General features: G+C 38.5%; 4 protein-coding genes across 11 annotated transcripts; 3 read left to right on the top strand and 1 right to left on the bottom strand.

The window, feature by feature from the left end:
* Positions 1 to 7,700: 7,700 nt before the first annotated feature.
* On the top strand, positions 7,701 to 28,816 carry LOC131507446 (uncharacterized). Its single transcript, XM_058722264.1, has 4 exons — positions 7,701 to 7,876; positions 14,376 to 14,441; positions 26,060 to 26,140; positions 28,019 to 28,816. Exons 1-4 carry the CDS (start codon positions 7,730 to 7,732, stop codon positions 28,448 to 28,450), a joined length of 726 nt encoding a protein of 241 aa, XP_058578247.1. The 5' UTR covers positions 7,701 to 7,729; the 3' UTR covers positions 28,451 to 28,816.
* Positions 28,817 to 45,183: 16,367 nt separating this feature from the next.
* On the bottom strand, positions 45,184 to 139,456 carry USO1 (USO1 vesicle transport factor). 3 transcript variants are annotated; one of them, XM_058722257.1, is made up of 26 exons: positions 139,208 to 139,455; positions 123,829 to 123,863; positions 114,000 to 114,086; positions 113,858 to 113,922; positions 104,307 to 104,383; positions 91,313 to 91,413; positions 90,802 to 90,904; positions 90,590 to 90,645; positions 87,558 to 87,678; positions 74,438 to 74,616; positions 70,676 to 70,816; positions 68,696 to 68,784; positions 68,145 to 68,299; positions 67,530 to 67,741; positions 65,970 to 65,990; positions 59,879 to 59,989; positions 59,428 to 59,546; positions 58,892 to 59,073; positions 58,491 to 58,612; positions 55,495 to 55,633; positions 54,379 to 54,542; positions 53,618 to 53,707; positions 50,277 to 50,375; positions 48,181 to 48,288; positions 46,983 to 47,198; positions 45,184 to 46,245 (listed from the first exon to the last, which is right to left on the bottom strand). In XM_058722257.1, exons 4-26 carry the CDS (start codon positions 113,890 to 113,892, stop codon positions 46,156 to 46,158), a joined length of 2,730 nt encoding a protein of 909 aa, XP_058578240.1. In that variant the 5' UTR covers positions 113,893 to 113,922; positions 114,000 to 114,086; positions 123,829 to 123,863; positions 139,208 to 139,455; the 3' UTR covers positions 45,184 to 46,155. The 3 variants fall into 3 exon arrangements, with proteins under 3 accessions (XP_058578240.1, XP_058578238.1, XP_058578239.1); XM_058722255.1 differs by lacking the exon at positions 123,829 to 123,863 and having other exon boundaries at positions 139,208 to 139,456; XM_058722256.1 differs by lacking the exons at positions 65,970 to 65,990; positions 123,829 to 123,863.
* A 189-nt stretch (positions 139,457 to 139,645) lies between these two features.
* G3BP2 (G3BP stress granule assembly factor 2) lies at positions 139,646 to 218,730 on the top strand. Of its 5 annotated transcripts, none has more exons than XM_058722260.1 (12): positions 139,646 to 139,816; positions 201,123 to 201,241; positions 203,664 to 203,745; positions 204,574 to 204,747; positions 205,868 to 205,958; positions 206,879 to 206,981; positions 207,533 to 207,713; positions 208,690 to 208,788; positions 213,150 to 213,252; positions 214,459 to 214,587; positions 215,141 to 215,259; positions 215,744 to 218,730. In XM_058722260.1, exons 2-12 carry the CDS (start codon positions 201,147 to 201,149, stop codon positions 216,014 to 216,016), a joined length of 1,449 nt encoding a protein of 482 aa, XP_058578243.1. In that variant the 5' UTR covers positions 139,646 to 139,816; positions 201,123 to 201,146; the 3' UTR covers positions 216,017 to 218,730. The 5 variants fall into 5 exon arrangements, with proteins under 5 accessions (XP_058578243.1, XP_058578245.1, XP_058578242.1 ...); XM_058722262.1 differs by lacking the exon at positions 139,646 to 139,816 and adding an exon at positions 184,557 to 184,656; XM_058722259.1 differs by lacking the exon at positions 139,646 to 139,816 and adding an exon at positions 184,769 to 184,902.
* Positions 218,731 to 231,045: 12,315 nt separating this feature from the next.
* CDKL2 (cyclin dependent kinase like 2) lies at positions 231,046 to 283,756 on the top strand. Of its 2 annotated transcripts, XM_058722266.1 has the most exons (15): positions 231,046 to 231,534; positions 231,896 to 231,968; positions 233,890 to 234,089; positions 250,933 to 251,127; positions 253,069 to 253,247; positions 255,173 to 255,285; positions 256,541 to 256,680; positions 266,040 to 266,128; positions 268,618 to 268,753; positions 269,628 to 269,926; positions 270,554 to 270,647; positions 273,065 to 273,188; positions 273,563 to 273,669; positions 279,356 to 279,444; positions 281,606 to 283,756. In XM_058722266.1, exons 3-14 carry the CDS (start codon positions 233,922 to 233,924, stop codon positions 279,419 to 279,421), a joined length of 1,710 nt encoding a protein of 569 aa, XP_058578249.1. In that variant the 5' UTR covers positions 231,046 to 231,534; positions 231,896 to 231,968; positions 233,890 to 233,921; the 3' UTR covers positions 279,422 to 279,444; positions 281,606 to 283,756. The 2 variants fall into 2 exon arrangements, with proteins under 2 accessions (XP_058578249.1, XP_058578248.1); XM_058722265.1 differs by lacking the exon at positions 231,896 to 231,968.
* The last annotated feature ends 4,602 nt before the right edge of the window (positions 283,757 to 288,358 follow it).

A 288,358-nucleotide genomic window follows, 5' to 3' on the forward strand; every position in this document is an offset into this window, starting at 1 on the left:
GGCCCCTCCTGAAGTGGATCACCTAAGGAGAAGCGAGCTAAGCCTACCCCTCCTGCCCCCGTGCACCTTGCCTACCCACCGCAGCTAATACGCCAGATCCCCAGCACCACAAGCCTGGCAGTGTGCAAGTAGCCCAGATGGGCCACGCCACCGCACAGTGAATCCCGCCCCTAGGAGAGGGGAAGAGAAGGCACACACCAGTCTGACTGTGGCCCCAGCTGTGGGCTGGAGGCAGACATCAGGTCTGACTGCGGCCCCGCCCACCAACTCCAGTTATACACCACAGCACAGGGGAAGTGCCCTGAGGTCAGCATGACTCCAGGGACTATCCAAAATGACCAAAGGGAAGAATTCCCCTCAGAAGAATCTCCAGGAAATAACAACAGCCAATGAGCTGATCAAAAAGGATTTAAATAATATAACAGAAAATGAATTTAGAATAATAGTCATAAAATTAATCGCTGGGCTTGAAAACAGTATAGAGGACGGCAGAGAATCTCTTGCTACAGAGATCAAGGGACTAAGGAACAGTCACGAGGAGCTGAAAAGCGCTTTAAACGAAATGCAAAACAAAATGGAAACGACGACAGCTCGGATTGAAGAGGCAGAGGAGAGAATAGGTGAACTAGAAGATAAAGTTATGGAAAAAGAGGAAGCTGAGAGAAAGAGAGATTAAAAAATCCAGGAGTATGAGGGGAAAATTAGAGAACTAAGTGATACACTAAAAAGAAATAATATACGCATAATTGGTATCCCAGAGGAGGAAGAGAGAGGGAAAGGTGCTGAAGGGGTACTTGAAGAAATTATAGCTGAGAACTTCCCTGAACTGGGGAAGGAAAAAGGCATTGAAATCCAAGAGGCACAGAGAACTCCCTTCAGACGTAACTTGAATCGATCTTCTGCACGACATATCATAGTGAAACTGGCAAAATACAAGGATAAAGAGAAAATTCTGAAAGCGGCAAGGGATAAACGTGCCCTCACATGTAAAGGGAGACCTATAAGACTCGTGACTGATCTCTCTTTTGAAACTTGGCAGGCCAGAAAGGCTTGGCACGGTATCTTCAGTGTGCTAAACAGAAAAAATATGCAGCCAAGAATCCTTTATCCAGCAAGTCTGTCATTTAGAATAGAAGGAGAGATAAAGGTCTTCTCAAACAAACAAAAACTGAAGGAATTTGTCACCACTAAACCAGCCCTACAAGAGATCCTAAGGGGGAATCCTGTGAGACAAACTACCAGAGACATCACTACAAGCATAAATCATACAGACATCACAATGACTCTAAACCCGTATCTTTCTATAATAACACTGAATGTAAATGGATTAAATGCACCAACCAAAAGACACAGAGTATCAGAATGGATAAAAAAAACAAGACCCATCTATTTGCTGTCTACAAGAGACTCATTTTAGATCTGAGGACACCTTTAGATTGAGAGTGAGGGGATGGAGAACTATTTATCATGCTACTGGAAGCCAAAAGAAAGCTGGAGTAGCCATACTTATATCAGACAAACTAGACTTTAAATTAAAGGCTGTAACAAGAGATGAAGAAGGGCATTATATAATAATTACAGGGTCTATCCATCAGGAAGAGCTAACAATTATAAATGTCTATGCGCCGAATACCAGAGCCCCCAGATATATAAAACAATTACTCATAAACATAAGCAACCTTATTGATAAGAATGTGGTCATTGCAGGGGACTTTAACACCCCACTTACAGAAATGGATAGATCATCTAGACACATAGTCAATAAAGAAACAAGGGCCCTGAATGATACATTGGATCAGATGGACTTGATAGATATATTTAGAACTCTACATCCCAAAGCAACAGAATATACTTTCTTCTCAAGTGCACATGGAACATTCTCCAAGATAGATCATATACTGGGTCACAAATCAGCCCTTCATAAGTTTACAAGAATTGAAATTATACCATGCATACTTTCAGACCACAATGCTATGAAGCTTGAAATCAACCACAGGAAAAAGTCTGGAAAACCTCCAAAAGCATGGAGATTAAAGAACACCCTACTAACGAATGAGTGGGTCAACCAGGCAATTAGAGAAGAAATTAAAAAATATATGGAAACAAACGAAAATGAAAATACAACAATCCAAACGCTTTGGGACGCAGTGAAGGCAGTCCTGAGAGGAAAATATATTGCAATCCAGGCCTATCTCAAGAAACAACAAAAATCCCAAATACAAAATCTAACAGCACACCTAAAGGAAATAGAAGCAGAACAGCAAAGCAGCCTAAACCCAGCAGAAGAAGAGAAATAATAAAGATCAGAGCAGAAATAAACAATATAGAATCTAAAAAAACGGTAGAGCAGATCAATGAAACCAAGAGTTGGTTTTTTGAAAAAATAAACAAAATTGACAAACCTCTAGCCAGGCTTCTCAAAAAGAAAAGGGAGATGACCCAAATAGATAAAATCATGAATGAAAATGGAATGATTACAACCAATCCCTCAGAGATACAAACAATTATCAGGGAATACTATGAAAAATTATATGCCAACAAATTGGACAACCTGGAAGAAATGGACAAATTCCTAAACACCCACACTCTTCCAAAACTCAATCAGGAGGAAATAGAAAGCTTGAACAGACCCATAACCAGCGAAGAAATTGAATCGGTTATCAAAAATCTCCCAACAAATAAGAGTCCAGGACCAGATGGTTTCCCAGGGGAGTTCTACCAGACATTTAAAGCAGAGATAATACCTATCCTTCTCAAGCTATTCCAAGAAATAGAAAGGGAAGGAAAACTTCCAGACTCATTCTATGAAGCCAGTATTACTTTGATTCCTAAACCAGACAGAGACCCAGTAAAAAAAGAGAACTACAGGCCAATATCCCTGATGAATATGGATGCAAAAATTCTCAATAAGATACTAGCAAATCGAATTCAACGGCATATAAAAAGAATTATTCACCATGATCAAGTGGGATTCATTCCTGGGATGCAGGGCTGGTTCAACATTCGCAAATCGATCAACGTGATACATCACATTAACAAAAAAAAAGAGAAGAACCATATGATCCTGTCAATCGATGCAGAAAAGGCCTTTGACAAAATCCAGCACCCTTTCTTAATAAAAACCCTGGAGAAAGTCGGGATAGAAGGAACATACTTAAAGATCATAAAAGCCATTTATGAAAAGCCCACAGCTAACATCATCCTCAATGGGGAAAAACTGAGAGCTTTTTCCCTGAGATCAGGAACACGACAGGGATGCCCACTCTCACCGCTGTTGTTTAACATAGTGCTGGAAGTTCTAGCATCAGCAATCAGACAACAAAAGGAAATCAAAGGCATCAAAATTGGCAAAGATGAAGTCAAGCTTTCGCTTTTTGCAGATGACATGATATTACACATGGAAAATCCGACAGACTCCACCAAAAGTCTGCTAGAACTGATACGTGAATTCAGCAAAGTTGCAGGATACAAAATCAATGTACAGAAATCAGTTGCATTCTTATACACTAACAATGAAGCAACAGAAAGACAAATAAAGAAACTGATCCCATTCACAACTGCACCAAGAAGCATAAAATACCTAGGAATAAATCTAACCAAAGATGTACAAGATCTGTATGGTGAAAACTATAGAAAGCTTTGAAGGAAATTGAAGAAGATATAAAGAAATGGAAAAGCATTCTGTGCTCATGGATTGGAAGAATAAATATTGTCAAAATGTCAATACTACCCAAAGCTATCTACACATTCAATGCAATCCCAATCAAAATTGCACCAGCATTCTTCTCGAAACTAGAACAAGCAATCCTAAAATTCATATGGAACCACAAAAGGCCCCGAATAGCCAAAGTAATTTTGAAGAAGAAGACCAAAGCAGGAGGCATCACAATCCCAGACTTTAGCCTCTACTACAAAGCTGTCATCATCAAGACAGCATGGTATTGGCATAAAAACAGACACATAGACCAATGGAATCGAATAGAAACCCCAGAACTAGACCCACAAACGTATGGCCAACTCATCTTTGACAAAGCAGGAAAGAACGTCCAATGGAAAAAAGACAGTCTCTTTAACAAATGGTCCTGGGAGAACTGGACAGCAACATGCAGAAGGTTGAAACTAGACCGCTTTCTCACACCATTCACAAAAGTAAACTCAAAATGGATAAAGGACCTGAATGTGAGACAGGAAACCATCAAAACCTTAGAGGAGAAAGCAGGAAAAGACCTCTCTGACCTCAGCCGTAGCAATCTCTTACTCGGCACATCCCCAAAGGCAAGGGAATTGAAAGCAAAAGTGAATTACTGGGACCTTATGAAGATAAAAAGCTTCTGCACAGCAAAGGAAACAACCAACAAAACTAAAAGGCAACCAACGGCATGGGAAAAGATATTTGCAAATGACATATCGGACAAAGGGCGAGTATCCAAAATCTATAAAGAGCTCACCAAACTCCACACCTGAAAAACAAATAACCCAGTGAAGAAATGGGCAGAAAACATGAATAGACACTTCTCTAAAGAAGACATCCGGATGGCCAATAGGCACATGTAAAGATGTTCAACGTCGCTCCTTATCAGGGAAATACAAATCAAAACCACACTCAGATATCACCTCACGCCAGTCAGAGTCGCCAAAATGAACAAATCAGGAGACTATAGATGCTGGAGAGGATGTGGAGAAACGGGAACCCTCTTGCACTGTTGGTGGGAATGCAAATTGGTGCAGCCGCTCTGGAAAGCAGTGTGGAGGTTCCTCAGAAAATTAAAAATAGACCTACCCTATGACCCAGCAATAGCACTGCTAGGAATTTATCCAAGGGATACAGGAGTACTGATGCATAGGGGCACTTGTACCCCAATGTTTATAGCAGCACTCTCAACAATCGCCAAATTATGGAAAGAGCCTAAATGTCCATCAACTGATGAATGGATAAAGAAATTGTGGTTTATATACACAATGGAATACTACGTGGCAATGAGAAAGAATGAAATATGGCCTTTTGTAGCAACGTGGATGGAACTGGAGAGTGTGATGCTAAGTGAAATAAGCCATACAGAGAAAGACAGATACCATATGGTTTCACTCTTATGTGGATCCTGAGAAACGTAACAGAAACCCATGGGGGAGGGGAAGGGAAAAAAAAAAAAAAAAAGAGGTTAGAGTGGGAGAGAGCCAAAGCATAAGAGACTGTTAAAAACTGAGAACAAACTGAGGGTTGATGGGGGGTGGGAGGGAGGGCAGGGTGGGTGATGGGTATTGAGGAGGGCACCTTTTGGGATGAGCACTGGGTGTTGTATGGAAACCAATTTGACAGTAAATTTCATATATTAAAAAATAAAAAAAAAAAAAAAAAAAGAAAATTAAAAATAGACCTACCCTATGACCCAGCAATAGCACTGCTAGGAATTTATCCAAGGGATACAGGAGTACTGATGCATAGGGGCACTTGTACCCCAATGTTTATAGCAGCACTCTCAACAATAGCCAAATTATGGAAAGAGCCTAAATGTCCTTCAACTGATGAATGGATAAAGAAATTGTGGTTTATATACACAATGGAATACTACGTGGCAATGAGAAAAAATGAAATATGGCCCTTTGTAGCAACGTGGATGGAACTGGAGAGTGTGATGCTAAGTGAAATAAGCCATACAGAGAAAGACAGATACCATATGGTTTCACTCATATGTGGATCCTGAGAAACTTAACAGAAACCCATGGGGGAGGGGAAGGAAAAAAAAAAAGAAAAGAGGTTAGAGTGGGAGAGAGCCAAAGCACAAGAGACTGTTAAAAACTGAGAACAAACTGAGGGTTGATGGGGGGTGGGAGGGAGGGGAGGGTGGGTGATGGGTATTGAGGAGGGCACCTTTTGGGATGAGCACTGGGTGTTGTATGGAAACCAATTTGACAATAAATTTCATGAAAAAAAATATATACAATGGACTATTACTCAGCAATCAAAAAGAATGAAATCTTGTCGTATGCAACGACATGGATGGAGCTAGAGTGTATTATGCTAAGCGAGATAAGTCACTCAGAGAAAGACAAATATCATATGATTTCACTCATATGTGGAATTTACGATACAAAACAGATTAACATAGGGGAAGGGAAGCAAAAACGACATAAAAACAGAGAGGAAGATAAACCATAAGAGGCTCTTAAATACAGAGAACAAACTGAGGGATGCTGGAGGGGTTTGGGGTGGGGGGATGGGCTAAATGGACAAGGGGCATTAAGGAGGACACTTGTTGGGATGAGCACTGGGTGTTATATGTAGGGGATGAGTCACTAAATTCTATTCCTGAAATCATTACACTGTATGTTAACTAACTTGGATTTAAATTAAAAAAAAAAAGAAACTACTAGACTCGTATACTGACTTATAATGAAGCAACACGGATTAAAGGAATTGAAAATATTCCTCATGTGAAGTATAGAAAAATAGAAGGGCAAAGTAATAGTATATGCTGGAATAAAAAGTGCTCTGATAAGAAAAAAAAAAAAAAAAAGGATACAGTTACATTTATCTCGACAGCTGGTTCCTGGAGGGAAATGTCTACCCAGAACTTTCCAGCCCCACCTCCACCTTAGAATTATCGGGGGACCTTTAAAAAAATACACGAAATTATCTGAGGACCTTTAGAAACATATATGAAAATCTTGTCCTAGACCAACTGAGTTGGACATTTTGGTTGTGGGAGGAACCATGATATCAGTATTTTTAAAATGCCTGGGATGGCTCTAACGTGCAGCAAGGTTTGAGAACCACTGCTCTCTGTGGGTTCTCAGGAGCATAGCTGTGTGCCTCTTCTCACTGCTCCTGCAGAGGCTGGCTTAGCCGGGAGACCCGGCAGAGCACAGCTGGGTGGAGGGGGTCTCCCACTGGGTGGAGGGGGTCTCCCACTGGGTGGAGGGGGTCTCCAGCTGTGAGAGGGGGAGGTGGGGACAGTGACTGCAGGACCCCCTGACTGGCACAGTCTGTTGTGGCTTGACGGTGTGTGAGAGTGTGCTGGAAAATCTGCTAAAGCAAGACTGGCTAGAAGTTTCCCCAGCTTCCTCTGCTAGCAATCAGAGTACTTCTGCATAGTCGTGCAGGATCCAAATTTGCTCTCTAGAAAGCTCTAGCCTCTGGCATATGAGCTTCCTTTGCAGGAGGGATATGTGTACACTTTCTGGTGCATTTCTGGGTGCCCACCAAGCATAACATTTTGTGTTTTCTGGCATTTGTTGGCAGCAACATAGGAAGTGAGGAGCAAGTGTTGTTTACTTCCTGAAATGGGAGAATTGTTACAATTAACACCATCCAGATTTTAAATCTCGGAATAACAAAATAATGCCTGAGACAAAGGCCAGCACAGAAGATGTGGTATCACTTAGGTTCTTAATTAGAACTAGACATCTGCCTTATATTTTTCTGTGACAACAATCACAAGTTTTCGATCAGTCGACTGAAAAAACTAAAACCGACACACACAGCGTTTCAAATGTTGTCTCGTCTACAGGATTGGTTCTGGTTGTTTCAGGGGTTCTCTGGTAGTCAGGAATTTGCCCCCCGATATGTATGCCACAGGCCCTGGCCCCGCCCGGCTCCAGAAGTACACACTGCCCTCCAGCCTCTGTGTAATTATGTGCCACGAAGGGCAATGCGGTTGGCTGCAAAGCCAGGGGTAAGCAATTCTTTCACAAACACATCCTGAAAACAGACTGTTGCGCCCTCTCTGACATGTTTTATAAGGCCTCCTGCACAGAAAGCACACATAACCACAGAATTCCTTACCAGGAGCATTCCGTGGGGTTAAGGGCATTCCTCGTTAGGTATCGCCTCCTGATCGAATCTTCTGCTTGTCTTAGAACACTCCGGTGGCAGCAGGTAAGCGCTGAAGGGTCTGCAGGGAAGCGTCCACCCTCTGATTTATTGATTCGTTCTGGGTATCGTGAACCCTCAGGCATTAGATGCAGCTGAAGCTATTGCTGGTGGGTGTGGCATGAAATGGTCACTAGGGTAAAGTGGTGTTAGCATCCTGGGAGTGGACAACAAGCCCGTTAGAACAGAACAAGATTTCAGGAGTTTTACATTTTAAATCCCATACTTTAAAACTTGTTTTTAGTGAGTCCTAGAATGTCCATAGTGTAATGCAGCAGAGCATGCTTACAAATGATAAATAATTAAATGATAAATAAATGTTATTTATATATGCATCTATGGGACATGCTAAAAACTTTTTTAAAATTTTTTTACACTTATTTATTTTTTGAGGGACAAAGAGAGACAGAGCACAAGTTGGGGAAGGGCAGAGAGAGAAGGAGACACCGAATCCGAAGCAGGCTCCAGGCTCCTAGCTGTCAGCACAGAGCCGGACGCGGGGGTTGAACTCACAAACCGCGAGATCATGACCTGAGCCAAAGTCGGACGCTTAACCGACTGAGCCACCCAGGTGCTCCAAAACTTTTTTTTATACATTATGAGTATGGGAAAACAAACAAACAATCACCAGAGACCTGAGGTAAACAACTCTGTTAATGAATTCCTGCTAGGCTTCTAGTGCTTTCTCCCTAATGGTCTACCCCTAAGCAGTTTTGCTGAAGGGGAAAAGCAGAGACAGAATCAGCAATGTTTATAGCTAGGAAAGATTTTTCCTTAGGTTTCTTTGTTGTCTGAAACTTGAAATGATAAGACTGCAGTCATAATGTATCTTTTTCCCTTTGTTGGACTCGAGAAGAACGTGTAGTTTAATGGGAGAGTTGAAGAAAACAAAAACAGTCATACACCTGTAAGATCTGTTTTAAAAATTAAGATCTATTGGATGGAAAGGAGATCTTAGATTGTTTACTGTAGCGTTGCTAAAGTCATCCCAGCCAAGCTTTTTTAAAAAAATTAAGACAGGTAATTTAAACATTTACCAGTTACTTATTTAAACATTTACTGGCTTTTAAAACCTATTTTGTAGCACTGTTGCACGGATCAAATGAGACAGTGCACTGCTTCGTCTGTAATGAGTTTAGTAAGGATTTGTTTCATTGTTATTATTTTATTATTTTTTAAAAATTGTATTATCATGACATACCTCCTCACTTAGCCTAACTAGGTGGTTCTCTAGATTTCTGGGGGAAATCTCTAGAATTCTGGTAGTTCTCTAGATTTGGGGACCCAGGGAATATATTCTCTCTGTTGTCTCTCCAAGCAGACCTAGTTTCACTTCCTGTTGTCCCTGACCAAACATGAGTGCTTAATTCTCCCCTGATACAGAGCATTCTGAGCTGGTCCCTTATAATGTGGCCATACCAGCCAGGCTGCTTTTTCTTCAGAGGGACCAGTATAATCGGCAGGCCTGATAAGCGTTCACTATAAAAGATAATATTTTTCATCTGTTTGTCCTGGCCATCTTGCACAGTGCTCAATGAATGGTTATTGAATTGAATTGATTAGGAGAGGCAGTAATTTAAGCCAAAGGAATGACTCTGAAAAGGTGGAATATCAGACACTATATAATAGGGAGAGATGGAGAGGTAATCTTTGGAGGTTAATATTTCTGAGACAGTACTACAGAGTAGTAGTTTAATCTGTTTATAAAGAGTCAGTCCAGCTATCCCTCCTCAATACAGGTGACTGAATGGTGGGTGGGGAATGGCCCAATATGGGGAGTGCTGGTCAGGAGTGTGCAAGAGGAAGAACCTTGACCTCATAGGAAAGTGAAAGTAGTCAGTGTCATTGTCCATGACAGAACACTGGCTCCCAAGTGTGGAGGTGTCCCAACACCTGGAACTGTGTGTCACACACAGAACCAAGGGGCCTTCAGGGAGCCTTGGGAGCAGTATGGAGGTCCTGTGTCTTAGCATGGGCTCCTATAGCACAATACCATTGGCTGGGTGGATTAAACAACAGCCATTTAGGGGCGCCTGGGTGGTTCAGTCCGTTAAGCGCCTGACTGCGGCTCAGGACATCATCTCTCCATTTGTGAGTTCAAGCCCCGCATCCGGCTCTGTGCTGACAGCTCGGAGCCCTGAGCCTGCTTCAGATTCTGTGTCTCCCTCTCTCTCTCTCTCAGCCGCTCCCCCCGCCCTCTCTCAAAAAAATAAAATAAAATAAACAATAAAGAAAAGTAAACAGCAGCCCTTTATCTCACGGGTCTGGAGGCTGGGAAATTTGAGACCAGGGTGCCTCCTCCTTGTATCTTCACATGGCAGAGAGAAAGCAAGAGCAAGCAAGCTCTCCAGTCTCTTCTTATAAGGCATTAATCTTATCATGAGGACCCCACCCTTAAGACCTCATCAAAATCAAATGATCTCCCAAAGACCCACCTGTAAATATTATCACATGGAGGGGTAAGGCTTCAACATATGAATGTTGGGGGAGCACAACATAGTCCATAGAAGCCTAAGAACTTGGGTGGGAATCCTGATCTTCATTTCGTAGCTAGGACTTTGGCCAAATTATTTAACTTCGCTGTGCCTCAGTTTCCTCATCTGTAAAATAGAAATGGAAATAGTTCCTACCTCCGGGCGCCGCTGTGAAGAGGGAACAAATACAGTTAAAGAACTTGGAATAGTGTCTGCAGCATGGCAAGTGTGAGATACAGTGTACGTTATTTTTAGTATTAGCTACTTCTATTATTTTTCTCAAGTTTATTTATTTTGAGAGACAGAATAAGAGCGGACAGGGGAGGGGCAGAGAGAGGGAGAAAGAGAATCCCAAGCAGGCTCTGCACTGTCAGGACAGAACCTGATGTGGGGCTCAGACTCACAACTGTGAGATCATGACCTGAACTGAAACCAAGTCTGACGCTCAACTGACTAAGCCACCCAGGTGCCCCTTATTAGCTATTATTACCAGGGAGGTGGGAGCAAACAGATACTTTATTTCGTGGAAGCCAAGCTCTGCACTTGGATCCACACTGACCTTAACCAGGACAACATTCACCAGTCGCCTCAGACTTGGCAGCAAATGACCTGGAAACAGCCTAGGTGCCTATGTGTGTTTCTGCCCCCATTATATCCAGTCCCCTGTACAGAGCATTAGGCTTCCTCTGCCCCCCTGGGCCTACCAGGTATTTCCTGCCTCTCTCAACTGCTGCCTTTTCTCAGCACGTCTCTTTGCTCCTCATTTTCTCCCTTCTCGTTCTTTGGTGGCCAAAGAGCCATATTCCCTCCTCAGGACACTTGCCCAGGACTAGCTGCTGTCACGGGGCTAATACCCATCCTGGTTCTTCCTCTGCTTCGGTCTCTATAAAGTGGGAATCAGCAGAGATGCCCCTGGAGGAGGAGATGCTTAGGAGAAAGATCCACCTCCAGAGCAGAAAGTCCAGACAGCACTGCAGTCTTTTTAGCATCCAGATTCTCTTTAGCTTGGTTTCCCTTTTCCTTCCAGGCTTATCAAATCCTATGCTCCTTTTAAGCACAAATATTTTATAATGCTCAGGTGAGTCTCCAGTAATGAAATGCATAAATAAAAACCATCTGTCCATATGCTTACCTTCAAAAAACTAATTTAATGCTCTGACTATACTATAAAGCAGAACAAAAGAGAGGGTGAGGTATTATGAAATAATAGACATCTCAATATGTAGACGCTCAGGCATGACTCTGTTAGAAGACACAGTATTTGTTAGCTCCTTGTGCTTCCATGCAGATCACCATGAATACAACAGGCACAAATGCAAGTGATGGGAAGTACGGCCATTGGTGATATGATGGTCCAAAATGGTGGGCAACTCCCGGGAAAGTTCCAAATAAATCAAAGTCGAATTTGGCCTGGCTGTACCTGAGAACCACTGCTCAGGCTATTTCAAGAAAGCACCATGTAAATGGTAAATTATTTACACATACCCATTACCTTTTCTGACTCCAAAGAACTGAGTTAGAAACAGATGCTGGGAGACCTGTGTCACTCAGAAAGAATCAAGTGGATGGGGTGCCTGGGTGGCTTAGCTGGTTAAGTGTCTGACTCTTGATTTCAGCTCAGGTCATGATCTCAGGGTTGAAGATCGAGCCCTGCGTCAAGCTCTGCCCTGGGTGCGGAGACTCCTTAAGATTCTCTCACTTTCCTTCTCCCTCCCCCGCTTCCCACTCATGTGCTCGCTCGCTTTCTCTAAAAGAAAAATAAATAAGCAAAATAAAATTATAGTTATATCTGTAAAAGAATCAAATGGAGTCAGACATCCAAACCCTGGCTCTACCACCTACCTTGGTATGACCCTGAGGAAACGATTAACCTTTCTAACCCTCGATTTCCTCATCTATAAAATAGGCATGAAATACCCACCAGATACAGTAACCGTGAGGATCAAATGGAATGATGTGTAGAGAGCACTCTACACAGGGCCTGGAGTATAGAGACCTCTCAATAAAGGATTTGGAGAGATGGGTAGGCAAGAAATAGTGCAGGGGTGAGGTCCTATAAATTAGACTGGCAAAGAGAGATTAGCGAGAGAAGAACAAACACAAGTTTATTAACGTGCATTGTGCGTGCACACAGGGGAGTCCCCGGCAATGAGTCAAACTAAGAGGTGGTTAGAATTTGGGCTCATATAGTATCTCAGGCTAAAACAAAAGAAAAGGGTTTTGAGGCTTCGCCAGGGGAGGCAAATTATGGGAAGGTGACCAGGGAAAGTATGGTAATAAGCGTTGTTTAGTAAGATTTATTATGCAGATTCAAGTCAGTGCCTTCTAGTCAGTAAAAGTTGTTAAGAATTCTCCTTTTCCTGGAGAGGGAGACCTCTTTCACCAATGGAAATTTCCTTTACGGAAGGAAAACTTACGCCCTGTTTTAGAATTTTTCTTGCATCTGCTCGTTCTCAATGAATGGCCTTAGCTCAAAATAATTCAGATGCCATAGAAGCATATTTTGGGGCGGCATATTTTGGTACCCTTCAATAGTCAGCGAATATGCACATGAAAGCTCTTCAGATGGTTCTCGCTTCCGAAGGAGCAGGAGCGATGCGCAGTGTCTTCCCCACACCAGGAAATAAGCCCAGGAAAAGGACAAATCCAGCTGGGGAGCTGTCCTCCCTTTTCTTCCCCTTCTGGGAACCAGGCTCGCTGACTCACAGGGCTCAGTGGGTCTCCAGCGGTTCCTGTGGGAGGCTGTAAAGTCACCTACCATCCCGCTGAATCAGGATCCCTGGGAAATACCTGAAGGGCCTCTGTGGGTGGCAAATGAAATGTGCTTCCTGCCTGTGGTGGGGCTGGGGTGGTGCGGGTTAAGAAGGAGGCAGGATCTTGGTGGTGTCAAGTTAACCAGCACCTGATTTTCTAGGACCCACACAAACATTAGGTATTTCTGCTTTAGGTATATTTTTGCTTTTGAAAGTTCCATCTTCTGACCTAGACAATTGTGCAAGGCACTGTTCGAATCAAGTTCATTCTGAGTTGTATCCAGTTTATGGATTCTCTCAGCATATATATATATATATATATATATATATATATAATTTTTAAGGGATTTATTTTTGAAAAAGAGTGTGCACACATGGGCGGGGCCAGGGGATGGGCAGAGAGAGAGGGGGACAGAATATCTGAAGCAGGCTCTGTGCTCACAGCAGAGACCTTGATGCGGGGCTCAAACTCATGAACCCTGAGATCATGACCTGAGCTAAAGATGGACACTTAATCACTCAGGCACCCCTCTCTCAGCAAATATTTAATGAGTAACCACTGAGTAAGGAATAAGGCAGTAAGCAGTGGAAGCAGAAATCTATTCTTTTTATTTAATCTCTTTAATAGACTATGAATTCCTTGACAACCAGGCCTTCATTTTACCTATCTCTGTATCTATTTGGTGCCCAGCTCATAGTGTGGTGGTAACAGTAAAAGCTAAAAACATAGAGGGCCACCAGTATTCCATGAACTATTTTAAGTGCTTCGTATACACTCATTCACCTTTCATAACCACTCTTTTTTTAAAATTTTTTAAATGCTTATTTATTTTTGACAGAGAGACAGACAGAGCATGAGTGGGGGAGGGGCAGAGAGAGAGAGGGAGACACAGAATCTGAAGCAGGCTCCAGGCTCTGAGCTGTCAGCACAGAGCCCGACGCGGGGCTTGAACGCACGGACAGCGAGATCATGACCTGAGCGGAAGTCGGACACTCAACTGACTGAGCCACCCAGGTGTCCCTCATAACCAGTCTTGAAATAGCTTTTAACGTTACCCCCATTTTCTGGGAAATGTACCAAGAGGTCAAATAATTTGCCTACGTCACACAGCTAGCAAGTGTCAAAGTCGGATTTGAAACTCAGCCTGCTCTGTGACCTGTTTGGTTTACTGCTTCCATGGTACACAGCTGATGTTCAATAAAGACTGGTGAGACATCATCGATGTAGGCACATACCCGTGTTTATCTGTATGAGTAAAAGTTCCTCTTGCATTTCAGCGCCTCACCATGGCCCAGTGTGTGAATCTTCTGGTCTTTCTCCATGGAGTGCTTGCATTTCAGACAGTGAGTAGCCACTGCGGTTTTCCCATTTCTTCCCTTTCCAGGGCTTCTAAATTTACCAACAGGAATCCAAAGTCACGCATGGCTAGGTCTACATGGCATCCAGATGCTGATACTCTGGACATAAAATTAACCTTGGCAATGGTTTTCCCCATTCTTATGCCTTTTTATATTGATGAGAGAAAAACTCTCTAAAGATCTGATATACAAGGAAGCCATTTTAGATTTCTTTCTAAGTCAACATGACTGTATATCAAGTTGTTCAAACAAAAGCCTGACTGATGGCCCACCACACATGCATTATACATCTGCTTTGTGAATGAGTAGCCTAAAGGAAACCATTTCGTCCTTGAGATATTGATCAGTGCTCCTATCTCTGCATTCCTTTATGATAAAATTTGTGATTCCTGCCTACATGCTAATCTATAATCTTTTGAGCTTCGACAAGATGTAAAAAAGTTACCTCTGTAAAAAACGTTCATTCTCTGGAACACTTCCTTGTGAAGGGGGTGTTCCCCACACTCGAAAAAAAGTCTCTTTCTTAACTTTTAGAGATTCTAAAAGGGTTTGTTCATTTTGCATTGACAACATCCATTCCCTCTTTCAAGAAAGGATCTACATTTGTTTTTGGTAAAGTGAGGGTGACTAAATATAACTTAGGAATCAGTATATTTTCAGAAATGATGTTGAAGTTACTAACTTCCTCTTAAGGTGGGGAGAGAGGGAGTCTAAATTGGATGAGGGAAAAAAGCCCTTCTGTTCAAGAATGTCTCCACGGTACATTCTACCTAGGAAGATATTTAAGTTTAAATTTTTGTGTTAAGATGCAGAGGAGAAAGACCATAGATACAGAGGGAGACTCCGATTTAGAGTCTTCAACATGCTGTTCCCTCTGCCTGAAATATTTTTTTCCTCTCTGCCATAGAGGACCGCCCCCCTTAATTGCTAGTCATTCCTGACATCAGAATTTAAATAATCCTTCCCTACCCCTCCTTCCCCAAGCTCACCTAAAGTCACAGCATCCGGATATGCCCAGGCCACTTCCTGCAGGTCTTTGTGGAAGCCCTGACTGAATAATTCATAGTGCATTTGGCTGTTTGATGTTTGTCTTCCCTACTAGAGCTTAATTCCCCAAGCACAGGGACTCTATTTGGCTTGTTCAGTGCTATGACCCCAGTGCCTGACACAAGGTAGGTGCTCAGCAAATATGGGAGGCATGAATGCTGACTGAACTTTCCATTTTCAATGGTTGTGTCCAAGGACTTTGTGAGCAAGTATGAATCCTCTTCCAATGCCTCTGTCTGCCCTCAGTAGATCCACTCCCAGAAGCACTGGCCATTTAAGGCCCATTATCACAGCAGGATTGGACATTTTCTGAAACCAGAAGAACTGAGTGCAAGTCCCCAAGTGTCACTCATCACGCACTAGGTCTATGTCACCTTGAATAAGCCTCCAAGTCTCATCACTTATAAAATGGTTGTTATGAGAGTCAAACATGTTAAGACCCATGAAAGTGCTCTAATGCATTTCCAGGGCCCCTGATAAATATTGCTCTCTGTGGGGATTCTGAGTAGCATAAATCAAGGCCCATTCAAAGACCAAAGCTCCCAGGGTAGAATTTCAGGTACCTTGCATGCAGGTAGGCTAGGAATTGGGTGATTAAAAAGGGTCTTCTCAGTGCCCCCAAATCACACTGAATTGGTAGCCATTAGCACATAAAGCTCGTCTCAAAGAAAACACACTAAGAACAAAGCCACCATAAAGAAAAATTGTGAAAGACTTTGCAGTCTGGGAGTTCTCTGGGTACTTAGTGCATTGACGTGGTTGTCTCTACCTTTGTCTTTGACTATTTGAGCACGCTGGAGAAACAGAAGCTAACTTGTACAAAACTGATAGTAATGTAATTAAGTCCCATGTATAGAAATGCAGGAATGCCTGGGTGGCTCAGTCGGTTGAGTGTCTGACTCTTGGTTTCAGCTCAGGTCATGATCTCGCGGTTCGTGGGTTTGAGCTCCACATTGGGCTCCACACTATCAGAGCTTGGGATTTCTCTAACTCTCTCTCTCTGCCTCCCCCTGCTTGCCCTCTAACTCTCTCACAAAATACATAAATAAACATAAAAAAAACTTTTTTGAGTGCTACTTGTCTGGTGAGCTGCAACTGGTTATCACCTGGTGGAAATTGACCAGTTTTGCCAGTTTTGCACTATTCGTAAATTCATTTCCACATTCCATTTCTGAGTATAGATGTTGGGTCCTTTCTGTTGACTTCTTTTTTTTTTTTTTAACGTTTATTTATTTTTGGGACAGAGAGAGACAAAGCATGAACGGGGGAGGGGCAGAGAGAGAGGGAGACACAGAATCGGAAACAGGCTCCAGGCTCTGAGCCGTCAGCCCAGAGCCCGACACGGGGCTCGAACTCACGGACCTTGAGATGGTGACCTGAGCTGAAGTCGGACGCTTAACCGACTGAGCCACCCAGGCGCCCCTGTGTTGACTTCTTAAACTGTTGTAATATCTTTCCAGTTCCCATATTAATTAATGAGTTAAATATAATTCTTTACACTTGTTCTTTCCATGTTTGTACAAAAAAAAAAACATGATTATATTCTCTTTTTTAGAAATATGACAGGGGTGCCTGAGTGGCTCAGTCATGGAAAAATCTGACTCTTGATTTCAGCTCAGGTCATGATTTCCGGTTCATGGGATTGAGTCCCGGAGTCAGGCTTTGCACAGAGAGCATGGGGTCTGCTTGGGATTCTCTCTCTCCCTCTCTCTCTGCCCTTCCCCCACTCGCTCGTATGGATTCTCTCTCTTTCAAAATAAATAAATAAACTTTTAAAAAATATATATGGTACATAGTATAATAAACACAGATCCCTCTCCTGTTTCTGATACATGAAGATACAAGAGTTAAATAGTGGGAAAGTTGGAACGGATAGCTCAGTATTTCCTGTTTCATGGATTCACTCACTAAACCCTTATTATTGTCAAGGCTGAACCTGGCACTTCATTCTAGTCATACCAGAAGAGTCAACAGGAAGTGCTCTGGGGACACCACACAGGGTCTAAGGATGCGGTGAAGCACCAGGGCTATCTGACACACTCCATGCCACAGTCTTTACCTCTTTTGGTCATTGTACCCCTTTGGGAATCTGTAAAACCCCCCACATGTACATTTTGCATAAAACCTCAAGCAGACCCCCTAGAAATCCACGGACCTCTGGGATTCAGGACTGCTGCCCTATGCAAAGCCAGCTGCTGTCCACTTCCCTACATGTGAAACATACAGAAATGTTCATCTCAATACCCCTCTCACTGTCTCAGCTGACAGATCAAGTGCTGGTTTCCTGGCCTCCAGCTAACATTCTGGGTAGCATCACAAAGCATCACAAAATTGGCTTCCTCACTCTCTTTAAATGTCAAAAGTGGAGTATCTTAGAGCAGCCTGGCAGATGGAGTTTCTGCATGAGATTTCTCTCATTCTGACTTGTGAGGAAGAGGAAGGAGAAAGGAAGCAAGGGAGAAAGAAAGGAATTGAGGGAGAGAGAAACAAGCAGCAGTGGGGGGGGGGGGTGAATGGAGCCTCCACTGCTGATGGCTTTCCTGGGACGCTAGACATCAGGGTAATGACAATATATTAAACATTGTGGCCTTCGCCCTCCTAGAACGTCAGTGAACTCAGAAAAGAGCAGATTTCAATGATGTCGTTCTCCGTTGAAATGTCTTCCCACTTTCTTGTTCTTCACACAAACTGCCTGCAATATCTATATTCTTTTGCCATTTATATCTAATGGGCCTTTTATATTTATGAAGTAAAAGATAAATTATTGGTATGTACTGTATATGTCCTTGTACTGTTTCCTTTCCTTTTTAAAACTCGTAACTATTTGGAATGGCATCCTATTCTGCTTTAATCTGTGGCACCGAATATGAAGCATTTGTAGTATCGAGTTGCATGATTTCCTCTGAGAAAAAGAGCTATTGTAATTACGTGCTTTCTCCTGGTTTGTACTTTTGCTTCATTTTCTTCTCCCCTCAATACACAGGCACCTTCTTTGCTGCTTTTAAATTGCTTCTAGCCACCACTACGTTCCTAGAAAAAACAGCTTTGGGGTCTTGATTGCCTGTGCTCACAACTGGGACCCCTCAGTGAAAATGCAATCATAGCCTCATAGAATATTAGAGTTCAAAAGGAGCTTGGAAATTATATTTCCCATCTTTCTGCTACCAGCAACTGCTTTTTTGGCCTTTTAGCTATAACCAACTGTCTCCCAGAGCTTTGATGTTTTAAGAATCCTGTCTGCCAACAGCCTGTCAAATCCAATATTCATTTTCTTCACTCTTCTTAAGTAACCCCTTCGTGGACGTGTTCCGTTTGGACACTGGGACTTGCCTTAGGGGGTTCATCAATTATGTCCCATAAATTTCTGGGTCAATCATTCACCAGAGCTGCTGACTCACAGGAGACCAAAGAAATGCAAAACACAGAATGTGATGCACAGTGACAACCCCTCTCCCCACCTTCCTCTACTATCACAAACCAACACGGTGTTTGACTTTGAACTTCATCTTTACGTCACTGAGGGCAGGGGAACATGGACCCAACCCTGAACCCCCTCGTGGGGCCATCACAGGATTGCAGTATATGGATGGTATTTACAGAGGCCCTAAGTTATCAATAAAATGCGAATTGTGCTTAATATGCTCTAGTTAAGATAGCCTGGAAGTGTGCCTCCCTTACAGACAATTCCAAACACATTAAAAAATCTAAATATTGGTGCTTATAAGAGCCTATAAAGTGGGGGCACTCAGCTGGCTCAGTCAGGAGAGCCTGTGACTCTTGATCTCGTGGTTGTGAGTTTGAGCCCCACACTGGGTGTAGAGATTACCTAAATAAATAAATTTTTAGAAAAAGAATCTGTAATCTAGATAAGTCATTTATGATTGCTTCATTTCCTAAGTGCAGAGATAGGTGCTTTTTTAAAAAAATGTTTATTTTTGAGAGAGAGAGTGTGAGCAGGGGTAGGGCAGAAAGGAGGGGGACAGCAAGCAGCAAGCCCAATGTGGGGCTGGAACTCGTGAACCGTGGGGTCATGAGCTGAGCCGAAATCAGATGCTCAACTGACTGAGCCACCCAGGCGACCCCAAACATCTTATGTTTATTTTTCTATTTTTAAAATAATGGTTATGATATTCACTAGAGAATTACTTATTATGGCAAAAAAACAGTCTAAATATCCACCAACAGGGAAATCTCAATACATTTTGATTCAAGCATACAGTGGAATGTCACACAGTAGATACCGCCAGGGAAAACTGTCTGTGATACATCGCCAAACGAGAAAAGGTAAGTGGCAGAACAATATCTACAGTATAACCTCATTTGTGTTAAAAAAAAAAAAAACCAAAAACGCTATGATCTATAGTATGGATACAGAAACAGATTGAAATGATATGTAGCAAAATGTTAATAAAGATTATATCTTAGACTGTAGGAGTAAGGACAAAGAATGGTTTGAAATTTATATAAATATATGTACATATGTACGTATACATATATACTACATATATATTATGTACATATATATTATGTATATATGTACATGTACATATGTATACATATATATGTATATAAACCAGAAATAAAAACAGATTTGCTGGAAAACTAGAGTTCTGGGGGAAGGTGTGAGAAGGAGACTTACTTTCTCTATAAATCCTTCCCCTTCCCCACCTATCATTAAATTCATTTTTTTCCTTAAAATTGGCTTATAGAGGGACTAATTATTAACTTTCTTCCACACTGTAGTGATGCTTTACTAAACAATTTAATTATATGTATAAATATGTATATATACATATCCATGATATATATCTGTGCATGTGACCTGTTCCCTGACCTATTGAATGAGAGGAAGAAGGAAAGTGTTTAAAGTTAAAATCTTTTAAGAAGTAATTTTTTCTAAAAATAATAAAATAAAATAAAAAATAACTTTTCCTGATTATAAACGTTCTACATACTTACGGCAGAAAAATCAGAAATAGGGATGCCTGGGTGGCTCAATCGGTTAAGCATCCAACTTCAACTCAGGTCATGATCTCACGGTTCAGTTTGTGAGTTCGAGCCCAGATCCTCTGCTCCCTCTTCAGATCCTCTGTCTCCCTCTCTCTCTGCCCCTCCCCCCTCACACTGTCTTTCTCTCTCATTCTCTCTCTCAAAAATAAACATTAAAGAAAAGAAAAATCAGAAATAAAAAAGTCTAAAGAAGATAAAAACTATCCATATCACCATACGTTGGGACACTTCCATCCAGACCTTTATGCATTTTTGTTACCTCCTAGTGGTGTGTTTCTTCAGAAAACAAAAAATAATATTGTGATTTAAATTAAATTCTGACATGTATCCTTAAAATCTCTCTCTCAGAGATCCTTCCACAGTATCCTATGTCTGCAAGCATGCCAGAAGAGTAGTTGGGTGATTTTACTTCATAACTTTTTAATAGTTTAATTATTAACAATTAACTTATTTTTTAATTTTTTTATACATTTTTATTTATTTTTTGAGAGACAGAAAGAGACAGAGTGTGAGCAGGGGAGGGGGAGAGAGAGAGGAAGACACAGAATCCAAAGCAGGCTCCAGGCTCCGAGCTCTCAGCACAGAGCCCTACTTGGGGCTCAAACTCATGAACTATGAGATCATGGCCTGAGCCAAAGACGGACGCTTAACCAACTGAGCCACCCAGGTGCCCCTAAATAACCTATTTTTTAACCCTGAGGTAGTCTCCCCCCATCTTGTCTGTGGGGTGTTCTTTCCAAGACCCCCCCAATGGATGCCTGAAACTGTGAACGGTACTGAATCCTATATATAGGGTCCTAATAAAAGAGGACAATTATAACAATATATGTAATAAAAGTTATGTGAATGTGGCCTCCTCTGTCTCTCAAAATATCTTACTGTACATCACTCACCTTTCTTCTTGTGATGACACGTCTACGTGATGAGATGATAAAATGTCTACGTGATGAGACGAAGTGAGGTGAGTCATGTAGGGTTGGGCTGTTGACCCCTGACCGTTCCTCAGAAGGATCATCTGCTTCCTGACCACGGCTGACCGCAGGTAATGAAAACTGTGGCAGGCAAAGCTGTGGATACGGGGGACTACTGTAATTGTATTTAATGATTAGAGGCCAAAATCACCACTAAAGTTATTTTAGTAGACGCTTGTCACTCAAGAACAGCCTGGTGAAAACAAAGGGGGTGATGGCATCAACTTTCCTAATGAATGTCTTCTGCAGTGAAGAACACATTCTTAGCTGCTTCTAGCTTTATCATTAAATAAACTGAATCTGCCCCCTGCTCTGCAAGTCTTGTAGCGGTGCCCGGCTGTAGCAATATAATTTTATTTATTTATTTATTTATTTTTAAATTTTTTTTCAACGTTTTTTATTTATTTTTGGGACAGAGAGAGACAGAGCATGAACGGGGAAGGGGCAGAGAGAGAGGGAGACACACAGAATTGGAAACAGGCTCCAGGCTCCGAGCCATCAGCCCAGAGCCTGACGCGGGGCTCGAACTCACAGACCGCGAGATCGTGACCTGGCTGAAGTCAGGCGCTTAACCGACTGCGCCACCCAGGCGCCCCGCGTAGCAATATAATTTTAATCTGAAACAATTGCCACCGAGCGCTGCTCTGAGGGCTAGCACTTTAGGAAGTTGCGTGGGATATCACAAGAACAAATCACTTCAATTCTATTTTATTCACTCAGTACATTTAAATCATCGGGCTAATGAAATGATTCAAGGGCTGTCGCCACCAATTCACAGTTTTTGCTTGAAGAACAGTGTAGCAAGAGTGCAGAAATAACCAGAGTGAAAGTTCTTCCCCACTTTGAAATAATATTCTGAAGTAGGAGACACATTGTGATTTGAGAAGTGCCAGCTTGGTGGAGCCACTTTTAATTCTCATTCCTTCTACTTAGCACCTTTACAGGAACTATAGCAGAGGATACCTGAAAGACAGTGAAGTTAAAAAAAAAAAAAAAAGGATTTAATTGGGGCAGTTTTAGAAAGAGGGATAGTTTCAGGCACATGGCATTCTTCTCCCATTCAAAGGAAGATTTACTTACTCTCACACACACACACTGTTTGACCAAACTTGAAAGATTACCTAACTGAAATTCACTAGGAAACTGGCCTCTGAATCCATTCCGTGACATTGTCATTATGTTTTCTTTCTTTTTTGAAGTTTATTTATTTATTTTGGGCGGCGGGGGGGGGGGGGGGCGCGGGAGAGACAGAGAGGGAGAGAGAGAGAGAATCCCAGGCAGGCTCCACAACAGAACCCAATGCAGGGCTTGATTTCATGAACCATGAAATCATGACCTGAGTCAAAATCAAGAGTTAGGTGCTTAAGTGACTGAGCCACCCAGGCACCCAACATTATGTTTTCAATGTTCATAAAGTCAGAACGGTAATATCACCTTCAGCATCGTAAACTCTTGCTTATTTTGGTTTTGTTTTCCAATCAGGTCTCTCTCACCAGCCGTATATAAAATGTTCTTTCCTTTTCTAGCGTTTTGTGGAACACTTTTCAAAGTTTTTAACATATACTGCTAGCAAATGTCCCATTTTCCTGCTTTTCTAATTACACATATGGATGTGACCTAATTGTCTACTAGTATGGTCTAAAAATATGCTGAACTGATTTTCCAAGTCACATTTGCCAATACCAGATGAGTTATGCCTTTAAGTTATTTTAAACTACTTTAAAATATATGAAAATACATCATTTGGCAATCTCCATGACTGTTAAAACAAACTACTAGATGCTTTTACAAAGTGGCAATAGACAGTAGGTGAGCATCAAGGCTGAATATTCAGCTGAGGCCAGTTATGAAATCACACCCAAGTACTCTGAAGCACAAATTATCCAATTTTTATAGGCAAGAATATTTTTCTTGGTATCCATTCAAATTTGTACACTCTTGTATGGCCTGCCTGTGGTCAAAAACATCTCTGATGTTCTCAAGATTAAGGTCTACTTTGCAAAGTATGTGGGAGGGTAGTTAGCAGAACTGTTCAGACATTGGATTTAGGATTCATTGCAGCTTTGCCTCTTTGTGCGAGAACAGTAAAGTTAACTTCTGACCCTGTGGCCAAAGCAGGTTCAAATATTGGTGGTATTATCTGTGGAATTGTGATTTTTGTAGGTCCTGAGTGTATCACTTTGCTAGGACTGCTGTAACAAATTACGAAGATGGTGACTTAAAACAATAAAGATTTATTCTCTCAGAGGCCAGGAGTGAGAAATCAAGGCATCAGCAGGGCTATGCTCTCTGCTAAGGCTTCAGGGAAAATCCTTCCTTGCTCCTTTCCAGCTACTGGTGGCTCCCACAGTCCCTTGGCTGGCTTGTGCCAACATGTCCCCATCTCTGCCTCCAACTTCACATGGCCTTCTCCATGTTTCTCTGTGTCTGAAAACCTCATTGGATTAAATATATGATGAACTCAACTCAGGATCCTCAGCTCAGTTATATCTGCAAAGACCCTATTTCCAAATAAGGTTACATTCACATATACCGAGGGTTAGAACTTGTACATATCTTTTTAGGGACCCCAGTTCAACCAACTCACCCTTCTCATGTATCATAATGTGTGCAGAGGACTGGGTGGTGGCTCAGAGGTGGGCCAAGCCACAAGAGAAACATGGTACATCTTCTAAGACAATCAGTTTTCTAGATGTCTTTTTGAGGAAAAATTTAACTGGTAATTTAGAACATGTTAACATTACAACAAATCTATTGTGGCACAAATACGAAATTCACATGAATTTTTAAGATGAAATGTGAGACTCCAGCATATTTTTGAGCTAGGCAATGTGTTTCTTGCTAGGCCTCTAGAAGGATAGCATTCACTCTTTTGCTGATGAGGAGCTTCAGAGCACAAGTTTGGGACTTACCATCACAGTTTCCATGATTTGCCTATTACTTACAGGCAACCTAGAGGGCTATAATATATAATTTATTATTTTGTCAAGGTAGAAATTTCAGTCATGTGTTGCTGTAGTCTGCTTTGTGGAAACAAATTACTGACCTAGTTAGTCTGGATGACCACCCAGCTTAGTCATCTGGGCTCAGCACCATTGTTCTCTGGTTCTCCCCCCTTCTGGAGCAGATGTGATAAAATACAGGGGCGTGTGTGACATTTAGAATTTGTACAAGTGATTTACTCAATGTATATTTGCTAATCAATGGTATGAGGACATAATAATGATCCAAAGAACCCCAAAACGACCCACAAACATTCTTGCTCTTCCCAAACAGATGATAGGTAGAGGTATAGGTACATGTCTACTATATATCTAGGATTAATGGAAAATATGAACATACATTCCATTATTGCCCATTTATGTGATCAGGATAGACATTGCTAGGTGATCTTGGGGCTTCTTCCTGCTGAGCCCATGTATTAGTCTGCACTGGCTGCTATAACAAAATACCATAGACTGAGTGGCTTAATAAACAAGAATTTATTTCTCATAACAGTTCTGGAGCCTGGGAAGTCCAAGATCAAGGTGCCTGCCAATGTCTTCCTGATTTGTAGACAATCTTCTTGTTGTATCCTCACATGGCAGACGAGAGAGAGAGAGAGAGAGAGAGAGAGAGAGAGAGAGAGAGAAAGCGCCCATGTGTCTCTTCCTATGAGGGCATCAGTAGTATTCATGAGGGCGCCACCTTCATGACCTAATTACCTACTGAAGGTGCCACTTCCAAATACTATCACACTAGGGATTAGGGTTTCAACATACGAATTTTAGAGGGACGCAAATACTCAGTTCACAGCAGCTCAGTTATGGCTTGAGTAACAAAGGACATCTGTGCTTCCTATACACCTTTTGAGGGTTGCTATCAGAAATGAGAGCATATTGTTTTAATCACTGACTTTGATAATGGTGCACTCAGAGCAATGCTTTTAATTTATAAATAAATTGGTTTGTTTTCATGAGATACTTTTGGCATCATTATCCACTTAAATTCATCTAAAGGACTGAAAACATGTAGAATGTTACAAGATGTCACAAAGGGCTCCAATTTGAAGATTTAATTGGAAATCCATTAAGTTCAAAAAAGGAAATTTTAGGCAATATGCATACACAGGTGAAAAGATGCTTGTGTTGAGGGGGGAGAAGATAAAAATCCAAATCAAAACATGGCTGCTCCTCAGGGTGTGTGTGTGTGTGTGTGTGTGTGTGTGTGCACATGTATGTGTGTATTGGGGAGCATCTAGGGTTATTTTGCACATAGGCTTATAGACCACCTGGGACTATCTCTGAGGTCCCCAAAGAGAAGGGAGCTGGGATGAGAAGACTGAGGTGCCTGTGGCCATAGTGAAAGGAGGGGTGCTGACAGAGACAGACTCTGACCTTTGATTTGCTCCAAGTCTATTTGGGGGTGTTTCCATTTTATCCAAGACATTGAACACCTTGGCAGAGCCACTAACTTAGTGTCGTTACTTTGAGTAGCTTTTCTCCAAGTTTTGAGCAATATGCACCCATTTGGAAAGGAAGCAACAGACAGAAAGGAAGAAGAGGTTCTAAGACGACTGCATTCTTCTGTTTCTAGAAAGGGGTGCTTGGTTTGTCGGAGGAGAGCAGTGACAGCAGTCGTGGATACAAGAAAAGCTACTATATATTTCAGATGCTGGTAAGTCAATAGCATATTCCCTTTCCTTAAAAAAGTGAATTAAGTTACTTTGGATCGGGATTTGTCAACAGCGACACTATTGACTTTGGGGCCAGATGCTTCACCATTGTGGCACTGTCCTGTGCCCTAGAGGATGTCTAGTAGCATCCCTGGCCTCCCCACATGTGACAGCCAACAATGTCTCCAGATGTTGCCAAATGTGCCCTGCAGGGCAAAATTGCTCCTGTTTAAAACACTTGCTTCAGATAATTTATAAGAGAAGTCCATATTTGAATTTCAAAAACTTAATTCAGTGGTAATATTTTGAGGGGCTGGCAAAATTTGACTCTGTCTGGATTCTTCGAACCTCTTGTATATTGAACCCAAATAGAAATGTTTTGGATTCAGTAAAAACAGATTTTTTTTTTTTCATGTAAAATACCTCTGTCATACTAGAAAAATTCAGAATTAGGCCAAGTGTAAAGATATAAAGTTGAAACTTTATCCAATATCCTCCTGAAGGAAATCCTAAGACTAAAATAACATCCACCACCCCACCAACAAAAAGATTAGTCACTTAGGGAATAATGACTAGGATGTTTGTAGGATCTAATTCCTGCCTAAAAAGCTCACTGACTTCCTTAGCACAGCCAACAGAACTTGGGCTCAAAGTCAATCAGAGAAAGACAAACACCATATGATTTCATTCATATGTGGAATTTAAGAAACAAAACAGATGAACATATGGGAAGGAAAAAAAAGAGAGAGAAAAGCAAACCATAAGAGAATCTTAAATACAGAGAACAAACTGAGGGTTGCTGGAGGGGAGGGGAGGAGGATGGGCTAATTGGGCGACGGGCATTAAGGAGGGCACTTGTGAAGAGCTAAATTCACTAACTTCTACTTGTGAAACCAATATTACACTATATGTTAATTAACTAGAATTTAAATAAAAATTTGAAACAACACCGAAAGGAACATGGGCTCAAGAAAAATTTTTATGTATATTTGTGTGTGGCACTTTTTTGTATATTTGTGTGTGGCAGGTATGTGACCTATGATAAGAAATAGGTCGAGACAAGAAGGACATACAAAAACGCTAGGCCAGGGGCTCCTGGGTGCCTCAGTCAGTTAAGTGTCTGACTTCGGCTCAGATCATGATCTCTCAGTTCGTGAGTTTGAGCCCTACCTTGGGCTCTGTGAGGACAGCTCAGAGCCTGGAGCCTGCTTCGGATTCCGTGTCTGCCTCTCTCTCTCTCTCTCTCTCTCTCTCTCTCTCCCTCAAAAATAAATAAACATAAAAAAAAAAAAAAAACCACTAGGACAAATGAAAGGACATTGATGGGCCTTGGGGTATGTGTAATACAGCACAGTTGTGCCAAAGACATATCTTGATTGCAAATGTCCTAGTATTGTGTCACACTGACAATAAAGGAAAACAATAAATGAAAGGACAGGACAGAAGATATCTAGCCCGTCTTAACTGTTCAGTCCAAGCACCAGCATGGGAACTACTCAGGTGGTAGGTGGTAGTGACCAGGACAGAGCAGGGCTCTCAGGATACTTTAGGACCTGGCTACACTGATACGGACCCACCCCCATGACTTGTCTCCCCATGCTCTAAGCTTGTATCTGAGAGGACATTCAAAATGGAGGCAAATCAGGCCAAAGCCCAACCAGTTGCCCGGTTTAACTCAGCTTCAACCACAGCTACCTGTCATATGTCACCCCAGCCTCAGCTTCCCCCTTTATTTTGCCTGCTGCAGGCGTCACATGTGCACTGCCCCTATCCCCACCCTCAGAGCTTTCAGGCCAAAGCTGTCGATTCACATGGAGCCATGTGTATTCCAGTCAGGAAGTGCCTTCTCTAACTTGGCCTCTCTGTGCTTCTATTTACAGCCAATTCAAAACTTGAAGGGGAGACCAGAGAATGCCTTTGACAGGAAGGCAGCTGACCCGCCAGCTCTGTGGCCTTCCAGTGTTTTGGGAGCAAGAGATGTAATTAGACCAGCCGTCTGCACCGTGGCAAGTGTCCGGCTTCGGCCAGTGCCCGTCACCCCTAGACAAAATCCGCCCACGGTGGCTCCTCGCTGGTTGGGGAGCACAGCTCTGAGAGGCCCTGTCCCCACACCTTTCACCCAGGCCAGGATACCACAGACAAAGGGACTGGCCTCTGTACCTAGAAACCGGGGGACCCACTTCGCTGTGTCAGCCAGGTTTCCTCCGACACCCCGAGTTCTGACGACTGCGGGTCTCCCCACAAACGGAGCCCTTCACGGCACCAGTGTCCCCACCTCTCCCACAACTAAGGAGCCCCGAGGAGATATGTAAGTCGATGTGGCAGTGCCCCCTTCTCTTGGCAGGGGACCCACGTCTGTCTGTGTTGCTGTCTGGGTGCGGAGAGCAACGTTCGGGAGAAGTGTTCACGCTCGGGGGGCCCAGGCAATCACCCCTGTGACGTATCCTGGGAACCCGGCTCTTTTACGGGATTCACCTCAATCACCAACTCCTCTAGAAGTGAAATTCCTCAAGAAGGAAGCTTCACGGCCCCCGAGAAAGTGATTTTGTCACGTGCTGTGTGACTCTGAGACAATTCCTCACTCTTACCAAAAAATCAAATGGTGGGGCGCCTGGGTGGCTCAGTCGGTTGGGCGTCTGACTTCGGCTCAGGTCATGATCTCACGGTCCGTGATTTCCAGCCCCGCATCGGGCTCTGTGCTGATGGCTCAGAACCTGGAGCCTGTTTCAGATTCTGTGTCTCCCTCTCTCTCTGATCCTCTCCCGTTCATGCTCTGTCTCTCTCTGTCTCAAAAATAAATAAACGTTAAAAAAAAAATTAAAAAAAAAAAAAGAAAGAAAAATCAAATGGTGCAACTCCTAAATCATTTCTGAACGGTTTAGTATTTTTATGAAAAAAACAATTTCAGGCAAAATTGGGAAGCCATAGGAATTTGCCACCTGTTCCCTGCCCCCTTTTTTTTTTCTTCCTGCCCTAGGAATTTACAATCTCCTGTTCTCAAATTATTCCTACCAAATCTGGAAAGATTCTAAGGTTGGTCATTTACACTTTTAATTCCTACAGTACTCTTTAGACTATTGAAATAATCCTGATGTCATTGGTTTCCAATACTTGAGCTGTGGCCTCCAGAGTGAGATACCCTAGATTGTAACAAATAGAATAATTCTTATTGGATAATTTTTTCTTTGAAAAAAAATTTTTGAATGTTTTTTTGTTTATTTTTGAGACAGAGAGAGACAGAGCATGAGCAGGGGAGGGGCAGACACAGAATCTGAGGTGGGCTCCAGGCTCTGAGTTGTCAGCACAGAGCCCGACACAGGGCTCGAACTCACGGACTGTGAGATCATGACCTGAGCCTAAGTCGGACGCTTAACCAACTGAGCCACCCAGGCACCCCATCTCATTGGATAATTCTTTTTTTTTTTTTTTTTTCAACGTTTTTTTTTTATTTATTTTTGGGACAGAGAGAGACAGAGCATGAACGGGGGAGGGGCAGAGAGAGGGAGACACAGAATCGGAAACAGGCTCCAGGCTCCGAGCCATCAGCCCAGAGCCTGACGCGGGGCTCGAACTCACAGACCGCGAGATCGTGACCTGGCTGAAGTCGGACGCTTAACCGACTGCGCCACCCAGGCGCCCCCTCATTGGATAATTCTTAAAGGAAAAGGCTCAGAAAGGAACTGTTCTAGCAGGAGATTTTTAAAAATACGCCAGTTTTCTTCTCAGTTAAATCAGATTCTCCTCCACTGGCACACTGGCTGCACTGACAAAATGTCTTCAGAGAGTGAGTTGGTGGGGATGATAACGGAACACTGAGCACACACGAGAAACTAATACCACAGCCAACCAGGCAGGCGACTGTTACCGAACAGCTTCACAACCACCCGATCTGATGGTGGCGCACCTGACAGAGATTCACTCAGAGCTGTTAGTGGCGTCCTGTGTGCAGCACATGAAACCAGGAACTTAGAGTTGGCTCAAAAGGAAGAAGCTAACGCAAATTCAGCTAACCTTAAAGCTGAAGCCATCCTATTTAGACATGGCTGAAAGGACAGAACATGTGGCTTGATAGGAACATTTCTATGAACCGGCTACGTGAATCTTGAAATTGGAAGGAAAAAGAATGATACGAAAGTGAGGATTCGGTTGTGAAAGCTTCGTACAAGCAACATTTTGTGGGCTTAGAGCAGGGGTGTGCTGGCACATGATTAACAACTGGCTGTCTGGGGGGATGAAGAGCTGACGTGTAGCATTTGGCCATGTGGCACTAATGGAATTGTGAGGACTGTGTGCAGTGTTTCCTCCATACAGGGTGATATGATGGCATGAATAGCCTCAAGAGCATAGATAATATGATAACATATAGTAAATAATTAGGGACTGATTAGTTTAGAGTACTTATTACTTTTGTTTTTAATATATTTTATTTAATCATATATGTACATAATTCAAACTTAAAAAAAATTTTTTTTGAGAGACACAGAGCATGGGCAGGGGGCGGGGTGAGGAGCAGAGAGTGAAGAGAGAATCCCAAGCAGGCTCCATGCTGACATCACAGAGCCCAATGTGGGGCTTGATCCCACGAACCCTGAGATCATGACCTGAGCTGAGATCAAGACTCAGACGCATGGGGCACCTGGGTGGCTCAGTCGGTTGTGTCCGATTTTGGTTCAGATCATGATCTCGCGGTCCCTGAGTTTGAGCCCCGCATTGGGCTCTGTGCTGACAGCTTAGAGCCTGGAGCCTAATTTTGGATTCTGTGTCTCCCTCTCTCTCTCTCTCTCTCTCTCTGCCCCTCCCCCATTCATACTCTGTCTCTGTCAAAAATAAACATTAAAAAAATTAAAACTCAGACGCTTAACTGACTGAGCCCCCACACACCCCTATAATTCAATATTAATAAGGGCCATGTGTAAAAAGCAGCTCACAAAATCCCTAAAGATTTAACAAACAGTTCCAGCTCACCACTAGTCATGAAGATGAAATCAGAAGGTAAAAAGAAGCAGACCCAAGGGAATCTTGCAGTATCAGAATGAGTATCTTACAGTTCTCTCATATTTATATAGTATCTTATATTCCTAGACGTAACACAGAAACATTAAGTTGTAAAATGGAAAGAGAAATCGAAATCCTAGTGATAACAATTGTATCTGTTTTCTTTTCCCAGTCTTACTGGGACTTTTTTACATTGTACTCCATGTGGGAAAATGTGTGCATTAATAAAGAATCCAGAAGAAAGGAGAAGGAAATACTTGAACAGATGGGGCTATTGTTGCCACAGCATGTGCTAGCGTGAGATGAAGAAATAGGAGAAAAGGAAGAAAACCATGCAGTTGGGCAAAAACAGAGCAGCCTGAGAGACTTAATGTGGTCCTTCTCTGGTTTGGAATAATCTCTGTACTTCAGAGTCTTAGACATCACAAAAGCTCTTGTAGCAAGGAATGAAATTTAGAAATATAAGTTTACTCTCTTGCGTTATAGACCTGTTGACTTTGAAGGGAAATGTGACAGAAGAAAGCATTTTCAACATCATAGGAAAAGGAGTTGGGGACACAAATTTCTTTCAATTTTTTCTTACACTGCAATCTTCTACTCTGAAAAATGGGTTAGCATTTGAAGGGGATTAGGATATGTCACCCCAAATATGCCATTTTGGTATAGGTTAATTTTGAGCTGAAAGCAATTGAGAATTAACAGCTCCAGGAGTAGCTCCCTACCTTTTCCTTATCTGCCTGAAAGAAGGGCATAAATCTCCCTTTGTGAAGGTGTGCCCCCCAACTGTACCAGGAAGAGAAGAGCATTCTTATCATCAGAGACGGAGAGTCAACACTGACATGAGTTTGCATCAACAAACTTAACTAAAATAACCCTATCTTCCATTAGTCCCTCTACTTCCTAGTTCCCCATAATTTATTGTCTGTGAACCCCAAATCCAACCCCAAGTTGAGCCCTTTCTAGTTTCACTTTTCTTTCAACTCCTATACACTTAAAAAAATAAATTTGTATTCCTTTTCTGTTCATCTGTCTTTTGTTAAATTCACAGGATCCCATTCATTAAACCTAAAAGGGTAGAGGGAAAGTGTTCTTACTGGACATAAGAAAGTATCTTAGTGGCTTTCAAAGCTTGCCTAAAGATTTTACTGTTCCTACATGGTGGCAGATGCATAGCCCATCAAAAATATCCATTCTTGTGAATCAAAACCACCATGAGATATCACCTCACAACTGTCAGAATGGGTAAAATAAAAAACACAAGAAACAACAGTGTTGGCAAGGATGTGGAGAAAAAGGAACTCCCATGCACCGTGTATGGAAATGCAAACTTGTACAGCCACTATGGAAAACAGTATGGAGGTTCCTCAAAAAATTAAAAATAGAATTACCATAGGTACCTGTGCAGCTCAGTCGATTAAGTATCTGACTCTTGATTCCCGCTCAGGTCATGATCTCACCATTCGTGAGACTGAGCCCTGAGTCGGGCTCTGCAGTGACAACACGAAGCCTGTGTAGGATTCTCTCTCTGTCTCTGTCTCTGTCTCTCTCTCAAAATAAATAAACTTAAAAAAATAGAATTACCATATGATCCCGTAATTCTACTAGTATTTACCCAATGAATACAAAAACACTAATTTGAAAGAATATATGCACCCCTATGTTTATTGCAGCGTGACTTACAACAGCCAAATCATGGAAGCAGCCCAAGTGTCCATTGATTGATGAATGGAAAAGGAAGATGTGGTATATATGTAAAATGGAATATTATTCAACCACAACAAAGAATTGAAATCTTGCCATTTACAACAACATGGATGGATCCAGAGAGTATAATGCTAAGTGAAATGAGTCAAAGAAAAATACCATATGATTTCATTCATATGTGGAATTTAAGAAATAAAACAAATGAACAAAGGAAAAACAAGAGACAAACCAAGAAACAGACTCTTAACTATAGAGAACAAACTGATGGTTACCGGAGGGGAGGTCGGTGGGAGGGGAGGTGATACAGGTGAAGGGGAGGGATTAAAGAGAACACTTCTCATGATGAGCACAGAGTAATGTGTAGAATTGTTGAATCACTATCTTGTACACCTGAAACTAATATGGTACTCTATTTTAACTGAACTGGAGTTAAAATTTTAAAAGAATTTAAAAAATACCGAACATATCCATTCTTTTTTTGTGCTGCCACATGACTAATTGAAGAGAATAATGTCCCACTGAGCAAAATGTGGTGTCATGACCTCAACTCGGTACAGCAACTGTCATATATGGTGCAACCTAGTAGCCACTCGTGGCTAAGTCAGGTCATCAAAAAGACCTTTAATAAATGAAGATTGCAGGGGCGCATGGGTGGCTCAGTCGGTTAAGCGTCCGGCTTCGGCTCAGGTCGTGATCTCACAGTCCGTGGGTTCGAGCCCCGCGTCGGGCTCTGTGCTGACAGCTCGGAGCCTGCAGCCTGCTTCGGATTCTGTGTCTCCCTCTCTCTCTGCCCCTCCCCTGCTCATGCTCTGCTTCTCTCTGTACCAAAAATAAATAAAAACATTTAAAAAAAAATGAAGATTGCCAAAAAAAATAAAAACAAAAAGTTTCATGTGGCTATAAAAGGAACACACAAAAGTCCACTTGTCTACCACTGGAGGAAATAATCACCTGCTTAAAGTCAGACTCATGGCTGCAGAGAGTTCAAAACCAATAGCTGCTGCTGCACTAATTGCCAAAACTGTCCTCTAATACCCAGGGGCTTGGTAAAGATCTTAGTGGCTATTGTATCTCCATTAAAGGCAATTGGATGAGCAGGCCATTAACAGTAGGCTCAGTCTCTGGGCTTGTGCCCGATAGGAATCATTTACATTTCAAGACTTTAGAAAAATTACCATCATTTAGACATAGTCAAGAGACAACCGGAGAGGCTGCTGCAGTGACAAATGCTGAATAGATGAACCGTCCCGCTAATTCCTTAGTAACAGGGATAGAGTTCTGAGTGACACAACAGTCTTCCAAGGTCATTCTCTATTTGAATATCCTTTTGACGAGGTGTACAACTTATTATTCATGCTCACTTAGTCTTCCCTTACAATTTGATTATATTTAACTTAATCAGTTCAGGCTATTTCCATTATACAGAGTAAGAAGGATAGAAACTAGAGACCAAAGCCCAGAACTTTGCAGATTGTTTAAAATGTGGAGAATGATGCAGAATCAGGTTAGTTGCATGAGAACTCAATTGTTAAGTAACAGATAGTAGTAAACTGTCAAAGACAGTGACTATGGGTCCATTTTCATCCAAGGTCCTGCAAATCACCCCTAAGAATGCTTTCAATTCAATGTGAACAGAGGGTACCTGGCTGGCTCACTTGGGTGGAATGTGGGACTCTTGATCTCAGGGTCTTGAGTTCAAGACCCACGTTGGGCATGAAGCCTTCTTAAAAACAAGAGTCAGTTTGAACAAAAGTTGCCTTCTTTCTTAAAGAAGACAAGAAAAAGAAAACGTGAAATTATCACAGGATTGTAGGCATTATCGCATAACATAAAGCAGATGAGAATCAGAAAGAATGAAGAAAATGTTCCGAGAGCACAATTCAGCCAAGTGGTCATACAGGTGGGACTTAAAGGGAATGTTTCTTTGCCCAAATAAACATAACATGGAGCAGTTAGACCACAGATCTTTGGTTTTGCAATGAAGACGGGAACAAGCCGCAGTTACCCTATGCTCTGTGCCATCATTATAAATAAATCCTCTGGAAATCTAAATGTAATAAGAAAAGCTTACAAAACCTTGTCAAAGATCCTGCCACATCATTTGAAAGTGACTTCTCTAAAAAAACAATAGCTCCTTCCCAACTGGCTTTATCTGATCACACACACCTGCACACGCTGGAGAGGAAACTTAAAAACCCAAAAAGAAGGAAACTCTGGGAACAGATGGACATCATAAATACCTTAATTTTTAAAAATTCAAGGAGTACTTAAGCTTATGAAATGGCATTTCAACCCACAGAAAAAATTTTGATTCAGGAAGGTCAACAAAGTCCGTGGACAGCAAACAAAAATGAACCATACAGATCCGTATTACTCCTTAACTGAGACAGGAAGGTTTTCAGATCCGTATTAACATAGATTAAATACCCAATGAGAAAAATACTCATTATGGCCAAACCATTCATTATGAACAAGCGTTTTGTGGATAGTGGGAAAAATTTTAGTTTGTACTAATAATAACCATGTTAATAAGCTACTTATGAAGGACATTCCTTTGAACATTTTAGAAGAAAATGGCAATTTTAAGCAAACTTCCTTTGGATAATTAATGTTCCACGTAAGTCACACATAGAACCAAGCAATTATAGGTTCTAGGTTCTGACAGTGAACAGGACCACGAGATGGCTGCCCCTTCTCCTTTTCGTAAGGGTTGTAACCTCAGGATGGCTGAGAGGAATCATCCCAGATCCCTCTACATGATGATCCATGATGCTTTGCCCTCTCAAAGTGATGCTATAACGCAACTCATTCCATGGAATGAACGGAGGCTCTTATCATTTTAAAGTCTCAGGCTTTAAAGTTAATCACATGAGATTATTTGGTCAATTTCATTTGTACTAACACAAAGCAGACAACAAGATCTTTGAAACAATGGCACACAAATTCTCCAAATTCTAATTTGATTATGAACAAGTAAACAGAATTCACTTATCCAGTCAGTATTTATGGAGTACCCACTATATGCCAAGCATTGATCTAGGCGTTGGGACTCAATGATGAAGACCATTTTCTTGTCTTCATGGCGCTTAACACTGATTCTTATAAAGTCAGCAGCACACATGTGTAGACGATGGTTAGTGTTGGGAGGTGAATAAAACAGCCTGATAGGCTGGAGGCTGTCAAGGTGATGGATGTCAGGGCTGCCCTCCAATCCCTGCCATGTTCCCACTCTCCCTCCACCCCCACCCCTGCCTCTACCTCATTCTACTCTGCAGATGAACTTTCACTTCCCTGATGCCTATCTGGTGAAGGTCCCTGCTCCACAGTCCTTTAGTTCACACCTTCCTGCTTTAAGAAGCTGAAAAAGAATATAAACACAACTTCCTGGATGGGAGAATTTGGCCCATCTTGGGTCAGGGTTGCAACCTCTAGTCCAATCAACTAAAGCCAAGACAGAAACATTTAGAAAAGGAAAGATAAAGTTTATTTACAAAGAGTGCAAGAGAACAGGCTTCAGAACAGACTTCCCAAATTAAAACAAAAACAAACAAACAAAAATCCCACACAAGTATTTAAAGGAAAAAAAAAACCCTCAAATTACCAAGGTTATGACAATTATATTAGTCTGCTCATGGTGAGGAAACAGCGACTTTCCCACATGATTATAATTTTCTCAAAGGTCATGATATGTCTTTAGATACCAGCATAAACAGAGAGAATGTTATTTTGGCTAGGAAGTCCAGGTTTACAGGAAATCTTCAAGGCTTTATTATTTCGGAGATCAGAGCGAGTTAGGGTGACTCCAATCCTTTTGGTTTATCTCAGGGTGCAAAGCTTTGTCCTGAATTTCATACGTGAAGTGCTCAGTAATACTGGAAGCAGCTTCGGCTTCTGCTTTTGCTTCTACAATTCACAAGCTACAAACATAGTAACCAGGACCCATCCCCACCTAAAGGAGGCAGTTAGGTGGGTTGCTCTGAACTGGACCAAATTCCAAAAGAAAATGGTCACTGCTGCCTGAACATGCCAATCCTGGTTAAGCCTAATTACATAGCCGTAGGAATCTACACTGCAGACTCCTGGGTCTTCACATTTGACCAGTAATTTCTTTAAAAAAAAAAATTTTTTTTTAAATGTTTATTCATTTTGAAGAGGCAGACCATGAGCGGGGGAAGGGGCAGAGAGAGAGAGAGGGAGACACAGAATCTGAAGCAGGCTCCAGCCTCCCAGCTGTTAGCACAGAGCCCGATGTGGGGCTTGAGCCCATGAATCGTGAGATCACATGACCTGAGCCAAAGTCAGGTGAGATCATGACCTGAGCTGAAGTCGGGCGATTAACTGACTGAGCCACCTGGGCGCCCCAACCAGTAATTTCTATAAAGCGGTTTCATGCTTACTCATACAGCCAATCCTCAAAACCCTGCGAGAAAAGAATGTTAGCTAAAACTTATTAGGCACTTCCTATATGTGCCATGCAATTATTCAGCATGTATGTACTAAGTGTCAGACACTGTTCTGACACCTTCACATATATTAACTAGGAATTAATTTAATTCCTGCAACATTCCTATGAACATAAGGTACAGTTATTATCCCTATTTTATAGGTAATGAAGCTGAGGCACACAAGGGTTAAGTAATTTGCACCAGATCACATAGCTTGAATGTGGTGCCGTTAGAATCTGATCCCAAACAGTTAACTCCAGAATCTATGCTGGTTTTTTTTTTGTTTTTTTTTTTAAGTAATCTCTACACCCAACATGGGGCTTGAACTCATGACGCCAAGCTCAAGAGTTGCATGCTCTACTGACTGAGCCAGCCATGCACCCCTGGAGTCCATTCTTTTAATCACTGTCTTACACAGATTCTCTAGAAATAAGTGTTATTCCAATTTTACAGATGAAGAAATAATACTGAAAAATTAAGTGACTTTCTCAATGTTACTAATAGAATGAGTGGAGATTTTAAATCAATGCTTCCAGGGGTGCCTGGGTGGCTCAGTCGGTTGAGTGTCCGACTTCGGCTCAGGTCATGATCTCACCGTCTGTGAGTTCGAGCCCTGCGTCGGGCTCTGTGCTGATAGCTCAGAGCCTGGAGCCTGCTTCGGATTCTGTGTCTCTCTCTCTCTCTGCCCCTCCCTGACTCATGCTCTCTCTCTCTCTCAGAAATAAACATTAAAAATAAATAAATGCTTCCAAAATGAGCACTTCACGTGTCTTTTGACTTCAAGCCAGGTTTCTTTCAATAACAACAGCAGCAGCAATAAGTTAAACAGTTATGGAGGACTTATGATGTGCCATGCACTGTTCTAAACAAGTTACATACATTAAGGAGTGTAATCCACAGCTCTATGGCCTAGATGCTGTTATTATTCCCATTTTACAGTAGAAGAAATGGAGGCACAGAGAGGATAAATAACTTCCCCAGGGCCACAGAACTGGAAAGTGGCAGAGTCCGGATTCAAACTCAGGCAGTCTGTCTCCAAAATCTAGACTCTGGGAGGTAATTAGTGTTGGATGCAGTCACGATGGGGGGACCCACTGATGGAATGAGTGCTCTTAAAAGAGACACCAGAGAGCTTCTCTCTCTCCCCCTCCAGGTGCAGAAGAGGTCATGAGCACACAGCAAGATGGCAGCTTTCTAGAAGCCAAGAGGAGGCCTCAGAAGGAAACATACCTCTCCTGCAACTTTGTCTGATTTCCCTGTTTCCAGAAATGAGAAATTAAATTCTATTGCTTAAGCCATTTAGTCTCTGGTATTGTTATGGTAGCCTGAGCTGATTAAAACGTGCTGAAATTAAATAGTGTAGGAGCAAGGGTTTGGATTTAGGTCTGCCTATCCTTTCTACTACAAGTATCTATATTAAATGTATAGGGTAAATGGGAGAACAACTTAACATCACCAGCTGGGGAACACAATGTTTCTAATGAGCTCAGTCTGCAGGTGAACAAATGCTTGTTAAGAAAGAACCAATAAATAAAAAGTAAGTTGTTTAGGAAGACACTGATGTAATGAGTTTTTTACCAATCTTCAGACATTGGTACTGTTACAGTGCTTTACACATGGTAGGTAATCACCAAAAATATATTAAACAAAAATTATTTTGGGGTGCCTGGATGGCTCAGTTGGTTGATCGCCTGACTTTGGCTCAGGTCACGATCTCACAGCTCGTGGGTTCGAGCCCTGTGTCAGGCTCCGTGCTGACGGCTGAAAGCCTGGAGCCTGCTTCAGATTCTGTCTCTCTCTCTCTCTCTGCCCCTCCCCTGCTCATGCTCGCTCTCTCTCTCTCTCTCTCTCTCAAAAATAAATAAAAATTTTAAAAAATTTTAAATTAAACAATTTTATAGAAGTATGAAGATTAGAAAAATGAAAGTTGAGTTTAGTGCTTGGTTACATATCTGGTGATATAATTCATGTCTAACACGAAAGTCAACTTCTAAGTAGGACTTTCTGATATCAATCCCTGTCTCAGCAAACAGCTACTGAGACCTGAGAGAAGATTCTATTTTATCCTGTGCATATGCACACAGAAGATACAACTGGTTACCTACCCAATATCCTTTCACTGCTAGTCCCGGCCCCGAGCCTTCCTTCTTAACTCATAACTTTAATTTTGTCTAAGTATTGTGTGCCCCCACAAAGCTGTGTGCTCTAAGAGGTGCTACCCAGTCACTCACCATACCCTAGGGGCAAATTGCGATTAGCTAAGACAATCTCTGTGGCCTTTTTCCCTTTGATGCTAACTGGTTTGCCAGTAAATGGGTCTGCCAGCCAATTCTGGCCATGAGACAGGAAGATACAAACTGAATTAAGGATCTGAATACCAATTCTGCTTTAAATGCCATTCTGCTCCACATCAGTCATTGTCATAGGTTTCGACTGTCAAACTCATAAGTTACCTTAGGCTTTATTCTAATACTTCATTTTTTGACTTTACAGAGGGATAAAAACAGGAAGACAACTGCACAGTAAGGCTCAGGGACTATCCAAGTGTTCAGCTACTCATATACAACTGCTAAGGAAGTTCAAGGTGCATAGGTTCACTTGACTGATTATCTGGGTCCCAATTTACCACTCGTCCTGTGCAGGTACAGTTCTGCAGGTTGGGATTTCATAGCAAACAAGGCAGCCAGCAGCCAGCACAGAGCATTGCTCTCTAGCTTAACTTGGTAGTTGTGAAGGAAATAGTGCTGTGAGAAGGCAGATCCAAGGTCACTCTCCCAGGTAGGCTTAAATCAGTTCTGAGACCCAGACCCTTACAGGACATTGCATGGAGGCTTCAAAGGAAAGGTTTCCAGGCTATTAAGAGACACAGAAGAAGATAAAGTCTTATTCCTCTGGGCATTTTTGTGTCTGAAGTTGATGCTCAGAACTACATTTTCCTGGTCCATTTAGTTTCCCAAGCTCCACTCTAAGACATCTCTTTTCCCAATTCCTCCACTTTACTCAAACCTCTTCCACTGTTATTTCCAATTGATTTCTTGCTTCCTATTTAGCTGAGAAGACAGAAGCAATCAGAAGAGAGCTTTTACACATCCCCAGCACCTACCAAACATTACTTTTTTTTTTTACCCACCCATCGTCCACCTCCCCTCTTTTTACAATGGAAATATTGTCCACACTCCACTGCAAGGCCACCCCCTCCACTTATGCTTCAGACTCTGTCCCCACTCATCCATTCAAGGACATCACTGTAGCAACTGTAAACCCTCCCGTTCCCTGGTTACTTCCATCAGCATACAGCCTTTAGTATTTTCTATTTTAAAAAGTCTCCCTCACTTGATCCTAAACCCTAGTGCAGCTATGGCCCATTTCTCTACTGCCCATTGTTATCAATACTTCCCAAGAGTTTTCTAGGTCTGTTGTCTCCAACTCTTCTAGTCTTTTCTGAGTTTCCTATTACTTGTAACCCAAGCCACCTTAAATATTATAACTTCATACACTCAGTAAATTATTTTTCCATTGAATAATGGTAGTTACTATGACTCAAGATTATTAAATTGGGAGAGAGAGTCCTTCAATGAGAAATCCATTGAAATAGCAATGGATGGAATAACCTTCAAATATGATTAAACGGATTAAACAAACACATCCAAACTTGAATAGAGCAAACACTTGAGAAGAGCCAAGGACTGAATAATGGCAAAATGGAAGAAAATGGACAGAAATGAGAACTTCTTAGGCATTAAAACCAAAGTTGAGAGGCAGGTACTAAGGATGAGTCTGAAATTTCATTTGTACAATCAGGTCAAAGGATGGTGCTGTTCACCTGGGATGAGCCTACAAGAGGACCAGATTTGGGGAAAGGAGGAACGTGGATTTGGTTTTTAATATGTTGGGTTTGAGGTGCCCTTGTAATACCAGTCAAAGACAGTAAAGCCCAGAGAAGAGAATTGGCCTGAAGACACACATACGTGATACAAACATCTGAACTGTGGTTGGTAGCTTCATACTGTTATATCATTGACCAATGTGATCGTTACTCTGATCTATTTTGTCCATTTGCAAAGATCCCAGCCTGGAATTAAATAAGATAGGGTTTCATACAAACATCTGCTATCAAATTTACTACCCCCTTCCAAAGGTAGCACCCCTCCCACCTTATTCTGAGAATATTTGACAGATTAAGAATTAAGGTTCAAGAAGGTAAAAGTATGTGGCATCTCATAAGCTCCACCTCCCATTCATTCCTTTGTTTAATTCCTTCCCACACACGGGCAGGACCTGACTTGCCTTTAGCCAATAGAATATGCCAAAGTAATGGATGCTGCTCTGTGATTACAGTATTTTGTATTGAGACTCAGCCTGGCCACCTGACTGGAGCTACAGATTCCCCTTGCTGGTCTGATAAAGTTAAGTGAGCATGCTGAAGGATCCCATGAGGCAAGGTACTACGGGTGACCATTAGTTGCTGAGGAAGACTCTAGCCAACTGCCCAGCAAGAAACTGAAGCCATCAGTTCTAAAGCTATAAAGACATGAATTCCACCATCAATGTGAATGAGCTTTGGAAGCCGGTTCTCCCCCCGCCCCCCAGAGGAGCCTGCAGATGAGAACACAGCCTGGCAGAACCCTGATCGCAGCCTTGTGATCCAGAGCAGAGGACCCTGTTAAGCTGTGTCCAGACTCCTGACCCAAAGACTGTGAGATGATGTGTGTAGTTTTTAAGTTGCTAAATTTGTGGTAATTTGTAATGTGGTACAGAAACCTAAGTAATACTTAAGCTTTTATTCAGCGCATCCTACTTTTAAACATGCTGACAGAAAGTGCACCCGAAGGCCACCACAGCAACTAACTGGCATCTGTCTCACCGTCTCTGTGATGAGGAAACAAGCTGTTTGACAGGGGCCGGAGAAGCATGAAATGTCACAGAGAAAGTGAAAAAACTTTAAGTGAGGAGCCACAAAATGGCAAGCTTCACCACTATACGTATTTCTCTAGATTTAGAAAATAAATTTGTATATGTATGTACTTATTTATTTAATATATTTATTTGAGTAAATCTAGAATTAAAAGCCAGAACTGGAAAATGAGTAGTAAACCCAATATTAGAAATTCATGTGTTTACACCCTCATAGGTGGAAAAATGTAATTACAGAGTGGTCTTGTGTTGCAGTGAGTGAAATCAAAAGTAGTATGTAATTGTACCAAGGTCAGTGTGTAAAAGTTTTTTCAAGCTAAAACAACTGGTCACAATTGCTTATGGTGTGTATGGAGAAAACCTCTGTCTAGACAAAATTAGTTAATTTGCAGGAAGGGAAACCACATCTTAAGATAGATATATGTGTCACACCTTAATGTTTTCCCTCTGGCTTAATTTGCATTTTGAAAGATTACAGAAAATCCTAAAGTTTCTGAGTTGTAGACAGAAAAATTGGAACCATCACTTCTCTTCAGGGTTTCTGGTAGAGAGGCAAGTCAATAATCCACTAAGGGGGCAATCTGATAAAATAACGTGCATTAAAAAACACACACCTGTCAAATGATGTAATGCAATTAAAGAAATATTTTCAGATACTTATCTTCTATTTGGTTAGCAGGGCAGATTTCTGCATCAACAGAATGTCTCATTAAAGCAGTTCTGAAATGAATTAAGTTTTTATTTTCCAAAAGACAGTAGGAAATCAATTTGAAGCTCACAGCTTTCTCAGTTTTCCCTTTAGTTCCAAGGCTCAAATTTGCTCTGGGTTAAGATTACCACACAGTGCACTGAACATTAAAGATTCCTTCCTTACCACTAAAGACTGAGTTGCCCAAAGCCTCAGCTCTTGGCTGCCTTCTCTCTACACTCATCCCCTGCAAGAACTTATCCTGCTGGATGGACTTAAATATCATCCATATGCTATTTTTGCAGTCCTAATGAACTCCAAATTTCTCTATCCATCTGATATGACCCTTCTACTTGTGTAAATCTATCTACTTGTGTGTCTCAGATTTAGCAAGCCTCAGAACACAATTCTGGATCAGCACTCGGAACTGGCTCCTCCAGTGTTCTTGAGCTCAGCAAGAGCCACCACCTTTCTCTGGGGGTTACTCTTGACTTCTCTTACGCCCCTGCTCCCCACACATGCAATTCAACAAGTCCTCTCAGCCCGACCTGTAAAACATATGCCCAATCCTACCGCTTTAGATACCTCCACTCCTACCATGTAGCCTGAACTACATCTGCTCTTGCTTAGACGGGCAACAGTCTCCTCCCACAGGCAGTTTGCGACAGAATGTAATCTACGAACCAGAAGTCAGACCTGATCACTCCTCTGGCTTCCCATCAAACTCAGAAGAAAATGCAAACTCCTTTCCGGAAGCCACACAGCACTTGACACTGTCTTAGGTACTTGTTTACTGCCGTTCACTCCTCCATGATGTAAGTTATATGGGAAAGGGACTTCGCCTTATTCACTGCTATATCCCCGGTGCCTGCAGAGGTACCCAGCATGTTACACACTCAAATTCATTGAATGAGTCAATGAATTTTGCTCTAATGGTACAGATTTTTGGTTTTAATGAGCATTATGCGGCCCTTACCTGGCCGCAACATAACTTTGAAACTTAAGGCTTTGATATTCTATCAGCAGAATTTCAGACTAGTAACTTAAACCTGTCAAATGTGAGTAGTTACTTTAGCTCTTATAGTAACTTTGGGTGATTATTCTTTTCTTTCAGAGGCGCTAGAGGTATATGCTACACTTGAATAAAATTTCAAGCCATCAGGACAAATGTGTGTTGCACTTTATGACAAATGGTCCACTACCGTAGCTCTCTGTACATGGAAACTGTCTTTACTGAGTGGGCTCGCACATGGGCGGGGGAGAGAACATGTGCAAAAGCACAGTTAGAAATGAAAAAGCAGCAAATATCTTTGTGTGATTGTAAAATATACTCAAAGGGAAATTTAGCAAGCAGCAGAGTACAGAGGGGCTTATCCACCTGGCTAAGGGCTGTGACAGTAGACAACTGTGGTCTTTTCTCCATTTTGGAAAGTGTAAAAGAGAGGATGGTGGGAGTGAGGGGTAGAGAGGCAACAACCAGCCTGGAGGCAGACACTTTAGGAGGCTCAGGAAGTAATCCAGGCAAAAAAAACTGTGGCTACGGTTAGGAAGATATCCCTTTGGGCTCCAGTCTAAACGGCTACGAAGCCTCCACGCATCTTCTCTACTCCGGGCCTGCCTGAATGACTGAATTTTGGTAAACGATCACTGATTTTGCAGAGGTTTCTTTCTGAAGATCTTTGGTATTGTTATCTATAGAAGTCTTATTCATACTCCTGACCTATTTTTCTTTATCTTTGTAACAAAAGCGTAAAATACAGTCATTAACCATTTGTTCATTTCGTGGTGTCAACTTTAGGAAGATTTTATGGTCCAGTAATAGTCATGTGGTTCTCGGATGGCAAGGGGTAAGAAGCACAGTGGGGCCCTCTCAGGTGCTCTGTATCACACAGCCATCTCCCTTTTCAGGACGCAGGAAGACACTTCTCCTCTTTCAAAAGTCTGTGCCCCTTAGTGTACTGCTCAAACTATTCCTGAGGTCAGGAGGCAGATGAATCACGTTATCCCCCAACTCTTGCCATCTTGCCTTTAAGTAAACCTCCTCCTTTAAATGGAAATCATTGCAAAGAACTCCAGTGATCAATTTAGAAATATCCAAACCCTTCTCCAACCTCTTCTGCTTCTGCTTCAATTAGTACCTCCAGTTTTACAGAATCCTCATTAGTTCTGAACAGTAAGACTCCTCAGTTATAACGTACTTTTAGTAAGAGAATTCCTCTTACCACTTCTACCTGCTTCAACTTTTATTAAGAATAAAATACTTTCCTCAAAATCTAAAAAAGGGAACCATGACCAGGGATTAAGTGAACATAGTATCTATTTTTATTATGAAACATTAAATTTTGACACATTGCTTCATTTGCTTTTTAAAAATCTATTATCTGACTTAAACCTATTCAGCAAAAATGCCAATAAATTATATAAATCATAGTTTGGGTCTTTTTAAAACTAGGACCATACTATGTTTTATGATAATCAGACAACAATACTAAATCTGAGTTGTATGAGCTGTTATTTTGTAATGTTTTAAAGTTTAGCTTAAAATAAAACCCAACCCAACCCAACCCAACCCAACGGCATGCTAATACACTGTTGCAAAACGTTCTGAGAAACACCCTCCTCATCTGTGAGTGTCAGTGTCCTTTGGTGTCTTCCCTGGAAAACAATACAGAGTGCAGCCGTATCAGGTGTCAAGGCACTCATTCTAAACGGTCCTATCCTGCCCATTTTAGGAGTCACATTGGATGGAGGGCTGACGATCTATATTATGCCCCAGCCCATGCTATCTTGCCTTTCAGTAAATCCATTTCTTTAAAGGGAAATCATTAGCTAAGAAGCCCAATGCTGAATTTAGAAACAATGACTCCAATACACATTAAATCAAATGTGTTAGTACTTAAAGTCACGTATTCTGAAAAGTGAAAATAATAGACTAATACAGAACATAGGTAAACAACCAATAAACTAAGGCAAATAGCACTGCCACCACATGCTTTAAAATGGTGTATTTTTAGTGTCTGAAGCTCTTCGCAAATTATCATTCAGAACAATTCAGATGAATTTCAATAAAAGATGTGTGTTCTGCAGGAAGTTAGTTTTAGGGTGTTCAACATGGGTGGCATCATTAAAAATACATCAATAGTCTTATTAGTGAGTATTTGCCATTTGGGTTTCTAAATCTTTATTTTCTGTGGAGGCAAACCAAAGCACTGTCTTAAGACTCCATCTTCAAAGTTACAATATAGTCTCTACCATTCCTGGAGATTTAAAGCTAGATAGGACCCTGGTCCTTGCCATTATCTTCATCTTCGTCTTCCTCATCATCCTGGTCTCCGGATTCAAGTTCATCCTCTTCTTCAACCTAAAGGGAATATGTACATTTGAACACTGTTAAGATTTGTTCACTTCATTTTCAACATGTAATGACACGTACCACTTGATAAATTCTTTATTCCAGTAACTGTAGCAGATTACAAGCCATCTGATTTCCTTGATGATGATAATATGAGAGGAGATATACAGCTTAACAGGTCATACCTGTCTACACACAAATCTGGACCAAACATGACAAAAGAGAATGGCACATCTGGATAATGAAGTCTTATGACCACAGGACCAAATCAATTCATTACTAGGCTCAAAGCCCAAAAGAGAGCCAGTTAACAAATACTGGAAACTGTGCCTGTATGGTTTACATCAATTCACTGAACACCATGAAAGCAATGCAGATGTACCTCATTCGTGTACCTACATATTTACGCCTGTAATAATGGATATCTAGGCACAACACTTCCATGCTACAGTACAATTTTTAAAAATATATTATAGGGGCACCTAGGTGGCACAGTCAGTTAAGCATCTGACTATTGATTTCAGCTCAGGTCATGATCTCACAGTTTGTGAGTTCAAGCCCTGCATGAGGCTCTGTGCTGATAGTGCGGAGCCTGCTTGGGGATTCTGTCTCTCCTCTCTGCCCTTCCCCTGCTTGTACATGGTCTCTCTCTCTCTCTCTCTCTCTCTCAGAATAAACTTAAAAAAACACATACATATATACATATGTATGTACAGATATAATTTTTGGAAAGATTTCAATCTTACCGGGTGACCAAGTTCCTTGAGTTTATTCTTTAATGAAAATATTTTCTGATCCTGATCAGCCAACAGCACCAACAGATCATCTTGCTCTTTTTTAGAATCTGTAACATCCACCTCAAGTTTGTTTTTCTCATTTTGTAAAATGGCAATGGTGCTGTTAGATGCATCCAGCTGCTCTTTAATAGCAGCTCTTTCCTCAGACAAAGCTTTAATTTCATTCTGGGAAAAGAAAGGTGAAAATCAACTGATCTAAGATTAGCATTCATTCTCACAGGATTTTTAACAAATAGGCTAATTCTTTTTCTTTTTTTAGGTTCATTCTTTCTGTGATGATCTGAGGAGTTTGGCGGTGGAGGTTTTAGGAATAGAACACACACACACACACACACACACACACACACTCATCCAGTAACAAGAGAATTTATGTTAGGCTATATACATCAAAGATGGTTATTATGAAAAGATACAGTTTATATCCAAAAACTAGTTTTAATGAGCTATTTTTCAAAAATCCTAAGAGATAATACCATTTCAGATAACTGTAAGAATAAAGACACAAAACATTTTACAGCAGAGGCCTGATCAGCATCAGAAATTAGAACTCAGGTTAAAATTTTTTTTAGCCCAACTTCATGCATACAATCTACAGCTTAAAGATAAAGTAATTTGATCACTATCCAAAAGGCACAATCACACATTACCTTCCCTTTTGCATTTTTTAATATGAATAAAAAATTCCCTTTTAGTTTTATTATTTCTACCTCATTCCTCTCTTTATGTTATTTATTCTGATTTCTCTGTCACACTAAATAGGCTGGCAGGATTTAATGTGCCTGTGTCCTTAGCTTGAAGGGAAGCCCACATGTGGCTTGGGTTCTAGCCCAAGCTGTGCTCTTTATTTCTTATTGTGATTAGACATTGACAAGAAAACTAAACTTTAAATGATTTCCACTTTCAAAGTACATCATATACAGTCTTACTTTATATATATGATGTCATCATTTGAAATGGCATTTAAAAAGGCTTCACTTGTGCCATCTTTACTCATCCAAATAGCAATGGCCATGCTGTGAGATAAAATTATACCCCATTAGCTTTCCTCATAAATCGAAGAATTGCGGACGTTAAATGAAATACAATCAAATTTCCTGGAGTCATTTCCTAGAATACGCAACAAGTAGGAGTTTCACCAAAAAGCAACCTTTAATTCTTTCGTTTCCTGTAATAATGCTGACAGTCTTCCTTCCACGTCCGTCGTCTTTGCAGCTGCTACAGCTTCACTCTCTCCTGGTACAGGGGCTGGTTTTGCCTGAAGGTAGAAATTGGGGTGGGGGGGGGGTGGGTGGGGGGGAGGGGGAAGTTCCTTTAAAGTTACAGGCAACAGGCAATTCCAAAGGTTATTGAATTTTCTCACTATTTTGAAACTATGCCCAATAGCAGAAATACAATTCCTGTACTGCAGAACTGTAGAATTCCTTATGTATACTGACACGCACTGAAGCGCTCTCCCCGGAAAGATGGGCAGTCCCTACAGCAGAGCAGGAGGCTGGGTCAGGATCGGGTGCAGCATTGGACCTCCATGGAGCATGAGGAGAGCTGGGTTAAGCAGCCTCAAGGTCAGACTACAGCTATAACATAGCATTTAATAGGCAGAGAAAAATTTTCAAAGCCCTTTCCTCAGGAAATTTCTAGAACTTAAGTCCACATTATCTTCTCAGAGAGACAGGTGAGGAAAGAGAGCTAAATGACATAAATTGATAAAATGCTAAGATTTTCTTAAGTGCTAATAGGAAGTATTCTTAAATCATAGTGGGTTTTTTTTAGTGTTTATTTATTTATTTTTGAGAGGTAGAGCAGGGGTTGGGGCAGAGAGAGAATCCAAAGCAGGCTCTGTGCTGTGGGGCTGTCACCCATGAACCATGAGATCATGACTCACGACCTGAGCCTAAATCAAGAGTCGGATGCTTAACCAACTGAGCCACCCAGGCGCCCCATTAAATGATAGTTTCTAATCTTTCGCCACCTTTTTTTTTTTTTTTTTAAAGTACTGGGAAGGAGGGTGCTGATGTAACAAATACCTGAAAAATGTGGAAGGGTCTTCAGAACTGGTAGCAGCTAGAAGAGTTTTGAGATGCATGTCAGACAAAGCCTAAACTGCCCCAAAGAGACTGTCACTAGAAATATGGACATTAAGGGCAATTCTGGTGAGAGCTCAGAAAGAAAGGGGAGCTAGAGAGAAAGCTTCTATGGCCTTGGAGAAAACATCATCGTGAAGAGAATATTGGTAGAAATACGGATGGAAAGGTTGTTTGCCTGAGATGGAAATGAAGAACATGTTACTGGAAAGTAGAAGAAAGAGATCCTTGTTATAAAGTGTCAAAGAAACTGGCTGAATTATGTTTTAGTGCTTTGTAGAAAGTAGAATTTGTAAGTGATGAACTTGGATATTTCATGGAGATTTCTAAGCAAAGTGTTAAAGAAAGGCATGGCCTGGTTTCTCCTTGCTGCTTACAATAAAATGTGACAGGAGATACATTTTTTTTTAATCTTAGAGAATATGCAAGCAGGGGAGAGGGAGAGGGGGAGTGGGGCGGGGCGGGGGGGGGGGAGGGAGAGGGAGAGGGAGAGAACGAGCCTGACATGGGGCTTGATCCCACAATTTTGGGATCATGGTCTGAGCCAAAATCAAGAGTCAATTGACTAAGCCACCCAGGCTCCCCGAGAGAGATACATTTCAGAAGGAACTGTTAAGCAAAAGGGATCAGAACATGAAGATTTAGAAAATAGCCTATCCCTATTGCAATAAATGACAAAGTGTGTTGTGCTGAAATATCAAGGATGTGGCTGGACTCCCATTTGTAAAGAAGTTACTTTTGTGACTCATGGACCCAACCATTTGAGCAGAAGCTGAAATAGAGATGCGATTATCTAGGAAGGATCCTGAGGGCCTTCTTATCCAATGGCTTGGATCCCTGTGTATTGCATGGGGTTTTTAAGAATTTTATACCAGCAGAAAACCTGTCAGCTTGGACTGAAGGGGACACAGATGGGATAAAATATAAAATACCAGCAAAATGAACCATCAAATAATGGATTATACTGATCTGGTGAGTCTGACTCTAATATGGCTGTCACCATGGCCAAGAAGCCTATGTGACCAGAACTCTGGCTAGTAAGCAACCTAAAAGGGAAGGTGCAGTCTGACACATTTGCTTCTTTTACATAGTGGCTGAGAAATAACATCCTAACCTTGTGTTAACTATTTTTCAGGAAAAAAAAAAGTAATAATTAACTCACAAATGTTTCTGTTTTCTGTAACAGCTCCTGCTTTTCTGTCTGCAGTTTGGTGATCTCCACAGATTGTGAGTTTAACTGAGACTTTAATGTTGCCAGTTCCTAAGAGACAAAAATAGTTGAGTTGTAACATTAAATAGCATTAATTGCATCAAGGAAATATCTAGTTAAAGGAAGAAATTTAAAATTATTTCCTTTCTTGACCTTTCTCTCTAAAATCAAAACTTTCAAGTTTGAAAATCTAATTCTAAAAAACCATTCTTGAACTTTGGCGTCAAGCTAGAGAATTATGCAAGTTTGTGATACATATTCACCTCTGACTTCTCCTGAGAGTCCATGTAAAAAATCACAAAGTAGGGGATGAAGGGAAAGAGGGAGGAAGGGAGGGAGGAAGAAAGGAAGGATAAAAGGAAGAGAGAGAGGGAGGGAGAAACCCACAAGGTGAAAGAGAATGAAAGAAAAAAGAGCAATAAAATTGAGGAATTTCAGTAAACAAATGACAGCAGTAACTGACGCAGCACACCTGAGAAAGACAACTTAACTGACACTTGAGAAAGCCCAGCTGCTACCTGACTTACAAGGCACAACTGTTAAAGGCTTGGGAACTGGTACTATCAGATATCTCTGGAAGTGTGGGTAAAAATGGGGTCAAAACCAGCAAGGCTGCTCGAGGCGTGCCTGGGTGGCTCACTTTGGTTGAGTGTCCAACTTTGGCTCAGGTCGTGACATAGAGGTTCTCGAGTTTGAGCCCCACGTCGGGTTCTGTGCTGACAGCTTGGAGCCTGAAGCCTGCTTCGGATTCAGTGTCTCCCTCTCTCTCTGCCCTTCCCCTGTGCTCTCTCTCTCTCAAAAAATGAATAGACATTAAAAACAAAACAAAAAACAAAAAACCAAACAGCAGGACTGGTTCAAAGTCTGCTTAGGAAGACCACCAGATCCCTGTCCCAATCTCATGTATCAAGCAACTGTTCTTCTCTTGGCCAAAGACTAGGGGCTTATTATTTGCAAAGGGAAAATAGGATATTTTTAGACCCCAGACCACAAAAGATAGATGAAAGAAGTCAGTACTGTAGTGAAAAGGAGGGAATTAATTCAAAGTTTACATGTCATTAATAATGAAATTCCCAACTTTCTTGCCCTCTCCCCACCAGAAATGCACAGGGAAAGAAAGGCGATTATAACCATGGTTCTCAATGAAGGGAATCCCCCTCACAATATTTGGCAACATCTGTAGACGTTGGGTAAGTGGTGGGATGCTGTCATGTAAAAAGCTAATTTATTCTCTTAAACCTTTCTATCATGTACATATGTGGCTTTCCTTGGATTTTTTTTTTTTCAGTTAAATAAATGAGTTACATAGACACTAAGATTATGGACAATTTTAGTTTTCTTTTTATACAGTATTTTACTATGTAAGAAACAAAACTGTCAAAAAAGAAACAAAACTGTAATTTAAAATATATCTTTTAAAAATATGTATCCTTTTTAACAATCTAAAATTGAAAAAGAAAAAAAATTGCAGAAAGGGGGTGCCTGGGTGGCTCAGTAGGTTAAGTGTCCAACTCTTGATTTTGGCTCAGGTCATGGTCTCATGGTTCGTGAAATTGAACCCCACATCAGGCTCCGTGCCAACAACTCACAGAAATATCTAGCTAAAGTTTCACTGGGAAACACAAAGAGTAAAAATATTTACTTGGGATTTATAAACTAAGATCATTTATTAATAACTAATTCCCTTTAATTTTAATATAGCTCTAATGTAGGTAGACTTAATAAAACCTAAACAGTATATTAATTTTCCTCACAAGAATAAAACACTGTGGACAAATATTACAAATATTTCAAATATTGTAAATCCTTAATGACAAATTATTATTATTATTTTTAAAGCCTGGCTGTAGGATCTACTCTGGGGTACATGGATATTATCAAAATATGACACAGTTTCTCTGTGTATGGTCACTCCTCTCTTGGATCAGCCATGTCAGTGGGCTAGGACCAGATGACTAGTAGAGGAGAAGGAAGTGAATTTAGGTTGTCTGGGCCGTTGACTTCTTCCTTTAGTATTACTTTTTGTTTTTTAAAAGAAACAAAAGAAACATACATTCTTTTTATAAGAAAGGAAGGAAGAAGGGTAGGATAGAATAAAAAAGAGGAAAGAAAGAAAAATTTAAAAGGAAAAAACTCAACTTGTTTAGGGATAGTATACTAAGGAGCAATCTGATACTTTTCTAGACTTTTCTTCCAATATTTAATTCTATACATAAGTAATTCCTTTCTCCCTTTTCTAGTTCTTATTAAACAAATACATTTAATATTCTATATTCTATTAATAAAGTTAGATCTGCATACCTACTTTCATTTTTTTTTTAAGTTTATTTATTTTGAGAGAGAGTGTGTGTGCACAAGTAGGGGAGGGGCAGAGAAAGAGGGAGAGAGAGAATCCCTAGCAGGCTCCTGGCTGGAGCCCAAAAAGAGGCTCGATCTCATGAACCATGAGATCAGGACCTAAGCCAAAATCAAGAATTAGATGTTTAACCAACTGAGCCACCCAGGCGCCCCTACACTAGAATTATAAATATTATGATAACCAAGTAGGAAAAAGTTTAATTTGCTTATCTAGATTTATAAATTACTCTAGCAGAAAATTTTTGTTTTTCTTTTTTTAGCTAGTCATCTGAGATATACACAAGTTTATTCCCTTTCCAACTCTAAAAACCAACATTTTTCTGGAGAAAATAGTCTAAACACTGAATACATTCAAGTATGCAATTGTCATGGTCAATAGTAAATGAAAATTGGGCATAAGAGTTTATATCTTCATATTTGCAGCTTATAAATATACTTAAATTTTCCTTAATTGTTAGTTCACTGATCATCTACAAATAACCGGGGTGAGATATTCAGATCTGTTAAAAAGAACACAATTAAAAAATAAAAATACTTAACAAAAAGCAAAATACCATTACCATACAATGTTTTTTACGTTTATTTATTTATTTTAAGACAGAAAGAGCTGGGGAGGGGCAGAGAGAGAGGGAGACAGAGAATCCTAAGCAGACTCCATGCTATCAGTGCAGAGCCTGACACGGAGCTTGATCTCATGATCTCACAAACCGTGAGAAATCAAGCTGAAATCAAGACTTAGATGCTTGACTGAGTCACCCAGGTGCCCCCAATTACCATATAATTTAAAAAGCTCTTGGACTTTCAAATAACTATCTTCACTATCAAACTTTGCTTACATTAGCAAAAGTAGTTCTAGATTAGTGAAACTACAGAGCTGTTACTCTATTATAATTAAAACAACACAAAATAGAACTTGGATCAAGCCAGAAAATTACCTGTTTTAATTCTGCAATTTGTTCAGAATCTTGAGCAGAAGCTGTTGCTGAAGACTGTTCATTTGTGCCAGGTGATGCTTGGGAAGATTTCTACAAATATCATAGAAATAAACTATGAAATAAATTTAGTCTAAAGAGATAGGAAACAAAACAGAACTATACACGTATAAGCTATGCCTTACAGAGGCTTACCAAAAATTTCACATCAACATTTTAGTTTTTATATCCAAGGTAAAATTTCAACATAGCACACGCTGTCTACAATAGCTAATAACTTTATATTTATACCAAGTAATTATTAAATCTAAGCACTTATCTGAAGTTATATGGAGAAAGAGCATAAACACAAGTATTGATTAAGTGATTTCCATGTATTAAAAGAGCTTTATACACAGTAGCTCATTTAATCCTCTCAACACCAAAACAGATATGACCACTACCAATTTACAGATCACTAAAAAAGTTTAAAGAGGTTAACTAAGTTGCTTAAATTCAACGAGCTGGGGAGTGCTGAAGCTTTAGACAGTTTGACACCAAAGCTCATAATCTAATTTTTTAAACGTAAACTCTATGCTGAATGTGGGGCTCAAACTCATGGCTCTGAGAGCATGTTCTACCAACTGAGCCAGCCAGGAACCCTCCCAAAGCTCATATTCTAAAGCCTTATGATGATATTTTGGCTTAAAGGATCCAGAAAAATAAACAAACAGGATAATGAGAATTGCTCTTGACCTCTTAACATTTTTTTAACATTTACTCACCAAATTTTCAATCAGAGAGTCCTTTTCAGCCAGCTGGCTTTGTAAAAGCTCCTGATTACTTTTTAATTCTTCTATCTCTTCTCGTAACCTCCCAACTTCTTCTGGCTGAATGCCATTCATCTGAGTCGCGTCACTGTAAGAACCTTGATGCGGATTATCTTTTCCTATTAAAATAGGAATAAAGTTTGAAAAGCCAGCATGAAACTTAGGTTTTTCATTTCTTGAATGAGAAGATTTAAATATAAAAATATAAAATTTCCTTAATTCAATTACTTTGGTGGCACTGTTGTAATAAGCACATTTCATTTTTGCAGAACAGTGTACTGATAAAAATAGTGAAGTGATGGTATTTTCAGGTTTCTGGGGAGAAACACAGCATAGTCTTATTAAGACTAAACTGCATGGTTTGGTGATCTACAATTAAGAATTACAGTAGTTTCAATTCCAATTTGGTCAATTAATATAAGAAAACAAAATCCCTTTTAAAATCTTCGCAAAGGAATAGTATTCTATGTGGACTACAATAACTGACAGATTATTGTTATAAATAAAGGAAGTAAAAGAGGTAATTTCTTCTGAAAATTTTAGTCACCTTCATATAAATAAAACAAACTGTATTTCTAAATAGCTAGCATTCCAATCATAAGCACTACAGGATGATGCTATTTATAAGCATTTGACTTACCTGTGCCAGGCACTGAACTAGAATTCTATATATTAATTCATTTGATTCTCAGATGACACAGATGCTATTCTCAGTTCCATTGTGCAGATGAGGAAACAGAAAGATTAGAGCAGTCATGCTCAGTTGGCTATACATCAGAATCACCTAGGAAGCTTGTAATAATTATTAATGTTTGGCTCCAGAGTGGGGTCTCAGTATTGGTGGTATTAAAAAAAGAAAAAAAATATCTCAGGATATTCTAATGTGCAGCCAAGGCTGAGAATCAACGGAAAAGATACTGAAATAGGTAGCAAGAAACCTGTGCTATAAACTCTGATTTACACATTTGTTATAGTGATTAAGGTTAGAGAAAGACTAGTCCACAAGAATAACCTGTTAGATTCAGTCCAGCTTTTGAGGACACTACAACAATTACAACCAGTTATACCTACCTAGCTGTACTTTAAGAAGATTATACTGATCTTTGTGTTGCTGAATCTGAGATACTTGCTGTGTGACTGCTGTCTGGAGCTGTTCATTTTGACATTTTAACGTAGAAATTTGCTGCTTTAATTCCTCAAGCTGCAGATCCTGTAAAACAAAACATAATTCAAGTGTTTGAATTTATACTAATTAGCATTAAGAAGATGAGCAAACTAAAAATCAGAGATCATTCTGGGTCATGATGTTAAAGTACTCAACAATTCCAGAATCACTCAACCATTAATAATACATTAATGTATGCACAAAGGTCAACTAACATGTAGCAGAACCATAAAATTTCCAGTAAGGCCCCGTTAATAATAAGCACAATAGCACAGCCTGCAATCTCACTGCAATTACTGGGGTGGGGAATGGTCAATTTTATTTTTTTTTTTTAAATTTTTTTTTTTTTCAACGTTTTTTATTTATTTTTGGGACAGAGAGAGACAGAGCATGAACGGGGGAGGGGCAGAGAGAGAGGGAGACACAGAATCGGAAACAGGCTCCAGGCTCCGAGCCATCAGCCCAGAGCCTGACGCGGGGCTCGAACTCACAGACCGCGAGATCGTGACCTGGCTGAAGTCGGACGCTTAACCGACTGCGCCACCCAGGCGCCCCGGGAATGGTCAATTTTAAAAACTCCATTCTATGGTCCATCAAACCATTTAAGAAATTCATACCAAACTATTTAAGAAACTCAGTATATGTATACATGCATCTATATTACTTTTAACGTAAAAGATAATTTCTAGAATAGAACATTTAGAAAACACCCCAAAAAAAGAACTTCCAACTCTCACCACCCTAATGTAACTAGTTGGATATGATCTGTTTCTTTATTTTCTTCTAATTTTTTTTCCAATCCAAGTGTTTTAAACTTGTCACACTCAGTCCATATGTCATTCTGTAGCCTTTACTTACTATTCAATTATAAGTTCCCCATATTACTAGTTTTTTGCAATCATAACTTTTAATGTTTACTCAGTATCAGTAGATGCAATATAATTTATATTCAAAAGCAACACCGAGGATGCTTTCCATTTTTCTAGATAATAATTATCATTACAATAAATATCATAGTCATATTTTCATTTCCCTGTATTCTGAAGAATTTCCTTAGGATGGATTCTCAAATGTCATTCAGTTTATATAAATATTTTATAGCTCTTAATGCTTATTGCCTAATTGTCAAATGGCATTTTAAATGATGAGAATATTTAAAATTAACATTTCTAAAGCACAGTCATTATAGTAATTATGTCAAATCACTCTTTTCTTCTTCCAAATTAACCATATTTATCAGCCCCAAGTGTAGGCTGTAACATCACATTCCAAGTATTTATTTTCCATTGCTCTAAAGATTACATCTTACCATCTGGAAGTGACTCCATATTTGTACTAAAATATAGATGAGAAACCCTAATAACCATGGGTGGGTTAATGATTTAAGTTTGAATCATCGAAAGAAGATTCTAATTTACTGATTGCTTATAAACTGAAAAGCTCAGACTGAGTGCTAAATATACCACTATATTTTTATTCTTTCTCAGAATTCCAATCTCAACAATATAGACTGTGGGGAAGAACACACAGCGGTTCTCGTTTAGAGGGCTCTACCCAAGCTTGCACTTGCCACACGGGCCTCAAACTGTATACAATCAGCAGGGGGTGGAGGGCAGTGCAGGGCAGAGGGCGCAACCTGCTTCACTGGACTGTCACCAGTATATTGTTTCTAAATGACACTGGCATTTTAATAACATCAGTACTGTCATCTTCCAGGTAATACTGCAGCACTGTTTAGGATTCCAATCAAGGTATATACCATGATGAGGAATTAAATGAGAGAAAGAAACAAGAAATACACTCTGAAGAAATGTAATAGAAAGTTTAAGGTGCTCAAGATAATGCAAGAGTGGAATTCTCTGGTGTTCTGAAGAGAAAATGTCAGTTGATGATTCTGAGAACGCAGTTTTGACTTTCATCATCACTCTCCACTCTCAATCAACTCCTTCTGCTATTCTCAGCATCATCTATTCAGATGTGAAAGACAGAGCTCTAAGGATTGTATCCGACCCTTTATGCTCCCTACACATACATCCAGTCAGTACCAGGTCCTGCCAGTTTCATCTGCTTTGGTCACCACATTTCTCAGATCTGCCCCCTCTACACTACATAGCATGAGTTTTAGGGTCCCAGTAACACACATGTTTTTGAATTCTGTTCCACCAATCACTGAGTGACCCTGGAGAAGTTTAAATTCTGTGTTAGATTCCTCATTGATTTTTATATGAAGGTATTAATTATGTTGTAGGGACGACATGAAAATTAAGCAAAACAGTGTTTAAAATGTGCTTTGTGAGCACCCAAAACACAATAAACAAAAAACAGCAGCCATTATCATCACTGGCACCATCAATGCCCCAATATGCTCCCCAATGCCTGCCATACCACCTCCCTCCCTCCAACTTTGCCTTTCAAGTTTCTACTTGGTGCAGCCACTAAGTGTCCCAAGTACATATAATAACACGTCCTGCCCCTCTCCCCTATTTCTCCTTTTGCCCAGCTTATTCCTAGTTATGCTTTTAGGACTCATGTTCTGTTTTCTCCAAGGCCCTGCTCTCACCTAGCTAAATGAGGTGCCTCTCAGTGCTGCCACATACCTTCAATTATCTGTATCACTAGACTTAATACGTTATGTGTGTCACAAAAACCTATTTATAGTTCTCTCTCCCCATGAGACTGTGATAGGGGAACGTGCCTGATTCATGCCTTCATCCACAGCATCCTGCACAATCTTAACATGAGCTCTCAATTTGTTGAATACTCAGGTAGTTCTAGATTATTTAGGAAAATAATGAGCTCTACTTTCTGTATCTTCTTGTATATGAAATGCCAGGAAAAACTCTTCCTCAAAGTAGAAAAGTATCAGTGCCCTAGAAAGGGTTTACAATCTGTCAATACATACTTGCTCTCGAATCATGTTTTTGTAGTGAGTCACAATACTGTCATGCTGTTCTAATGTTTTCTTCACTTCTTCTTCTTTTTTATCCTCTTCACTGGACTTATAAATAGCCTTAGTTATCACACCTATAAAAGAAAGCTTATTAAAAAAATATTTAAAAAATTTAAAATGTTATTTTATTAAGACTTAATCAGTAAAAACATACGGCCTAAATGCATGACAGAGAAGATACAGTCTTTCCAATCTTACTGAATGCCAAAAGTCCTTCAATGAACTACAGACCAAGAGCTAGGAGGAAGCCCCTACTTTTAGGCTTACCATGTAATCTACATGTGTCCAGAATATACGTATACAAAATAATCATAGGCACTTTCTAATGAAAATCAATATAAACTTTGTCTTACCTTCAAGTTCTTTTACCAGCTTCGTAAACTCATGATCAAATATCATGTATTCTGGACTGGGGAAGTTTGGCTGCGGTTTCTGAGATGCTCTGGAATACAACTCATGTTTGCTAATAAATCCTAGTTTCTCTATGAAGTTTTCTTTGCCAATCCTCTTCTCTATTAGTTGTTTTAGTTTCTCTCTACAGAGACAAGGACATTGAGATACTTTTAAAAAAAGTCATAACAAGGGGCGCCTGAGTGGCTCAGTCAGTATAGCATCCGACTCTTGATTGCAGCTCAGGTCATGATCTCACGGTTTATGAGACTGAGCCCCATGTGGCTCAGGATTCTCTCTCTGCCTCTCCCTTGCACACCTGTGCACACACACACACACACTCTCTCTCTCTCAAAATAAATAAATAAATAAACATTTTTTAAAAAGTCATAACAAAACACAAAAGCTTGGTCTACATTATGTTTTGGCAGAAAAAAATGTATCATTATCACTTGATGCATTAGCAGTCATTTTCCCCTAGCATCTTCCCCCCACTTACTTCATGTAGCTCTCAAGTGAGTTATCATTGAAGTAAATCGAAATGCCCAACAGAAGGGCACATAAGCCTTGTACCAACTGCTCTTCCTCGCCAAGATTTTCTGCAATTTGTCCCGTAAGCTGAAATTTTTGTTAAGGAAACTAATGGTTCATAATATCTAGCGTATTTTATTTTACAGTTTGAATTTGACATACATTTCATGTAAGAATTTCTACAAAAATTCTATGTATAGTCTAGGCAAGCATAAAACAAACAATGGTACACACACACACACACACACACACACACACACACAGACACACAGCATAAGCAAGCATCATTACCACCATAACAGTTTGAAAAGCTGCAACACAGCTGAAGAGAATTCAAATATTTAGAACACAGAGCTACCTCTAATGCAGAGGAAGAAGTAAGCATACTTACATGTATCTTACTAAAATATAAAGGATACAAATGGAACATTGGCTGAATTGTGAAGAAAATGCGTTACAGCAATGGGGCAGTTGCTTAACCAGGTACAAAGCAACATTAGTAACCCAACTCTTGTCTGTATTTTGCTTCCCTGCAATAGACAAGTTGGCAGAAATCTCATTTACTTCTTTTAAACTTAATGTTGCCCTAAGACCCCCTCCACTTGCATTAAAAGATCTTTAACATCTTATAAAAGATGTATTAAGAATTTAGACATAAAAAAAAAAAAAAACTGAACAAGAGAGTTCATTCTTTTGTCCTTTATGGGTTATATTTCCCAAAATGAACAGAAGGCAGAAATTAGAATTGATTCAGGTTCATAAACATATACCAGGTTATCCAAAATACTATCAGTGGAAAAACCTGGTCTGCTAAGGAAGATGCATGATGTGAATGTTTGAAAAAATTTATCAGTCTGAAACACTTTATAATAACATAAACTTGCCAGGCAAATTTATGATGTTCCAATTAGAATTTTAGAAACAAGTTTCTGATGAGAGGACAATTTCTACCTTCTTCAAAAATATTAGGAAAAATAAAAAGAAATCATCTCCTGAATTATTTAGTCAAATTCCATTAGAATAATAAACCATGTTGCAAACTCACTGACAACATGCCAAATAATGAGAATCACAAACATAACGAAGAAGAAAAAGATTTATTTAAATTAGCTAACTGCCCCAAACCACTAATTATACTGCTGCCAACTATAGTTAGACAATATTGAAAACTAGCACATCCATCAAAATTACAGTTTCCTAAATTTTTATACAACACATTTGTATCTCCTATGTGGGACAGTCTCTTAGCTTATAATGTTGCCACTGCCCATATTACATTATATAACCTATATTTTTGTTTAAAAAAACAAAACTTGTTTGAAACAAGTGGAAATTAGCACAGTAATGCATTACTTTGAGATAGTCTCAGAAAATATCCAAAATACAATTATTCAAAGCTAGGCAAAGAATGGATTTAAAGTAACCATCATTATGTTTTGAAAAACCATTCAGACTATTCCAATTTCATGAACCTTGATGTCAATACCCTGGCCTTTTTATAATCTATTTTCAAGTATATTTAATATTTAATTAAACAAATTCAAAATAGACTTCTTCAAAGTGATTTGCCACCAAAGAAGCATTAATTAGCATGAATCTGGCTTTTACATGATGCATTATTCTTACGCTTTCCTTGCTCTATGTCATTACCATGCTCATGATGTATCTTCATGTTACCCAAGTAAATTTAAAAGTTAAAAAATATAGTTAATCTCAATCGACTATGTGCCACAGAGAACTTTAATTACTCAAGTAAATAAATGAAAATACTTCATTGACTGCCCCTAAGTATATATAAAAGATTTATTATTATTTGGAATACCATTTGCACGTACCAAATATACCTACGTTGTATATATAAGGGCATCCTATCAAATCACTGGCTCATATATGAATAAGCAAAAATGGAACTAGATTCAAATGTGGCTCTTCTAAACATATTTACCTTGTGGGGTCTAACTGAAGCATAAGAACAGCAAAGTTAAATAAAACTAGTTAGAATCAGATGGAACATCCCACTTAAACCATGGCAACAAAAGAAGATAAAGTATTCAGGAATGAGCCTAACCAAAACTACAAAACCTAAAGGAGGAAAATTTAAAAGCACTTCTAAAGAGCACAAAAGTAGATCTAAATCAATAGAAAGACACCATGTCTTTAGACAGAAAACCCAAGATCATAAAGACACTAACGCTATTTAAAATTTATTACATTAATGTAATCCAAACAAAAATACCAAAAGGTTTTTCTCTCCACAGAACTAAAAAAATCTGGTTCTCAAGTTCATATGGAGAAATAAACAAGCAAGAATGACTAGAGACCCTGTAAATTAAAAAAAAAAAAAAAAATGAAAAAGAGCAACAAGGAGATACTAGGTCATAAACAGATAGGAATCAAAGGATAGACAGAATGAAAAGTCCAGAGATGATCCATCTACAATTGGGAATTAGTTTATGAAAAAGATAGCATATAAGCATTAGTGGGATACAGAAGGACTTACAAAATGTTGGGACAACTAGGCAGCTATCTTAAAAAAAGATCAAAGGATCTATAACTCATACTGTTCATCAAGAAAAATGGAACAAAAATTTAAATGCAAAAAATGAAACCAGAAACTGTGAGATGAAAATATGGGTAAGTCTGTTAAAATCTTGAAGTGGGGAAGGCCTTTCTAAAAAGTATGATATAAAATGTAGAAGTGATAAAGGTCTCATTAAAAAAATCCAAAACAGGGGCGCCTGGGTGGCTCAGTCAGTTAAGCGTCTGACTTCGGCTCAGGTCATGATCTCACGGTTCGTGGGTTTGAGCCCTGCATCGGGCTCTGTGCTGACAGCTCAGAGCCTGGAGCCTGCTTTGGATTCTGTGTCTCCCTCTCTCTCTGCCCCTCCCCCAGTCATGCTCTGTCTCCCTCTGTCTCAAAAATAAACAAACATTAAAAAAAAATTTAAAAAAAAATCCAAAACAAAACACCAAGTCAAAAGACCAGGAAAAATGTATTTGTAACTTATCACAGATAAGGGTTGAATTCCTTAATAAAAAATGAGTTCCTATAAAATTAGAAATTATTTAACCCAATACAAAAATGGGCAGATGATATGAAATATAAGAAATGAGAATTCATGGGAAAACTTTAAGTGGTGTATAAATATACAGAAAGCTATTCAACCTTTTAGAATCAGAAATGCAAATTAAAACTCACTAAGATAATATTTTTCACCTCTCAACCGACTGGCAAAAATACAAGTCTGTTAATACACTGTTGGTGAGGCTGTGGGGAATATAGCTCACTGCAATCTTATTTCGCACTTTGCTAGTGGTTCAAAATGGGATTAGGTAGGGAAAAAACAAGGAACAGAACAGTGAATATGCATAAAAAACACCTAAAGACACCAGAAGAAATAAGAGGCAGGGACCCAGGACAGGGGTGAGGCCATGACTTCTTATTGTATACTTTTTATAACATTTGATTTCTAAATCATGTATATACATATATATGTATTTTAAAGTGTGTGTGTGTATGTGTGTGTGTACACACACACACACATACACACACACACACTTTTAAAGGACTAAATTTAATTCTAATAGTAGCAGTGTGGTGTCAGTGAAAACATTTGGTTGAGAATTAGAAGAATCAAATCTTCTATTGTCCTACCTTGTGGAAGTTCAACATGCTATGTGGACCCCAATTTCCCCATTTAGTGAACCAAGGCCTTTGGACTAAATAATCTCAAACACAGAAGTTAAAAGGATAGGCTCTGAATACCAGGATTTGTATCTTGGTTCTAAAACTCAACATCCTGAAACTTTATCATTATCCTTCAATAGCATAATAATTAATACCCATTTCATAGAGTTGTGGAGTGGATTAAATGGGTTAATACACATTAAGAACTTAGAACAGCACATGGTACATAATAAGTGTTTCATGAGTGCTATAACTATGAACCATCCCTTCTAGTTATACAATTCTATGCTACCTACTACTGTATTAAAAGTAGAATAATGCACCAAATTTAAAATAGATGGCACAGGGGCGCCTGGGTGGCTCAGTCAGTTGAGCGTCTGACTGTGGCTCAGGTCATGATCTCACGGTTCGTGGGTTCAAGCCCCGCGTTGGGCTCTGTGCTACCAGCTCGGAGCCTGGAGCCTGCTTAGGATTCCGTGTCTCCCTCTCTCTCTCTCTGCCCCTCCCCTGCTCATATTCTCTCTCTCTCAAAAATAAAGATTTAAAAAAAATTTTTTTAAATAAAGTAGATGGCACAACAAAGTTTGAACTAGGAAAAGGAAAAAACAGTAAAATTGCTAGGATAAACTTTTTTTTAAACCTCAATGAAATACAGGTGGTCCTTGCTTTTTTGCTAGGTTAATAGAAACCTATGAATATTGGAAACATGCACAGTGAGGACTGTGTAATAATACTTTTTTTGTGCAGACTGTATTATTATGATGTTCATCAAACCATGATTTATAATAAAGAAAATGGAAGATAATTAAGTATACAAAAATAAGGAGATGGTTAACTAACCAATGGTATATTTATTTGGTGAAATATTATGCAACCATATAAAGTTATATTTATTTTGTGTTTAAGAACATGGAAGATATCTGTAAGGAAAGAGGCAGCATACTCAATGGAATCTAATGTATGATCACCCCTATGTAAGTAAATAGTATAGAAGAAAAAAGACTGAAATTTAACCAATAGTTACTTTTGGGTAGAAGTCCTACTTTCTACTTTTTTATTTTTCTAAACTTTCCAAAATGAAAAGAAACTCAACAATTAATGAGTGCAAAAATGCTATAGTGTTTGTCCAGCGTACAATCACAAAATGTTAGTAAGATCAACCCAACAAAATCCTGATGAAGCTGCTCTATCATCCAAAAAATAAAATTAGAGATTAGACCTTAAAGGCTATCAAAACATTCTATGTCATTGCACTCTGATCTTCTGATGGATTCTTTAGAAGATAAACACCAAGAATAGCTTAAAAAAAAAAAAAAAAAAAAAAAAAGGAAAAAAAAAGTCCACACTCCACTTCATAGAATAGTTTCATAAAACTCTTCATTTTGTTTATATGTTTATGTGTGTTTGTGATTGTTTATAGGTTCAAGTCAAGAAAAAGTATGTATCTCTTTAGCACTCCAGAGCATATGAACCACTGAGATGTGGAGAAACAAATGGATGCTGAAATTGTAATTTCAGAGCATTCTGAGGGTTTAGTTACTAGAAATCACAGATTTTACAGGCTGGAATGGAACCACAAACAAAATAAATGAAGCTGAATTACCTTTAAGATAGACTATTATGTTTTCCTTATTATTTTCTATCTAAATAGTTCCTCTTGTTCCTACTTTGTGGATTTCAAGTGTAGTATTTTACACTGTGTATAGAAATATGACAAGCTAACATTTTAAATTTCTACTCTTCCAAGTACTGAAATGAGGTTCTAGAGTGTTATGATTAGACTCACTTTCAAGCAGTGGCCTCTGGCAATAGAGATTTAATAAGAAAGGGGCACGATGGAACTTTCTGAGATTACGAATATGTTTTATATCTTGTATTTGGGTGGTGATTACAGAAGTATATTAACCCATCAAAAATCATCAAATCGAACATTTAAAGTCTGTGAATTTTACTGTGTATAAAATTAGTGCGGTAATGCATTACTCTCAGGTGCCTCCAAAAACTCCTTTTTAAATGACTGACATGTATACTTTTAAAATATCTAGTATCAAAAATTCTGGAAGCTAAAACTGCTGAATATATCTGTGTTATTAACATGTGTCATATCATACTCATACACAAAGATATAACTCCTAACAGCACCTCAGTTATTACTAGCAATACTGCACAATTGAACATATGAACGTAAATATTAAGGTACACTCCCTTTTTGCCAAAGACTGCACAAAAAAAAAATCAAAACCAACACAAATCACACTCCCCACACACATCAAAAACTAACCCCCAATGGTAATTGTACCATATGGGTTATATCCAGAATAACCCACAATATCCAATTTAAAAATTTTTCAAATTACAAAATTATACTTACTATTGTACATTTTCAATAATCTAAGTAATAAAAAAGTCATCACATTCTTTCATATACTGACTAAAGACAAACTTCTTAACCCTAAATTTTACTAGCTTTGAAATAGTTTCAGGGGGGATAGAGAAGCAAGCTTAGGTGAGGAGACACACAAAACCAACCAAAAAAACCCAAACCAAGCTATTCCAGAAAGTGCAAGCATACCCGGAGGAAGCACAGGTACAGCTTCAGACTTTCATTCCCACAGCTCTTAGTAACACCACTACATGGAGAAAATACCCCATGGAGAAAAATTGGAGAGCCACTTAAGATAGAGATAAACTTGCTGACACATGAAAGTGTGAGTAGAATGTAACTTCAAACAAGCAGTTAAAAAAACCATCAGCAAAACCCAAGACAAAGGAAAGCCTTGCTGTAAGAGGGAAATGCCTAAGCTTAAACAAGCGATACATACCCGTCTGTCGATCTTATCACCCTGTAAATTACACATTAAAAATTATTTATAAATATTACTGCTTTAGAAAAATTTAAATCCAGAAAAATCCCTCACAGATGGTCTCTCTACAAACCCACACCAATAATTTGGGACAGGATAGTTCTAATATTTTATTATGTAACATTATGTAATTATCTAATATTTTATTGTAACAGGATAGTTCTAATATTTTATTATGTAATATTTATTATGTAACATATATATTATGTAACATATTTTATTATGTATTTTATTATGTAACATAATATTATGCATATTATTAATATGTATTTTGGAGGAGAAAGGATCATTTTACAGCACTGTGCTGCGAGGGGGAAGACACCACTATCTTGAGAATTTCTCATAATGCATTAATTGTGACTACAATGTTAGAGCAAAGTCTCTGGTGGTGGTGGTCCGTTAACTGCTGTTTGGCTTAAGAAAAGCTATTTTCAACAAACAGGAACATGAGAATGAGAAGTATTAAATACACATGGATATGAATATTTAGGGGTAGTTTTTTCAAATCACTAAGAAATAAATGATAAAGATGCAACAAGCTTTCAATTTAAATAAACAGATTTTAAACAATAAAGAGAATGTCTGATCCCCTTTTCACTAGTTAATTTTTAACCGTAATTTATAACTTCCTATGGATGATGGCATTGATGTCTCTTTAAAAGCTCACAATAAAACAATTCAATGAGTGTGTCAAAATTAAAAATTAAGAAGGACACAACACATTATCACCAGGAGGGAGAGAGGAAAATTCTAGGGGACAGCACAATTTTAGACTTAAGTATATTTTTACTCTAAGTGACTCTGAATGTTAATGACTATAGTTTTGCTAAACAGTGAACCTGAACTGTTCAACAGCAACAGAAGTCCATGTGGACAAATCATCCAACTGTAAGTGACCTTCGTAAAGACCTTATCATCCACACTTCAGTGAAGCTTTGTTGTTCTCATTAGGTGTCTAGAGGAATGCAAACAGTTACATTTTTCTCTGTATTACTAGATAAATTATATGCCTTGGGGTTTTGAGGGTTGGAGAGCTCTCAAACATCAAGGAGTACAATGTTTAGTAAGCGATGAACTGGTATTGTTTTCTGAAAGGAAAATCAACTGGTCTGGGAAGAGAAAGAGGGAGGTACATAGCTATGGACCACTTTATTCTATTCTCTCTCAATAAACAGACCCAAATTCGGCTACTGAGCAGAAAGAGAAAAGGACATGCAAGAACACTGGATGATAGAAAAAGGAAACAGAAAGAGAAACAAAACACCTTTCTGTCCAGAAGATGTGTTTCATGAAGCAGATCTTACTATTTGGCAAAACCATTCTTGTAAAAGTATGTATTTCTTTCTCTCCACACCCTGTTTCAGGTTACACTGAGTTAATGAGCAGGTAAGTCCATGCCTCTTTCCTTTTTCATCTGCATCTACGAAGGATACCCTTAAATCTTTGTATCACTGACACAAAAACGTATAGCTGAGATTTTTTCCCCCTTAGAGCAGTTCCACTCGCCAGCCACGTTACCTGTGAAAGGATGTTGGTGCACTGTTGCAATAAAGAAACTGGAGGGTTGCCGATACTTGTAGCAAGTTGAACCCTGAGCAACTGTTCTTTCTGGGTAGCATTTTCTTGCAAAGCATGGGCAAGGGCCACAGCAGCACACCAGTTTGAAAGTGAATCAGTAGAAAATAAACCTCCGCATAATAACTGACCAGCTGAGACTGAATTACCTGTTGCTACAAAGATGGCAGGCAGATGATGATAAAAAATTAATTGTTGTTTTACACACACACAAAAATAGTATGAAATACGATTTTAAAATCTGTTAATTAGGGGTATTAAGTTACATTTTTAAAAGTCTGCTTTTCAAGACAAAAATGAAAGATGACAAAATGACCCTGGAAGAAGAGTAGCAGAACAAAGAAATAATTACATTTCAGGCATCAAATCGATGAGATAATACTCCAGAAAATTACTGTCGTAATTAAAAACTGCATTTCTAAAGCAAATCCAAGGAAATGCCATATTTTAAATATTCCACTACATCCAGGGTCTTTTATCATTTACAATATAACTTATCATTAAAAGCTGGAAAGACTATGTACTTCTCAGAACAGAAATTATAACTAAATTATTTACCATCAATAGTGGAAGGTAGAAGCGTTGACACAATTTCTCCTTGTCCTTTTTGGTTTTTATATAAGAAACATTGGAAACAGTAGAGAACGGCACAGCGCAATACAAACGGCTGCCTTTCGTTAACCATGGACATGAGAAGTACCACGATTGCCGGTCTGTTGCATTCAGAAAGAAAAGAGCAAAAGAAAAATTGCAACCCAAGGACACAGATCAGTAACTAGTCGCTTCTGCTGACTGAAACACCATAAGCAGAACACCAGCGAGGTAAGTATTCCACCTCCATTGCACAGGACAGACAACTGCCGCTCGCACAAGCAAGCGATCGGGTCTGCGTAAGGCACGGAGAAGTGCGAGGGTGATAGCTGAGCCCAAATACCGAAGCTCCAAGGACCACAGACTCTTTTAAAACACCAACATGTTTATCTTGTCAGATAATTTCTAGTTTCAAACATACAGGTGAACTTCTTAAAAGATGTATACATGAGATATACTAAAAACCCAAAGTAAATTCTGACTTCCTCAGAGAAATAGCAATATTTCCCTTTTCCTACCTTGGTGGGTTTGAAGGTGCATTTACAGAAGCAAAGTAGTCTTGGTTTACTTGGTAGCCTCGAATAACTTCTGACACAGTATTAATGGTCTATTTAGGGGGAAAAATAAAAATTGAGAGAGAGTAAGTCAAGGAAGAAAACCTGTTTTCAAAACAAAATGTTATATCCTTCTGTGGTTTGCTTTTAAATGCTAAAATTCAGATACCAAAAAAAAGGAGTGACAGCATTATAATCCTGTTAACGCTTTTTCAAAATAACGCTTTAAAACATTAAGCATAGGGCTCTAATTACAAATAACACCTGACCATAAGGATTTAAAAGTCTCAAAAAATTAAAATCAATAGTATCCTCTAAAATACAGAATCTATTTCTACAAAACAAGGGTGCTTCAAACTAAAATCAGCAAACACATTTAAAATATAACAAAATTAAAACTTCAATTTAAGGATGAAGTTGAAAATACCTCCAAGAAAATAGAATAAAAAGGCAAACTAGATACACAGAAAGTCTAACAAATCTATTAGTGGAGTTGCAGAAATAGAACATAAAAATAATTATCAAGAAATATAAAAAACATTCTCAGGACTGAAGGACACAGGTCTACAGCTTGAAAGGGTCCAGTGGGTGTCAACAATAATTGGGGAGGGTTAAAAAAAAAAAAAAAGTCTGTAGTACTGCACATTATCAGTATATTTCAGGAAACCAGAAAGGAAGAGAAGATCCCAAAAGTTTCTAGAGAAAAAAGTTACATGAAAAGGATTAAGATTAAAAATGGCTTCAGATTTCTTAACGGCAGCTCTGAAATAATGTTCACAAAGTTGAGTGTTATGATTTCTAACCCTGAATCTATACCTAGCCAAACATTAGAGTAACTCTGAAAATAAAGGAATGACATGTAAAAGATAAAAACACGTTCTCTTGCCATTTACTTTTTTTAGGAAGTGAAGTAAACTAAGATAATGAGTCAAAAGGTGGGGAGTAAAGACATGGAATCCTGGTAACTAAGGGATTTAACTCCAGAGAGGAGTAAAGGGAGATCCTAGGAGGATGGTGAAAGTCCTGGGGCTAGAGATGTGCACAGAAGTAGACCAGCCCATATTGGAGCAGGAGGATGGAAGGGGCTTCTAGAAAAGAAGAAAAAATGTCTAGGAAAAAAATGTCTGGGATGGGAAATGGCATGTTAATCATATTGATAGTATTAATATGCAGATACACAGAAAAACAGTAAGATGAAAAGAGAATACTATTACAACTTAGGAAAGAGAGATATTTAAAAATGATACAGGGCTTTGGCTTGGCAGGGAACAGTATTTGTACAGTCATAAAATTATAAAGCCTGATTACTGATTTAAATGCAAATTACTGGGGTGACTGGAGGAAGTAAATTGAGAGGGTTATGCAGAGGGGAAGCAAGACTTAAGGCAAGGGAGGAGTGAGGCTGCAGATAGCTAGCTGCTTTTGTTACAAAACTTTTATTATTAACTATTCTTTTAATGTGCATGTGTTAATTTGAGAAAGATTTTATGAAAGTTTAAATAAACTAAACCTTTCTTTTCTTCAAACTAACCTCTTTTTCTTAATAGGTAGGAAACAAAAAACGCCAAACATCAGGGAAAAAGAATTTACTGTTCTAGGACTCTGTAAGACTACTTAAGTCTCAAGTCTTATTTGACTAAGTCATACTGTTCTCAACATTAAAAACTTAAATCATACTGTGCACTCCTGTTGAATATAATAAAATTAATGAAAGTCCTGTAAGCTTGAACAGTATTTATATATTATTAAACTTGAGGGATGAGTACACCTTTTGGAATTAATACTGTCATCATTATGCAAATTATATTTTAGTAGGATCAATAAAGAATTTAACATATAAAAATGGTTAACTATTACTGTTTTGCCTTCAGCTGACATCTAATTCTTCTTAGGATTCCTGATTTCAACTTCCGCAAGAGTAGCCTCTGCCTCCATTTGGTTTACCTCAGTCAGGATATCAGCAGGCACTCCAGTGGCCATTAGGATAGTGCAAAGTTGCTGCAGTAAGCCACACTGGAACATAGCTTTCTGGCAGCTACTGGTAGCACCCGGAGGGTTGGTGGGAGATACCAGCACACGAACCAGCTGTGAAAGAAAGAGAAAGCAAAAGTGGTCTTTTAAAGATGTGAAAAGTCTTGAGGCAAATTATCTGTATGAACACGAACGTCTATGTAAAGGATTCCCCTCACCTATTCAGCCAGATCTAGATGCTCTTTCCTTCACACTCTCATGGCAATAGTTCTGTTATAGTACATAGCACATTACGCCAGTTTGTCTCCTTCAGGTGATTGTGAACTCCCAGAGTAGAAACTGCCTCAGTCATTTTTGTATTCCAAAGAAAAGGCCCAGTATTTATAACATAGTGTATAGTCAATAAATGAATGAATAAGTAACAGGGTGGTATATTTCTTACCAAAGTAAAGATGAACTACCTAATTATGGAGAAGGTCTGAAAATAGAATGGCTTGGGGTGAAATAAAGTCCCCCTAAACTGGAGATACTTAAAGAGAGACCAAAACTAACCCCTGAAGACATGGTAGAAGATTTATGCGTTAGGCAAGGGGCTGGCCTCATTGATTGTTAATGCTAATGAAACCTTTATGGTTCTATGATTAGTCTGAACTTGAACATGAAGTCTGAGAAACATAAAAAATGTCATCCCAAACAAATGTTCAGCAGTTACGTCTTCAAAATAATTTCACATATAGCTTGTATTTTAAAACTAGACTTACCAGTCTATGTGTGTACAAAACCTTGTATATTAAGATCAAATGGGATTTTATAATATTTTTATTAAGAGGGTTGATTAATACATTGATGTCACTAGAGAGAAGCTTTAGAATTACATAATGGCTCAAATCTTTAGACCTTTCTGGTTAGACCTCCATGGCTTTTTGTTTTGGTTTTTGTTTTATTCTCCTCTTATCCCTAATTGAAATATATATATATACATATATATATATATTTAAAGCAATACCAAGCTATTTGTCACTTCTCCCATAAATATTTCTACATATGCCTCTAACTAAAAAGAATTTTAAAAAACATGATCATCATGCCATTACTGTAGCTAACAAAATCAACAATAATTCCTTAGTATCATCTAATAGCAGTTGGGTATCTTCATTGATGAGGTAAATAAAGAAAAAGTAATTATCAATCTTCTAGATGACAGAGAAATAGGAAAAGGTGATTGAAGAAAGAGGGAATATTTATTATAAGGATAACAACATAAGGGAAGACTTAGTAACAACATTCAAATACGTAAAATACCGTAAGGAATGGACTTATATTTTCCCTGAGAGCAAAACAGGGGGAAGTTTGTAGAAGGCAGATTTTGACTCATTATATGAAGTTTTTAAGAGCTAGAATTACCCAACAATGAAAAGGATTCTCTCATAAGGTAATGAGCTTTCTGGGAACTGCTGGCAATATCTGTCCAAAAAATGATATATAAGGGTATATTCCTATAGGAATAGGAGGCAGAACTAGTCATAACACTATCATTCCAAGAAAAATTAAAGTGTTTTAGGACTAAAAAACTTTTCAAAAAGATGCTTCCCCAAAATTTAATCTGTAAAATTTGAATGAATACCCTCAAACACATCGATTTCAATTTATAGAATTTTTAAAATCAATCATGATTTCAACACAATGATGAATAATTCCAGTTAGGAAGTTATCTGTCCAAATAGGACTGTTTATCCTCATTTTTGATGCATTTTCATTTGGTGCATAACAGAGAACTGGAAATACAAGCAACCCAAAATAAAGCTATAAGGAAACAGCACAGTAATAGGCTGAAAAGTAGAAGATAACCTGTGGCCTGCGAAGTCATGAATGCATTAACTACTCAATCTTTGAGATGGAGAATATATTGAAGTGAATTAAATTCAGTTTATTTTGAAGTTTACATTCTTTAAGATTTTATTTACTTTTTAAAAGTAAAAAAAACTTAACCAATTTACTACATATGTAAAAATAATGTATTTTTTTGTTTATATGCAGCACCCTAGTCTAATTTTTTTTTTCTTTTGGTAAAGTAGTACTTTTTAAACAGCGGCTTTCTTCAAAAATGATTCTTTGCTTAGTACTCTAAGCCATAAAACATGAGTGGACTCCTCTAGCAGTTTAAATTTTCCCTGCTTGGTAGGATATATATAAGCTTTTGCACATCACCAGATCCCTTCGCTCTGTCTAATCATGTTTTGAAAGGTATTTTTCTACAGGAATTTCTTTTATTAAGAAAGTGGTGTTGGGCAAAATATCAAGCTTATACTTGGAATGCTATTTCTAAGGTGCAAAAAACATGTTGAAAAACTAAGTCTTGAAATGTGTAATATTGACATGTGAAAGTAGAAAGGATGAAGTGGGGGGTATAAAATAGAAATATTCTACCCATGTTCTCCTGTAAAATATTTTCCTGACAGGTTTGAGGCATACTCTATATAAGGTAACTATAATTTATTATCTAAATTGGGACACTTTAGAAGTGAAAGAGGACACTGTTCATAATTACAAAACGATTATTAGCCTGGCAAAATGGGGCATCTGGTCACCTTAATTACCAATTAACCCTATACAGGCAACTCCCAGGGCATGCAACGATATTCAGACTCTAATTACTAGAGAAACTATCCATCTAGTTTTGAGGAAAACAATTTCAGAGACGCAGGAACAATTCAGAGATATTCAAAGACCCACAAGAATCACCAGAGAGCCAGTAAGCTGGGAAGCTAGTATATAAACTTAAGGGTTTGGAGAGGGAATAATAAAGGAATAAGTAAGTAAAATACTTCAAAGAACTTCATATTTTCTCTGATGCAGAAATCATTTGGGATCCTATTGTCTTCACTTTTACCATTCATCAACAGTAAGCTAAAATAAAATTGCAGGTGACTTGTCATTTTAACTTATATCAGACTTAAAACAGATTATTAATCTTTGGAGGCAGGGACATTATCATTCATTTCCTAGCAGTCTCTACCTAGCTCTCAGTAAATGTCTACTGAGTGAATTTATTTGCTGAACGCAGTATTCCGTACATTAAAATTTACATTAGAACCTTAACTGAAGAAAGTAGATTTAAAAAATTCAAATCAACAATCTAACCTATTATTCTCTGGGTGCAAAACCCATCAGGAAACTATACGTTTGGATTTGCTTTAAAATAATCCAGCAGGGCAGGGTGCCTGAGTGGCTCAATCAGTTAGGCATCTGACTCTTGGATTTGGCTCAGGTCAGGACTTCACGGTTCCTGAGTTCGAGCCCTGAGTCAGGCTCTGTAGCACAGACTACTTGGGATTCTCTCTCTTCCCCCCGCCCCACCCTCCCCTGCTCACTCTCTCTCTCTCTCTCAAAATAAATAAACCTTAAAAATAAATAAAATAAAATAATAAAATAAAATAAAATACAAATAATCCAGCAGGGCAAGAGAAGGGAATAAAAGATGAAACAAAATTGCCACATGTTAATAATTATTGAAGTTGAGTCATGGGCATATGTACTGGGGGTTGGAGGGAGCGGTTAATGGCAGTGGATCTCTATCTCTGAGCATAACTGCAAATCTTCATATTAAAAGGTTTTCTTTTAGGCCCATCTGAAACCAACTCAATATCCTAGATTTATCAAATACAAGCAATTTTCTTTTCTTTGAAAGGAATGTTGTCAAAATTCTTGTCACATTTATGTCTAACTATAGTGTACCTGTAGCATTACGTGCAGATTAGTCACTTTCTGTGCAGACCAGCCAGAATTTTCATCGCCAACATCAAACCAAGGTTTCATACGTTGAATATATGAGCCTTCTTTAAAAAAATTTTGATTGGAATTGTTGTTTTTTAACAAGTTTTGGAGCAAAATCAGACAATCTTCCACTACTATGCCTGAGAAAAGAATGTAAAATGGAAGTGTTAAGGCTGATAAAACCTGAAGGAAAATTCACTCCCCAAACACTTAAATAAGACAAAACTTCAAACTCAGCATTTCTTCAGTACAGCAAGGCAAAAAGCCTGTTCTGACTCCTGATGGTCACAGGCCACAATCTGCGTGCTCTTTCTTAGGTTTCCAGTGATCTCTTGACCTCTCTGTTCAACTACCCCTCACCTCAATAACTCAGATTTTTTCTTCAGATCCCAGATTAAATATCAAGACCTGATAAATAGGTTGGCATCACCAGCCACATGCTTTCACAAGAAACTGCTCCTTTTATTATTATGTAGTATCTGTCTTCTCTACTAGATTATAATTCATAAAGACAGGAATGTGAATGTCCTACTAGGATACAGTGACCTACTCTATATCCTCACCAGAGACAGAAACAAGATATCAGGTCTATACATATCAGCTCACTATTAAATATTTGTTGAATGAATAAATCATATCTTATTTAGTCACTAAGAAGCACTGGACATTGTTGTCTTGAGTCTCTTCCTTGAAACTTCCTCTTCCCTTGGTTTCTAATAACTACTCTCTCATGATTTTCCTTACAGATCTCTGGCCACTCCTCAGGCTTCCTATCTTTCCTGGTTCCTCTTCTCCATTTACTTCTATCTTTGCTTACAACATACTATTCTATAGGGTAGTTCCATCCACACTACAGCATATACTATCATCACGGCTTAAAGCTCATCAACTGATCTCTATCATGTGTTAGTCTAACCAAGGATCTGTCTCCTCTGTTAAGAATATGACTAATGTTGGGGTGCCTGCGTGGCTCAGTCAGCTGAGCATCTGACTTCAGCTCAGGTCATGATCTCGCAGTTGACGAGTTCGAGCCCTGCGTTGGGCTCTGTACTGATAGCTCAGAGCCTGGAGCCTGCTTCCAATTTTGTGTCTCCCTCTCTCTCTGCCTCTCCCCTGCTCATGCTCTGTCTCTGTCTCAAAAATAAAGATAAACATTAAAACAAACAAAAAAAAAGAATATGACTAATGTTAGATGTTCACAGCTAGTAAGTTCCTCTGCAAGGTACACTCACACATTTACTCCTAGTAGTTGAGGTCTGTGTTTATAAAAATCAGTTTTTTAAATTTTTTTAATGTTTTATTTTTGAGACAGAGAGAGACAGAGCATGAGCAGGGGAAGGGCAGAGAGAGAGGGAGACACAGAATCCGAAGCAGACTCCAGGCTCTGAGCTGTCAGCACAGAGCCCAATGTGGGGCTTGAACTCACAAACCGCGAGATCATGACCCGAGCTGAAGTCGGATGCTTAACTGACTGAGCCACCCAGGAGCCCCAGTTTCTTTTTTAAATAGACTTTATTTTTGGGGCACCTGGCTGGCTCAGTCAGAAGAGCACATGACTGTTGATCTCAGTTGGGGTTGTTTGAGTTTGAGCCCTACAATGAGTGTAGAGATTAAATAAAACTTTAGGGATGCCTGGGTGGCTGAGTCGGCTGGGCGTCTGTCTGACTCTTAATTTTGACTTAGGTCATGATCTCACAGTTCATGGGTTTGAGGCCTGCATTGGGCTCTGTGCTGACAGCATGGAGTCTGCTTGGGATTCTTTCTCTCTCAGAATAAAATTAAAAACTTAAAAAAACCCCACTTTATATCTTAGAGCAGCTTTAGGTTTACAGAAAAAATGAGCAACAAATAAAAGGAATCCCCATATACTCTCTCCCTCCGTTTCCCCTTTTATTAGTAGCTAGCATTAGTGTGGTACATTTGTTAGACTGATGAATGAAAACTGATACATTATTAAAGCCCATGGTTTACATTAGGGTTTACTCTGTGTTGTGTGGGGTTTAGCATATTAGTTTTGACACACATATAACATCATTTATCTACCATTACAGGATAGGATAACTTCACTGCTCTAAAATCCTCTGTTACACCTACTCATTTCTCTTTTCTCCCATCCCAAATGCCTGGCAATCATTCATCTTTTTGCTGTGTGTATATAGTTTTGTCTTTTCCAGATATTATACAGTTGGAATCACAGAGTATATAGTCTTTCAGGCTGGCTTATTTCACTGAGCAATACGCATTTAAGGTTCCTCCATGTCTTTTCATGGCTTGATGCTGTTTTATTGTTGAATAATATTGGATCGTCTGGATGTACCACAGTTTACCCATACACCTACTGAAGGACATTTTGATTGCTTTTAAGTTTTAACAATTATAAATAGAGCCACTATAAACATTCGAGGGCAAGATTTTGTATGGATATAATTTTTCCACTCATTTGGAGAAATACCAAGGAGTGTGATTGTTGGCTCATATGGTAAGAGTATGTTTAGTCTGGTAACAAAGTGCCAAACTGCCTTCCAAAGTGTCATTTTGCATCCCACCAGCAACGAATGAAAGCATCTGTAGTCCCTGTTTTAGTTTGCATTTCCCTAATGACATATGATGTTGAGCATCTTTTCATATGCTATCTGCCATCTATATATCTTCTTTGGTGTTATTTTTGCCCATTGTTTATTGTTGAATTTTAAGAGTCCTTTGAGTATTTGGGATACAACTTCCTTCTGAGATATAATATGCCAATATTTTCTTCCAGCCTTTGGTTTATTCTTTTCATTCTCTTAACAGTGTCTTGTAGAGAAATTTTCAACATTAATGAAGCCCCACTTATCAATTTTCTCTTTCATGGATCATGCCTTTGGTATTGTATCTAAAAGTAAATTACTTTCGTAATTTACAAATCCACCATGCTATTTGCACTAGTTATTAACTATTATTCACGTAACTTTAATTACAGCATATTGTTACAATTGTCCTATTTTATTATTAGTTGTTGTTGATCTCTTATTGTACCTGATTTATAAATTAAACATTATCATAGGTATGTATGCACAGCAGAAAACATAATATACATAGGATTTGGCACTATCTGCGGTTTCAGGCATCCACTGGGCGTCCTGGAATGTATTCCCTATACATACGAGGGGACTATATAATAACACAGCTATTTTTATAAAAACTAAGTTTAAGTCTTTGGCAAAACTTAATGAAAGCAAGTCATTAAGAACAGCTGTTGTTATATATGGGCAATACAAGTCTAAAAAACAAGAAAAGTAACTGTAAAAACCCAGAAAGATCTTGCATTCCACTGTAAAGAAATAAAAAAGCAAATCCTACATGATGTATTATAGATATGATATATGAAACATGCAGAAAGATGGAAAAACTCCAATGAGTGGACCCATATTCAAAGAAAAGGTTTTGGCCCTAACTCAAAAGATCAGTATAGCAATGCACGTTAGAAAAAAATGTATTACATTGAACTTGAAATAAAATCTTTAACGTGCATATTTTAAGTCCTTTTAAAAATCTCTGATTTAGGGGCGCCTGGGTGGCTCGGTCGGTTAAGTGTCAGACTTCGGCTCAGGTCATGATCTCGCGGTCTGTGAGTTCGAGCCCCACGTCGGGCTCTGTGCTGACAGCTCAGAGCCTGGAGCCTGTTTCGGATTCTCTGTCTCCCTCTCTCTCTGCCCCTCCCCTGTTCATGCTCTGTCTCTCTCTGTCTCAAAAATAAATAAACGTTAAAAAAAAAAAATTAAAAAAAAAATCTCTGATTTAACCAATCCTGATCTCTCCAAATTAGAGGCTTCCTCACCTCATACTGCTGAACCATGTGGATCCTCACCTCCTGAAGAGGAACCACTATATCCCTTACGAAGGACCATAAATCTCCATTAAATAAGATCTGCCACCAGAAGCATCTGAACGCTCTGGAGGAAACAGAATGTCAAAGCCCTCACTATAACTGGCAGCCTTCCCTCCACTGTGTGAAGGCCACCATCAGTTACAAGGAGCCACTGGGACTTATCTTAGCAATCCTAAAGACAAGCTAATTCTATGTTGCCTTAAAATCCCTGTTTTCCTTGGTCATCTCTGAAAATATGCACCTTGCTAATCACCTATGCTCTTTTATGTTCTCATTTTAAAATACTTTTTTTTCCTCTACTTAATCTCCTTTCAAACTCTTTTATAAGTTACCTCCAACTCCCAAATATTAGTTAACAAAACCCTCAATCACTTCATGAAATGCTTTTTTCTTTAAAGAAGCTACCTTACCTTGTAACATTCTGAAGTGAAAGCAGATCATGCTCTCAATCCCATGTACCTCAGAGTCAGGATATGGATTCTGTGATCCTACTGGCCCAGTGTACTTTCCAGAGACCAAAGTTCCTCTACTCTCTCACAAAATCTCCCGTTCCTTTGAGGATCAGGCCACCTGCCTATACCATCCATCTCTTACCATTCCTAATTGCATTTAAGTAAAAAAACGTGGTCACTACTCTTTGTTCACTGAAAACATTGCCAGCATCTTGCTCCAAATCTTCTTTCTCTACTTACTGCTGTCACTCTTGATTCCAAAGACAATCCATCTAATACCTGGACTTCTAAGTTCCTTGTCCTCATCTTCAGAGAGAATTCTTATTCCACTACTAAAACCTCCCATCTTTCCAGCTCAATATTCTCAACATATCTGTTCTATGACTTCCCTGAGACTTTCAACCCATCAATAAGTTTTTGAAACTCCCATTTTAGAAACCCCATCTTTACTTCCTTCCCTATCTAGCTTAGATTATATAGATCTTCCTTTCTTACACTCTATAGGTAATATACTAAGTTCTCTTGCCTTACTATCTTTTCATGGTACCTTCCTGGAAAAGACACAACCCTGTGAAAAACTAACTGCTTGGCTTTTTCTCTATCTTGCAGCTCGGCAGCTGAGTACTGGAAGGGAGTGGGGGGATGCAATCACATAATCAAGCAGTCTGCAGTGCTAGAAAATCCCAGTGAAAATCCTTAATGGCACCTTTATCCCTGACTGGAAATCTTCCTAATTTCAACAGTCAACTAGCTCTCCTATTTTCCAAAAGACTTTTTAACCTTCTCCATAATTCTCAACTGTGTCCTCCTCTTTCACTCTTAGCATATTACTCTGTCTTCAACTCAACACCCTACCCCCCTCCCCATTTTTACTTCTTCAAGTCTGAAAAAGGAGCTATATCTCCACCTGTGCCTTCCCCATTATGATGGAAGATGTGCTTCTCCTATCTTAAAAGCCAATTCCTGCCCTTGCTCTGGATTCTATTCCTTCTTCTCCTTCTTTTTTTTTGGTATTGTGTACCACTGATCATCCTCCCTCTCTCCTGTATCCTCCCTCTTTTCTACTTGCTTATGTTGGTTGTAGCCTCTCTTTTTCAAGAAAACACCCTCATAGATTAAAGAAGAATAATATGATAATCTCCATAGATATAAAAAAAATTCACTACAGTTTAAGATTCATTCATGATAAAAAAAACTCTTAGCAAAAGTCAAACTTAATGGTGAGACATCAGCATTCTCATTAAAGTCAGCAACATTCAACTGTACTAAAGATTCTAACTAGTGCAAGACAAAAAAGAAAGGTAGTGCAAGAACTGAAAAGGAAGAAAAACAATTACTGTTATTAGTAGAAAATAGGATCATCTGCACAGAAAGCCCAATTACAACTACTGGCTTAATAAGGTGGTTAGACACAAGATCAACAAAGAAAAATCAAGTAGTGATCAGTTTGAGAATGTAGTAGAAAAACATCCCATGCATATGGTTAAGAAAAACTGTAAGTAAGATGCCTAGAAATGAATCTAAAAAAACAAAAAAAAGAAAAGGTGTAACATCCTTTTGCTCAAAATTATAAAACATGACTCAAAGACATAAAAGAAGATCTTTACAAATTAAGAGATAGACCTGGGGGGGCGCCTGGGTGGCGCAGTCGGTTAAGCGTCCGACTTCAGCCAGGTCACGATCTCGCGGTCTGTGAGTTCGAGCCCCGCGTCAGGCTCTGGGCTGATGGCTCGGAGCCTGGAGCCTGGTTCCGATTCTGTGTCTCCCTCTCTCTGCCCCTCCCCCGTTCATGCTATGTCTCTCTCTGTCCCAAAAAAAAAAAAAAAAAAAAAAAAAAAAACGTTGAAAAAAAAGAGATAGACCTGGGTTCATGAATGGGAAAAGTCAATTCAGTAGAGATGAAAATTCTCCTTAATCTCTAAGTCCAATATACTTCCAATCAAAATTGGAAGTGCCTGACAGAGGGCACCTGAATGGCTCAGTTGGTAGAGCATGTGACTCTTGATCTTGGGGGTTGTGAGTTCAACCCCCACACTGGGTATAGAGATTACTTTAGGGGAAAAAATTTTCAACAGGGATTTTCATAGATCTGGACTAGCAAACAAGTTTCATTCAAATAAAAGAACAAAAGGAAAAGGCATGCTAATTCTGAGAATTCAGAATTCATTCAGATGACCAAAATATATTTCTCAGATATATCTGGTCTTCAGCCACAGTTCCTGAAACCTCCTCAGGGTCATAAAGGTGAAATGGGTATCTTGCTATTAATGAAGGTGATTTGAGGATGTCACCCAAGGGTAGGGACTAGTTGCCAGGAAGAACAACCATGTGACTAGAGGGTTGGAATTTTCAGTACACTACCCCCCTCTGGCAACTCCCCCACCTCCAGGGAGGGGAGAGAGGCTGGAGGTTGAATCAGCTAATGGCCAATGACTTAGTCAATTATGAATTCGTAATGAAGACTCCATAAAAATCCGAGAGCACAGTTTTTTCACTTCTTTTCAGAGAGCCTCCACACTTGGGAAAACAAATTGCTTCTATGCGTCACTGAGCTGGGCTCCAAGCTTTGTAAGAACAGAAGCTCCTTTCTTTGGGACCTCCCTCTATATATTTCTTCATATGGTTGTTGATTCATATCCTTTAACAAACCAGTAAACATAAAAAAAAATAAGATAAAATAAACCAGTAAACATAAGTGTTTCCCTGCATTCTGTGAGGTGGGTCGGAAGCACAGGAAAACAGCCTAAGGCTTATGATTGGCATCTGAAGGGAGTTGTGGAGGGCAGCCTTGTAGGACTAAAGCCTAAACCTATGGAATCCGATGCTATCTCTGGGTAGAATCTGATACTATCTCTGGGTAGACAGTGTCAGAATTGAGTTGAATTCTCAAATACTCTGCTGGTATCTAACACTGGGATTGGATCTGGGAAGCTTAGGAGAGCCAAAATAAAAGGTTTTTCCTATATTCTAATAGATAAGAGATTATTATGAGGTTTAGTAATTAAGAAAGTGTGGTTTTAGTATAGAGTGAGACAAAAAGACAAATGGAACAGAACAGAGAACTCAGAAGCAGACCTTCACACATATAGGTATTTGATTACAAATCTCATACCATCTTTCAAATGCAAAATCCATATTAATTAAATGCAAAAGATAAAATTGCAAAGCCTTTAGTAGAAGAAAATGTTGAAAACGCTCTTTACAACCTTGAGGTAGAGAGAAAAATTTTAAACAAGACACAAAAGCATAAACTATTTTTAAAAGCCAATATGGGGCACCTGGGCGGTTCAGTTGGTAAAGTGTCCAACTCTTGATTTTGGCTCAGATCATAATCTCATGGTTTGTGAGACTAAGCCCCATGTCGGGCTGTGCACTGGGTGTGGAACCTGCTTGGGATTCTCTCTTTCCATCTCTCTCTGCCCCTCTCCCTCTCTCTCAAAAATAAATAAATAAATAAATAAATATTTATTTATATATAAATTTATTTATATATATTTATATATTTATATTTTTATTTATTATAACAGGGCACTCTAGTTTAAATGTGTTAGTTACATTTTGGACAACTAAAAGGGATCAAATGTAGGCAAGTTATAGATTACATAAAAAAGAGGAGAAAGTAATCCTAGATCCAGAAAGTAAATCAGATGAACCTTGGTGGCTTCTCATAAATGTTATTCAAATAGGTTTTATTAAATTCTGACCAGATAATAAGAAGACACAGATCACTTGCTTTGGGGTCAGACCTATGTGGAATCAAATTCTGACTCCATATGTGAGAGACTTCATTTCCTCAACTACAAATCAGAGATGATAATAATACATCACAAAGTGGTATAAGATTAAATAAGCTAGGGGTGCCTGGTTGGCTCAGCTGGTTGAGCATCCAACTTTGGTTCAGGTCATGAACTCACAGTTTGTGGGCTTGAGCCCCATGTCGGGCTCTGTGCTGACAGCTCAGAGCCTGGAGTCTGCTTTGGATTCTGTGTGTCTCTCTCTTTCTCTGCTCCTCCCCTACTTGTGTGTTCTCTCTCTCTCTCTCTCTCTCTCTCTCTCAGAAATAAACATTAAAGAAAAAGATTAAATAAGCTAACATATGTAAAGTACCTGGCTCATGGTTACCAAAATAACATTTTTTAAAAAAGCCAATATATGTGAGTAAAAATTTAAACTTTAATAGAAATAGTATAAATAGACTAGAAGAAGATAACTGAAACATGTATAATTAACAAAGGACTAGTATCCAGAATACATAAAGAACTCTCAGTAATCAACTGGAAAAGGAAAAATGATCTTACACTAACATGGGTAAGCAGGTAATTGAGACGGGTAAAAGACAAATCAACAAAAATGGATGGTGAATACACCATGAAAATATGCTTAATCTCATTAGTTTACAAAATGAAAAGTGAAAATCTGAGTGAGATACCATCTCACACCTATCAAACTGGCAAGCAAGGATTGACAAGAATGTGAATCCATACATAAGTAGACACAAAAGACCATTCGTGACAACAGTTTATATTAGCAAAGATAGATACAATCTGTCAACTCAATTAAAAAAACATCACAGAATATTTATACTACTGAATAATATATAGCACTTAAAATGAATAAACTAGAGTAACATGTATCAACATGGATAAATCTCAAAACATGTTGGATAAAAGCAGCCAGTTGTAAAATTATACTCAGAAGGATACTTTTTATCTAGTTTGAGAACATGCAAAATAATGCTATATATTAACATACGATGTGCATGTGTATAGACTCACACAAACACATGTTAAAAGTATAAAAACACACTGGATGGAAAAACAAAATCAGAATACTGTTATCTTAGAGAAGGAAGGCAGAGTAACAATGGTTATACAAAGGACTTAACTATCTCTTGTGTTTTATTTCTTTAAAAAAATTACCTAAAGCATGTACAGCAAAATGTAAACATTTAATAGAATTGGATGACATGTGTACAAGTGTTTGTTACACTATCTCTTACTGTTTCCTGTATTTTTGAAATATTTCATATGTCAAGAAAAAATTTAAGAGGATAAAAAACATTCCTTGTCAACCTCAATTCCTTTTCACCTCTCTCCCCTGACTTCTCCAAATTCTTTACATGAGTTTTCTCTACTATTAGATCTTCCCACATCTAATTCTAATTCTAATTCTGACACTGCAATATGGATTCTGAGGCAACCACTATACACAGCTGCTCTCCCCAAGGTCATCAATGATGTCCATGTTCTACATCTCAAAGGTACATTTCTGCCCTTATCTTGTTTGACAACCCAGCAGTTTCTAACAATGCTACCCACTCCCTAGACCCTCTCCACAGCGGGTTTCCTCTTGTTTCTCAGCCTGTTTCTTCTCAGTCTCTTTTGCCAATACCTGTTTCTCTGCCATCCCTTCACTATTAGTATAACTTAGGTTTTGGTTTAGCACTTCCCTTCTCACTCCTTACCCTGACTGACTCATCTCATCTTTTATCTCATTTATCTTTGCTTCATCTATCATTCATGTTCTAGACACTCAAATCTTTTTTAAATTTTTTAACGTTTTTTTATTTTTGAGAGACAGAGAGAGTCAGGGTATGAGCAGGGGAGAGGTAGAGAGAGAGGGAGACACAGAATCCGAAGCAGGCTCCAGGCTCTGGGCTGTCAGCACAGAGCCCAATGTGGGGCTTGAACCCATGAACCATGAGAAGTTGGACACTCAACCAGCTGAGCCCCCCAGGTGCCCCTAGACACTCAAATCTTTATATCCAGGCTGGCCCTCCCCTCCAGGGTAATATAGCCAACTGTCAACTACACTACCACTCTACTTGCTAATCCCAGTCCAGTCAATGCAAATAAACTAATTTTCTCCTCCAAACCTAGTGCTAGGTTTTTGGATCAACCTCTCCTTAAAAACAACTAAAAATGCTGAATTAAAAACAAAAAAAGCCTCAGGAGCAATGAAGAGTTTACAGTTTAGCAGGCTAACATTGATAAGAAAATGAATATCTTAGTGAGGTAAGCAAGTATAAATACCTTTTGACTGGGAGTACATTTCTCGACCTTAGAAAATATAAAACTTTCATTGTGACAAACTTACAGGGCAGAGGGGAAATAAATCAAAGCGAAGAGCATATACAAAGTGGGAAAGAAATCTAATATAAAACTCTCCACTAATAAGCTGAGACTTTAAATGGCTATATCCTCAGGGTGAGAACAACCAAAAGTTAACTAGTCAAGATAGATCTTGTATCCTGGGTTTGAATTGCCTGAGTGGTCTAGGAACTCTCAGACCTTAAACCTCGATTAAGGTGATCCCAGATAAATTGCACTCCCAGGGCCTGGCAGAAATGAGCATGTTTTCTCTGAAAGAAATTACCTCCATCCTAGGCTTCAAATTATTATGAATTAATTCTGTTAAGTAAAACACAACACATAATCAAAGATAATCATGGACCCAGTAAATATTATACAATGCATAAGAACCAAAGCAAAACAGAGCAAAAGTTCCAAATCCACAAAGACTTAAAAATATTGGGATTATCAGACAGAGACTATAAAATAATGGTTTCCTACATTCAAAGAAATAAAAGGTAAGATGAAAATATCTGCAAAGAAAAGGAAATTATAAAAAAAAATTACACAGCAAGTTTGCTAAAGAACGAAACAGAACCTCTAAAAAAAAGAAATTAAAAATTCAACAGCCTGGCTGGTTCTGTTGCAAAAGCATGTGACTATTGCTTTTGGAGTTGAGTTTGAGCCCCATGTTGAGTGTAGAGATCACTTAAAAAAAATAATAAAATCTTAAAAAAATTCAATGGATGGATATTAACTAATCTTATTATTTCACAGTATGTTAAGTCAAATCATGTTGTACACCTTAAACTGATAACAGTGTTGTAGGTAACTATGTTTCAATAAAAATGGGAGGGAAAATCTCTCAACAGACATGTTTAACAGCAGATTAAATACAAGTGAAGATAAAAGTCCCAATTGTTTATTTTTGCTTTTGTCATCAAAATAAAAAGCTTCTGCATAGTGAAAGAAACAATCAACAAAACTAAAAGGCAACCTACTGAATGGGAGAAGATATTTGCAAATGACATATCCGATAAGGGGTCAGTATCCAAAATAAAGAACTTATAAAACTCAATACCCAAAAAAATGAATAATCCAATTAAAAAAAGAGAAGACAGGAATAGGCATTTTTCCAAAGACATACAGATGGCTAACAGACACATGAAAAGATGCTCAACATCATTCACCATCAAGGAAATACAAATTAAAACTACAATGAGATATTAACTCACACCTGTCAGAATAGCTAAAAACAACACAAGAAACAATAGGTGTTGGTGAGGATACAGCGAAAGGGGAATCCTCCTACACTGTTGGTGGGAATGCATAGTGGTGCAGATTCTCTGGAAAATAATACGGAAGTTCCTCAAAAAAGTTAAAAACAGAACTATCTTACAACCCAGCAATTGCACTCCTAGGTATTTACCCAAAGAATACAAAAATACTAATTCAAAAGGACACCCCCCCACCAAAGTTTACAGCAGCTTTATCTACAACAGTGAAACTACAGAAACAGGCAAAGTGTCTATCAACTGATGAATGGATAAAGGATATATGGTATGCATGTATACATGTATGTATATATATGTGTGTGTGTGTGTGTGTGTGTATACACACACATATATACGTGCACGATGGAGTATTACTAAGCCATCAAAAAAGAATGGAATCTTGCCATTTGCAACAATGCGGATGGAGGTAGACAGTATTATGCTAACCGCAATAAGTTACAGAAAGACAAATATCATAGGACTACACTCAATTGTGGAATTTAAGAAACAAAACAAATGAGCACAGGAAAAAAAACAGAGAGGCAAACCATGAAATGGACTCTTAACTATAGAGAACAAACTGGTCACCAGAAGGAAGGTGGGTGGAGGGAGTGGGTGAAACAGGTGATGGGGATGAAGGAGTGCACTTGTGATAAGCACCAGGTGTTGTATGGAAGTGTTAGAATCACTAAACTGTACACCTGAAACTAATATTCAACTGTACATTAACTAGAATTTAAATAAAAACTTAAAAATAAATAAATAAATATAGGTGAAGAGAGAATTGATGAAAGAGAAAACAGGTCAGAAGAAATAATCTGGGGGGGCGCCTGGGTGGCTCAGTTGGTTAAGCATCTGACTTTAGCTCAGGTCATGATCTCACAGTTTGGGGGTTCAAGCCCCATGTTGGGCTCATGCTGACAGTGGAGGGCCTGGAGTCTGCTTCAGATTCTGTGTCTCCCTCTCTCTCTGCCCTTCCCCCACTTGTGTTCTGTTTCTCTCTCTTTCAAAAATAAATAGACATTAAAAAAATTTTTTTTTAAAGAAGAAATAATACAGAATAAAGATTGGAAAGACAAAAAGATGGAAAACACAAAAGAGAAAGTAAGACAGATAAAGTGAAAGCCAAATCAGACGACAGAGAATTGATTCTGAGTTTAGAAAGATAGGAGAAAATAAAGCAGTATTTGAAGAGAGAGATAGCTGAAATTTGAAATGATGAAAGATATCACCTAGATTCCAGAAGCCTAACAAATATCAAATAGAAATAGGAAGAAATCCATACTCAACAAACCATAATGAAAGAAAGAATATAAAGTATGAGTTCTCATTTTTCCCTCTAATTGCATTCCCTAGAAGTTAACAATTTTGTGAGCACAAAAGGAATCTCTTTAAATCAATCTCCTCATACTATACCTCCATCACTGTTCCCCTCCTCTGTAATAATGTCCAGTAGTCTCTCAAAAGCATTTTCAAAAGCAACAATTTTCTGGATGGCTCCATTGCTTCTTGTTAGTGCCTGTAGTAGTAACACACCCTTATGGAGAAAAAAGATAACATGTTAAGTAGAGAACAATCTTTTTAAGACATGTAAAAACCACATAATTTTAGAAGTGCAGGAATTTCACAAGCCCAACTCTTTCACTTTATAGATAGGGAAAACAAGGACAGAGGTGAGCAAGATACCTCCCTAAGATTATAGATCTCAAAGAGATCGAGCCTAGACTGGAATCTATGTCTACCAATTCCCAATTCTTTTCACTGCACAATATAAATATACAATTCTTACACAGTCATCCATCTTTACTTAGCTTTCATTGTGGCATAAGAAAACTGGGCTTGATTATATGTCACAGGGATATCTCTGTATGTGCTTCACAATAGTAACGATATGAAATTGTGAATTCAAGAATATAAATTTACAGGGGCGCCTGAGTGGCTCAGTTGGTTAAGCATCTGACTTCTGCCCAGGTCTTCATCTCACGACTAGTGATTTGAGCCCTGCGTCAGGCTCTGTGCTGTCAGTGCAGAGCCTGCTTTGGATCCTCTGTCCTCCTCTCTCTCTGCCCCTCCCCCACTGGTTCTCTTTCTCAGAATAAAATAAACTTTAATAAACAAGAATCTAGATGTTACAACAAAAATGTAACTTAATCCCTAATCGTAAAATTAATGAAAAACAACATAAACAGAGAATTTTATCTGTTTCAAATAAAAACCGGGGTGCCTGGGTGGCTCAGTCAGTTAAGCATCTGACTTCGGCTCAGGTCATGATCTCACGGTTTGTGAGTTCAAGCCCTGCATCAGGCTCTGTGCTGACAGCTCAGAGCCTGGAGTCTGCTTCAGATTCTGTGTCTCCCTCTCTCTGTTCCTCACCACCACCACCCCCACCCCCCGCTCAAAAATAAATAAACATTGAAAAAATTTTAAAAATCAATAAATAACAACTAAGAATAAAGCTAAAAGCAGGAAAAAAGAGTAGGGAATTAAAGGAAATCTTATATTTAAGGACCAAGCTAATGCACTTATACACATACAGACAAATTCTATCTGAAAATGAAAATAAATGGTAATGATATTAATAGTGATCCACGAAGAGAGGATTTCTATTAAATGGTTTATATGATGGGGTGCCTGACTGGCTCAGTCAGTGGAGCATGTGACTCTTGATCTCGGAATTGTAAGCTCGAGCCCCATGTTGGGTCTAGAGATTACATAAAACCAAAATATTTTTTAAAAAAGGGGCGGGGAGGAGGGGCCTGAGTGGCTCAGTTGGTTAAGTGTCTGACTTCAGCTCAGGTCATGATCTCACAGTTCGTGGGTTTGAGCCCCGCATCAGGCTCTGTGCTGACAGCTCAGAGCCTGAAGCCTGTTTCAGATTCTGTGTCTCTTTCTTTCTCTGCCTCTCCCCTACTCATGCTCTGTCTCTTAAAAATAAATAAACGTTAAAAAAAATTTAAAAAGGTTTCTATGGAATCATCATATTTATACTGAGGGCCAAGAGAAGACTAGAACAATAACATCAAGTTTAAGATGTATAGTAATATTTTAGTGAAAGAAAGACATTTCAAATTTCTAAGTAGATGGGTATAGATTTAAATAACACAATTCTTGAAAGAGTAATAGAGATTTAAAAATGTTCCTTCCATAAGTTACATAATTTCAGCCCTTATAATACTGCGTTGACATACATAACGCAAAATGTTAAATACAAAGCTAAAAACACTGTGTATATGGACTAGAAGTCAACAGCACTTTTGTCTCTGCTTTGCCACTAACCGGTTGTGAAGCTAAGAGCAATCCAAATGGTATTTATTTGCTAGCACTTAGGATGAGAAAGGCACAGACCAGGTACCACTAATACACAGATGAACAGACATTATTAACAAATAACAAATCATTTGGTTTCCATGAGTCTTGGGCTTCTCAGTGTCAATATGGCGACTGAATTAGATTGATATGCTCTCCTAGCTCTAGACTTTAATTTTAAAAGATTTTTCCAATTGCTGTCTAAAGTATTATAGCTTAGGGGTGCCTGGCTCGCTTAGTCAGTAGAGCATGAGGCTCCTGATCTCAGGATTGTAAGTGTGAGCCCCATGCTGGGTGTGGAGATTACTTACAGTCTTTAAAAAAAAAAAAAAAAAAGTAAGGGCATCTAGGTGGCTCAGTCAGTTGAGTATCCGACTCTTGATTTTGACTCGGGTCATCATCTCACAGTTTCAGGGCTTAAACCCCACGTTGGGCTCTGTGCTGACTGTGCTGAGCCTCCCTGGGATTTTCTCTCTCCCTCTCTCTCTCTCTCTCTGCTCCTCCCCCACTTGTGCTCTCTTTGTCCCTCTCAAGAAGAGAATGGATAAACTTGAAAAAAAAAAAAGTATTACAGTCTTGACCAAGTTATAGATAACAACCACTGAAAAATGTTTAAGCAACAGCAACAACAAAAAAACACTGCATCAATACAAAATATTCAAACATATATGCAAATAAATAAATCAGAATTGAAAATAACTCCAGAGCAAATCATGCTCTATAGTTAAATGATGATTACAAGGAAAATCCTTTGAAATGTATATTCAGTCAAATGAGGGTGAGGATTCCAAACACAAGGCTTTAAATTTACACAGTTAAATGTCTAGGGAGGTTTCCCTTACTCTTTCTGGAGGCAGAGTTTGGTGTCAATATAACCTTTGAGAAGAGGATGAAAGAAATCCTAAACTTGTGGAACACATAAATTTGCATACCAAAATCATCTAAGTCAAAATACTGGATACGCAGGAAACAAAGAAATAATGTGGTCTTGTATACAACTTAAAAAGGTCTAAAAGATTGGCCAATACCCCAATTTTCCAAATCTAACTTACGACTCTAAAAGAGGATCAACAAAGATTTCACTTGCAAAGAAAAGAAAACAAGCTGCATATTCTTAGACTTCTTTTTTGAATTTAACTTACGTCATTACGTATAACTTCCCTGGAATCTGCTAATAAGTCCATCAATCTCGAAACACCTAGAACATATAATCATGTGAAAAATACGGGCAGATCAAAAATACAAATAGTGATTGAAATTATAAACCATTTATTAACACATCATTTCAGTCTCCCTCTATAGGAATGATCCTCACTTTTAAATCAAAATTATGTAAGGAAGATGAGTCACTTACCCATGGGACTGACTAAAATGATTTGCTGCACCTGAGGCCCTAGCTGTTTTAAAAGAGAAGTAAGAAGCTTCACACCAGGCCAGCGGACATGGAAATCAAACTCCTGCAATTTAAGAATTTAAAATATTTAACATACGTAATTCACATTTTCAAGAAAAACATTTTTTTCAACTAACAGTGGTACCAAAAACAAACATAGTTTAGCAAACATTAAAAAAGCAATGTAAGAAATAAAAAGCAATAAAAAGAAAATAGTTAATATAAATTGATTAAACTGTTCCTGACTCAGTAAAATAAAAATAGAAATAAGCAGACAATATTTTAAAAGATTATATAGTCCTTAAAACAATGCACATTAATCTCTTGCAATGATACAACAAATTTCACAACCTTGAAAAGGTATATATACGTTGCTTCATCAATAATACCCAAAAAGGCAAAAAAAAAAAAAAAACCCAAAAAAACCCCAAAACTTATTAAGATGACAAAAATAGCAAGATTCTTTATTTACCTCCAATAAAGATAATAGGAGAGTAACATTTTCCTGCTGCTTAATGAAAATTTCTGTAAACTGGCTTCCCAAATCTTCACTCTGTCTTGTGGAATTTTCTTCTGTAATATTCAAAGATAAAGTACTTCAATATGATGTTATGTTATTTTAAAGTATCCTTTTTGTTGAGGGAGCTAAGCAGAAATGACTTTTCTTGGAACAATGTGGCTGGTAGTGATATCACAATTATGCTGGAAAGATTATCTTTAAAATAACTTTCAATGTCATTTAAATGAATGTTACTTTTTAAATGTTTAAATATGATATTCAAAGAAAAGATATCTAAAATTTCATATCTTTTCAAAAATATTTTTAGATTAAACTTTTAATTAGGATACAGGGAGCTTAGTAGGGTGGTAGAAATATTCTATCTCAAATATGATAGTGACTACACTATTATATACATTTGCCAAAACACACAGGACTACACAACCACAAAGAGTAAATTCTACTGTGTATAAATTATACCTAAAAACCCTCTCTCCCCAAAACATTATTGAACATACAGTCCTTGTTGACTGTTAGTGTTACTGTGTTAAATAATTTAATTACAAAATTAAACCAATCACCTGTATATTTAATACACACACACTCACACACACACAAGAAAGTTATTTGGCAATAAAATCAGAATGTGACATCCAAATTTACATTTATTCTTTATTTTTTTTAATATATGAAATTTATTGGCAAATTGGTTTCCATACAACACCCAGTGCTCATCCCAAAAGATGCCCTCTTCAATGCCCATCACCTACCCTTCCCTCCCTCCCACCCCCCATCAACCCTCACTTTGTTCTCAGTTTTTAAGAGTCTCTTATGCTTTGGCTCTTTCCCACTCAAACCTCATTTTTTTTTTCCTTCCCCTCCCCCATGGGTTTCTGTTAAGTTTCTCAGGATCCACATAAGAGTGAAAACATATGGTATCTGTCTTTCTCTGTATGGCTTATTTCACTTAGCATCACACTCTCCAGTTCCATCCACGTTGCTACAAAGGGCCATATTTCATTCTTTCTCATTGCCACGTAGTATTTCATTGTGTATATAAACCACAATTTCTTTACCCATTCCTCAGTTGATGGACATTTAGGCTTTTCCCACAATTTGGCTATTGTTGAGAGTGCTGCTATAAACATTGAGGTACAAGTGCCCCTATGCATCAGCACTCCTGTATCCCTTGGGTAAATTCCTAGCAGTGCTATTACTGGGTCAGAGGGTAGATCTATTTTTAATTTTCTGAGGAACCTCCACACTGTTTTCCAGAGCGGCGGCACCAGTTTGCGTTCCCACCAACAGTACAAGAGGGTTCCCGTTTCTCCACATCCTCTCCAGCATCTTTAGTCTCCTGATTTGTTCATTTTGGCGACTCTGACTGGTGTGAGGTGATATCTGAGTGTGGTTTTGATTTGTATTTCCCTGATCAGGAGCGATGTTGAGCATCTTTTCATGTGCCTGTTGGCCATCCGGATGTCTTCTTTAGAGAAGTGTCTATTCATGTTTTCAGCCCATTTCTTCACTGGATTATTTGTTTTTTGGGTGTGGAGTTTGGTGAGCTCTTTACAGATTTTGGATACTAGCCCTTTGTCCGATATGTCATCTGCAAGTATCTTTTCCCATTCAGTTGGTTGCCTTTTAGTTTTGTTGATTGTTTCCTTTGCTGTGCAGAAGCTTTTTATCTTCATGAGGTCCCAATGGTTCATTTTTGCTTTTAATGCCCTTGCCTTTGGGGATGTGTCAAGTAAGAAATTGCTGCGGCTGAGGTCAGAGAGGTCTTTTCCTGTTTTCTCCTCTAGGGTTTTGATGGTTTCCTGTCTCACATTCAGGTCCTTTATCCATTTTGAGTTTATTTTTGTGAATGGTGTAAGAAAATGGTCTAGTTTCATCCTTCTGCATGCTGCTGTCCAGTTCTCCCAGCACCATTTGTTAAAGAGACTGTCTTTTTTCCATTGGATATTCTTTCCTCCTTTGTCAAAGATGAGTTGGCCATACTTTTGTGGGTCTAGTTCTGGGGTTTCTATCCTATTCCATTGGTCTATGTGTCTGTTTTTGTGCCAATACCATGCTGTCTTGATGATGACAGCTTTGTAGTAGAGGCTAAAGTCTGGGATTGTGATGCCTCCTGCTTTGGTCTTTTTCTTCAAAATTACTTTGGCTATTCGGGGCCTTTTGTGGTTCCATATGAATTTTAGGATTACTTGTTCTAGCTTCAAGAATGCTGGTGCAGGGGCGCCTGGGTGGCTCAGTCGGTTAAGCGTCCGACTTCAGCTCAGGTCACGATCTCGCGGTCTGCGAGTTCGAGCCCCGCGTCAGGCTCTGGGCTGATGGCTCAGAGCCTGGAGCCTGCTTCCGATTCTGTGTCTCCCTCTCTCTCTGCCCCTCCCCCGTTCATGCTGTGTCTCTCTCTGTCTCAAAAATAAATAAACGTTAAAAAAAAATTAAAAAAAAAAAAAAAAAAAAAAAAAAAGAATGCTGGTGCAATTTTGATTGGGATTGCATTGAATGTGTAGATAGCTTTGGGTAGTATTGACATTTTGACAATATTTATTCTTCCAATCCATGAGCACAGAATGCTTTTCCATTTCTTTATATCTTCTTCAATTTCCTTCAAAGCTTTCTATAGTTTTCACCATACAGATCTTGTACATCTTTGGTTAGATTTATTCCTATGTATTTTATGATTCTTGGTGCAATTGTCAATGGGATCAGTTTATTTGTCTTTCTGTTGCTTCATTATTAGTGTATAAGAATGCAACTGATTTCTGTACACTGATTTTGTATCCTGCAACTTTGCTGAATTCATGTATCAGTTCTAGCAGACTTTTGGTGGAGACTTTTGGTGGGTTCTCCATGTGTAATATCATGTCATCTGCAAAAAGTGAAAGCTTGACTTCATCTTTGCCAATTTTGATGCCTTTGATTTCCTTTCGTTGTCTGATTGCTGATGCTAGAACTTCCAAAACTATGTTAAAGAACAGCGGTGAGAGTGGACATCCCTGTCGTGTTCCTGATCTCAGGGAAAAAGCTCTCAGTTTTTCCCCGTTGAGGATGATGTTAGCTGTGGGCTTTTCATAAATGGCTTTTATGATGTTTAAGTATGTTCCTTCTATCCCAACTTTCTCGAGGGTTTTTATTAAGAAAGGTTGCTGAATTTTGTCAAATGCTTTTTCTGCATCGATTGACAGGATCATATGGTTCTTCTCTTTTCTTTTAGTAATGTGATGTATCACGTTGATTGATTTGCAAATGTTGAACCAGCCCTGCATCCCAGGAATGAATCCCACTTGATCATGTTGAATAATTCTTTTTATAAGCCGTTGAATTCGATTTGCTAGTATCTTATTGAGAATTTTTGCATCCATATTCATCAGGGATATTGGCCTGTAGTTCTCTTTTTTTACTGGGTCTCTGTCTGGTTTAGGAATCAAAGTAATACTGGCTTCATAGATGAGTCTGGAAGTTTTCCTTCCCTTTCTATTTCTTGGAATAGCTTGAGAAGGATAGGTATTATTTCTGCTTTAAACGTCTGGTAGAACTCCCCCGGGAAGCCACCTGGTCCTGGACTCTTATTTGTTGGGAGATTTTTGATGACTGATTCAATTTCTTCGCTGGTTATGGGTCTGTTCAAGCTTTCTATTTCCTCCTGATTGAGTCTGGAAGCGTGTGGGTGTTTAGGAATTTGTCCATTTCTTCCAGGTTGTGGAGTTTGTTGGCATATAATTTTTCATAGTATTCCCTGATAATTGCTTGTATTTCTAAGGGATTGGTTGTAATCATTCCATTTTCATTCATGATTTTATCTATTTGGGTCATCTCCCTTTTCTTTGTGAGAAGCTGGCTAGAGGTTTATCAATTTTGTTTATTTTTTCAAAAAACCAACTCTTGGTTTCGTTGATCTGCTCTACAGTTTTTTTAGATTCTATATTGTTTATTTCTGCTCTGATCTTTATTATTTCTCTTCTTCTGCTGGTTTTAGGGTGTCTTTGCTGCTCTGCTTCTATTTCTTTTAGGTGTGCTGTTAGATTTTGTATTTGGGATTTTTCTTGTTTCTGGAGATAGGCCTGGATTGCAATGTATTTTCCTCTCAGGACTCCCTTCGCTGCATCCCAAAGCGTTTGGATTGTTGTATTTTCATTTTCATTTGTTTCCATATATTTTTTAATTTCTTCTCTAATTGCCTGGTTGACCCATTCATTTAGTAGGGTGCTCTTTAACCTCCATGCTTTTGGAGGTTTTTCAGACGTTTTCCTGTGGTTGATTTCAAGCTCCATCGCATTGTGGTCCGAAAGTATGCATGGTATGATCTCAATTCTTGTATACTTATGAAGGGCTGTTTTGTGACCCAGCATGTGATCCATCTTGGACAATGTTCCATGAGCACTCGAGAAGAAAGTATATTCTGTTGCTTTGGGATGCAGAGTTCTAAATATATCTGTCAAGTCCATCTGATCCAATGTATCATTCAGGGCCCTTGTTTCTTTATTGATCATGTGTCTAGATGATCTATCCATTGCTGTACGTGGGGTATTAAAGTTCCCTGCAATTACCACATTCTTGTCAATAAGGTTGCTTATGTTTGTGAGTAATTGTTTTATATATTTGGGGGCTCCCGTATTTGGCGCATAGACATTTATAATTGTTAGTTCTTCTTGATGGATAGATCCTGTAATTATTATATAATGCCCTTGTTTATTTCTTGTTACAGCCTTTAATTTAAAGTCTAGTTTGTCTGATATAAGTATGGCTACTCCAGCTTTCTTATGAATTCCAGTAGCATGATAAATAGTTCTCCATCTCCTCACTTTCAATCTGATAGTGTCCTCAGGTCTAAAATGAATCTCTTGTAGACAGCAAATAGATGGGTCTTGTTTTTTTATCCATTCTGATACCCTATGTCTTTTGGTTGGTGCATTTAGTTCATTTACATTCAGTGTTATTATAGAAAGATATGGGTTTAGAGTCATTGTGATTCTGTATGTTTTATGCTTGTAGCGATGTCTCTGCTACTTTGTCTCATAGGATCCCCCTTAGGATCTCTTGTAGGGCTGGTTAGTGGTGACGAATTCCTTCAGTTTTTGTTTGTTTGGGAAGACCTTTATCTCTCCTTCTATTCTAAATGACAGATTTGCTGGATAGAGGATTCTCGGCTGCATATTTTTTTCTGTTCATCACATTGAAGATTTTCTGCCATTCCTTTCTGGCCTGCCAAGTTTCAGTAGGTCTGCCACTAGTCTTATCGGTTTCCCTTTATATGTTAGAGCGTGTTTATCCCTAGCTGCTTTCAGAATTTTGTCTTTATCCTTGTATTTTGCCAGTTTTGCTATGATATGTCGTGCAGAAGATCGATTCAAGTTACGTCTGAAGGGAGTTCTCTGTGCCTCTTGGATTTCAATGCCTTTTTTCTTCCCCAGATCAGGGAAGTTCTCAGCTATTATTTCTTCAAGTACACCTTCAGCACCTTTCCCTCTCTCTTCCTCCTCTGGAATACCACTTATGCATAGATTATTTCTCTTTAGTGCATCACTTAGTTCTCTAATTTTCCCCTCATACTCCTGGATTTTTTTATCTCTCTTTTTCTCAGCTTCTTCTTTTTCCATAACTTTATCTTCTAGTTCACCTATTCTCTCCTCTGCCTCTTCAATCCGAGCTGTGGTCGTCTCCATTTTATTTTGCAGCTCATTAATAGCATTTTTTAGCTCCTCCTGGCTGTTGCTTAGTCCCTTGATCTCTGTAGCAAGAGATTCTCTGCTGTCCTTTATACTGTTTTCAAGCCCAGCGATTAATTTTATGACTATTATTCTAAATTCACTTTCTGTTATATTATTTAAATCCTTTTTGGTCAGTTCGTTAGCTGTCGTTATTTCCTGGAGGTTGTTTTGAGGGGAATTCTTCCGTTTGGTCATTTTGGATAGTCGCTGGAGTGGTGAAGAACTGCGGGGCACTTCCCCTGTGCTGTCTTGAATAACTTGCATTGGTGGGCGGGGCCACAGTCTGACCTGATGTCTGCCCCCAGCCCACCACTGGATCTACAGTCAGACTGGTGTGCACCTTCTCTTCCCCTCTCCTAGGGGCAGGATTCACTGTGGGGTGGCATGGCCCGTCTGTGCTACTTGCACACTGCCAGGCTTGTGGTGCTGGGGATCTGGCATATTAGCTGGGGTGGATCAGCAAGGTGCACGGGGGCGGGAGGGGCAGACTCAGTTCACTTATCTTTAGGTGATCTGCTTCGGGAGGGGCCCTGTGGCACAGACCTGACGCCAGAGGGATGGATCCACAGAGGCACAGTGTTGGGTGTTTGTGAGGTGCAAGCAAGTTCCCTGGCAGGAACTGGTTCCCTTTGGGATTTTGGCTGGGGGATGGGCAAGGGAGATGGCGCTGGCGAGTGCCTTTATTCCCCGCCAAGCTGAGCTCTGTCGTCAGGGCTCAACAACTCTCCCTCCTGTTGTCCTCCAGCCCTCCCACTCTCGGAGCAGGGCTGTTAGCTTATAAGCTTCCAGACGTTAAGTCCCGCTTGCTCTCCGAACACACTCTGTCCAGCCCCTCCGCTTTTGCAAGCCAGAGTCGGGGGCTCTGCTTTGCCGGCGGGCCGCCCCTCCGCCCCGGGCTCCCTCCCGCCAGTCCATGTAGCACGCACCGCCTCTCTGCCCTTCCTAGCCTCTTCCGTGGGCCTCTCGTCTGCACTTGGCTCTGGAAAATCCGTTCTGCTAGGCTTCTGATGGTTTTCTGCGTTATTTAAGCAGGTGTAGGTGGAGTCTAAGTGATCAGCAGGATGCGGTGATCCCAGTGTCCTCCTACGCCGCCATCTTCCCCTACATTTATTCTTTAAAAGACTCTATAATTGTCCTTAAGACTTAACAATCTTTAGATTAAACTATGTATTGTTTCAATGTCAAAAAAATGTAAAAGATCTCTAAAAACTGAAGCAGTAATTGCCAAAGCAAATGATAATTTAAAATCTGCCTATGCTATCCAGGCAATTTAGACATGGTAAATATACTCCTCCCTGTTCCCTCAACCATGCCAGACACAACTAATCCTTTTCTACATATTGCTTCAGGCAGTGACTAAAAACCAATGGAACTGACAGTCAAGATCCCTCAAATAGTTCTTTTCTAATGTGAGATTTTAATGTTAATATACTTTAAAATGGAAAGAAACCAGCAGATGAAAGGAAAAACAAAGCCACTCAACAGTGACAGTGATGATCACATCTAATTATTTGTAGGAAAAGGAAGAGAGCAAAAGTAAAAGTGTTTTCAATACTTATGATTAAGTACCCAAATACGCTGGGTTCACCCTTCAAAAACTCTAGGAAATATTTCTCTGATACATCAGCTCTTGTGTCAGTAAAAGAATTAAATGTTTCTGAACCCTCAAACTACATTACTTACAAAATACTTCTGTTTTAAAAGGATTGCTTTGGCTGCGGTGCTGAGAACAAGAGAAATAAGGAGACAGGAAGCAACCAAGGAAAGCAGTAAAGATGGCTTAGACCTTAGTGGTAACAGTTTTTTACAAAATTTACCATTTACTGAGATGAAAATCACTGTGGAGAAGTAAGCTAAGAGTACATAGAGACGTTCCATTTTGGATGTGTCAAGTGTGAGACACATGATAAAGATTAGAGTGGTGATATCAAGGCAAGCAATTGGATAAACATAAGCACAGATGTCAGTGGAGAAGTTTGGATTGGACATATAAATTAGAGTGGTAAACATATATAAATGATACTTAGAGTCACAAAACTGAATGATAAAGAGCATCAAAAAAAAAACACAAAAAACAAAAACTTCCAGCTGGGGTGCCTGGCAGGCTCAGTCAGTAGACCATGCAACTCCTGATCTCGGGGTTGTGAGTTCAAGCGCCACGTTGAGTGCAGAAATTACTTAAAAACAAAATCTTAAAACATACACACACACGCACACACACACCAAAAAACCAGCTCACATCATGCTTAATGGTAAAAGATTGAATGGTTTCCACTTAAGATCAGTAAAGAGGCAAAGAGTACCCTTTTTCACCGCTTCTAGTCAACATTATACTGGAGACCTTAGTGCCATAAGGCAGAAAAATAAACATACAAGGCATACAGACTGAAAAGGAAGAAATAGAAATACAACTGTCTCTATTTACAGATTATAAATTTATGTTAATTTATAAAAATCTATAAAAAATCTATAAAATCTATTAGAACTAATAAGAGAGGTTAGCAAAGTTATGGGATAAAAGGTCAATATACCTACTTAACTGCATTTCTATATATAGGCAATGAACAATTAGAAATTGAAATTTAAAAAACAATACCACTTAAAACAGCACCAAAAATTATTAAAGATTTAGGAATAAATTTGATGAGACCTATAAGAACTGTGCTGTGAAAACTCCAAAATGGTACTGAAAGAAATTAAAGGAAGACCTGTATAAACATATATACTATGTTCTTATATAAGAAGGTGCAAAAGTGGGCGCCTGGGTGGCTCAGTTGTTAAGTGTCCAACTTTGGCTCAGGTCATGATCTCACAGTTTGTGTGTTCGAGCCCCGTGTCAGGCTCTGTGCTGACAGCTCAGAGCCTGGAGCCTGTTTCGGATTTTGTGTCCCTCTCTCGCTCTGCCCCTCCCCTGCTCATGCTCTCTCTCTCTCTCTCAATAATAAAAACATTTAAAAAAAATTTTAGAAGGTGCAAAAATGTTAAGATCTCAGTGTTCCCCAAATCAATCAACAGATTCAACAGAATCCAAATCAAAATCTCAGCCAGTCTTTTTTAGTAGAAATTGACAAACTGATTCTAGACTGATATGGGAATGCAAAAAACCTAAAAAAGCCAAGAATTTTGAAAAAGAACAAAGTTGGAGGACTTAACACTTCATAATTTCACGATTATTATAAGGCTATAGTAATCAAGACACTACCATGTAAGGAAAAGGATAAGTGTGCTTACCATGTACCTTACCATGTAAGGAAAAGGATAAGGTCCAGAAATAGCTCAAAATGAATCACAGACCTAAGTATAAAACTACAAACCATAGACCTGATCATAGGAATTAAAACTACAGATGTTTTAACAGAGAACATAGGAGGACATCTTAGTGATTTCAGATTTGGCAAAGATTTCACAAATAGGAAACAGCCTAAATTATAAAAGAAAAAAAAATCAATAAACTGAACTTAATCAAAACTTAAAACTTTGTTCTTTCAAACACATTGTTAGGAAAATCGCAGACTAGAAGAAGATATTAACACTGCAAAGGACTTACACCTAAAATATATAAAAAATTTTTACAACTCAAGATAAGGAAAAAAAACAGTAAAAATGAACAAAAGATCTGAATAAACACTTCAAAGATGAAAGTTATATGGATGACAAAAAAAAATCACATGAAAAGCTTATTATTATGAAAATACAAATAAAAATTACCATGAGATATTATTTCATACCTATTAGAATGGCTCAAATTTTAAAAGACTGACCATATCAAGTACTGGAAAGGATGTGGAGGAACTGGAACTCACTCTCATACACATTCCACTGGGAATGTAAAATGGTACAACTACTTTGAAAAAAAAAACAGTTTTGGCAGTTTCTTATAAAGTTAAACATACACCAATTATATCACTTAGCCATTCTATTCCTAGGCGTTTACTCAAAAGAAATGAAAACGTATATCCACACAAAGACATATATGTTTACAAAAGCTTTATATGTAGCAGCTAAAATCCAGAAACAACGAAAATGCCCACTAACAGGGAAATGAACAAAAAAAAAGTATATAAAAAATACTGCTTGGGGTGCCTCGGTGGCACAGTCGGTTAAGCGTCTGACTCTTGACCTCAGCTGGGGTCATGATCTCACAGTCTGCGAGTCTGAGCCCCATATCAGACTCTGAACTGATGACATGGAGCCTGCTTGAGACTGTGTCTCTCTTTCTCTCTGCCCCTCCCCAGCTTGTGCTCTCTCTCAAGATAAATAAATAAACCTAAAAAAAAATGTTTAAAAAAATACCGTTATGCTACTTACTAGATCCTACTATGTAAGTTACGTGATCTCTGGGCTTTTATTTTCTCATCTTCAGAAAAGAGAAAAATACCACCTACCCCACAGGCTGCTATTAGGCTCAAATAAGACAAAAATGATACAAACTGATGAAACAATAATAGAAACAACTACTAATTTCTACTACCCAGCAAGGAAACCAGCTTATTGTCACAAGAGTAAAGGCATAATGTTTTGATATTTTCTGCTTCCAAACAAGCGGTTCAAATGTCACAAAGGGAAGGCTATGCACTTTAACAAGTTAGTTTGTTAGTTTTTGTTAAGTATAGTTAACTTTGTCGTGTACCATTTTAAGCCTACTTTAGATAAGGATAGTCCCCTCCTCATTTAAAAAAAGTTAAGGATCTCAGGAAAAGAAGCAAAATAATAAAATAAAACTTGCTTACTTTAATTATGAGGAAAAGAAATATTAATGTTAAAAGTAAATGGAACTTGAAGCAGACTACAAGAAAAAGACAGTATCAGTGAATTCTGTGAATTAACATAAAAAATGTCACTAACCAGACATTATTGTGCATGCATTATTTTAAAGGGACAATATCAACATGTAAGTATTCTCTAAACTGAAATACTTTCCAGTTCTTGTTGAATACATGCAAAATTAATACGTATACATATGTACGTATACACACTCAAATATTTTTTTTAAATAAACTGCCTCAAAAATTTTCTCCAAGAAATACCCAAAAAGTAATTTGAATAGACTGTCCTGCCAGAGAAAAAGCTATAATGTTGTTAAAAGGTGCACTAGAATATTTTGTGTTCTAGACAATAAATAGGTTTAATAACCATAGAAAAAATAAATAGCTATATAAGATTATTAAATATTTCCCTTTAATTAAGGATTCTTATATAGTGAAACAAATCTCAATGTTGTTTACCAGCCAGAAGAAACATCACTTGACAGTGTCCTTTTCATATTACCAGAAATTATGCCTAAAAGCATCATGCATATGTAAATGCAATCTTTTACCTTCAACATCATCTGAAAAGGTAGACAAAAATAAATAAAAAGTGGGTGGTGAAGAAAACAGTTTCTATGTAGCAGTATCCACAATAAAATAAGTAAGAGCTTAAAAATGTCAAATGAGCAATATAATCCCTTGGAAAGAGAGACTCATTCACTTTATTAGATATCTGAGATAGCCTAAAAGAGATATAGCATATGCTATATATTGAGGATTATGAGACAGATTTATCAGTTAAGGATTCTAAACTATCCCCAAAATAAAGAACTCTAAAATGGAGTTCGTTATGTCAGCTAAGAATCACCTTTTGATGAAGCAGTAGAAAGTATCAATAATAAAACTAAAGGGCATATTTCCCAATCCAGATTTTTAATTGGCCCTTTCAGGATAAGTTAATTTCCAGAACAAAGTTTAAGTTCCTATTTTAATCTTCCCTAGAAAAAGTGATTCTACTACTGTTTCTCTGAAGAACTGTTTATGTTGTTTTATTCAAAGAATCATTTTTGGATGCTGAATTAAAAATGAGCCCAAACACACATAGACAAAAACTGACTCTAAACATGATTATATTATAAATTTATAAGAAAGAAAAACTACCTAACTAAAAATATTGCTGTATGTGATTTTTTAAAACAGAAAAATTATCTGCTGTAAACTACAAAAAGAGCTAAATTTCTAATCTGAAACTAAGAGAACAAAAAAAGAAAATGTCTTTTATCATAATGTGTTCTAACAAGTGTATTGTACCTAATTTTCTCATCTGAGAAATAAATAGGAAAATAAGTATCTTTTTCTTCAAAGTGTGTTCTTATGTGTATTGTATTTAAGTGTTGTCCTGTGACTGACAGCCTCTTATTCCATGGGTACCAAATCATGTTTTCTAAAGATTTTTTCACCCCTGACAAATTAACAAAGTGAAGTTTTAAGCTAGATATCACAGAGAAATAAAAATTTAAGAAAAAGAATATTTAAGTCCAAGAAATTGTGACCATTCAACACAACCCAATCTCAAATGTTTCTAGTACTGGTATTCTGTGAAGTTAATATCTATATTTCCACTCTGTTATTATCATAATAAAATATGTACAAACTTATAATTATCTACATTTCTTTATCATTTGTCTACAGAATTTCAAGAGATCCTATAATTTTAATCTAAATTAGACTTCTAAAATGCACAAATATGTCCACCCTTCTGGCTGTCTAGAATAATGAAACACCGACTGTCCTCCTGCAACAGGTAATCTTATGTGAAGAATGCATTCTTCAACAGCACAGTCACATGTTACTCAATGCACATTTTTTACAATACACAGAACAAAATGTGTATGGACTTCTCTTTAAGTATTTCGCATACTGACAATAAAATGAAGTAAAATGACAGACTACCTTATTTTAAATATGCAAGTAATTTGAAACAAAAGAAAAAGGAAAGATGTACCAAAAAAGTGTATGAATTTTGAACTGATTCGTATCATTTCACACCAGGCAGACAATACAAAGGAAATTCTAAATTCAGTAAGATGTTGCTCCTTATAAATTAACAAAAGTCCCATGTTAAAAGGAAAAACTCCGTAATTTCATATTGCTCACCAGATAATAACATATAAATGAAATAGCTTTTTTCAATAGCCAAAAATGATGTTTAATCCAGAAACTGCTAATATTCATACTACTTAACTAAAACAAATACAAAAGGAGGGCAAAATTTATAAAAAAGAAGAATCTAATTTCATCTCCAAATAACATACAAAGTAATCATTTTAAAGACACTTTTCTGGGACTAAGCTTATGTCTTTCCTTTATTAGTTAAAAAAGAAAACAAACCCTTATAAATAAATTTATAAATTCACCTTCAAAACCAGAAAAATTGGCACAACTCCAGGATATATAGCATATGTTATTTTATGTAGAGAAAACACAATAAAAGAAACTTACCTACTTCTTCTTCTTCATCATTAGATATTATATTATACAGTGTGTCCAAAGCATAACCTATTATTTCAGAATCCGAACTGGAAAAAAGAAATTATTACACTTATACACTGCTAGAGTATAAACTGTTAATGATCATTTTTAGACAGTTATTTAGCAAGACTGTGTAAAACATTAATCTAAAACTACCCTAAGAGGGGTGCCTGGGTGGCTCAGTTGGTTAAGCATCCTACTCTTGGTTTCAGCTCAGGTCATGATCTGACAATCATGAGGCTGAGCCCTATGTCAGCCCTGGGTGGTGTGGACTGCTTGGGGTTCTCTCTCTCTCCCTCTCTCTCTGTCCCTACCGCCATCATACTCGCTCTCTCTCAAAATAAATAAATAACAAAAAAGTAAAATTAAAAAAGCTACCCTAAGAAAATATCAGAGTGCAAGCGTAAAGAATGTATAAAGGTTTATTTGTAATAGTGGAAGATAGAAGCAACCTAAGTGTATAATAATAAAAAATAGACACATACAGCAGCAATAAAAGTATTTTTAAAGCAAAAAAAGTATTTTTATTTTTTTTTAATTTTTTTGTTTAACATTTATTTATTTTTGAGACAGGGAGAGACAGAGCATGAACGGGGAAGGGTCAGAGAGAGAGGGAGACACAGAATCCGAAACAGGCTCCAGGTTCTGAGCTGTCAGCACAGAGCCTGATGCGGGGCTCGAACTCACGGACCACGAGATCATGACCTGAGCCGAAGTCAGACGCTCAACCGACTGAGCCACCCAGATGCCCCAAAAAAAGTATTTTTAAAGAATGTTTTGGGGCGCCTGGGTGGCGCAGTCGGTTAAGCGTCCGACTTCAGCCAGGTCACGATTTCACGGTCCGTGAGTTCGAGCCCCACGTCAGGCTCTGGGCTGATGGCTCGGAGCCTGGAGCCTGTTTCCGATTCTGTGTCTCCCTCTCTCTCTGCCCCTCCCCCGTTCATGCTCTGTCTCTCTCTGTCCCAAAAATAAATAAAAAACGTTGAAAAAAAAAAATTTAAAAAAAAAAAAAAAAAAAAAAAGAATGTTTAATGACATGGCAATTAAAATACCCTTGATAGGGGTGCCTGCACGGTTCAGTCGGTTAAGCGTCTGACTCTTGATTTCTGCTCAGGTCATGATCTCACAGTGGGTGAATTTGAGCCCCACCTTGGGCTCCATGGTGACAGCTTAGAGCCAGCTTGGGATTCACTCTCCTCTCTCTGGCCTTCCCCAACTTGCATGCATGCATACATACTCTCTCTCTCTCTTAAAATAATTAAACATAAAAAACAAAACAAAACAAAAAAAAACACCTTTGATATAATGTCAGTAGAAAAAAAATTAAATATAAAATTAATGTACTGAATGATCCCATTTAGCAAAAGATACATACACATTCCTGTGTGTGTCTATATGTATTTTTTTTAAAACAGCTTACAAGTAAATTTGTTTTACAAAATTACACTTTAAAACTAGAAAAATTAATACAAACCAGGTAATTTTATGGGTATGTGTTTATGTTTATATATATGTTTCATAATATATATATTTAACAGTGTGATCCTTAGTTGTACTACTAGAGTTTGTTTCACTGCTCTATACTTTATTACCTAAAAACAAGCACACAAAACAAAAGTCTTATGGTAAACGTAATACTATTTATAAAATCAGGGAGTATAAGATTATAGTTGTTGATAGACAAATTTTGAAAACATGATGGACGATGATGGCATTTAGTGTGGAAAGCAAGAGTGAAATACAGGTCACAAAGATTCAATAAATATGAAGAAGTAATTACGAATGATAAGTGAAAGCTAAGATGAGGGACAAAGGGGATCACAACCAGAGGATGTAAATTTCAAATGAAGTTTTAAAAATTATTATTTATAAAAAAATTATTATTCACCATTTTGCTTTTGAGAAATCTTGAGGAGCATCTTTTAAGAGAGTATTAAGGAACTGAGAACAGAAAGAAATTTCCTCAAGATAATAAAAGAGAATCTATGAAACTCCCAGATCATCATATGTAATGGTATAAAACTGAATGCTTTCAACCTAAGATCAGGAACAAGATCATGATGTTCCCTCTAGCCACCTCTATCCAACACTGAAATGGAAGTTCTAGCTAGAGCAATTGAGCAAGAAAAGGAAATGAAAGGTATACAGATTTGGAAAGGAAGAAGTAAAACTACACATATTCAAGGATGACATGATCTTGTATACAATCTTAAGGAATCCACTAAAAAGTATCAGAACTATGACTGGATAAAGAAGATGCAGTATATACATACACAATGAATTTTACTCGGCAATCAAAAAGAATGAAATCTTGACCATTTGCAACAACGTGGATGCAACTACAGTGTATAATACTAAGCCAAATAAGTCAATCAGAGAAAGATAAGTGTCATATGACTTCACTCATATGTGGATTTTAAGATACAAAACAGATGAACACAGGGAAAGGTAAGCAAAAATAATATAAAAACAGGGAGGCAGACAAACCATGAGATTCTTAAATACAGAGAACAAACTGAGTGAGGGTTGCTGGAGGGGTGTTGGGTGGGGGGATGGACTAAATGGGTAAGGAGCATTAAGGAGGACACTTGCTGGGATAAGCATTGGATGTTATACGTAGGGGATGAATCACTATTCCTGAAATCATTATTACACTATATGTTAACTAACTTGGATGTAAATTAAAAAAAAAAGTATCAGAACTAATAAATTCAGCAAAATTGAAGAATACAAGCTCAATATAAAAAAATCAATTTATAGAAATGGCATTTCTATATACTAGCAATGAACAATGAGTAAACATAATTAGAAATTAAGAAAACAATTCAAGTAACAAAAAGAAGATTAAAATACTTTGGAATAAATTTTACTAAAATTGTACAAGAATTGTACACTGGAAACTATAACACATTATTGAAAGAAATTACCCAAGACCCAAATACTTGAAAAGACATTCTGTGTTCATGGATAGAAAAGGAATATTATTAAGATGGTAATATATCCCAACTTGATTTATAGATTCACACAATCACTATAAAAATGCTAGCTGCCATCTTTGCAGAAATGGACAAGCTGATCATAAAATCTGTATGGGAATGTACAGGATCCAGAATATATCTAAACCTATCTTCAAAAAGAAGAGCAAAGTGGAAGAACTCATATTTCCTGATTTTAATGCATATCACAAAATGGCAGTAAATAAGACTGTGGCGCTGGCATAAAAGATAGACATGTAGACGGGGCGCCTGGGTGGCTTGGTCGGTTTAAGCGTCCGACTTCGGCTCAGGTCATGATCTCATGGTCCCTGAGTTCGAGCCCCGCGTCGGGCTCTGTGCTGACGGCTCGGAGCCTGGAGCCTGTTTCAGATTCTGTGTCTCCCTCTCTGCCCCTCCCCTGTTCATGCTCTGTCTCTCTTTGTCTCAAAAATAAATAAACATTAAAAAAAAAATTAAAAAAAAAAGATAGACATATAGATCAACAGAATAAAGAGTCTAGAAATAAAGCCTAACATTCATTTCAACTGATTTTTGGCAAGAATGAAAAGAGGATTCAATGGGAAAAGAACAATTTCTTCAACAATTTGTGCTAAGACAGGTAAGTATTCACATGCAAAAGAATGAAGTTGGACCCCTACTTCATACGATATACAAAAATCAGCTCAAAAGGGATCAAAGACCTAAATGTAAGAGCTAAAGTTATAAAACCCTTAGAAGAATCATAGGTATAAATCCTCAAAACTTTGGATTAGGCAATGGTTACTTAGATATGACACCAAAAGCATAAGCAAGGAAAGACAAAACAGATAAATTGGACTTTGTCAAAATTAAAAACTTCTGTGCTTCAAAGGACACTATCAAGAAAGTAAAGGGGTACCTGGGTGGCTCAGTCAGTTAAGCGTCTGACTTCAGCTCAGGTCATGATCTCACAGTTTGTGGGTTCGAGGCCCACGTTGGGCTGAGCTGACAGCTCAGAGCCTGGAGCCTGCTTCAGATTGTGTCTCCCTCTCTCTCTGCCCCTCCCCTTCTCGTACTCTGTCTCTGTCACTCTCTCTCTCAAAAATAAACATTAAGAAATAAAAAAAAAATTTAAAAAAAAGAGTAAAAAGACAACCCAAAGAATGTGAGAAAGTATATCCAAATCAAGTATCTGATAAGGGACTTATAACCAGAATATATATACAATCCAACAATAAAAAGACAAGTAACTCAATTAAAAACAGGCAAAGATTTGAATACACATTTCTCCAAAAAAAAGCATTTAAATGGTCAATAAGCACATGAAAAGATGTTCAAAATAATTAGTCATTAAGGAAATGCAAATCAAAACCAAAATGAGATACTAAGTTGCACTCACAAGAATGGCTGTTAAGAAGGGGAAAAAAAAAAGAAGGACAACAACAAATTTGTTGGCGAGGAACAGCTAAACCTTCATGTACTGCTGGTGGAAATATAGAAGAGTTTGGCAATTCCTCAGAGTTAACCACATGCCCTGACATTTGCATGCTTATGTATAAAACACATGTTCACACAAAATCTAGCAAATAAAAATTCACAGCAGCATTATTCATAACAGCTAATAAATGAAAATAGCCCAAACATCCATCAACTGACAAATTGGGTAAACAAAATGAGATATATCCCTACAATGGACTAGTATGCAGCTGTAAAAAGGGAATAAAATACTAATATATGTTACAACATGAATGATCCTTGAAATATGCTAAGTGAAAGAAGTCAGACACGAAAGTAACATATTGTATGATTCCATTTATATGAAATGTCCCAAACAGTCAAATCTATAGACACAGAAAGATTAGTGGCCAGGCACTGGGAGGAGGAGGGTATGGGGAATGATGGCTAATGGATACAGGATTTCTTCTGATGTGATGAAAATGTTTTGGATTTTGAGGTGCCTGGATGGCTGAGTCAGTGGAACGTGCAATTCTTATCTCGGGTTGTGAGTTTGAGCTTCATGTTGGGTGTAGTGATTACTTAAGTAAAATCTTTACCAAAAAAAAAAAAAAAAGAAAATGTTATGGATTTAGAGAGTGGTGATGGTCACACAACTCTGTAAATATACTAAACCCACTGAAATGTATACTTCAAAAAGGTGAACTTTATGGTAAAAAAAATTGTATCTCAATTTTTAAAATTACTATCTAGGCATCATGGTTTGGAAACAGTGAGAAATTAGAAAACTTTCAGGCTCTGAGTGTAGGACTTTGGAGAATGAGCAGTCTCTCCTCAATATGGTTGTTAAGAGAAGCAGAACCACAGACAGATGCAGAGTTTCAAGCCACATCAAGAAAGGGAACAGAGCTCTCTGTGATGCAGCCAAGGATGAAGAGGATTCAGGGGAAGAATTTTCAGAGTGTTAGTTGGAAAGGCCAGGAGAAGAAGCATAAAATAGTAATGAAGAGGGATGCATGGCTGCTTCAGTCCATAGAGCATGCATGACTCATTTGATCTCAAGGGTTGTGAGTTCAAGCCCCAAGTTGGGTGTAGAGTTTACTTAAAAAAACAAACAAATGAACAAACCCCACAAAAAACAACAGTAATGAAGATGAGATGTGGAAAGAGATGGCCTTTTCTTTCCATTTAAGTAAAAAAAATAACCCAAGGGGCGCCTGGGTGGCTCAGTCGGTTGAGCATCCAACTTCCACTCAGGTCATGATCTCGCAGTTTGTGAGTTCGAGTCCCGTGTCGGGCTCTGTGCTGACGGCTCGGAGCCTGGGGTCTGCTTTGGATTCTGTGTCTCCCCTTCTCTCTGGCCCTTCCATGTTCATGCTCTGTCTCTCTCTGTTTCTCAATAATAAATAAACGTTTAAAAAAAAAATAACCCAAAACACTTTGGAAACAGAAGGCAATTGACAGGTATCAGAGGCAAATGGAAAGGGAATTTATTTTGACACAAGAAAGGGAGTGAAACACAAGAAGGCTCATAGAAATTTAGCTTTGTTTCTGTCTAAAAGGCAGAATAAAACAAGCAGTCTCTAACATGATACAATTATGAGTTCATACATTCACAGGCTAATGGTACACCCTTCTTCTAAGCATGGTACCTGGCACATAGTAAATGTGCAGTAAATGTTTTAAAAACTCAACTTCTTAACCTTTATATCAAGAATTTCTAATATCTACACATTTATTTTCTGCTGTGTGCTTAAAATGACAATAAAAGCCACTTTACATAAGAGGTAACATTCTATTTTCCATACTGAGATGTTAGTCATTCATTACTAACTTTGTAAGACTCAATGAGAAAATGTGCACATGGAATAAAGACACATGGAATAATATAAAAGAAAAATTACAGATTGTATGTATGCGTAGTCATCACACTAAAGTTTTTTTGATCTAGGCTCCATTTTCTCTAACTTGGAATATTATTTAAAGGAGGTAACTAACTTTAGATTACTTTATTTATAGTTTTCCACTAACGCTATAACAAGTTACCACAAACTTAAGCAATACAAATATATCACCTTACTGTTCAGAAGTCTGAAATGGGTCTCAATGGGCCAAAATCAAGGTCTCAGCAGGGCTGCCTTCCCTTCTATAGGCTCTAAGGGAAAATCTGTTTCCGTGCCTTTTGCAGTTCTAGAGGCCCAGTTCCTCTACCTTTGAAGCCAGCAACCACACATCAAGATCTTATCCTATCACCTCATTCTGACCTTCTCTTTTGCGTTCCTGTTCCACTTTTAAGAAACGTTGGGATTACACTGGGCCCACCAGGATAACCTAGGATAATCTCCCCATCTCAAAGTCCTTAATTTAATCACATCTGCAAAGTCCCTTCGGCCGTATAAGGTAACATCCAGAGGTGGTGGTAATTAGGATGTGAACATCCTTAGGGGCGTCTATTATTCTGTCTACTATAGTTACTCACTATGCTGTTAATAGAACAGTCCAGGAACACCTGGGTGGCTCAGTCGGTTAAGTGTCCGACTCTTAATTCCAGCTCAGGTGTTGATCTCAGGGTGTTGAGTTCAAGCCCCACACTGGGTCCCACACTGGGTTCCACACTGGACGTGGAGCCTACTTAAGAACAAACAAACAAAAAAACAGTCCTGGGGTGCCTGGGTGGCTCGGTTGGTTAAGCATCTGACTCTTGGTTTCAGCTCAGGTCATGATCTCACAGTTTCATGAGTTAATGCCCCACATTGGGCTTTGTGCTGGCAACATGGAGCCTGCTTGGGATTCTCTTTCCCCTCTTTCTGCCCCTATCCCGCTTGTGCTGTCTCTGTCTCTCTCAGAATAAAACTTAAAACAAACAAAAAAACAAAGGCCAGATAGTCCTGACATATCCAGTGTATTTATTCAAATGCATTAGAATTAGTTGGTTTTGAAAAGATAGCCAATGTGGGTTGTACCATCTGACAGGAGGAAAGAATCTAACTGGTATGAATAAGCAGCTAGGCGTTGCTAAAATATAACTGAAATAAGAGGCTATGAGGTTAGACAGGCAATACCAAAACCTTCAAAAAGTTTATATACTTTGCTTGTTTAAGAACTTAGATTAGGGGCGCCTGGGTGGCTCAGTTAAGTGTCCGACTTCGACTCAGGTCATGATCCCACAGTTCATGATTTTGAATTCTGTCAGTGCAGAGCTTGTTTCAGATCCTCTGTCCTCCCTCTCTCTGCACCTCCCCAACTCATGCTTGCACTTGTGCTCGCTCTCTCTGTCTCTCTCTCTCTCTCTCTCTCAAAAATAAATATTAAAAAGAAGAAAGAACTTAGACTTCACATTGCACTGAGCTGGTGAAATGCATGAAGTGAAAAAAGATTTATACATCAGATAGGTAATTCTTATAATGCACAGACTGAATGGAGGGACAAAAAGATCAGAGGCAAAGAATACAGTCTGGAGGTAGTAGTTGTTTAAAACTATGTCCAAAAATTCCTTGGAACAGATCCCTTCAAAAGATGGAACCTAATCTTCCTCCTCTTAAGTGTATGCTATATTTATTAACTTGCTTCTAACAAACAGAGAGCGGTAGAATTGATGGTATGCAACTTGAGACTAGGTCCCAAAAGGCATTTTAGCTTTCTCTTTGCTTTCTCTCTAAAAGTGCTTGTTCTGGGAGAAGCCAGTTACCATACCATAAAAATGCTCAAGCAGTCCTATAGAGAGAGCAACATGGTGAGGTAGTGAAGCCTCCTGCCATCAGCAAAGGAAGTGAGCCATTTTGGAATCACATCTTCCCAATCAAGCCTTCAGATGACTACCATCCTGGCTGACATCTTGGTTGCAACCTCATGAGAGACCCTGAGCCAGAACCACTTAGCTAAGACACTTCTGAATTTCTCATCCACAGAAAGTGTGAGATAATAAATATTTATTATTTTGAGCCACTAAGTTTTGAGGTAATTTGTTATACAGCAAAAGTAATAATAATAATAAAGATAACTAATACAAGGGTGCCTGGGTGGCTTAGTCAGTTGAGCATCCGGACTCTTGATTTTGGCTCAGGTCATGACCTCCCAGTTTGTGAGACTGAGCCCCACGTCAGGCTCTGTGCTCACAGTGCGGAGCCTACTTGAGATTCTCTCTCTCCCAATCTCTCTGCCCCTCCCTTGCCCAAGCTCTGTCTCTCAAAATAAATAAACATTGAAAACAAACAAAAAAATACACACACACACAGAGGCTCTGAAAATTGATTCGGTGATTGATACTGAGCTAGAACTAAAAATCAACAAAGGAAATAGAAAGAAATGTATGGATTTTGGTCTGCAGGAGCATAATGGGTTAAGGAGAGGGATGAGTTCAGCATGAATCCTACAGTTTCTTGCTTGTTGGAACAGTATTACCACCTAGGTTGACCTGGGTCAAAGGCAGTTGAAGGAGATGGTGGAAGGCCACAATTAGGAGTAGATAAATTAACTCTTGAACATTCTGAACTTGAGACACCGATGAGAGATCTTGATATGGTAGAAATGTACACTGAGCAGTTAAAGGTTGTAATATATATTTAACTAGATATAAGATTTTTGAAAGCTATTCATGCATAGTTGTTAATTAAAACCAAAGATGCAAATAAAATCTCTTAAAGAGAAATTGGAAGTGATAAAAATAGGCTAGTGATCTTTCTCTTAGGACATGCTCAGATTTAACACTTCACTCTATTAGTCCAGTTTCTTTCTCCATAAAGACAAATCTAGATAAGTGATATACCATAATATGTATTTTATGTTATAGAACAGTATATTACAGTATATCTAATTAAATATCAAAACATCCAACTGACCAATTCAAACCACAAATCTTCAGCTTTTAATGAGAAGTCATGTCATTCCATTTTCACATAATGGAAAGATATCAACCCCTGAGATTCTATCTGTCTTAATGGTTAGCACAGTGGTTTGCACCTAGTATCCAATTAGTATTTATTGAAACAACTGAAAATAAAAACTTAATAACCTTAATAAGCTAATCATTTCATTTCTAAAATAGTGACTCTAAAACAAAGGAATTAAAATTGCAAGAAAATTAGGGAGAAAAATCATTAAAAACAGACTTACCGATCTGTTTGTAAAACATGGATAAGATGTTCCATAGCTTGTATACCTACTTCCAAGCGGTATTTCTGCACAAAAGAAAAATGCTGTTAAAATAACTAATATCCAACTTAATAAAATTAGTAGGTGGTAAAGCATTACAAACCTTAGATAATGATTTGAGAGCACGAACAGCATTTCTTCGGTCATCCAGCAAAGTAGATGAAGCAACTCTGTCACAAAGCTTTTGAATCTGTCATGAAAAAATGAAATAGCATAAACAGAACTTAAAAAAGCAAAAAAGAAACATGAAGTTTCCCCTAAATTTACACCATTTACTTTCGAAAACAAAAATCAACAAATGGGATGTCATGGAAATTAGGTGCTTTAAAAAAAAAAAAAAAAAAGAAATTAGGTGCTTTTATAATCTCATTACAGACAGATTTCTCACAGAGACTTGAAAAACAGAAGTGGTGAAAGAAAAGTTAAATGAAATAAGTCATATAAGTTGAGGAATTAAGAGAAATCATTAGTATAATCAGAACTTCGTAAACATGCAGCTTACAACTGTTTGAGCCAAGAGGAAAGCAGGGTTATGGTAGAAGACGGGAACTTATTTAAAAATGTTTTTGAAATAATAATTGTTTATAACTTCACCCTAATATTTCTACTAAGTATTTGAAGAAGAAAAGATGGAATTATATACCAAAAATATTAAGTTTTTGGGTGCCTGGCTGGCTCAGTCAGAAGAGAATGCAACTGTTCATCTCAGGGTCAGGAGTTTGAGCCCCACGTTGGGTGTAGAGATTACTTAAATAAATAAATAAAAACTTAAAATTTTAAGTTTTAACTGTGCCTCAAAGTCTATAGAGATGAAATATTTCTATTATTAAAATTTTTAATAAATTTGCAGGTATTACAGTTCAAGTTGCATTTTAAAATAAACCTTCCAGGGGTAGCCAGGGTGGTTCAGCTGGTTAAGCATCCAACTCTTGATTTCGGCTTGCGTCATGATCTTACGGTTCTTGATATCACTAAGACTGCAGAGCCTGCTTGGGATTCTCTCTCTCCCTCTCTCTCTGCCCCTCCCCTGCTTGTGGACTCTTCTCAAAATAAATAAGCTAAAATAAACTAAAATAAAATAAAAATAAAATAAAACAAAACCTTTGGGTATTTAATTTACAATGGGAAAAAAATTGGAGACAGCTGTCCCTCAAGAGAAGAAAAACTAGGGGCGCCTGGGTGGCTCAGTCAGTTGAGCATCTGACTTCCACTCAGGTCATGATCTTGCGGTTCATGAGTTCGAGCCCCATGTCGGGCTCTGTGCTGACAGCTCAGAGCCTGCAGCCTGCTTCGGATTCTGTGTCTCCCTCTCTCTCTGCCCCTCCCCTGCTCATGTTCTGTCTCTCTCTGTCTCAAAAATAAATATAACATTAAAAAAAATTTTTTAAAGAAGAAAATAAATTATACATTCTTTGGTAGAATATTATGCAGCTACTCAAAACAATTAACTGTACTGATATGAAAATACAATGATTTAATAAACAGTGGGGAAAAAAGAAAAGCAAGTTGTAAAACTACATGTAAATTATGAGCCCACTGAAGCAAAAGTACTAAACTGTGCATGTAAAATTGCATTAAAAAAAATTGGAAACTTAAAACTATAAAACTTCTAGAAGAGAGCATAAGAGAAAATCCTAGTAGCCTTTAATAAGGCAAAAACTTCTCATACATACTAAGAGCACAATCCATAAAGAAAAACTGAATAAACTGGACCTCATCACTTCTGTTCTTCAAAAGACACTCTCAAGAGAATGAAAAGATAAACCACCAACTGAATGAAAATATTTGAAAATATCTGATAAAGAATAGTTCTTAAAACCATGATACTTGGCTCCTGTTAAGTTCTAACAGTTACTATTTTAATGACTGTTATACTAAGATCCTATAAATATTATGGCATATCGCTCACACTTTTGTATCCTATGTATCTGAATTAGTGGTGTTTAAATACATACACTGTTTTCCAAATTATGTTCTGCAGACTTCTAGTGTCCCAGAAGATATTAATAGATTTCTTATGATCGCAGAACCAGCAGGAAACACAAGGTTATACAAAATTAAATAGGTTTCTGCACTGCAGGATTTCTAAAAGTCTTTACTATGCTGATTTGCATTTCTTCATACTGCGGACAGAGTATGATAACCAAGCATAGCCTTACTCTTTGATTTTATTCATTCTAACTGCTCACATTTAAGAATTATTTCTACCTTAAACTATATTTACTTTTGTAATAATTACATTGACTTTCCAAAACACAAATAATACAACTTTCTCTTTATTAAATAACTGGTTGACTTTTTCTACCACAATTTGTTTTTTACCATTAGAAAAACTACATAACTATCTCTTGAAAACATGAAGCTTGCTACTTTCTTTCAGCTTAAAGAATTTCATAGTCCAAAAATAGTTTTCCTAAGTATGACTATAATTTCCTTTACTTGGGTCTTGTACATCTTTTAATTTTTTCTAGGTCATTTATAACTGATACTAGGAATTGAAATCATTTATAGGCATTTTCTTTTTACGAGCCCTAGACCTTAGCACCAGTCCTAGACCTCGGATTCCCAACTCTCATGGAGTACTGAGTTCTAGTACCATGCAGGGCTTGAACTCAAGCTTCAGCCTCAGACTCCTCTATAGTTAGTATATAGAAAGCCCTGTGTCAAAATATGACCTTCCATGTCTAGAAACTCTTCAATTATTTGTTGAATGTGAACACTTGAAGGCTACTTGATACTGAAGGAGAAACTCGGCTTTAGGAATTTTGGAGTGAGATGATCATAATCCTAGAGTTTGGGGGTTTGCTTTGTTTTTATTTTCAGTCTTTTATTTTGTGCTCTAAATATGCTAATATTTGAGTGTTGTCAATTTTTTTTTACAAAGCTTTGAGATATACACAAAGATAATCTCAGTTGTTATGAAGATAAATACAACCTAAAATAGCAATGAGGTTATTTTTACCTATCAGACTCACTAAGATTAAAATTAATAGTACCAAATATTCTATGATATCAGTTCTATAAAATAAAAAAAACAAGTAACATTAATCTGTGTTAGCAGAAGTCAGGATAGTGGTTACTCATGGAGAGAGGCAGTGACTGGGAATACAAAGGGGACTTTTTGGGTCTTGATAATGTTCTGTTCCTTGATCTGGGTGCTGGTTACATAGGTGTGTTCAGGTTGTGAGGTTTACATATTTGACATGCATACTTTTCTACATACTTTAATACATTTAATAAAATTATTTTTAATTATTTTTAAAATATTTTATTTTTAAGCAATCTCCACACCCAACATGGGGTTCGAACTCACAACCCTGAGATCAAGAGTTGCACACTCTACCGACTAAGTTCACCAGGCACCCCAATAAATTTTTTAAAATAGAAATATCTAGGATAGGCAAAGATATATTAATTAACTTGCTTATATTCTACCAAAGGGAAACTAACCTAAAAAAGTGGCAATTTGGCAAAAACAATTACAACCTAAAATATTCATACCCTTTTTTTAGCCAGGCATTCCTACTTCTAGGAATTTACTCTTTAAAAACACCCCCACAGTTACATAACGTTTTATACTAGGATGTTTTTTGTAGCAATACTTTTAATAGCTAAAAAGGAAATCCAGTTCCCGCCACATAAGAATATAATAAGAAGTCTGCAACTGGCACTCCAGAACTCAGACTTCCAGCCTTCACAACTTTGAGCAATAAATTTCTGTTAATTGGAAAAAAAAAAAAAAAAAAGGTGGAGGGGAATCTAAAGGTTCATCTATCAATCAGAGAGTAATTAACATATGGTACTCAGAAACTATGCAGTTGATCAAATGAATGAATCAGAGCCATTTTTTTTAATAGAAAAAAAGTGGACAAAAATTATAAGCAGTATGTTTGGCATTAGTTCATTTTGGTTTAATATGATACTATTAATAAACAATGTGAATATGTATAGAAAATATTAAGACAATGTACCATATTGCCATTCGGTAGGTTGCTGGAAATGTTCATTTTTTACATTATTTCTCATGTTTGAATTTTGATAAAATAGGAATTACCTTTATAAACAAAAAAGAGCAATAATGGAGTAAAGCAAAATGGTTTATGTTTTATTGGAATTTCTAAGATATTTTCATGACTGACTGAACACATCTTTTCAAATGCTATCTTCACTCTGATCAAAATAATATGAAATCAGAGGTGCCTGAGTGGCTCAGTTGGTAAAGCATCTGCCTCTTGATTTCAGCTCAGGTCTTGATCTTGTGGTCGTGAGATCAAGCCCCTGCACTGGGCTCAGCGCTGACTGTGGAGCCTGCTTGGGATTCTCTCTCTCTCCCTGCCCCTCCCCTGCTCATGTCCTCCCTAATAGACTTAAAAAATTAATAGTATGAAATAAGCTCTTAATTGATAAAAAATAAACTACCATAATAAAAATATCCTCAATTGGCCCCCTGTTGCTTATCAAGTCCAAATTTTTTTAACTAGAATGCAGTCATTGCTCAGTTAATATACACACACTGAGGACACATGTATTTGTTCTTGTACTAACCAAAATAAGATATGGTCTCTAACCACAAGGAACTTGCACAGGAAGACAGTCACATAAATACAGAATAATAACAAGTTAAAGGTATATAAGTATGTGCTGAGTAAAGCTGGGGCACAAAAGAAAACAGTCAATTCTATGTGAAAGTGAAACTGCTACAGACTGAATGTTTATGTCCTCCCCCCACCCCTCCCCGGGCTGCCACCCCCAATGCAAATTTAGAAATCCTAACCCCTAATGTGATGGTATGAGGAGATGGGGCTTTGGGGAAGTGATTAGGGAATGAAGATAGAGTCCTCATGAATGGAATTAGTGCCCTTATAAAAGAGACTCCAGAAAGCTCCATCTCCCTTCCTGCCAAGTAGGACACAGTGAGTAGATATATGGAGGAACCAGAATGCAGGCCCTCAGCAGACACAGAATCTACCAGTGCCTTGATTTTGGACCTCCCACATTCCAGAACTGCGAGAAATAAATGCGTGTTGTTTAAGCCACACCCAGATTATATTTCTGTTGTAGCAGCCCAAATAGATTAAGACAGATACTGTTTAAGAATGGTATATTTGGGGCGCCTGGGTGGCGCAGTCGGTTAAGCGTCCGACTTCAACCAGGTCACGATCTCGCGGTCCGTGAGTTCGAGCCCCGCGTCAGGCTCTGGGTTGATGGCTCAGAGCCTGGAGCCTGTTTCCGATTCTGTGTCTCCCTCTCTCTCTGCCCCTTCCCCGTTCGTGCTCTGTCTCTCTCTGTCCCAAAAATAAATAAAAAACGTTGAAAAAAAAAAAAAAAAAAAAAAAAAAAAAAAAAGAATGGTATATTTAACTCAGGCAACACCAGATGTTGGCAAAGATGCAGAGAAAGAGGATCTCTTTTGCACTGTTGGTGGGAATGCAAACTGGTGCAGCCACTCTGGAAAGCAGTATGGAGGTTCCTCAAAAAATTAAAACTAGAACTACCCTATGACCTAGCAACTGCACTACTAGGTATTTATCCAAGGGATACAGGTATGCTGTTTCAAAGGGACACATGCACCCCAATGTTTATAGCAGCACTATCAACAATAGCCAAAGTATGGAAAGAACCCAAATGTCCATCGATGGATGAATGGATAAAGAAGATGTGGGATATATATATATACATATATATCTAAGTATATATCTAAGTGTATATATATATATGTGTATACATATACATATATACATATGTGTATATATATATATATGTGTGTATATATATATACATATATGTGTATGTATATGTACATATATACATACACACACACACACACACACCGGAGTATTACTCTGGGAAAGCAAGCTGGTGCAGCCACTCTGGAAAACAGTATGGAGGTTCCTCAAAAAACTAAAAATAGAACCACCCTATGACCTAGCAATTGCACTACTAGACATTTATCCATGGGATACAAGTGTGCTGTTTCGAAGGGACACATGCACCCCCATGTTTATAGCAATACTATCAACAATAGCCAAAGTACGGAAAGAGCCCACATGTCCATCGATGGATGAATGGATAAAGAAGATGTGGTGTATACATATACAATGGAGTATTACTCCAATTACTCCAATCAAAAAGAATGAAATCTTGCCTGTTGCAACTACGTGGATGGAACTGGAGGGTATTATGCTACGTGAAAAATCATATGACTTCACTCATATGAGGACTTTAAGAGACAAAACAGATGAACATAAGGGAAGGGAAATGAAAATAATATAAAAACAGGGAGGGGGACAAAACAGAAGACTCATAAATATGGAGAACAAACTGAGGGTTACTAGAGGGGTTGTGGGAGGGGAGATAGGCTAAATGGGTAAGGGGCACTAAGGAATCTACCCCTTAGAGGTGCCTGGGTGGCTCAATTGGTTAAGCATCTGACTCTTGGCTTTGCTCAGGTCATGATCTCATGGCTCGCGAGACGGAGCCCCAAGTCAGGCTTTGCACTGACAGCACAGAGCTTGATTGAGATTCTCTCTCCCTCTCTCTGTCCCGTCCCTGCTTGCAAGCGCTCTCCCTTTCTCTCTCTCTCTCAAAATAAATGAACATGTATCCTGTTATCAAGATGCTTTTATAGCCTCAGTACAGTGTAGTTAGTATGCTAACTACCTTGGACGTAAATTAAAAAAATAAAATAAAAATAAAATAAAATAAAAATCTTAATAGAAAAAAAAGAAGAATGGTATAATTAAGGATGCCATTCTTGAGTCAAGAATTAAAGGATAAGTAAGTAGTTCAGGGGTGCCTGCGTGGCTCAGTTGGTTGAACATCTGACTTCAGCTCAGGTCATGATCTTGAGGTTCATGGGGTCAGGCCCCATGACAGGCTCTGCACTGATGGCCTGGAGCCTGCTGTGGATTCTATGTCTCCCTCTCTCTGTGCCCCTCCCCCACTTGCCCCTCCACCCCCCAAATAAACATTACAAAAAAAAAAAAGGATAAGTAGTTCATCAGACAATATGAAGGAATTTCAGGCACTGAAAATTATTTCCTTGTAATTGTTTGCACATATTTTAATGTATAAAAGAGCATTTCATATTCACAATAACAATAGGCAGTTCTTTCTGCCCATGGGTCCTGTCCCCATTGTATAATAAAAACACCCCCCAAAATTGGTCTAATTTGAGTTTTTAAATTGTATACATCTATGAACCAAAAAACGTAATTTTCGTATCTCTCTCTCTCTCTCTCTCTCTCTCTCTCTCACACACACACACACACACACACACACACTTGTTCTAGTAAAATAATACACCAAAGGAGACTTTCTAAAATTAGAAAATTTCCCCTTTTACAATAAGTTGTATCTCTGGGAATGATGGCTGATCTAAAATAACATGGGAAAAATAAGAATATATAAGATTAAAATGTTAGCTAAAAACATATTTCTTTTCTAGTAAGTTCAAAGTATCTGCTTCAATAAACTGATTAATGAGCAAATCACTATTTTTAGTTGAAAAATGTACCTTTTCGAATATTAAAATTAATCACTATTATACTTATAGAAATAAAATCCATTCTTTCTTGAGTTTGGGTAAATAATCTATCAAGACTTTTTTTTTTTTTTAATGTTTGTTTATTTTTGAGAGAAAGAGAGACAGAGTGTGAGCAGGGGAGGGGCAGAGAGAGACAGGGAGGGAGACACAGTCTGAAGTAGGCTCCAGGCTCTGAGCTGTCAGCTCAGAGCCCAGCACAGGGCTCAAACTCACGAACTGTGAGATCATGACCTGAGATGAAGTCAGACACTTAACCGACTGAGCCACCCAGGCGCCCCTCTATCAAGACTATTTTTAACAATATAAGCATGCTTCTGACTGATTAAACCTGGATTTTTACATCAAGTACATATTCTTCCAAATTGGGGATTTTATTAATTTTTTTTTTAACGTTTATTTTTTTTTTGAGACAGAGACAGAGCATGAACGGGGGAGGGTCAGAGAGAGAGGGAGACACAGAATCTGAAAAAGGCTCCCGGCTCTGAGCTGTCAGCACAGAGCCCGACGTGGGGCTCGAACTCATGGACCGTGAGATCATGACCTGAGCCGAAGTCGGACACTTAACCGACCAAGCCACCCAGGCGCCCCCAAATTGGGGATTTTAATCAGAACTTTCTCTCTAGCAACTTAAAGATGAACTCAAAGCAGTCAACCATAGTGCAAGCCAATGAGAATCAAAGTGAATATAAGAACAACTTATTTAGAAGCATTAGACTGAGTTATTTCCGATACCTTCTGTCAGGGACCAAACTGGTCTTTTCATTTTAGCTTTTTCTGATAGTAATCTAAAATTAATTACCAGCTTCTCTGTCTTCTTAAACAACACACATAATTATAAGCTTTCTTAGCACTTAAACCTAAGTCCTCTCCGAGATATACATAAGACCAACGTCTTAGGTTTTAAATAAAGTAATGAACATAAAAGGTTTTGCCTAGTACCTGGCACCTACAAATATTCAATAAATATTATTAACAAACTTTATTGTTACCAAGCTTATGACTTTTTTGTATTCGTCTATCCTATCAGGCTTTTGGCTGTCACTTCCATCATATATGTTTTTAACAGACCATTCAATTTTGCAGATTTTTTTCAATTTTGCAACTAAGTGAGAAATTTGATAATTAAGTTAGACACTAATACAATTTTTCTTAAAAAATTTTTTTATATGTTTATTTATTTTTGAGAGAGACGGAGAGCCAATTGGGGGGGGGCAGAAAGAGGGGGAGACACAGAATCCAAAGCAAGCTGCAGGCTCTGAGCTGCCAGCACAGAGCCTGATGTGGGGCTCGAACCCACCAACCAGGAGATCATGACCTGAGTCAAAGTCGGACACTTAACTGATTAAGCCACTCAGGTGCCCAAATACAATTTTTCTATAACAAAAAATCATTCAGGCTTAAGATCAAGATTGAGAACACGGACCTTGCAACTTCTACTTTTGCTACAGGAAAGCCTATTACCTCCTGATAATATTCCAGATGGTTGAAGTTTCTGAATAAGTGATCTCTCTGTAATAAAGCGCTACATTGCTACTCTTTACTGACCACTGAAACCAAATGAAAGGAAAATATATGTGTTCTAAACCTTACAAAGATTTAGCCATGTTTTAGGCCAAACACTGTCTATATTTTTCAGTTGATAGTTACGAAGCAAAAATTTTGTACCACAAGGATGTTTAAGTTATATTCAGAAATTGTAGCTCTCACAGACCATTATGCCATTTATTCCTTACTTGAAAAACCAATCCAATGCAGCATAACTGCCTCTCTTTCCATTTCCTCCTTTCAGTTATTAGAATCCTCTGTGTTTTAGCTGGGCACATAGATGTCTATCTACATAAACTACTTTCTAAGTCTTCCTTGCATCCAGGCATAGACAGTGACTATATTCTGGCCCATGCATTCTTAGTACCTATTTTACAGAAGAAACTAAGGCTCAGAAACAAAACAATACGTCTCAAAATACACTGGCAGTTTGGTGGCACAGTCCAGATTCTTTCTACCCAAGCTGTAGATGTCTCACTCCAAAGCCCACCCTCTCATAGCTTATATTGCATCCTATGCAGAAAAATGTGAATCTGAGTTACTGTTGCAAACTACATGGACTGCAGGACTTTATAGGGGAGACTGAAATACAGTTTCTATGGATAGGTTTTACTTGCACTATAGCTCACTAAAGGACCCTGAGAAGCCTTCGACTTAACTGGTCAGCCAGGGTTGTCCCTTGTTCTAAGCGAGTTTGAGCTTTACTCTTTACTTTGGGAAAGCTATAATCAGAAGCTGGGGGGGGGGGGGGGGGGGGGAAGGCAGCAGCTACCAAGTTAAAAAAAAAAAAATCAGTACCGTATAAGTACTTCAGAAAAACTACAAAAATTAATATACTCACTCTTTCAGAATTAACCTGGCTGAGATAAGGACAAACTGGAGTGGAAAAAGAGAGAAAGAGAAAAAAATATGTCAGCTCATTATAATAGACAAGGAATAAGGTTAAGAAAAAAACGTATTAGGGTGGTGGTAATGGGCAAAGGGCTGAAGGGATAAACAAAGCAAAAGAATAATTGAAATAACTGAATTTAAGAGGCTGGGGGCTCTAAAGAATAAAACATCTGGGACAACCACTGTTTGGGATTCAACTTCTACAGCTTTTCCTTAAACAAACATATAGTCAAATATTGTTTTTTAAAAGATACAATTAAAAAGTCAAAAAAGCAGCAGTGATTAAAGCTAGCTGAAGTTTGAAATCATGAACCAGCAATCATTCTTCTATATCTCAGCAAACACTCTGGGTTTTGGCAAGGATAAAGGTCAAAGGAGCAATATATCTGAAGAATTCAGTACCATAATCCTAAGTGGTGGTTCATCCATTCATTCAACAAATATCAGAGTGCTGCTACCCCCATGGGGGCTGTGATCAGTGCAACCAGAAAGCAGTGGTCTGTGACAAGGTAAGTTCTGAAACTGGGACCACACATTTAGAAACTTCTACAACTGGATAACTGTATGGCTATATAAAAAAAAATAGGGCTTAACATTTTTACGCACATGAGTGTGTCTATGTGTACTGTCACTCCATCTTCCCAGCAACTCATTTTTATTGTATTTTATAGAGGTATTGATCTGTGATTAACTGGAAATTAAAAAAATAAAACTAAAGCAACTGGTCTTTCACCACAGACAGTTAGAGAAATATTAGTAAAGTGCTTAACATTTTGCAAAGCACTGCAAAATTTTATTCTGGGGGAATAGCAGTGAGCCACTGTAGAAGGTACCTATTCTAATGAAATGATAATGGCAAGGAGACCACAAATTAAAAATAATTAAGATAAAGAGAGAAAGTGATAAGTATGACAAGGGGGAATAATTAGGGAAATGAGATAGTGATTAGGTGGAGAGTGCGACTTTACATAGCGTAGTTGGTCAGAGGGCCCCAAGTTAAGCACTGGTTTGGACATAGCCAGAAGTGTGGGTAATGAGTAACAACAACAAAGCAGGTGGAAAAGTAGGGAAGCAGAGTGAATGAGCATATTACCATAAGGAAAAAGGCAGTGTTTTAAAGGATAAATGTATTCAGTGTCCCAAATGGGATCCTGAGGTGAGAGACTTTGTTACTAGCAACTCATTCACTATCTCAGAAACCAAACAAGGAAGCCAACTTGTTTAAAGCAAAAGTCATAAGGGGTGCCTGGGTGGCTCAGTTGGTTGAGCGTCCAACTCTTGGTTTCAGCTCAGGTCATGATCTCACAGCACGTTGAGTTCAAACCCCACACCAGGCTCAGTGCAGACAGTGCAGAGCCTGCTTGGGATTCTCTCTCTCTCTCTCTCTCTCTCTCTCTGCCCCAACACTGCACGCTGTCTCTCTCTCTCTCTCTCTGTCTCAAAATAAATAAACCTAAAAAAATTTTAAAGCAAAATTCATAATTATACTGGGTATTTAAAGTCACAAACTCTTGTCTGAATCTTCAACACTCTCATCGACATGATGGGAGAGTTGGAAAGGGAGTGAAAGGTTTAAATCCCACATATTTTAATACCATTTTCTCCTTAATTAACATTTTGCTGCCATTATTGATCTAATACAGAAGAAGGTAATCAAGTCTACTTTGTTAAAAAGTCAGAAATGTTTATACCTAGACTTTTTACCAAAATAGTCATTATCTCAGTAGACTATAAAGCACAACATTTCAGATAACCATTCTGTACCCTTGAAACAAGTAACCTTCCCAGAATTTCACTACCTGAATAAAGAGAAATATAAATACAGGCAAGACATGTAAGGTTACAGAACGGAAAACTGGTAACAACAAAAGAAGATACTTCAGCCTATTTGCTTGAAACAAAGAAATTTGTAAATATTTTTTATTTTATTTATTTTTTACTTTTTTTTCATCTTAATTTATTTTTGAGAGAGAGACAGACTGTGAGCGGGGGAGGAACAGAGAGAGAGGGAGACACAGAATCAGAAGCAGGCTCCAGGCTCTGAGCTGTCAGCACAGAGCCCAACACAAGGCTCGAACTCATGAACTGTGAGATCATGACCTGAGCTGAAGTCGGCCGCTTACCTGAGTGAGCCACCCAGGCGCCCCTGTAAATATTTTTTAAACTCTATGGGAATCTATGTTTACTGATTAGTGAATAGGAAAATTCTAGTACCTACTATTAAATTTTCTAATATATATATTTTTAATGTTTATTTCTGAGAGAGTGCAAGTGGCAGAGGGGCAGAGAGAGGGGGGTACAGAGGATCCAAAATGGGTTCTGTGCTGACAGCAATGAGCCTGATGTGGGGCTCAAACTCACGAACCACGAGATCATGACCTGACTCAAATTTGGATGCCCAACCAACTGAGCCACCCAGGTGCCTCATCTACTATTAAATTTTTAATTAACTCTGCCACTCTTTTTTTTTTTTTTCTTTTTTTGGTTTATTTATTTTGAGAAAAGAAAGCTATGACAATGGAGGGGAAGAGAGAGAGGGAGAGAGAGAGAATCCCAAGCAGGCTCTGCACTGTCAGCACAAGCCTAATGCAGGGTTCGAACTCACGAACCATGAGATCATGACCTGAGTTGAAGTCAAGAGCCAGATGCTTAACTGAGTCACCAGGTGCCCCATATGCCACTCTTATAAAAAAAACCTCATTTGTATCATAAACATATTGGTAACTGCAAAGAAAATATTCTGGAAGGATGTATGCCAAACTTCATTAGCAATTACCCTTGGCAATGGGAAATGAGATTGTGACAGGAAGAAGAAAGGGGAAATTTTAGACTACATAGTGATATGAATTATTTACAATAAGCATGTTTTCACTATTGCTTCAATAACTAACCAGAAAAATTTAAAGAAATTTCCAGAATTTATTAGACCTTGCTTTTATTCTCTTATGTGCTCTAACATAGCACCTGACTGACTCACTGTTTATCTACTTTCTGAATACAGTTGATTCTTGTTAGCCACAGTAGTTATGTTCTGTAAGTGACCACAGACAATGAATTAGCAGATACTGAACCTTTGCATCTAAGAGAAATACAGTGCTAGGTTCCTGTGAGCCTGTGGTTACATTTTCCCCAATCAATCCAATACATAACCTTGTTTTATGTGTATTTCTTTAAAGATATCTTTTTCGGGGCGCCTGGGTGGCGCAGTCGGTTAAGCGTCCGACTTCAGCCAGGTCACGATCTCGCGGTCCGTGAGTTCGAGCCCAGCGTCAGGCTCTGGGCTGATGGCTCGGAGCCTGGAGCCTGTTTCCGATTCTGTGTCTCCCTCTCTCTCTGCCCCTCCCCCGTTCATGCTCTGTCTCTCTCTGTCCCAAAAATAAATAAAAAACGTTGAAAAAAAAATTAAAAAAAAAAAAAAGATATCTTTTTCAATACATGTCCTTGATTCATTAACACTGAACTCACAGTCACCAGCACTATTACTCATGCCTGAAGGAAGCTTTTATAACACACATATTTTCTCTGTGAAAACACCACAGCCTTTTTGTGCTTTAGGAACACTAGACAGCACTTTAGCACTACATGTGGGGTCATTTTTAACAGCAAAATCACCAACAAGAAGCACAAAAATGCAAAAAACATGACACTAAATAGGCTGTGAAAAGGACACTGGTTTAATATGAGAGTTGAAACAAAAAGGCAGAGTATCTCCTTGTTTGACCTTAACTGGGGACACACAGATCAGGTGACTCAAATTTTTCACTACCCTGCACATGTCCACAAACAACCTGCAAGGACTAGATGTGCTGATTTTGGAATTACAAAGAAATTTTAGCATAGATGAATTTGCAAATATGGAATAGATGAATAACAAGGATTGACTGTACCTTAAATATAATCTAAGTCAGGTTCATCATCTGCAAGATGGAAGAATAAAGGATAAACTCTAAGGCTACTTAATACTCAACACTTAGAATAAGTTAAAAATACTCAGGGCGCCTGGGTGACTCAGGTTGGTTAAGCGTCTGACTTTGGCTCGAGTCATGAGCTTACTGTTTGTGAGTTCAAGCCCTGCATCAGGCTCTGTGCTGACTGCTCAGAGCCTAGAGCCTGCTTCAGGTTCTGTATTTCCCTCTCTCTCTGCCCCTCTCCTGCTCGCACTCTGTGTCTCTCTCTCAAAAATAAAAAGAAACATTGAAAAAAATAAAAATAAAAAAGTTAAAAATACTTAACCTTTCATAGTAAGTAATAACGTATTTGTTTTGTATACTATCTGAAAGATCTATTTGGCCTACACAGTATTTAAGGTGAGTTTTAAGCCAGTATCTAAAAATTGAAAGATTTTATATAGAAATCCATATTTCCACCTTTTCTGGAGGAAAATCAGCCTGATAGCTAATGATAGCTAATACTGTATTTCACACAATCTAAGAAGCCATCAATTATAAGATCCACCAGTTTTGAAAGTAATCTCTATGCTCAATGTGGGGCTCAAACTCATGACCCCCCAGATCAAGAGTTGCATATTCTAGCAACTGGGCCACAAGATCCACCATTTTTTAATGTAACACCAAGCAAAGAGAAATATTGCCAATTATAATTACATGATACAAGGTGATTTCAGAGATGTTTACATGCTAATGTGCATCTCAGAATTGTTATAATATGGCAATGTACAGCATTTAGTATGTGCCAGTCTTTGCTAAAGATCTATGTATTTAAAATTCATTTAATCTACATAAAAACGCTATACAATAGGCACTATTATTATCCACACTTTAGAGATGAAGAAACTGAGGTACGGTGGGTAAATCCAAGTTCAGAAAACTAGTAAGGAGTTGGACGGGATTCAAAGTGAAGCAGTTTGAGTGCTTAACCGTTACATTAAATTGGCTCTCTGAGCCTGCATTTCTGGAGGCACCAACTGGCTGGGGTTGAGCACTATCTATGCTCTCAAGTCAGGATACACAGGCTCCAGTTTCAGCCAGACCTCTGCTCTCCTTTAACTTGACCTGCTGGAATTAACAGTGATGTTACCCAACTGACACTATTAGGATTTGAGTTTGTGACTCTTGCATTAAACAACAGAATACTATATATTAACAAAAAACAGTTCTAAAAAAAAAAAACATATATCTATACGCATATGTATATGTACATATATATGCGTATAGATATATGTTTACATATGTATATATGTATACGTACATAAATACGTGTATATATATGTACAGATATGTGTATATATGTACGTATACACATATATGCACATATATATGTATAGATATGTTTATATATGTGTATACGTACACATATATACATGTCTATACATATATACGTACACATATATATGTGTGTATATATATATAGATATGTGTGTGTGTGTGTGTATATATATATATATATATATATATATATATATATATATATATAGATAAAATTTAACCCAGAGTTAGTTTTATTTAGAAAGACCGGAAAGGGGTAATAAGGAAAAACTCAAAAGACAAAAGTTCTTCAACTAATTTATATTATGCTAAGTATTAGGTGCTCTGAACGATAAATACAGTGATGAACTAGACATGTATCCTGGTGCCTGGGTGGCTCAATTGGTTAAACATCTGACTCTTGGCTTTGCTCAGGTCATGATCTCATGGCTCGCAAGACGGAGCCCCAAGTCAGGCTTTGCACTGACAGCACAGAGCTTTATTGAGATTCTCTCTCCCTCTCTCTGTCCTGTCCCTGCTTGCATGCGCTCTCCCTTTCTCTCTCTCTCTCAAAATAAATGAAGATGTATCCTGTTATCAAGATGCTTTTATAGCCTCAGTATAGTGTAGTTAACAAAGTAACTGGAAATCTGGTATTTTAAATAATTCTAATAAAGTAGCTTTATGTTTTAACATGCAAAGATCTCTAACACCTATCAACCAATTAAAAATGTAAGCTGCAAAACACTATAAATGGTATATCATTTATGAAAAAAAAGATAAATATGATCATCCAATACATAATTCTATACTGTATAAATGTATAACTATTCATAAAACTCTGGAAGGATTTATATCACATTAAGAATCATGGTTATTTCTGGAAAGAGTACGGAAATTGGAGATGGTAGTCAAGCAGGCCTTAAACTTTACTAGTATTGTTTGCCATTTTGTGTAATAAAAAATTAAAAAGCTAATGAAAAAGATAGTATGCGTAAGATAATGTAATTCACGCAGGTGATTATGTATCAGAACTCTTCATCATTTTTAGTAATTGTCAACTGAGATTCACAATTCCACTTACCAAGACAAAACTGAAAAGGGCAAATAATCCCACTAACAATTGGTAAATTGAGTATAATCAGAATGATAACCTAATAATCTGAATTTAATATTTGTTTACGTTGCTAACCAATAGTGCCATTTACTTTTATTCAGAGATAAACAAAGGAGACCAAAAAAGAAGCAATGTGATGGGAGTGACTAGGAAAGAAGAAAGTGAGATGAGAAACGTGAAAATGAAAAGCCACTGAAAAGTAAAAGGGGAAAAAGGCAAGTGGCATAAAACTAGCATGCTGGGGTGCCTGGATGGCTCAGACGGATAAGCATCTGACTCCTGATTTCAGTTCAGGTCATGATCTCACATTTCACGAGATGGAGCCCCCTGTTGGGCTCTGTACTGATAGCTCAAGCCTGATTAGGATTCTCTCTCTCCCTCTTTCTCTCTGCCCCTCCCCAACTTGTGCACAATGGTGTGCAGTATGCTCTCTCTCAAAATAAATAAACTTGAAAAAAAAAAAAAACCAGCATGCTGAAAGTATAATTTAAAGGCACTGACATAATGCAGTTTGCAGTATTTTCTGACAATTCCTAGGAGAAACCCATATATTTTTTTAGTATTCAGTAACTATTTAACTGACATACAAATATGAAGGACAGGAATGCCAATTTAAAAAATCTAATTCAGGGAAGCACAGATAGCTCAGTCAGTTAAGTGTCTGACTTTGCCTCAGGTCATGATCTCATGGTTCTGGCTGTGGTTCTGGCTGCGCGTCAGGCTCGCTGCTGTCAGTGCGGAGCCCCCTTCGGATCCTCTGTCCCCTCTCTTTCTGCCCATCCCCAGCTTGTGCTCTCTCTCTCTCAAAAATAAACATTAAAAAAAATAATAATGGGGCGCCTGGGTGGCTCAGTCGGTTGAGCGGCCGACTTCGGCTCAGGTCACGATCTCGCGGTCCGTGAGTTTGAGCCCCGCGTCGGGCTCTGTGCTGACAGCTCAGAGCCTGGAGCCTGTTTCAGATTCTGTGTCTCCCTCTCTCTGACCCTCCCCCGTTCATGCTCTGTCTCTCTCTGTCTCAAAAATAAACATTAAAAAAAATTAAAAAAAAAATAATAAAAAATCTCATTTAACCAGTTATTCAATAAATATTTATCAAACATCTATTACCAACTTATTTGATCATATAACTGCCTCCAAGAAGTTTAAAACGTAGTTATAGCTTCCCTGGAGAGAACTTCCCTAACCATGACTATTTACTGCAGGACTAAAATAATTCATGTTAACCAATAATCAATTCATTTACAGTGTTTTAATCAAACAAACAAAAATACTAGTGTTTCGGGGCGCCCGGCTGGCTCAGTTGGTTAAGCGTCCTACTTCAGCTCAGGTCATGATCTCGTGGTTCACATGTTCAAGCCCAGTGTTGGGCTCTGTGCTGACAGCTTAGAGCCTGGAGCCTGCTTCGGATTCTGTGTCTCCCTCTCTCTGACCCTCCCCCTCTCACACTCTGTGTGTCTCTCTCTCTCAAAAATAAAGAATTTTAAAAATTAAAAAAAAAAAATTAGTGTTTCAGAACACAAAAAGAATCAGAAATTTATTTTAAATATTTTTTATTGTTTATTTATTTTTGGAGAGAGAGACAGAGAGGGAGAAAGAGAAAGAGTGTAAGCAGGGGAGGGACAGAGAGAGCAGGAGGAGACACAGAATCCGAAGCAGGCTTCAGGCTCTGAGCTGTCAGCACAGAGCCCGATGCAGGCCTCGAACTCACAAACCATGAGATCATGACCTGAGCCGAAGTTGGATGCTCAACCGACTGAACCACCCAAGTGCCCCAAGAACCAGAAATTTATTTTAAATTGAACTCTACAACTAAGAGGTTTTACGAAGGAAAAAAAAAAAAAAAAAAAGCAAAGGTCAGTCCTATCTTCAGATGACCTAAATTATTATGATCTAAAAAAAGATGTGGGAACATTACAAAGTCAAACACCAGTCTCTTCGCAAATAAATCCAATGAATCTAATACAATCAATTTCCATTACAATTACCAGTAAGTCAGCCAAGCTAATATACTGCTTCATTTATTCTCCATGTTTTCTCTAAGAAAAGAACAATGCTTTCCAAAAGAACATTTTTTCCAAGCAAGGCATCATTATGAAACTTGTCTACCAATTAACCTATCACAAATGTTAGCATCTCAAAGTCTTAACACCACCAGCTTTCAAATTAAAGGTAATTTTTTATACAAAAATGTTTATAGCATTTCTGCCTGAGGTATAAAAATATAAGCAGGCCTTTTTTAGGATATCCACAACAGACAAAAAAAAAAAAAAACAATGCAGTATAAATAAAATGTGAATACATAAAGAGAGCAAAATGGTATTTGCTATCAGCAAATTTACATAAGAAAATTTTAAATTCTCTCCTAAACGATAATCAGATTCAAGAGTGATTACAATTAGTTCTCAAACCACAAAGCACCAGGACTTATTTTATCTTTTATTTACTTATTAATGTCTATTTATTTTTGAGAGAGAAAGAGAGAGAGAGAGAGAGATAGCATGAGCCGGGAAGGGGCAGAGAGAGAGAGGGAGACACAGAATCTGAAGCAGGATCCAGGTTCTCAGCTGTCAGCACAGAGCCAACGTGGGGCTCGAACCCATGAATCATGAGATCATGACCTGAGCCAAAGTCCGATGCTTTAACTGACTAAGCTACCCAGGCACCCCAATCTTTTAGGTATTTAAATTGGCAACACTTCATGAGCTGCATAAAACTGACAATAGTAAAAGACTTAAAAAAAATTTTTTTTGGTTAATGTTTACTTTTCAGAGAGAGGGACAGAGTGTGAGTGGGGGAGGGGCAGAGAGGGAGGGAGACAGAATCTGAAGCAGGCTCCAGGCTCTGAGCTGTCAGCACACAGTCCGACGCAGGGCTCGAACCCATGAACCGTGAGATCATGACCTGAGCCGAAGTCAGATACTTAACCGACTGAGCCACCTAGGCACCCCTTAAAATGCAGTATCTTTTTAAAAATATATCCTCTAGGACAAGTTTTCCCAAAGTATGTTCTTCAGAACACTCAGATCTATAAGGTTTCCAGAGGAAAAAAGGATCTGGTCTAATAAAATTCATAAACACAACTTACTTTATATCTACATGTTGAATATATTTGAAAACTGCTTATTAATAAACCTTGCATAAATATTAGGCTTTTTGTTTTGTTTCTGATCATCACCCAACATACCTCTTGATAACAAATTTAAGTACATCTACTCATGTTTTTTCAAACATACCTTGCTACTGGTAGGGTGTGTAATATTTAAACAATTCTAGTTTTTTTTTAAATTTCCCTTAATAATCTACATAATAACCTTTAAAAAAAATCCATATAGTTTTCAACAGACACTACTTAAAAAGAATATGAGACATCTTTGGTTGGATAGAAGTGATCAAAACACAAATCATTATTATGGTTTTCTTTGACATTGCTATTGCAAGAGAACCAAGAGAGAAAACACGTATCAGTGATGACACTGACCTCGTTATTAATATGAAACCTGAACCCAAACAGGAGTTTTAGACTATACATTTATAGTAACGAGGTATAAAACATGTTTGACCAAACCAAAACTATGTCTAAATTTAAACACACATTCCGTAACAACAATTTTTATTACAAGAAACTACAGCTGTCTCTATATTGTTAGCCCTTTTGCTTTTTAAGCCAGCTGATCAACATCTGATCTAAAAGGAGATGACCTGGGGCACATAGGTGGTTCAGTCAGTTGAGCACACAACTCTTGATTCCGGCTCAGGTCATGATCTCATAGTTGGTGAGATCAAACCTTGTGTCAGGCTCAGGCTGACAGCATGAAGCCTGGCTTGGGATTCTCTCTCTCTCCCTGTGTCTCTGACCCTCCCCCCATCCCTCAAAATAAATAAACATTAAAAACAAAAAGAGATGACTTTATCAGTACAGTAATTCCACATACTTCTTCTGGACTTAAGCAACCTTTATGCCTTGGGATACAACTTGAGAAAAGAAAATCCCCTATGATCTATCATCAAATGCAGTTAATATTTCTCTTGGGATTTTCAAGAAACTAGCTTTAAAACAAAAAAGCTATTACATGAAAAGTAGATGGAAAATTAAATGTGTTAGCATTAAAAAAAAAATAAGTAGGACTTTTACTATAATTAGTGTTTATTTGTACCCTGCAAAGTATGTCAAGACTAAGGAGGCTTCAATCACCAGAAATCAGTGCCTGTCTCTAAAGTTAAAAAAAAAAAAAAAAAAAGAGAAATCAAATTTAAAAGTATTTGACTCTAAAATATGAAAGGTTTAATGTGGATGGAATTCTACACTTAAAATATTTTTTAGAATTTTATAGAATTATTGACTATCCTATGATATAACACTATGTCTCTAGAAAGCATCCTTAACACCAATCAAAAGTTACTCTTGGGGCACTTGGGTGGCTCAGTGGGTTGGGCTACGGGCTCTTGATTTCAGCTCAGTTCATGATCTCAGTCTGTGAGATGGAGCCTTGCAATCGGGCTCTGTGCTGACAGCAGAGCCTGCTTGGGATAATCTCCCTCCTTCTCTCTCTGTCCCTTCCCCCACCTCTGTCCAAATAAATAAATAAATAAATAAAAATTTAAAAAAAAAAGTCCCTTTGAAAAGTTGGGATAATATCTTGGGGATTATTTAAAAAAAAAAGTTACTCTTAACTGAGAGGATGAAGAATTAGGTATTGTAAATCAGTAATGGGGCATCTGGCTGGCTCAGTCATAAAGCATGCGACTTTTGATCTTGGGGTTGTAAGTTTAAGCCCCATGTTGGGTGTAGAGATTACCTAAAAATAAAATCTTAAAAAAAATCAATAATATGGGGTGCCCGGGTGGCTCAGTTGGTTAAGCATCTGGCTCTTGGTCTCAGATCAGGTGTGAGTTCAACCCGGGCATTTGGCTCCACACCGTCAGTGGGGAGCCTGCTTGGGATTCTCTGTCTCCCTCTTTCTCTGGCCTTCCCCTGCTTGTACTTTCTCTCTCTCTCAAAATAAATAAACAAACCTTAAAAAAAATTTTTTTAAATCAATAATGTAACTCTAACACATTTAGAAGATATTTAAGTTCAGTAAAAGAAAGCAGGAAAGCACTAAAGGCACAGTAAATTTGAAAAATCCCTTAAGTAAAAAGTTTGACAAAATCAACATCAATCATTCCAGAACTTTGATTCCAGCAGTCTTTAAAAAGTATTGTTTTACCACCTAGCAATTCATAAGCTGCTATGATTATAGATCTGGGATTTCTTTCATGTAACACTATAATTCATTCATTTAACAAATACTTACCGAGTATCTACTACTATGAAAAAACAAAGATTAAAATACGAATGAACTCTGACCGAAAGATTTTTAAGAGTCCAGAAGAGTGAAACATATACAAATGGTAGGGAAAGGTAGAAAGCATAAGAAATGCACAATCTAGTTAAAATATGAAGATTGTTCAGAGAGGAAAGAGATTATTTGCAGCTTGGTGGGGGAAAAGGGGTGGATTTAAAGGACAGGTAGACTTTAGGGGTGTCTAACTGGCTTAGTTGGTAGAGCATGCAACTCTTGATCTCAGGGTTGTAAGTCTGAGCCCCACGTTGGGTGCAGAGATTAAAATCTGTTTAAATCTTCTTTAAAAATAAATTAAAAAATTAAAAAAAACCAAGATAATAAAATTAATTAAAATAAAGGACAGGTAGACTTGAGACAAAGAAAAGAGGCTTTCTGCTGGGAAAAAGAGGAGAAAAGCACAAAAGATGGAAAACCACAATGAAAACAACTTAATTTTAGAGAAATGGAAAAAATTACAAAATATTAAACAATTATGTAGAAGTTAGAGGTTCCCAACTCTGGCAACTAAAATATCCAGGCCAGATCAAATCGCCAATTAAAATATTTAATATTGTACCACTCTATGATGCTCTACAAATACGTTTTTTTTTTTTTAATTTTTTAACATTTATTATTTTTGAAAGAGCACGAGCAGGAGAGGAGAGAGAGGGAGACAGAACCCGAAGCAGGCTCCAGGCTCTGAGCTGTCAGCATAGAACCGGACACAGGGCTTGAACCCACAAACCACGAGATCATGACCTGAGCCAAAGTTGGACACTTAACAGACTGAGCCACCCAGGAGCCCCTACAAACACCTTCAAAACTAGTGACCCATGACCCCCTTTATCTGTTGAATGAGATGGTGAAACAAATTTTATTCACTGTGTAACTTGGAGTAAGCTATTAATTCTCTTCATAAGATAAATTACTTATCCAATTTTGAGTATGCATTTTTTTTTGAGTATGCATTTTTTTTTTAATGTTTATTTATTTTTGAGACAGAGAGAGACAGAGCATGAATGGGGGAGGGTCAGAGAGAGGGAGACACAGAATCTGAAACAGGCTCCAGGCTCTGAGCTGTCAGCACAAAGCCCGACGCGGGGCTCGAACTCACGGACCGCGAGAGTTAAAAAGTTAGGCAAGAACAAGGGCTCTCACTTTCCTTTCAGTTTACATAAACAACATACACAAGTGATACTCAAGCTTCATTTGAAATCATGATGTAAAAATTATATTGTTCCATTTACTGGCAAGATCAGAGTTCTAGTCTCATACTGTACAACTTGCTTTAATGCTCTGTGCTTCAGTTTCCTAACTTGTAAAATGAGGGTGTTTAAGCTGGATGATCCGCAAAGGGCCTTCCAGCTTTAAAATTCTATACTCAATTGTACACTACCTTTTCTACAGAAGTTATTGTGACAAGGCCAACTATTAAAAAAAAAAAGAAAATGAAAAAGAAAAAACAGTCTTCCTCTAAAAAAAAAACATGCAATTGGGGCACCTGGGTGGCTCAGTCGGTTAAGCGTCCGACTTTGGTTCAGGTCATGATCTCACGGTTCATGAATTCAAGTCACGAGTCAGGCTCTGTGCTGACAGCTCAGAGCCTGGAGCCTGCTTCGGATTCTGTGTCTCCCTCTCTCTCTCTGCCCCTCCCCCCACTCATGCTCTGTCTCTTTCAATAATAAATAAATGTTAAAAAAAAAAAAACATGCAATAAAATCTATACTAAGTGCCAGGCTGTATTTCCTATTTCATTTAATCCTCATTTACACCAATAAGAGCAGGTGGTTCCCTACCGTTATGCAGGGTATCCTCCAACTCTTGCCTGGTCCAATAAATTTAGGGGTGGAAGGCAAGGATTCAAATCAAGGTCTGATGCCAAAGCAAGCTCTAATAAGCCATACTTGGTGCCTCAAACAAAAAATGTCAGACATAAAATAAATGAACAAAAGCTCAACAGGTAGGCTGCGACTTTGGTAATCTGGAGGCAGCATGGTCTTATAAACGGGGCAGCTTGGGGACCTTGTAGCCATGCGAGCAGACAAAGAAGCCAAAATCAGGGATGTGTGTGTGCACACTAATATTGTACAAAATCTCCTGATTTTCAAATGAAAAAAAAAACAGACTCACTAGCTTTCAACTTCTGCTTCAAACAGCTCTAATCCAGATCTATGAGGTTGATTTCAATAATATTACATAAATTTCCAAAATTCCCAAGAAAGTATTAAAATACGGATGGGCACCTGGGTGGCTCAGCTGGTTAAGCCTTGGACTCTTGATTTGGGCTCAGGTCATGATCTCACTGTTGGTGAGATCAAGCCCAACACCCAGCTCTGGACTGACACCTCACAGCCTGCTTGGATTCTCTCTCCCTCTCCCCTGCTCATGCTCTTTCTCTCTCTCAAAATAAATAAACTTAAAAAAATAAAAAAAAAATAAAATATGGGCATCAGCAAGAAAACCTAGGCTAGGAACTAACGCAAACCATGGTTGAATCCTGGCTCTACTACCACCAGCCGTGCGACCTTGGTCAAGTTACTTTACCTCTCTAAACCTCATTTCTTCATTTGTAAAGTGAAAATACTATCATCTATCTTGCAGTGTGGTTAGAGTAAAGGAGAATATGGACTATAAAGAGCTCAGCCTCAAGGTAAGCCTCTACCTCAAGGTAAGAGCTTGACAAATGAAAGCTATTATTATCTTTCAAGATCCCAGTAACACAGAACATAGGACCTACGTTCATAGATATTCCAGTTATGTTCATGACTACTATCCAAAGTTCTCCTTTAAAATGTCATCCTCTGTCACTTTTCTGCAGATCTAAAATTACCCTCACATAGTTTATTTTAAAAGTGTCACACACACTCACTTCTAATAACACCAACCAAACTTCAAAGTAAGTTGATCCTAAACTTAACCAACTAGCAAATGCTGTTTTCAGTGTCTAACAATTTTGTAAAGTGACGCTGCAAATCGTGTTACCAAGGGTTCAGACTTCTGAATGGGGAGAGTGTAAGGGAAAGCCGGGGGATGTATCCCAAAGCGGTTTGAGCGCGAAACATCCCTGTACGTCCAACTGAGTATTTCCCAAATGGCATATAGTTGGAGGAACCCGAAAAACGAGGTCTGAACTAATAACACCTGGCAGAACGACCTTCCTCCAGTTGAAGGGACAGGCGCAGGTGGCTTTGTGCCCCCAAACTATCGTTTTATTCTTAGCCACTTGCTCTCGTCAACAGCTGGGTTTTAAACCTTCTTGCAGTTTTCCCCCATGCCCCATTCCAGGCTGCGCCAGAGGAAGCAGGACTTCAGGTTCCTCTCGGTCCGGGGAAAGGAGTCAAGGGCCCACGGCCCCGAGGGGTGTACAAGACAAGTCGGGGCCCCTGTGCCCAGGATCGAGCCCTGACGGGGCGGCATCACACGAGGACCACCCTTCACGCCAGGCCTGCGGAGCTTCGGGGCGCGGCTGCTGTCAGCCGGGCCGAAGCGCCGCGGTGGGGGCTGCGCTGGGGCGTAAGGGAATAACTCGGGGGTTTCAGGAGAGAAAGGGAAGCTAAGGGAGAGGCGGCATGTGGAACCCCGGCCCACGGTGGCGCGCGGGAAGTCACCTCCAGGCCCCCGAGTCCTCCGTCCCGTTCCTGCCCGAACCCTTCCCAAGTCCCGGACCCGTCGCGCTCCTCTCACCGTCTCGGCTTCTGTGTGCTGGGGTCCGGCACTCTGACCCCCCATTACCCCGCGGAGGAAATTCATCTTGTCGCTCAGCCACCGGCTCTATCGGCACCTTCGGGAAAGAAAAGGTAACTTTCCCTGCCCTCGGCAGGGCCTGGCCCCCAAGCCCGCACTCTGCACTCTGTGGCCACTGCCACCACCGCCTCCTACTCGGCGGCCGCTCCAGCCCCCGCTAAGCCCGGAAACAGCCGCCGCCACCAGTCAAGATGCGCATGCGCGGGGACGTGGCATTACGTGGCGGCTCCAAGGGCGAAGGCAAAGGGGAAAAGTAGGAAAAAGGAGGCCGGTAGCTCGGATCCGCCCAAGCCCCGCCCACTGCGCAGGTCCCACCTCCCACGGCAGGGACACGCCTCCTACTCCCGCCCTTCTCGGGTCGCTACTGCTGGCCCCAACCACCCACGTGGTAGAAGCCCGGCCCTGCCGGCTGGAGAGGACACCAGTAGTGTACGTGTTTTGGCTTGAGGGTGTTTAGTTGTCGCCGAGGGGGACTTACTGCAAGCTATCGAATCTGGGGTCGTATTTTGTTGAGTCGAAAGTGAAATTTTACTTCGGCCGACGTGACAGGTAAGGGGTCCCGGCCCCTGGGAGGGTTCGTTTGGTTTTGTGTTTTAGCAGTACGAGCCGTGTGGCCTTCTGATCCTCGCCAATTGCATTTCTTTACAGGGCTTTGTTTAGTGGTAAAAAGGGTAGTAGAGCCCCCTCATTCCACTGCCACTGGAGGGCGCATTTCTCAGTTCTTGCTCTTCAAACCTGTTCTAAATGGAATTCCTAGATCTTAACACCAGGTACGCCGCTATTTTCAAGTAGTGTGAGGTGCAAACCGATTGAACCCTGCATTTAGCTTGTTAGACAAAATACATTGGTCTGTAGTGTCAGTTTGGCAGCTAGTAGCATAACATTTTGTTACTAACTCAGCGTCTGCATTTTCAGCGGTTTTTTTTTAAACATGAAAAATGTCATTTTTTTCAAAATGGTATGCCCTGACCCTTTTGAAATGAAATTGCCCAGGTAGGTACACATGCTTCTGGAGTAGTCTTGTAAATTTCTTGAGGCTAAAAAGCGCAGGATCTAGTTAGCTTACTGATTCATACACCTCTCTGCTTGGATGCCCCACAGGTCTCAAATTCAGCATTTAAAATTGAACTCATCATCTTCCCCAGCCTCCATTAAAGGGGAAAAAAAAATCAGTATGCTTCTTTGTGCCCTGCCACGCGCAACACTACCACTAGCCAAATAATTGCCTAAGCCAGAAGAAGGATGCTGGGTGGAATCTTATATTCTGGATTTTACCTCCACGCGTCCAATATTCAAGTCCTTTCATTTCTATTTATAGACTATTTCTCAGACAGGTCCTCTGCTCTTCATCTTCTCTGCCTCTGACATAGTTTATGTTCTCATCATTTCTCACCAAGATTATAGCAGTAGCTTCCTAACTAGTTTGTCTGCATTCAAGCCCTGGCTTCCATCCAGTCCAGTCTCCGCTCCACCTTTGGGTGAGCCTAACAACAAGAAAACATCTGTCCATGTTGGTCCTCTTCTTAAGATCTGCCGGTGGTTGTCCATCTGCTCCATAATAAAATCCAGTCTCTGTAGCTTGGTATACAAGCCTGTTATGTTCTGGCTCCTATCTCTCCAGCTCCTGCCTCCCCCACATACTCTGGAATTATGCCTGGATATGCTCTTCCCCTCCCACTTCCTCATCAAGGAAACTCCTACTAGTTCCTTAAGACTTAACTCTGGCATCCTCTGAAAGCTTTCCCTGATACCCAGATACATATGTATATGCTAGCAGTTTGCAGTTGTTAATATGTGGAAAGCACTCAATAAATGCTTGTGAAGCCAAACTGTTAAGGGTGGGACTATGTTCTTCACTTTTGTATCTCCATAGGTTAGCATTGTCATAAAAGGTGATATTAATGGATAAATGAAGAAGACATTATGGATAAATGAATATTATGCTGAGGAGGAGGGTGAGGTAAAATTGTAGATAACACATATTGCAAAGGCTATGGTGAAAGTTTTTTTTCCTAGTGCCAAGGTTTTAAGCTTGGGTGACTTGGAGAACGGTTGGACTCATACTGCACAAAATAGGATGCATTAAGCATTGTCCTGCGCTTTAAAACTAGATGCTTGACATTTGCTTCAGACATTTTCCATAGGGGAATTTTGTTGCAGCCTAAAAAAAGTGACCAATAAATACTCAGCATTGTTACTACCAAGTAATGTGTGCAAAGAACCTTACCCAGTCTCTAAGCCCCACCCCTCCCTGAACCACTCTTTGCCTTCTTCCGGTGCCTCCCTCTACTCCATCTTCTGGAGTGGGACTCATGGGTATCTACTATGTGTATTCTTTTGCAGTTAAAAAAAAAAAAAAACGAAAACAGTGCCTTGACATTTTAGCTAAGTTCTTTTAAGGCACCAACCTTGTCAAAGTGCCCTGGTTTGTTTTAAACTGGTGAGTATAGTAGGTCAGTAACCTCGTACTATGAGTTTTCCCTCCAGTTGACCTGTTTTCTTCCCTGACAGCATCCCCTGAGCAGAAAAGACTGAGGGCAGGAGGGATGGACAGTGGGTCCAGAGGACATGAGGGTGGAGCCCTCATTCTCCCCCTTGGCCTCTGTCCTGGTGTCTGGAAAAGGGTGGAGCTGCTCACCACTTCCAGTCTCAAGAGGAGGCAGAGAGGATACAATGGCTAGTTTGTCCCCCACTTGGGGTCGGAAAGGGGAGCAGAGCCATCATGACTACGGAGCAGCCATGAAATGGACTCCTTATACAAGAGAAAGGGGGTTACATGTGAATGTACTTCCACTAATTTTATAGAGAAAAGCCAAGGACAATGTCTTGTTTCTATTTATACCCTTTAATCACTTAGCATAATTCCTTTAATATGATAGATGTTCAAGAACTGTTTCTTAAATAAAGGAAGCGAAAACATGAAAAATTGTGATGCCTGACTTATGCCATTATATTTCTGACTTTCATAAATCTAAACATTTGGGAGAAGTATGCTCCAAATCATTAAAATACACATAATCAAAAATTTTAACTTGGGTGAAAGAAGTGATTTTTCTTTAAACCAAACCCGGGGGCGCCTTGGTGGCTCAGTCAGTTGAGTGTCCGATTTGGGCTCAGGTCATGATCTCTCAGTTCGTGGATTTAAGCCCGCATGGGGCTCGCTGTCAACGTAGAGCCCGCTTCAGATCCTCTGATCCCCTCGCTCTCTGCCCCTCCCGTGCTCACACTCTCTCTCTAAAAAAAAATAAATAAATAAACATTTAAACCAAAGCTGATAACAAAGTAACTAACAAATTAATTGGTTTGAAATTCATTTTTTAAATTGCTTCCTAATGATCCCCTACTTCAGTCTCTCTTCAGTGGCCCCCTTTCCCATCCTTCCTTTCTTTCTAGTGGCAAATTCAGCAAAACAATGAAATATAATTGCACAGGATTGTTTTCTGGTAGGAGTGATGGTGTTGTGGTGGAGTATTGTTTATACCTGCTCAGAAGGATGAGATGCTAATTTGTAGTTGAAATATACCATAGACAGGTCTTTAAAGACTAATTACTGAAAAATCAGTGTCCAAAAATATTGTTTTGGGGTTTTTTTTGTTTTTTTTGTTTTTTTTTAAGTAAAGCCTATGCACAACATGGGGCTCAAACTCAAGAGTCGCATGCTCTACCGACTAAGCCAGCCAGGTGCCCCCCAAAACATCATTGATACAATTATGTAATACTATCCATTAATCAAACAACATCAGAAAAATAAATTACTAATGATGAAGCAGCAATTGAAATTCATAACCAATCAATATTAACAATATCAAACACATAGGTGGTGTTCCTTATTTGCGGGGCTCTGTGTATTCAGAGTGCTTTACATAAAATAATTTACTTAATCCTCACAACAACCTTATGAGGTGGGTAGTGTTAGTAGCCCTATTTTACAGATGGCAAAACAGGCAGAGAGTGATTTGCCTGATGTCATACAGCTAGGAAGTGACCTAAACCTGGGACATAAACCTGGGATCTGGCTCCAAAGCCTGTGCTCTTAGGTACTATGTTATACAGCCTCTTCTACACTCAAGGCAAGGATTATGCACTAGGTAGAAATATGGCTTGCAAGTCCTTATATAATCTGGCCCTTCTGTTATCCCTCCCACTACATTCCCTGTACTCCAGCTACGCTGACATCGTATGTTTCTGACTTACTCTCCCCTCTCTCCTCTGTCCCCTTGTTCTTTTCCTGTATTGGGGATGATTGCTACTTCACCTATATAGAGGAATGGCTTACTCCTTCCTGTTTTTAATTAAGTCTGCTCAAAGGTTGGGGCGCTTGGGTGGCTCAGTCTGTTAAGCATCTGTTAAGCACCTGACTTTGGCTCTGGTCGTAATCTTGTGGTTCATGAGTTCAAGCCCTGCGTCAGGCTCTGCAGGTGGTGGGGAGCCTGCTTGGGATTCTCTCTCTCTTGCTCTTCATAAATAAATAAGTAAATACATACATACATACATACATACGTACGTACATACATACATACATACATAAATAGTTACTAGGTCTCTCCTGGCTATTCTAAGTTGCAATTTCCCCATAATCCTCCCTCTCCTCTGCTTGTTTCTCTCTGTAGCTCTTGTCAATCTGATACATTATTTCCCCATATATATTCTTTTCCGATCTTTTCTTTTCAGATCTAAGACACTGTTAAGTGTCCTTCAGAGAAAGAAGAAAATTAAACCCTGCCAGTTGTCAGATGCATCTACCAAAAGATGCATCTCAATTTTAGGTTTCATAAAATGTGAAAAAAATGTTCATTGTGGGACTAAGGGAATATAGTAAATATTTTACATCTTTATCTTGTTTATTGTCTATGTATCCTCATGACCAGCAGAATGTGAGCCCATAAAGGCAGTGATTTTAGTCCCTTTGTGAAATGTTCTATCCTCAGTGCTTAGCACAGTATCTGACACATAGTAAGTGTACCAATCTGACACTTGGTAACTCTAATGGATGAATGAATTCCTCAGATGAGGAAATTCCTGCTTTCAGCCTGTGTGCATGGGAGTAGAAATTCTGCAGCGTTGCTAAGCATTGCATGGCAGCCTAACCTCCTCAATAGAGTCTGCATTGGGGCTCTCAGAAAATTTTATTAACCTGCTGATTTTAGTTTTCGAATATTTTGTTGGCCTTTAATGACTAACTTAATAATTAACGTTTAGTCATATGTAAATATAAATGTTTTGTTGGAGAAAGAATTTATATTTTTAGGACTAGATCTCAGGCCACTGGGAGAACCATCTCAACCTCCCAGTGGCCAGCTTACCTTGCTTGATGATTCACACTGATAAAATGGTTTTCATCTTCTCCTCTCTCTTCTTTTCCTCCTCCTCCTCCTCTTTTTCTTTCCTCCTCCTTCTTGTTCTAAAACAGGTAATACATTCACATGGTTAAAATAAAAAGTGCGAAGGGATAAAAAGTTCCCCTACTGTATATTTCTTGGCCCCCAAGGCAATCAAACAATTCTTGTTTATCCTTCCAGATATACAAATGTGTATATTTAATCCCTCTGTCTTTCTCTCTCTTTTTTTAAAATAACACAAATAAATGTAGCACATTGTACATACTGTTCTATACCTTTTTACATTTAGTATACCTTGGAGATGGTTCCATATGAGTATGTAGAAGGTGTATATATCTTATTCATCCTTTCTTATTGTGTCCCATGAAGTACTTTGCAACATATTTTTTTAAAGTCCTAGGAATTCCTGGGGTACCTGGGTGACTCATTTGGTTAAGCGTCTGACTCTTGGTTTCGGCTTAGGTGAGTTTGAGCCCTTCATCGGGCTCTGTGCTGACACCGTGGATCCTGCTTCGGATCCTTTGTCTCCCTCTCTCTCTCTGCCCCTCCCTGTCTCTCTGTCTCTCAAAAATAAAATTAAAAAACATTAAAAAAAAGAATAAAGTCCTAGGAATTCCTTAGGAGAGGAGAGTGCAAGAAAGAAGGTTCTGGGCCCCCATCCTGTTCCATTCAATTGATTTCATTTATTTACATTGCCTATTTAATTTGAACAAAAAGATTAAGAAGCTAGAATTTTGGACAGCCACCTCTCTTAGTGTGAAACCTGAGCAAGGTATGGACTTGCAATAGTGAAGTAGTCTCACGTGCTCTAGAGTTCAGGGTTCAAATTCCTACTCTACCTGTTTAGAAAGGAAATAAAGGTGTTAGGATTTTATTAGATATTATCTTTAACATGCTTAATACGTTAATATCTGAGACATAGTAAGTACTCCATAAAGGTTAGAGTGGAGACGCAGATCGCCTTGGTATGTATTATGAATTTCTTAAAAACTTAACATTTAAAGATATTACCCTATAATCGTACTTAACCGAAACTTTATTGGCTCATGTTACTGAAAAGTCTGTTACTTCAGATAGGGCTTGATCTAGGGTTTCAAGACAATGTCCCCAGGTTCTGGACTTTCACTGTTTCTGGACTCTGCTCTTTTTATTGGTTTTTTTCTCTGGCTCCACTCAGGGGCAAGATGGCTGTCAGTCCCTACAATCTCCCAGGTCTAAGTTCATCAAGGAAGACTCGTAACCTCTCCTCATGATTCACTGTATCTGGTTGAGTCATGTGCCCATGCGTTGGGCCAAACCCTGTAGTCCAAAGTGTGAAATGAACTAATTGGCCTTGATTCACGTGACCACCTCTAAAGCCAGCAGTCAGAGTCCTCAGCTCATCTGAAAGCATAAAGCATAAGAATAGGGGAGCAGGGACTTTCTTCACAGGAAATCTAGAATACGTGCCAGGGGAAAGTTTATCAGGATAGAAAAAACAATAGATGCTCACTGTATGCCCTAATGGACTTGACCACTTGCCAGTTGTTTTTGGAAAATATTTTTTCAGCAGTGCCACTAACATATTGCTAGCCTGAGTTCTGTTGTTCTGCAAAAGGTTCAAAAGATCATGCTGCATTATGTAATAAAAGTAATTTCACATTGCATTGTGTTTATGTTTACAAGCACAGCTGTATCTTTATTCTTTTTTTAAAAAAACTATGGTCCTGGTGTGTGTTCATATTTAAGAAAATACAGTAAACAGAGTTGCTTACTTATGAAACATCTAAATTGGGAACTCCCATTTTCAGTTCCAAAGGGCTTTTTATAAAACTATCTATTGAGGGACAGATTTATCAGATCCAGGCCCTGGCACTCTTGCCTGCTGTGGAGAATTTGCAGTCAGCTCTCCACCATACCCACGATCTTTCCCCTTTCTTCCAGCTAGCTGAACAAGCACGTCTTGAATAGCCAGGATGAAGTTTTTATTGTCCCATTCCATAGTTAGACTAAATCCTTTGAAGTTCACATTACTGGCTGATACCAAGATTCCATGGAAGCTTAAGATGGTTTATTATGGAGTCACTGCTACCTCTAGCAGGAATCCATGACCCTAGAGCAAGTTGCAGCTGATCTATTTCATTTGCCTGAGTCTCTGGCCCAAGTGTGGGGGGATGGGGTGTCAGGGGACTCTGTAGATCTTCTTGAGATTAGAGTACAGTCTGACAAGGTAGATCGGGCCTCCAGGACAGCAGGATAGTTAGCTGACCTAGACCACTTTTCAAAGCCAGTCTATACCTCTAACGTCCATCTCTCCCCAATTTCAGCCCTTTAATGAAGTTGACTATAAGGTGCCAATGTCCTGTGGTCAGTAAATACACAGATAATTGGGGTGGGCTCAGTAACTTGCAGATAATTAGGTGAAGGGTTCAGAATTGGAATAGGCAGATGGTTTGAGAAAAGAAGGAGGTGCGTGAGGATGTAATTCTCTGCCAGCAGGTCAGGCGTCCACTGCAGAGAAATGGAAGATTAGAAGGTCATGAGCACAGAGAGGGGAAAAAAGAGAAGTCTTCTCTTTGGCCTGCCCATTTCCTGATGCTGCCTTACTGGGGCCTCCTAAACACCACATTAGTTGGAGGTAGTATGAAGAGCTGGGAGAACTGACTTTGCCGTCTCCACTGTCTGCTCCCTACCTCCAATACTCCCCCACACACATGGCTTTTCCAGGGCAGGACCACAGCCTGTGAGACCTAAGCGACCCAGACTCAAGTCCTAAAACTGTTCCCTCTCTCCCAGCTATGTGAATAGTGACTCCTAAATAGCTCAGAGTCCAAGGTCCCAATAGGTCATTGCCGCAACCAGTCTCCTTCCTGTGGGGGCCCTGCTATCTAGGTCTGGTTCTAGTATCTGGGTCAGAGCAAAATGGCTATACTAGTATTGTGGTATTTATTTCATGGTATAGTAAGTTTTAGGATCTTTGTTCTTTAAAAGTTCATGATTCATGCCTTTTAAAACAAATCAATGAAACTACGTATTTAACACATTTCATTTTCACAGAAATTAGTGATTCCAAGCTCAGCTGTGTCTTTGCATGTCTTGAGCTTTAGCTCTTCTGCCTGGAGCTTTTAGAATCTGGTCCTCTGGATTGCTGCTCAGCTCTAACCAGAGTCTAGGGCTCCCCATATTTGCTTTTTCCCTGCCAGTCCAGGAAGGATGGTCCTTTCTGTGGGCCAACTCCTATCTTCCCCAGCAGAATAAGCCACTTTGTTCATAGAACCTTTCTTTTGGAATCCATATGCCCCCTCCCTCTTTTTTGGGGGGTGGAATGGGGTGTGGAGGTGGGGTTGCAGGACCTGAGGAAGGGAAGGGATGATTAGAAGGGCTTCTATGAAGGAGACAGGGGGCAAAGAAGAGGAAGGCAATAGAGTGGCAAGAGAATTGAGAAACTGAATGAAACTGCTGACTAATTATCTGCAGCTAGAGTATTACACCCACATAAATACTGTTGTTGTTGTTGTTGTTGTTGTTGTTGTTTCTCAGTACTTAAAATAGCTCGGTATAGCAGAATGCTGAAAACAGTTATGCTTGGTTTCTTGAACTACTGATTCAGCAAACATTTGAGCCTCTGTCCTCAGAGACAGGCCCTGCTCTAGGTACTCTCCTGTGTGTATATCACTCTGGAATGCGAGAAATCCTTACTCCTGTTTCACAAAGAAAGAAGCCTGGGCTTCAGCATGGCATAGACCAGAAAGGCAAATTTTTGTTTGCCAAACTAGACAGACCTCGGTTTTCATTCTAGTCTTGCCAGTTTCAGACAGCGTAGCCTTGGGCAAATTCCTTTGCTGTATCAGTTGCAATGACCATGTGCTGCAATGACAGGAAATCAAAGAGTATCTTAAATTAGGAGGTAGGAAGTACAGGACTGACACAGAGGCTCTAAGATGTCATCTGGGATCTAAGCTAGAAGCTTTCTGCTCAGCCATCCTTGGCTTGAGGCTTTTATCCTTGTGGCTACAAGCTAGCTGCTTCATGTCCAGCATTGCATCCTTATTCTGAAAGGAAGAAGGGCAAGGGTGAATGGCCAAAAAAAGAGAAAAGATTCTTAAAGAAGAGAGAATAAACACTAAGTGAGCAATTTGCTAACCTACTAGCATCATTGTAAAGATCAAATTAAATAATGTTCATAAAACGTTTACCAAGAAGCGGTTGATTCTTAAAAATACCCCTCCCTTGGTGCGCCTGGGTAGCCCAGTCAGTTGGGTGTCCGGCTCTTGGTTTCAACTCAGGTCATGATCTCACAGTTCATGGGATCAAGCCCTACATCAGGCTCTGTGCTGAAGGTGCAGAGCCTGCTTGGGATTCTCTCTCTCTCATGCCCTAGTCTGCCCCCCCTCCCCATCAAAATTAATTAATTAATTAATTAAAAAACTACCCCTGCCCAATTTGTGGGCACAGGTATTTATTTATTTATTTAATCACTGTAGTCACAGAGGCAGTAAACAGAACAGATGATAGTCACTGCACCTTAGTTTCCTTTTATGTTTAGAAATTCTATATTTTCTTAAATCTTTTGGCATCTCTTCAGCTATACAACTAAAACTACCTCTATGCTGTGTTAATCTACACAACTGCTTGCAGAATGGTTGGTTCTAGGACCTTTTACTAAGACAGCATTACATGGGTATTATATAAGAACTTGATTCAAATTTATTTATATTTCAGCATGTTCACCTCCTTATAGTCTAAGACATTTGTTCTTTTTTGGGGCAAATGGCTATTTATTCCCCCCAGGGATCATACTTTGGAAAGACCTGGGCAGGGAAAATGGTTAGAGAATAGTGGCATTTTCTCAGCCTTATAAATAAACACAACTGTATGTTTTATTGATTCTTTGCAGTTTTTAAAATATTTAACAGAGAGAGGGAACTGTAAAACTCTTTCCGCTTCTGCCCGTGAAAAGAATTGGAATTTTAAAATTCCCTTGTCACAGAATCAGTATGTAAGATCATGAAAATTTAATACCAATTGGCTGCAGAGTCTTACTTCATTTAACTGAGAATTTTACACTGAACATGAGGGAATTATAATATCAGTACAGGTCAAAAATAAAAAATGATAGTAGAAAAGTAATACATCAAGGTACAAATTATATATACTGAATGATCATAGCTAAGTTTAAAATATAAACATAGGAAGAAGCCTAGAAGGAAATGCAGTAAGGTGTGAATTTAGAGAGGTTATATTTTAGTGGGAAGATCCTAGATAATGCTTTCTTCTTTCACCTGTTCCATAATTTCCAATGGATACTTTTTTTTAAACAAGGATGCTTTTAAAAAATAATCACAAATAATAAGTAACTTAGAAAAGATACTAAATAGAAATAGTTTTGGAAGAGAAACATCTGGAACCCTGAAAACACTATTAGTTTGCTTGGGAGAAGAAGCCCAAGGGCCCCCATGTTGCAGCTGATGCCTGAGCCTGAATTTTATTTCATCTACTTTGATACCATCCCTTCTCTTCCCTTCCATTTTTCTTTTCCTTTATTTCTCATCTCTTTTCCTCTTAATATACGGTAGGTTAAAAGATTAATTACAAGAAGACCAATTTTATATAGTAGAATGAACAGTATACCTTAAAACCAGACAGATTTGGATTTGAATCCTGACATCACCATTTATTTGTTTAACAAACAGTATTTGAGCAGCTACTGTGTCGCCTACTATCTTAGGCACCGAGGATTCACCAATGATTAAAAACAAACAAAAATGGGGCGCCTGGGTGGCTCAGTCAGTTAAGTGTCCAACTCTTGGTGTCAGCTCAGGTCCTGATCACGCAGTTTGTGAGAACAAGCCCCATGTCAGGCTCCATGCTGACAGCACGGAGCCTGCTTGGGATTCTCTCCCTCATTGCTCCTGCTCTGATCTCTCTCTCTCTCTCTCTCTTTCAAAATAAATAAACTTTAAAAACAAAGTTAAAAAAAATGTCTGCCTTTGTGCAATGTATATTCTACTAGGGGAAGACTATGTCAGTTAAGAGGCCCTGGAAAGACCCCTGGATCAAAAAATATCTGCCCAAGCTGATGATTACAATGTGTAAAGTATGGTATGAAGGACTTAGCTTTTTGGATCAACAAATCTCTTCTTTTAAAGTGCAGATGTCCAGGGGCGCCTGGGTGGCTCAGTCAGTTGAGCGTCTGACTTCGGCTCAGGTCACGATCTCGCGGTCCGTGAGTTTGAGCCCCGCGTCGGGCTCTGTGCTGACAGCTCAGAGCCTGGAGCCTGCTTCAGATTCTGTGTCCCCCTCTCTCTCCGCCCCACCCCTGCTAGGGCTCTGTCTCTCTCTGTCTTTCAAAAATGAATAAACATAAAAAAAAAAAATTTAAGTGCAGTTGTCTGTGGAAAGAGTATATCATCATTAGACTACACTGTTCTTTATATATTAGCATAAATTAATTCTATCATATATCTTAAATGCTAAATGAGAGCCATGCTTTGCAAGAATAAACATTTTAATTGAAGAGAGGACCATTGGATAATATTCAGGAATATTGAGTGGGTTTCAGACTAGGCAGTAAGAATGTCCTCTGGCAACAGGTGACTTAGGAAGGGCAAGAAAGAGGATTAAAGAACAATGTTAGGATTCTGGGAACAAATTTTACTCTTAACACATTAGTTTGTTTGGGGGGAAGATCTAAAAGGCTTCCCATATTTAGGTACTACCCATCTTCCTTCTCTTTGCAGCCAAGTCTTTTTGAGAGTGCCTTATAACCTGGAGATTCCAGATTCCAGAATATAGAGAGATATATCTGTGGCCTTCCCAAATCCTTCTCATTCTCAAATACTCCTACTAGAGTGTAGCATCTCCCCCACAAAATGTATAAAGTCTAAATAAATAAAAAGTGGGGTGCTTGGGTGGCTTAGTAGGTTAAGCCTCTGACACTTGATTTAGGCTCAGGTCATGATCCTATGGTTCATAAGATTGAGCCCTACATTGGGCTCTGCGATGACAGTGCAGAGCTTGCTTGGGATTCCCTCTCTCCCTCTCTCTACTCCTTCCCCATACTCTCTCTCCCTTTCTCAAAATAAATGAACTCAAAAAAATAATAAAAAGTGGCCCCTGGTGGCTCAGTTGGTTAAGCTTCTGACTATTGGTCTTGGCTCAGGTCATCTCACAGGTTTGTGAGTTTGAGCCCCGCCTCAGGCTCTGTTGTTAGTGCAGAGCCTGCTTGTGGGTCTCTCTCTCCCTCTCTCTCTGCCCCTCCCCTGCTTGCTCTCTCTCTCAAAATAAGTAAAGTTCAAAAAAAAAAAAAAAAGAATAACAGTCCCACTGAGGTACAAATACCAGCCTTGTGCTTATTAGTAGCTTGCCTCTTGCTCACATTTTTAAATGAAAGTTCACTAATAAAATTTAAAATATGTAGATGCCAACATTCTGCTGTCATTTATACTGGCATCTCTATATCCTCCCTCCGGTTCACCCTTCACCTCTTCCACAGTGTTCCCTCTATTCCTATTATTCTGAAATTGTACATTGTAAAGTTGTAAAGAGGTTCTGAGTTCTGTCACAGCCTAGGGCCCCTCCTGTTTAAAGAAACAGAAAGTCTTGTAAAATAATTCAGGTCAAAGAAGATGTAAGGATATAGGGGAATCTAAAAGGAAATATTCAGGAAGTACAGCCCAGCCCCCATGAGAACTAGAGTCAACATACAGGTACTATGTGCGGAGAGTGTGTGTGTGTGTGTGTGTGTGTGGTGCATGTCAGTCAAGCTTGATAGTCTCCTTTCTGTGCTTTTTTTCCGTGAATCTGTTCTACTCCCTTCTTTCTGAGACTTGCTTTCTCTGCTGATTCATGACCCATCTGCTGCCATTATGTTAGGCTTGCACGAATGCCATGGCCCCAACCCTGGCTTTTTCCTGGCCCAAGTAGGACCCTTGTTTAAGAAATGTTTCATTATTATTACCTGTGTTTCCCTTTATCTTGGCTTACAGAGTATAGGTGGGGTGGGAGGATGGAAGATTTAGTATATCCTGTTAAGAACCATTGATCTTCGGTTACCCGAGTGTGGTAGTAGTTGGTATTATTTCCTGACAACAACAGTTAGTACCAACAAGTCCTTGCGATAACCACTGTGTATACTGTCTCCATTAACTGTCTTAATATCACTACTTTCATCCCCTTTATGCAAGAGGACACTTGAAGGAGGGAGCTAAAGTAGCCCAGTGACTGGGATTTGATCTGAGATTTCCTACTGCGGAGGCTGAGTCCTCTCCTGCTCTCCCACATCAATCTCTAATCACTTCATTGGTTGTTCTTGGCAATTGCCATAGCTTAACCCTGGTACTTATTTCCCCAGACTACTCTGTCTCACTCTGGGGAAGTAGATAATTTGTGAGAAGGGGTACACTAATCAGTGGGTTACAGAAGTCCATCCAGTAACATTGTTTCCTAGTTGTTTCCAGTCTGTGACAAAGCACTGCTCTTGCCGGAACATATGGACACCAGGTGAGACTGCTCTGTTTCTCATGTGGAGCCATCCACCAATTCTAGCAGCCCTCCAAATGGACACTACACTTTGTCATTTATATAAGCTGTTGCTAATGTTCAATAATACTTCAGGGCTTAGCCCTGGCACAGTACCTGGTGTATGGTGGGATGGATGACCAGTAAGTGTTCTCCCTGCCAGTAAACTGAACCAGCCAACTTTAGATTATATCTTCTCATAAAATCGAAGCCAAGGGTCATTAGAGTTGGTGTCTTTTTCCATTTGAGTGGCTATAACAGAATACCATAGATGGGGTGGTTTAAAACCAACAGAAATTTATTTCTTACAGTCCTGGAGACTTGCAAGTCCAAGATCAAAGTGCTGGCAGATTCATGACTGGTAAGGACCCACTCACTTCCTGGTTCATTGATGGCTGGCTTCTTACTGTGTCCTCACATGGCAGAAGGAACGAAGGAGCTTTCTTGGGACTCCTTGGTGAGGATACTAATCCCACTTGGAGCCCTCATGGCCTGATAACCTCCCAAAGGCCTCATCTATAGAATCACATTGGAAGTTAGGATTTCAATATATGAATATTTATGACACAAATACTGAGACTTTAGCACCAAGTTAGTTAGTGAAGGGAATCATGATTATAGGCTAGCAACCTTTGGAGTAGATGATTCTGTTAAAAAAAAAAAATAATGTTTATTTTTGAGACAGAGGGGGGAGGGACAGAGAGGGAGGGAGATAGATGATCTGAAACAGGCTGGGCTCAAACTCAGGAACTCACCTGGGCTCCAACTCAGCTGAGATCATGACCTCAGCTGAAGTTGGGACACTTAACTGACTGAGCCACCAGGCGGCGCCCCTCCCCCCCCCCCCCCCCCCCCCGCAAAATGTTTTTTAAGACACTTTTTAAATAAAAAACTTTAAAGATCACAATGGAGGGGATCAATCAGCTGGACCATAATCATTCGGTTCCCCAAGATGTATGTTAGGTCCCTTTCACATTACTGCTGCCACCAACATGTTGGCCTCTAGGAGGCACTGTTTCCCCTCCAAGGTCGGGGGCCAGCGGCTGTGAATCAAGTATACAGCAGAACCTAACTACAGCTGGGTTCTGTCTGCTAGAAGCTGCCACAGGGAAACAGATGGAGTAGAGTAATGCCAATCAATCAAAGTAAACTGGTTATTAGGAGAGTTGATTGATCCTCAGCTCACAGCTCACTGGGGGTCCTGAATTCCTGGCTTTTGGACTATTGGTGTTCCTTACTCCCAATATCCAGGAATCCTTTATTGGGCTTGGTGCTAGGAGCTAAGGCTGAACAAAATTGCAAGGTCCCTTCTCAGAGCCAAGCTTAGTGGGAAAGAGGGATAGTCCCCTAAAGTCCTCAATACCAAGCCTGAGCATGGGAGAAGTCCTGACGGCCTTCCTTAGACTCACCCTCACAGTGCCTAATTTTTTGGTTTGGAATTAAGTATACTTCTCTTCAGACAACACCTAGCACGTGGCATAGAGATAACTTAATTGTCGCTACCCTTTCTCAATAATAGAGGGTCCCGTTTGTTACATATACTTTGCCTTCACTATGAGATAATTTCTATTTTAGGTACACCTTGGCCAGAAAGCAGCTATTAATAGTAACTGTAGCTAAGAAAACCAATTAGCAAATTCATTCATTTAGGATTATGTCTACATTTTTGTTCTCAAGATTTGTTCCCAAGTTTCAATATTTAGTATTAAATAATAGAGTCTACCTTCATAAAATCCAATTCCACGCTAAACAAATGCCATAAAGCTTGAAAAATAGAAGTTGATTTTAATTTTATAAAATTTACATTTGACAAGACTAAGGTCCAATCAATGTTTTTTTCTATATTGATTTGTTAAACCATAGGATTAGAATTAAGCTAACCGGGGTTTTTGGGTGGCTCAGTCCATTGAGTGTCGACTTCAGCTCAGGTCACGATCTTGTGGTTCGAGCCCCACGTTGGATCTGTGCTGACAGCGTGGAGCCTGGAGCCTGCTTCAGATTCTGTCTCCATCTCTTTCTCTCCTCCTCTCCTGCTCCCACTCTTGTCTCTCTCTCTCAAAAATAAACATTAAAAAAAAAAAAAAGGAATTAAGCTAACCAATAATGATGCTTTATTTAAGAAATAATGCATCCTCATTTATCAATCTGGTAATTGTCCTAAATGTTCTGGATATATTTTCAAATATTATTGTCTGAGGTCCATTCCTTCACCCTAACCTGATTATGAATGTGTAATTTTATCTGGGAACCAGAGGGTCATTTGTTGTATACACACCTGTCTTTTATTATACTCTTCTCCCATCAAACAATTCCACTTATGTACTTGGGTATTTGTTTTCACATTTCCCTGTGGCTGTTAAGGTTATTTATTAGCTTTCGGTTTCCACTACTATGTGTAATAGTCCTTCCACTCTTAATTTGCTACTTGTGATCTAATATAGACTGTTAGCCGTGGGCAACTTTTATTGAGCACTTACTGTGTTCCAGGCATTGTTCCCAGAACTTTGTGCATATTAGCCAATATAATCCTCATAAGCACTCTATAGAGAAGGCACTATTATTATTCCTATTCTGTGACCATTTGTCCAAAGTCCTACAACTACCAAGAGGCAGAGCTTGGGATTCAAACCAGTCCAGCTCCAGAGCTTATAACACTATAGAATATACAATACTGCCTCAATATCCAGGTTTATTAGAATAGCTTAAGAGTAAGTAGGATCTTCATAGAATTTCCAAAGTACTCACCTGTGAATTATATTTTGCTGCATATATAACCTCTTGGAGACCATTTTCTTATCCGTAAAATGGAAATAATGGAACTGGCCTGATAGGACTGCTGTGAAGATTCAAGGGGTGAGATGTGTTTCTATTATGTGTATGTAAGGGTATATGTGTGTATGATAAATTTCTGTGTTTTCTTACATGTGTACACACATGTGCACCCTACACAGTGCCTGTTCATTATTTTAAGCACCATTCCTGTGCTTGATAAATGATAGCTATTACTGCTATTATCCATGAGTTTTAAGGACAGCAGAACTTCCTGACATCTAATGATCTGTAGATGTGGAGAAGCCTTTACACTCATCCCCTCTTCATAGCCCTCTTCCACAGGGCTCATCCACTTCCTTTTTAAGGACCCTGCCAGTGCTCATTTAGGAGCTCCCCTAAGTGGTGGTAGAAGAAATTTTCTAGGGGCTTTCGGGTCCTTAGTCTGGGGGCCTCCCCCGTGCTCACACTCCCTTCTTCCCAGCCAGCCTTTCGTGCCCTCCACTCTTCTCAGGACCCCTCTCCCCCAGGCCATAGAATACCTGTGGAGCTCTGTCTTTCTGTTTTCCCTGGGAGAATAGAAAGATTTATATCAGGCTTTGGCTTCTGGCTTTCTCTGGGTGGGCCTCTACCTCCCAGGTAGCCTGAAGGTGCAGCACAGGATTTCGGGGGTGTTGTTTCCCAAGTGGGCAATTTGCATCTCAGAAGAACTCCAAGTGGGGTCATCAGGCATTTAAATGTACTACTCAAAACCCGGCCCTCCCTGAGGATTAACCCCTCTGGGCACTTCCTCTTCCAGTTTTGCAGAGTTTAGGAGATCTCAATGTAGGGCTAGAGATTAAAATAAATAAGCAAAATAGTTGTTAAATTATGGAGGTGTATGCATTTTGCCCAAGATCCACAATTTATTAAGAGAAACATTTACTCTGAGATGGATGAGAGATGTTGCCAACAAATGAAGTTATATTTAGGTGAAAATTATCTTTAAAACTCAGAAGAAAATGAAATGACCTTGAGAACATCTTATGAATCCAATGAATAGCAGAAGAGGGGAAGAAATTTTGAATTAAAGGTAAGATACTATGCCAGCTAGTTGTTAAAGGGTCTCCCTGCCTTCTGTCTTCCTCCTGACCCCTCCTTTCTTCTTGCTGTGGCCTGTGATATATTTTTTAAAATGTTTATTCATTTTTGAGAGAAAGCGTGAGTGGGGAAGGGGCAGAAAGAGAGGGGGACAGAGGATCCAAAGCGGGCTCTGCGTTGACATCAGTGAGCCCGATGAGGGGCTCGAACTCAGGAGCTGTGAGATCATGATCTGAGCTTAAATCCAGATGCTTAACCAATTTGAGCCATTCAGGCGCCCCTGGCCTGTGATACATTTAAGAAGACTCTTCATCTGGTTTCTCTCTGGGCTAACACAACTCAGTTCCCACTCCCCCTGCCCCCCTGCATTGTGCTCAGGATAAAATCCAGAATGTTTGATTTATTATGGCCCCTCAGCCTTCAAAAGTTGCCTTGTCCCTCCCCACCTCCAGTCCTCTGCTCCTCTCCAATGCCCCTTGTAAACTCCAGTTTGTAGACTAAAGAGCTTTCACTTCCTAAATGTTCTTACCTCCAGAAGTCTCCCTGTGCTTACCCTCCCGCGGGACCACTTCCCATCCACAAAATTGGCTCCTACATGTCCTTCAGTTTTCAATTTAGAAGACACCTCCCCCACCCACTGAATCTGGTGCTTCCCTAGATCTTACCCCCAGGGCGTGACACCTGTTTGCTACACCCAGTTAAGCAGACTTCAAGAGGACTCAGTCTTCATGAGGCCAAGAACCCTGTTTTGTCTGTTTCACGGGTCTACACACAGTTCAGTGTTTGGCCCTTCTGGACCTTTAGTAAGTAGATGTTGAATGAAAGGATTGGGGGCAGAGGAAACTGGTGGCAGTTGCCTAACTGGGAAGTCTGTAGATGGAGGGCTGAGAGATGGAGTCTGGTGGGCTGCTGGCTGTTTCCTCACACCTAACTGCTGTCAGAGCCTGGCCCTCATAACTGATCCGCAAATTGCTTGAAACGCTGGGAAACTGACTTCTGCCAACCGAACTTTGCACCGCCCTCAGGTTTGCTCATTTGTTAATGTGTAAGAAGAAATACTAACTGTCAGGAGGAAGAGACTCCCTGCCAACAATTTCTCACCCTATAGGAAGCTACAGGGAATCCGTATTAAAATCAGCCATTGCATGTGGGACCTTCCTCCCTTACTCCCTTCCTCTCTTCCTTACTTCCTTCCACTTCTTTGGAACAAAAGAATGTGAGTGATTTTAGGGATGACCAACCACCCTTTTCACCTACTCCTTCATCTGTAGATCAGTTTTGTATATTCATTCTGGTTATGGTCCAGGTTGATCCCATGGAATAATTTGGAAGTCTCTTCCAGATCATTTGCTTTATCTCTGCTCTGTCTGATGTGAATCTCATTTCCAAATTCCAGGGTGGGCGGGTGTGCAGGGACATCCAGGGCCATAATTACCTTGCTGCAGCTTCTATACATAGTCCTGCTAATGAGTCCGCACATAATGCTTTCTCTTATGATATAGCACATAGGAAGATTTAAAATTCAGCATTTGTCAGGGGGTGTCTCGGTGACTCAGTCAGTTAAGCAGCTGACTCTTGATTTCGACTCAGGTCATGGTCTCACAGTTCATGAGTTCAGACCCCACATCGGGCCCCAAGCCTGCTTGGGATTACTCTCTCTGTCTCTCTCTCAAAAGTAAATGAATAAATTTAAAAGAATACATAAAATTCAGCATTTGCAAAGAAATACTGGAAATGATAAATCATAAGGTTGTCAGGGAGAAAAAAATTTTCTACTAAGGTTTGGTTGTTGGGAGCCTTTGAGTTAAACTAACAAAAGACAGGGGTGTTTGGCTGACTCAGTCAGTGGAGCATGTGGCTCTTATTCTTGGGGTCATTAGTTCAAGCCTCATGTTGGGTATAAGAGATTGCTTAAGTACACTTAAAGAAATCTTTAAAAAAAAACTAACAAGAGACAAATTGTCAAGAAAAAGACAAAATTTAATCATGTTTTTATTAATGTGTCTCAGAGGGGCAATTAGAATTTGGGGGTTGTACTATACCATCTTAATGGGGAAAGAGTATAGGGGGAAGGGCACTTACTGGAAAACAAAAGACTTCCTTTTTTTTTTTTTAATGTTTATTTTTCAGAGAGAGAGACGGAGACAGAGCCGCAAGCAGGGGAGGGGCTTAGAGAGAGGGAAACACAGAATCTGAGGCAGGCTCCAGGCTCCAGCTGTCAGCGCAGAGCTTGTGGCTCAAACTTACCAACTAATGAACCTGTAGATCATGACTTCAGCCGAAGTCTGATGCTTAACCAACTGAGCCACTCAGGCGCCCCTAAAACAAAATACTTCTTTTTTTTTTTTTTTTTTTTTTTTTTAATGTTTTTTATTTATTTTTGGGACAGACAGAGACAGAGCATGAACGGGGGAGGGGCAGAGAGAGAGGGAGACACAGAATCGGAAACAGGCTCCAGGCTCCGAGCCATCAGCCCAGAGCCCGACGCGGGGCTCGAACTCACGGACCGCGAGATCGTGACCTGGCTGAAGTCGGACGCTTAACCGACTGCGCCACCCAGGCGCCCCCAAAATACTTCTTAATGAGGGAAGGAGATGGGGAGAAAAGACATTATGGGAAAATGCATGAAATTTTTGGAAAGTTAATGGGCTCCTAGGAGTGCAGATGGGAGAAAGGGTAGTTTTAGGTGTGGTTTGGAGACTTCTCAAAGTCTCTGATGATTAAGAATCAGTCTAACCTGGTTGATATATGACAATTTGGGTTCTTTTGAGTTCTTTTAGGAAACTCTGCTTTTAGGCATATAAAGGATTTCAGGAACTCAAATAGCTTCTGCTCAAATAATTTTTATGCCACAGTGGCATATTCTGGACCCCTTCATGGTCTATTTTTTTTTCCTCTGGAGTATTTTAGTGGGTAGAAGATAATTGGATAAAATTGTTTTCCAAAATTATATCAGAATTTGAATTTGGACCCCCAAAAAACTGTCTCACTGGCTAGAATATAAAAGAAATATAAACAAATACAATGACTAGGTATTATTTACTGGATCCAGATCATACTGTTGTGCAAGTTTAAAATATTGCTTACTCAACAAGATTTAGCAAATTAAGAGGCATAAGAAAAACCTGAGTGGCTAAGTCGGTTAAGTGTCCAAATATCGGTTTTCGGCTCAGGTCATGATCTCACAGTTCATGAGATCCAGCTCCGCGTCCGGCTTTGTGCTGTCAGCACAGAGCCTTCTTCGGATTCTCTCTCCCTGTCTCTCTCTCTGTGTCCCGCCCCAGCTTTGGCTCATGTTTGATCTCTCTCTCTCTCTTAAAATAAATATTTTTTAAAAGGGGTGAGGCATAAGAAAAATATTTTATTCAAACCAAATGGTTTAAAATTATTAGTCCCAATTTTATTTAATCTTTCCCCCCCTTTTTAAGGGTGGTATTTGATAAACTCTAATAGCATATTGTCAGCATGCTTTTTTTTTTTTTTTGACAATAAAAAGAAATAATCTTGGGGCACCTGGCTGAGAGTATCCAACTCCTTATCTCGGAGTCATGAGTTCAAGGCCCACGTTAGGTATAGAGATTACTTAGAAAAAAATCATTCATTCATTCATTCAAAAAATGCTTACTATACCAGCACCATTTTATTTGCTAGGAGTTTTATTTTAGGCCTGATTTTGTGATATACCAAAAATGGGTAAGAAAGATAAATACAGGATTAAAAAGACAGAGTGCTTACTATCCCAAGGGAGAATAAGTGAATGAAAACTCTTACCAACTAGCCATCAAAAGAGACAGGGCAAAACTAGGTGTGTAGGCCAAGCAACCCTAATTCCTTAGAGTTGGTCATTTGTGGCAGAAGTTGGATTTAGGTCCAGCAAAGAGACCTACTGAATCCCTACAAAACAGTGCAGCAGAACCTATCTTTGTGAGAAATGGAACAGAGGAGGAAGTTTCCTCAGTATCTGTTGGATTTGGCAGAATAACCTCATCTTGTTGGAGCCAAAACACTGAAAGAGTAATGAGACTTTCTGGAATTGTGAGGCCAGGTTGGAAAACTTTGACCTGAGCTAGAAACAGCTAAATGTAGAGAATACAGGGTTGAGGAGATAAGCTGGGGTAAAAATAACATGTTCTCTGAGCAGTTATCTCTTATTTATACACTATATGCTTTCCATATATTATCTAATTTAATTCTTCTAACACTGCAACAAAGTAACTGGTATAATGTCAACTTTACAGAGGAGGAAACAAATTGTATAACTGCTATTTATTGAACATTTATTTCCTGTTTTATTCTATGCTAAATTAAACATTCATTTCATATTCTTAAGTATATGTGTTGTTATTTATGTTGAATTCTTTACATATTTTAATAGATAACACAAGATTGTTCTTCCACATTTGCTATGATTATAACTAGAAAAAAAAAAACACAAGGAAATTTAGAAGGAAATAAAAGTGCTCACAGTGTTTGTATTTGGTCATGTAATTGCGGCACATCTATTTTTCTTCCCGTTTTCTACATTTCCGTACTGAGCATATATTAAGTTAAAATGATAAACATGAATAAAATGATACAGTATAGATTATACTAATGTAGCCTCTTAGCTTAAGGAAATATTCATGAGATCTTTCCTAAAAGCAATAACTGCAAGAGAAAACATCTCACTAGAAGCCATGACACAGACATAAAATCTGAAATATTACATATTAGGTTGTAGTACATAAACTAATTAGAATCACGTCTTATAAATGCTCTATAAGACGTAAACACAGCCAGTGTTACAGGAGGCTGCCGGGTGGTCCAATTTACAGGAGAAAATAAGAAAGTTGGCAAGCCAGGCTGAAGCAGTGACTAGAGTCAGCTGCCTACTGGTGTTTTGAACAATTTGCCCCACTTGTCTGAGACTCCATTTCCTCTTCTGTAAATGGAAAATAATGATTCCCACTGTGCTGATCTTTGCTGAGGATGGATTAACAGCCAATTGGAGTGGGTTCAAAAAGGATAGAAGAGGGGCGCCTGGGTGGCGCAGTCGGTTAAGCGTCCGACTTCAGCCAGGTCACGATCTCGCGGTCCGTGAGTTCGAGCCCCGCGTCGGGCTCTGGGCTGATGGCTCGGAGCCTGGAGCCTGTTTCCGATTCTGTGTCTCCCTCTCTCTCTGCCCCTCCCCCGTTCATGCTCTGTCTCTCTCTGTCCCAAAAATAAATAAAAAACGTTGAAAAAAAAATTAAAAAAAAATAAAAAATAAAAAATTAAAAAAAAAAAAGGATAGAAGAAAAATTAGAGACAGCAAGTATAGACAACTCTCGAGTTTTACTCTGAGGAAAAGCAGAGAAGTGGGGTGTAGCTAGTGGGGAATATGGGAGGGGAAGTTTGTTACTGTTTTTCAGCTGGGCTATTTTAAAGTATGTTTATATGCTGATGGGAATGATCCAGTGGAGAGGGAAAAACTGGTGATGATGGATAAGTGCAGGAGGGATGTTCCTGAGTAGGTGGCAGGGGAGGCTTGACCTATAGGAGCACAGCATAGGGAAAGCAACAGGTAGGATGCAAGAGTGATGGGTGCAGATGCAGAGAACACGTGAAGGTGCCCTGATTGCCGCGCTGTGTTGTGGGCACGTGATTAAGCCCCTCACTCCAGCAAAATGCACGGACAAAGGAGACACGTTGAGAGGGTAAATGGGGAGAAGTTGTCTGGAAACTTGAGGAGAGCAGAAAAGCTGTGACACAGTTACCTAGGAGAGTAAATTGATAAGAAGTATTGCGCCATTGCAGTGGTGGCAGACGTAGGGCTACTGGAAGTCTGTAGGCAAGAATTTGAAGTGAGACCAGAAGGCAGCCTTGTGTGTTTTCCTCCAGGCACAGTGACTGGGCTAAAGACAAGGTGTCAGCAGGGCTGTTTCCTTCTGGAAGCTCCAGGGGAGAATCGGTTTCCTTGCCTTTGCCAGTTTCTAGAGGCCACCTGCACTTCCTGGCTCATGGTCCCTCCTACATCTTCAAAGCCAGCAACTTGGCGTCTATCAGTCTCCTTCACACATTCTGCTTCTTTCCTCAGGTCACCTTCTCTCCAACTTTGAGCCTCTTGCCTTCTCAGAAGGACCTATGTGATTACTTTGGGCCTATTGGGATAATCCAGGATAATCTCCCCATCCCCAGATCCTTAATCAACATCTGCAAAGTCCCTTTTTGCCATGTAAAGTAACATTCACAGGTCTGCAGATTAGGACATGGGCATCCTTGGGGGGGGACCATTATTCTGTCTCCCATAATTAGTAAAGTTGAATATGTTTTCATATGATTATTAGCTTTTTGTATTTCTTTTGTGAATTTTTCATTCTTGACTTTTTTTTTTCCTATTAGCTATTAGTCTTCTAATCCATTTGTAAGAACTCTTTATCACTTAAGGATATAAATCCTAATAATACAACATTTTGCATATTCCCCCCCTTGTTTATTGCTTGCCTTTCAATTTTGTTTACAAGATACTATCCAATTTACAAAAATACAGTACCATTTTAAAACTTTATATTGTGGAAAATGTCAAACAAAATGGAGAGAACACTGTATTAAATCTCTACATATTCATCGCCAAGTTTAAATATTGATTTAAGGCTATTCTTATTTTACCTATATGTACCCTTACCCACATCCCCTAAATTATTTATCATTTTGAGACTAATCCCAGACATCATGTATCTCATCCATAAATATATCAGCAAAATCCATTAATTTCATGATTTAAATTTTCCTAAATTATTTTCTCTAAGGTTTCTGGTTTTGGTGCCATGTAGAAGAAAGCCCAATTCACTTGTCTTTTAGAGGGGGTGGAAAATAAACTCTGAATAAAGTTTTGGTGCCTTTTTTAAAAAAAATTTTAGAAAAAAAAATTTTTTTTAATGTTTATTTTTGACAGAGAGAGAGAGACAGAGCATGAGCAGGGGAGGGGCAGAGAGAGAGGGAGACACAGAATCTGAAGCAGGCTCTAGGCTCCGAGGTATCAGCACAGAACCCGACCTGGGGCTCGAACTCATAGACTGTGAGATCATGACCTGAGCCAAAGTCAGACGCTCAACCAACTGAGCCACCCAGGCGCCCCAAGTTTTTGTGCCTTTTGAGGAAGTTATATTTCCTTTAAATTGTTCTTATTAGCAGTGACCATTTTCTGGCTGTTTAAACAAGTGTATTTGAGCACCTACCATGTGGAAAATGCTCTGAATTTAATTTTGTTACCCTTGCGTGCATGTGAACAGGGAACTGTATAAAAAGGATTACAATTATAAAATTAGCAGGCTGCCCACTGATGTCTGCACTCCTGATTTAGTCTTCTTTCCGTGACGACACTGATGATTGGGAACAACTGCTGGCAATTGTCTGTTGTGCCTGCATCATTTACACGTTTAAATGTTTTTGTTTTTGTTTTGCCAAGGCCACGGGGCACTGTGTGGAAGTAAAGACAAATATGCAAAACAAAGGGAAGAACATATTCCCTCCATCATAGTCCGTTTGCTGCGTGACCCCTCCATGTTCCCAGAGAGATGAGCTCCATGGTCTTTCGTTTAACACAGCCCAGACTGTAATGGACTGTTGGCAACCACAGATGTAACTGGAGAGCTGTTGGCTTCCATTTTGAAAAGAAGAAATATAACAAGTACAGGACTCAGTAAGCATAGATGATCTACGTGATTTCTTCTTTCTTTCCAGACAGAAAAGGGGGTGGCCTGGCTGGAGTGCAGTGTGCACTTGTCATAGCCTAGCAACTCCACAGCCAAAACAAACACAGCTCAGACCTTACTGCCATAAATACCAACGGATTGGTTGGCACCCACTAATTTCCTACTCTTAACCCCTTGCAACCCAGTTTCCACCCATTTCTGTGGAAACTCTTCTTTCGAAGGTTGGCCAGTGAGAACCTGGACATTATTTCAGTCTCTGTCCTGTGTGTCCTTTCTTTAGGAAGTGACTGTTAACAGCCCCCCTGTTTTTAAACTCCTTGCTCTCTTAGCTTGTGATGCTAAATGATTCTGTTCTATGCAGGTATTTCTGTGTGAATCTTTGACTCCTATGGTGGTTGCTTCCTATCCCTTCATCCCTTAGATGTGGATGCTTTTTAGGCTGATGTGCTTCTCTCTTAGCACTGACTTCTCTTGCCCCCAAATCTCTATTTCCAGCCTTCTTTCCTGAACTCCTGACACACATTTCTGGCTAATTTCTGGGGATGTCCGAGACATCTTAGTCCTGCCTTGAACTATAGGGGTGCACACTGGTACCCATTCCCTTAGGCTCAGACCCACCCAGTTAAGGAGACACCATGGCAGGAACTAAAGGATCACAATTTGGCGAACTTGGAATTGAGTCTCATTGCTGTATATATCAGGTGAGCCTGAATGGAGCCGGTGGCCCCCTGCGAGGGGCTGTGGTCATACAACCTTCCCTCTTGGAGACCTGAATGATGCTTGTCTTGCCCAACCAAGAACTTTGTACTCCCTGTAGTGTGAGACCTGTTTTGCGGAGGCCCCGAAGTGTTTATTAGTTTCACCAGGTCCCTTCCCAAATAATCATATCCTGTTTTGTTTTATTTTTCCCCAGTCCCACTAGTGCTGTGTTCCCCACCTTCACTGTCAGACTCTTGAGCTGTTGGGCCTTGAGTCACAGGGCCATTTTCCTGGACATTCACTAGGTCGTGACCATTACCCCTTCTGTGTCCTCCTGCCCCCATTTCCTTCATGCCTTAATTACTTCATGCTCAAAATTACTGAAAATACCCCCAACTGTTGTTTCTGGAGGTGGAGCCTCCTGCCTTCTAGTGCCGTCTTAAATCCTTCCTGGAACTTGGTGAAATATAAAAATATACTTACCTCGGAGGGCACCTGGGTGGCTCAGTTGGTTGAGTGTCTGACTTTGGCTCAGGTCATGATCTCATAGTTTATGAATTTGAGCCCTGTGTCGAGCTCTGTGCTAACAGCTCAGAGCCTGGAGCCTACTTAGGATTCAATCTCCCTTGTTGTCTGCCCCTCCCCTGCTTGTGCTCTCTCATAAAAATAAATAAAACATTTATATATATATATATATATATATATATATATATATATACACATATAGGTGTACATGTGTATGTATGTGTATATACATGTGTGTATATGTGTGTATATCTGTATGTATATACACCTATGTGTATATATACACGTATGTATATATACACATGTATATATGTGTATATATCTGTATATATACATACGTGTGTGTGTGTGTATATATATATATATATATACACATACATACTTGGAAGTAGATTAAAAAAATTTTTTTTAATGTTTATTTATTTTTGAGAGAGAGAGAGACAGAGCATGAATGGGGGAGGGGCAGAGAGAGAGGGAGACACAGAATCCTAAGCAGGCTCCAGGCTTTGAGCTGTCAGCGCAGAGCCTGACGTGGGGGCTCGAACTCATGAACCGCATATCATGACCCGAGCTGAAGTCAGGCACTGAACCGACTAGCAGGTGCCCCGGAAGTAGATTTTTTAAATCAATAATTATTAGCATTCTTTTCATTATTTAATTTCAACTGTGTATCACGTGTAAGGTTGGAGGGACTGATTTTACTAGCGTCCCATAAATTCAGGCAGGCACTCCTTTGACATATGTGCTAGCTAAAGTTGTATGTAAAATATTTTCAAGCACTCACCTTGATCATGTTGCTGCGTGGGAAAATGCCTTCAGGTAACTTTCACCCCAGGCCGTAGTCCACACTTAAATTGGCGTGCTCTTTGAGTCTTCCCCAGTTACTGTCTTTATTATTATTTTTTTTTTCTCTCCCCACCCCAGATTTATTGAGATATAATAAACACATAACGTTGTGTAAGCTTCAGGTGTACAGTGTGAAAATTTGATGTAACTCTTCAGTACGAATAGGGGGACTCTCTTTCTTTCTCTTCTTCCTCTTTCTCTCTCCCATTCGAATTGATTAATTAATTATTGAACACTTAAGAGAGGCAGGCCCTAAGTGAAGGGTGAAGCAGGTTGTGGTGAAGGCTGCAGAAAACTGGAGAGAGGAGGCCCCACACCGAGGGAGTGGCAGCTACTGATCTTCCCGCTGTCCACATGTGGATCGTGTGTCCAGTGCTGTCCAATCATCATCTTTTTCTTTTTAAAAAAATTTTTTTTAAATGTTTATTTATTTTTGAAGGGGAGAGAGAGAGAGAGAGAGAGAGACAGACAGACAGTGTGAGTGGGGGAGGGGCAGAGAGGGAGACACAGGATCCAAAGCAGGCTCCAGGCTCCGAGCTGTCAGCACAGAGCCCGACGCGGGGCTTGAACCCAGAACCGTGAGATCGTGACCTGAGCCGAAGTCGGACGCTCAACCTACTGAGCCACCCAGGCACCCCGAATCATTGTCTTTTTCAAGAGACGCTGGACATCTGAATTTTGATGTGAAATCTTCCGACTTTAAATGTGAGCAATCAATTAAAAAACCTTTTTTAAACACTGTGAGGGCTAAGCAGAACAACTGCGAGCCGGATTGGCCTGCAGTCTCCCTGTTTGCAATCTCTGCTCTCCAGAAACCCCTCAAAGCCCTTCCGTGTTCCCTGATACTTTGCGCCTTCATGGCTCTTCTTTTTGTTCTTCATGTTGCATTATCTGGACTGCCCAACCCCATTCTCTCCATTGATCCAAATCCTAACTCTTGCCTGATCCTTAAGATCAAACTCAAAGATTGCTATGTGAAATGCTTGGCTTTTCAGCGGCAATAAAGACAGAGCAAACAGGGGAAGCCAAAATCAGAAATGGGTTGACAGGTGGTCTAGATACCAAATCCTGCCAGGCCAGCCAAGGCAAGGATCAGGTTCCCAATCCACAAGTCCATCTAACAGGGAGCCAGAGGACAAGAGGTTCAGTAACTTGGGTTAAGGACCCTGAGCAAGTACTAGGCATAGGACACGGAACATCGCATAGAAGTTGATAATAGTCACACATTTTTTTTCAATAGACTTCTTTAGTTTTTTTTGCTTTTTTTTCTCCATTTCTTTTTTAAAAATTCTGTTTTTTACTAGAATTCTCTAGTTTTTGAAGGGAAAGAAAAAAAAAAAGGAAGGACAGAGGCACCTGGCTGGTTGAGTTGGTGGAGCACACAACTCTTGCTCTCGAGGTCAGTGAGTTTAAGCCCCATGTTGGGCATAGAGTTTACTAAAAAAAAAAAAAATAAAAAAAAAAAAGGTAAAGGCAACTAACATTTTTAAAGTAAGCTCTGCGCCCAACATGGGGCTTGAACTCACTGACCCTGAGATCAAGAGATGTCCTCCACACACTGAAACAGCCAGGCCCCCTGCAACTACCATTTTTTGAAAACCTACTGTGTGCTAGGTGGGTATGTCCCGAAGTCATACCTGAAGTTTAGAGAGATCAGATAGTTCATTCGTGTCATATAGTTAATAAATGGCACAGTGAGAATTTGGATTTTCCATTCTTTGTGGAAACCACTAAACCGGTGGTTTTCAATTCAATATTGGCTGTATATTAGAATCCCCTGGGGAGGAAGTGTTTGTGCGTGTGTGTGTGTGTGTGTGTGTGTGTGTGCGCGCGCATGCATGCATGCTCACACATGGGTGGATGTTTAGTAGGCAATGTATCAGTGTGTCCAGATTTTGATCCCAGGAAAGCTTTAAAAGAATTCAGATGCTGGGGCACTTGGGTGGCTCAGTCTGGTGAGCATTGACTTCAGCTCATTTCATGATCTCAAGGTTTGTGAGTTTGAGCCCCACATCAGGCCCACTGCTATCAGTGCAGAGCCTGCTTCGGGTCCTCTGTTTCCCTCTTTCTCTGCTCTTCCCCCGCTCATTCTCTCGCTCTCTCTCTCTCTCTCTCTCTCAAAAATAAATAAAACATTAAAACAAAATTCAGATGCCTGGTGGCACCCTGCACCACTTAAATAGAATCTCTTGGGATGGGACTCAGGTGATAGTGATGTGCAGCCAAGGTTGAGAACCACTGAGTCTTTCCTACAATATTGACCCCTGTTGAGCATTGCTCACAGAGGGAAGGGAAGCAGTGAATAATAAACAGGTACGTGTCAGGGAGGCCAGTGGAACTCAAGTAGTGTTATTTTAATTAGCTGTTTCTTAAAGTGGAAATATATATTTGTACTCATTCCACAACCAGATAACCCAGTCTGGAAGTCTAGGAATACATAGGGAGCTGTCAGTGGAACAAAGCAATGAAGAGTATAAAATACAGTTCTTCAGGATGCCTGGCTGGCTCAGTTGGTGGAGCATGGACTCTTGAGCTCGGGGGTGTGAGTTCAAGTCCCACGTTGGGTATAGAGGTTACTTAAAATCTTTATAAAAAACTAGTAAGAGTTCTCCAAATATTGGTTTTGTTATTGTTTTTTAAAAATGTACAATTCAGTGCTTTTTACTATATTCACAGAGTTGTGCTACCATCACCACAGTCATTTTTAGAATGTTTTCATCACCTCAAAAAGAAACTCTGTCCCCTTTAGCCATTAACTGCCAGCCCTAAGCAACCACTAATCTACTTTCCTTTTCTAAAGATTTTTCTGTCCTGGATTCAAATGTTGAGGTTTTGGGGTTGTTGTTCCTTTTTTCTTTTCTTTTCTTTTTTTTTTTTTTTTTTTTCGGAGAGAGAGAGCGGAAGTGCACATGAGCCTGGGAGAGGGGGAGAGAGAGAGAGATGTGGGACTCAGTCTCATAACTGAGATCATGACCTGAGTTGAAATCAAGAGTCGAATGCTTTACTGACTAAGCCACCCAGATGCCCCTCAAGTGTTGGTTTTTAACCCAGGTGCTTCATTGATGCAGGACCCATGATGATCTTTGTTATTTTTATTTATTTTTTTACTTACGTATAGGAAAAAAAGCATAAACCATAAGTATACAGCTCAATAAAATTTTTCAGAGTTTCACAGCTTGTGAGTTCAACCCCCAGTCGGGCTCTGAGCTGACAGCTCGGAGCCTGGAGCCTGCTTCCGATTCTGTGTCTCCCTCTCTCTGACCCATCCCCTGCCCATGCTTTGTCTTTCTTTCTCTCTGTCTCAAAAATGAATAAATATGGGGCGCCTGGGTGGCTTGGTCGGTTAAGCGTCCGACTTCAGCTCAGGTCATGATCTCACGGTCCGTGAGTTCGAGCCCCGCGTCGGGCTCTGTGCTGACCGCTCAGAGCCTGGAGCCTGCTTCCGATTCTGTGTCTCCCTCTCTCTCTGACCCTCCCCCATTCATGCTCTGTCTCTCTCTGTCTCAAAAATAAATAAACGTTAAAAAAAAAAAAAATTAAAAAAAAAAAAATGAATAAATATTAAAAAAAATTTTTTTAATTAAAAAAAAAAAGATTGGAACCTTCCTGTATGCCTCCCTCCTTCAGGGGGGTAACCACTCTTCTTCTGCCTTCTACAACCACAGATTAGTTTCGCCTTTCTTAAAATTTGTACCAGTGGATTTACAGAATATGTCCATCCCTTTTTGTGTCTGCCTTCTTCTACTCAACATTATGTATGTGAGAGTCACCCGTATTATTGCATGTAGCCATGACAATCTTTTGATGTTAAATTCACATAATTTCCTTCAGAACAAATTACCTGGAAAGGTTCATTGAGACTTCAAAATATTCTTCACATGATTTATTGAACAAGCCACCTCCCTTAGGTCAGTATGAAAATAATCTGTATCTGAAGGATTTGTTTGGGAATTTTCATTCAGAAGACTGACATTGTTGATGGCAAATGATAGCATCTCGGTATTGCAGAGCTAGTTGGCCAAGTCATTAAATTTGAACTGAATAAAAAACAAAGAAAAAAAAAATTTTTAAGGTTTTATTTTTAAGTCATCTCTGTATTCAACTTGGGACTTGAACTCACAATCCTGAGATCAAGAGTAGCATGCTCTACTGACTGAGCCAGCCAGGTGCCCCTGAACTGAATAAATTTGAATATTTAATAACATTGAACAAGCATAAGAGATGGACTTCCTTATCTAGGTCTGTCTTTCTGGGATTTTTTTTCTGGGATCTTTTTATTTTTATTTGGGGAACTGCTTATGATTTTTCCTCCTAATTAAACTTCTTATTTTTCTCTTTCACATCTAATAATCAGTACTATAGACCAACCTCCTTCTTCACCTAAGAATGTCTCAGTGTAAGACCAAACATCTACTAAGGAGATACCTACAAGTGTTGGAAAGTGCCATATAATTTACTCCTAGTTTCCTTGGCAATTTCTTCTCTCCTTGCACATTCAAAGAAGCTAGTGGAATGCTTGCTAAACATGGCAAAGTACTTTGCACAGAAATTTGTTCTCTGTGGAATTTCTTTTTATGGGCCAACAAGGTTTGCCCTTCACAATAAAAGCACAAGGAAGATCTTTGTGAAGATCAGGCCTTCCCTAATACATTTGAATATTCAGGTCTCTTGGGGAGTCTCTGAAAGTGGGGAAGGAAAGCTGCAGGCTTTATGCTGTGCTCTCTTCCCCAAAATAAGCCTCAGTGAGTAACTAGGATATGAGGTCAGTATCCTGGCTTGAGGCCAACCAGATCAGAAGCATTGATAACAGAGGTTCTGTGACATTTAAAATACACACAACAAATGTAATAACCAATAAATAAATGTGCTCACTTCACTAGATACTACTTCCTCGTGCCCCTAAAATAGCAATGATGTTTAGGCCTTAGATCAGAAACCTCCAAAAATGATTTGTTTGAAAAATATATCCCTAAGCAAATTGTCAGGCAGCAATCAATTACTTCTGCAGGTTTCTATGACCTAAGCGTTAACTCCAGCTTCCTTAGTGATTCCCTTAAGCTCCCACATTTTACAAGAAAGGTCATCAGACCCCTGACAGTCCCCAGGGGGAACAAAAAAAAAAAGACTGCTTTTAAATGCTTAAAAACTGTACAGTTTTCTCAGTTTGCAGAGAAAAAGAGGAAATATGGAGTTGGTTCATGGAAATTAAGCCCAGCTTTTCCAAGATGTATGTCTTACTATCTTTGCTCATCACAGAAATACACATCCTGTGCTGAAAGTTTGCACAATTATTTTTTCTAGGACATATATACAGTGGAAAACCTAAAGGAAAAAAAATTAAATGCCATTTGCCCCCACCCCTTCCCTTCTAAGATGTCTTGCCTGGCCTTGAACTTCATGTTGTAGTTATTTATACCAAACTGTTGTACCTCCTAGGACATGTCCCATCACCTTTGCTGTTGCTGTTTCCTCCGCCTGGGACAGCTCTTGTCAGCCATTGCACTTTCTTCCGTGACTCTTTCTCACTTGGCCTTCCAGACTCTGCTCAGGTGTCATGTCCTGTAGGATTCGAACCGCTGGTGTGACTTTATTGCCCCTTCTCTCTGTTCTCACTTCACCCTGTGCAGATCTCTGTCTTAAACCTTACTCTGTTACAGTGACATTAACATTCTTCTTTGCATGCATCTCTCCCACGCTACATTCCTCGAAGGCAAGTTATTAATAAAAGTGATAAATTGTATGACCTTTCTTCTAGTTTTCTTTCAAAAAATCATAATATTAGCTCATTTCCAAACTTTAGGTTTAGTTAAATAATCCTTATGGGAAACATATGCTGCTTTGTGAAATGCACGTTATCATTATTTTGTCTAGTATTAAATAGAAACCGTTTAGATGAACATTCTAACTTTAAGGGTGCTGTTGATGCTGACCAAATATGGACTGGAATACCCATTTTTTAAAAAAATGTCTCATTCCCTGCTTTTTCTGTGTGTGTATATGTGTGTGTGTGTGTGTGTGTGTGTCCGTCCCTTAACTCCTCTATTAACCCTTTATTCACTGCTACACTAGATTTTCTTCCTTATTTCCAAAGAACAGGTCCTTGTTTACGATGTTCACTGTCACTTTATAGATGTGGGCTTCCAAGACTACCTCTAAAAGAGACAGTTTATTTCCCCTTTCAGAAACACGTCTGAAGGCCATGTACCTGGCACCCAGAGAAGGGCAATGTCTGGGCCATGACCACGTGGCCTAACTGTAACCATGATGGCTTTATGTTCTATGAGATTGGAACGACAATGGTGCTTTTTCACAGAAGAGGAAACAGACTCAGAGGGCTTTATAACTTGCTCAGCATCATACAGGTTTTAAATGTAGAGCTGAGATTAAAAACCAGACACTACCAGACGGCAGAATTTATGCTTTAAAAAATGTTTTTTAATGTTTGTTTATATATTTTTGAGAGAGAGCGTGAGCAGGGGAGGGGCAGAGAGAGAGAGAGGGAGAGAGAGAATCCCAAGCAGGATCCACACTGCCAGTGCAGAGCTCCACACGGGGCTCAAACCCACAAACTGTGGAATCATGACCTGAGCCAAAGAAATCAAGAGTCAGAAGCTTAACCAACTGAGCCACCCAGATGCCCCCAAAATAAATAAATATTTTTTTAAAATACAGTGCAATACCATAAAAGTATTTCCTCTTCCTTATGATTTTTTAATAACATTTTATGTTCCCTGGTTTAGTCGATTGTAAGAATATAGTACAGAATTCATATGACATATAACATCCATGTTAATCTACTGTGCATATTATTGGTAAGGCTTCCAGTCAACAGTAGGCTATTAGTAGTTAAGTTTTCAGGGAGTCAAAAGTTATATACAGATTTTTTTTCATTAAAAAAAATTTTTTTTTAACGTTTATTTATTTTTGAGACAGAGAGAGACAGAGCATGAACGGGAGAGGGTCAGAGAGAGAGGGAGACACAGAATCTGAAACAGGCTCCAGGCTCTGAGCAGTCAGCACAGAGCCCGATGCGGGGCTCGAACCCACGAACCGTGAGATCATGACCTGAGCCGAAGTCGGCCGCTTAACCGACTGAGCCACCCAGGCGCCCCTATATACAGATTTTTAAAAATGTTTTTATTTATTTTTGAGAGACAGAGAGAGTGCAAGCAGAGAGGGGCAGAGAGTTGGGGGGGGGGGGACAGATCTGACGCAGGCTCCCTGCTGAGAGCACAGAGCCCCATGTGGGGCTCAACTCATGAACCGTGAAATTATGCCCTGAGCCAAAACCAAGAGTTGGGCGCTTAACCGACTGTGCCAACCAGGCGCCCCATTTATGCAGATTTTTGACTACACGTGGGTCAGCACCCCAATCCCCATGTTGTTCAAGGGGCAACTCTACACAAATACATACAAAATGTTTATGGTTTCAAGAACATCCTCTATCTCCACCCCTAAAAAATGTGCAGAGAACTCAGGGTTAAAAACTGGTTTAAAACATTCAAGGAAATACAGTTACTTAAATAGATCTGGAAACTCTTTTTAAGAATTCTTATGAATGCTTTTGTATCTTTTCCCAGCTCTGCTTATAGAAAAGCCCTCAGGCCCTCTTACAACTCTTTTACTTAAGGAGCTGAAAGTTCCTTGGGTTTTCTATAGCCTTGGTTGCTTAGGGAAAAAACCTCTCCTTCCAACATTATTGCCCCTATGAACACACTTTATCTGGGACTGCTTTCTTGTGCACAAAAGGTCTTTGGTCACTAACTTTCAGTTGTCTTTCCCTTTTCAGGTCACCACAAGAACTTGGGTAATTGGGGACCATGGCTCTGGTGCTAGTGATCAGGCCTGTTCCACTGCAAGGGCTCACTCAGTGAGTCTGAGTCAACAAGGCATAGGTCAGAGTGGCAATCTGAAAGAAGGAAGGTAGAGATGTTTTTAAAAACCAGGCTTCTGGCCTGACCAGAAGGATAGGACAGATGTTGATTCTGAGGAGTCGTCTTGCCTTAGTCATAAACCTCAGAAGCTGAGGGAAGGTTTAGAGAAGTATTCCACTGCCATAGCCAGAATCCAGAGAATTAGGTAGCCTAAGTGGTTATACCTGGAAACATGTGGGTAGAAAATAAGGGCTGGGACTGATCCTTTGTGTGTTGCACTCAATTGGTCAAGGTAGAAGAAAGCCAAAATGCTTTTACTGTGTATCAGCTGTATAATTTCTTATGACGATCTTTCCCCAGTTGGAAGAAGTTTCACAACTGCTCTCCTGTCTTTTAAGTTTTCGGTCTGCTGATGAATGCTTGTATTTTGTACAGTTGGGTTTTTTACTAGCTGGAATAGTTTCTTTTTTTTTTTTTTTTGTCTTTAGATTTTATTTATTTTGTTTTTAACTAATCTCTAGGAGCGTCTGGATGGCTCAGTCGCTTGAGTGTCTGACTTTGGCTCAGGTCACGATCTCACGGTTTGTGAGTTCAAGCCCCACATCAGGCTCTCTGCTGGTAGAATGGAACCCGCGTCAGTCCTCTGTTCCCTTCTCTCTCTATCCCTTCTCCTCTCGTGCTCTCTTTCTCAAAAATAAATAAACATTTTTAAAATATTTAAAATAAATAAATACATGAAATAATCTCTACACCCAACGTGGGGCTCAGACTTAACAACCCCGAGGTCAAGAGTCACATGCTCCACCGACTGAGCCAGACAGGCACCCCACTACTTGGAAAAATTTTATGGCCTGGTTACAAGAAGAGACTTGAGTGTTTTACTAGAGTGAAACAAATTTGCTTTTAAAGGTACCATATGCTTTTCCCACTCCTGGATTTGACTGTCTATTTAAGACAAAGACTCAGGCCCTGGTTTCTCTGTACTATCAAACCATACTTGACCCAAGAGGAGAATGGAGAGCGAAAGGATGGAAGGTGGTAGACCTAGGCTAATGTCTATTTATAACTTTATGTAGCATTGTATTTCAGTCCCCACATACTGAAGGTCTGTCTCCGTTTCGTAACAGGAACCAGACCTATATACCCTCTATGCCAGAAACTGTGCCAGACACTGTCACTAACCCTCCCAACAACCCTAAAGTTGGCTGTTTATCCATGAAGAAATTAAAGGGCAAAGAAGTGAACTAACCTGACCAGTGTCAAAAAACTAGTTAGTGAAGGGGCACCTGACTGGCTCAGTCGAAGAAGCATGTGACTCTTGATCTCCGGGCTGTGAGTTCAAGCCCCACATTGGGTGTAAAGATTACTTTAAAAAAAAAAAAAAAGCAAAAACTAATCAGTGAGGAAAATAGGATTTCATCCCTTTTTTCCTACTCCTATGTTTAAGTGGAGAATTGTTCCCCTGCTTTGGCTTCTCCCAGTACGACTTCCCTTCTCTCCCACACAAGGAAGTCTGGCTCAGGGACACTGGTTGACACCAAGTTAACCCATTGGAGACTGATTAACGACCCACCAGAATACTATTTCACAAAGGGAGATATGCCTTTTCAGTTAATAGGTTATCTGCTGACCAGGGCCCCTCCTCTGGGTTTAGAGTGCTTGGTGAGCATGCAGTCCAAGAGGAGAGAATTGGATGACCTCAAGGCATCTCACATCCAGACAATAAAGCACACTTTGTAGCCAATTAGTGACAAGAATATTTGTGGCTGCCAAACATAATCTACCCTGAGCAGTAAGAGATCAACACTGGTGAAATTTTGCCCCTTTCGAAAATCATCATTTTCTGGACTCCAGGCAACTCAGGGCAGATGACTCCTCTTTTTATTGACATTATCTTTAGTTGTTGTACTTCCCAGGATTACTGTATCTCTTAGATCACTCAGCCTGAGGTGATTTTAGCTGTCATCATAACTTCAGAAGCATTGGATAGAGAATCCATTAGAATTTACAAACCATTATTCAGATGGTTTACTTTTGTAATCCCATAAACCTAATTCTTTGGGTTGATTTTTTTTTTAAGGTTATTTATTTATTTTTGGAATCTCTACACCCAATGAGAGGCTCGAACCCACGACCTTGAGATCAAGAGCCCCACTCTTTTCCAACTGAGCTGGCCAGGCACCCCTCTTTGGGTTGATTTTTGATGAGGTTTTTGTCTCTACATTCTGAAGAAGTGACATGCTTCAGGTTTGCAGCCTTTATTCTCCCAATCTCTGGTAGCATTTAGAATCTCCTCTGCTTGAAGACTAATAGATATGATCAAAACCAGTTAGGTAGCTAACACCCACACATATAGCAGGAAGTCATGTCGTTACATTTTATACTTAACAAATGGGCAAGCCACCAAATGTGTTATGCACTTTTCTGGATATGTGAGGTATTTTAACACAATGATCAAATGGAGAGGAAGACTATCTCTTTAGACCTTAACCTGTCCCAGGTTTACAAAGATAATGGATGGAAAGATTTCAGGGGAAATTAACATTTGATTCTTTCTTCAGGCCATAATAGCCTTTCTCCTTTTCTGCTCTAAAAGGAATAGATTCATCCTACTCTGGGGAGCAGGTTTCTCTTTGCATCAAAAAGCTTTGCAAGGGAGCCAGCTGCACCAAGAGAACCCTGAAATTCCTGCGTAACATGTTTTCAATCAGGAAGGCTTGCTCCAAGGCTGCGGAGGTTCATAGAAGTAGGATGAGGTATAGTGTCAGGAACCCTGGGGGATTCTGGGGTCTCTTTCTAAATTGGCCACTTCTGCCCTTGTGCAGCTTGCCTACTCTGTGGATTGCTTGTGGAACTGAAATGAATTGTGTTTGAAAGTGTATTGAAAACTGTAAAATGCTACGCAAATGTAAGTTTTACTTCCAAGCAAATCAAGGAGCAGTCGGTGAAGAAAGGATCAGTTGAGAGCAATGGATGCTATTTTAAGCACCAAACATTAAGTGCCCATGTTTATTGAGCATTTACCCATGTGCCAGGCACGGCACCCATCTAATTAGCCCATCTAATCTTCACAGTGCTCTAATAAGGTAAATAAATATTATTGTTCCCATTTTACAGATGAGAAACCCTGAAGCACAGAAAAGTGAAGCATCCTGCCTAAAGTAATATACGTAGGTAATATACCTAATAAGTGATGAGGTGAAGTGAGCACACAAATCCAGGCAGCCTGGTTGCAAAGCCCAGACCACGTTGCTGGCAGCATGATCCTTACTGAATTGGTAGCCAGTCCAAGACATTTGGTATGCTCAAAAGGTTAAATGTTATGTAAGTGTTGGAAGGCTAAAATCGTGATGAGTAACAATACTTTCCAAGAAAAACAAGTATCCTTTCAGGATTTGGATTTGACCCCTAATGCCTAGTCTTCGTATTTTGGGGTCCTACGTAAACCCTACCTCTGTGGGGATGTGTAGCCTTTAAACATGCATGAAAAGTCATCCCTTACACACCTACTTCATCAGCAAAATGGTGATAATGGGGTTGGTTGGTCTTTTAAGATCCAGTTAGGTTGAAAATGGTCACATAAGAAGGTTCAAAGGAAAAGCACGGTAAATTAAAATGACAGACAAGTATTTTATGCTGAAGTCTGTAATAAAAACAGGAATTAGTTACTCTAATTCTAGTAATTTTACTTTTTTTAGAAATTCACCTGCTAATAATGATTGGATCTGGTTCTCTTTCCTTTCCTTCTTTTTTTTTTAAAGATTATATTTTAAAATAATCTGTGCACCCAACGTGGAGCCCAAATTTGTAATCCTGAGATCAAGAATCTCAGGCTCAACCTACTGCGCCAGCCAGTTGTCCCCCTGCTTTTTTTTTTTTTTTTTTTTTGATAGGAAAAAATGTATCGGAGTCATCCAATATGTCTGGCAGCATCTTTTCTTCACCAACGTCAATTGGTAGATTTTTGTCTGATTTGTCTGATTTCTTCTTTTTATTTTTTAGAGAGAATGTGAGAGAGCATGAGTGGGAGAGGAGCAGAGGGAGGGAGAGTGAGAGAGAGAGAGAGAGAGAGAGAGAGAGAAATCTCTGAGCCGAAATCAAGAGATGGGAGGCTCAACAGACTTGAGTCACCCAAGTGCCCCTAATTTCTTCTTTATTCATTTCTTTTGTTTTACCATCTACATCTTTTGTTATACCACCTGTATTTCTGCTCAGATGATATAAATTATTTATGGATATGTTATGAGAGGGAAGGGAGAGCTGAGAGGATGAAAAATTAATACCATCCCGTAGATACTAAGGCAATGCCTTCACTGTTTACTAATGTTTTTTTATTGTGAAATTAACATGACTATAGAAGAGTAGGAGGTACAGAAAAACATTAAGCTGACCAAAAGCATGAAACATGTTCCTACTTAATAGCAAATTGAGTACCATATTTTTTATTTAAGATTGCATCACAAATGTTTGGCTTAAGATTGAAACATAAATATGTAACATAAAAATACATTTTTGAGTACTGAAACTTACAGTTTAGACATAGATTTGTCAGGAATATGTGAATTATTTAACCATTCACTTCTGGATATTTAAGATGCCTCTTTTTTCTTAATTTATTTTTCAAATTTATTTTTAAGATGCCTCCAGTTTTTAAATGATGAAAACAAATAATATCACAATGATATTTTTCAAGATTTTATTTTTAAGTAATCTCTACCTACACACAGTGTAGGTCTTGAAACCATAACCTCGACATCAAGAGTTGCGTGCATCACCAACTGAGCCAGCCAGGTGCCCCCACTATGAACTTCTTGGTGCATATCCTAAGAGGGATAAATACATAGAAATGGAATTATTGGCTTAAAAAGTGCAAACATTTTAAAGGTTTTGATATGTCTTGCCAAATTGCTTTTTTTAAAGGTTGAATTAATATTTACTTGCGACAAAAATATACAAAGGGGCTTGGTTTTGCGTATTAGGTGTTTTCACTTACAAATATTTACACTTATTTATGATTTGCCACTGTTTTATTTTAACAGCTCTTTATATGTGCTTAACACTATGTACTTTTTTTCTATAATTTGGACATCCTTTGCATTTTTGTTGATTAGGTTTTCATGTTGATTTCTTACCAAGTTTGTTAGTCCTTTCACTCAAATTTGTGACAGAAGTGTGCAGGTACATAGCTTGTATTTATTTTGGTTATATTCTCATAATTTTCTTTATAATTGATTCTATTGCCTCTAAGCTTAAAAAGTCATTTCTCACCTATGTAATCACTGGAAAACAAAACATGAAGCAGACCCATGTACTAACATAAAAGGATGCCTAAGTTATACTATCAAGATAAAAAGTAGTGTCCTGCAAAACAGTGTTTAATTATGATCCCATTTCTCTCCATCTTTCTCTCCCACTATTTTTCTTTAAAGATTTTTTTAAGGGGCGGGGCTCCTGGGTGGCGCAGTCGGTTAAGCGTCCGACTTCAGCCAGGTCACGATCTCGCGGTCCGTGAGTTCGAGCCCCGCGTCAGGCTCTGGGCTGATGGCTCGGAGCCTGGAGCCTGTTTCCGATTCTGTGTCTCCCTCTCTCTCTGCCCCTCCCCCGTTCATACTCTGTCTCTCTCTGTCCCAAAAATAAAAATAAAAAAACGTTGAAAAAAAAAATTAAAAAAAAAAAGATTTTTTTAAGGGGCACCTGGGTGGCTCAGCTGGTCGAGTGTCCGACTTCGGCTCAGGTCATGATTTCCTGGTTGGTGAGTTCAAGCCCTACATCCGGCTCTCTGCTGTCAGCACAGAGCCTGCCTCTCTTTCTGCCCCTCCCCCGTGTGCGTGTGTGCGCACGCGCTCTCTCAAAAATAAATGAAAACATTTTTAAAAAAGGCAAAAACACCACAAATACTAGGAGTCCAGGAGAAAGACTGTTGTGTCCTCCCTCTGCTCTCAAATGGTCACTTAGTCAATTCATGGAAGCTCTTACGGGGGCACTTTTACTCAGCCAGTGCCAGGTGCTGGATTAGAGAGGCAAACATGAGTTCTTCCCCCATGGAACTTACAGGGTGCATGTATACAAGAGGGGAAATATCAGATATTGAATTATAAATTGAAATATTCAGTGTTGTGAAGAAGTGCAAAATGCTGTTCAGTATCCCTGTGCAGCATCACTTAACAGTACCCTCTACTGTCATTTTCTCCCTACTGCCTTTCTGTCTCCCTTTCTTACTGTGTCTCTCTCCCTTTTTCTATTTTTCTTTCCTCTTCTTGTTCTGTCTTTTCTTTCCCTCTCTTCCTCTCTTCCTCTCTCCCAGTTCCCTGAAGACACTATGTTTCAATTATTTTTGCCTCATTCTGAGCCTAGTGCTCTGCTTGATACATTGACAATCAATGGTGGCTGCTGAATGAATGAATCCCAGGAGTCTTAAAGGGTGGACTCCTGCAGGACAACCTGTAGATTACCATTGTATTTCTATTTATTAAAAAAAATAAATCTAGAGAATCTAGGAACTATAGAATATATAAAGTATACAAAATAACAATAGAACACAGCTGAGATAAACTTGTAGACTGTTTAAGCGGGTGTTAGGTTAATTGAAATTCTAAGGATAGTTTGTGTAAGGGAAAATCCTACCTAACTCACCTTTAGGATGCTTACGTGAGTTATTTCAGTAAGAGTACTTTAGGAGAAATCAGTAAATGCAATTTACTTTGCTTTTTCACAGATGTTTTTTGTTTTTAAGTAGGCTTCCCGCCCAGTGCGGAGCCCAACAGAGGGCTTGAACTCATGACCTTGAGATCAAGACCTGAGCTGAGATCAAGAGTCAGATACTTAACCAAGTGAGCCACCCAGGCACCCCTTTCACAAACTTGATAAAGGTTCAAATCCAAGGTCCACCCTGTGACAGGATATATGGCTGATGTGTCAAAGGAAGAGTAGAGTGTGTAAGAGAAAAAGTGGCAAGAAAAGAGGCAGAAGTAACATAAGGACTAAATCAGGTAGACCTTGTAGGCCAGACAGGACGTGAAATTTTATTGGGTTGCCTTTGGAAGGAAAATTTTGAAAATGTCATCTGATTGACAGCTATAAAGGATCTGGTTGTTGTGCCTGTGAGACTAGACTGTAGTAGGATAAGAATGGAAGCACCAAGACCAAGTTGGAAGGCTGTTTCAGTAGGCAGTAGTGGCCTGGACTATAATAGCAGTAATAGGGATGAGAAGTGTTTAATCCAGATTAAATATTGAAGGTAGAGGGAATAAGTTTATTGATGATTGGCTGTGTGGTGTGAGAGAGTCAAGGATGACAAACATTTTTGGTCGGAGCCACTGAATGAATGCAATTCATACTGGTCTCCCTGCCTTATAGTCTATTCAGGGAGGGGGTGTTTCATGGAGGTTGTATTTAAAGGGCAGGGACATTAGGAGGCTACTGCAATCATTCTGGAAAGGTGAAAGGGGCCTGAACCCGAGCAGAGGCTATAAGTATGGAGAGGCATTCAAAGGGCACAGACTTGAGAGATCCTTAGAAGTTAAAATCACCATTTAGGAAACAGTTTAGGGTTTTGTTTTGTTTTTTTTAATTTTTTTTTTTTTAACGTTTATTTATTTTTGAGACAGAGAGAGACAGAGCATGAGCAGGGGAGGGTCAGAGAGAGAGGGAGACACAGAATCTGAAACAGACTCCAGGCTCTGAGCTGTCAGCAAAGAGCCCGACGCGGAGCTCGAACTCACGGACCATGAGATCATGACCTGAGCCGAAGTCAGCCGCTTAACCGACTGAGCCACCCAAGCGCCCCTAGGGTTTTTTTACTAAAATTAAAGATAGCTGAATATTTACCCTAGAGCAGGGGGTGCCTGGGGCCTGTTTTTGGATAGCCCTAGAGCTCAGCATGTTTCTTACATATTTAAAGGATTAAAAAAGGGGGTGGGGTGGGATATGTAACAGACCATTTTTGGCCCCCAAAACTTAAAATATTTACTATCTGGCCCTTTACAGTGTAAGTTTCCCAGCCCTTGCTTTAGTTCAGTGGTTTTTATTTTTATTTATTTATTTTTTTAAAGTATACAGTTTATTAGTTGTTTTTTTTTTTTAATGTTTATTTATTTTGAGAGACAGAGAATGAGCAGGAGAAGAGCAGAAAGACACAAAATCCGAAACAGGCTCTAGGCTCCGAGCTGTCAGCACAGAGCCCGACGCGGGGCTCGAACTCCCAAACCGTGAGATCATGCCCTAAGCCGAAGCCGGATGCTCAGCCGACTGAGCCACCCAGGCGCCCCAGTTCAGTGGTTTTTAAAGTGTGGTTACTACACAGCAACAGCATCACCTGGGAGCTTCTTAGAAATGTAAATTCTCAGCCCTCAACACAAACTTGTTGAATCAAAAATCCTGGGCTTGGGGGCTCAGCAATCTTTGTTTTAACAAGCTCTCCAGGTGATTCTGATGTATGTTAATTTTTGAGAACCATTCCCCTAGGGAAACCTTTGTACCTGTGCATCAGGATACAGTATCTTGAAGAGTAATAGTGGTTATGCATAAGAACCGCAAACTGGAAACAATCAAAATGTCAATCAGCAGTACAGGAGATAAGTGTAAATCACGGCAGTTAATACAGTGAGCGTATTCCATAGCTTGTGATTAAGGGCTTGGAGTGTGATGGCAGACTGTGTTTGAATCCCAGCTCCAACAGTAGCTGTGTGACCTTAATTTGATCTCTCTAAACTTCAGCTTCCTCATTTGTAACATGGGCATAAAAATAATAACTACTCTATAGGGTTATTGTTACGCCTAAACAATTACAAAAAGGAATTTGAAGAGTGCTTGGTACAGAAGTATTAAAGGGTAATCTGCATGTAATATATTATGCTTTAAAGGAACAAAAAAAAAAAGTAAAAGTTCATTTCACAAAAGTTACAATCTGCTCAAATATTTTTCATGTAACAAAATGATTAGGCAAACTAAGGTAAAAACAATGTAGTTTTTGGAGATTCAGATGTTGGTACTGCCTCTGGAAACCTCAGTTTGCACATGTGGAAAATACTTTAAAATTGCTCTTAAAGGATTAAGAAAACTAATGAAAGGTCTATGCCCGCTTACGTTTGGTACATGGGCGCGTCATAAATGTATTCTTTGCTTTTCTATTTGCCATTTCATTTCTTTTGCCATTTCCTCAGCTCTTCCTTCCAAAATTCTTCTGCTGTCTCCACAGTCTTTGAGAAACATCGCCAGAACCTAGGTGCAAAGTGGCTTCCTTGACTATAAGGAGATTTGGCTTTCCCCATGAATCAAGGTCACTAGAGTCAGTGTCTAGTGTTGTCCCAGCTACGCCCTGGGGCCAAGTCTGGGCCTAGATCTAGGACAGGGCTGTAATCCTGCTATCTCCTGAGATTTCAGCCTTTTTAGAGGCCTTAGTATTTAACACCCTTATTACGTATTTAGCAACACCTAAACACATAACAGGCACACAAAGAAATAGTTTATTTTCCACTCTGTGCAGGCCACAGCATATTTTTCTATATCCCTGGGCCTAACACCTAGTAGGCCCCGGAACGTATTTTGCTTTGGGTTGTTAGGCTGAATTTGACCTTCTCGGTGGAGTTTTAAGTCTCCATTTCCTAGGATGGGTTAATAATGTAGGTGAATTTAGGGTACAAATAGCTGAAACCACTGGCTGCATTTTATGTTTGTCTAGAGCAGCAACCTGCAGACACCTAGTTAAAAGAGAAAATTACTAAATCCCTTCTCTTTTAACATTAATAATCAAAAGGGACTAGAAATATCGGTCTCCAAAAAACGGCGCAAAAGACACAGCGCAGCAGCCAACCGGGTTCGTGTTCTGGTGCGATTCAGAAGGGCGGCGAGGCCAGAGCCTTAGGGCAGTAGAAAGGCAGCCTCCTTGTGACGTCAAATCAGCGGACTCTCGCCCCGGCTTCAGGCCGGTTCCGGTTCCCCGGCTTTCTGGGCGCGAGAGTACGTGAGCGCGGCGGCGTTCTGCGCGTGCTCCGCAGAGAAACGCGAGAAGGTTGGGTCCTGCTCGCGAAGGAGATGCGTGATTGGCTGAAGTCGTGCTGGGGGGTTCCCCAGCCCTTTCGGCAGGGGTAAAACAATAAGAGGGGGCGGCGGCAAAGGGGGCGGGACGTCCGTGTTCCTTGTCGCTCGCCGCAGCGCCTGGCGCCCGGGAAGAGGTGGTTGTAAGGGAAGCGAGCTCGCGGCTCTCCGGCTTCCGAGGCTTTAGGTTTGTCGGAGGGAGGGGGTGGCGAGCGAGAAGAAGCCACTGCAGCCGGTCCTCGGCGACTCTCCTGTTGACCTCCGCGCGACGTACCCGCCGCCGCTGTTGGTTGGAGGTGTGTACGGGGGCCGGGAAGGGAGGTTGGTGTGGTGGTCGGAAGGGGACATTCCCTTCGCTGGCCGCGGCTCGAGGCAACCGTCCTGTGCGTGAGCCCCAGTGTCGGAGGTGTCGGGGCAGAGAGAGACATTGTTCTTGCTGGTTGCCTACGCTGCCGTGTGTGCGTGGAAGAAGCCGAGCCTTTCCTCGCAGGTGAGGGATAGGAGGCCGCGTGAGAAGGGAGGTGACTGGCGTGCGTTGTGTGGACGGAGGGCTCCGCGGGCACAGGTGGGGCCCGGATTTGTTGGAGATGAGGTGGCGAGCTGGGAAAGGGGACGCAGCAGCTCCCAAAGGCGCGCTGGTGGAGGCTCAATTCGGGACGTGGAGGAGTGGGCTTTCTGGAGAGGATGTTTTAGGGTGGGGAGCCCACCAGCCTTGTCTTCGAGTCGTTTGCGTCTCTTATTCCCGGTTTCGGGGGAGCGGGGAGGCCGTCGCCGCCCCGCCCGTGGGGGAGGGGAAAAGAGGCTGTGTCGGCGGAGGCAGAAGCGACGCAGATGCGAAAGTAGCGGCCTGCGGGCACCATTTCTGTGCACCGAAACAGAATCCGGGTTTGAAAGCAGCCGCCGCTTTGCTTACCCAGTATCTAGTGTTCCGCGGTCTTTGACTCTCCCCTCACCCCGCACCTTGGGTTTATCCCCAACGTGTTCAGAAACCCGGTTTGTGTGTGTGTGTGTGTGTGTGTGTGTGTGTGTGTGTGTGTGTGTGTATATATATATGTAACGTGCATCTTCTTCCTACTCTTTTTATGCAGACAATCTTTTATTGATCCAGGAGTAGAAAAGGTGTTTGAGTGCTTTGAGGAATGGGTTTCTTACTCTTCCCCCACTTTTGGGCTGGGGGCGGGAAGGATAGTCTAGGAGAGAAACATAAGCTTCCCTATATTGTGTTGATTTTTGTTAGTTGAATCTGATTGAATTTTATCTGCGTCTTTAAAAAGCGGATTTCTTAAGATGGCTCTATGCCGATTTGGAGCGAATATAGATTTGCATCTACAGTTTTCCGCATAGATCAATTCCCCCCCCCCCAACGCATACCTAATTTCTTAACAGATTTTTTTTGTTTTTTCCGACGGTAGGTGCTTTTGATCCCTTTAAAAAAACAACAAAACTCGTGCACGGAAGCTGGAACGATAGTAAAGTTGACCCCCCCCCCCCAATATAATTGTTATGGTTTCAAATTGGGTTAAAATACTGGTTTTTAGGTTCAAGGCTCCACACACCGTGTTAGTCTTCCAAATGTGAGCATTTCCTGTACCTGGATCTCTGAACCATAAACCGCAATTAGGGAACCCTGTATGTTAGAGGGAAAGAAGATGGGAATTCCTTGTCTAGCTCCATATTTGGCAGTTAATATAGCCTTAGAGATGTGAACAAAGTTTCTAAGTAAACATTTAGCCCTTTTAGTATCCAATGTTATTTTGATATCCAAAATTCTTGGTCTTAAAAGATAGATGGTATGATTAGTTTGAATTTAGAATGGGATTATGTGTAGTTTCTTTGGTGATAGTACCTCCTGCTTTCTTAAATTTTTAGGATTAGTCATGTGTGTGCCTATGTTATAACCATCTCTCGAGGCTGTTTAATTCTGAAAGGCTATTGGGATTGTAGGGAGGATAAGGACCTCAAATGGATTGCTTGTTAAGAACTGTATGGTTCAGGTTTTTTAATATTTGGGGTTGAAATATTAGTGGTGAAGAAGTGTTAAGAGTGAAGAGAATCAGAATACTTGTGGGTTTCTTAGGGATCAGAAGTAGAAGAAAGAAGAAAATAAGTCTTAATTTGGTAGCCTAAATGAGTGTTCAGTAGTAGCTGAGCAGCCAGTTCTTGAGTTTCAGTAATATTGGCACTGTTGGTAGCAGGAAATAATTGCCCATATTTTACTTATGAGAAATCAAAAATGAAAATTTTGATAGCAGTTGTTGAAAATCTGTAAATAACTAATTGTGTGTTTAGATTCTTAACAGTTTCCTTATTGTGAAGAATTATTCCTATTGATTCCCCGTTATCAGAATCGAAGATTCCTGGGGCGCCTGAGTGGCCCAGTTGGTTAAACATCCAACTCTGATTTCTGCTCAGGTCATGACAGCAGGAGTCTGCTTGGGATTCTCTCTCCCTCTCTCACTGCCTCTCCCCCCTCAAACACACACTCTCTCAAAATAAATAAACATTAAAAAAAGTTTAAAATACAAACTTTTTTTTAAGGATTGAAAGTTCATTCTTAGGTTTCTTTAAGACTTTTCCCCCACATTGTACACTGAGTTGATATAGAGGCAGGGAATGACCCCCCCCCCTTATTTTAAATTGTTTTTTTAATGTTTATTTGTTTTTGAGAGACAGACAGACAGACAGACAGACAGAGGATCCGAAACAGGCTCCAGGCTCTGAGCTGTCAGCACAGAGCCTGATGTGGGGCTCGAACTCAGGACTTGTGAGATCATGACCTGAGCCAAAGTCAGATGCTTAACCGACTGAGCCACCCGGGCACCAGTGATCCCTTCTAAAGTCTGGGTTTGATAGGTACAACTTGAGGGTTGCTTCTGAATTTAAATTCAGTAGAATTTCATCAGCAAACATGGCTTGGTTACATTACTCTGCAGTGATGGACACTTGATTAAGAGCTGCTAAGACAAATTGATTCTTCGCCCAGAACTCTGGACTGGCTTCAGAAGGAGTAGAATCAGTTTCTTGATGGCTGTGCCTCAGCTTATTCACATCTTTTAATTTCTAGGTATTTTACCTTATTTTGGTACAGCATTGTGGGTATTTTGGGATGACTCCTGGGTTTTTTTGTCTTTTATTACTGTCTTCTGTTTCTTAGCTCCTTCCAACGGTACCAAATAAGCTAACAGTTTGACTTAAAAAGAATTTTTTTATATTTTTGCATTTGTAGCTGTTCTTTTTCATTTAGCTGTTCTTTTTCATTTATCGGGTTTTTTATTGTTTTTTTGTTTTTGTTTTTGATTTTTGAGGAGAGGTACAGAGAGAATCCCAAGAGGACTCTGCTCTCTGCTCTGTCTGATGCCGGGCTTGATCTCACAATCCGTGAGAATCATGACTGGAGCTGAAACCAAGAGTCAGATGCTTAACCGACTGAGCCACCCAGGCACCCCCCCTGCCTTTTTTTTTAATTTGTTTTTAGTGTTTATTATTTTTGAGAGAGAGAGAGAGACAATGCGTGAGTGGGGGAGGTGCAGAGACAGCATAATACTTGGTCACTTTCAAGAGTTTCTGAACTTTAAGTTTTGCCTCCTTACTTTTGGGGCCTGAGGAAAGGCTGAATCTACAACTACCTTTTATTTATTTCTGCCACTGGTACTTGATCTTGTTTGTGATGCTTTCATTTTATGGTCTGCTACAACAAATTGAAGGTTTCTGCTCTAAAGAGGTGTTCATTGTTGGGGCGACTGACTGGCTCAGTCAGTAGAACTTGCCGCTCTTTCAATTTTTTTTTTTTTAAGTTTATTTATTTTTGAGAGAGAGCATGAGTTGGGGAAGGAGAGAGAAATCCCAAGCAGGCTCCCCACTGTCAGCGCAGAGCCCGGTGCAGGGTTCGAACTCATGAACAGTGAGATCATGAGATCGATCATGACCTGAGCCCAATCAAGAGTTGGATGCCTAACTGAGCCACCCAGGTGCCCCTAGAACATGCCACTCTTGATTTCAGGGTTGTGAGTTCCAGCCCTACGTTGGATGTAGAGATTACTTAAAAATTAAAAAAAAAAAAAAATCTTTAAAAAAAAGGAGATTCATTGCTGTTTTGGTAAAGTCACCTGGAGTTTCAGAAGTTCCAGTTTTAATACGTGATTAAGTGTTGAGAATGGGAATAGTCCATGGCTCAGTGACAAAGGGGTTAGGCCTGACTACTGGGGAAAGGTAGTTCAGTACCCAGTAGAGATTAGCTATGTCCTAGCATAGACATAACCTTTGGTAGCATAGTTTCTTTCTGGTAAAAATTGCATCCTGTTACTAGAGATCTTATTATTTTTATAGGAATCAAGATATAGTACATATAACCTTACAGTAGGCTGAAAAAATATTTTTTGTAGGTTAAAAAAATTTTTGTAATTGTCATTTTCTTTGAGTTTCCTGATTATTTATTTTTTAAATAAGATGACATAGCTCAGCTTCTTAGCAGTTTTCATTTGCGTTATTTTTTTCTCCAAGCATTGAAATAGCCACCAAATGTGACATGGAATTTCATGTCTGTAATTTGCAGTGAGTGAAATCTCCCCGCCAGAACTTAGGCAGTTACCACTTTTTATAAATTGTGGTCAGGACACTCCGGGCTCCTCAAAGAGTGAAGTTTTGATTGTGTGTTTTGATGTTTATATACTGTGGTGGTTGCTGGCAGGTGTTTGAAGCTAATAGTTATAGTTAGATGTTATGATTATATGTAGATCTATCGCTGTGTGGATAATGGAGACGTCACTTTAATAAGAATGGAGATGCCATTTCAGAGATCCCTGAGATTAAAGAGAACTGTTGGAATACAAAATTATTTTGCTTGGGGCCTTTTTTTTTTTTTTTTTAAAGTTATGTATTTTAAGAGAGAGTTGTGAGTGGGGAAAGAGCAGAAAGAAAGGGGGAGAGAATCCCAAGCGGGGCTCCATCCTAGCCCTATAAACCGTGAGATTGAGACCTGAGGCTAAATCAAGAGTCAGACACTTAAAGGACTGAGCCATACAGTGTCTCCCTTGTCTTTTCTATTGTAATCTGCTCTGATAACTATTTTGCTATAGTAGATCTGAAAAATGAATTTCATTTTCTTGTCCAGGTGCATGCATAGCCTTTACATTGTTGAAATCATACCTTGTAAGTTTTGAATTGTGTTCAGTGTGTTTTCTTTGGTGGTTTTATTGTCTTTGAAAGTATTTTAATGACTGCACATGAATTGATGTTTTTTATATTATAGTTGGAGTTCAGTTTATTCTATCAGGTAAGCATAGCAAATGTTTTATAAATCACCTTTTGGAAACCTTGATGTTGGAGGGTGCTGCTTAGGATCCTAGGCAGTAAGTTCTTTATTAGTCTTTCTGTATGTAGCTGCTCTATTTTATTTTATTTTATTTTTTAAGTTTTAATGTTTATTTTTGAGAGAGAGAGAGAGAGAACGAACGGGGAAGGGGACAGAGAGACAGAATCCAAAGCGGTCTCCAGGCTCCAAACTTACAGCACAGAGCCGGACGCGGGTCTTGAACCCATGAATCCCGGGATCATGACCCGAGCCACCCAGGCACCCCTAGTTGCTCAATTTTAATTCCAACATGGTATTAGTCTGTTTCTTCCATCTCCATCTACTGAAGCCTATCTTCAATTAGTTGGTGATATTTAAGCACACTTAAACTTCATAAATTGTCACTAATGTAGGCATAATGTCAGAGATTGCCTTTTTGTTTTACTAGTAGTGGTAAGTGTATTCGCACACTTTTGGCCTTTATTCTAGAGCCATGTTTTCTTTTTTCTTAATTTTTTTTCTTAAGCTTATTTTTTTAGTACTCTCTACACCCAGTGTGGGGCTCAAACTTATGACCCCAAGATTAAGATGTTGCTTGCTCTACTGACTGAGCCAGCAAGGCACCCCTAGAGTCCTATTTTGTAACCAGTAACATGTATCTGTTAGAAAGTTATCAGAAACTAAGTGAAAATTTTAATGTCTTAATTTAATGTCTTACTAGTGGTGTTAAGAATGGGTATGTAGCTTGCATTCTTTTTTTTTTTTTTTTTTTTTTTTTTTTTTTTTTTTTTTTGTAGACCCATAACCCATTTGTATGTATGTTTTTATCATGCTTTTTTCCAAAGATGGAGTTTGTAACATTATTCTACAATTTGGTTATTACTTTTGCAGATGGTCTTTCTTGCCCACATTTATACTTTCCTATCCGCCCCTATTTTACTTTTTTTTTTAAGCTTATTTATTTTTGAGAGAGAGTGGGGAGGGACAGAGAGAGAAGGAGAGACCACCCAGGCATCCTTCTCCTATTTTACTTTAAATCAGTGCATAATTTTGTATTTTATAGCTTTCCGTTTAATTGTTTTTTTTGTTTTTGAGAGAGAGACAGAGCGTGGGCAGGGCAGGGGCAGAGAGACAGGGAGACACAGAATCAGAAGCAGCCTCCATCCAGGCTCTGGGCTGTCAGCACAGAGCTCGACGAGGGACTCAAACTCTCAAACCATGAGAATGGTCTGGGCTGAAGTCAGATGCTCAACCGAGTGAGCCATTTAGGTGCCTCCATTTACCTCTTGATGGAATTTAGACTGCTTTATTTATTTATTTATTTTTTTAAGTTTAAAAAGTCTTATTTTGAGAGAAAAAAAAAATGAGAGCGGGGGAGGGGCAGAGAGAGAGGGAGACAGAGAATATCAAACAGGCTCTGCTCTGCCAGTGCAGAGCCAGATATGAGGTTTGATTTCCTGAACTGCTGCAAGATCATGACCTGAGCTAAAATCCCGATGCTTAACTGACTGAGGCACCCAGGTGCCCCTAGCCTGCTTGATTTTCTTTAGTGGCAATGAACAGTGTTAAATATACATCTTTGTTCAATTGTGTATTTCTTTGTAATGTGTCTTAGAAATGGCTTAGTGGTTATATATGTTCATTTTTAATTAAGTTGATTAAAACTGCAAAATTACATCTCCTAAAGGTTGTAAAAATGTTTATTTTCACTAACACTGTGTAAGAGCCCATTTTCCCCACACCCCTTAACTGGATATTACCAATCATTTTCATTTTTGTTAATTTTATAGGTGGAAGATACCAACTTTGAATAAATTGCCCCTTTTTTTGAACTGTGGAATGTTCTCAATTTCAGGATATCATGCTTCTCCTACATTGTGTTGAGGGATTTTCCATGAAAGTTCATGAAATAATTGACATAATGAAGCATAATTGTATTGCCAAATTTAAAATTTGAGGAATAATTTACCAACAGTAGAGACTATTCTTCATGTGCAGTTTAATGACTTTAGACAGACATATAGTTATGAAACCACTACCATGGTCAAGATCCAAGATATTCCCTTCACCAGAAGTTATCTCCTGTTTCTTTATAGTCCTTTGTATCTTCAGTCTCTGATAGGTTTAACCCTGTAGTTTTGCATTTTGCAGAATGTCCTGTCAATAGAATTCTGTAATACTAACTTGTTTAGCTTTCAATAATGCTTTTTTTTTTTTAAGTTATGAGAAATCTGTTTTTTTCTAGATACAAGTCCTTTATCATTTCAGACTGGTTTGTCTTTATTTTCTAAGTGATGATTCTAAATGAGAAGTTTTACATTTTGATGGAGGTCCAATTTGTCAGATTTTTTTAATAATTCTTTTTGTGTCTTACCTACTTTATTTAACCTAAAGTTACAAAAGTTTTCTTTTTAAAAATAGTATATATTTTTATTTTTTATTTTATTTAATTTTTTAACGTTTATTTTTGAGACAGAGTATGAATGGGGGAGGGTCAGAGAGAGAGGGAGACACAGAATCTGAAACAGGCTCCAGGCTCTGAGCTGTCAGCACAGAGCCTGATGTGGGGCTTGAACTCACAGACTGCGAGATCATGACCTGAGCCGAAGTCAGACACCTAACTGACTGAGCCACCCAGGCGCCCCAAAAATAGTATATATTTTTAAATGTTTATTATTTTAGAGAGCATGCACATTTGGGGCGAGTGGAGGGGCAGAGAGGGGGGACAGAGGATCCAAAGCAGGCTCTGTGCTGACAGCAGAGAGCCCAATGCGGGGGCTCGAACTCATGATCTGTGAGATCATGACCTGGGCTGAAGTTGGACACTCAACTGACTGAGCCACCCAGGCACCCCTAAAAGTTTTCTTCTAGAAGCCTAAAGTTTTAGGTTTTATGTTTAGGTCTGTGGTCCATTTCAAGATGATTTTTATATGCAGGTGAGAAAGTATGAGGCAGACTTCCTTTTGTTCATTTATGTTTTTAAAGTTTATTTATATTGAGAGAGAGCACACGAGCACATGAAAGGGCAGAGAGAGAGGGACAGAGAGAGAATCCCAAGTAGGCTCTACACTGTTAGCATGGAGCCCGATAAGGGACTCGGTCTCACAAATTGTGAAATCATGACCTGAGCTGAAGTCCAACCCTTAACCAACTGAGCCACCAAGTGCCCCCCTTTTGTTTTTAATGTGTGGATGTCAGATTGTCCCCAAATCTTTTTGTTGAAAAGATAAAATTACTTTGGTACCTTCGAAAGGACTATATGGTGTGGGTCTCTTTTAATGCCAATTTTTGGGGGGTGGGATTTCTAAAATTTCTTAAAGTTCTAAAATTAGAGCTTTAAGTTCTGATTTTAAAGTTTAAAAGTTCTTAAAAGTATTTGTGCCCAAACTGCTATGCTGTATTTCATTGTTGACCTTTTAATATCAAAACACTTTAACTTCATTATTATAGGAGTAGCATGCGTTCATGTAGGTGACTGTGTACACCTGTACATTTATGCATAAATATGCACAGGAGCATAGGTGGTTGGTTAACTTTAAAGATAGCTTAAAATTGCATGCTTAATGATTTTGTTTCATCTATTCACTGACATTTGTCTATAGTTTTATTCATTAGCTATTGAAATATCTTTGTATTTTAGTAGGTTGCTGCTCTTTTTTTAAGAGGTCTTTAGTATCAGAACAGATGCTTTTAAACAGATACTTTAGTATCAGAACAGATACTTTAATAGTATTATGAGCACAGTTATGGTGGATGCTACAAAGACGTCTCTTGAGCATCTCCTGGAAGCATGACACTGCCAGGCTTATGCTTAGCATTAGCACAGAGGAGTCTTCCAAATAGAGGGGAGTGCCTATACACATGTACACACATTATTAGGATTAAATGCGTTAATAAGAGCTAAAGAAGAGATACATAATACTAAGGGAAAGAAATGGTTAATCCTGTCTGATGGACCTAGCTCAGAAAGCTAGAGGGAGATTGGAATGAGATCTTGAGCAGGTTTTTGAAGAATGAAAAGGGGAAAGATTCGGTGGTATGAGGTTTCGAGGAGATAGTCATCCCCTAAAAATTCTTTTCTCTTTTAGCTTTGGCTTAGAATATTCACTTCATTTTCTGCATGTCCAGTTTCTTCCTGTTCCAGTTTTCAAGTGGTATATTCTTTGTGGTAGGGCTGTAGCATTTATCACATAATTGTGTTTAGGACTTCTGTCTCCCACTGGACTGTAAATTTCTTTGGAGCAGCAGATGAAGTCCTTCATGTTCACCATTGTTTTTCCTTGCATAATTTCTGACACATGTAGAGTGGACATTCAATAAACATTGAAAGAATGCGTGTTGTCTCACCTATTCACCCAGCATATGTTGAATGAGGTAAGACAGTGGCCTAAAGAATGAAAATCGCAGGTTCAGGGAATGATGGGGAGTGGCATAGTGTTCTTCAAACACAGAATTTGTTACAGAGGTGAGAAATGTGATGGGAGATAAATTTGAAAAGTTGGTCAGGACCATGAATTTCAGGCTGGATTTTTGTGTAATGCCTTATGCTTCAAACTGAATGCAGATGTTTGTATTTAAAGTATGCTGCACATGATAAGCTTGGAAGACTTGAAGATGTAAAGAATGTGAATTCAGTGGGAGCAGAAAGGATGAGACAAATTGCAGAAGACTTTTGAGTTGTTAGGATTTCATCATTTGAAGCTTAAAGAAGGAAAATCATTTAGGACTGAGCATTTGAGCCAAGAAGATGGTGCCATTAACAGAAATAAAGTTTTTTGTGTATCTGGGGAGGGTTGCATATATTGAGTAACCTGTGAAGTCACATGTGGGTATTCAGCAGGGGGTTAAAAATGTAAAATTTGAGTCTATGGTAGAGACCAGCTATCCTTTTAGGTAGATATGAGAGCTAAAGCCCTTGGATTGTGAAACTGCCAGGTTAGAAGACAGAACTTTGAGAACTTCTGCATTTTGATGAGAAGGAAAGTTGCCTTATCATAGAAATCTAAAAGCATTAGGAGTAGGCTATCAACAATGGTAATGCAGATAAGAGGAAGACTGAGGAAGGTCTTTGGAGTTTTCAGAATTGTGACTTTCTGGATAATTATATTTAAGGGAGAGCCCAGATTATAATATTTGAGAGTGGAGGAGAGATGAGGAAGACTAATGCACAGTTATTAATTTAGGGAACAATATGATTAATAAAAAGTACTTTGAGAATCCAGAGGAAAGACAGTTACAGTCTTTTGAATCAGGAAAGGTTTTCAGGGGGACAATACCTGGGCCCAAATAAATGCATGGGGTTTCAATCATTAAAGATAGGGAGGGATGGAGTGAGTATTGGAGTAGGAATCTTGTTTAGTAGACTTCTAGAATCGTAGTGTTGGAGCAACCTAAATGTTGTTAGACATAGACTGTTTTACTAGATTTCTGCTAAATTGTGCAGAATTGTGTCTCTGAGATAAATACCTACATTGACTGGCTATTTATGAAGTAGCTCTATTCTGGTTATTCTTGGATTATTTGAACCTAAATCTACCTTCCTGTGATGTCCATTTATTCTTTATCCAGTACTTGTACAAAGTAGAATAGAATTGTCAGCTCATTTTAGACATTATATTGTAGCCTGAGATTGTGTGCTTTAGGGGCAGCTCCATTATACCAGTTAGTGATTTACCCAACCTTTAACCAAAAAGTGAGCAAACAAATCTTAAGTACTTAACTAGAAGCTGAAGTTTTAATCAAGGAAGGAACCAAAAGTTCCTTTTGTTGATACCAAAGGTATCAAAATAGCCAAAGCAACCAGTTCCTTTGATTTTTTTTTTTAACTTACTTTGAAATTGAAGTATATTGTAAGATGAAGCCCAATGTGACTGTCTTTTCTCTTATTTGTGTATATGTGTTAATTTTCTTTCCTCCACTCCTCTCTCACTGGTATTAAGAGATTCAGAAAAGATAGTGCCAGTTGATACAGAGCAATTTCCCATGAGAGCTGGAGTAGCTATGCTTCAGGAATTAGTCTAGGCAAATGGAGAAGAAACATTTTAAGAAACAAGAATGAATAAAAGGATGTTGATAAAGATACACGGGGATTAAGTGGGGTAAAGTTGGAAAGTAGAATGATCTCTGAAGTAGTTGAGGCTCTGTAAATTATATCTCGGAGGCCACATATAATCATGTTGGTATTTGGATGAATAGATAGGACTGATTATTTTTAATTGACATGGAAAAGTGAATTTATATTGTGCATCCCAGTGTGACACAAATCTCCATATTTTCAAATGTTCATAGGAAAAAGTGGGGTTTAATACATAGAATTTTACTTTATCCAAAAAGATGTTAGATAATTGCTCTTAATCTTTGAAGGTGCTACAGGCTAACAACCACATGAAGATTCCCTTTTACAGAAGAATCCTTTAATCTCGGCTATCTTTGTTGAACTGTATCGTCTTGTAGGTTTGACCAGAGATCACATCTCAGTTTATAAATTAGAAAATTGAGATCCCAAAAGCTAACTCTTTCATGGTCTTAGATAGTTAAAATCTTTCTTAGTCCCATGTTCAGAGGTTTCTTTTTGATCATTAAAAAAAAAAAAAAAAATGGAAGGACCCAAATCCCAGAAATTGCTTACCTATGAGTTGAATACTTTGCTGTGAATAATAAGAATTGCACAGTTGTTCTTGTAATCACATTTATTCTGAATGTGTAATTTGGTTCTTTTGTTTTTCCTCTTGACTAGATTGTGATATACACTGGCTGTGCATGAATTATAAATGCAAATTTAAGGGGTGCCTGGGTGGCTCCGTGGGTTAAATTTCTGACTCTTGATTATCAGCTCAGGTCATGAAATCAGTTTGTGAGATTAACTTTACCACAGCCCAAGGAGCCTGCTTGGGACTCTCTTCCCTCTTCCCTCTCCCTCCTCCCCGCCTTGCTCATGCATGCACTTACTCTCTCTTTCTCTCTGTCTCTCAAAATAAATAAACATTAAAAAAGTATATATAATTTTCACATTAATTTTACTAGATAAGTACTTCACACTTATTCAAAATAAAAATACTGTGTAGCTTTAGCTTTGTTACTTTATATAGCAAATGAGAGTTCTTTTATGCATTAGGTGTTAATCCTTATTGGAAGTTTTAGGTTTTGGAGGAAACTAATGGCACCTGAAATGACAGTATCTGATTCTGCTTTGTGAATTTTTTCTTTTCTCTCTCTCTCTCTCTCTCTCTCTCTCTCTTTTTTTTTTTTTTTTTTTTTTTTTTTTTATGAGTTGGTTTATTTGTAAGTGGTACAGAATTCAAGGGAGAACAAAAGACTGAAGAACAGACTGGCAGGATTCTAGGTTGGGTTTGCTCTGACCTCAGAGTAAGGTAGAAATAGCTAAGTAACAAGAAATAAAGAGATGAGCCCCCGCTGTATGTTGTTTCTTTTTTTCTTTTTTTTCCAAAGTTTATTCCTGAATGTACAGAAGGCTCCAACACAACACTTCTTTCTACCTATTGGTGGCAACAGATTTTATGGCAGAGAATGCAGATGTTTTAAACAGCAGTAAGGATCACTATCTCCTGATGGAGACAGAAGAAACTGCTTACTTTTTGCTAGATTTCTCCATTCCTCCTGTGGCCAGAGGAGCCTTCCCCCATGGCCTTCACTTTACCTCTTCTAGCTGCTTCAGGGGCTTCTTCTTGCCACTGCCCTATCCCTAGACCCTGCCACTGGAAGCAGTGAATTAACTTTTTTTCTTTTTTTGGATTCACTATTTTTGAAAGCAAGTAAGATGCTATTTAAAAATTTAAACAGATTTGTTGTTTACTATTTCAAGACAGTTGTAAAAGGAGAGAGCATTATGTGAAAACTGAATTGGGAGTCACTGGGATTATATAGAGCTACATTTTTTAAAACTTTTTTTAATGTTTATTATTTAATTTTTTCATTTTTGAGAGAGAGAGACACAGCACAAGTGGGGGGTGGGGTGGGCAGAGAGAGAGGGAGACACAGAATCTGAAGCAGGCTCCAGTCTCTGAGCTGTCAGCACAGAACTTGACGCAGGGCTCGAACCCACAAACTGCTAGATCATGACCTGAGCCAAAGTCAGACACTTAACCGACCGAGCCACACAGGAGCTACAGAGCTACAGTCTTCCTATAGGCTCTGCTGTGGTTTATAACCTGATTTTTATTTAAAAACATTATCACAGTTGTAATGATTATGGCAGCTTATTTTTGGCTGTAAAGTTTTTTGTTTAAAGGAAACCTACATTGAGATTTATTTGTTAAGCAGGAATTTAAACTCATCCCAGTTGACCTATAGGTACACATAGATACTGTGAATTTTTTCCAGTACTTTTAGTGTAGTAGGAAAGGATGTTTAATTATAAATATATATTTAAACAAGTAATATTTAACTTTTTACTTTTTTTTCTCTTTTCTGATTCTTAATGTTATAATTTTGACTGTTCTGGGGGCTATAATCATGTAAGTAATTTTTTTTTTAAGTTTCATGTATTTTGAGAGAGAGAAGGAGGGGAAGGAAGGGAAGGGCAGAGAGAGAGAGGGAGCGAGAGAATCTCAAGCAATCTCCACACTCATCGCAGAGCCCTACTGGGAGTTCAATCTCAAGACTGCAAGATCATGACCTGAACTGGTTCAAGAGTCAAATGCTCAACTGACTGAGCCACACAGGCACCTTGTAAGGCATTTACTTTAAGTGATTGTATTTCTGGGCACCTGGGTGTTTCAGTCAGTTAAGTGTTCAACCTTGGCTCAACTCAGGTCACCATCTAATGGTTTGTGAGTTTGAGTCCTACCTTGGGCTCTGTGCTCTCAGCGCAGAGCCTGCTTCAGATCCTCTGTCTCCCTTTCTCTCTCCCTCTCTCTCTTTCTCCCTGTCAGAAATAAACATGAAAAAAGTAAGTGATTGTGTTTCTATTTTTATTTTCTATTTGTTTTCTTTTTAATTTTTTAAGCCCCCTCCCTGTCAGCACAAACCCTCCCTCCCTTGCTTTGATTGTGTTTGTTTTTCTTGATCTGGCCTTTGAGATTTGAGCTTAACAGTACTTTATCATAGTGCCTAACCATTCTGTTCCCTATGTCCTTGTTTATATTCCACGACAAATTATAAACTTTACATTATTACGTTAATTTTAGGTGTATGATATACTGATTCAGTGCTTCTATACATCACCCTGTACCTGTCCCCCCACCCCTTTCCCATCTGGTAATCATCAGTTCTCTATAATTAAGAGTCTGTTTGTTTTCTTTCCCCTTCCTCCCGCCCCTCATTTATTTATTTATTTATTTACTTATTAAAATAGGCTCCATGTCTGATGTGCGGCTCAAACTCATAACCCTGAGATCAAGAGTCTCCAGCTCTACCAACCGGCACTCCCAAGAGTCTGTTTCTTGATTTGTCTCTCTTATTTTTTTCCCTTTGCTTCTTTGTTTTGTTTCATAAATTTCACCAGATTGTAAACTTTTTTTTTCATTTTTAAAATTTTTACTTATTTTTTTAATTTGCATCCAAATTAGTTAGCATATAGTGCAACAGTGATTTCAGGAGTAGATTCCTTAGTGCCCCTTACCCATTTAGCCCATCCCCCCTCCAGCAACCCTCTGTTTGTTCTCCATATTTAAGAGTCTCATATGTTTTGTCCCCTTCCCTGTTCTTATATTATTTTTGCTTCCCTTCCCTTATGTTCATCTGTTCTGTGTCTTAAAGTCCTCATATGAGAGAAGTCATATGATATTTGTCTTTCTCTGACTTATTTGGCTTAGCATAATACCCTCTAGTTCTATCCACATAGTTCCAAATGGCAAGATTTCATTCTTTTTGATTGCCACGTAATTCTCCATTGTATATATATATACACCACATCTTTATCCATTCATCCATCGATGGACATTTGGGCTCTTTCCATACTTAGGCTATTGTTGATAGTGCTGCTGTAAACATTGGGGTGCATGTGCCCCTTCAAAATAGCACACCTGTATCCCGTGGATAAATTGCTAGTAGATAAATTGCTGGGTCGTAGGGTAGTTCTATTTTTTAATTTTTTGAGGAACCTCTATACTGTCTTCCAGAGTGGCTGCACCAGTTTGCATTCCCACCAGCAATGCAAAAGAGACCCTCTTTCTCCAAATCCTCACCAACATCTGTTGTTGCCTGAGTTGTTAATGTTAGCTGTTCTGAGGGGTGTGAGGTGGTATCTCATTGTGGTTTTGGTTTGTATTTCCCTGATGATGAGTGATGTTGAGCATTTTTCCGTGTTTCGGTTGGCCATCTGGATGTCTTTCTCGGTGAAGTGTCTAGTCATGTCTTTTTCCCGTTTCTTCACTGGATTATTTGGTTTTTGGGTAGATTATAAACTTCTTTAGCCCTATCTTAATCTTGTTCATCAGGTATCCCCTTTATTAATAGCACCTGGCAATGTAGTAAATGCTTACTTAGTTAATGGAAAGAAATAACTGGACGTAGGCCAAATGTAAAACATATTGTCTGCTGATTTTTAAAAAATTTTTAAAATATATTTATTTATTTTTAGGAGAGCATTAGTGGGATAGGGTGGGGGAGGGACAGGACATAGGACCCTAAGTGGGCTCTGCACTGACAGGCTGACAGTTGGAGGCCCAATCTGGGGTTCAAACTCCCGAATTGTGAGATCATGACCTGAGCCAAAGTTGGACAGCCCAACCGACTGAGCCACCCAGGTGCACCAGGTTATTGCTTATTTTTTATGGTAATCATTATCATTTTGAAGGCAGTGAAATAATTCCAAGGAGAGAGAATACAAAGAAGATACAAGTCTATAGTTTCCCATGATAAGTGTAATCTCCTGGTCCTAACTGGTGCCTTTGTCTGACTTTTAAAAATAAACCATTGGAATCCAAGGACATAGATTATAGTCCCCAAAAGGAGAAAGGTACTGTGGACAGAAAGACTTGGTTATGGTGTTCATTGTGTGAGGCAGCATAGTACCCTCTTGGGAATAAGAGAAAGAACTGTGTGACACTCCCCACCCCCACCCTCTCTGGAGGAATAGAGATGAAGGAACTGTGAATGTTGGAATTTACCAGTAGTTGTTGGGAAGTTATGATTTTGTTGTTATAAATTGCTTTTAAACAAATGCATTAATTTTCTTTATTCCTATTTGTATGGCTAAGAAAATTTCCTTCCTGAAAGTTTATGAACATGACTTTTTAATAATCATTTTTGTGTTTGCTCCCTTAGCATTTGACATTGTGCAGCAAAGAAATGGTTATGGAGAAGCCCAGTCCGCTGCTTGTAGGGCGGGAGTTTGTGAGGCAATATTATACTTTGCTGAATAAAGCTCCAGAATATTTACACAGGTAAATTCTGAATGGATTATTTGGTATTTTTATTTAGATTATTTTCTTGAGTAGAACTACATATATTTCGTCTTTCCTGTCTCATGTTCTGATTGTTTCTTTGCAAACCATATCCAATATTTCAACTGCCTGATGGCTAAAACCGATTTTTTTAAAAATGAAATCTGCAGTAAGAAAAACGCTTCACATCATACACACATACACAATTATATTCTTGAGTATTTTGTATAAAATACAACATTTATATAATTTGTATAAAATGTACATGTGTATAATGTGGAGTGTTTTTCTTGGGCTTGACCAACTGATGGATTCTAATCTGCAGTTTGAAATTATGGATGTAAGTTGTCTTTTAAGTTTCTTATAGCAGTGTTAGAAAATGAATCATTTAAGTGACTGGTGAAAATTTCTTCTGATCTGCAAAATACTGTTCCTTTGTACAACAATAACAGTAGCCTTGTTTACTATTTTGGCAAGAGTTGGACATCTGTAAGCTTATTTTTTCTAGAATTTTTCTAGAATTTGAAATGAAATTGATTTATATTGTAAGTAGTATTTATAATTTTTGTTCTTCCTGTGTATTTTAGCAGGTGGATTAGGCTTTGCAATTATTTGTTGTACCAGCCACATGAGTTAAAGGATAAATCATTGCCACTTCATGTGGGAAAAGCTATTAAAAGGACTTGGATTCTTTTAGCTAGGTCCTCTTCTAAGGACATTCTAAAGTTAGATTTTGAAATATGCCTTGCATTATTCAAGACCTGTTTCTATAACTAATGCCCTTCCTCAAAAAAAAAAAAAAAATCCAAAAATAAATACCTGTACATTTTTCTAATTATAGAAATAAAAGACATGGGGCGCCTGGGTGGCGCAGTCGGTTAAGCGTCCGACTTCAGCCAGGTCACGATCTCGCGGTCCGTGAGTTCGAGCCCCGCGTCAGGCTCTGGGCTGATGGCTCGGAGCCTGGAGCCTGTTTCCCATTCTGTGTCTCCCTCTCTCTCTGCCCCTCCCCCGTTCATGCTCTGTCTCTCTCTGTCCCAAAAAATAAATAAAAAACATTGAAAAAAAAATTAAAAAAAAAAAAAAAAAAAAGAAATAAAAGACATTTTTGTTGACAGTGTGTGTAAAGGAGTTTAGAGTGGGGAGGGGAGAATGGACTTAATAGGGCCTTTCCTTGTCTGAAATTTAGTGTTTATATAACGTAGATATTAAACAGGGAACTTTTTTTGTAGCGACATTAAGGCTCTCTATCATTTCAAATAAAAGTATTTATAATTTTTTACTTTTTAACAGACTTTGGTGAGTATCCTTACACGTGTATCTTTGTGCACCTTTCTAGTTACTAAGTTCCTACACGTAGAATTGTTAAATCAAAGGTATGATCATTTCTAAGACATTTCTTACATACACTCTACAGCCAAATTGTGCTCCAGAAAAATGATAGAAGTTCACATGTTTGCAAGAAAGTTTGCCAGAAGTTACATGTTTACAAGAAAATAGTGTAAACTTAAAAATACAGATAGTAGTTAAAAGCATAGACTATAGAGCAGGACTGTCTGGGTTCATTTCATGTCTTAGCTACTACCCCACTTGTGTAGTCTTCGGAGAGTTAATTTAACCTCTTGTGAACCTCAGTTTGCTCATTTACAAAAGAGCGCTTATTTAATGAGGTTGTGAGGGCAATCAGAGAACTTTGCTTGGCATAGAGGAAGTCTTACATGTTTCATTAACAATAGGAGCTGAGTTCTCTTTATGAAAGAATTAACATTGTGTGTTTGATAATCTTAATTTAGAAGGATATTCTAATTGCTTTAGGTAATGCCGTAGAAACACTAGTTTATCATGTACTTAAGAACAGTATAAAATATTAATGATATAATAGATAATGAAATGTAAATTTTCTTATTTGGTCTCTGAATTGTTTGAATTATTATAAATCTAACTAAACTGTTTTAATCTAAGCCTTTGGAATTCGTAATCATTTGGAACTTTGAGTAGAATGTTAAACAGCATCTGATTCCCAAACAAATCTAGATAACTGAGTTACTGTATTTGAAGGGAAAACTGGGTCAGTTACTTACTACAGCATCAGTATTTAGAATGTATTTTGAATATCTCATTCTTTCATTTAAGAAGATTGGATAGGAATTAGATGAGAATAGCAAATGATTGCATGTATATTCAGAGTGCCAGGAACACTAAAAATTCTGTCATTAATCACTTAATCCTTACAACAGCCTTATGGAGTAGTTACTGTTGTTTTTGATGACCAAGGAAACTGAACTTAAGGACCGTAAGTAACTTCATCAAGATTATACAACTAATGAGAGATGGAGCCAGACATACAAGCTATGTCTCTTTTAAACCAGAACTTTGCTGCCTCTTAGATTTGAATGTTAATCAATTATCACTGGCCTTATAGGTTTTATGGAAGGAATTCTTCCTATGTTCATGGTGGAGTAGATGCTAGTGGAAAGCCCCAGGAAGCTGTTTATGGCCAAAATGTAAGTATCGATTTCATACACATTTTAGATTTTTTGTGCCCATGGATTTCTTCTTGAAAGTGATCATTAGTTGTAACTAGAATGTATGTTACAATAGTTTTTAAATGTGCTTTCAGTTCTTATAAATATCCATTTTGTTTGAAACAAGATAGTACACTGGGTTGGGTACCAAGGAGAAGATCGGTTATTATCTATCCTTGATGTATTTTATACATGAAACAGTTGAGAACAATGTATTAAGTTTATAAAAATATGGGCTAAGCCTTCTGTTACAGGGATGCACAGAACCAAATGTACCTTATGACCTTGTAGATGATGTGGGACTTTAGCTAGACTCTGAATTACATACAGAATTTGGCCTTACCAGACAACAGGAAATTGAAGGTAGAAGAAATGGCACCAGAAAACACACAGTAAAGTAAAACCAGTTTTGAAGTCAAGGAATAGTTAACATAGTTTGTGTGCATGACTAAAGACTTAATACAGAACAGTGGGAGACAGCTATATAAAACTTGTTAATACTGCTTAATAGGAGGCAGCCATAGGGATCTCTTCTAGAGAGCTGTGACTTGTTGAAAATGGTGGTTTAGGAGCATCAGTCTGGCAGTAATGCGTGTCATGGTGGAATGGATTCAAATGAGGCAGAAGGATTAAGTAGTTAATATTCTAGAGTTCTGACTGAGGAAATCAGTGAATGTCTGCAGTATTAAGTATGAGGCAGAAAGATTAAGTAGTTAATATTCTAGAGTTGTGAGGAAATCAGTGAAAGTCTGTGGTATTAAGTAATGCAGTATCATAAGAGTTTGTATGTCTTTTCTCCTATTAAAGGATATACACCACAAAGTATTATCTCTGAACTTCAGTGAATGTCATACTAAAATTCGTCATGTGGATGCTCATGCAACTTTGAGTGATGGAGTAGTTGTCCAGGTGATGGGTTTGCTATCTAACAGTGGACAGCCAGAGCGGAAGTTTATGCAGACCTTTGTTCTGGCTCCTGAAGTAAGTTTTCATTTCACTCAATTTTCATTTGTATGATTTTGATTGTTATTAGTTGCTTGAAGTGTTCCGAGTTTCTTACAGATTTAGATAGGCATGTAGCTAAATTGGAGAGCTTGGTATTGGACCCATTGATAAACATGGGCAATGCCAGGGTTAGGGGCACCAGCGTTTCATGCAGCTGAAAATCGACACATAACTTTTGACTTTTCAAAAACTCTGCTAATAGCCTGTCATTGACCAGAAGCCTTACTGATAGTATAAACAGTTGATTAACATATATTTTGTATGTTATATGTATTCTATACTGTAGTCTTATAATAAAGTACGCTAGAGAAAAGAAAATGGTATTACATGAGAGAAAATACATTTACAGTACATTACTGTGTTTATCAAAAAGTCATGTGTAAGTTGGAGTGCAGTTCAAACTTGTGTTGTTTAGGGTTAGCTATAATTTGAGCTTTGTGGGTGTGTATACACTTTGCTATTTATTTTTTGATTGTTTTCACTTTGCCTATTTAGAAGTAAAAGTCATGCTGACACAAATGTATAAATAGGTTACTAAGATTATATACATAATACAAAAAGTATCTTGTTTTAAGAAGTTATGTTAAAATGGAAAAGTTTCATTTGTTAATTAGTCCTAGTTCTCTTCTATTGAGTAGCCATTTCTTGAGTTCCAATATTTGGTCTTTTACAAATGTACTTTATATTAATACAGCATGTTCAATTTTGGAAAATCACATTGAGTCTATATTATATTTCTATAGTTTTTTTTAAATTATGTAGTGTTAAAATAGATAACACATATGCCACGCAATTTTTATTTAATTTTTTTTTTTTTTTTATGTTTATTCACTTTTTGAGAGACAGAGACAGAGTGCGAGCAGGGCAGGGGGCAGAGAGAGAGGGAGACACAGAATTGGAAGCAGGCTCCAGGCTCTGAGCTGTCAGCACACAGCCCGATGCAGGGCTCGAACTCACGAACTGTGAGATCGTGACCTGAGCTGAAGTTGGATGCTTAACTGACTGAGCCACCCAGGCGCCCCTGCAATTTGTTCTTTTTATGCAGTGCCAAATATATTGGTATTTAATGGAATATTTGAATTTTGTTTTCCTGTAGGGATCTGTTCCAAATAAGTTTTATGTTCACAATGATATGTTTCGTTATGAAGATGAAGTATTTGGTGATTCTGAACCAGAGCTCGATGAAGGTGAGGTTACTTTCAAGATAGAAAGATTCTATCAGTGCTCTTCAAGGACATGAAAAGTGCAGAACTTACACAAGTTTGCCTCTATTGTAACTGAGTCAAAACTCCCCTTTCTCCTTTTTGTTAAAAAGAAATAGATGTTCATTATATAAAAATGAGACATAGAAAGTGAAAAAAATTTCAGTCTTATTCTCTATAAACAAGAGTTTGGTGCCTGTTACAGAATTTTGCTGGATCCTATCCTTAGCAATACTTTCTTTTATAAAAATGCAGTTACAATGGTTCAAAGGTTGCTTTTTTCCACTTAGTGTGTCTTTGTTGGCTGTCAGTTTTTTGGCTATCCCAATTCTTTTTTTGATCCTTCATTTATATGTATCGGTTTGTTTCCTTTTCTTATCATTATTGTACTATTGATTAGCTGTGACAAAGGAAACAAACAGTTACGGCTTTAATGTCATTTATTTCTACCTTTCGTTTTCTTACTAATCTTTTAAAATTAATTTTATTTTTTTTAATGTTTATTTATTTTGAGAGAGAGTGAGCATGGCGGGGGTTGGGGCAGAGAGAGAGGGAGAGAGAGAATCCCAAGTAGGCTTCACACTGTCACCGCAGAGCCCAGTGTGGAGCTAGATCTCAGAAGCCGTGAGATCACAACCTGAGCTGAAATCAAGAGTCAGACACTTAACTGATTGAGCCACCCAGGTGCCTGCCCCTAGATCTTTTTTTAAAATAGAATGTATACCAAATTTCATCTTGCTTGCTCTTCGGTTTTTAAGAGAACAGGGAATACTGCAATTGAATGCCTTAGTAAGGAATAGGCCAATTTTTGAAACCATTATATCACTTCCTTAAACACTAAAAATATGTATATAAAATTGTTTGTTGAGCCTCTTAAAAAAGAGATGTGTATTATATATTGTCAGAATCAGAAGATGAGGTAGAAGAGGAACAAGAAGAAAGGCAACCATCCCCAGAACCTGTGCAAGAAAATGCTGATAGTGGTTACTATGAAGCTCATCCTGTGGCGTAAGAATAGTGTTTGCATGGCCAAATTTGGTCTAAATTACGATGTAGTTGTAATGTGGTTTTTGTTCTAGACTTACTGTTAGAAGTAAATTCTTGATAAAGCTACCTGTCAAGCCAGGATTTTAGTACCATATATATATAGTATATAGTATATATATATGCAAGAAGTTTGGAAAAATTGTTTTATTTATATAGAAAATTGAACATGGTTTTGCCCAAAGCAGTGATTACTTACTGCTGATGTAGAATACTTGGGACAACACAGAGAGCATTTTATTTTTATAAATATGGGGTTTATTTATAGTTAGTATTGAAGTAAACATTTTTAGTAATTAAGTATTCCCATTTGAAAATAGCAGGATCAAAGAAATGCTGTGCAAGACTGTCATTCTCTTCTGCCTTCCCTTCTACCTTCTAGTTCTTACTGGATTTTTGTTTCAAAACAGTTTATTACTAGTTAAGCACATTAGATTAGAGAAATACTACATTTTATTTTAGTCAAACTGATTGTTTCCTTCATACTGAAAAATGAATAAACTATTTGATTATAGTAATGGCATAGAGGAACCTTTGGAAGAGTCCTCTCATGAACCTGAACCTGAGCCAGAATCGGAAACAAAGACTGAAGAACTAAAGCCACAAGTGGAGGAGAAGAACTTAGAAGAATTAGAGGAGAAGTCTACTTCTCCTCCTCCTGCTGAACCTGTTTCTCTGCCACAGGAACCACCAAAGGTTAGATCAAAGAAGCTCTTTAGGCCTGTGACATCACACTTTTATATTTGGTGACATTAATGAAGCATGACCTTTGTTCTATTATGTTAAATTGTTTAATATAGTAAACCATGCTTTTTTTATGTATATGAAAGCTGTGGGGTTTTTTGTAATCCTGAGGAAATTTCTTTGTATTCCACCCCCCCCTCAAAATATCCCTAAGAGCGAAACTTACAATTAATCCTTGTCTGTGTGCAGTGTTCAGTCTCTTACATGAGATTATTTGAGTCCATGTATATAACTGAGAGTTGCTCTTCATTCTGTAGAAATCCTTTATGCACGAATGCAACTGGAGTCATGCAATTTCCCAACTTAAACAAGTTGGCCTATTAAAAGAAGAGGTACCTGTTATTTCCGGTTTAAATGGGAGCAATTTCCTTACACCACCAATTAAATGATCTTGGAAAGATGAGTGACACCCATAGTGTATCATTTAAGCCTACCTAAAACATCTTTTATCTTTCTGTAAAGTAGAAGGTTAAAGTATATTTGGGTAGTGAGAGGAGGAGATTCCTTGTTCAATTTGTGAATGTCTGTTAAAGTTTTCAGTGAGTACTCTCTTCTTTCCTATCCTTCCCCTCAACACCATCACACCTTATCTTTCCCCAAAAGGGGAAGGAATTGGTTCTATTAGGTTCTTATTTTTCTAGTATGTGTAGTTAGTGGTTTTGTTTGCCATTGCTCATCTCCTTAGAGCATATAGGAACGTGCTTGTGGATTTATGTAGTAGTTCAGACAAAACAGATAATCTTGCATAATGAGATTTTGAAAGCTGGCACATAGACTGGCATGTGTGTGTGTGCCTTTCTTTTGAGGAGTCCTCCAATATAGAACAATAGTTTAGAAATGAAAAGAAAGTATATATTTGGAAGTTTCCCTATAGGAATGTTGGTGGTTTTCCATGATTAGTAGTCTAGGTTTGTTGCATTTCCTGCAGGCTTTCTCCTGGGCTTCAGTGACCAGTAAAAACCTGCCTCCTAGTGGTACTGTTTCTTCCTCTGGAATTCCACCCCATGTTAAAGCACCAGTCTCACAGGTAACCGATCTGTGAACACATTGGATTGTATCCTTGTTACATTGCCAATTGCTTATCTCTTTTATACTTCTTTAAATGAGTCGATCAGAAATTATGGATTAAATATACAAAAATACTGTATTAAATGTCAGTGCACCCACTTTAAATAAATGCCAAATCTCCATTCATCATCTGCATAGGTAGTATTTGGGGTTTGGGTGTGAAATACACACTAAGTTGGTTTTACCAATATAGATAGATAGATAGATAGATAGATAGATAGATAGATAGATAGATAGATAGATAGAGTCATTTAAAAGGCTTCTTAAAATAACAAAAATGTTCCTTTTAAAGTTTTAAATCTTATTTAGTGAAAATGTTTTAGGGAAGAAATCTGGAAAGGCACAAAGTAGTATGGCATTATAAAAAAAATCACTGTTTTAAAAAAATAGAAAACTTTAAAAACTATGCTGCCTAAACTCTCAGTCTGTAAGTGGTTCACTCCATTTAATTGAAGCCTGTACCAACTTATGACTGTAGTGTTCACTTAACTGATCATTCCAGTATTCTGCTTTTCATCTGTTTGTCATCTTACCCATTTCAGAGCTTTCAGAACACTGAAAATAAGACACTGGCTACCTGGTGTGTTTATTAGGTACAGTTTAAACTAAATTAGAATTTACTTAACTCTATAGTACAGATAATGGGTATTCTATTCTTTTTCCTACATTTTGCATCAGACTTCATTCCACTAGAAAATTACATTTAAAACGGTTAGTGTACATTAACCTCTTATTTGCTGTAAACAGTGAAACTTTGAGGTTTGAAAAAAGTAGCTAGTAATCCTAAGACAGCCTTTATGGTGTTGGTACACACAGTCAGCTACATAATAGAGCACGTGGCTTCAAGGTACCTGTTTTTTTTTTCCAGTTAACATATTCAGGAAATGTTGGATAATGGCAGATTACAAACCAGAATTGTGTCTTACTGAAGAAAACTAATTTGTCAGGTGTTGGTTGTGCTTTTCAACCCATCTGAAGACCTGATGAGTGACTTCTGAATTTTCTTTTGAAATTCTTGATTTCTTATCAGATTTGCATTTGAAATCCTTTGGATAGTTACTTCATCTTCTGAGTGTTGGCTACATTTATTTTAAACTTCCAGTTAAGAAATAAAACAGCTAATGCTTATTATGTCTTCAGTTTGTGCCAGGCATTGTGCAAAGCACTTTATATTCATTCTTACCTAATCCTCAGTCACCCTGTAAGGGTGCTTACTGTTACTATTCCTGTTTCACAGATGAGTAAACTGAGGCCCAGAGTACCTCAGCCTAAGGTCAGACAGCTGTATAAATAGCATAGGGCTGGACTTTGAATTTATGTAGTTGGACACCAGAGTCCCTTTGTGACTCATGTAAACCTATAGGTTTCTTTAGCCCATTGGAGGGGAATGTATCTCCATTTTCATCAAAGAAGAGTACTGTATTTAAGGCATGTCTGAATTACATTACATGAGATCCTAGCTTTTTGGCCAGGGGGAAAAATTTTTTTTTTTAGTTGTAGGAGACTAGATGGTATTTTCCAACCCATCCCCTTATTAACACATTTTTAAACAGGTACAATTTAAACTTCTATTTAAAATAATTTTCTGCTCTTTTTAGGCTATATTTAGAATGGATTCATGATTTTTCCACTAGATTTAATAAATCCTTCGATTTTATTTTATTACTTTGGTGTAGTGTCCATTTCCTTATCACTTTTAACACAGTTTAATAAAAAGAATTAAATCTAATTGTAGGGTATTGGTAGGAATTAATTTAGAAGTAGGTAAGTTAATTTCATGGTAAAAAGGCTTTGTCTAGAAATTCACTAGTTTATCTAACTTTATCTAACTAGCTTATGTTTAGTTGAAGGACTTAGTAGTGGTTTTACCTGCTGTTGTTGATTTGATGGTTCCATTTTTATTTCATATTCTGTTTGACTTTCATTTGTGAGATTTGTCACCTGAGCACACATTCTGGTTATATGGAATTAATTTTAAGGCTCTAAAGTATAGTATGTGGTATGTTAGCCATTTTATCTCATTCGGAGTAAATCGTTTTAATCATGAAATTGAGCCTGAATAATTATGAATTCACAGCTGGCTTAGTTGACATATATGAATTGTTGAAAGGAATACTGGTTTACATATTTTTTCACACTGGCATCATCAAATATCTACTGACACGTTGCTGAGTCACTATGAATTATTGAAAAGATGTTGTAAATTATTTAAATTTGTTTTTAATTTTAAATCCTTAAAGGATAATGAAGAACTTGTCTATTTTGGTATGTGTAGTTATTTTTGTTTTTGGTAATTAATTTGGAAAAGAATGTAAATCAGGTCAGTGAGGGCACCTCTTAAGTTCTTTGATAACATTTGCATTCAGTGAGTCAGGTTTTTCTGAGAATTTTAAATTGAAAGGTACATTTGCTATTTTTATTAATTTCCCAAGGATACTAGCTTCATCAAACTTTGTTCGAGTTTGTCTGTTCTTTAATTGTTGGCACTTTTAGGGCCCCTTTAGTGAAACTTAACATAACTGCCTTTTTCAGGCATCACATTTTGGGTCAAATTACCATATAGTGTTAAACTGCAAATACAGATCACAGTGGTTTCAGGGCTATAACATAGGTCCCCTTGTCAGACATAGAACATTCTCCTACATGTTGAAAAACTAAAAATGTAATTTAATTCTAAATGAAGCAATAGTTACTGAACATCTGTGCCTAACATCGCTGTGCTTGGTTTTGGGTGATGTAGAAATGAATTAGGATACAGTCCTTATAGGAATAAATGTAAATAATTGAGAAAACTGAAGAGAGTTGAAATTATTTTTAAAATAGCAAAATCCTAGAACATGGGAAGCAACTTCATCTTTTTTTTTTTTTTTTTTTTTTTTTTTTTTTAATTAACGTTATTATTTTTGAGAAAGGGAGTACAAGCCTGGGAAGGGGAGAGGGAGACAGATAATTCTCAAGCAGCACAGAGCCCAGCATGGGGTTTGAACTCACAAACCATGCTATGACCTGAGCCAAAATCAAGTCGGATGCTTAACCGACTGAACCACCTAGGTGCCCTGGGGAGAGCAACTTCATCTTGAGGGAAATGGGAAGTCTTCATGGAAAAAAAATTTGGGAAGAGATACACACATCTGTTAAAAACTACTGTTGTACCTTTTGATTACAGAGGGTGAAGTCATTTACAGTAAATCGTCACTTTTGAAAGAAGGGTAACTCTTTATAACTTTCTGTATTAGAATTTGACCTTGCAAGTTATAATAGTAATCAGTTATATAGATGATGAAAGAATTTGAGACACTGGCTGGACTGGGGTCCTCAGAGATGATCAGTCATAAAGACATGACTGAAATCACTAGTTTTCTGACTTGGAGGACATTTTCTTCATATCCTGCTGAGTGTTTTCGGCACTCTTTGAAGGTGCATATGTTTTATCTCTTCCTTGGACCATAAATATTTGGGCAGTGGATGGCCTGAAGAGTTTGGGAATACTGAAAATGCCACTGTATTAAGGAAAAGGTAATAGCAGATGTTCCTTTGTTTTAAAATAGTTATTTTAATTATATGTGTGTAATTTTTGGCAGTTGGCAGAAATTTTTGGAAGGCAACTTGAAAAGTTCTGTTACTCCCTGCCTGAGCCTCCCCTCCCACGGGTGCAGTTAAAGAAAATTGTTGGGGTCTTGCATTCCTTTCCTATATGGAAGAACAGTAGGGTGCTGAAGGACTCCTTGATTCTGAGGTGCTTTACACATGTTTCTGTCTTGTTTATTTAATTTTAACTTACAGGTAGTATTTTTAGTTGCTTAGAATAAGCTAAACTGTATAATTTGAACTATCTAAATACTTTTAAGGTTTGTGGGTGGAGTTTAGAACATTGGCTAAGCACTGGTAACATTTGAGGGGCAGCAAACTAGATAATTAGAAAGTGTGTGTCATAATTTTGTCTAGAATAAAGTTGATTTTTTATTTTGCATATGCATTTACATGGAGTGGCTCATCTTGCATTTTTGTGATTTTTGTAGCAGTACCTTTAATGCTGTCTCAATGTGGATGTAAAGTTATTGAAAAAAACGTGGTTGTAAAAGCAGCTTATTTTGAGTTCTGTATCCTTGAATGGGAAAACAAACCTACCCTACAGTCCTAGATTGGTACAGAATATCTTTGTAAAAACTTATTCCTCACATACATAGGACACTGTGTTAAAACTATTCTGAGCTTAAAATGACCATTATGTCTGCTGATGACTTGCTGGTAGTTGCTTTAGTTGTTTTATCCCCTGTGGAATGAGTTTATTTATAATGTATTTTTTTCCTTGTATTTTAGCCAAGAGTTGAAGCTAAACCAGAAGTTCAGTCTCAGCCACCTCGGGTGCGTGAACAACGACCTCGAGAACGACCCGGTTTCCCTCCTAGAGGACCAAGACCCGGTGAGTCAGCCCCTCTGTGGCCTTTCAGCATTTAGCACTTGGAAAGTTGGAAAAGATTGAACTTAAAGAACTATAATGTGTTTTATATGCAGTTCCTTTTAATACCAAATTTCTCAAAAGATTTAACTTGCTAAAGGTACAGGCTGGGGTAGAACAACTGACTTTCAGGGGAGGAGTAGTTGACATGTGATGGAGACATGTATTTTGAAAGTGTAAAAATTTTGAGACAGATTTTATTTGGTTATTGTCACTGGTTCTAAGAATTCAAAACCGAGCTGCCAATAACCTACTCTCTTACTTAGCACTCTTATCTCTTCACAGATAAACAATAAGCACACCCCGATTCTTCTTATTTTGATTGTCTTAGGTATTAAGTAAGTTGCCATGATTTTTGACTTGTTTCCATTGTTAGCTAATATACGTAGCACCTCTATTTGAATTCTTTAAGTATGTTTAGATTGCTTTGGGGAGGAGGTGGGAGATCGTGTCCGTCAATAGCCTATGTAATTTTTCCCACAAAAGTAAAATAAAGTGATCCGTTAATAAACCCGAAGTCATGGGAACTGGGGTTTGTCCTAGCTTTGCTATTGCTCGAGCTTATGATCTTGGGTGAGAGCCTTAAATTATGAGTTTCTCTTATGCCATTTAGTTACTACACAAATTTTTCTTGTGTGATGCCTTTCTTATATGCCTCATTGTGTTTTGTGTTATTGAGAGGATCAAATAAAAATTTTTTGTATAAATTTGAGCACGTTAAAATGTATATTAGCCTATTTAAATGAGATATTGTTAGTATTAAGTTTACTGATTTGGCTATAATTTTATACAACCAAAGATTAATTTGTAAATTTCAAAATGCTAAACAAATACTTAGAACAAATATATCTCACTATCTGAAATTTGTTTGGTTCTTGGATGATGGCAAGAATTTGGTTAAGGAGGAATACTTGTACTAATGTTGGACTTTCATATAATCAGACCAGTAGATCTAGAAGAAGGAATTTTAGCAATCTAGTCAATACCCTCACTTTATACTTAGTGTCATGTTGTTTTCTAACTAACCTACTAATAATAGGCACTTCCACCTCTGTTCAAGGAGCTCACTATCTTATTAAACTAAAACAGGAGTATCTTTTATACATACATTGCTTTGAACTGGTTGTTATATATTATAAACTTTAATGTCTGTCCTATTCCTTTTCTCAGGCAGAGGAGATATTGAACAGAATGAATCTGACAACCGTAGAATAATTCGCTATCCAGACAGTCATCAACTTTTTGTTGGTAACTTGCCACATGATATTGATGAAAATGAACTGAAAGAGTTCTTCATGAGTGAGTAGTTTATTTGCTTTATTGTAAAATTGAGCAGGGGGGAATAGAGCTTTTTTCATAATATAATTCGAACTTTAAAAAAAAAAAACTTGTTATCTCTCTATATACTGTGTGTATCTCTAGGTACCAATCACTTTAATTGATCAGAAGTGAGTAGAAGGTTATATTAGATGTTTCCCTGTGACTACTGAGTGTTGACTGGCCTAGTGATAGAGGTTAGAAGAAAGAGCTGATTCAGCTCTTAAATTTGGGGATAGGGTTCTTTTGGCAAATATAAGTCAGAAATAGAAAATGTCCTTGTCTTTGTGAAGCTATGCAGGTAACTTTCCTTTTGAAAGGACCAATTCAGAAGGGTAATGTAACAAGCGGTCAGACTAGTTGTTAGCATCTTTATGTGTATGAGTGAATGTACTTCAGTTGTCACTGGGTGTAGCAGCTTGCACCTTATTTGAAATGGTTCAAGTAGATTAAGGTTATTTCTCCTCAACACTTAAAGCTACAGAGTATTCTATTAAAATGTTTAATCCCCTTGGTGTAATATATATTTTCACAGGTTTTGGAAACGTTGTGGAACTTCGCATCAATACCAAGGGTGTTGGGGGCAAGCTTCCAAACTTTGGTTTTGTGGTTTTTGATGACTCTGAACCAGTTCAGAGAATCTTAATTGCAAAAGTAAGTGAAAGGACGTACATAGTTCAAAACTTTATTATTCCTATTGTATGTAACATTAACTTGGTGCATTTTAAAACCATAGAACATCTTTTCTTAATGGTAAAGCTAAAAGTAGTTTATTAGAAATGGTATTAATGTAAAGAATAAAGATTTGTTAGTGGCTTTAAAGTCTGAGATGTGGATCATTTAATTTATTTTTTGAAGTTTATTTTGAGAGAGAGTGCATATGCGTGTGAGCAGGGGAGGGGCAAAGAGTGAGGGAGACAGAGAATCCCAAGCAGGCTCAGCGCTATCAGCGCAGAGCCCAGTGCGGTGCTCGAACTCCTGGACAGTGAGATCATGACCTGATCCAGGATCAAAAGTCAGAGGCTTAACCGACTGGACCACCCAGGTGCCCCTAGGTTTTTTTACTTCTGTAAGTAAGGGAATATATTTGTATTGTTGTCTAACCTGCCCATGTAAATGATTTTCTCTCCTTTTAAAGCCAATTATGTTTCGAGGGGAAGTACGTTTAAATGTGGAAGAGAAAAAAACAAGAGCTGCAAGAGAGCGAGAAACCAGAGGTGGTGGCGATGATCGCAGGGATATTAGGCGCAATGATCGAGGTCCTGGCGGTCCACGTGGAATAGTGGGTGGTGGAATGATGCGTGACCGGGATGGAAGAGGACCTCCTCCAAGAGGTGGCATGGCACAGAAACTTGGCTCTGGAAGAGGAACTGGGCAAATGGAAGGTCGCTTCACAGGACAGCGTCGCTGAAGCTCCACTGTTGGCAAAGTCTTGGCAGTGGTACATTATTCATCGTGTTTGCATTCTTGTTAATTTTTTTTTGGCTTTGGAATGTGACACAGCCTTTTTGATCATTTCTTTGATGTGAAAAGCATCTTTTGGTTATCAGTTAAATTGAGGTGGACATTATTTCCCCAATTTCACAACAGGATTCACATTGTTAATTTATAAATCTAGAGTTGGAGAATTAAGGACTGAGAAATGACCGTATCTTAAACTGTCTACAACAAAATGAACTTATAAGGACATGCCCAACTGAATTCAGGTCCTTTGAGTCAAAAAAAAAAAAAAAAAAATCCTCTGCTGCACATTTTGTTTAAGTGTTACTGTTTCTGCCTGTTAATGTTGGAAACACAAATAGTGCAATTTGTGCAATTGGAGAATCTTGCCTTTTTTCTTGGCTCCCCCCCCAAAAATACAACCCAACAGAAACTTGTTATGCACTCATCAAAATGCACTAATGGGTACTCTGAACTCATTAACATTGACATCTGCAACAGGAGGCAACAGGGGAAAAAACCTTTCATCTCTTTTTCCAGTAGAGAATAGTTTGTGAAATGATGAGGGCATTTTATCTGCTTGCTGTGACCAGCGTGTGTACACATAAACCTTAACAAGACTACAAGTATATTCCAGAAGGAAATCATTTAGTTATGAACTAAATAACAGAAATCAGAACTTTAAATGCTATGGTCTTGAATATTAGACCAGATTTAGTAGCTCCATATCTAAGATTTTTCTACCTGCCCCTCTTCAGTACAGGGATGGCTGGCTGCTGAACACACTCCTCCTCCTCCCCTTTCTCCTTTCTTTAAGCTGTGTACAGTGAAAATTGTCTTTACTGTATTTTTGTTCTCTGGTAATGTAATAAGCATGATGGTGCCTTCTATTAATACATCATTCCAGTCTTGCTGGTAATTTTGTACAGTATAGTGTATGAATTGCTGTGCTGCAAAGCCAAACAGCTGCAAAATGTTGAAAAATCATTGAAGTGTATAAAAATTGCAGTATCTTTAAAATCAGTAAAATTGACTAGCATATTATTTACCTTGTTCTTCAGTTAACAACTTTGTGTTCTCTGTGGGAGGGAGTCTTGTGTGTGTTTGGGAGGGAGAGGGAAGGAGGAAGTCAGTCATTTGAGTAAGTCTCTTGTTGACTTTTCTCTTAGCATGAATGTGAACGTTGAAGCGTATCACTTGAGAGATGCTTGGAAAAGTCAATCAATTTGATGTACATTTTTTATGGCATTTTAAAAGCAGTCAGATTCCATAAACGGCAAGTAAACCTGAAGTGAGGATACTGCAATTTTCAGAGAAGAGAACAGCAGCTCCTAAGTGTTTGCATTTTCTATTTGGGGGGCAGGGAACTGTCATTCATTTTGCACAATTCTTGAACTGATGTCAGCACCCGAGTGGCTCTGAATTTAAGTCTGGGACGACATCTTTTATTTTTACATGAATCTCTAAACAATTCTGTGAGCAAAGTTTGTAGCTGCTGGATTATTGTCTGTCTTTATAGCAAGTTCCAGTAAACCGCAAGTTATGGCAAAGGATATCCAATTTTATGCTTGGAGCATTTGGTACATTACAGTTCCTGATGTTTCAGGCTAGGAGTGAGGTAAATTAAGTGTGACCACTTAAAGCTGCTTGTTAGCATGGAAGACTTCTCCATTCTTAGTAAAAACAAACAAAAAATGCACTTGACATAGTAGCAAACTGGTTCTGGATTGTGGAACTGTTTGCTATTTAGTAAACTAGCAAATGATGCACATATTTTGTTTTTCATGTACTGGGCAATATAAGTGAAATCTCTCCATTTTTCCCCCTTGAAAGAGGTCTTCCATGTTTGGGGAAAAGTCTTGCACTATTGCATATATTTGGGGGACACAGATTTCTCATAGTTTCCATTGGGGGGGGGTGCTTAAAGATTTTTTTCCTGTTTGAACACTTTTACACTTTCTGATGTATAGTACTTGAAGTTCTTACCAGAAAATTACTTTTGAGTTTTGAAGCCTTTATTCAAACTACTTTTAAGTAAGTGGTTTATTGTCAGTGTTTTGGTTTTTTTTTTTTATAGCATATTTCCCCTCTATTCTTTTATTTCTTTTTCCTTCCCTTTTTAAATATGTATGTAATTTCCAATCTAGGATATTGCCCTGCCACCCATGAAAACTGTTTTCTGGTACCAAAAGCAATGACAAATGTTAAGTGTAATAGAAAATTAGAGTAAAGAGCCATTCAGCTTCAGTCTTTACATACCATGAAAAAAAAAAACATTAAAACATCACATGGAGAAGTTTACATGGTGATTGTTCACCTGCAGTACTGTGGACTTTTAACATTTTGTCCCCTTTTCAGTGAACCAGAGTAAAAATATTCATTGACCATTACTGTTATTTGCTGGTTTTTGTTTTTGATTTATTTTTTTTTGTTTTTGTTTTTGTTTTGTTTTGTTTTGATGGTAATATTCTATCCTTATGACACTATTGCAACCAAATTGGCTTTACCATCTTGGCTTTAGTAGGTATAGAAGACAATGGATTACCATCTTTATTGCTGTAATGTGTTAAGCATTATATGCTAGTAGAATCTAGTTTAATTGTTTCAGGTGGAAAAGTATTCTTTGAGTTTCCATTTTGAATGTGTTTGGACTAAACAAACAATAAACTACTGATGTCTGCAGCATTTATCTATGTCCCTAATTTAATCTGTAGATTTGTGTTCCAAAGTATTTTCTCCCTATTGCATTTCAAACAGCCAAGGAATTGTTCTAAAACCAACTGCTGCTTGTTTGTGAAATTTGATGCATAAAAAAGTAAAACATTTCATTGTAAGACTTGAACATGGTTAGAGATCTGTCCCATTTCTCTTAGCTAACTGGTGTACAATTAAAGAATATTAAATTATTAATTTAAGTTAAATTCAGTGAAGGTGAAAACGATCTAAAGCAGACTACTTACTAAACATTTATATAAAGAAAAACCAAAACTTGAGTTTTCCAAAGGATTGCTGCCTCCTATTTCAGAAGGAAAGGAAAAGAGGGATGGGAAGATTGAGGTTATCTAAAGTTAGGGACAGACCCAAGTCAGAAATTGGAACAAATTTGTCAAGCTCTAGAAGAATATTAAAGGGAAAGTAATTATTTTAGTCATATTTACAAGTATACATTTCAAATGAAAAATGAGGTCCTAATGCATATGTAATTTTAGAACTTGAGACTTTTCTTTTGTTAAAAGGGATGGTTATAAATGAATTTTTCCTGATACTGTTTATGAAGATTCCTTCAGTCAGTCTTCACAAGTTTGTACTGGAGCAAAGTCATTATTTCAGTACTCTCAAGGAAGTAAGACTTAGGATTTTATAAATTGTAATTATAATGTAATAACTTATCTAACTTTATAGCTGGGGAAAAACATTTTTTAGAAGGGATAAAAATATATGCCACGCTGTATTGAAAACAACCACATTTCAGGCAAAAAATTATCATTTGGTCCAGAAGATTTATTGGAAGAAAATATTTGAACATTTTAGCCACACAAGATGCTTCATTTCAGTTATGATATGATGATATAGTCTGTGGCAAGTGAAAGAAAACTTAGTGGATGGATGTTCATATTTTTCCTTTAAATTAGGACAACTGACTCGTTATATTTTAACTAGAAGAATGAAGACCCTTTTTTTTTTCTCTCTGTGTTCCATAAGACTATTATTTAGTAGTAGATCCTTGGTTACCAGAGTTCTAAATTATTTTAAAATTACTGGATAAATGAATAGTATTACATCATGAAAGAAATTTCCCTTTGTGATAAGATTTCAGTAGGTTCATACAGAGAGTAATTTTTTAAAATAATTTATGTCATTAAACCAAATAATTCCTAACAAAGTTTCTGGGTATTTTTGACAAATAGAGACTAAAATCTTCAAATCTGTTTATGTATGTATACATATGTTTAATATGCTTCAGAATTAATAGAGTTTTTATTATTAGCAAATACCTGGCAAAATACTATAAATGCAAATTCAGAATTAAACGTTCACAGGAAGATTACTATGCTTCTATTGCCAAATTAATTGATCTCTTTGTCCTTGATCTCAGATTTTTTTTCCTTCTAATAGTTTTGATAAAGTTGGCTGCCTATTTCAAATGCTTTCACTTTTTTTTTTTTTTAAGTTTATTTTTGAGAGATAGAAAGCAAGAGGTGGTGGGGCAAGAGAGAGGAAGACACAGAATCCGAAGTAGGCTCTAGGCTCTGAGCTGTCAGCACAAAGCCCAACATGAGGCTTGAACTCATGAACTGTGAGATCATCACCTGAGCTAAAGTCGGACGTTCAACCAGCTGAGCCATCTGGGCACCCAAAATGTTTTCACTTTTGTGACAATAATATTCCTTTAACTGCTCTTGTTTCCTGTGCTTTATCTTACCACCTCACAACCCCTCTGAATCCCTTGTGCACTTACTCTCTTTCCTGGAAAACTTCAGGTGGTTTCCCTTAGGCCAGGCACAGCTTCAGCTTCGGTTGATTATCCATTTAGTAGCTACTATATAGTGAAATAAGAGGAGAGCTTTGGAGACAGCTGGGCTTTGGGAATTCCACTGTTCTGTGCTGCTTTTGTAGGGTGGGTGATTGTGAGGATTCTCAGTGAGGTAGTCTTTAAAGTATCTAAAACAGTGTAATGGGTCCTCTGCAAGTATTCGTTGTTTATTTTTGAGAGGGCACGGGAGGGGCAGAGAGAGCGAATCCCAAGTAGGCTCTGCACTGATGCAGGGCTTGGTCTCACAAAACATGATATTGTGACCTGAAGCCGAAATGAAGAGTTGGACACTTAACTGATTGAGCCATCCATGTGCCCCGCAATTACTACTTTTGACTTCATTGCATTTCTGCGGTCAACCTATTCTGTGTTCCAAACACATTTTTTTTCTTTCTTTCTTTCTTTTTTTTTTTTTACATCTTTCAGAGAGAGACAGTGTAAGCGGGGGGAGGGGCAGAGAGAGAGGGAGACAGAATCTGAAATCTGAAGCAGGTTCCAGGCTGAGCTGTCAGCACAGAGCCCGATGCAGGGCTCAAACTCAGTTTGAACCGTAAGATCATGACCTGAGCCAAAGTCAGACACTTAACCAACTGAGCCACCCAGGCACACCCCCAGACACATTTTTTAAATCGTTTTTTGCCACGTACCTCATTGAAGTCCTAGGAAATTCCAAATTCCAAAATCCAAAACAATGTGTTTTCTCTAAATGATTGATCCATACCTGGTTCTCTAATAACGAACATCTCATTTTTTTTACCTGTTTACCATAGAAATATTTGAAGTCTCATCTGTTCTCAAAACTTTCCCTGTCTCCCTTCTATCAGTTTTTCAGGCTGTAAGAAGTGTGTGGGTGCATATTTAAGAAGGTGGCTGGGGGGTGGGGGGGGGGGGGCGGACCATAAAGGGCCTTGGTTGGTCTTAATGCTAAGAGCAATGAGAAGTTGAAGATTTTAACAAGTAGGGGCAGATAATTTTATTTTGAAAGATCTCTAGCTACATAGGAAACAAACAAGGAGTTCTGTGGCAAATGGATTAAATCAGGTCATGGATACTGCCAGTATTTCAGTCAAAAGATATAATAGACTGGTAGTACTAGCTTGTACTGAGGTGTACTCAAGTACTGTGTTAGAAATCTAAAGAATTTGAAAGACTTGGGTAAAATGGCCAGGTTTTGGTGAGAGAAAGGGTAGTACCCAAGAAGAATTCTAAGTTTCTCACTTGCATAACTGGAGAAATAAAATGGTGTGTGGAACACAAGTGAAAAACAGGCTTTCTGGGTAAGGAGACAGGAGTGCTAGTGAAACCTTGGATTTGGAAAGGTCAGGCTATCTAGAATTGTGTAAAATTTTGGCTTGTGCCTTTTTATTTCAAAAGTTCTAAATGGCCAATTTTATGTATATTTACCGCAATATAAAAAAACAAACGTGCACATTATACAAAATACATGTAATCCAAAGGAATGAACTCTCACAGTCTAATCCATAGATGGTCCTTGTAAATACTTTGACATTTCCTTCATACTATTTTCCTTTATACTATCTATTCTACCATTTTTTTGTGTGCTTTCTGTTTGATGTTTACTTTTATCTTTGAGGGGTGCAGGGGAGAAAATCCCAAGCGGGTTCCACACTCGGCACAGAGCCTGACGGGCTCAATCTCATGACCATGATATGACCTGAACCGAAATCAAGAGTGGAACGCTTAACCGACTGAGCCACCTAGGTGCCCCATTATACTATTGTTTTAATGACAAACCATTTAACATTTGATGAAGTGTTGACTGAGCAGCTCTGTGTACCAGGCCCTGTTCTTTTTTTTTTTTTTTTTTTTTAATTTATTTTTTTAATACTTGGCTTTGAGAGAGAGAGCATGAGAGGGGTCAGGGCAGAGAGCAGGAACCAGAGAATCTGAAACAGGCTCCAGGCTCTGAGCTGTTAGCACAGAGCCCGATGCGGGGCTCAAACTCAAAAACCACAAGATCGTGACCTGAGTCACCCAGGCACCCCCCCAGGCCCTGTTCTTGATGTTGAAGTTACATGAGTCAATAAGTCCATTGGTCTCCCTGAGCTTATTTACTTGATAATGGCGAAGACATAGTTGTAAATACTTGGCAAAGCATGAAGATAAGGTAATACATTAGCAAGTGGGTGTCAGCTTTAGGATGGTGTTCCTCAATCACCCATTCCAGCACTCCAGCCAGAGGATCAGCTAATGCAAAGCCTGTAGAATTGGAAAAGCATGGAAGGTAGTAAGTGCCTGGGGTAGGTGAAGTAGGGTCGAGAGGTGGCAGAATGGTAAGAGGTGGGATAGGAGAGAGACGGACTAGATCACCTAAACCAGGGTAAGGAGTTTATTTGATTTTTTTTTTTTTAATTACTACAGCAAGCCATTAAGGAAAATTAAGTATGGGAGTGATAGAATAATGACAGGTGAAGAATTGGTGGAGGACAAGAATGGAAGAAGGAAAACTGATGTGCTGTTGTAGTTCAAGACTTCTATCTGAGGAGGGGAAATAGATTTAGCTTATTTTTTGGCAGCTGAATTTAGGTATTTTGATGATTTGAGAATGACTTGAGTTCTGGATAGCATGAAGATATTAATGAAAGACAAGACACTTAACGCTTTAAAATAGTGCAACTGGTAAAATATCTTTACACCCATTTTTATTTCTAAAACGAGTTTTCTGTAATATTTGAAGATATACTATGAACCACGTTTCTGATTTAATATTTATTTATTTATTTATTTTAATTTTTAACGTTTAATTATTTTTGAGACAGAGAGAGAGCATGAACGGGGGAGGGTCAGAGAGAGAAGGAGACACAGAATCTGCAACAGGCTCCAGGCTCTGAGCTGTCAGCACAGAGCCCGACGTGGGGTTCGAACTCACGGACCGCGAGATCATGACCTGAGCCGAAGTTGGCCGCTTAACCAACTGAGCCACCCAGGCACCCCTCTGATTTAATATTTAGGCAGGTTAAATGTCGTTAACTATTTTACAGCCGAGGAGACTGAAGCTCAGGATATTGCAGTCATGCTAGTATGAAATGATTTGAAACACTGCATTAGCCACAAGCGTCAATCTGCTTTAAAGGATAAGTTATTTAATTTTAGAAAATGGGTTTTTAAGTACCAGAAATTTAAACTTTGAATGCAATGCATTTTTATCCTGGTTTTATTTTAGCAAATTGTAAAATCACAGCCTCCAGCATTAGTTGGATCCTAAAATTAAGGATCCCTTAATCAGGAACTCCATTCAGGAAGCACAGCAGTAAGTAATGAGGCAGAGTAGAAAATTGGAACAGAAGTCAAACATCTGCAGGGGCACCTCGCTGGTTCAGTCGGTAGAGCATGTGACTTGATCTCTGGATCTTGAGTTTGAGCCCCGTGTCAGGGGGTGGGAGTAGAGTTTACTTAATAAAAAGTCATTGGGAAGTCAAATCGTTGTTAAATACTATGAGTCTCTGAGCTGAGAAAAAGGAATACTTTTTGAGGGCCTATGATTTTACATATATTTTAAAATCTGATAACCCTATGAAGTTTTTTTTTTTTAATGTTTTTAAAGAGATGAACTATAAAGCTTGTAGACGTAAAAAAAATTCTCACATACTGGTGATAAGGATGGCGACTTAGAGAACAGATGTGAGTGACATTTCAAAGCATGATGACTTAACGGAAATGACTTAGAGTGATGTTTCAAAGCAGTAACAAATGTGTGACAGAAGTGAGAAGGATTTACACAAAAGTCAGTGAATATCAGAATCTTACTATGTGCCAGAAATCTTCCTAGGTGCTGGTTAGTAATCCAGCCGGGTACAGCCTACCCTCTGGAAACTTGTATTTTTTGAGGGAGGGCAGCAACAAACATAGAAATAAGTAATTTCAGGGGTGCCTAGGTGGCTCAGTCAGTTAAGTGTCTGACTTGACTTTGGCTCAGGTCATGATCTTGCAGTTTGTGAGTTGGAGCCCCACATTGGGCTCTGTGATGACAGCTCAGAGCCTGGAGCTTTCTTGCTTCAGATTCTGTCTCCCTCTCTCTCTGCCCTTCCCCCTGCTTGTGCATTGGTGCGCGTGCTCTCTCTCAAAGATAAATAAACATTAGAAAGAAAGGAAAGAAAGAAAGAAGGAAGTAACTTCATTCCTGATAAGTTCTGGGCACAATACAACTCCTTTAGTCCCAGCAGTAATCCTACGAGAAGGAGTACTGTTTATTTTACACAAGAGTTAATTCAGGCACAGGGGGTTAGCTATTTTTCCAAGATCACATGGCTAACAGAGGGTAGAACTAGTGGAGAATGCCATGGTGACAGGAGATGGACTGTTCCTTAATCATTACTGAGGGTGGTGATGAAAGGCCTCTCTGAAGAGGTACATTTGAGGCCCCAAATGAAGGAAGACAACATTGGTAAGATCTGGTAGGAGACATTCCAAATAGAAGGAAGAACAGATGCACAGGCCCTGTGTTTGGAAGGAGCTTGGTGTGTTCAGGGGCAATAAGGCCAGCGTGGACATAACAGCAGATATCAAGAGATAAGAGTTAAATTGTGGGTGGCCTTTGTAGTTCGGATTTTACTCTTGTACTGGGATTGTAGGGACCTGAACAGGGAAGGATGTGATCTGAATTAGTGTGTAGCCTGTCAGGAAGGGATGTCAGGTGATGGTGATGGTGGTTTGGATGAGGGCTGCAGTTGTGAAGATGGTGATAAATTATCAGCTAATAAGATGTATTGTGGAGACAGAACCTACAAGACTTAATTATGGGTTGGATTCTGAATGTGAGGGAAAAATAATGTTCAAGGATGATCCCTGGGATTTTGGTGGAACTTGAGTGGAGAGAGGTATTCTATTGAGATATGGAAGGAACAGGAGTAGATTGTGGAGGGAAAAATCAACAGTTCTCTCAGCCATGTTAGGTTTCCTATGTCAATTGGATATCCAGGAAGAAATGCCAGGTGGTTTGATTTTGGAATTCTGAGGAGAGCTCAGTGCTGTGAGTGGTCAATATAGGTCTTTGCAGGTATTGGATAAGATGAGATCATCTAGGAAGAGAGTGTACAAAAGAGGCTGAGGAGTGAGCCCTCAGATACTCTCAACATTTAGGGTTCTAGTACAAGAGAAGCCTGCAAAGGAAACTGAGGGAGACAAAATATGGCAAGAACTGGTGTCATGGAAAGCTGTGTTTCAAGAGTTTATCTCAGAAGGAAAGAATAGGCAGTTGTAGCAAATGCTGCTGACAGGTCAATAAAGATAGTGAATTAATTAAACTGGGCTATCTGCTCTAATAAATAGACCCCCAAAATGTCTAATGGCACAAACACAATAGCTTTTTTGCCCCTCATATAAAAAATAGGAGAGTGGTGGTGAAGAGGCCACTGGTCTGGCTCTCCACCACGGAGTCATTTAGGAACACAGGTGAATGAAGGCTCTACTAGCTTTAATGTGTGGCTTCAAGATCACACTGTAGTCATCTTTGTTATAGCCAGCTGAAAGAGAACAGGAATATGGAGGATCTTGAGTGGAGATTTTTATGGACCAAGACTGTGAATGGTAGATATCCCCTATTCCATTGGCTTGAATTAAGTCACATGACCCCAACCTCAACGGAGATGGCAGAAAATAAGTAAGCCATAATACATACAGGAAAAGGAACCAGCTTATTGTGAATAGTAATCTCTGCCACAGATGGCCTTGGCAGGATGTAGGCCATAGTGACTTTCAGGAAAACCTATTTCAGTGAAATGATAAGGATGAAAGCCCGAGAGACAACTAGAGGTAAGAAGCAAATAGACTGGGGCGCCTGGGTGGCTCAGTCGGTTAAGCGGCTGACTTCGGCTCAGGTCATGATCTCGCGGTCCGTGGGGTCGAGCCCCGCATCGGGCTCTGTGCTGACAGCTCAGAGCCTGGAGCCTGTTTCAGATTCTGTGTCTCCCTCTCTCTGACCCTCCCCCGTTCATGCTCTGTCTCTCTCTGTCTCGAAAATAAATAAGCGTTAAAAAAAAAAAAAAAAAAAAAGGAAGCAAATAGACTCGGGGTGTCTGGGTGGCTCAGTTGGTTAAGAGTTGGACTCTTGACCTCAGCTCAGGTCTTTATCTCAGGCCCCAAGTGGGGCTCCACGCTGGGTGAAAAGCCCGCTTAAAAATAAAAAGCAAGAAAGAGAGAACCAAACAGACTTTTTCTGTAGTTTTGCTATAAAGATTAAAGAGGGAGGAATGGGGTAGAGGCTAGAGGGAGATGGAACATCAAGGGAGAGTTTTTGTAAGAGGCATGTTGCCAGTGCAAACAATGTATATTTTTCACATTGGAGGAATGAATTTCCAGGTTCACACTGCTGTAATATACATGTATGTTGAATTTGGCAAAGTAAGTGGTAATTGTACTTTAGGTTTTCAAACCTGATCATCATCTTAATCAGTTTTATATGCAGTAATGAGGTCATTGAATCAACTACTAGGTTGAGAACAGAATTTTCTCTTCTATGGCAAGTGTCCTTCCATCAAAGAACCAGAACTTCAAAATAAGTCAGTCCGTTTTCTTCATAGAATGGTGGGATGTGGGGCGCCTGGGTGGCGCAGTCGGTTAAGCGTCCGACTTCAGCCAGGTCACGATCTCACGGTCCGTGAGTTCGAGCCCCGCGTCAGGCTCTGGGCTGATGGCTCGGAGCCTGGAGCCTGTTTCTGATTCTGTGTCTCCCTCTCTCTCTGTCCCTCCCCCATTCATGCTCTGTCTCTCTCTGTCCCAAAAATAAATAAACGTTGAAAAAAAAAAAGAATGGTGGGATGTATTCACAAGTGCACGCTCTATAATAATACTGGAAATAAAGAGTACTTTGTGTAGTCTGAGGTTTTATGGCCCTTCTGTTCACTTGGTGACTCATTCGAAGGGATGCCAAAAACCCATGATAAATCAGTATTTCATGGGACCTAAGTGAAAGGTATTTTGTTTGTTTTGGCAGAAACTGACTAAAGCACATTGTTTTGGGATGTCAAGATATATAGAGAACGACTGTCGCCAAGTGTCATTTAATAGGGATGATCACTAATGTGAGGAAGAGTTGGGCTACTGTAAGATAAAATACATAAATTTATAGAAAAAGATATCTTAGAAGGCCATGTATTTCTTGTCCTGTAGTCTATTTTTGTATTGAGATATAACTCACATACATAAAATCCATGCTTTTAAAGTGTACAGATCAATGGTTTTTAGTGTATTCACAAGGTTGTATATCCATGACCACTATATAATTCCACTATCTCATCACCCTAAAAAGAAACCCATACCCACTAGTAATCACTTCTCATTCCCATTCCCCCCCCCCACCCCCACCCCCCCCCCCGCAGTACCTGGTAACTACTAATCTACTTTCTGTTTCTATGGATTTGTCTATGCTGGACACTACATAAATGGAATCAACACATGGCTTTTTATGTTAGGCTTCTTTGACTTAGCATAATGTTTTCAAGATTTATCCAAGTTGTAGCATGTGTCAGTACTTCATCCCTTTTATGGCTGAATAATATTCCATTGTATGGATATACCATGGTTTATCCACTCATCAGTTGATGGACATTTGAGTTTCACTTTTTGGCTATTATGAATATCAACGCTGCTATAAACATTTGTGTAAAAGTTTTTGTGTGAACATATGTTTTCATTTTTCTTGGGTACATACCTAGGAATGGAATTGCTGGATCATATGGTCCTTAGTCTCTTTTAACCTTTGTTTCTTTGCCGTATCTCAAGCTCTCCTCTCTCATTGACAATCTCATGCACTCCCACACTCTTTTCTTTAGTTCTTTTAGAATATTTTCACTTTCTTCAGTGATTAAAATGTCCTTCTCAAACTCTTCTAGTGTCTCACCTGAGTAGTTCATGTTATGATTTTTCATAAAAAGTTCATCATTTTTCATACTGTGACCTCATGGAATTGAACTCAATTCCAACGACATTTTTCATTAATCTTCAGCTACCCCAAGGAACAGCCAACATCCCACCCTTCAGAACTGATTGTCATCATCTTGTGCCATTTGCAAGGTCTTAAATTCACAAATTGCTTTAATAATCACTTTTTCTCCTGTTTTACTCCCATTACACTTCATGCCTATGTGACCGCCACTCCTAGGGTGCCTTTGTATTATCAGTTTATTAGCTAAATTCTGTCATAATATGTCTCCCTATCTAGCTGGGACCCATGGCAAGCCATTTCAGTGGTTCTTTCTCCATCGTACTTGATTTTTAAAAAAACAACATTTTTAAGTAAGCTTTGCACTCAACATGGGACTTGAACTCATGACCCAAGATCAAGAGTCACATTCTCTTCTGATTGAGCCAGCCAGGCTCCCCTCCATCATACTTGATTTTTTAACTCCTTTGTTTATTCTCCTTGCACTACCAGTTCTCTAAGAGTTAGCTTGTATGCCACCTATTTTCTTAATTCTTGCCCCTGGGATGCAAAATCCTATAAAAGAGTCAGTTTCACCCTGGGTGAAACTGGGTCAACTGGGCACATTTTAGTATTTCGTATTCTTGTCATATCAAAATGACTTTTTTGTAACTACCTATTTCAAGGTATTTCTGCTCTCAGATCCTTGAGCCTCAATCATTATCTTTTTCAGCAAAAATGTTCTTTTACTAAGAAGATCTAGGCCAGCTAATGTACCTGTCCTACACTTTTCTCAGTTTTTTCTTTTTTCTCTAAGTCTCTTCAAGGTTAAGACCTTTTCATACTTTATTACCTTCTCTTCACACCTGTTCTTGGCTTTTCATTATTCCTTTTCTTGCCTCTTTAAAGCTTCTCTCCATTCTTTTTCCCTACAGACATTTCCTAATAAAAAAGAAAAATAAGCAATAACCCAACCCTGCTTGTACATAATGCTACCTGCAGATGGCTTTATCCAAAATGTAGAGTTGTTGAATACTGTATGTGTCCTTCACAGTTAGCTTTCAAACTCAGTTCTTTTTGAAACTGTTTTCTCAAGCATTGTCTATTCACCAAATCTAGTATTTTTAGTCTTTTATCCTTTTGGTCCCCTTGGGGATATAAATGTGTTATTTTTAAGCTTCAGGACCTCTTGCCTAGAGGGGCCTTTATATGTTTATGTTGTTGAATATATTTGTAAAGTTGGAAAAGTAAAATATTTTTGTATTCTTGTTCTCAAGCTTCAGTCCCAACAAACTTCGATTTGCCACTTTATGCAAGGGGGTCTGCCCTTTATATAGCAGAAGTTCGTGAGATTCTGTTATAGCCTATAGAGGTAACAAAATCAGTACATGACTCCCCCCACTTGGTCACAACCAAGGATAGAGCTAATTGCTACATTAGGACATCTTGGATTGACCTAAGAATTGTATTCTTTCCATACCCAGGTCCTAGGTCTGCTCCTCATTATTACAGGTTCAAGAAGTAGATTTTAAGCAGCTTGCCCAAGGTGATCAAGCACTGGCAGATTAATTCATGCTACCCAAACTCACAAAAGATGATTTATAAATCAGAATATTTATTTCTTAGTATACAAGAAGGGATTCATACCTCAATATTGACTATGGGTACAAATACCTCCTATTCCAGGACACTCTCTTCACTGGATCAAGGTGTTCTAGAGAACAAAGACGATTATAAAATGTTTAGTTCTGATGATTTAACATGAAAGTAACTGTGTGCTTAAGGCCTCTTCACTGCAGGGGTATGGCCTGAACCCCAAATTACTTGAAGATGAGGATTGCCCTGTTTCTTATGTGACTTAAGCCTGTGGGTAATTCTGACTTACCAATTTTGCCTGGTCATGGATCTAGCCTCAAGGCACGGCCTGTGCCTGAAACGTCTCACCCCCAACTGCCCTCTATTTGGCTGCCACACGCCAGTATTGTACATCTCTTCTAGTTCCCCGACCGCCTGAGCCGTTTTCCTCTTCTTTCATTCATGTCCCTTCTCCCTTTTCCATTATCTCCAAAGTATATCCCCTCACTTTCAGTGCCCAGGGTGTCCTTCCCAAGGTCCCTCCTAACGTCAGTTGTGCTGTCACTTTGCCTCACCTACTAATCATCACCTCCTAGGCTGTCACCCTCACCCCCTACCTGGCCCATCCTGGTCCCACTGCCCCGACCGGAAAGGAAGCATCGAACCGCGGTCAGGCCTGAACCTTCCCCGGTGAGGGCGCCAGGGGCCCGGGCCCCGCTCACCGCCCCAGCGGCGAAGCTGTGCCTGTCTCCGCCTTCCGTTTTCTACATAACCACCACCCAGTCTATCCTCTCCGTGAGCACCGGGATCGCAGAAAGGTGCACCCCCTCTATTTGAGAATTGAAGCATGTGTGGATGCTGGCGTCTGCGCTTAAGTGAACTGAACCTGGGCCGAGCCCCAGGTGAAGGGGCGAGTGGTGGGCGCTAAGCCAATCGTAGCTCATGACGACAGGGCCCAGCCAATCAGAACACGAGAGGCTTGGCGCACTCCGGGCGGGGCCGGGCGGGGGAGAACCCGCCCCCTTGCAGCTCTGTGGCCAACGCCTTTGCCCAGGGCTTGCTGGAGCCACGCAGGTTCACAGACTCCAGGGACTGGGCACCTTCCGAGCTGGCAGACGGTGCATCCAGCTAATTTCTTACAAGTCTGGCCTTAACAGGCGTATTGGTGCCTGCCGTGGACGCATTCCGACCTGGGCCGTATCTCTTTCTGGAGGCTGAGCCTATGGTTGGGGCAGAGTGAGGTCGTTGCCTTGACGACGACAGCATGCGGCCCGTGGTCCTCCTGAGTGTGAGCCTGCGGCAGGCTGAGGCCAATCTGCCTCCCTGCCTGATTCACCTAGGACCCGTGACTGTGTCCACAGAAGAAATCATAACAGCTCCGGACTTGCTGGTTTGCTAGTCAGCATCTTTCAGACCTGCGAGCGAGATGCATTTCACCTCAAATTTGTTTCCAGGTTGAAAACCTTTGGGTCTTTCCATGCGAAAGGATTTTAAAGAAACAGTAAGTATAGTACTTTTAAAAGCTTCTATTATCACATTCTTTGATCTGTGATAGATTTCAATCTGGTTGTCTTTAACAAAATAATTCGCACTATTTTTATTATCTAAATTGTTGAGATTCAAACCATACGCTTATATGGCACATATCCAGCAATACCGCATTGCCAATTGTCCAGGCATCATTTTAGTTTGTATCACCCTTACACACAGGCGTAGAAGGCATGAAAAGCTATAGTTTATGAGTAACTGTTTCAGGAAACAGGCTTTTTAAGCTCTGATACTTTTAAGGTATTTGGAGGCAGTGCTGCTTGAAAAGCAGGTGTGTTCAATGTGCTGTGACTAAATGTGTGGTTGGTTTCCAGAATAAACTTGGAGTAGTCAACTCGCTTAATGTTAGCTTGTGATATGCTTCAGGAGATCTCAGACATGCCTAAGGTAATTTTAATTTTGTTCACTTTGCATTTTCAAATATTGAGGGCACCAATTGCAAAATGTTTAAAAAGATCCAGGTTATAGAGTCCAGCTATTTTTGTCCTCGGCTTGATAAACCTAAAGTCTAGTCCTTAATAAAGCATGCTGTCTTAATGGAAGGGGAAAAAAAATTCAGGCAAGGCGAGAGAGAATTACACTGACAATTTTTTTCCAAACACACGTTTTATTTAAAAATATATTCAAAATAGTAATAGATGTTAAATGGAAGTTAATATGTCAAATATGTGAAAAGTTAGCATTGGGGACACTGCTCTCTAAACAGGTTATAGAATCTACTATCAAAGCTAGTAGTAAAATAGTGAAATAATTGGAGTTGGTGTTGACTGGAATTTATTTTCATCTTTTTCCCCAGCAGATCAATCTTCTGGTTTTCCATGTATATCTACGCTTTTTATATCTATCTATCTATCTATCTATCTATCTATAATAACCCTAAATTATTAAAGTAAACTGCTGAAAATATATACACTGGATTATCACAGTTTGCTAGAACAAAGAGGGTGTTTCTTTTGTTTTTTGTTATCAGTGTACTAATAGGGAAGCAAATAAAACATCACAATTCACACTCTGGGTAAATTAGTTTTAGATGGCCATGAGGACACAATTAATGAAATAAGTGAGAGGTTTTTTTTTCTTTCCACATTTTATAAATGAGTATTTTTGTATTATTAAGTTAAAAAAATTCAGTTATGAATCATCACTTGAATATATAGTTACTGAAAGATTACTTTTTCTTCTAAAACTTTTAGAACCGTATTGGGATTAAGAACAATACTTTTTTATTCTTTGCTTCTGGAAGTTAATTTCAAAATCAGATTTAAGAAATAAATTTAACTTTATATTTGTTTTCTTAGCTTGTATATTTCATGGCAATCAAACCTTGTAAATTAAAATCTGAGTTTGAACTGAAAAGTTTTTTTCTATACCAAAATATGTAGTGGAATAATTGCTGATCCTTCATCAATCATTATTAGGATTGCTATTAACCAGAAAATGTCATATAATGAGATGTAAAAGAATTCTAAGCATAAAATTCAAATGATCATACTTATAGTGAGTAATCATTAAAAGTATTTTTGAGATATTGTATGTGGTACTACCAAAATTTAATTTTTAAACAATCTGCTTATGTACTGTGATGCCATTGTTGTTATTTTGTAAGTTCAATATGGGAATTTAATTACTACGGTAAGAAAAGTTAAAAAAAAAAGTTTATCAAAGTTCCTTAGTGTTAATTTGGTAAGTGGTCATTTTGTGAACAAATATTTTTCCCAATTGAATAGAAAATGCATAAAGATTTTCAACTTCACTTTTTTAAGCCTAATGTAAAAAAAATAAATTTGATCTTCACTACAAGCAAACTCATTGCAGTGCCTGGCTTGTTCAGTTGGTAGGTCATGTGACTCTTGATCTCAGAGTTGTGAGTTCAAACCCCACATTGGGCATGGAGATTACATAGTAAATAAAATCTTAAAAAAAAAAAACAAAACCAAACTCGCTTGTACTTTTTCACCTCTGAGTGAAAAGGAATTGTTTTTCTAAAGTAAGCTATAATTGTTTTGAATGATGGTTCAAGTATTGCTTTATCTGAATTAAAAATATATTGAATTTCATTAACATGGCATCTAATAATTTAAATTTAATGGCTTCAATTCCATTTGCTTTGTCTATTATGAAATGTATGTTAATATTCTGAAAACAGCTTAGATGTGGAAACAGTAAGAAATTGTGAGACAGCATAGGACAGCCATTGACACAGTGACTCCTCTAATATGGAAAACAAGTGGGGGAGAATTAATTTCCTGGGAAGGTGGAAGAAATTAATATACTCAACATTATTAACTCCATGTTTTCGTTTCCATAGCAGGAAGAATTCCTATTGGTTTTGAATTAATAATGGAAAAATATGAGAATCTAGGATTGGTTGGAGAAGGGAGCTATGGAATGGTGATGAAGTGTCGGAATAAAGATACTGGAAGAATTGTGGCCATAAAGAAGTTCTTAGAAAGCGATGATGACAAAATGGTTAAAAAAATTGCTATGCGAGAAATCAAGTTACTTAAGGTGAGTAAATATGTGTAATTGAGTTAAAAAAAAAAGTTGTCTCTTGATCAGGGTTATATTTTTACAAAAAATTACAGTTTTTGTATTCATTTCCATACTAAACTTTAAGATATAAGTTTCTTCTTTTTTGGCAATAAACAAATGAAATTGTTATTTATGCATATTCATTTATCCCATGAATATAAATATGATTTTTAAAGTATTTGCTGCTTCTTTCTGTATCTGTCTGTCTATCTATCTATCTATCATCTGTGTTTGGGGTCCTAAGACCACTCCAGGTTCCATGATTCAACTGGAGGACTCAGAGCACTAAGTAGATAGCAGCTCATGGCTATCTCATGGCTCTGATTTATTACAGTGAAAAGATATAAAGGAAAATCGGCAAAGGAAAAGGCACATGCACATGGGTGAATTCCAGAGGAAACTTGTCACAGGTTTCCAAAAATCCTCTTTCAGTGGAGTCACACAGGATGTACTTACTTTTTCCAAAAATGAGCTTTGACAACACATGTAGTCTACAGCCATACCACCCTGAACGCGCCCGATCTCATCTGATCTCGGAAGATAAGCAGGGTCGGGCCTGGTTAGTACTTGGATGGGAGACAACACATGTAAAATACCATCTACCAAGAAGATTCAGTAGACTCTGTGTCCAGGGTTTTTACTGGGGGCTGTTTATATAGGCACACTCTGCCTGGCTCATATTAATATCAATGGCTGACAAGAGCTGTCCCAGTTGGAGGGAACAGAAACAGCAAAGGTGATGGGACATGTCCTAGGAGGTACAACAGTTTGGTCGATACTATAACATGAAGTTCAAGGCCAGGTAAGACATCTCAGAAGGGAGGGGATGGGGGTAAATGGCATTAAAAATTTTTTTTCTCCAGGTTTTCCCACTATACATAAATCCTAGAAAAAATAATTTGTGCAAACACTTTCATCACACAGAGAGACAGAGAGAGAGAGAGAGAGAGACAGAGAGACAGTGTGAGTGGGGGGAGGGGCAGAGAGAGAGGGAGACACAGAACCTGTAGCAGGCTCCAGGCTCTGAGCTGTCAGCACAGAGACTGATGGTGGGTCTCGAACTCAGGAGCCATGAGATCATGACCTGAGCCGAAGTTGAATGCTTAACCAACTGGGCCACCCAGGCATCTCATCTTAATTCTTGTTTAGATGCGTATTTTGTAAACATCATATGGTCACATTTTGCTTTTTATCCTGTTTGACCACCCTGCCTTTTAATTGGAATATTTAGTCTATTTACATGTAATGTAATTTCTGATATATTTCAGTATAAATTTACCATCTTAATATGTGCCATTTGTCTTATTGGTTTTACATTTCTTTTTATTTTCTTTCTTTAGATTAATTACATTCATCATTTCTTTATTTCCCTGTAATAGTTTTGAAAATTGTATCTTGTTTCTCACTTTTTAGTGGTTATCTTAGATATTTGTTGAAGTCTAACATTATCTAATACTTGTATTCTTCTTCCAGGTAATACAAATCCTTACAATACTTATCTCTGGTTATTCCCTTCCATCTTGCATGCTAATATTGTCATATATTAACTCTCACATATTTTTAAATGTCACAAGACATAATTATTTTTTAGTGTTCATTTAGGTTTATGTTCACCTATAACTTTCTTTGTTCTTCCTTTTCTTCTGAATCCCTGGCCATTTATCTGGGATCTCTTTTCTTCTTGTAGTGTATTATTTAGGATTTCCTTTTGTGAGGATCTACTGTGGACAAAACATTTCAATTTTAGTTTGCATGCAAGTTTCTTTTTTGCTGTCATCCCTGAAAGATATTTTTGCTGTGTATGGAATTTTAGGTTGGCAAGTGTTTTCTTTCAATAAAATGAAGATAACACTGTTTTGGCCTCTGGCATCTATTATGGCTCCTGAGAAGTCAGCTGTCAGTCCAACTGCTCCCCAACTGCTGCTCTTTTATAAGGTTTTTTGTTTTGTTTTGTTTTTAGATTTTATTTTTAAGTAATCCCTATACTCAACATGGGGTTTGAATTCACAACCCTGAGATCAAGAGTCACACACTCCTCCAAGTGAGCCAACCAGGTGCCCCTATAAGTTTGGTTTTTTATGTCTAGATCTTTTTTCCTTTCAGCCTTTTATAACATAAAGTGGACATAAAATATAGAAAAGTGTATATCTCATAAGAATCATCTCTATTTTTTTAAAATTGAACAACTCCATATTACCACCATGTAAATAAAGAAAAAGAACATTACAATCACTCCATAAGCCCCCCTATGTCTTCTCCCAACACTGCTGCCTTCTTGCTCTATCCAGATCACAAGTATCCTGATTTTAATTAGCATAAGTTAGTTTTGTTTTCTGGCTACTTAAAAATTCTCCTTTGATCTTGTTTTCCTGAAATTTCACCATATTGTATGTAGTTTGGGTATCTTTTTTCTTTTTTTCTTTTTTTTTTTTTAGTTTGGATATCTTTTAATTTATTTTGCTTCATTGGGGATTGGAGTCTTTATGAATCTATGATATGATTTCTTTCATTAATTCCAGAAAATTCTCACTTATTATTCCAACTCATTCCCTTTATCCTCTGTTTTTGGGACTTCAGTTAACATAAATCTTCTCACTGAATTATCTGTTGTTTTTTTTTTCTTCATCTGTCTTTCTATGCACTGTTCTGTATAGATCGTTCTGGTTCATCGTTTGATTCAATAATTTTCTCCTCAGTATGATTAATCTCCATCACTGAGCCATTTATTTGGGATATTATATTTTAAGTGACTTTTTATTTTGAAATTTAGCCAATATGTTGATATACACAAAAATATAATTATAGCTCAATGAATTGTTAGGAAGCAAACATTCAGAACCACCACCAGGTCAAGAAATAAAACACTGCCAACAACTGTTTTCTTTTACTATCCTGGTCACTAGCCCCTCCCTCTCCTTTAAGGTAAACACTATCCTGATGTGCATGTTCATCACTGCCATGATTTTTCCCCCCACATTTACCAAATATGCATTCTTAACCACTATAGTTTAATGTTTATTATTCTCTTAAAAAGCTCTCTTTTCACTCTCTTAATGTTATTTTTACTCAATAGTAGTTGTTAATTTCAATGTAGTCAAATTTTTAATATTTTCCTTTATGGTTTTAATATTTTCCTTATGGTTCCTTTAATATTTTCCTTTCCTTTATCTGCTAAAGAAGTCTTTTACTACTTAGAGATTAGGGTAGCCTTCTATACTATCATCAAGAAACTTAATAGCTTTGGTTTTCATATTTATATTTCAGTACACTTAGAATTGATCTTAACTATGTTGTATGGCACAGTCAAGTCTTATTTTGCCTTTATGGATGTCCAGTTATCCCAGAAACATTTACTGAAAACATTTACTGAAAACTTTTCTCCACTCTCTGAATTCCTCATTTGCTATATGTCCTTATATGTAGAAATGGCTTTTCTACTCTTTATTCTGTTCCATTGGTCTATATGTCTAAGTTTGTGCCAGTATCTCATAGTCATATTCACTGTAGTGAATCACTAGAGATATATGTGATATTCCTGATATGTGTTTTTAATTCTCCCTATATTTAAATCCTTCCCCAAATTGTTCAGTCAGTATTTATTAGGATATACCTAATATTTACCCTTCCCATTACTCATCAACCATTCTTACATTTCTGAGCTCCTATCTAGGGTCATTTACCTTGTATTTAAAACATTCTTTAATGGGAAGCCTGGGTGACTCAGTCGGTTAAGTGTCCGACTTCGTCTTAGGTCATGATTTCGCGGTTCATGGGGCTGAGTCCTGTGTGGGGCTCTGTGCTGATGGCTCACAGCCTGGAGGCTCCTTTGGATTCTGTGTCTCCCTTTCTCTTTGCCCCTCCCCCGCTCACACGCACATGCTCTCTCTCAATAATAAATAAACATTAAAAGAGTTTTAAAAAACTACATTATTTCTTTAAAGCTGATCCACTGGTAAGAAACAGTGTCCATTTTTGTTTGTCTGAAAAAAAAAACTCTTTATGTTACTTTTTGTTGAAAAGATTATTTCCATAGGATATAGAGTTCTAAGTTGGCAATTCATTATATTCAGTGTGTTCAAGATACCATTCCAATGTTTCTCTGGTTCTCACTGCTCTTGAATCATCGGATGTTTCTTAGTATGTCCTTTTTTCTTTTGGATGCATTAAGGTTTTCTCTTTGACTTTGATTTTCAGCAATTTTACAATAATATGTCTTGATGTGGGTTTCTTTTTATTTATTTGTTTTGACTTTATACCTCTTGCATCTGTAAAATAATGTCATTTGTCACTTTTAGAAAATTCTTAGCTATTATTGCTTCATGTATTGCTACTATCTTATTCTCTCTCTTCTCCATTTAAGAATTCAGTTTATATATTAGGCCTCCCCCATGTCTCTTATACTCTTTCTGTGTTTTTCATCCTTTCGTTTTTCCCTACTTTATTCTAGGTATTTTCTTCTGACCTATCCTCCAACTCAGTAATTCAGTTTCAACTATTTTCAATCTACTTTTATACTTAAGCATTGATTTTTAAAAAAATCTTTATCTGTTTATTTTGAGAGTGGGGAGGGGCAGAGAGAAAGAATCCCAAGCAGGCTTTCTGATGTCAGTGCAGAGCCCTATGTGGGGCTCCATCTCATGACCACAGGATCATGACCTCAGCTGAAATCAAGAGTTGGGTGCTCAACCAACTCAGACACTCCTGATTTCTTAATTAGAGATATATTTTTCAATTAGAATATTTCTATTGGATTTTTAAAATAGTTTCCAATTTGCTGCCCAAATTCTTTATTGTGCTTTCATGACTGTTTAAATTACAGTCTTCTGAAATCTGTATCTAATACCTATTATCTGGATCTCCCATATGTTTGTTTCTATTGGTTGCTTTTTTTTTCTCTTGATCTTTTTATTTTTGATATGCCTCTATTAATTTTTAAAAATTGTATACATAGTTTGAGTGTCTGGATGATATTATCTTTTCCCTGAGAGGAGTTACACTTGCTTCTGTGAGGCTCTTGAGGGCACTCTTGAGGGTACTCCAGGAAACCTAACATTCTGCCATCCTCTCAATCCAATCTGAGAAAGTTACATAATTTGAATTTGAGTTGTAGTTCCTGAGAGACCTGATTCACCCTTATCATAGTTTGTGGACTTTTTGGGCCAACCCAAAGTGAGAGGATTTCATCAGGGCCATCCCCCTTCTTTCCATCTTGCTGGCCCCTGGACACCAATCACTATTACCTTAGATCACAAGACTGTCAAAAGTGCCACTCAGACTCTTAATTTTCTCTCTGAAATGATATGTTTCCAGGGTCTAAAACAAAACAAACAAACAAAAAACAACTCTAATTGCTTGGCTCACTTCCCTGGGTCTCTGTCTTCAAGATACTAGTTTAGATATTCTTTATTATCTCATCTCTCTTGTCCCTTAAAATAGTGGCTTTATATATATTTTTTAAGCTTTTCTACTTGTTCTAAATTACCTAGTCTACTGTTATTGCAAACAGAAATTACTATATTTTTCTGTTCTAAAATTTGTATTTGGTTCTAAATCTGCTATATCACTTTTTATGATTTCAGTTTTGTTGTTGTTGTTTTTTAAGTAAGCTCTACACTCAACCCGGAGATCAAACATGCTTTGCCCACTGAGCCAGCCAGGTGTCCTGGTTTGTTTGTTTGTTTGTTTTTAAGCTTTGCTTTTTTGTTTTAATTTTAAGTAATTAATTAATTAACTTACTTAAACTCTACCCTCAGTGTGGTGCTGTAACTCATGACCCAGAGATCAGGAGCCACATATTCTACCAACTAAGCCAGCCAGGCACCCCAAGTTTCCTCAATTTTTTGAGGTTGACTTTTTTCTTTTTTTTAATTTCTTTTTTTTGTGTTTATTTATTTTTGAGAGAAAGAGAGAGAGAGAGAGAGAGAGAGAGAGAGAACGAGCTTGGGAAGGCAGAAAGAGAGTGCGAGAGAGAGAGAGAGAGAGACAGAATCGAAAGCAGGCTCCAGGCTCCAAGCTGTCAGCACAGAGCCTGACGCGGGTCTCAAACCCATGAACTGTGAGATCATGACCTAAGCTGAAGTCAGACTCATGAGCCAAAGTCTGACACTTAACCGACTGAGCCACCCAGGCGCCCTTTTTTTTTTTCTTTTAAAGCATAGTAGCCTGTATCTGATAATTCCAATATCTGAACTTACTCTGCTTCTGCTTTGGTCTTCTTTATGTTCTGATGGTTTTTACTTGTGCTATCATATTTCTTTGTATGCCTGGTTGTCTTTGATTTTTTTGCTGGACACTACATTTTAAACATTATTTTTTTGGAATAATTTGAGGCTAAAGTGAAGACATTTTCTTCCTGGGAAGATTTTAATTTTCTTCTTCCGTATCCACGGACCCTGGGCTGGTAATCAATTTACCACCTTTCAGTTTCAAGTCAGTCCTTTTTGCCCCACTTCATGGAAGTAGAGCTGGACTCTATAAACGTTTCTCTTTCGCCAGCTAGTTTGATATTAAGCTTTGACAATAGAGGGCATGGAAGGACACTATAGTCCTTAAGAAGAGGCTTCCCTTCCTGGTTCTGGCCTGCTTTTTTTTTTTTTTTTTTTTTTTTTTTTTGGGCACTGGGATGAGATCACTCTATGGGAGGTTTTGAGGCTCACATCAGTATCTTTCACAACCAGTTCTGCCTGCCTGCAATTTCTGGCAAGTTTCTCTATCACCTGGCTGGCTGCCCACCCTTCTGTCACCTCTGGCTTGTGTCCTGTAGCAATTTTTTTCACCACTGGCAGTCTGTGGCGGTCATGCTCTCTCTAATGAAGTCTGAATCTCAGCCTTGGTTGTGGCTGGAGGCTCTTCTAATGTATTGGTTACTTTCTATGCACTTTCCCTCAGCCCTGAAAGTAGTAGCTAGTCTGTATTTGCTATTTTGAAATATACCTTAGAGTCTTTTTATCCCTGTTAATAATTAACTACCTTTACTAGTTAGTAGTTACTTACATTAAAATTTTCCCTGGTCTGGTATACACACACTGCGAGCTCAGGACCACCTTAACAAGTTCAAGGTTTTTGCTTTTATAGTGTCTTACTTTCTTGCGTTTTTCGTTACCTTTTTGTACTGGGTATTGTTTTTGGATATTTCTTTTTGGAAATAATTTGAGGCTAAGATAAAATTATCTTCCTCCAGAGAGGATATTCATTTACTTCTGCCAGGTGCATGGGGATGCTCCCAGTCCAATACATTAATCTAAATTCAAGGTTTGGGGTTTCTTAAACTGTTATAGATGATGTGAAGTCTAGTGGGTACTGGTTCATTTCTGTCCATTTTTACTGGGGCAGTGTAGTTCTTAGGGTGTCAGCTTAAACTGGGCCTCAGAGACCCACCTCTGAAATGCATTTGGACTTTGACTTTTCCTTCCTTTTCAGCCCCCAAAAGGCCACAAATAATCCAAGCTCAGGTCTACCTCTGTGACTTGATGGCAAAACCAGCTTTGATTTGAGTACTGAAATTAACTCTGAGTTCTCCTGTTCTTGATTTTGGCCCAGTAATTCCTCACTATCTTCTTGGGTCTTTTATATGTTTAAGATTTAAAAATATTTTATCCAACTTTTTAGGAATTCTCAATAGGAGAGTTGGTCTGAATTACCTAGTCTGCCCCTATCAAATGGGGTAGTCATCAGCTTTTAAAAATAAAAGCACAGGGGCACTTGGGTGGTTGTCAGTTAAGCGTCCGACTTCAGCTCAGGTCATGATCTCATGGTTCATGAGTTCAAGCCCCACATCAGGCTCTGTGCTGACAGCTCAGCGCCTGCAGCCTGCTTTGGATTCTGTGTCTCCCTCTCTGTCTGCCTCTCCCCCACTCATTCCCCCACTCATGCTCTGTTTCTCTCTCTCTCTAAAAAATAAATAAACGTTAAAAAAAAAAAAGGATTCTTTCTTCCTCTCCCTCTGCCCCTCCCCTGCTAATGTGCTCTCTTTCTCTCTCTCTCTCTAAAAAAAAAAAAAAAAAAAAAAAAGCACAGAGAAAGAATAAAAGAGAAAGAGAAAGGTGGAACTGATAATCTATGTTTTTATTTTAGATGTGTGTTGTTTAATCTCCACATATTTTGGGATTTTCCAGTTATCTTTTTTTTTTAATTAATTTATAGTTTAATTCCACTGTGGTACAAGAGTAGACATTGTGTGATATCTATTATGTTAAATTTGTTAGGGTATGTTTTGTGGCCTACAGTATGGTCTGTCATGGTGAATGTTCCATATGAACTTGAGAAAAATGTGAATTCTGTTGTTGGATAGTCTGTAGATATCAGTTATATCTGTTGATTGATGGTATTGTTGAGTTCAACTGTGTGTGTGTCCTTACTGATTTTCTGCCTGCTGGATCTATCTGTTTCTGAGTGGAATGGTTGACATTTCCAATTATGATAGTGGATTTGTTTATTTCTCCCTGAAGTTCTATCAGTTTTTACCTTCTATAGTTTGAAGCTCTGTTGTTAGGCACATACACGTTAAGAACTGTTATGTTTCCTTGGAGGATTGACCCCCTTTTCAGTATATAATGCCCTCCTTTATCCTTGATAATTTTTCTTTATAGTTTGGTCTATCTGAAATTAATAATAGGTACTCATGCTTCCATTTGATCAGTGTGGTATATTTTTCCATCTATTTACTTTTATTTTTTAATTAATTCTAAAAAAAGATTTTTAAAAGTAATCTTTTTTTTTTTTTTTTTTTTTTTAAATTTTTTTTTTTTCCAACGCTTTTTATTTATCTTTGGGACAGAGAGAGACAGAGCATGAACAGGGGAGGGGCAGAGAGAGAGGGAGACACGGAATCGGAAACAGGCTCCAGGCTCTGAGCTGTCAGCACAGAGCCTGACGCGGGGCTCGAACTCACAGGCCGTGAGATCGTGACCTGGCTGAAGTCGGACGCTTAACCGACTGCGCCACCCAGGCGCCCCTAAAAGTAATCTTTACACCCAACGTGGGGCTCAAATTCACAACCCTGAGATCAAGTGTCACACCCTCTACTGACTGAGCCAGCCAGGTGGCCCTCCATCCATTTACTTTTAATTAATATGCATTTTTATACTTAATGTGCATTTCTTGTAGATAATGTATAGTAAGGTTGTGTGTTTTGAGCCATTCTGACAATCTCCATTTTTTAGTTGATACATTTGGATCATTGACTTTAGAAGTGAGGATAGAGCTGAGTTAATATCTACCATATTTGTTACTGTTTTCAACTTGTTTCCCTTGTTCTTTGTTTCTATTTTTGTCTTCCACTTTTATTCTGCCTTTTGTGGGTGTAATTGAGCATTTAATATGATTCCATTTTTCTCTCCTTTCTTAACCTGTCAGCTATACTTCTTTTTATTTTAAGTTTGTTTATTGATTTTGAGAGAGAGAGAGAACACACATGAGCAGGAGAGGGGCAGAGAGAGAGAGAGAGAGAGAGAGAGAGAGAGAGAGAGAATCCCAAGCAGGCTCCATGCTGTCAGTGCAGAGCCTGATGTGGTGCTCAATCTCACAAACTGAGATCATGACCTGAGCTGAAATCAAGAGTCTGATGCTTAACCAACTGAGCCCCCAGGCACCCCAGTTATACTTCTTTTTAATTTTTTTTTTTTTTAGTGATTACCCTACAATTTGCAACATACATTTACAAATAATCCAAATCCACTTTCAGAAAACACTATATCACTTCACAGGTGTATAAGTACCTTATAATAATAAAGTAATCCTAATTCCTTTCTCCTGTCTCTTGTATCATTGCTTCCATTCATCTCACTTATAAATAAGCATACATAAGCATATATATATATATAAAAGATATTCATAAGTCTATATAATCAAATACATTTTTGCATTATTATTTTGAACAAACTGTTTTCTGTTAGATCAATTAAGAATAAGAGAAATAAAGTTTTTATTTTACCTTCACTTACTCTTTCTTTGGTGCTCTTCTTTTCTTTATGTAGATCAGAGTTTCTGGCCTATATTATTTTCCTTTTCTCTAGAGAATTTATTTTAGGGGCACATGGGTGGCTCAGTCACTTAAGTGTCAGACTTTGGCTCAGGTCATGATCTCATGGTTTGTGAGTTCAAAACCTGTGTCAGACTCTGTGCTGACAGCTCAGAACCTGGAGCCTGCTTTGGAGTCTGTGTTTCTCTCTCTTTCTCTGCCCCTCCCCTGCTTGTGCTCTGTCTCTCTCTCTCTCAAAAATAAACATTAAAAAATGTTAAATAATTTATTTTAACATTTATTGCAATGCAAGTCCACTGCCAACACACTTCCCCAATTTCTGTTTGTTTGAGAAACTGTTTTTCCTTTACTTTTGAAGGATTATTTTGCAGGATACAGAAATCTAGATTGGCGTTTTTTTTTTTCCTCTTGAGATTAAATGTTTCACTCCACTCTTCTTGCTTACATGTTTTTTTTTTAATGTTTATTTTTGAGAGAGCATGCACGAGTGGGGGAGGGGCAGAGAGGGATGGGGACAAAGGTTTTGAAGCAGGATCTGTGCTGCCAGAAGAGAGCTTGATGTGGGGCTTGAACTCTTGAACTGTGAGATCATGACCTGAGCTGAAGTCAGACACTTAACTGACTGAGCCACCCAGGAGCCCGCTTGCATGGTTTCTGAGGAGAAGTTGGATGCAGTTCTTATTTTGTTTCTGTATAAGATGTTTTTGTCCTCTGACTTCTTTCAGGATTTTTTCCTTCATCTTTGATTTTTCTGTGTTTTGAAAATGATAGACCTATGGGTAGGTTTTTTGTTTGTTTATTTGTCTTTTTCCCATGGCATTTATCCTGCTTGGTGTTCTCTGAGCTTCCTGAATCTGTGATTTAGTATCTGACATTAATTTTGAGGACATTGTCAATCATAATTGTTTCAAGTACTTCTTTTGTTTCTTTTTTTCTTCTCCTTCTTCTCCTTCTCGTATTCCCATTACATCTATGTTATACCTTTTATAGTTGTCCTGTAGTCTTTGGATATTCTTTTTTTTTTTTTTTTTTTTTGTCTCTGTTCTCTTCTTTTTGGTTTTTGACCATTCTGTTGACATATCTTCTAGCTCAGAGATTCTTTCCTCAGCTGTGTCTAGTCTACCAATAAACCCACTAAAGACATTCTTCATTTTGTTACTGTTTTTTATCTGCAGCATTTCTTTTAGGTTCTTTCTTGGGATTTTCATCTCTCTGCTTCCATGGCCCATCTGTTACTGCATGCTGTCTACTTTACCTTTAGCATATTAGTCATAGTTGCTTCAAATTCTTGCATCCCTGCCATGTGTGGTTTCAATGCTTGTTCTGTCTCTTCACATTGTTTTTTTGCCTTTTGGTATGTCTTGTACTATTTTCTTGATAGCTGGAAATGATATACTGGGTAAAAGGAACTGTTGTAAATAGGTTTTAGGAATGCGGAGGTGAGGGGGGAAGGGAAGAGTTTTGTAGTCCTGTAAAAGGACATGTAGGTCTCAGTCTTTTAATGTTCTTATACTTCTGGATGGTGAACTTTGCAAGTGTTTCTCAGTTTTTTCTCCCTTCCTTAGGTGGGACAGGATAGCTAGAGTAGTATGAAGTTGAGTATTCCCTTCCTCAGGCCATTTAGGCTCTGAAAATACCACAGCTGCTTAGACTCTGCTTAACCAGTTTTTGCTGAGGGAAGGCCTTGTTTTTTTAATTTTTTAAAAAATGTTTGTTTGTTTGTTTGTTTATTTATTTATTTATTTATTTAGACAAAGACAGAGAACTGGGTAGGGGCAGAGAGAGAATCCCAAGCAGTCTCTGCACTGTCAGTGCAGAGCCTGACGAGGGACTTAAACTCATGAACCATGAGACCATGACCTGAGCCAAAACCAAGAGTCGGATACTTAACCAACTGAGCTACCCAGGCACCCCCAGGGCAGGCTTTGTTAAGAAGCACAGAGCTCTGGGGCGCCTGGGTGTCTCAGTTGGTTAAGTGTCTGACTTTGGCTCAGGTCATGATCTTGGGATTCGTGAATTCCAGTCTTGCATTGGGCTCTGTGCTGACAGCTCAGAACCTGGAGACTGCTTCAGATTCTGTGTCTCCCTCTCTCTCTCTCTCTCTCTCTCTCTGCCCCTCCCCCACTTGCATTCTCTCTCTCTCTCTCTCTCTCTCTCTCAAAAATAAATAAACATTTTAAAAAATTTTTAAAAAGAAGAACAGAGCTCTGGCATATTTCAGAATGGTTCCTTTCTCCTCTACCTGTGGAAGGAGAAGGAGACTTTTCTCCAAATTTACTCTGGGAATCTGGCTGAGCTCCTGGAGATAAATCTTACAATATGGTGGGGGTCCCCCTGTGACTGGGTTCCTCTGGGGTTTTTAACTTTCAGATTTGTCCATAGTGAGCCTCCAGTAATTTGCCAATTACAGTTCAGGTTTTCCTGCCTTGGCACTGGTTCCTGCAAAGATTTCCACCTGTAAATCTGCTCCAGTAAAAGGACTCCATATATTTTCCTGCCTATCTCTCCAATCTTGGGGGCAGTGGCTTGCCTATATCCTCTCTTCTGTTATGGATCTATCAAGAGTTGTTGATTTTTGTGTATTCTGCTTTTTAAACAATGTTTATTTATTTTGGAGAGAGAGAGCAGGAGTGGGGGTGGGGTGCAGAGAGAGAGGGAGACAAAGAATCCCAAGCAGGATCCAAGATCTAAGCTGCCAGCACAGAGCCCAACTTGCGGCTCGAACCCACGAACTATGAGATCATGACCTGAGCTGAAGCCAGATGCTTTACTGACTGAACCACCCAGGTGCCCATAGTGTATTCTGCTTTTTACTTGTTAGGATGAAGTAGAAACTTCCAAGCTCTTTACACACAGAATCAGAAACCAGAAGTGTCCATACCTTTTTAGATTTAATTTTACCAGAAGTCTGTGTGTGTGAGTGTGTGTGTGTGTGTGTGTGTGTGTGTGTGTGTGTGTTTGTGTATGCTTATAATAAAAACCTTTTGCGGGGCGCCTGGGTGGCGCAGTCGGTTAAGCGTCCGACTTCAGCCAGGTCACGATCTCGCGGTCCGGTCCGTGAGTTCGAGCCCCGCGTCGGGCTCTGGGCTGATGGCTCGGAGCCTGGAGCCTGTTTCCGATTCTGTGTCTCCCTCTCTCTCTGCCCCTTCCCCGTTCATGCTCTGTCTCTCTCTGTCCCAAAAATAAAAAACGTTGAAAAAAAAATTAAAAAAAAACCTTTTGCTTGTTAAAGGGCAAACAAGGAGCCCTTAGACTGAGGTGGCTGGAATGCCTTGGCCGCCCACTAGAGCAAACTGAACGAAACCTAAGCCAGAGTCAATTTCTGTAAATGCCTGAAAGTTAAGATACTGTAACTTAAAAACAACCACTCACAAACAGCAAAGTTGGCTTTCCTAAATAAAGCAACCACTTACAAGATAACCAACCAAATAATTTCCTCACTCTGCTTCTGCTCTATACAAGCCTTTCCCTTAGCTTCTGCTGCAAGAATGCTCCTAACCTCTTTCAGTTTGATGATGCCCTGTGCAAATTGATGTTTGCTCAAAAATTCTTACATTAATTTTAATGTGCTTCAGTTTATCTTTTAACACACTGATGCATATTTTAACACATGAATATGCTATAAAATTTTTTTTTATGTTTACCATTTGAGAGAGAGAGAGAGAGAGAGAGCGCAAGCAAGGGAGGGGCAGAGAGAGGGAGACACAGAATCAGAAGCAGGTTCCAGGCTCTTGAGCTGCCAGCACAGAGCCTGCCGTGGGGCTCGAACTCACAGACCATGAGATTGTGATCTGAACTGAAGTTGGCTGCTTAACCGACTGAGCCACCCAGGTGCCCCAAATATATTGTAAAATTTGAATGATTTTCCCTGCCACCTTTGTATGCCGGCGATTTAGTTGTAAACAACTATATCTACCAGAAGCACTTTATTCATATACAAGAATATGGATGTATATGGAGCAATGTTGTGTGCATGTCAAATGGCAGCACACTCTACTCACTGACCAGATCTTGCTTTTTTCACTTAATGTATCTTAGTGATTATTGCATATCAGTAGACATAAAACTGCCCTTTAAAAAAAAATTGCTGCAATTTATTTCATTGTATGGATTTACCTTAATTCACTTAACCAGTGATATATTTGGAAAGTTCTTTGTGATTCAATCTCGAATCTTTTAATAGGTGAGTTTAGCCCATTTATAGTTATGATGTAACAGGTAAATGTGATCTTAGTTTTCATTTTTTTCCCCCTTAAGAGTCAGTATGGCTTAGTGGTTAAGAATAAGAAATCTAAATATTTTTCATTCAAATCAGCTACATGTCTGGGTGTGCTTACATAGCAGACGTTCTGGACATGAAGGAGGAACTAAGCAAACATGAAATGTTGTCAGGAAAAGACAGGCCACAGTGACTGGGTTTTGTAGGTACTCATGCTTCCTTTTGAATCCTGTGTCTAGCAGTTATTGCTGTGTGACCTTGGACGAGTTACTTAAAATCTGTGTGCTTTAGTTTCCTTGTCTGTAAATCAGACTAATAATAATGGTACCTGTTTCATAGGGTTTTTGTGCTTAGAATAGTGTTTAGAACATAGTAAACAGTACGTATTAGTTATTATTATTTGTAATATCATGCTGTTTTAGTACACCTTTAAAAATACTTTTCTATATAATTTCTAAATTATTTTTAAAATATTGAATGTGTTTCCTTTTGTAAGGGTTAAATTGTAGTGTAGAGCTAATGCTTAGCTTGAAAAATAACAGCTTTGTGTTGACACTGAAGGTTAAGAGATAACAGCCTTGCTTTGCTCTGGTAAACTACGCCTCATACCCTTGTAAATTTGGCTTCACCAATTAAGGAAACAAAAGTTCAAAGAAAAGAGCATCAGAGGCAGGGTCAAGGAGATCCACTGGTTGCAACTTAGAGGCAGAAAGTCTAAAGTAAACACCTCATTAGGCAACTGTTTCTAACTCATCTGGAACCTGTTTCTTTGTTCTGTTCCCAGGTGATGATAAAACGATGTGATCGGTTATAAAAACTCTGTCCCCTGGCTGTTCGGGGCCGCACTCTTATCAAGAGTGTTGGTCCCGATCGGTCGGCCTTGCCTCTCATTGTAATAAACTTTGTTGTGACTGTCACTGGTGCCCGTAGCATTCTGTTTCAGGAGTCGTGTGGATGCAACACTTTGATAATTTGGAAAGGTTTTATTTTTTACTATTTGTTACCTTTATAACTATAGCATTATATAATATACTTAATCCTTTGTAAAGTAATTATTATGTTTCTATTTCCTTTTCTCTCCCACTCTCTCATCTGATTTTCTAAGTTTATTTATTTATTTTGAGAAAGAGAGAGAGTGAGCAAGTTTGGGAGGGGCATGGAGAGAGCAAGAGAGAGAGAGAGAGAGAGAGAGAGAGAGAGAGAGAGAGAGAATGAATCCCAAGCAGGCTCTACACTTCAGCTCAGAGCCCCACACAGGGCTTGAAACTATGACCCTTGAGATTGTGACCTGAGCTGAAATCAGGAGTCAGACAATTAACTAACTGAGCCACCCAGGCGCCCCAACTCATCTGATTTTCAAAGACATCTTATTTATCTTATTGTTTACCATTAAACCTGTAAATATAATTAGGTCTTGTAATTTAAAGTTTCATGTTAAAAATATAATTTTGACCCATCGACAAGGAAATCAACATACGTACACTCTTGTTTGCATCTTTTCTTCTTTCTTCTAAATTTGTTAGAAATATTGTTTGTGCCTTGTTTAAATTTTAAATATTCACCTTCTGTTTTGTGATTGTGATGTGCACATTTTTATTAAGACTTAGTCCCACACTAATGAATTCACCATTCTCAATATTTTTCACTGTTGTCTTTTACTTGAACGACAGTTTTGTTGGGTGTAAAGTTCCTGGATCACTCTTTCCTTGAGGGTTTTTAGGGCTATATTCTAGTGGTTTCTTTCCCTTTAATGGTGACAACATTTTCTGGTGAATGTTTATCTGTTTCCTTCTTTCTTCCTCTTTTCTTAGAGCATCTTTGAATAGATCCTGGATTGGTTTCTTTTTGATTGTTTCTTATCTTGTAACAAAGTGAGCCCTTCCTGGACTAGCTATCTGTAGAAGGTTCATTTAGGGGAAAGGCTATGCTCTTGTTTCAGGCTAGCAGGAATTCACCATGATTCACAATGATGTTCCTTACAATGCAAGCCTGATCTGTGGGAGTGACTTCTGTTATCCTTGCATTTGGTGATTTGTTCATAATGAGTTGTTTTGCCTTCCATTTGGCCTCACCAAGAGATTGCTTCCAGCAAATGAGTTTCTGTGTAATTATTCAGGCCTCCCTTCCCTGGTATTTCTCGGTGCCATTCAGTTCTAGGGTTGCTTTCACAGACAGCCTATGAATCTTGTTCCTATTATAGCAAAGAAGGAGTTTTTTGTTTTTGTTTTTTCCTTTTTCAGGGTGTGTCACCAATTTTGGATTACTTGGCTCTGCCAGCTTTTTAGCCACAGGTGATCTCTTGGTATCTTCCTAAACTTCTGTTTCACCTTGACTAGATTTGGCAGTCCCACCTCATTCGTAGTGGGTAGGGGTCTAGATCCTGTTTAGTTCCATCAAAGGTGGAGCTACATTTCTTTCTCATTGGCTTTATTGTATTATCTGAGAGGAGAATGGGGCAGTATGGTCTTTTGACTATAATTTAAAAACCAGAACATACTTTTAACAATTTATACTGTTTATGAATTTTATTTGTTTTTCTTATCCTAAGACTTTAGATTGTGACTAATTGCTACATAATTTGATACTGGAAAAATGATTTTGCATTTTTTTTTTTTCAACAGCAACTGAGGCATGAAAATCTGGTCAATCTGTTGGAAGTGTGTAAGAAAAAAAAACGATGGTACCTAGTCTTTGAATTTGTTGACCATACAATTCTTGATGACTTGGAGCTCTTTCCAAATGGTCTAGACTACCAACTGGTTCAGAAGTATTTATTTCAGATTATTAATGGAATTGGATTTTGCCACAGTCACAATGTAAGTATTTAGGTTAAATAATGATTTTGCCAATGATTAACTCACCAGATACCATCACTTAATTAATGAGACACTTGCCTAACCTAAAGTTTGGACCAGTAAAGTAATTGAAATAAACTCTGTTACTTTGATACTGCTAATTTTCATGATTCATAATAACATGTATTCTTTCTTCCAACATTTTATTATGAAAATTTTAGGCTATACCGAAAAGTTGAAAGAGTGTACATGAATACCCATATAACCACCATGTGGACTCTATAGTTGTTAACATTTTGCTGTATTTGCTTTATGACATATTTATTCATCTAGTCATCCATTTATCTACCCATTACTCTGTTTTATTTATTTATGCATTTGAAAGTAAGTTACAGACATCAGTACATTTCAACTTTAAATACTTCAGCTATGCATATTAAACTAGAGTCTAAAATTTGTTTGCTGTGATTTTTTGCTTTTTTGTTTTTTTTAAGGTAGCATTTGCTGAGTGAAATGCACAAATTTTAAGTTCACATTCTCTTGCCTAGTTGTGATGTATGAAAATCCCTGCTCTTACCCTATTGTCTATCACAATCATTTTATATCCTTTGAATATCATATAAAAGCACCTCTAGGTGAAATGACATTTATAAAATGAATAACTCAGCACATTGATTCTACCAGTTTTACAAAATATTTTTAAATGACATTTTTTTGGTATGATTATACAAGTAACAAATGCTAACAGAGTGGGGCTGGCCCTGTGACCTCACCGTTGATGTCTAGGATGTAACAGAAGTTGGTAGCCTTGCAAAATGCTCAGCAATGGCAGATTGATGCTGGTCATCTGGAAGAGCTTAAAATAAATATATTTTTTAAAATTTCGAAATGAAGCTTACTTGTATTAGAGAATAAGCCTGATGATTTGTTTTGCCTAGCTGTAGAGTTTTTAGTATTTCTCCCACTGTCCTGTTTTCTCCTTCCATAGTTTCTCCTTTAGAAATCTTAACAACTGACCTTATTTTACTCTTTTTACATTTCTGATTGCCTGATGAATGCCTCCACTTGGGTGCTCAACAATCCACTTAAAAGCCCACATGGCTAAAACTAAACTACTTACTATTCCATCAGAACAAACTTTTTCTAGACGTTTCTTTTTTTGATGGAACCACCATTATTTTAGATTCCCAGGTTTAAGTAAAATATCTGAGATTACTTCCTAAGTTCTGTTCATTCTTGACTGAAGATATTTCTAACTTGTACCTCTTTCCATTCTATTCCTCTGAATACCAGCCTTGTTCGGGCCCTTATCCTCTCGTAGTTGTCCCAATGCTCTTCTCCTGGCCTTTAGTCCTTCTTCTGATTTAGTTTGTTTATGGGCCAACATCTATAAATACCATATCGGTTATGTCACTTCTGTGGATTCCCATGGCCTTGACACCAACTCAGACTTCCCAGGCTGGAAGTTGAGTCAGCCTTCCACCCTAGTATATAACCTCTACTCTAGGAAAAACACTTCCCCAGAGTTTCCTGATCTATTTTTGTCTTTGCTTTTTTGCTCTTCTTGTTACCTTAACTTGGATTGTCCTTCCATTTCTACATTTATTGAAATCACACATAGTATTAGAGACCTGTCTTTCATAAAATTTTTCCGTGACCAGTCTAGTCTTCAATGATAGTCTTACTTTCTTAGTCTTGAGAGTAGTCATTAACAGAACAATTGATTTGGTATTTAGTAATATATATTTCATCCAATATCTTTGATTAAGTGAAATTTCAAGCATAAATGTTCTTTCTTGCTCAGCTAGGTCCCAGTTTCTTTAAAGCCAGGAACAATTTTATATGCTTTTATCTGTATTTGTTATAGGGACAAAAATAGTACCCTGCACATGGCAGGTGCTCAAAAAATAATATACTTAACTTGATGTGCCAATATATGTCATACTTTGCTTTTTGTCTTAGATCATACACAGAGATATAAAGCCAGAGAATATATTAGTCTCCCAATCTGGCGTTGTCAAGTTATGTGATTTTGGATTTGCGCGGACATTGGCAGCCCCTGGGGAAGTTTATACTGATTATGTGGCCACCCGATGGTACAGAGCTCCAGAACTATTGGTCGGCGATGTCAAGTATGGCAAGTAAGACATCAGGAAAGGGGGTGGAGGGCAGAGAGGGCATATTTAACAAATTTTTTCTTGATAAAATGGAATATGTTTCTAATATAATGAAAGATCACTCTAACACTGAAAGGAAAGTTTTACATTTAAGGGAACTTTATTTATTTAACAAATTAAATCCAAGTTGGTTAACATACAGTGTAATAATGATTTCAGGCATAGAATTTCGTGATTCATCACTCCCATGTAACATCCAGTGCTCATGCCAACAAGTGCCCTCCTTAATGCCCATCACCCATTTACCCAATCCCCCACCCAGCACGTTCTCTGTGTTTAAGAGTCTCTTACAGTTTGCCTCCCTCTGTTTTTATGTTATTTTTCCTTCCCTTCCCCTATGTTCATCTGTTGTGTTTCTTAAATTTACATTTAGGGAACTTTATGACTTGTTCTTTTTGGTGCTTCCCCTTTAAATGTTGTGTGTGTGTGTGTGTGTGTGTGTGTGTGTGTGTGTGTGTGTACGAGCGTGTGCTTGTGTGCTTGCAATAAATTGGGGTGAGCATACTTATTTTAAAGGTAGAGAAATCAAGATGAGCAAGTGGGTTTTTTGGTGTGTGTGGTCTGTTCTCTACAGTGGGTTGGAAATAGATGTATTTATTACTTGTAAAGAAAGACAACACTGATTGGGTAAGTCTGACACTTGGAATGAGGCAAGGTGGAATTGACAAGGATGAGGGGAGAAACATAATTGAGTGGAACGTTTTTAAAATATAAATTATCTGCATAAATGAGTTCTTCAAAGAAGAAGGGATGGTAACTCACTGCTTTTGGTAGAAATCTTTCTCAAAGGTTTTCTAGGGGTGCCTGGGTGGCTCCGTCAGTTAGGCCTCCCCACTGTATTTCAGCTCAGGTCATGATTTCACAGTTTATCAGATCCAGCCCTGTGTCCAGCTCCATAGTGAGGGTGTGGAGCCTGCTTGGGATTCTCTCTGCCTCTCTATCTGCCCATTCCTCTCTCCCACTCACATGTTCATGCACTCTCTCTCTCTCTCTCTCTCTCTCTCAAAATAAATAAATAAACATTAAAAAATGTTTTCTACACTTTCTGTGTTTTCAGTGCACACATCATTTAATATTTTCTTGATTACTCTGAGTTCTCATTTTGTTATACTGTAACTTTTCTATAATTTTATTTTTATTTTATTAGAAAAATTTTTTTAATGTTTATTTTTTGAGAGACAGAGCACGAGCAGGGGAGGGACAAGAGGGGAGTCACAGATTTCAAAGCAGGCTCCAGGCTCTGAGCTGTCAGCCCAGAGCCCAAAGTGGGGCTCGAACTCATGAACTGTGAGATCATGACCTGAGCCAAATTGGATGCTTAATCAACTGAGCCACCCAGGTACCCCTTTATACCATTTTATAATTCAGCTATGACCTTAAACAATTTCAAGGTAGTTGTCCCTATGTGAATGATACCAGCATATTCTGCTTTAAGTTCTTGGGTCTGATTTTTAAGATAATGTTTCTATTTTTCCTGTTAGCTCCTAGTTCCCCTTGTTACTGTATGTGTCCCAAACAACCTTCTCCTGTGCTGTTTTGCTGTTTTCAGTGTATGGTGGGATATATTGATCAACCTGGTTAGAATAATGTATAAACAAAGAATGAATAGGCTTTGAATGAAAACCCAAAAAACTTATTTCCAGAATAAAGTACACATAATAACGGTTTTGAGAAGCCTTTTCCTTCTTGTCACGTGATTGAAGTTTCTGGAAATCTGACTTAGGTAAAATTGGGAATCAGTACTTGAAGTTTATAGGGAAATGTTTTTTTATGAGTAATTTAACGCTTGCTACTAATATTGTCAATACCAAATAGTAATATGCAGAACAGATTCAGTCACATAAACATAGTAGGATGCCAGATTTTATACCACATTGCTTTTATTTCAGGGCTGTTGATGTATGGGCCATTGGCTGTCTGGTAACTGAAATGCTCATGGGAGAACCCCTTTTTCCTGGAGATTCTGATATTGATCAGCTATATCATATTATGACGTGTTTAGGTAAGATTATACATCTGCATTTTAAATTTTAGAGGTTTTTCTCCTATGTTTTTGTTTGTATTGATTTTACTACTTGTTAGTATATTAAAGATGGTATGTGTTTTAAGTGGAGGTAGGGAGCAAATAGGAAAATCTCATCTATTTATATTAATTCATTCTCAGTCTGGCTTTGGTTTGTCTGGCAAATGGTCTTATTCATGCTCTCATCCACCCTCCTGCCCCACTCCCCACAAAGAAAAGAGCAAAGGCTGTGCATTTTCTCTGCACTTTTGCATCAATAAATCACATGTAGAGGATGCAAATGGTGTTTTCTGGGGGGCGGGGTTAGCAAGTATTCGGTGGAATCCGACTGTTACCCTTATCCTCATCTTCAAATTGAGAGACCGCGACTTCTTAGGTAGTTTAATCTTGTTGCAGATATGACTTTTGTTGTTAGTGTTTTGGACAGAATTTTAAAGCTAGATTATCAAAGTCTTACATTTGTTGAAATACGAACTTCATATTGGGAGATGGATCTTGGAAAATGGAAATAATGGGAAAATACTTGGGGGGGGGGGCATTTAACTGTTGAATTTTAAGTTTCCAGGGTAGAAATTCAATAAACAATACAGTAGTTTCTTACAGCAGAATTTTCATATGTATTTTATACTAGATTAGGTACTAAAGTTGAAGAAAAAGGTAAAACTGCTCAAATCAGACTTTAAACACAGGTACAAAATCAGTAGATTTTTAAATTTTTGAAAAAAATTTTAATTTTTTAAAATTTAAATTTTAATAATTAAAACTATTTTCATTTTCAAACTAAATTCTTAAAGGGTGGAACTTATTTATCTAGATTCTGATCATATGACTAGTAATATTTTCATTGTTTTGGTCAGCACTTTATGCTTTGTTGTTAGAAATGAAGTGTTGGTACTTATTTCTAAAAAATTAGAAAATGTTCTTTACCTATCCTTTTCCTATGCACCCTCATGACTTCAGTTCTATATATAGTGGCTTGTGAATTTTCTAAATGAGTAGGTTGAGATAAGAATGTTAATTTTCTTGAGTTGACTTACATCAAAACCACTATTGAAGACTGCCAGGTACCATCACCATAAGAACACTGTTTTTGGGTGATTTTGCATGCTGAGACAGCCCTAACTCCAAGTCCATAAGCTGTGTTCTTCTCTTTTGTCCATGCCACATCACCTGTCTCTTTGCCATTTCTATCATGAGGTATAATGACAGAGATGTGTGCTGTTCTCACTTACAGGTAATCTAATTCCAAGACATCAGGAGCTGTTTTATAAAAATCCTGTGTTTGCTGGAGTAAGGTTGCCTGAAATCAAGGAAACAGAACCTCTTGAAAGACGCTATCCCAAGCTCTCTGAAGTTGTGATAGATTTAGCAAAGGTAATCATATGTTTTACTTTCTTACAGTGAATTTATATTATGGAGACATGGTTTTCTCTTTTTCTTGTCTAGTTGATCTTTTAGGTCAACGATTTCCTCTCTTGATTTTATTTTATTATTTTTTAATTTTTTTTAATGTTTTATTTATTTTTGAGACAGAGCATGAACAGGGGAGGGTCAGAGAGAGGGAGACACAGAATCTGAAACAGGCTCCAGGCTCTGAGCTGTCAGCCCAGAGCCTGACACGGGGCTCGAACTCACGGACCGTGAGATCATGACCTGAGCCGAAGTCGGCCGCTTAACTGGCTGAGCCACCCAGGTGCCCCTGTTATTATTTTTTTAAGTAAACTCTACCCCCAACGTGGGCCTCAAAACTCGGGACCCTGAGATCAAGAGTCACATCCTCTACTGACTGAGCCAGGCAGGCCTCTCTCCCTGCTCCCACCCTTTCTTTGCCAGTAAGCTCTATGCCTAACATGGGGCTCAAACTCACAACCTCCAGATCAAGAGTCGCATGCTCCACAGAATGAGCCAGCCAGGTGCCCCTATATTGATTTTAGTTTTTTTTTTTTTTTTTAGTTAATTTATTCTCAAGTTAGTTAACATGCAGTGTAGTCTTGCCTTCAGAAGTAGAATCCAGTGATTCATCACTTACGTATAACACCCAGTGCTCATCCCAACAAGTGCCTCTTTAATGTCTATCACCCATTTTCCCCACCCCATCAACCCTCAGTTTCTTTGTATTTAAGCATTTCTTATGGTTTGCCTCCCTCTCTGTTTTTATCTTATTTTTACTACCCTTCCCCTATGATCATCTATTAAATTTCTCAAATTACACATGTGATTGAAATCATGTCATGTGGTATCTGTCTTTCTCTGACTGACTTATTTCGTTTAGCATAATACTCTTCAGTTCCATCTGTGTGGAACTGTGTGTGTATATTATATATGTATGTATACATGTATATATACATGTATGTGTATATGTGTATATACATATATGTGCATTTAATATATATTATATACACATACTGTATACATATGTGTATATGTATATATGTATGTATATACCACATCTTCTTAATTCATGCATCAATTGATGGACATTTGGACTCTTTCCATAATTGGACTATTGTTTATAGTGCTGCTATAAATGTTGTGGTACATGTGCTCCTTTGAATCAGCACTTCTGTATCCTTTGCATAAATTCCTAGTAGTGCTGTTGCTGGGTCATAGGGTAATTCCATTTTTAATTATTTGAGGAACCTCCATACTGTTTCCCCAGAATGGCTGCACCAGTTTTCATTCCCACCAAAAGTGCAAGAGGATTCCCCTTTCTCCACATCTTCACCAACATCTGTTGTTTCCTGAGTTGTTAATTTTAACAAATCTGACTTGTGTGAGGTGGTGTCTCATTGTGGTTTTGATTTGTATTCCCCCAATGAGGAGTGATGTTGAGGATCTTTCATGTGTCTGTTTGCCATCTGGATGTCTTCTTTGGAAAAGTGTCTATTCATATATCCTTCCCAGTTCTTCACTGGATTATTTGTTTTTTTGGGTGTTGAGTTTGATAAATTCTTTATAGATTTTGATGGTTTCCTGTCTCACATTTAGGCCTTTCATCCATCTTGAATTTATTTTTGTGTATGCTGTAAGAAAGTGGTCCAGTTTCATTCTTCTGCATGTTGCTGTGCAGTTCTCCCAGCACCATTTGCTAAAGAGACTGTCTTTTTTCCATTGGATATTCTTTCTTGCTTTGTCAAAGATTAGTTGACCATATATTTGTGGGTCCATTTCTGAGTTCTCTGTTCTATTCCATTGGTCTACGTGCTACTGTCTTGATGATTATAGCTTTGTAGTAGAGGCTAAAGTCTAGGATTATGATGCCTCCTGCTTTGGTTTTCTTTTTCACCATTACTTTGGCTATTCAGGATGTTTTGTGGTTCCATACAAATTTTAGGTTTGTTTGTTTTAGCTCTGTGAAGAATGCTGGTACTATTTTGATTGGGATTGCATTGAATGTGTACATTGCTTTGGGTAGTATTGACATTTTAACAGTATTTGTTCTTCCAACGTGAGCATGGAATGTTTTTCCATTTCTTTGGGTCTTCAATTTCTTTCATAAGCTTTCTATAGTTTTCAGCATACAGATCTCTTACCTCTTTGGTTAGGTGTATTCCTAGGTATTTTATGGTTTTTGATGCAATTGTAAATGGGATTGATACCCTGATACCTCCTTCTCTTGCTTTATTATTGGTGTATAGAAACATGACTGATTTCTGTACATTGATTTTATATCCTGCGACTTTGCTGAACTCCTGTATCAGCTCTGGCAGTTTTTTGATGGAGTCTTTAGGGTTTTCCATGTAGAGTATCTGTGAAGAGGGAAAGTTTGACTACTTCTTTGCCAGTTTGGATGCCTTTTATTTCATTTTGTTGTTGATTGCTGAAGTTAGGACTTCCAACACTAGTTAACCAACAGTAATGAGAGTGGACATCCCTGTTGTGTTCCTGATCTCAGGAGGAAAACTCTCAGGTTTTTCCCCATTGAGGGTGATCTTAGCTGTGGGCCTTTCACATATGGCTTTTATCATATTAAGGTATGTTCCTTCTATCCTGACTTTCTTGAGAGTTTTTATTAAGAAAGGATGCTGTATTTTGTCAAATGCTTTTTCTATTGACAGGATCATATGGTTCTTATCCTTTTTTATATTAATGTGATGTATCATGCTAATTGATTTGTGAATATTGAATCAACCCCATAGCCCAGGAATGAATCCCATTTGATCATGATGAATAATTCTTTCAACATACTGTTGAATTCAATTTGCCAGTATCTCGTTCAGAATTTTTGCATCCATGTTCATCAGGGATATTGACCTGATTTCTCCTTTTTAGTAGGGTCTTTGTCTGGTTTTGGAATCAAGGTAATGCTGGATTCATAGAATGAGTCTGGAAGTTTTTCTTCCATTTCTATATTTAGAATAGTTTGAGAAGAATAGGTATTAACTCTGTTTTAAATTTCTGTAGATTCCCCTGGGAAGCCACATGGCCCAGGACTGTTATTTGTTGGGAGATTTTTGATAACTGATTCAATTTCTTCACTGGTTATGGGTCTGTTCAAACTTTCTATTTCTTCTCGTTTGAGTTTTGGTAGTGTGTGAGTGTCTAGGAATTTGTCCATTTCTTCCAGATTGTCTAGTTTGTTAGCATATAATTTTTCATAGTATTCTCTAATAATTGTATTTTTGTGGTGTTGGTTGTGATCTCTCCTCTTTCATTCATGATTTTATCTATTTGGGTCCTCTCTCTTTTCTTTTTGAGAAGTCTGGTGAGAGGTTCATTAATTTTGTTTATTCTTTCAAAAACTCAGCTCTTAGATTCATTGATCTGTTCTGCTGTTCTTTAGGATTCTATATTGTTTATTTCTGCCCTAATATTTATTATTTCTCTTCTTCTGTTGGCTTTGGGCTTTCTTTGCTGCTGCCTTTCTAGCTCCTTTAGGTGTAAGGTTAGGTTGTGTATTTGGGACCTTTCTTGCTTCTTGAGATAGGCCTAAACTGCAATGAATTTTCCCCTTAAGACTACCTTTGCTGCATCCCAAAGGATTTGGACTGTCATGTTTTCATTTTCATTTGCTTCTATATATTTTTAGATTTCTTCTTTAATTTGACTCATTCATTCTTTAGTAGGATGTTCTTTAGCCTCCATGTAATTGGGGGCTTCCCAGATTTTTTCTTGTGGTTGGTTTCAAGTTTCATAGTATTGTGATCTGAAAATATGCATGGTATGACCTCAATCTTTTTATACTTGTTGAGGGATGTTTTGTGACCCAGTATGTGATATATTTTGGACAATTTTCCATGTGTGCTTGAGAAGAATGTGTATTTTACTGCTTTAGGATGAAAAGTTCTGAATAAGTCTGTTAAGTCCATCTGGTCCAATATGTTATTCAGAGCCATTGTTTCTTTATTGATTTGCTGCCTAGATGATCTGCCCATTGTTGTAAGCGGAGTATTAAAGTCCCCTACAATTGCGGTATTATTATCCATACATTTGTTTAGGTTTGTGATTAATTGGTTTATATATTTGGGTGCTCTCTTCCACATTGGGGGCATAAACATTTACAATTGTTATCTCTTCTTTTTTTTCTTTTCAAAGTTTATTTATTTGTTTTGAGAGAGAGAGAGAGGATGAGAGAGAGAATCCCAAGCAGGCTCTGCACTGTCAGCACAGAGCCCAATGTGGAGCTCGATCCCATGACCCTGGAATCATGACCTTAGCCAAAATCAAGAGTAGGATGCGTAACTGACTGAGCCACCCAAGTGCCTCCACAATTGTTAGCTCTTCCTGATGGATAGATCCCTTAATTTATACAATGCCCTTCTTCAATTCTTGTTATGATCTTTGTTTTAAAATCTAGTTTGTCTGATATAAGTATGGCTACTCTGGCTTTCTTTTGATGTCCAGTAGCGTGACAGATGGTTCTTCATCCTCTCACTTTCAATCTGCTGGTGTCCTTAGGTCTAAGATGAGTCTCTTGTAGGCAGCATATAGATAGATCTTATTTTTATTATTCATTATGATACCCTGTGTCTTTTCATTGAGGCATTTAGTCCATTTACATTCAGAGTGATTATGGAAAGATATGGATTTAGTGCCATTGTGTTATCTGTAGGTTTCATGTTTGTGGTGATGTCTCTGGTCCTTTGTAGTCTTTGCTGTTTTCCACTCACAGAGTCCCCCTTAGGATCTCCTGCAGGGCTGGTTTAGTGGTCATGAACTCCTTTAGTTTTTGTTTGTCTGGGAAAACCTTTCTCTCTACTATTCTTTTTTTTTTTTTAATTTAATTTTTTATTTTTTAAAATTTACATCGAAATTAGTTAGCATATAGTGAAACAATGATTTCAGGAGTAGATTCCTTAATGCCCCTTACCCATTTAGCTCATCCCCCCTCCTGCAACCCCTCCAGTAACCCTCAGTTTGTTCTCCATATTTAAGAGTCTCTTCTGTTTTGTCCTCCTCCCTCTTTTTATATTATGTTTGTTTCCCTTCCCTTATGTTCATCTGTTTTGTCTCTTAAAGTCCTCATATGAGTGAAGACACATGATTTTTGTTTTTCTCTGACTGACTAATTTCACTTAGCATAATACCCTCCAGTTCCATCCACGCAGTTGTAAATGGCAAGATTTCATTCTTTTTGATTGCCGAGTAATACTCCATTGTATATATATCCCACCTCTTCTTTAGCCATTCATCCATCGATGGACATTTGGGTTCTTTCCATACTTTGGCTATTGTTGATAGTGCTGCTGTAAACATGGGGGTGCATGTGTCCCTTCAAAACAGCACACCTGTATCCCGTGGATAAATGCCTAGTAGTGCAATTGCTAGGTCGTAGGGTAGTTCTATTTTTAGTTTTTTGAGGAGCCTCCATACTGTTTTCCAGAGTGGCTGCACCAGTTTGCATTCCCACCAACAATGCAAAAGAGATCCTCATCCTCTTTCTCCACATCCTGGCCAACATCTGTTATTGCCTGAGTTGTTAATGTTAGCCATTCTGACAGGTGTAAGGTGATATCTCATTGTGGTTTTGATTTGTATTTCCCCGATGATGAGTGATGTTGAGCATTTTTTCATGTGTCTGTTGGCCATCTGGATGTCCTCCTTGGAGAAGTGTGTATTCATGTCTTTTGCCCATTTCTTCACTGGATGATTTGTTTTTTGGGTGTTGAGTTTGGTAAGTTCTTTATAGATTTTGGATACTAACCCTTTATCTGTTATGTCATTTGCAGATATCTTCTCCCATTCTGTCGGTTGCTCTCTCTACTATTCTTAATGACAGCCTTGCTGGATAAAGGATTCTTGGCTGCGTATTTTTCCTATTCAGCACATTGAATATTTCCTGCCCCTCCCTTCTGGCCTGCCAAGTTTCAGTGGACAGGTCTGCTACTGCCTCATGTATCTACCCTTGTAGGTTAAGGCCCCTTTGTCCCTAGCTGCTTTCAGAATTCTCTCTTTATCTTTGTATTTTGTCAGTTTCACTGTGATATGTCATGAAGTTGACCTATTTTTGTTGATTTTGAAGGGAATTCTCTGTGCCTTTTGGACTTGGATGCCTGTTTCCTTCCCCAGATTAGGGAAGTTCTCAGCTATAATTTGTTCAAATAAACCTTCTGCCCCTTTCTCTTGCTCTTCCTCTTCTGGAACTCCTATGATACGGTTATTATTTCATTTCATGGAATCATTTACCTCTCTAATTCTACCCTTGTGATCTAGTAATTTCCTTTCCCTCTTTTTTCCAGCTTCATCATTTTCCATAATTTTATCTTCTATTTCATTTATTCTCTCTTCTGCTTCTTCCATCCTTGTTGTCACTGTATCTAGTTTATTTTGCATCTCATTTATAGCATTTCTTAATTCATTGTGACTATTTCTTAGGTCTTTGATCTCTGCAGCAGTAGATTCTCTGCTGTCTTCTATGTGTTTTACAAGCTCAGCTATTAGTTTTATGACTGTTATTCTAAATTCTTGTTCAGATATATTGTTTATATCTGTTTTGAACAGTTCTCTATCTGTCATTTCTTCCTGGATTTTCTCTTGAGGAGAATTCTTCCATTTCATCATTTGGCTAGGTTTCTGTCTTTTATGTGTTTAATAGCTTGTTATGCATCCTGTATCTGTGAGTACTACTATATTAAAAAGGGTCATATGCTGTCCAGGGCCTGACACTTCAGGAAGTGTTTTTGGAATGTGTTACATGCACTCTGTTGTTGCGTTTTGACTGCTCTATCCCACTGATCAGTCCTCTGCAAAGCTCCTCCTTGCTTGTAGTGGTGGACCGTTTGAATCCTCCACCAGGTTTGCTTTGATTTGTTCATTGGAGTAACCTGATTTGCCCTTGGGTGAAAGTTTTTTCTCCTAGATTGCAGAGTAGAGAGGAAACTGGCTATGACTTTATAGTTCACCTCTATTTCTTCTCATAAGACATTTTGGCATGGGATGTCATGCCAATTACAGACACATTTAAAGCTGGTATTCCACACCACAATGCCAATGTCCTGCGTTTGGGCCCTGGTGGCTGTAATTTTTGTACATTAAGAAAGAGTTTAAAAAATTAAATAATTTGGCAGGGAGATCTTTGGAAGGAAAGGCCTGAAAAAGAATTTTTAAAGGAATTTTTTTAAGCTTATTTATTTATCCTGAGAGAGAGAGAGAGCGCGCACGCTCAAGTTGTGAGGAACAGAGAGAGAGGGAGAGAGAGAGAATCCCAAGCAGGATCTGTACTGTCAGCACAGAGCCGGATGTGGGGCCCAAACCCACAAACTACAAGATCATGACCTGAGCTGAAACCAAGAGTTGGACGCCTAACCTACTCCTACTTGAAATGCAAGCCTATATTAAGTGGAAAAGAGAAGAAAAATGGATAAGGAAATAAAAAGAAAGGTAAAGAACTAGCAAATTATTATTTTTTTAAATATTTTTTATTTTTGAGAGAGAGAGACAGAGAGACAGAGAGAGAGAGAGACAGAGAGAGAGAGAGAGAGAAGGAGGAACAGAGAGAGAGGGAGACAGAATCTAAAGCAGGCTCCAGGCTCTGAGCTATTGGCACAGAGCCCAATGCGGGGCTTGAACTCAAGGACTGTGAGATCATGACCTGAGCTGAAGTTGGAAGCTTAACTGACTGAGCCACCCAGGTGCCCCAAGAACTAGCAAATTATTAAAGCACAGGGCATAGGATCATGACATGTACTGTAGTGTTAAGGAGGCTTTTGCTTAACGACTAGATTTGCTGAAGCTAATTTACAAATGATCATCACCTTTGCCTTGTAGTTGAGGGAGATATTAGGGCAATTCTCACTAGACCTTTTGGAGTTGTTAGATCAAAAAATTCTTATTAATTAGGACTTTCCTGAAGTATTGATAAAATAAGTGCAGTATATCTAAAACACCAAGATCATATCACATTTACTCAAGATATTTTTTGCTTTTAAAATTTTTAAAATAACTCATTAATAAAAGTTTATTAAGCTTATAAACAATTGTAACAAGTTCTTAGATGAATACATTTCTACTTTTCTATGTAATCTTCTAACAGATTTAAATATTTTTCATGGAGGCCAGGTTTATTTATGTCCCTTATAATAGAATTCCCATAACGTTTAAACATTTTATTCTGGAAAACTCCAAACAGAGAAGTAGAAAGAATAGTAGTACAATGAACCCTTGTGTATTTATCATCTAGATGCAACAATTAACAGCATCTTGACAGTCTTCTTTTTACCTATCTTCATCCTCCTCAGCTTTGTTTTTTGTAGCATTTTGAAGCAAATCCCGGATATTCTATTACTTCACTTATAAATACCTTAATCATTTGTAGAATTTTTCTTGTTCATTTAAAGCTATTTATTGAGTTTTTTCTGTTTTTCCTGGCATTAAGTGGTTCTAATAAGTCAGAACAAGACCTGCATTAAAATCAAATAATCTATGTGAAGTATCCAGCACAGTGATATACACAGAATAGGCCCTTTCCCTTCTATTGTGCAAGGCTTTAAATTTTAGAAATTAGGGAAAAAAATATTTCCCTAATATTATAAAACATCTAACTAATGCTCAAAGTGTCACTGATTTTCTCATAATTTATTTTTATAGTTCGAACTAGGATCTACATGAAGTCTATAGATCACAATTGGTGGATATATCTTAATTTACGAGCTCATCTTTATCTCTTTTCTTTTTTGTTTAAACCTTGCCATTTATTTGTTAAAGAAAGTAGGTTGTTTGACCCTTAGAATTATCCACATAGTATAGTTTAATATGCTCCTCTGTCTTGTATTTCTTTTTTTTTTTTTTTAAATTTTTTTTCAACGTTTTTTATTTATTTTTGGGACAGAGAGAGACATAGCATGAACGGGGGAGGGGCAGAGAGAGGGAGACACAGAATCGTAAACAGGCTCCAGGCTCAGCCCAGACCCTGACGCGGGGCTCGAACTCACGGACCGCGAGATGGTGACCTGGCTGAAGTCGGACGCTTAACCGACTGCGCCACCCAGGCGCCCCTTGTATTTCTTATAAACTAGAGCTAGAGCTCATCAGAATCAGGTTGATTTTTGGCAAGACCATGTCGTAAGAGGTTTGTATGTTTCCATCTAGAGACACCACATGTCTGATGGTCTTTCTTTTTGTGATATTAGCAACCACTAGTGGTCATTGTCTAGATTTGTATTTTTTTTTTCTTTATCATTTGTTTTTAAAGTTCATTGACTATAAACAGCAATTTTCTATTTTTCTACATTCAGAAATTTAAATGTAGGCAGTTTTTGTTTGATATGAGCTGTATGTGTTCCTTGGTTTTCCAGAAATGCTTACATATTGACCCAGACAAAAGGCCCTTCTGTGCTGAGCTCCTGCACCATGATTTCTTTCATATGGATGGATTTGCTGAGAGGTATAGTACTGGCTCATGTTTTCTGGGGTGTCCCAACCTAGAGTTAAAGTAAAGGTATTTCTCTTATTTCTATACACACCCGCTTGTATACAGTCTCAAATATTGACCACCCTACCTCTATTCAGCCTTAGCAATAATGCAGTTCCTAGGAGTGGTCCCCCGCGTTCACTGAATTAGGGGTCTAGGTTGACATGAAGCAGTTACATCCTGCTTTTCTTTCTGTCTCCCTGTGGTGACATCTACCACTCAGGTCACTGATTTGTGTGTTGCTACGAGTTCGTGTTGCCATCGTTTTGGGTACTGATGCGTTTCCAAAGGTACCATCTCCTGTTGCCACTGTACCCACATCACACCTGGTCATGTGACACTGTTGCCAGTGCTGTGCTGGGACCTGGATGTGCCAAAATTGTGAGTGCCAGAGCTGCCGGTGCGGTCTCTTGTGCTGTCTCAGCTGCTGGCATCAGTGCAGCTAACAAAACCAAGAATAGTGAGATGAGTGGCAATGACAATGCTTGACATTTCTACCAATCCATTTAGTGTTTAGCTTAATGAAAGATACCTCAGTTCTCATATTGCATCTGCGTTCAATTAGTTGTGTTAGGTTGTTTTGATTGAGATCTACAAATAAACCTTGGCCTCACATATATATGCAGTTGGAAAACGGAAGAGTATTTTAATAGCCCTTTTAGATAATTGTGGGTATTCTTTATTGAGTCCATAACCTAAGTTTTGATACTATGCCAAAACTTGGGGGCGCCTGGGTGGCACAGTCGGTTAAGCGTCCGACTTCAGCCAGGTCACGATCTCGCGGTCCGTGAGTTCGAGCCCCGCGTCAGGCTCTGGGCTGATGGCTCGGAGCCTGGAGCCTGTTTCCGATTCTGTGTCTCCCTCTCTCTCTGCCCCTCCCCCGTTCATGCTCTGTCTCTCTCTGTCCCAAAAATAAATAAAAAACGTTGAAAAAAAATTTAAAAAAAAAAAACAAAAAAAAAAAAAAAAAAAAAAAAAAAAAAACTTGGCAGTAGTAGTTCTTAAGTGTTGGTTGCATTGCGGAGTCTGAAACATATCAGTGAGCTTTCCGTACCCTGTTACATTAAAATCCATTTATCTATCTTCTTGCACTTTGAATAGAGCTTTTAGCCATGTGTGTTTTTGTGGTATCATTATTAGTCATTTGGAAAATACTGTTTTGCTAAATAATGCAGATCTTTAAAATGGTGACACATTTCATTATATAGTATCAAAAAGTCACATTCTCTCTCATCAGAAAAGTCTTTTTAAGTATTGGGAATCGGCTACAGTCACACTAGTGCACACAAGTTTAACAGAATTGTAATTTTGCATAAAAATGTGATTTTTATCGTCAACACAAATGCTGTCAGTTGTTTTCCTTTGCTCATTTTTTAAAAGTAAATGTTTGCAGAATACTCCAAGTCTGAATAACTGTAGTTTTCTGTCATCCTTTCTTTCAAGTAAAAAATGTTGCACGAAAGAAGTGGCTAGTTTAGTTTGTATCTCAAACAATAACACAGTTCCTTTCCCTAAGACAGCCACTGCACTTCGGTTCGTAGCGGGGTGCTTCATGCACATTCCCTTCTTTCACACAGAATATGAAAAAAGACTTGTGTTCAAAGGTTTTGAAAATTAATACTTCTTTATTATTTCATAATGGACGTTCTTAAGCAAAACTGCCTTTGTTTTTTTAAACTGAGAATGTGCGTATGAATATGAAGAACGCCATAACTGTTAGTACAGTTTGGTGCCATTGCTTTAATTCTTGGTAAGGTGCCAGCGGTTTCACCTACCATTGCTTTTTACACCATCAGTGCCAGTGTTAATGTAGAGGAAAAGCAGTCATCTTCCTATTAAGGTAAAGAATAGCTTTGACCTTGTGAACCTCCTGAAAAGTTCTCAGGGATTCCCAGGGTTCTACAGACTGCCTTTTGAGAACTGCTAATCTAGGCCATACTTTTTCTCATTAAAAGAAAATGTTTTTTAATGTTTGTTTATTTTTGAGAGAGAGAGCCACAGAGTGCGAGTGGGGGAGGGGCAGAGAGAAACACAGAATCCCAAGCAGGCTTCAGCACAGAGCCTGTCAGCACAGAGCCTTACCCGGGGCTCGAACTCACGAATCGTGAGATCATGACCTGAGCCAAAGTCAGACACTTAACTGACTGAGCCACCCAAGTGCCCCAATAATTTTTCTTATTTTAAATAACATAGTCTAGTTTAATACTCAATACAAAAAAAAAATCTTGAAAATGAATTTTTTCTAGGTTTATCTGTCTTATACAATTTTATTGTGTTTAAAAAAAATTTTTTTTAATGTTTATTTACTTTTGGGAGAGAGAGAGAGAGAGAGAGTGAGTGCAAGCAGGGGAGGGACTCAAACTCATGAACCATGAGATCATGACCTGAGCCAAAGTTGGAGGCTTAACACACTGCAGGCACCCCTACAATTTTCTTGTATTGACAAATGTATTTTTATGTAGGTTTTCTCAGGAACTACAGTTAAAAGTACAGAAAGATGCCAGAAATATTTCTTTATCTAAAAAATCTCAAAGCAGAAAGAAGGAAAAGGAAAAAGGTGATTCCTTAGGCGAAGATAGAAAAATGCTTGTGGTACAGGTAAATGTCCATGTTTTCATGTGTATTAAATTTTAAATGTAATATATCCTTTTATTTTTGGAGGAAAATAAATGAATATAAAAAAAGAGGTTTTCTGAGCAGTGAGCAAGTTGTTAACTTTTAGCTTAGTTGTAAAAATGTACCTTCTCTATAGACATTACCTTTTGAAAAACTGTCTTAACGTATCGTGTTTTGAGTGCCTACTGTGTACCAGGGTGTGTATCAGACTGTGCAGTAGGTCTTGTCAGGAAGTCATACTTATCTAAGAACATTTAGACCCATGTACTCACATATAAACACATGGACACAAACACATGCATGTATCATTTTTTCCCTTAAATGATATGAGAGAAAAGTATCATTTATTTTTTTTTTTGTATAAAGTAGAGCACTTTAAAATTGAGATTTGGGTATTTAATTTATTTGAAGTTTACATTTGCATGTTGGTTACCTAGAATCTGTTCTTGGTAAGGTAATTCCAATTCATCAACAATCCACTCACATTTTTTCAAATGAACCAAAAGAAGAAGGCAGTTCTCAGTTTTGTATTTCCTGACTTTAGATATATAAGAACAAAAGTAGTGATACTTAATTTCTCTTTCACATTTTTCTACTGAAATATATATAAATTTGATATATGTATGTATCATATTCACCTGATATATAGCAGAGCTATTGCATTTCTATTCAAAATAAATGTCTGACCAAGAATCCTGGGTGTAATTTTAATTCCATAGATAGAATAAAGAAAACAGGGGCACGAGAAGGTGATATTTATGGAATTCTGCAGTAGTTGACGAGTTCTTTACAGGAAGAGGTAATTTTTCATTCTCCTCAGATCATTAATGTTGTTAACATTTTTATTAATGGTCAGGATACCAATGCTGATCCCAAAATTAAAGATTCTAAAGTATTTAAAATAAAAGGGCCAAAACCGGACGGAGAAAAAGTTGAAAAATTCAGTCGAGCTTCAAATGCGAGCTGTCTCCCTGACAGTGGGATGAGCCGCATCACAACCGTGCCTTCTACAAGCCTCAGAGATTGCAGCAACGGAAGCGTGGATCACACCAGAAATCTAGGCGTGGCAATTCCCCCACTTGCGCACAATCTTTCCACGGTGGCTCCCGGTGTTAATTCTGGAATGGTGAATATCCCAGGAGTTCAGAGTCACAGGTATGAATGTGAAAAATAAGAACAAAATGTTGTTTCAGGGTATGTCTGCAAATTGCGAGTGTTAATCGATTCAGCCACATTCTACTTTCGGGCTTCTGGGTGCTCTTCATTCTTGTAAGCGTTCTGTTTCAAAATGCTTTTGGCCTATGTAATGAAAGTTATTAGCATTTGATAAAAAAAAAAAAAAAAAAAAAAAAAAAACATTCACCTGAGTCTTAAGAAAGTGGATTGTACTCTGTAAGGTGAAGAGGGTCTATAACTATTTATTCTAAAAATGTGAAAGGAGGTTATCAAAATAAAAGAAATAATTGGTTTTGGGCGTCTGCTGCTACATGGTATGGCTGTGGGTATTTGGTGGTACAAAGAAGCTCATTTGGGGAATTTTGCTGAAAGAAAAGTAATTTATTTGTTTGGACTTGGGAGCGAGGTGGGAGGCATGAGGGTAGTGGTAAAGGACAGAACGTTTCACCAGAATTATGTGCATTGTATGATTATGAATAGGCATTAAATGCTGATTAAACTGCATGTCACTTAGTTTTGTGTCATTTGGTTTTGGTTTTGTGCTTGAAAAAAATAGTTACTGCTGGTTCTAACTTAAATTTGTTGTTGTTGTTGTTGTTGTTGCAGAGTGGATGAGAAAACCAAGAAGTATTGCATTCCATTTGTGAAACCACATAAACATTCTCCATCAGGCATTTATAATATTAATGTGACCACATCAGTAAGTGAACTGTTACTCCCATGATAGAAGAGCAAGCATTAGTCATTTCTAGACTTCTATTAATGTTAAATATAATAGTGAAGAACTGGGAATCTTATTTGGAGACATATCATAAAGTGGAACCTTAATTGTACGTGTATCATCCCAACCTGTCACAATCATAAATGTGAAAGTCTTAAAGTTTAAGTAAGTTTTGTAAGTCTAGATGTTTAAATATATTATTTAAATGACATGTTTTAATTTTTTTAGTAAAGTAAATTTTCTTAACTTAATACTTGGTGATCAGTTCTTTTTTGGAGTAGGTGACAAGATAAATTGTTGTATCTCACATAAGATTTTTGGTGAAAGTATTCTAGGGGTGCCTGGGTGGCTCAGTCAGTTAAGTGTCTGACTCTTGATTTCGGCTCAGGTTATGGTCTCATGGTTTGTGGGTTCAAGCCCTGCACTGGGCACTGACAGTCAGAGCCTGCTTGGGATTCTCTCTCTCCCTCCCTTTCTCTTTGCCCCTCCCTTGCTCATGCTCTATCTCTCTCTCTCAAAATATATAAATAAACATTTAAAAAAAAAAGTATTCTATTTATTCATTTAATAAATATTTATTGATAACTTATTATGAGACACTGGAGATGAATCATTCTCTCTCTTCAAGGAGGTCATGGTCTAGTAGAAGATCAACAAATTAAAACAGTGTCAGATTATAAGAATGGCAGCATGTACAAGGCTCAGAGGTTTTCTGAAGGTTCAGAGGAGTGTTACTTTGCTTAACGTAACTGCCAGAATGCTTCTTTTTAAAGTTAACTTAAATCATCATCACTTTTCCATTGACTGGTCATCTCTGAGTCAAGACCAAAATCCTAACAGGGCTTGTAAGTCCCTGATTGACCCAGGTCCCCATCCCTCTTATTCCACCCGTGGCTTCTCTCTCTCTCTCTCTCTCTCTCTCTCTTTTTTGAAATTTTACTTGTTTTTAATGTTTATTTATTTATTTTGAGACAGAGAGAGTAAGAACGTGAGCAGGGGAGGGGCAGAGAGAGAGAGGGGGGGGGAGAGACATAATCCCAAGCAGTCTCTCGTGCAGAGCCTAACGTGGGACTCCATCTCACATTGGGATCATGTGAGATCATGACCCAAGCAGAAATCAAGAGTCAGATGCTTAACTGCCTAAGCCACCCAGGTGCCCCTGGCCTCTCTTACTCTTGGTCAATCTATTGCAACCCACTGATTTCCTTGTATTCCTTGAACCTGGCCTGACATGCTCCTATTTTTGGGCTTTTGCACTTATTTCCTGTGCTTTAGAACATTCCTTCCCCCAGATAATCCAAAGAATTTGCTTCTTCTCCTCCTTGGCTTACATGAAGCCTTATTGTGAGGTCTTCCCTAGTATTAGAACTCATTTTGTCTCGCATTACTCTCTTTTCTCTCTCCTGGCTTAATTTTTTTCCATTACATACACCTACCAGCCTCTATATTTGCTTATTTATATATTGTCTGTCTCCCGAACTAGAATGTACATTTCCAAGGTAGGAATATGTGCTCTGTTTTCCTTACAGCTCTACCCCACACCTAGAACATGTCTAGCACCATAGAAAATGCTTACAGAATGTGGTGAATGAACTCTTGTGCCAGGGAATGGAGGTGTGGATGTATTCCCAAAGAGTATTTTTCTCTCAAATTTCCCTTGTCTACCCTTCTTGTTATCCTCAGAGCTGAACAAGAGTAGCCTTCTTTTCATGTCTCTCATGATTTGGGCATTACATTTGCTTTTCTTTTAATTATTCTTGGCCCACGATTTCTGTATCCACAGTACTTTCCTTTTTTTAATACCCTACTGATTTCTTTGTAGATATTTTTGTGTTTTACATTCTTGATCTGCTTTGGAGGATTACTTTGATCAGCAAGGCTTTCAGAGTAGCTGGCTCAAAAGCACTTTGCTGGAATTGATATCAGCCTTCTTTCAGGCATTGCATAATCAAAACTGGCTGTCAGTTTTAGATCTTATTTCTGTTTATCCTTATTTTTAAGAGGCCGTCAAGAAAAGAGGTAGAGATTAATGGGAAGAAGACACACTTGAGTCTTAATGAAAATTATTGGAGGCAGAACTTTGCCTAAACTTTCTACAACACCTAGGTTGAAGACCAACCTGAGGTCTGAACTTACTATTTTTTGGACATGCAGATAGGTTTTTTTAAACTAATTATTTTATAACTAATTTGAACCAAGAGTCTTAGCACTTACTCTATTAAAAGAACAAGCAGAAAATTCCAAATAAAGAAACTCAAAATCTCATTACAGGACTTCTGAAGTTTTGTGTTATTCTTGAATTCCTAAATTTTAGGATATCAATATAGTAGTTACAAAAGAGGCAAGCCCAGCTTACCAGAAGGCTAATTCACTTGTGTTAATCATTCTGATCTTAGGTCCCAAGTGAAAAGAGCCTACTTCAGGCAAATAAGAAAAGAAGGGAATACTCAAAGACAGATGTCCATTTGCCTGAACTGAACTATAATCATCTCCCTGAACTAAGAGCCTTGGAAGGCATAGGTATGTATAATGCTTTTACTTTTCAGCCTTATTGTTTATATTATTTAAAATTTATGTTACATTGGAATACCTGCTGGCTCAGTCAGTGGAGCATGTGACTCTTGATCTCAGGGTTGTAAGTTTGAGTCCTATGTTAAGTGTAGAGATTACTTAAAAATAAAATCTTAAAAAATAAATAAAATGTATGTTAAGTAAACTAAAAAAATATTAAAAGTAAAAAATTGTAGTAACTTTATGTATTTCCATATGTAAATATTTACAGACTTATGTATGTAAATATGTACACTAAGTATATACTGAGGGACAGCTATAGAATGTGGAAAACTAATACAAATGTCTAATTTTTAAATGTGTTTGTGGTTATTTTTATCTAGCTCGAAATTCCAGGTTAATAAGGAAAGAGAACAAAAATCTCTCAGAATCTCGAATTCCTTCTCTGGCCACTATTGACTTGCACGCCCCCAGTATTGGATTACATCAGGTACAGAAATACTTTATAGGTTAGATAGAATTTGGGCCTCATGTCCTTATTAAAGTATCTTAGGGAAAGCTCACTCTTAAGGATTGGGCAGGTTTATTGGTGGGATCCATACAATTTTGTTTGTCAAAGTTTTTCTTACTGTTCATTGCACTTAGTACCTTTATTACATGTATACTTATATAGACATTTTCCAGCTTACCGTCATCAGTTTTTTATAGATTAAAATTATGTGTGTGTGTGTGTGTGTGTGTGTGTGTGTGTAGCCTATGGCTTTATATAACTTTTGTGGTAACTCATAGTATTTCACTGAGTTAACCCCAAAGCTATAACCTATCTTCCACTCTTTGAATTGCCTGTATCCTTTTAAAATGTATCCTCTATTTGACACGTTTCCCCAAGACTATCTACTTTGTGCATATTAAAGACTTGCTATTCTATATATAATTATTTTTCTATAATTTCTCTTAATTCTACAGAATATTTATGTTTCTGCTGCTTTAATAACAGTCCTATCACTCATTTTTATATTAAGAAAACTCACAAACTTTTAAATTCCCTGAGCCAACCATAACTGGGTATAAACTTTGGATATGCATCATTGTACTTACAGATTTCTCACCTCTCCTTGATGCTAGGCAACTTTTGTTTTGGAATTTAAGTCTCCATCCTCATTTAAGTATTGCCTCCATATCTATGTGGATGTTTTTTTCTACTACTGCGCCTTAAATAGTTTGGTAGCACTCAATCAACAAGGGAAATTATGTTGTTGAGGGCAACAAATTACAGAGGCAGTTACACAGTGACCCTGAGAAAAAGGTTTTTTGACTGCTATTACTTTGCCTTATCTCTTGTTAACAATTTCTGCAGCAATATAATCAAAGCTAAATAAATTCCTGTTGCATGAAGATTAATTACCATCACAAATTTTACTTTTAGGAACTATAGTATCTCAATAAATTCCTTGTACATGTCTAAAATTTAATGTGGATTTTAAAGGTGCAGGATTTTTCACTTGCTGTCTGTGAGGGTACTATTGTTCAAAACCACTTTTCAGGTTTCACATAACCAAATCTTGTCTCATGAAATAGAAGAAAGGCTTTGGCAGCCTTCATACGTCAGTATTTTTATTTGGTTGATTTGAACTATTCCTTTGATATTTATAAACTTGTTCTGCATTTTTACTCTTAGTTTATTTGTTCATTTCCCAGTTGTATTTAAAATACAATAAAGGAGAAAGTAGGTGTAGTGAAAAACACAAATCAACACCAAAATAACATGAGTTTATATGTGGAAGATGTCAGTGGGAAGAGAAACAGCGAGAGACTGAAAGCAAAAGGCTTTCTGGCAGAAGCTGTGACTGCCTTGCGCTCTTACGTTATGGTATGGATCAATATGTTGAACTTCATTTTGTTTCTGTGCATAACACAAACATTTTCACATTTATAAAAGTCTATTATGTACCTCTGGAACACCCGTAAGATAGGTTTTTGTAAGTAAAGTATTGCATAACCCGTGGACTCTGTCTCCACTTGTCCACCTCCTGCACACTTACACACATTATATACTTCTATGTGTATGTATCTACATATTTTTTCTCTAAGTGGTGTTTAAGCATCATCTCACAAATTTTGATGTGTTGTGTTTTTCATTATTGCTCAGTCCAAACATTTTCTTAGTTCCCTTGTAATTTCTTCTTTAACCCAGGAATTATTTAGAAACATGTTGTTTAGTAGTTATTTAGCGTTTCCTTAGATATTTTATTATTATTGATTTGTAATTTAATTCCATATGGTCAGAGAATATACTGTGTATGATTTTGATTATTTTAGATTCATTGAGATATGTTTTATGGCTCAGCAGATGGTCTATCATGGCGAATGAACCTTGTTTCCTTGAAAATAATGTATATTCTTCAGTCGTTAGACATAGCCTACTACAAATGCGAAATTAGATTAAGGTGGTTGGTAGTATTCTTCAGATCTTCTATATCCTTAATGATTTTTTTGTTTGGTTCTATCAGTTCTTGAAAGAGTGCTGTCAAAATCTTTCACTGACTGGAATTATTTATTTTTCTCTTATATCTGTTTATTTTTGTTTCTTGTATTTTAAAGCTCTATTATTAGGTACATACACACTTATAATAGTTTTTGTCTTCCTGATATATTATCACTTTTATCATTAGAAAATGCCTCTCTTTATCACTTGTGGTGCTCTGTGCCATGAAGCCAATTTTATCTGAGATTAAAATAGCCACTCGAGCCTACTTGTCTCCATGGTTTATCTTTTTACTTTTATACTATCTGTTTCTTGTTGTTGTTGTTGTTGTTGTTGTTTTAATGTACAACATTTCATAGAAGTAGGGTCTTTCTTTTGTATCCATTCTGTCAATTCCAATTCTGTTCATTGGAATGTGTTTCCTATTACAGCTAGTAAACTTCTACCAACTTAAAATATTTACTGTCTCACAGTTTCCATGGGTCAGAAGCCTAGGAATAGCTTCTTCTCCCCTTGAGTCTCACAGACCCCTAATCAAGATGTCAGCGGGACTGCATTTCTTTCTGGAGACTCTAGGGGAGAATCTATTTCCAGGCACGCTCAGGTTGTCAGCAGAATTGAGTTTCATGAGGTTGTGGGACTGAGGTCCCTGTTTCTTTTCTGGCTGACACCTGGGGGATGCTGTCGGCTTCTAGAGGCTGACCACATTCCTTGGCTCATGGTCTAGTTCTGCCATCTACAAAGCTAGTAATAGTGATCAAATCCTTCTTACTCTTTGACCCTCCCTTACCTCCCCTTCTGCCTCATCTCTGACTTCCTCTTCTGCTTTTAAGAGGCATGTGATTGGCCTTGCAGGCCTACATTGCACCTGCCAGGATAATCTTTCTATCTTAGAGTCACCTGATTAGTAACATTAATTCCATGTGCAAAGTTGCTTCACAGCAGTAGCTACAATAGTTTGACTGACTAACCAGGTGATATCTTTAGAATTCTGCCTGCTAGTAAATACTTAGGCCATTAACATTGAATGTGATTATTGATATATCTGGATCTAGCTCTATGTTTATATGTATGTGTATATAACAAATATATACATATATATAACAAATATATATATATATGTATACATATACATATAACAAATATATATATATATATATATTTGTTGTTTTTTTATTCCTTTGTTTTCCCTTTTTAGTCTTCTTTTGTATTTGAATATTTTTAGGATTGGCTTTTGGGTATATTTCTTGGTATTTTTTTTTTAGTGATTACTCTAGGGATTGCAATATATATTAACTAACCTTCCACAGTCTACTTAGAGTAAATATTGTACCACTTGTAAAATGTAGTGGTAAGCATATGTCCTTTTACTTCAACCTGGACTTTATGTTAGAATTCTTTGTCTTATTTACATACACCGAAAACCCCACTACATTGTCATATATTTTGCTCTAAATAGTCATAGATATTTTAAGCAATTTATGGAAATAAGTAGTCTTCTATATTTACCTAACTACCTGCTGTTTCTGTTGTTCTTCCTTTCTTTCTTAAAGATTATACTTTTATTCTCTGGTATCATTTTTCTTCAGCTTGAAAAACTTCCTTTAGCATTTCTTCCAGAGCAAGTCTGATGGGTGACAAACTCTTAGTTTTCCTTCATTTGAGAATGACTTTATTTTGCCTTCATCCCTTAAATATATTTTCAATGGATATAGAATATGAGTTGGTAGGTTTTTAAAAACTTTTTTCTCCCAGGACTATAAGGACATCATTCCTCTGTCTTCTGATCTCTCTGATTTCTATCAGAATGTGGGACATTCTTAGGCATTTGAATTGTTCATCTGTATGTAATGTTTCATTTTTCTCTAGCTGTTTTCAAGATTTTATCCTCATCGTTTTGTGTTCATTAGTTTTAATAAGATGTGTCTAAGCATAGTTTTCTTTGTATCCTGTTTGGCATTTGCTGAACTTCTTGATTTGAAAACCTACTTCTTTTGCCAAATTTGGAAGTTTTTGGTCATTATTTCTTCAAAAATTTTTTTCTGCCATAATTTCTCTCTCTTTTTTTTTTTCTGAGAGTCCAGTGACATAGATATTAGACTTTTTGGTATTTTCTACAAGTTCCTGAGACTCTGCTTTCTTTAATCTTTTTTTTTTCTTTTTTTATCTTGGCTCTTCACATTAGGTAATTCCTATTGATTTATCTTTAAGTTCTTCGATTCTTTACCTTGTTGTTTCCCTTCTGCTATTAAGCCCATCCAGGGAGATATTTATATTTCAGATGCTGTTTTATGTATGTATGTATGTATATATGTATGTATGTATGTATGTATGTATGTATGTATGTATTTAGAGAGTATATGAGCGGGGAGGGGCAGAGAGAGGGGGAGAGAGAGAATCCCAAACAGGCTCTGCCCTGACAGCACAGAGCCCAATGCAGGGCTAGATCCCACAAACCGTGAGATCATGACCTGAGCTGAAACCAAGAGTTGGATGTTTAACTGACTGAGCCACCTAGGCGCCCCCAGATACTGTATTTTTAAGTCCTAAAATGTCCACTTGGTTCTTTTTTAGGGCTTATATTTCTCTGCTAAGAATTCCTGTTTCTTCATTCATATCGATCCCGAGATGACCCAAATATTGGGACTTTATAAACTTAATTAAGTTATATATGCCTGTATAGCATATATATTTCTGCATCTGTTGATTGCCATTTCCATTGAGAATTGATGACACATTCCTGGATCTTTTTATGGCCAATAACTTTGATTGTATCTTGGAAACTGTTAATATTAGGTTGTGTAGCCTCCAGGTCCTGTTATAATCCTCTGGAGAATGTGGACGTTTTATTTTAGCAGGCAGTCATTGAAGTTTTGTTCTCACTGCAAATTCTGCCTTATCTCTTGTGAGAAATGTTTCAAATCTCAGTTCTCTAAGTCTTTGATATCGTAGTTTGCATCTGTCCTGTGCTTGTGTGGCTCAGGGGTTAGCTGGAGACTTGTGCAGGTAGTTCAAATCTCAGCTCGGTTCGCCAAGCTGTTGCTGCTCTGGGTTTGGAGCTGCTGCATGCATGCGTCAGGAGCTGGGCTCAGACTCCCATCAGTCTATACACAGAATTAGGGAGTCCCTTGCTCTAGTTCTGTTTGCTCCAGGACCAACCCACCCCCATACTTTGTGGCTTGCAGGGTTTCTCTGGGATAACAAGGGAGTTTCTTTCAGACTTTTAGCTTTTTGTACTTCTTCACTACTCTGAGACTAGGGCCTGCCTTTTGGGCAAAGTCACAGGAGCAAAAAATAAACAAAATTGGAAACCTACCCCCCATGTGAAGGATCACATTTCCAACTTTTGACCCCTCTCCTTAATCTCCAGTTGTTTTTCATATTTTTCCTAAAGGGTTTTTTGTTTGTTTGTTTGTTTGTTTGTTTGTTTGTAATAAGTAGGAGAGATGGGTTGTAGTGGGTTTACACTACCTTGGCACATCAGAAGCATCTTTTTAACACACGTATCACCAAAGAGGTCAAAGAATAACAGCCTCTTACTTCATCATCGTCTTCTGTGCAAGCAGCTTGCGCTATGAATGGTTAATTATAAACACCTGATACTTGAACAACAAGAATTGGGATTTTCAGGGGGGGGAGTGAGACTTTTACAATTTTTGAGAATCTTTAATGCTTGATTATTAACTTCTAGGTTTCAGGATCTCCCCTGTTAGATGATTCGGAGGCTGATTTGCCTCGAATGGAACACCAGCACTGAGAGTCATTTTGGTTCTGAACTGGGTATGTCTGGTTTCTCATACTTAATGCAAAGTAAACCTTCCATGGGAGATATTTTGTAGCTTGCTAAAGGCCAAATTCTGCCGTTAAGCATTCTCTAGTGATTGATTCTGTGAGAACACCTGGTAGAGAAAGAATTGTGCCACTTAAAAAAAAAAAAGTAGTATTTGTCTTTGGGATGAAATCCCTTTCCATGGAGCTTACAGCTCTTGCCCTTAAACTAATCTCGTGTGTTTTACTGGATACAGTAAGGTGAATTCAGGGTGATGAGTGCAGTGGAAGGATATATACTTATCTCCCTTATCAGTCATTTGCCCTTTGGGCTCGTAAAGCAAGAAAGACGAAATGATTGCTTGGTAATCTTTTTCCCAATAAAGAGGGATCAGCACTATTCTAGATGATTGCCTTCCTTTTTATTTTTATATTTTATTTTTTATATTTGTTTCTGATGAACTTTATTATTGTCCTGCTACTCCACCATGGTAAAAAGGGAGCTACAAGCTCCAGGCCTGCACCATGTGTCTGCACAGCAAGAACAGGACCCACTGGCACACGTTCCCACCCCACTGGGGACCTACCCCCAGGAGAAATATGTTACAAATTTTTTTAAAAAGGAAAACAGAGTAAATTAAGAACTCACTTGATTAGGCACCAACAGTGATTTGAAAAATTAAGTGTCAGTTTTAAATGGTAACAGGATTGCCTTCCTTTTAAATATAACTGTTTAGTACTAAAAAAATGAAAACCAAAGATCAGACCTTTTGAGTGGCAATTTGGTATGTGACCTCAGACCAGTCACCTAATGTTTAATATCTTATTAACTCTGTAAAATATGATGGTAATAAAATCCCACACTCTCATAAATGTACTGTTGGAATTAATCTGTTAACCTCCACAAAGCATTTATTTAATTTAATTTATTTTTTTTTAATTTACATAAGTTAGTTAGCATATAGTGCGACAATGATTTCAGGAGTAGATTTCCTAATGCCCTTACCTATTTTGCCCATCCCCGCTCCCATATCCCCTCCAGTAACCATCTGTTTGTTCTCCATATTTAAGAGTCTCTTCTGTTTTTATATTATTTTTGCTTCCCTTCCCTTATGTTCATCTGTTTTGTCTCTTAAAGTCCTCATATGGGTGAAGTCATATGATTTTTGTCTTTCTCTGACTAATTTCACTTAACATAATACCCTCTAGTTCTATCCATGTAGTTGCAAATGGCAATATTTCATTCTTTTTGATTGCTGAGTAATACTCTATTGTGTGTGTGTATACATATATATATATACATATACATGTATATATATATATACATATACATATATATATATATACATATACATATATATATACATATATATATACATATATATATATATATATACATATATCTCCTTTATCCACTCATCCATTGATGGACATTTGGGCTCTTTCCATACTTTGGCTACTGTTGATAGTGCTGCAATAAACATTGGGGTGCAGGTGCCCCTTCAAAACAGCATACCTGTATCCCTTGGATAAATACCTAGTCGTGCAATTGTGGGTCGTAGGGCAGTTCTATTTTTAATTTTTTGAGGAACCTCCATACTGCTTTCCAGAGTGGCTGCACCACTTTGCATTCCCACCAGCAGTACAAAAGAGATCCTCTTTCTCCGCATCCTTGCCAACATCTGTTGTTGCCTGAGTTGTTACTGTTAGTCATTCTGACAGCTGTGAGGTGGTATCTCATTCTCCACAAAGCATTTTGAACGTCTGTGACATCAAATGTGAATTTACTATGAAGTGAACAAATCTTAAGTTTTAATTCCTCATTGGTACAGGGCCCTTTCCAGGCGCTGGGAGACGTCTTTGCAATGCACTCGTTATACGTACTATATAAACTGTAGCCTCTATAAAACTTGGATCTATTTTGTCAAAACTAATCATTATTTACATAAAAGGAGATGGTGTGCTACACATGACAGTTTTGGTTGATAATTATCCTAAAGGTTTTCTTTAAAATCTTGTTTTTGTTATATACGGTCTTAAGTTTTCTTAGACTGTGTAATACTTACAATATTATAAATATATTCAATGTGAGAAAGCAAGTAAGATATAAATCATTTTCTAGAAAGATTTTTATGTAAACTGTTTGGTTGCCTGTATCCCCCTGTGCTTTTAGATGCTACTCTAGCCCTTGAGATGACATCTTCTTGTGACCAAAGTGCTGATATCCTACAAAGAGAGATTTGTGGTTTTGGTCATTTGCTTTTGAACTGCCTGCATTTTCTGGGAAAGGCCTTGTAGAAGAAAAAAGACAAAGACTTCCAAGTGTTTTGAAGGAAGATTGAACAAGTGCCCCTCCCCAACTGCTATCCCATCACCTTTCAAGTCCACTGTTGCTATTTCAAGATATATCCAATGGAAGAATAGTGATATGGTTCTTGTTCCACGAATGTGTATTTATTGTTAGTAGATTGTGATTTAAAATTACCCAAGATTAAAAATGAGTTTAAAAAGGGAGAGAGAAACATTATAATGGTTATGTTATTTATGCATTGAACTCTGTGTTATCTGTATAAATGTGTACATTTACTTAGGAATGGGTTTGGTGGTGGTAGGTGATAAAAACTAGGATCATTTGAAGAAATGAAAAAACTAGGATCAGTAAGAGAAAATGTTTCCTTTACCATAACTTACCTATTAATATACTTTTAAAAAGCTTGCTTGTTTCTAGGCTTTAAGGAGATATGTAACTGCTCTCTATGGATAGATGTATATCTTTGGTTTCTGTGATTATCGTGATTGATGTTTGATCATTGTACTATGGGAATCTGGCCTCTCTGCTGATCTTCTATGAACCACACTGGTCCAAATTTCTCAAAGAAGCCTTTTCTTTCTCATGACTTAGTATGACTCTGACATCGGGTAGTCCTCTGTATTGTGAGATTCTGGAGCCAGTGTTCCTGCGTGCGGGAACATGATTATGGAATGAGAATAGTGAAGGAGAATTTTGTAGGTATACCTTGGAGTTGAGGACTATGCTTCTCTTCTTGAAAGGGGAAGTATATACATACAAAACCAGGAGATGGGAAGCAGTGTTACTGATTGACTAGGACTGGTTACTTTTCTCTAGGCCAGTTACTGTTGAACTCCCCAGCTGAAGAGGCTTTGGGGAGGAAGTGTCCACTGTTATGGACCTCACTCCTGTCCACTGATAGTTTGAAGGTGATATCAAACAGAACCCAGAGAATGCTCCTGTCTTCTCATTTCCTCAAACACATAGGCCTTCCCAAAAGCTCTTCACGAACATGCAAAAATATCTACCTACATACAGTCCACACACCGTTTCTCATGCCCCAGTCCATGACTTCCAGGTGGGAAGTTTAAGCCAATTTGGCTGTAGGTTTTTGGCTTCTAGGTTGCTGGTCACACTCTGAATTTATTTTAGAGAATGGCTGTTAAGGGGACCAGAATTTGTGTGGGTTTTTTTTGCCTTAACCAGTTAACGATGTGTTGTTTTTTCCAAAAGGCATTGACTAAAACTTAGCCCAAGAATTTAACTAATACTCTTTTCTATTACTCTGAGGAGCTTAATAGTAAAATTCTGACCTTAGATACTTTGTCCTCAAAAAAGCAGGACATTCAGGAGGAGGCAAAATGAGAGATTCCAATGTAGAAGTCTATAGGTGGCTCAATTAAAATTTGGTCTTGATTTTGAAACTCTATTTTTAACCTCTGACCAGGTGTTTGACTACATTGGTATGGCTAATATGCTAAAGACAGTTAATGTATAGACATTAATAGGCTTCACATTAAGATATTGTTTCATTTTTACTTAAAAAATATTGCCAATAGACTGTACAGTATGGAAAGAAGACAATATTTTAAAGTCAAGTGGCTTTCCAGCTTATTTCAATGTTATTTTTATTTAAAGATCAGTGTAAACATATCACCTCAATGACTGAGGATCTAGGATCAATTACCTTTTTGTCTCTGTATTTGCTTTTGGTGTATTTTGCCTATTGACACATTTTGTGAACTTTAGAATTAAGGAACTAAAAATTAAATACTGTAAGTGCAAGTTGAGATTCAAAGATCATATCTGGTTAGAACCTTGGCAGAACTACTTGAAAAAGAAGATTTTGCAAACTGGGCCTATAGATACTGAACCAAAGTAATTCTTTCTTTCAGCTTAAGATTACTTTGCTCTCCTTAGAAGAATATGGTTAAGCATAATAGGAAATATGTATACGTATTGGTGGGGAGAAATGGGCTTGCTGTGTGGATGTATGTTTTAAAATGAATAAATATTATACCTTACTGAGCTCCATAGATGGCTTTATTTGCATTTATTTAATGAAGAGAATACAAATAATGTGTATAGCACTGTATGGTACTTAAATAAATTTTAAATTATCTGTTAATTTTTTGGGGGGGAAACTTTGATATAGAGGTGGCAAGTTATCTTTTCTAAATTATTTTAAATTTTAATTCCAGTATGGTTAACATATAGTGTTATATTAGTTTCAGGCATACAATATAGTGATTCAGCAATTCTATACATTACTCAGTGCTCATCTAGATAAGTGTACCCATAATCCCCTTCACCTATTTCACCCGTTCCCCCACCCACCTCCCCTCTGGTAACCCTCTGTTTGTTCTCTAAGGGTCTGCTTTTTGGTTTGTCTCTCCCTGCCTCCTTTGTTTTGTTTCTTAAATTCCACGTATGAGTGCAGTCATATGATATTTGTCTTCCTCAGCCTGACCTATTTTGCTTAACATTCTACTCTCCGGATCCATCCATGTTGTTGTGAATGACAAGATTTCATTCTTTTTTTATGGCCGAATAATATTCCATATATATATATATATATATATATATATATATATATATATCCCATATTAAGATTCTTTATATATATAAAGAATATATATATTTTTTATCCATTCATGGATCGATGGACACTGGGCTGCTTCCATAATTTGGCTATCGCAAATAATGCTGCAATAAACATAGGGGTGCATATATCCTTTGGAATTAGTATTTTCATATTCTTGGGTAAATACCTAGTAGTGGACATTACTGAATCATATGGTAGCCCTAATTTTAATTTTGTGAGGAACCTCCATACTGTTTTGCACAGTGGCTGCACCAGTTTGCATTCTCACCAACAGTGCATGAGGGTTCCTTTTCTTCCACATCCTTGCCAACACTTGCTGTTTCTTATGTTTTTGATTTTGGTAATTCTGACAGGTTTGAGGTGATATCTCATGGTAGTTTTGATTTGTATTTTCCTGATGGTGAGTGAGGTTGAGAATCTTTTCATGTTTCTGTTGGCCACGTGTATATCTTTTTTGGAGAGATGTCTGTTCATGTCTTCTGCCCATTTTTAATTGGACTTTTTATTTTTTGGGTGTTGGCAAGTTAGTTTTTTTATACAGCACATGATACAAGCTGCCTAGTCATAAAGTAACATGTCTTGTAAAGACTGCTTGGTCAAAGCTGTAACAGACCGACGCTTAGAGTTTGGGTCTCCTGATTGAGAATCCTTTGCTCAGTTAGAATAGCTGACTTCCTATTGAAATGGGAACAAAGAAGTCATGTTTCCTTATGTGACTCTCTCATTATTTGTTCTTTTATCTGAGTTGTGCTACAATAGAACTTTCGATCTGCACTAAACTCTGAGTCAGACTAGACTGAAAAATGTGATTAACTTGTTTTCTAAGCCTTCCTGTATAAAACTGAACCACTGGCAGGGAATTAGAAACAGCAAGGGTCACTGCTCCTAAGGCTTTAAGGCTGGTTCTTGTGAATTGGACTAAATGAATTTTTCTTTATTGTTTTGTGATGTGTTCTTACATTGGTAATGGACTCTTAACATGCCTCTATGTGAATGAAAAATTACGTTTTCCATTCACTGCTTTTATAAGGCCTTATTTTTTCTGTTTAACTTTAGACATGAGAAAATTTGCAACTGTAATTAACATACAGTGTATTTGTTTCTTAACATGGCCTTCTGAGAAGTACCTTACCACAAAACTTGACATCACTTCTCATCACTTGTAAGTAACTTGTGATTTAGAGCTTTGTGTTTATAGATGTTTGTGGATATCTGATGTTGGATGTACTATACACTGAGAAATTTTCTCTTAAAAAAATCCACCCACAAAATGTTATTTTCCTTTGTTTTCAGTGAAATTTTATTTCTCCCCATTACATAGCCTTATTCAATCCTTTCTCGTTCTACTTTGGCATGCAGGATCATCTGTAGAAGTGAGAAAGATTCTAGCAAAATTTTAGAAAATGTATCATTGGTTAACATGAATTTAAAATAAGAAAGAATCAGGGAATTGAAACTAAAATATCTCCATTCAGTATATTTCTGTCTCTAGTCAATGGGAGTATCTCCTATCAGTCACGAGAATAGGGTTTTTTTGTCAGTTTATACCCATTCAGCTATCTCCTTGCTTCTAGATATGGAAAGTGATCTCTATTAACATAGCTGCTAGAATTTAAAACTATCCCTCCTCCCCATGACAACAGTGTTCCAACTGGCTACTTTCCTCCCCAACTTGTTTTCCTTTTGCTTACATGTATACCTACTGTCTTTCCCCCCAACTATATGTATATGTATATGTATATGTATATGTATATGTATATATCTACATATCTATATCTACACATCTCTATATATCTATATTTATATATAGATATATAGATATTTATATCTATATCTATATTTATATATAGGTATATAGATATAGATATGTAGATATAGATATGTAGATATATAGAAGATACTGTGTGTGTGTGTGTGTGTGTGTGTGTAGAAAAGTTGTTTATTAAGTTGTTCCTAGACTCTCCAGAAGAGTCAGGGCCTGATTCTGAGGTCCATATGCAAGAACAATAATCCAGTGTCATCACCCCATTAAATTTTCTGTGTCTCTAAAGATGGGAACTATTCTAAAGAATAGGAATAGGGAACATCCTATTTATCTATTTTTGTTCCACACCATCTCACACAGTGATTTCCATGTGACGATAGGAATAATCCTATGAAGGAAGGAATATAAGCCGTATTTTATAGGCAAGTTACTAGGCTTAAAAGGCTTAAGGAATTTACTCAGCCCCGCTCAGTCAATGGTAGAGCAGTGTGTGTTTGTTGAAATAAATATATGGGTATGGTTATTTAGAACTGGAATGAATGTAAACTTTTTTGTTTAAATAATATAAACTTTGGGAGATTAGACTCCTGGAGTCACATGCTTCGTCATTCACTTATGGAGGAGGAAGTGCGTTTCTCTAGCCACCAGACAAAACTTCACTTCACTCTAAGCCAAATTTGGATATTGCTCACTGTGAATCGAGCACTGTAGCCAGGGGAATGGCATGCACCTATTGGCTTGAGCCTCTGTTAAATTCCTTTATCTGAATTAATAATGACAGGAGCAAAAGGAAACAGGATTCTTCTGATTGGTTTAGGCCAATGTCAGTTTACCTGTGGAACCACCCAGCTTGGAGAATATACATAGAATGGATGCTGGAGAAACAGTCACAAAGCTCAGCAGAGATGGATATTTGGAGCTGCAAAAGGTAGGCTTCAATTTAGATTTTGACTGGTTCTGCCAACCTGTACTCCAAAAAATGCTGTACTGTTTCCCACCAACAGTGTATGAGAAAGTATTTCCTCATACCCAGAGCATATTAGATATTACTAATAATTTCCATTTTGACCAGTCTGATGGGTGGAACTCATCTCTTTAGTTTACATTTTCTTGTTTACTACTGAGGTTACACATATTTTTATATAATTATTCTTTTCGTATGTTTATCAGTCATTTGGTTTCCTCCTTCTGTGAATAAAAGATATTAAAGGTCTTATGGGGTGCCTGGGTGGCTCAGTCGGTTAAGCGGCCGACTTCGGCTCAGGTCATGATCTCGCCGTCTGTGAGTTTGAGCCCCGCGTCGGGCTCTGTGCTGACAGCTCAGAGCCTGGAGCCTGTTTCTGATTCTGTGTGTCCTTCTCTCTGACCCTCCCCTGTTCATGCTCTGTCTCTCCCTGTCTCAAAAATAAATAAAATGTTAAAAAAATTAAAAAGATCTTAAAAGTCTTTAAAAAAGGTAGATTGTAGCTTGAGTTTTGGAGATTTTCCTTTGTAAATGTTTTTCCTACCTCCTGAAAACAAAGCCAAATTCCAGATTAAGATCATATAGTTTGGCTCAAGGTATATTTTAGATCAAAATTATTTTGATCTGAGGGGTGCCTGAGTGGCTCAGTTTGTTGAGGGTCTGACTTCTGTTCGGGTCATGATCTTGTGGTTCATGAGTTTGAGCCCTGCATCGGGCTTGCTGCTGTCAGCATAAAGCCGGCTTCGGATCCTGTCCCCCTCTCTTTCTGCTCCTACCCCACTCACACTCTCTCTCAAAAATAAATTAAACATTAAAAAATTAAAAAAAAATATTTTGTATCAGGAAATGCAACCCAGCCAGTAGAATGTATTTATTTATTTTTAAACTTTTATTTTAATTCCAGTATAGTTAACATACAGTGTTACATTCATTTCAGGTGTAGAATATAGTGATTCATTAATTCCACGTATTACTCATTGCTCATTAAGATAAGTGTACTCTTTAAAAAAAAATTTTTTTTAAACATTTTTTCATTTTTGAGAGAGAGGGAGACACAGAATCTGAAGGAGGCTTCACGCTCTGAGCTGTCAGCACAGAGCCCAATGTGGAGCTCAAACTCACCAAAGGTGCGATCATGACCTGAGCTGAAGTTGGAGGCTTAACTGACTAAGCCACCCAGGCGCCCTGATAAGTGTACCCTTAACCCCCTGTATCTATCTATTTCACCCATTTGCCTACCCATCACCCTTCTAGTAACCCTCTGTTGGTTGTCTATTTAAGGGTCTGTTTTTTGGTCTTTCT

This window comes from Neofelis nebulosa, chromosome 3, assembly GCF_028018385.1.
Source record: "Neofelis nebulosa isolate mNeoNeb1 chromosome 3, mNeoNeb1.pri, whole genome shotgun sequence".
In the NCBI taxonomy this organism is placed as follows: domain Eukaryota; kingdom Metazoa; phylum Chordata; class Mammalia; order Carnivora; family Felidae; genus Neofelis; species Neofelis nebulosa.

Coding starts and splice junctions, on each gene's coding strand:
- LOC131507446 (XM_058722264.1), top strand. CDS start 7,730: ATGTTTTATAAGGCCTCCTGCACAGAAAGCACACATAACCACAGAATT. Junction 7,877..14,375: donor GAACACTCCGGTGGCAGCAG/GTAAGCGCTGAA, acceptor CTTGCATTTCAG/CGCCTCACCATGGCCCAGTG. Junction 26,141..28,018: donor ACTATATATTTCAGATGCTG/GTAAGTCAATAG, acceptor TTCTATTTACAG/CCAATTCAAAACTTGAAGGG.
- USO1 (XM_058722255.1), bottom strand. CDS start 139,273: ATGAATTTCCTCCGCGGGGTAATGGGGGGTCAGAGTGCCGGACCCCAG. Junction 68,785..70,675: donor CTGCTGATATCCTGACTGAG/GTAAACCAAATG, acceptor CCCCCTAAATAG/ACCATTAATACTGTGTCAGA. Junction 59,990..65,969: donor GTGATAAGATCGACAGACGG/GTATGTATCGCT, acceptor TGTCTATTGCAG/GGAAGCAAAATACAGACAAG.
- CDKL2 (XM_058722266.1), top strand. CDS start 233,922: ATGGAAAAATATGAGAATCTAGGATTGGTTGGAGAAGGGAGCTATGGA. Junction 253,248..255,172: donor GGCGATGTCAAGTATGGCAA/GTAAGACATCAG, acceptor CTTTTATTTCAG/GGCTGTTGATGTATGGGCCA. Junction 270,648..273,064: donor ATATTAATGTGACCACATCA/GTAAGTGAACTG, acceptor TTCTGATCTTAG/GTCCCAAGTGAAAAGAGCCT.
- G3BP2 (XM_058722260.1), top strand. CDS start 201,147: ATGGTTATGGAGAAGCCCAGTCCGCTGCTTGTAGGGCGGGAGTTTGTG. Junction 204,748..205,867: donor CCTTTGTTCTGGCTCCTGAA/GTAAGTTTTCAT, acceptor GTTTTCCTGTAG/GGATCTGTTCCAAATAAGTT. Junction 207,714..208,689: donor TGCCACAGGAACCACCAAAG/GTTAGATCAAAG, acceptor CATTTCCTGCAG/GCTTTCTCCTGGGCTTCAGT.